Here is a 252,122-nt window from a genome sequence, read left to right on the forward strand (position 1 = left end):
GAGACATGGGTTCAGTCCTTGGTCTGTGAAGATCCCACATGCCATGGAGCAGCTAAGCATGCATGCCTAGAGCCTGTGCTCCGTAACAAGAGAGGCCACTGCAACGAGAAGCCCATACACCACAACTAGAGAAAGCCCAAGTGTGGCAATGAAGACCCAGCACAGCCAAAATAAATAATTTCCTTAATGGCAACCCACTCCAGTATTCTTGCCTGGAAGATCCCATAGACGGGAGCTTAGCGGGCTACAGTCCATAGGCTCGCAAAGAGTCAGACACCCCTGAAGTGACTTAGCATGCAGACACGCACTGGGGTCACAAGGTAAAAATAAATGAGTTTCTTTTTCTACTATTTTTAAATGTATTAAGTTGAAATTAACAAAATTAGTCATTTTAAACTGAACAATGGCATTTAGTGCATTCACAGTGTTGTATGAGCACCACGTCGAGTTTCAAGAAGAAAGGCTATTTCTTAAGCTAGATGAGTGTCTTTTTTCTTTTTTTCTAAACTTCTGATCTCTCTGTAGAGAAGTGTGGGCCCTCGTCTTGCTCATCTTGGGCTGCAAGGCTGCAAGTTCTGCAGCCTACATGGCTTAAACAACAGAAGCGTCTCACACCCGGAGACCGGAGTCCTGGCCGAAGATGCTGGCAGGTGTCCTTCCTCCTGAGGCCTCGCAGCCGCTGAGCTGTGTGCTCACGGGACTGTTCGTGCAAGGAGAGCGGTGATCCTGTCAGATCAGCACCATGCTGATGACCTCGCTTGACGGCCCCACCTCTGAATACCATCACACGGAGGGGTAAACGGGCTACAACACGGGAGTCTGGGGAGACACGCTATAACAGACTTCTCCAGAAGGCTCTGCCTAGTTTTGCTCAGCTACAGGAGTACGCATCTCAGTGTGTTGTTGTTGTTGTTCAGCTGCTAAGTTGTGTCAGATTCTTGGCAACCCCATGGATTGCAGCACCCCAGGCTTCACTGTCCTTTGCCATGTCCCAGAGTTTGTCCATTGAGTCCATTCATGTCCATTGAGTCAGTGATGTCATCCAACATCTCATCCTCTGCCGCCCCCTTCTCCTCTTGCCCTCTATCTTTTCCAGTGAGTCAGCTCTTTGCATATCAGGTGGCAAAAATATTGGAGCTTCAGCTTCAGCTCAGCTTCAGGAGGAAGCACCTCAATGGTGTCATCTCCAAGCTTGTTGGCATTGAAGCCCCCTCCAGCATCGGGATCCATGTGGCAGGACCAGAAAGGAAGAAGCGCTAACCTCAGGGGGAAGGAAAGTGGATCAGGACCTTTTCAAGGCTTCCCCTGTATGTTTGACGCCTTCCTTGACTCCTTCTGCAGATGGAGAAGAGAATACAGTGAGGCGGATCTAGTTTCTCAGGATTGGAGTGGACTCATCAGTGAGCCATGGCCATCCAGGACTCTAGTCTGGGGCGTTTGTACAACGTGCTTCCCACACACAGAAACCTTCAGTGTTAGGCACCCTTGTCAGCGTGATGCCTCAGGAGGGATATTTGACATCTGTCTGAGGGGAGGACCCCAGTGCTGAGAGGGTTTCAGTGCCCATGAGGATTGAGCACCTATATTCTAACAGCAACAAACAACATTCTAATCAGGAAAGACTGACATGTGGAAGAGACTGGATTAACTTAGACCCATGCAGAGAGGTAGAAGGGAGGCTGATTTCATCCTTACAAAAAATTTCCTCACACTTCCCGTTATTTCAAATAAAAGTGGTAGAGATTTCCCCGTCTCTGGAAGCATCCAACAACTTCCTATGGGTATTGTAGAGGAGCACGACACAAGGTCCGCCCCTGGCAGGATGGCATGTAGACTAGGTGTTTTTCAAGGACCTCTGCCCATGGGGTTCCACTTGGGATTTCAGATATTAGCCAGCCCAACCCATAACAACAGCCCTCTATTCTTACAGCCAGTTGACTAAGGGTACATGTTGGAATTAAGGTATTTCTGGTTCCCTAGCACTCTTCATAAATAACAGTAACCTCAGACTTGTCCAGTGCTCTCTGCTTCAGTAAAACTAAAGCAGTTGAGGACACAGGTTTTCATTTTGCAGTTGATAGGTTAGCAGACTGAACCAGTTGCCCTCATGCATGTGCCCTGATAACCCCCTAAGACGATCACCTAGCCCCCAAAGCCTCTAAGACGCTTAGCTGCACATCCCACCCTCCACCCCCTCGAGCTGGCACTGCGTTTGGTGTTGGGAAATGAAACGTGGGGCTTGTAGCTGCTTCTCACTGGATCTGACGCAAGAAACAAGTAATGCATAGCCAGGGAGTGGTTCCTAGACTCAGAATTAATAGACCAGTAAATTTCCAGAAGAACTGTAGCAAGAGTTGGAAAACTTTTCATTTTGGTCAAGTAAGGATTTTTTTCTTTTTTCCTGAACTGCCATCTACGCTCATCTCTATTTTATAAAAGGAAGAACACTTTGTCCCCTATGCTTAGCAGCTGCATTCTGAAATATTTATGGGTAAAGTGTGTGTCTGCAGTTTACTTTCAAATGGTTCAAAAGGAGAAAAGCAAGAGAGAGATGAGCACATGCAGTGAAATGTTGAATCTCCGTGTTGACTATGGGGGTGTTTGTTATTATACTATTTCGGCTTTTCGCTGTTTATTTAAATTCATAATCAGTTCTAGAAAATGCAAAACAAATGACTGGAGGCAAATCAGTGGTCACCTGGGACGAGGAGTTCACTGAAAGGTATGCCAGGGGGACCTTCAGGGGCGACGGAAATGTTGGGTCTTTATCAAACTCTGCACTTAAGATGAGTAGATTTGGTTGCATGTGGAGTATGTATCTGTAAAGATTGGGAGGAAGAAGAAGGACATTTATATTTAAAAATTTAAAACTTCAAATAAGGAAGAAAAAAGAAAAATTTAGAACTTCATAACCTTAGAATAAAGAACCACCCATTATACTGAAAACATTTGGGTCTATGAAAAAACTGACAACAATGTCCTTATTTTCCTCAATTCTTCACCAAGCGGAGAAAAGTACATTACAGACCAGGGGCTGGGAGTGACTACCAGAGACTATGATTTCCAAAAAGAGTGAGGTCTGGCGTGCAGTGCACCCCAGATTCTCCTACCTGTCCCAGTGCTGACAGGTCAGTGACTGAGACCTCCACCTTGGGGACCTGGGGCTAACACAGCTTCAGGAGAATGGTGGTCCCAGGGGCACCCACGCCTCAGGGCAGCCTATCTGATGGAGACACTAGAAGGGCCCAGTCATTTTTCTTCCTCTTTAAAAAAAAAAAAAAATGCACCTCACAGCTTGTGGGATCTTAGTTTCCCAACAGGTATTGATCCCGGGCCCCCGGCAGTGAGAGCTCATTAACTACTGGACCACCAGGAAATTCCCTTCTTTCTTTTTCTTTTTTTCTTTTAAGGGAAAAGAGAAGATTTCTTAACAAAACCTAGCATTCCCTTCACACAGACCACCAATGTCAGCTCCTTGGTTCCTATCCCAAAGACTGTGCATATGATGTGTATGAAAACACATGTGTCCACATATACCCACACATAGACTTGTGCATTTGCAAAATGCGATCATACTGCACACACCATCCTGTGACCTTGTTCAGTCACAGTCTCTACCTTCCTCGTCCAGTAATTTCCATGCTACCTGTCTGAGGTCAAATAACAAATATATTCCAGGGGCTCTTCCCAACTCAGGGATTGAACCCGGGTCTCCTGTATTGTAGACAGATTCTTTACTGTCTGAGCCCCTAGAGAAGCCCCAACAAACATATTACTGACACATAATTAGATTATATTCAGATTTTCCCAGTGGGCCCAAAATGCCTATGCATCCTGTTTATTCAATGGGGACCACACGGTACATCTGGATGTTGAGTCCCTTAACTGTCTTTTAATCCAATGCATCTCTTTTCTGTGACATTTACTTCACTTTCTACATTCATCTGGTAGCTTTCTTGTGGTCTCATCTAGCTATTCTTTGTATGTCCTACAAATGAGAAGTGATGTCTAAAGGCTTGATGGATTCCAGCTGTCTCAAGATGATACATCACAGTGGTTGACACTTTGGAGATGCTAAGATTGACTTCAGACCACGCCTGGTCAGTCCCCCAATTATGTGGTTGCAAAAGGCTTGCACCTTGTGAAGTCTTGATCCATATGGCATCACTTTGGTGTCATAGGAACAGACATTTCCTCTTCAACTCTTCACATAATGGTTTTGACACCAGTAGTAAAAAGTCACCGCAGATGGTGACTGCAGCCATGAAATTAAAAGACGTTTACTCCTTGGAAGGAAAGTTATGACCAACCTAGATAGCATATTAAAAAGCAGAGACATTACTTTGCCAACAAAGGTCCGTCTAGTCAAGGCTATGGTTTTTCCAGTGGTCATGTATGGATGTGAAAGTTGGACTGTGAAGAAAGCTGAGCACTGAAGAATTGTTGGTTTTGAACTGTGGTGTTGGAGAAGACTCTTTAGAGTCCCTTGGACTGCAAGGAGATCCAACCAGTCCATCCTAAAGGAGATCAGTCCTGGCTGTTCTTTGGAACGACTGATGATAAAGCTGAAACTCCAATACTTTGGCCACCTGATGCGAAGAGTTGACTTATTGGAAAAGACCCTGATGCTGGGAGGGATTGTGGGCAGGAGGAAAAGGGGACAACAGAGGATGAGATGGCTGGATGGCATCACCGACTCGATGGACATGAGTTTGGGTGAGCTCCGGGAGTTGGTGATGGACAGGGAGGCCTGGCGTGCTGCGATTCATGGAGTTGCAAAGAGTTGGACACGACTGAGCAACTGAACTGACCGAAAGAATCCTCATCTGAGTCTATAACGTCATCAGTGTTTTACAATGTTAAGCTTTACTGTTATTCAGCTCTGGTGAGATCAATGGCTCAGAAGATATTATCATTAAAAAGATAGTTTATTACTTACAGTTCCCCAAAGTGTGGCAGGCCACCCATGGAAGCACCAGGGGCCAGTCAGGTGGTAGAAGGATCAAGGAGAAAACATGGGCAAGAGGTTTTTTGTGGTTTCCCTGAGAAAGAACTGGCGAGACAAGATAAGCAGACTTACGATGGGCTCTGGGGTGCAGAGGCTGTCTCTAGTCTGACACCTGGCCCCAGGGTGACTGATGGGGGCAAGGCAGTAATGGTTCAGAGTGTGAGACCCCCAGCAAAGCAGGAAAGGAGGCCTTTGGTGTGTTCACATCCTGGGTGGGCTGATACGGATGTGAAAAACAGTCACTAGGAAAAAGCCCTGGGATGGCAGTCTCTCCAGGGTCAGCAAAGCCCCAGGTGTCAAAGCATCAAAATTATAGAAAATAAAAAGGCACAATTAATACAGTCAGAGTTTGTCAAGTGGTGTTTTTCTATCACTCTCTTTACATTTCTTAGCTGACATTCCTCCATTAAAATTTTTAAAAATTGGGACTTCCCTGGTGGTCCAAGGGTTAAGACTCCCTGCTCCCAGGGAATCCTGGTTTGATCCCTGGTTAAGGAACTAGATCTATTTATCTAGATATATTTTTAAATTTTTATTCTCAAAGAATTTACCAATTTCAGCTGTTGCCAGCCAGCATACTGTTGCAATCCAGTGACTCATTGATTTTCTCCAAGCTTATGGAGGCCCCTATTCTAGATACTGGAGATGGGAGAGGAACTAAATAGTCAAGAATCTCTTCAGTCCTGGAACCTACAATCTAACAGTGGTGGGGTGGGGGACAGACAATAAACAAGAAATTAATCAGTTCTCCTCTATGTTAGATGGTGGTAGGTGCTACAGAAGAAGGGAATGCCGAGGAGGAGGACAGAAGTGTTGGATGGGGTGGTACACCAGGATATAGATGGACAGGGTGATAGTGACGTCAAGACTCAAAGGACTCAAAAGACTCAAAGGAATAAAGGGAATGAGCCGAGTGGGGAAAGTGTTCCAGAAGAAGAAACAGTAGGTACGAAGGCCCTGAGGCAGGTTTGAAGAAAAGCCAAGAGGCCCGCTGACAGGAGCAAAGTGAGCAAAGTTATGAAAAGGGGACCCAGATCATGCAGGGTTTAGATGGGAAGCCAGTGGGGTGTTTCAGTAGATACTAACACCCCAAACATCAGAACTGGCTTTCTGCTTAGACTGGCTTCATTTCGAGACACCAGCTCAAGTCCAAAACACACACGTGTTAGTGGCCACACTATCCCCTGCATTCATTCCCTGAATATTCTGTTCCAGGCACTGGAATATAAACAAGGGAAACAAAACAGCATGGGGTCCCTGACCTCATGGAGCCTAGAGTCAAGTATGAGACAAGAGACCATAAAATTATCTTGCAGACAAGCATCAAATGCAGAAGAGCCTCCAACCTAGTCTGGAGGTGGGGGAAGGCTCCCCTGAGGAGGTGACTCTTGAGCCGGAGTCTGAAGGGTGGAAAGAATCAAGGAGTATGGGAGAGGAGGGTGGTTCCAGGCAGAAGCAATGATGGGTGTGCATTGCAGGGAGATGGGGAAGGGCAGGCAGAGGCTGGAGTGTGTGGCTTTAAAGTTCTGTACCTAGGACTCCCGTGGGGGTCCAGTGGCTAAGACTCCACCTCCCAGTGCAGGGAGTCCAGGTTCGATCCCTGGTCAGGGAACTAGATCCCACGTGCTGCAACTAAGGCTGAAGATCTCACAACTAAGACCCAGTGCAGCCAAATAAATAATTTTTTCAAAAATGAAGTTCTGTGCCTGTAGCTGAGAACAAGGTGAGATGCTAAGCGGGAGGGTGGCTACTCAGGGCTTGGAAGGATGTACTTAGACAGCAGGAGACATTATAGTCTGGGAAAGCCGAGGGGCTGGTGTGGACCCTGCGGGGGTGGGAGGACTAGACTGATGCAGAGGACGCCGGGGGCAAAATTGTCAGGACTCATGACCTAATGGATAGGACACAGGGAGGAGGAGAAGGACAGCACCTGTTTGGCTTGCGTAACACCAGGATTCATCTTGAGGTTGACATTTCTCCTTGACCTTTTTGTCTCTATCCCCACCCCCAAGGTTGCATTAGCTGCCTGCTGAGTTTAATCAAGTTGGTTGAGCTCTGGAAAATCCCTTCTCCTGGTGATAGCGGGAGGAAGGGATAATCAGTCTATTTCCAGAACCCAAAGTGGGTTAAGATAGAAAGTAGCTTTAGTCTAGCTGTCATCCCTCCCCCCCATCCCCCACCCTCCCTGCTCAAGCTGTTTGGCTCCTGCGGGCCCATCGTGAGCCCCTCTGGAGGGAGACTGAGAGGCCCTTGCCTAATGCTGAGAACTGCTGAAGCTACCATTCCGTCCGCCTCAGCACTAATCCAGTTACCACTCTGCTCCTTCAATGGGATTTGGCTTCTAGACACTGAGATGTGGGTGCGGGGCACCCTCTCCCAGTTCCCTACAAATCCCCCTGAGCGGTCAGCCAGGGCCCGTGTGGAGTTGTCTGGGTAGACGGAACAGGGGTTGGCTGTCTGCTCACCCTGGAGGGCACACACACTTTCTCCCCACCTCCTGGGCCCTCCCGGCTGGTCGCACAAGGTACGTGACCATCCTCCAGCAAAGCCTTCTCAGAACCTTGGGGCAGGCCAGGAAAGAGCCAGGACCAGGGAGACTGGCATCTTCGTGCAGTCAGTCTGACCCAGTTACTTTCCACGGACATTGCTTGTTAGGGAAACTCTGAAGGCGTTGAATTTCAGACAGCTCGGACAGCCTCTTTGTTGTGGATAGAGCTGGGGATGGTGAGAGAGAAACTTTGCTTAGTGTGAATTGCTGAGCAGAACTTTTAGGGGATTTAACGGATTTTTCAAATGATATTCATGAAGTGGTTAGGTTGTGGTTTGCAGGAACTTTTTCTGCCTTAATTGCCATGATACATCGTCAAGATAGAATTTTAAAATCAATCTGGCTTACTGTGATGATACCAAAGCTTAGTCTCAAAGTAAAACCTTCTCATGGGAATCCATCTGAAGTGAGTTTTACCAAGAAGTGAGGTTTGCTGGTGAGGCTTACTAAGAAGTGTTTGAGGCTTATCAAGAAAAAATAAATACCTTTAAAAAAAAAAAAAAAAGAGCTCACTAGTGAAATACAAACCAGACAAAGGCCTTATTGAGTCAAACGTGGATATCGAGGTAGAAGGGAATGTCTGATGCCTGCACAGTATCTCACAAGTAGGTTTTATTCCGATAATGTTCTAGATGTTATATTTAGGATGGCTCTATCTTTCTGCAGCCCTGTAACACCTGACGTACACCCTAAAGTGGAAGAAACTGCCGGGGACAGTTAACACGGCAGCCAGTATGAAGGCCAATAAGCCCGCACCAAACCACGTTATCTTCAAGAAGATCTCCCGTGATAAATCGGTAAGTGGGGCAGATGTGAGAGGCTTGAGTGATGATTTTTTTTTTTAAGGAGCTTTTTGAATAGATGGGATCAATATCAAAACCCTGTGAGGTCAATGGAAGCGATGTGAGTGTCATCCATCTCTGTCTGCTGGATGATAGATGAGATGTAAAGGGATGACTTGCAGAAATAGTACTTCTCTTCAATCTCAACAAGACTTCAGCCCCAGGACCCTTCATTTTCTCCTGATCTCTCAGTGCCCAATCCCTCTCCTCCAATTTTACTCTTTTTCTAGCCTTGAACCCTTGACTTACATTTCAGACATTGTTTTGGTAATGCCTATAATTTACTTGGGCCTTTTTCTATCGTCTTGCCTACCTGCCTGGGGAGAGCGCTGATGCTGGGTCATGCAATTCTCTACCATCTGGCACCCACCCCAGGCGTCAAGCTCTCAACCCTAATGGGCCTCCAGGACCACTGGATGAGGGCGCGTCTCTCGAGGCTCCACAGTGCTCACTGTGGCTGCACGGCCACCAATACCCTGGCACCCTGCATACCCGGCAGAGGTGATGCCACTGTTGGCTCCATCAGGGGGATGGTAGGTGGTCTAGATGTGCCTGTGAACTTCCTGGCCTGGGAGACCCAATTGAGGGCCCACCCCACAGCCTCTGTGGATGGTGTCTCCTTGCACGGCTCGATGGATTCTCAGGGCTGACAGTCTAGTTCTGTGCCATCCATTGCAAGCTGCACTTGTAATTTTAAATTTTTCTATTAGCCATGTTAAAATGGTAAGAAGAAACAGGGAATTCATTTTAATACTACATTTTATTTAACCCAGTATAACCAAAAGCTATCATCTCAACATGTAAACAGTATAAAAAGTATTGATAACACTTGTTTGTTCAGTCACCAAGTTATGTCTGACTTTGCAGTCCCATGGACTACAACACGCAAGGCTTCCCTGTCCTTCACTATCTCCCGGAGTTTGTTCAATCTCATGTCCATTGAGTCAATAATGCCATCCAGTCATCTCATTCTCTGTCACCCCCTTTTCCTTTTGCCTTCAGTCTTTCCCAGCATCAGGGTCTTTACCAATGAGTCGGCTCTTAGCATCAGGTGGTTGAAGTATTGGAGCTTCAGCTTCAGCATCAGTCCTTCCAATGAAGATTGATGACATATGTTAAATTTATTTTCTAAGTTGTTGAGACCTGGTATGCGTTCTACATTCACAGCACATGGCAATTTGGCATGGCCATATTTCAAGTGTTGATGGCCACCAGCAGATAAATATTGGAGGATGTGGACCTAGGTCATTCTTCTGGTTGACTCCTGAAGCCTACACTGGGCCTGAAAGAAACTCTCGGAAGCTTCTCATGCCTCACGGGCTCTGCACAGACACTCTCCCCTTCCCCTCTCCTCTCCTCCCTGAGGATCTACATCACTTCCATCCAGTCGTCTGATTCTTCAGGGTGACAAGTCAGGTACCCCGCAATCTTTCATCCTCCCAACTCTCTTCCAACTTGTGTCTTTCCAGTGAACTTTATCTTGACTTCCGGCAAAAGAAGAGAGAAATCACTCCTGCTGGGCATTATCACTTTCTGACTTTTTCCTTACTCCCACCTAGCTAGACCTCCATTGACCTAGGAAACTTAGAATTTTTGTATTTAGGAGGAAAAAATGATTCATCCACGACTCTCTCCGTATTAGGATCATTCCCACTGCAAGTCTTTGTCTGGCCTCGGGCGCGGTGTGCCAGGGCCCTGGGTCAGTTTCTCTCCGAATCTCTCCACTCCTCAGTCTTCTACGATCTTCATCCTCTGGCTGGTGGCAAGACGGCTGCCCCAGCTTCAGGGAACTCACCTTCACTTCCTTCCAGAAGGAAAAGGCTGTTGATTCCTGGGGTCTCTTAGGGTGAGGAGGTATTTCTCCAGAAGACTTCTCTTTACCTTGTTGGTCAAAACTGATTACATGCCCACCTTCAGCCCATCCTGAGCCAAAAGAGTGGGAGCAGGCCATTCAAGAATCATCCTTCATGATGGATATTAACTAAATTTATTGTGGCTATTCAGTTCAATTCAGTTCAGTCACTCAGTCGTGTCCGACTCTTTGCAACCCCATGGACTGCACGCAACACACAAGGCTTCCCTGACCATCACCATCTCCCGTAGTTTACTCAAACTCTTGTCCACTGAGTTGGTGATGCCATCCAACCATCTCATCCTCTGTCGTCCCCTTCTCCTCTTGCCTTCAATCTTTCCCAGCATCAGGGTCTTTTCAAAGGAGTCGGCTGTTCGCATCAGGTGGCCAAAGTATTGGAGTTTCAGTTTTAGCTTATAGCTTTGTGGCTATGGCTTTGTGATTTACACATACATCATTATATTGTACACCTTAAACTTAAACAATATGTCAATTATATCTCAGTAAAACTGGGGAGGGGAGGAAGAACGATCCTCTGGGGTGGCCTTCTTAACACAACCGCTTGGGGATGGTGCGCCCTGGATGTGATGATCGGTGACTGTTATCCAGGAAGATGGTGTGCGTGGCTGTCAGATGGGTAAGCAGCAGACTGGCTGGAGCCTCGCCTTGTCCACCCCACTCTCTCCACCTGCTCCTGTCTCTTCTCCTCGTTTGCAGTTGTGGCAGAGGACGTGCTATTGCTTCCACTGAGGTTCATGCTACTTACAGCCTGGGTCGTGGCCCACCACCTCCTCTGGGTCCTATCCCAAAGCCTCCTCCCTCTGGGGCTATCTCTCTTTCTCTACCAGTACCATCCTAAGCATGACAACAAGGACTGACCTCATGCATCTTAAACACAAGAAAAAGAACAGCAAATGCCCCTTGACCCCATCTCCTTTCTAGCTCTCCTTCCTTCACAGCAAAGCTTGAAAAAGAGGAAGACATTCTCTGTCCCCCTACCGTCTCCCTTCCTGTTCATTCCTCAGTTCGCCCTCCTCCCGACCACTTTCAGCTGCCTACCTGGCTTTCCTCTCGCCAACCCCTTCTCCACTTTGCTGCCAATGCAACCAGAGCCTCAGTGTTCTCCTCCATATAACGGGCTTAATCCCTAGCCCATAAAGTAGTTGTGAGGATTAAATGAAATAATGTGCTCCATGTACTTAGCTTGGCGCCTGGTACAGGACAAACACCACGTACCCCTTATTACAGGCCTTTCATCCTGTTTCAAATGCTTCCACATCCTCCTGGAATCTTTAGGGTCTGGTCCTATAAGACCCTTTCTGGCCGTTTGCATCCCCATTTGGTGGCTACGCACCTGCAGGTGAAACTGTAGGCAGTTCCAGAAGCATTTTTTTGGCTCTGGGCTTTTTACATGCTGAGTTTTTTTTTTCACCCAGAAAGCATCCTTTCACTATAACCCACCCCCAGCACCTGGTTATGATCAGGTGCTTCAATATCAATCACACAAATAACCTGGAAGCCACGGAGATACACTCCTGGATGACCGCTACAAGGGAGCAGATATAGGAGATTATTTAATGCCAACAGAAATTATTCTAAGTGTCCACGGAAAGAGACATATGAATTTCAGAGGCTTGGGGAAGAGGGAGCTAGCCAGGATCCATGCATTCACTCACTGATGCACTTAGCAAATGTTGATTAAATTCCTGCCTGTACCAGACACTGCGCTAGACATGGTGATGGCTGAAAGATGCGTGAGAGAATTCTTACCACCACGGTCACAGTGCCATGGCTTAAGGTGGTGGGTGGTGGTGAATCCAACCCACGCTCTCCCACAGATGGGGTTGGTAAAGGGACCTTTGCTGCCAGGGGCGTTGAAACGGACAGGACAAGGGCTGGGAGATGGTTATTCCTCCCCAGCCAGGACGCCTTCCCCGCTTCTTCAGGTGTATCTGTATAGATGCTCACCTGATAGGATTTCAGGGACGCCAGAACATCTGCCTCTTGCTGAGTCCAGAAATTCTTCTAACAGTGAGGAGAAACATTTCAATCACAGTGAGAAATGAAAGGTTCAGTGTGCAAACAGCTGACAGGAGCCTCATGCATATAAGCGTCACTTTCCACTAAAGTATCAGCAACGAATCCACCAAGTTTGCCTGGTTGACAGCAGACCTGGGCTTGGTGGGAAAAGGCGAGGAGAACAGGGTCTTCCCGAAGAGATGGGAAGAATTCCTTGGAGCAGTTTCGGAGGCTGAGAAAAGACCACACCTTGCCTGCAGTCCATCGTCTCTGCCTACAGCCTTGCCTACAGCCAAGCAGGGCGAGAGGAGGACAGGGAGGCCGAGCAGCAGTGCCAGGCGCCTCCCCTTCTCCAAACAAGGGCAAATGTTTCCGTTGTTGCTGTTTTTCCCTCTTCCGTTGTTGCTGATTTTTAACATGAATACCTTTGGGTACTTTGACCACTGAGAACCCATCTCTGTTCTCACAGGTGACCATCTACCTGGGGAAGAGAGATTACATAGACCACGTTGAACGAGTAGAGCCTGTGGGTAAGTCGAGTTTGGGGTGAGATTGTTTTTAATGTATTTATTTATTTTTTGCTTGCTCACAGGCTTTCTCTAGTTGCCGCGAGCAGAACTCCTCTCTAGTTGCTTCTCATCTTGGTCCTTCTCTGGTTGTGGAGCACGGGCTCTAGGCACGTGGGCTTCGGTAGCTGCAGTTTTTGGGCTCAGTAGTTGTGGCACATGGGCTTTAGTTACTCCCCGGCATGTGGGAATCTTCCCAAACCAGGGATAGAATCAGGGTCCCCTGCGTTGGCAGGCAGATTCTTATCCACTGAACCACCAGAGAAGGTCTAGGGTGAGATTTTAATGCTGGTTTTCCTTTAAGTCACCAGACATCTACTAGTTTTGTGTTTGTTTTTTTTTTAAATCTGACTTTGTTAACAATCTAATCAAAGAAATGCAAATTAAAACATCATCCAGGCGCCACCGGCTGATTGGAGACAATTTTACAGAGCATGAGAGAGACAAAGGACTCATCTCTGGAGTATATAAAGAAAGCTCAAAACTCACCAGTTTAAAGAGAAAACAAGATCCAATTAGGAAATAGACAAACAAAATGAAAAGACATTTCATTGAAGAAAATATATGAGTGGCACATGAGCACACAGAAAAATGTTCAACAACAACAAAAGAAGAAACATGTTCAACAGCATTAGTCGTTAGGGAAATGCAAATTAAAACCACAATGAAATATCATTATATGCCCGTCGGAATGACTAAAATCAAAAACAGTGACAATACCAAATGCTGGAGAGAATGTGGAGACACTGGATCACTCAGGCATTGCTGGTGGGAATGTAAAATGGGACAGCCACTCTGGAAATCAGGTTGGCAGTTACTTTAAAAGCTAAACATATGCTTATTATATGACCCAGTTTGCGTTCCTGGACATTTATCACGGAGAAATTAAAGATTACGTTCACACAAAAACTTGTATGTGATTGTTCACAGCAGCTTTATTTGTCACGGCTCCAAACTAGGAAGAGCCAAAATGTCTCTCAAAAGGTGAATGAGGTTAAACACGCTGCGGCACGTCCATGCCTTGGGATGCTACCCGACAGTGGAAAAGAATGAACTACCAGGGACTTCCCTGGTGGTCCAGTGGTTAAAACTCTGGGCTTCCACTGCAGGGAGCATGGTTTCCATCCCTGGTCAAAGAATTAAGATCCCACGTGCCACAATGCACCATCAATTTTTTTTTTTTTGCACCATCAATTTTTAAAAAAAATTTTTAACTTAATTTTAAGTAAAAAAAAAAAAAAAAAGAATGAACTACCAACCCATGCTACAGCTTGTAAGTGTCAGGGCACTGTGATGAGTGGAAAAGGCCAATCTCAAGAGGCCGTATGCTTTACGATTCCATTTTTATAACATCTTAGAGATGACAACATTATAGAAAAGGAAAACTGAATAGTGGTTTCAGGGGGCTAAGGTTGGTGGGGGGAGGTAGCTGGGTGTGATTACAAAGGCTCAGCCCCGGAGGGAGATCGTTACGGTGAGGGGACAGTTCTGTGTCCGGACTGCCGTGGTGCTAACACAAAATCTCCATTTGATAAAACGACTTAGAACTATACACACACTGTACCCATGTCGACTTCCTAGTTTTGAGATTGTATGCAATTATCTAAGATGTAACCATTGGAAGAAACTGGATAAGGGATACATGGGGACCTCTCTGTGCTATCTTTGCAGCTTCCTGTGAATCTATAATTACTTCAACTCAAATTGTTCTTTGTTTTTTTAAAAAAAAGAGTGTAAAAGACTGGCAATTTAGGCAGTATGATGAGCATGTCCTTCAGCAATGTCCTTTCTAGAAGGTCATTTGGCAGTTATACTATCAAAAGCCACATTCAATTCTACCATGGATAGAGATTTATCTTTAAGGATGTTCATTGTGATTTAATTATAATGGGGAAAATCAGAAACATCCTAAATGCCCTAACAAGAGAAGCTTGATTAAATAATTTATAATACATCTGTTCATTGGAGCAAATGTGTGGCCATTTGCTCCAATTTAAATGATTAATACATACTATGTGAGTGTGTGTGTGTGTGTGTGTGAATAGATGTTTGCAATATACAGTTGAGTGAGGAAAGCAGTGAGCTGAACGGTATAATAGGATCTCATTTTTTTTTTTAGTGAAAACTTTTCCATAAATGCATTTAATCTGGATAAATCATTCTGCATGAATATCTCAACAATGGGTGTGTGTCTCTGGGTAGTAGAAATGGGGTGACTTTTTTCCCCTTTGTTTACTTCCGTTTCTAAGGTTCCCGTAACGAACATGGATTCCATGTGATGTTCACACACACACACACACACACACACACTTCAGGAAGTCTCCAGCCTCCTCCACGTCCTCCACGCTCACTGTTCTCTCTCTCTTGGTTTAGATGGTGTCGTGCTGGTGGATCCTGAGCTCGTGAAGGGCAAGAGAGGTGAGGGGTGCTCCTCTACCCTCCAGGGAGTGGGGGTCTGGTCTCGGCTCGCAGCAGGAAGGGGATGTGTGTGTGTGGGTGTGCAAGAAGAGATGGGGAAGCCCTTGCACACCCATTCTCACTGCCAGCGCCTCGGGCCTCTCATCCACACTCCCTCGTAGGATCCTCTGGACATGGGCTCCGTCCTCACCAGAGCCCGCTGTCCACATCTCCCAGAAGGAGGTGGAAACTCAGGGAAGCCGCTTGCTCGAACCGACCAGATAAGGGACGGCAGACGGAGCCCGGAGCCCAGGGCTACCCCTCCGCAGACTGCATGCTCACGCCCTCTCCACCGTGTCCTGTGGTTCCATGTCCAGGCAGACTCACAAGGGCTCCTTTCTGAGTTTACCTGAAAAGCGAGGAATGGAGGCTGCTGGAAGGCAGAGTTTTTTTTATGCTGACTCGGGTGGTTCTTGGCTTCCCAGGTGGCACTTGGGGTGAAGAACCTGCCTGCCAGTGCAGGAGATGTCGGAGACCTGGGTTCCATCCCTGGGTCGGAAAGATCCTCTGGAGGAGTGCATGGCAACCCACTCCAGTACCCTTACCTAGAGAATCCCCGTGGACAGAGGAGTCTGGGGGGCTATAGTCCATGGGGTCGCAAAGAGTTGGACTGAAGTGACTTAGCACACGCTGGTGGTTCTGGACCACAGCAGCACAGCACGCTCGGTGATCTCTGGCTGCTGTGAAGTGTGTGGCAAGGAATTTGATGCTAATAACGGTTGTGTAAATTAAATGAGAGCCCATCTGAGTTATCACTCAGTTCCATTCAAAAAATGTGCCTCTTAGAGTTGTTGCTGTCGGCAACCCATAAGGATTGTTCCTACCCCTAGATGTGCTCTGGAGTATGTCAGTTGTAGGGCCCTCAGCATCCCGGGGACAGGGCAGAAACAGGCTGACAACTGCCCTCCTCTGCTTTCTCCAAAGAGCCCTGCTCCTCTCTTACACCAGGAGGAGCCCAGTTCCAGCCCTGAAAGCCCATGCGCTTGGCCAGGAAAGCATTTCCCGGAGAGGCAGGCATAAATCCAGGTCATCTCTAGGCACCTTGTTCCTACAAATGTCGGCTGAGGGATAAGCAAGTGATCAGTGACTCTTCTGAGCTTAGCGCCGAGGGCACTTATCCTTGAAGCGGACACAGACAAAATCCTCAACCCACGGCTCCCAAGGACGTGGGTGGACGTGCTTTCCGTTCAAGCACAGGGCACCTCGTGCGGTTATTTACCACATTAACGATAGCTGTAAACAGTCCACCCTCAAAACACATGTCGTTCAGTCGCCAAGTCATGTCTGACTCTTTGAGATCCCATGGACTGCAGCATGCCAGGCTTCCTGTCCCTCACTATCTCCTGGGGTTTGCTCAAGTTCATGTTCACTGAATCACTGATGCCATCCAGCCATCTCATCCTCTGTCGCCCTCTTCTCCTCCTACACAAGACATGTAGTCTCATATAATTCCTCTGGTCTGCCGGGGGCACCATTTACATCCGTCTAACCACAGTGAATTTTCACAAGTGCGGCTGATTTAGAGAAATCTCGATGAAGTTTCCGAGCCATGTGAAAAGGCGGATTTCCTCTGGGACTTGGTTTCATCTCTCCACCTGGTCCCTAAGCGCTAGCTCACTCCCCTCGCGGCCATGCCCAGATCAGGCAGTCCTTTCCCTAGCTCTGTTTCCCCTCTGCTTCTCACCTTCGCTCTCAACTCTAGACAGACCTCCCATCCTCAGACCCCGAGTGACCTCACCCTGCTGAAAAGCCTCCTGAGGTCCCTGAGCTGGTGGATCAAGAGGGAAAGTGGGGAGGATGTGGGAAGCAGTGGAGTCAGGAGACAAAACCTGGCCCCTCTGAGGGGCCTCGCCGCCCTCTAAGCCAGCCCTTTGGAGTAATTAACGCAAGCCAGAGGGAGGGAAGGGCCAGCTGGGTGGTGAGGTCCCCAGGTCCCATCCCCTCGGGATGCTGAAGGTCAAATGCCGAGACCCGAAGGCAGGCAGTGTCAGCCCAGGCAGGGGTGCCGGGCCAACCGACCGACTGGCCAAGCGCACCCTTCTTGTCTCTCTCCAGTGTATGTGTCTCTGACGTGTGCCTTCCGCTACGGCCAGGAAGACATCGATGTGATTGGCCTCAGCTTCCGCAGGGACCTCTACTTCTCCCAGGTCCAGGTGTTCCCTCCCGTGGGGGCCTCGGGCGCCACCACGAGGCTGCAGGAGAGCCTCATCAAGAAGCTGGGGGCCAACACCTACCCCTTCCTGCTCACGGTGGGTGACATTGCGCCCCCCCCATCCCCACCGCTGCACTGGTTCCTTCCGCCTCCAGCACGTTGTGATGTGACCGGTGGCCAAGGAACGGGGCCAGAGTAATGGCTTCACATACGCGGGCCTTCAAATTGCACCCTTCTAGAACTGAGGAAATTCTAGATTGCCTGGGCTGTCATTGTCTTTTTTTTTAAGTCCTTGAAAATAGCCTCCTAGCCTTTGAAGGCACCGTTTCAACCTACAGTTTAAATATTTAAACTGCATCCGACCACCTAATTATACGTGCGTGTCACGCCTTCACTCTATAAAAAGAAAGAAGTGCCCCTCGGTTGGCCCTGAGGAGTTTCTAAGCAGGCAAGAGTTCCCCGTGAGCCAGGAGATCTTAGTGAAATGAGATCCTGTCTGTAGCCTTGAGCACAGCCTGGGGGGGTCACGGAAGAGAAATCCCTGGTGGAACCGAGGGACCCTGGGGCCAGAGTGCCCGCCTCTGATGACTCCATCCTGGACTCACTGTGGGGGTAGCTACCCTCTTCACTAGCATGTTTATGGGTCTTAAGATTACATATTCCTCCAAAGTTATACAGTTCAGGCTTAAAACGGCAGGAGATTCTGACACAAGCTACGACAAGAATGAACCTTGAAAATGTGATGCTAGGTGAAAGAAACCAGTCGCCTAAGGACAAATGCTGTGTGATTCCACTTACATGAGGGATCTGGAGGAGTTAAATTCATGGAGACCGAAAGTAGAAGGGTGGTCTCCAGGGCATGGGAGAGGAGGGAATTGGGGAATTGATGTTTAATGGGTACAGAGCTTCTGCTTGGGATGACAGAAAAGTTCTGGAAATCGATGGTGGGGACCATTGCAGGGCAATGTGAATGTCCTTAATGCTGCTGAACTGTATGCTTAAAATAGTAAGGTTTATGTTTTGTGTATATATGTACTATATGTGTATACATTACATATATAATACATACATATATATATGTATTTATGGGCTTCCTTGGTGGCACTAGTGGTAAAGAATCTGCCTGCCAATGCAGGAGACACAGGAGACTCAAGTTCAAGCCCTGGGTCAGGAAGGTCGCCTGGAGGAGGAATGGCAACCCACTCCAGTATTCTTGCCTGGAGAATCCCTTGTTCAGAAGAGCCCGGTGGGCTGCAGTCCATGGGGTCACAAAGAGTCAGACACGACTGAGCGTGCATGCATGGTGGAATACACGTGGAATAACATTCTCTGAAAGAAATGATCTGTTGTTTCTCCCCACAGTTTCCTGACTACTTGCCCTGCTCGGTGATGCTGCAGCCAGCTCCGCAAGATGTGGGCAAGGTTGGTTCCAGAATGAATCCCAGGGATTCATTCATTCCTTCAAAGGACTTTCTAAAATAGCCTCTTTTTTTTTTTTTTTAACAATCTGTTTTATTTATTTATTCTTTAATTTTAAACGTTTTATTTTGTATTGAGGTATAGCCAATTAACAAGCAAGGTTGTAACACTTGAGCCTCTTGTTGTGGAAGAGTTCAGACACACCCCAAAGTAGAGAGAGCGGATAACAAATGAGTCTATCACTCGCCTTGGGCATTTCCTAACCAGGAGCAGCCCTGTGAGTGAAACAGACGGTCTCTCTCCTCCCTGAGAAGGCTTGTGAGCTGGTCTAGGAGCACGCACAGGAGCTGGTCAATATGAATTGAGAGAGAAGTGATAAGCGTTTCACAAGGAAGGAACAGCACGTGCTGCAGGTAGACAGGTGGGAGAGCTCGGCTTGGGCGGGAAGCGGCATGGGGTGGGTGTGGAGCGGCGCAGCGAGAACACAGGGCTAAGAACTCCGAGTGCTGGTGGGTATGGATGCTTATTTATTTTCAAGCTAGGTTTTAGTGTTGTTGAGAGTCCACAGTTTCACAGGACTAGTAGGACTGCGACTGACATGCTAGCTGGTGGAGGGCCCATCCCCACGCTGGTGCCCCCATGCCCACCCCGTCATGTTAACACAAGAGAGAAGGAGGTTAACGCGGGGTGGGGGATCATGCTGGGGCCAGGTGGGGAGCGGGCAGAGGGGCCAGCAGATGCATCTGTTCCACCCATGCAAGATTGTTTAATTTTGTTGATTTAAAATTCAGGAGCTTCTCTCCAAGTTCCATTTCCAGCTTCTCTTCAGAAGTTGGAAGAGCTGCCAGCGCCAGGTCCCCTGGCAGCCTGGCCATGCTTGGCTGCAGCCGCAGAGCAGCTGCCCGCCGGGGTCGGGCGTTGGAGCCCCAGCAGGGGTATCCATGGGCCCCCACGGGCCCTGGGAGCACTGCGCCTGTCCCCCGGCTTCAGGCAGTGGACCGTCAGTAACATACACGCATGGCCACTTCCGAGGGCAGCTGACTGAGGGTGGGCTGGATGCCATGAGAGGCGGAGGGAGGCGAGGACAAGTCAGGATGCCTGACTCACCCTCTGCAGCTGCTGGTGGGGCACGTCCTGCAGGCTGGTGCCCTTTGCTGGGGCCTCAGGGCCCCTGGCACTCTCCTTGCACTAATGCCATTATTTCATCATGAGTACACTTCCAGATCTAGTCTTTATTTTTTTAAGGTTTTTTTTTTTTTTTCAATGTGGACCATTTTTAAACTATTTATTAAATCTGCTACAATAGTTAAAATTTTTTTATTTTATTTTTCGGCTGTACTGGGTCTTCGTTATGGCCTGTGGGCTTAGTTGCCCCGTGGCATGTGGGATCCTAGCTCCCCACTCAGGGATCGAGCCCATACCCCCTGCAATGGAAGGCGAAGTCTTAACCACTGGACCGCCAGGGGTGTCCCCAGATCTAGTCTTACTGGTGCAGCTCTGAAAAGCAGATGGCTGATGTAGAAAAAAAAAAGTGCCACGAAACATCCCCCCGAGTGAGCTGTGACCCCATCCAGCTCTGGAAGGGAGGTGCAGACCGCAGCCCTGTCTCATCTCTTGCCCCCTTGCAGAGCTGTGGGGTCGACTTTGAGATCAAAGCATTCGCCACGCACAGCACAGATGTGGAAGAGGACAAAATTCCCAAGAAGTAAGAGTGTGGCTGTGGGAATAGGTGAGGGGTCTGGGGTTAAGGGGTGGGGGTAAGAAATCGGCCCTCACTTTATGTTTGCGAGACGGACTCTTCCCACTAGGCTGGTGTAGTGGGAACCGGGTGAGGACCATCGGGAGGGACCATCTACACATGGGGTGGGCGTCCATGGCTGACCATCTAGTGGGAAGGCAGCAGAAAATGACAGGAGCGTTCAACCTCATGGGTTCGTGTAAGCTCCTGAAAGCCTCCACAGCCCCTTGAGTTTCCTTCTTCTTTTGCATTTTGTTGTGGTGGTGGTAACATACACATAACACAAAGTTGACCATTTTAACCATTTTCAAGGGTACAGCTCAGTGGCATTAAACATAGTCATTACCTTGTATAACCACTTGTATACTGTCTGCTATCTATATATAGCATTTGGGATATATATGATAATACATATGGGAGATATATATATATATATATGATGATATATCTATCCTGAATGCTATATAAATGATGATAGCATTTGGGAAATATCCCCAAACTATCTGTATCCCAAATGCTATCATCACCCCAAACAGAAACTCTGCCCACTAAGTAGTGACTCCTGTCCTCCCAGGCCCTGGCATTCATTTTCCTTGTTCCTGAATAAGGTTTCCAACTGTGCCCTCAACACTTGCCCCTCATACTCAGCATTCACAGTCAGAGGACGCCTGTACCGAATGGCGATGACAAGGCATCAGATTCGTAGAGAGTTCTGAAACGTAACATAGGCACACATTCCCACCACAGCTTCACCTCAGAGGAGCCCGAGCCGGGGTCCTCACAGAGGTTGAGAGGGGCCCGCAGAGAGCAGATGGGTCCACACCACCCGCCAGGCCCCGGCCCCCAGACCTGACCCGGCTACCAGTCCTTCTGCATCTATCGGGAACATCCCCGAGGGATCCTAGCCTGGGGATGAGGCGGGGGGCGGGGGGCGACCTGGTGGGCCATCCCGAGGAGGCCCAGGTGCTGATCCTGGGACTGTCCGTGACGTCTCATCTGCAGGAGCTCCGTGCGTTTGCTGATCCGGAAGGTACAGCACGCGCCACGCGATATGGGTCCCCAGCCCCGAGCCGAGGCCTCCTGGCAGTTCTTCATGTCGGACAAGCCCCTGCGCCTCGCCGTCTCGCTCAGCAAAGAGGTGACTGTGGAGCCGGCCTGCGGGGAGCCTGCCCGGGCCCTCAGCTGGGGGTGGGCTGCGGGCAGTCTTGGGGGTAGTGGTAAATACCGACCTATGAGGATGACTGAACTTTTTCATAACTTGGAGTCAGTGAAGGTGACCCTTAGACTAGGGCCAAACTGGCTTGCATTCTACTTATCATGGGTCCTGGCAACCTGGGGGAGGTTTGTCCCCCCATCCCCCATCGCTGCTTCAGGGAGCCTCTTAGTGCGGCCTCAATGGGTGTTACAAATTGTTTGCTTCCCTCAAACTGAAGTTGGGCAGTAATGGTAAGGGGATGGCTGTGTCACGTGTGAATGTCATGGCCAAGAAAGGTGAAGAACCACTGGCCAGGGCTGTCTCCGGTCCCTCTGGTCAACAAGAGTCACACACACATTGACAGAAGCCCAGCAGACCGTATGTGTGTGTGTGTGTACATGCGTGTGTGCATGCATGTGTGTCTATGCAAGCATGCATGAGTGTGCATGTGTGGTGTGCTCACATGTGTGTGCATGTATGTCTGCACGTGCATGCGTGCATGTGTGTGCATGCACGTGTGTGTGTGTGTGTGTGTGTGTGTGTCCAAAAACATGCCGTCTGGTATAACGCAGAGTCACCACTGGACCAGCTCCACCTCTGCCCCCTCACCACATTCTCCTCTCTTTTCACTCATTCTGCCCCAAATAACTTCATAATCCCACTCAAGCGCCCTGGGGCCAGCTCTGCGTGACACTCAGGACTCAGGCGTTGTGGCTGGAGCCCATGCCATTGCCTCAGGCTCCCACACACAGTGCAGAGCCTGCTCCAGACACATCCCCACAGGAGCCACGATGCCTTCACCTTGCCTTCCTCAAAAGCGTGGGAATTCAGCCACTTTGCCTCCAGTTGAAGGACTGGGATGAGTTTAGAAAGACATGACCAGGCTCTCTTCCCCTTTTCTGTCCCATCTGCTAACTTCTTCAGATCTATTACCACGGGGAACCCATTCCTGTGACCGTGGCCGTGACCAACAGCACAGAGAAGACAGTGAAGAAGATTAAAGTGCTAGGTAGGACCTTCTGCTCCAGGCTGGATGGCAGAGCCTTCCAAGTCCCCAGTGGCCATGTTTCCTGGGTCTCTCCTCTGGTTCTCTCAGGCCCTCCTGGGTCCTTGGAACCTCCCGTTTGTCTCTGTTGTCAGGGCAGCAGGACCTTAGAGGAGGAGGTCCCTTAAGTGTCCTCTCTGTAGCCTCCTGCCCAGCTTAGAGCCATCTTCCATCCTGGGACAACACCCCCGACAGGACGTCTTCCCGTCCTTCCTTGTCTTGCCTTCCTGGAGGGTCCAGGTCTGAGGGGGGAGGGAGGAGGGGGAGGGTTTCCTTTCTGCACAGAGTAGTGGGAGGGACCTAGCCTGGGAACCCTGGGCTCCCCTGTGGGCTCGTGCTGTGCACATCCTTTCAGAGTCCAGCGGGCAGTCGCAGCAGGGCTTCCTGGTCTACCTTCCCGGGTTTCGTGACCTGTTGATTGAGCGCACTGGACATGCTTTGTAAATGGTCATCCCCACTGTCACTGCTGCTGCTGTGTCACCATGTAATGGCCCGGCCTCCCGTATATTCGGGAGAGGGGCCTCTGACTTACTGGTCCACTGGTCCAGCACACTGCCTCAGGTCCAAGGGCGTCAGAGTGAGGGGGGATGCTCCGTGAACTCGGTCTCATGTGGGCGAAGTAAAAAGACGTGATAGAATGACCTGGAAGGGAGACCTGTCCGTCCACTTCTCCCTCAGGCCCTTGATGACTGAGACAGAGTTAGGGTGACCAACCATCCTGGGTTAACCAGGACCAAGGACCAAGGACTTCCAGTGCTAAAACAGGCCAGTCCCAGGCAGACCAGGACAGCTGGTCACCTAAGTGTCATCCACTACGTTCCTCTCTCCCTCTTGTCCATCGTAGATAAGGCTCAGGAATCGGATGCACTCATACTGAAATATTCTAGATTTTTCTTAATGCTAACATACATGTTTACATTAAGGCTTTGTTTTTATGTGAGTTTAAGTCTTTAAGTCTCTGTAGGACCTGGCGTGATTTATTTAGCATGTTGTATGTAGCATTCCATATGGTATTTCACAAAGCAGCAGGATGGAGAAAGTACCATTTGATAATTATTTTTTAAGTTGTTTCTCAAAATTTTATGAATACTAACACCTGAACCCCTAATGTTTGAAAGAAGCTGTTGAATTTCTGAAGCCAGATATTGAGAACTTTGTATAGGCCAAGCGCTGTGTTGATCAGTTCACACAAATTATTTCTTTTGATTCTCAAATTTGATTTGCATGGAAATTAAAAATCATCTTTCTGAGGACTTCCCTGGTGGTTCAGGAAGCTCCATACTTCCATTGCAGGAGGTGTGGGTTCAATCCCTGGTTGGAGAAATTATTCATGCTACAAGGTGTGGCAAAAAAAAAAAAAAATTAAAAATCACCTTTTTAATCATCATAACAACTATATAAGTTAGATGCAGTTATCACCCCCATTTTGCTAATGGGGAAATTGAGGGTCAGGGAAGTTCAGTAACTACCCCAGCGCTGATGGCTAGGCAGGGATTTGAGCCCAGGTAGTCTGGCCCCAAAGCCCACCTTCCTATCCACCACACCACACTCACAAACAATCGTGTGCTGCATGGTTCACCAGGCAAGAATACTGGAGAGGGTTGCCATGCTCTCCTCCAGGGGATCTTCCCGACCCAGGGATGGAACCTGCCTCTCTTAGGTCTCCTGCATTGGCAGGCGGGGTCTTTACCACTAGCGTTGCCTGGGAAGCCTGGCCTGAGGCCAGAACAGGAATCTCAGCCTTAAAGCTGAGCCTGAGAGGTGCACTCAGATGGCCATTAGAGAGGGAAGGCCAACCAGGTCCCCGGAAGGCAGCATGCAGGACCCCACACCGAGCCTCCCTACGCTGTCCTCCCTTTGCAGTGGAGCAAGTGGCCAACGTGGTTCTCTACTCGAGTGATTATTACATCAAGCCGGTGGCTGCAGAGGAAACACAGTGAGTAGCGGGTTGGGTTTCTATTTCCTGGGCGGTTCCGGCTTCTTTGTCAAGTTCCCCTTTTTGGTCATTGCTGAAGAAGGAAGTAGAGCGGTCAGCCAGCTCCCCAGCTTGCCACGTCCTTCCCCTTTTCTCACTTCAAGGGCTGCAAAGTCACAAGAGTTCTGAGAGCTGGGTCGAACTAGGAAATGATGGGGAGCAGAAAAAGGAAGCCTGAATCGTCACAGCGGGAAGGGCTAGAGCTTTCTATTGATCCTTAAATAAGTGGGTAGGGATCGGATACTATTTCTGACCCCCAGAAGAGGTCATCAGATAACCTGTCAGCCCACATGAGGGTTCTCTATCTTTTGATCTCCACAATTTGAAAATCTGGTACCCATGACGAGGAGATTAGAATGCCATCTCAGTACTCCACCACTTGTCATGAGTGACTTTTCTCCCTCCATTAGAATAAAAATCAAATGGAAAACAAACAAACAGTAAAACCCAAATGAGAATCCTGCGATGGCTTCTTCATGGTGCAGCAAGAGACCTGACCGGTTTTGCTTTGTGCTAGGCACTCAGGTTCACAGCTTTCGGGGGTTACCAACCCCCCCCACCCTGGAAGGATCATTTGGGAAGGTGTTTTCCTGTTTTCCAAGCCCCATTGTAGGACAAAAATACTCTCATCATTGGAGGAAGGCAGTGGAGTGAGGAAAGACAGCAGATTCAGCAAGAAAACATTACATAATATTTAAAAGGCCACTTCGGGATAAACTGTTACTTAAAGCAGAACCTGGCCTGAGTTTACATCTCAGGGGAGAGAGGCAGGAAATGAACCACTGACTGCCTCCGCCAGGCCAGGCCCGGGCTCAGTTCTACTTTCAGACGTCATCCTTGCCCATATCGGTGCCTGGAAGTCTTTCTGGCTCACCTGTTGGCATGTGCCCATAGGAGGAAATGGTCCCCAGCGGAGGTTTCCCTAATATACCACATTATCCGGTCCTCTTTTCAGCTCATTTTGCATCAAAGAGTCCCAGAAAACTGGACACCATCCTCAGTACCCTCAAAAATGTGGGAGTGAAAGTGAGGCTCTGGGGGCTCTGGTGGGCAGGCCACCTGGGAACCAGGTCAGCCCTGATGCCCCAGCTGTTACCCACCATCCAGTCCCAGATCCCAAAGGTGCTGGGAAGTGGCCAGGTGGGGCTTTGGTCCAGGGTCTTGGCAGAGGCCGTCGGCCAGGGTGCAGCAGGACAGACCATGGTCCAAGCCCAGCCCAGGGGCCTCTTTCTACTGTAGTTATCTTGACAAGGTAATTTCTGCTTCTGTCACTCTGCTGCCCAAACCAAGCTTATTAAGAGAAGATTCCCCCCGGTCCCAAATGCAAAGATGTGGGCCACCTTGTCTCAAGCAGGATTCTGTAAAGGGTGTGCCCAGGAGCCTCTTGTGTGCACTTGGAGGCTAGAGAAGCTACAGCCGCCTTCAACTCCCCAGGGAGATTGAGGAGGCTGGCAGTGGGGCTGCCCGTCTGTCTGGGGGCAGGCTGAGGAAAGGGCCCGAGGCTGGCTCCTGGGCAGGGCTTCTAGGGCCCTGTCTTCTCCTGGCCAGGCACAAGGACGAAGGTTATGCCAGGAACATGGCTAGAGCCCGCCTGGGCTCTGCGATCAGAGAGCCCGTGAGGCTGCGCGGTGGCTGTTGGCATAGGCCTGGGGGCAGCTCGCGGGCGAGCGGCAGAGCCAACTCTCCAGCCTCCGACGCTGCTCTGTGAGCCGGGGACGCTGCCTGACCTGGGGAAACCACACTGAGGTGCCCTCCACTACACCCAGGCCCACGGTCTGGCAGGGCGTCCCTGTGTCTATCAGATGCTGGGGAACGCCCTGCCCGGCTGGTGATGGAGGCAATCTGGGGGAGAAAGAGCCTGTGCTACTATGAACCCCAAACCTCCCAGTCTGTCCAGCTCACGTGGGAGACTCCCAGGGCACACATTGGTCCTCCTGACCGGGACGACGCCCAGCCCGCGCTCTCTGCTGGCACTGACCAGTCGCCCTGCAGCCCATCATGTGCTTCACGGAGTCTTGGGAGGAAACTGGGTGTGGTCCCTGATCCTTGGGCCAGTCGGTCTCACTTCACCCCACAGAACATTCCAGAAATTCAGCCATGGGAGCAGGCTGAGAAATGCTCCAACGTTGCTGCCAGCCTGTTGTGAGACGTCACTCATGTTCTCCCCCTTCTCATAAGACATGCACAGCCCCTCTGGGCTGCCTTTCCCACGAGTCGCGGGGAACGTGGGTTCTGGGAACTGCGTGAGCGTACACAAGGCCTCTTGGGGGCCCCGGTGGCCTTAAGCCTGTAAGAGCAACTGGCTAAATCGGCCGTGTTTCTTCCTGCAGGGAAAAAGTGCCGCCAAACAGCTCGCTGACCAAGACGCTGACGCTGGTGCCCTTGCTGGCCAACAACCGTGAGAGAAGGGGCATCGCCCTGGACGGGAAGATCAAGCACGAGGACACGAACCTGGCCTCCAGCACCATGTGAGCCCCCGAGACTCGGTGCTGGGGGAGGTGGGGGGAAGGGGTCTGCACTCCTTCTCGTCCTAGTCCTGGGCTCACGGCTGGCACGTGGTGTGGTGGCCGGCGGTGCAAAGCCAGCACTCAGTGGCCCAAGCGGGGATCCCTCGCCCACGCCTGCTATGATGTAGTGACTGCAGCTCTGGGCTCTGGAGACAGCCTTGTGCCGAAGCCCCGCTCCCTTGCTGACCGTCTGGGCCACCCCATCAGCTGTCTGAGCAAGGACCTCAGTTTCCCCATCCGTAGGGTATGAGAGCTGACATGGATTACGGGAGACAGGCCACATCAAATGTGGGGCCCAGCACACAGCGAGTGCTCCAGAAAAGTCAGCTAGTACCTCTGAGAAGTAGCATCAGCTAGCATTGAACTGAGTGCCTCATGAAGGATGGAAACATCATTTATTCATTTCCATCTGGAAAGGTAAGGAACAGGGGATCCTGAGGGCTACGGACGTCAGCTCAATTTAAATGAAGCTAAGCACTGATCTGCTGACCCGGCTCAGAATGTTGGGCTGAATTGAGCCAGCGGATCCAGGAAAAACTAGATCGAAGCTTCTAAGTCAAATACCCCTGCCAGTCCTCACCGCCCTCCGGGGCTTCTGTTCCTGGCAGCGTGTGTGGGATGAGCCCTGAGGGTTGGGGTAGGAGCTGTGACCTGGCTGGGGGCTCACTGCCAGCCCCCATACCACCCCCACCCCCATCCTGTGTGACCCACGGCCCCAGTGATCGCCTCCAGGTGATGCTATCTGGAAAAGCTCTGAGACGAGCAGCTGGGGCAGTGAACATCAGGCAGAAAGCAGGATCATGGGAGTCAAAGGGTTTCTGAGGACGATTTTCCAGCTGGCGTGTTAGATTCTAAGCATGTCTGTGAGCTCTGGGAGATGGGCAAACAGGAAGACAACACCCTAGATCCAGGAACTCAAGGGTGAAGGAATCACAAAGTTCAAAATGGCATGTGCGTTTGTAAAGACCTTCTGTGATTCGTGGAGTAGTATATAAACAGCCAGTCTCTCCATGCTTTCTTTGGTAAGAAAGGTGAATTTCTACTCATTTCATGGATGAGGAAATTGAGGTTTCACCAGATGAGAAGCTCAGCCAAGGACACTGGGTCAGTCAGTGGTAGAGCAAAGCCCATCCCTAGTCCCCAGCCTTGAGTTGATGCTTTCAAATTGTGGTGCTGTGGAGAAGATTCTTGAGAGTCCCTTGGACAGCAAGGAGATCCAACCAGTCCATCCTGAAGCAAATCAGTCCTGAATATTCATTGGAAGGTTTGATACTGAAGCTCCAATACTTTGGCCACCTGATAAGAAGAGCTGACTGATTGGAAAAGATTCTGATGCTGGGAGAGCCTGAGGGCAGGAGGGGAAGGGGGCGACAGATGATGAAATGGTTGGATGGTGTCACCGACTCAACTGACATGAATGTGAAAGTCGCTCAGGCGTGTCTGACTCTTTGTGACCCCATGGACTATACAGTCCATGGAATTCTCCAGGCCAGAATACTGGAGTGGGTAGCCTTTCCCTTCTCCAGGGGAACTTTCCAACCCAGGGATCAAACCCAGGTCTCCTGCATTGCAGGTGGATGCATTCTTTACCAGCTGAGCCACCAAGGGATCCCAAGAATACTGGACTGGGTAGCCTATCCATTCTTCAGCAGATCTTCTCGACCTGGGAATCGAAGAGGGTCTCCTGCATTGCAGGCAGATTCTTTACCAACTGAGCTACCTGGGAAGCCCATGAGTTTGAGCAAACTCCAGGAGATAGCGAAGGACAGGGAAGCCTAGCATGTGACAGTCCATGGGGTTGCAAAGAGTTGGATACAACTTAGTGACTGAATGATGACAAATCCAGAGCCCCTGATTCACCCAGTGTCAGGGCTGCCTTCCAGCTCCCCAGTGAGGACACAGCAGAACATGAATGATCTGGTTTCTTGGAGAGGGTGGTCCCCTACCTGGGGATCCTAGGGAGAAGGGTTGATCCATCGGGTCTCTGCTTCCTACTGCTCCTCTGCATTCTTCCATTTTTCTTTTCTGTTTGAACAGCATAAAGGAGGGAATAGACAAGACCGTCATGGGGATCCTGGTGTCTTACCAGATCAAGGTGAAGCTCACGGTGTCAGGGTGAGTGTCCACGCCCCAACATGCCACCTGCTCTGTCTGGCCGTCAGCCATCTGAATGGTTTTGTTCCCCAGCGATTGGGAGACAGAAAGCAAGAAAGGTCCACAAATTCTGCCAATTACATGGTAGGGTTTGAGAAAGACTCTGTTTGTCTAGTTTCACAATTCTGCCTGATGTAACATTACAGAGAAAAAGATAGAAAAGCAGACTGCAAAACACATAAACTACAGGTACCTCCTTGCAGTCCAAGGGACTCTCAAGAGTCTTCTCCAACACCACAGTTCAAAAGCATCAATTCTCCGGCGCTCAGCCTTCTTTATAGTCCAACTCTCACATCCATACATGACCACTGGAAAAACCATAGCCTTGACTAGATGGAGCTTTGTTTGCAAAGTAATATCTCTGCTTTTTAATATGCTGTCTAGGTTGGTCATAGCTTTTCTTCCAAGGAATGTCTTGTAATTTCATGGCTGCAGTCACCATTTGCAGTGATTTTGGAGCCCAAGAAAATAAAGTCTGTCACTGTTTCCATTGTTTCCCCTTCTATTTGCCGTGGAGTGATGGAATCAGATGCCATGATCTTAGTTTCTTGAATGTTGAGTGTTAAGCCAGCTTTTTCACTCTCCTCTTTCACTTTCATCCAGAGGCTCTTTATTTCTTCTTTGCTTTCTGCCATAAGGGTGGTGTCATCTGCATATCTGAGGTTATTGATATTTCTCCCAGCAATCTTGATTACAGCTTGTGCTTCATCCAGCCCAGCATTTTGCATGATGTTCTCTGCATATAAGTTAAATAAGCAGGGTGATAGTATACAACCGTGACATACTCCTTTCCCAATTTGGAACCAGTATTTTGTTCCATGTCCGGTTCTAAATGTTGCTTCTTGACCGGCATACAGATTTCTCAGGAGTCAGGTAAGATGGTCTGGTATTCTCAACTCTTGAAGAATTTTCCACAGTTTGTTGTCATCTCCCCAGTCAAAGGGTTTGACGTTATCAATAAAACAGAAGTAGATGTTTTTCTGGAACTCTTGCTTTATCTATGATCCAATGGATGTTGGCAATTTGCTCTCTGGTTCCTCTGCCTTTTCTGAATCCAGCTTGAACATCTGGAAGTTCATGGTTCACGTACTGTTAATGCCTGGCTTGGAGAATTTTGAGCATTACTTTGCTAGCGTGTGAGATGAGGGCAATTGTGTGGTAGTTTGAGCATTCTTTGGCATTGCCCTTCTTTGGGATTGGGATGAAAAATGACCTTTTCCAGTCTTGTGGCCACTGCTGAGTTTTCCAGATTTGCTGGCATATTGACTTCAGCACTTTCACAGCATTATCTTTTAGGATTTAAAATAGCTCAACTGGAGTTCCATCACCTCCACTAGCTTTGTTCGTAGTGATGCTTCCTGAGGCCCACTTGACTTTGCATTTCAGGATGTCTGGCTCTAGGTGAGTGATCACACCATCATGGTTATCTGGGTCATGAAGATCTTTTTTGTACAGTTCTTCTGTGTATTCTTGCCATCTCTTCTTAATATCTTCTGCTTCTGTTGGGTCCCTGCCATTTCTGTCCTTTATTGAGCCCATCTTTGCATGAAATGTTCCCTTGGCATCTCTAATTTCCTTGAAGAGCTCTCTAGTTCTCTTCAGAAAAGCATGGCTGCTGGGAAATGAGGTCACAGTGCGTCTCAGCAGGCTCCATCCATGATGGGGGGCCTTCTCGCCCCCCAAAATCATTACAGGACTGGTAGTCTCCTTTTCACACTAGAGCACAGATATCTCATAGTTCTGAGGAAATGGTTTTCCATCTTTTTTTGAATTTCTTTCAATTTAAAAATCTCATCAAGGGACTTCCCTGGTGGTCCTGTGATTAAAATTGTGTGCTTCCAACTCAGTGGGTGTGGTTCAATTCCTAGTTGGGGAACTAAAATACCACATGCCACATGGCGTGGTCCAAAAAAAAAACAAGAAAGAAATCTCATCAAAAGGGAAAAACTCAACTTATCATTTTCCTTTTCAAATTCCATTGCCAAAGGCTCTGGCCTTTTACCTTAATGAGTCCTGGGTAGTTCAGCTATCAAGGCAAATCTATGTGTCTATTCCATAAGTCTCAGTGGACGAAGAGTTCCCCCAAATTTTGGTTGGGACCACAAAGTAGAACATGGGTTGGTTTTGCAGATTTTGTTAACACAGCATTGTAGTTGTCCTGTTTTACAAAGCGTATAGTGTTGAGACTTCCCTGGCAGTCCAGTCGTTAAGACTCTGTGTTTCCAACGCCAGGGACGCAGGTTCGATTCCTGGCTATGGAATTAAGATCCAAAATGCCCTGCAGCAAGGACAAGATATATATGAGATATATATATGATATAATATCTATATCTATAAAGTGTATAGTGCTTTCTTTCACTTTCTCTGAGAGGCTCTAAAACAGAGTCGAATGTAGCAGTCAAGGTAAGCGTTTAGCAGGTATTTCATGGTGACCTTTGTGGCCATGAGAGAAATTCTGGACTGGGGTTTATTTTTGAACTTTAGGGCTTTAACTAATCCACTTGAGAAAGACATGGAGTTACAAGCAGAGAGGAATAGTGGAGTGCACCATGAGGAGCACAAAGATCTTGAAACTTGTGGGTGATGAAGGGCCCGAGGGGGGGCGTATGCACTTCTGAATAATGGCAAGGAGGGTCGTGTTACCACCATGGACAGTCCCCACAGCCCTGTTTGTGTTTTTGTTTCCTAGCCTTCTGGGAGAGCTCACCTCCAGGTAAGCCTCATTACCGTCCTTCTCTGCCTGATTCCAGGGTCTGAAGGGGACAAACCTGGGGTTTAAAACAGGACTGTGAAGTCCGGTTTCCCAGTGTCGTGCTCAGCGACATGGGGAACCTTGCCCGCTCACACTGTGCGAACCTTGGCTGACAGGTGTGAGGCTGGGATGTTTCATGGAGACTAGCTCGGTCTGCCCCTGGATGGAGACACACACATAGAGACACCCTCAGAAAACAGGCACATTCCACGCAGTTGCCCCTGTGTGTACGCACATGTGTTCAGGGGTGAAATATACATAAAGTGAAGTCTACCATTTTAACCATTTAAACCTGTGCAGTTCAGGAACTTCCCTGGTGGTCCACCGGTTAAGACTTTGTGCTTCCAACGCAGGGGGCACAGGTTCAATCCCTGGTCGGGAAACTGAGACTCACATGCCGCTCGGTGCAACCAAAACAGAAAAAAACACCACACGATAGAGTTCAGTGGCGTCAAGGACACTCACAGAATTGCGTGACTGTCACCATTCTCTGGTCCTTGTACCTGTGCCCGTCCCAGAAGGAAGCCCCGTGCCTGTGGAGCCATCTCTCCCACTCTCCCCACTACTTGGCAACTGCTAACCTACCTTCGCTCTGCAGATGTGCCTCATTTGGACACTGTGGATGAACGGGATCAGGCAGTTTGTCCCTCGTGACCAGCTCCCACTGGGCACGTTTGCAGTGTCCCTGTTGTCAGTGCTTCTGTCCTGTTTGTGGCTGAGATTCAGCCCATGCTGTGAGTGGACCACATTGTGTTCGTCCATTCATGGCGGGTGGACACTTGGGTTGTCTCCACCTTCGGGCCTTTGTGAATACCGATGGCAGGCTTTGAAATCAGGCACACAGAGGCAGCAGGCAAGAAGCGTCTGAGGCAGGCGCTGGCCTTACATACGCCGTCACTGACTCCTGTCGCCCCTGCTCCTGTGGAACCAGGGCAACCTCTCTCCTAGGCCCTGGCCACAGGGGGACCCACCAGGGCGCCTTATCAACAGATGAGATTTGACCAAAGCGGTGACCCAGGGTGGGAAGCAGTGGGTCCTGGGTGAAACAGGGAGTAACCCTTGTCCCCCGCCGACCCCCCAACCCCTTTCCATTCTTCCTGTGTCCAGATTTTCCTTCTGTCCCTTCCTGACTCCCTGCCCTCCTTTTTCTGTATAAATTCCAAGCCACCTAAAAGTCCTGGAATTGGCTGGACTCTGTTCATCACAAGGGACTGCTCTCCACAAGACCCAGGTCTCCAGCATTGAGGCCGATTCTTGACCTCCCCTGAGCCACCAGGGGAGCCCAGGTGGCACTAGTGGTAAAGAAATTGTCTGCCAATGCAAGAGACGTATGTTCAGTCCCCGAGTTGGGAAGATGCCCTGGAGAAGGGCATGGCAACCCACTCCAGTATTATTGCCTGGAGAATCCCATGGACAGAGGAGCCTGGAGAAGCTACAGTCCACAGGGTCTCAAAGAGTCAGACATAACTGAATTGACTTAGCATACACTATGTCCCTGGACGTCCCACTACTTAGCATGTCCCTGAAACTAATAACCAGGAGGAAGGGGGACCCCAAAATCCTGGCCGCCTCAGCCTCGTGCAAGTGGAGTTTCCGGACCACATTCCAGGGAATACATTTAAAAATTCCTTCCTGACCACTTCCTGATTTCTGGTTTGTTTTGTTTTGGACCTCGCTGAGTTGTCCTTCAGCTGAGGCCTGGGGATCTTTCTCGAAGCTCTGCACCCACAGCTCTCGGCTGTGCATTTACAACCATGTGCATTCTGACCGCTCTGCCTCCTTTGTTTCTAGTGAAGTGGCCACTGAGGTGCCGTTCCGCCTCATGCATCCTCAGCCAGAGGACCCAGGTCAGTCACGCATCGTCTTGGCTTTCTCTAGGCCTGCGCCACCCGCGGATTTCTTACTTAGCCACTGCTAGTTCTTCCTTGACCACATCTCTGGGCACAGACGGGGCCAGGCATCCGAGGTTGCTGGCCACATTCAAGTGCCCTGGGCCCTCCCAGAAACCAGGGCTCAGGGACTATGTCAGGGTGCTCGTCCAGTGGTCCAGGCGGTTTGTCCGGCTCCAGTGAGTGCCCAGAGGATGTAGCATCCTTGCTTGGATGTGGGCTATCTCGTTAGGTTTTGTTAGGAATGATTTAAAAGCAGACACTTTGCTGTAAATAGGCTTGGGTTGAGATTTAAAGAAAATTCGGGAAAAAGATAAATTTGACAGCCTGAGGCTTTCGTGTTTCATTTGAGAGCATTAATAAGAATTTAGAAAGTGAGTGTTTCTGAGAGTGGCAGTTACGATGAGAAACAGAAGTCACTACAAATGAGGGTCAGGCTGGGATCCTAATGCCTGGGCTCCTTTGAATTGTCAATCCATTGGCTCTTGTATGGATGTTAAAACCAAATGAAGCCGTGGTTGTGCAGCTCTGTGAGCAAGCTAAAAACCAGAGGGCTTTAGCTTGTAAAGCTGCGCATGTAAATAGGTGAATTGTATGACACGTGAATTGGACTTCTCCGGTGGCTCAGACAGTAAAGAATCTGCCTGCAATGCAGGAGACCCAAGCTTGATACTTGGGTCGGGAAGGTCCCTTGGAGAAGGAAATGGCAACCCACTCCAGTATTCTTGCCTGGAGAATTCCATGGACAGTGGAGCCTGGTGGGCTGTAGTCCATGGGGTCACAAAGAGTCAGACACGACTGAGCAACTAAGCACAGCACAGCTGTTTTGAAAGAGATAAATGAACCAGCAAAATTAATATGGATGCAATCTCAGAAATTCTGAGGAAGAATTCTCCACTGTGTGTTAAGGTGGCTTAGTTGGCAGGAAAGAAAAATGGACCTGTCTGGATGAGAACCCTCCAAAGTTATAGTAATTAAGAACATTTTAAGTAAAAGTGGTGTAAACAAGTGGGGTTTATTTTTCTTATATTTTATAAAAAGCCTTTCTACACTGATAATGAGACGGCATTTAAACATCAGAATGAGCCCCCATATTCATTTTGGCTTTGTCTCAAAACTATTTTGTCTCAAAGTATGTCTTCCAAATATTTTGGATTCAAATATTCAGTGTGCTTTGCCAAAAGCTTCCCTTGGGGGAAAAACACACAGCCTAACCATATTTTTTTTTTTTTTTATTATTCATTTATGCTTGTGTCATTAAAGCACTATTTTAAACTCTGTGAGGCTGAGATGCATTCTGGTCCCTTTCAAGGCCATTTTAAAACTATGACGGGAGTAGATGTCATCGCTGGTGTCACATCCTTTTCTGGCCCTGTGGACAGACTTTAGGACTTCTCTTGGGGGAAGTGGGGTTATTCCTTTCCTGGGTATGACGTCTTCATGTTCCAGTCATTATGGCCCTTATACTGAACATATTACAACATCAAGGCTAAGACAATGATCTTTCATACTGCCAGATTTCAGGGAGAAAGAACAAATTACCCCACGGACTAGGAGTTCTGATTCCCAGAGGTTTATGCGTCCCAAGTTTCATTTGCAGATGCACGCTCGTATCTTTCTCACTAGCCTGGTCCTCGACTCCCTGAGTCTAGACGAGGAGATGCTAAACAGTGGAAGCATAAACTAGAGTTAAGAAGGCCTGCCAGGGATAGAGGCCAAGTGATCTGTATGCAGTAAGTGCTAGAGAAATGCTACTGAGTTTTTACTGTCCTCTGTCTAGAGCATTCTTAGAGAATTCAGGTGTTGACTCTCTTCAAGGCTGTTGGTTGCACTTAGTGTAATTTTATGCTCAGCACCGAAGCGGGGTGTCCAGGATGGTTCTTGCCCAGTGTTGATTTTGATGCATCAGCCTCTTGGTAGGTCTCCTCACCCCTCAACAGCCGCTGGGGTGCAGGTTCAGTGTCAAGTCCCAGGACTCACCCCTAGAGAGCAGGACTTGGAAGGTGGACCTGGTGTACTTCCACCACATGGGGTGGGCCGTTAATAGCTCCCGGGGACTCTAATCTGGACAAGGTCCAAAGGGCATGTCATAGGGAGAAAGGCTTTGAAAAGAGAAGCCCAGCCTCAGAGGGGGTGAGGTTAAGCAGGGAGAGGGTCTAGAGGTGAGGTTGTGGCTGTTCCGTCTGGGGAGGTGCAGGTTGTGGAGGCAACTTTTGGAGGAAGCGATGGTTAAAAATGCAGGGAGAGGGACGTCCCTGGTGGTCCAGGGGCTAAGACTCTGTGCTCCCAATGCAGGGGGCCTGGGTTTGATCCCTGGTCAGGGAGCCAGATCCCATGTGCCGCAACTAAGACTCTGAGCAGCCAAATCAATAAATGACTATTTTAACAAAAACAACGAAAATGCAGGGAGAAAGGCCCTCCGAGGGGGACCTAGCCAAGAAGCAGGAATGACATGCAATTTTCATGAAATGCGTGTTTCCGGGCCTTTTATTGCTCCCCCTGTAAAGTGACGTAATGAAGGAAGAAGAGTTCTGCTAGCCAGGACGGATGCTAACAGATGTCTCTCCTCTCTTCCACGCTCACAGATACCGCCAAGGAAAGGTGAGCACTGCCCGGCACCATCCCCGTTCCGTGACCTCCTCCTCCGCAACCCTAGAGCGAGCCTTCACACTTGTGTGTGTTTTGTTTTTTCTTCTTCTTTTTTTTGAAATGCAAGTGCCTGACTTAGGCTTTGATTGCCGAGGCATCCACTTCAAAGAGGCATCCGCTCCAGTGATGGCTATCTTGAATAAACACATTGCCAGCCACAGGACTGGGCCGGCTCTCCCCACTGAGGCGCCTCTGTTTTAGAGATTTCGGTTGATTTCAGTAGCAGATCCTTCGAGCCACTTGTTCTTTTGTCTTGGTACGCTTTAAATTCCCCTCTCTTTGTTTTAAAACTCACCAATAAAGACTGAGCCCTCGAAATTCTAGACCCTTCCCCCCCGGCCTCGACCCCAATAAAGGCAGAGTGCCCCAGGCCCGTGCCCCTGAGCTCTCTTTATCCACGACTTTGCTGTGTGGTCCCAGGTGTGCTGTGTACCTTCCAGGTCCTGTAAGTAATAAACCTTTATTTTCTCAAAGTTTCCGGATGGTTATTGCTGAAGGGTGTCTTGCAATCCTAACAGGAACCACGAGGGCCAGGCCAGCCACAGCAGTGGCTATTGATAGGCTAAGACCTGCACAAAACAAGCACTCACCCTCTTGGGGGGGGTTCTTTCTGTAGACGCCCCACGCTCTCAACACTGGCACATGCCCTGGCTTTCCTTTTGCTCCCTACTATTAGGGCATGCACACATGTGGACACACGCACGCATGTGCACGCACGCACGCACACAGTTATCCCAAGCATGTATGTGTGCTGTGTGGGTTCCTTCATTGTTTCATATTTTTGTTTGCTAAAGCGATTTTACACGGAAAGCTAGGAGGAGGACGGCCTTGTCCCCCGTTGCATCAGTGGGAGAATCTTGACGGGTTCCTCTTGCAAAAGGAAGATCAAGGACCTTGTTTTTCCACCAGATTTCATCGCAAGCGCCAAAGAACATGCCTTGATCAAAATGTTCTTTGTTTTTATTTTAGTTTTCAGGATGAAAATTTTGTTTTTGAGGAGTTTGCTCGCCAAAATCTGAAAGATGCAGGAGAATATAAGGAAGAGAAGACAGACCAGGAGGCGGCTATGGATGAGTGAAGAGGCGGCTCAGGACATGGGATGGCGGGGTCGCTAGCCGCATGGTAGCAGGGCTCCAGTTAGCCCTTTAGTGACACTGAATTCCAAAGTGTGGGTCTTCTTCACAGAAATAAAGCTTGTTCTGCCCTGGCTGTGAGTCAAGCTGACTTGTTGGGGAGGCTGAGTGAGTTAGTAACACCCAAGGGGCAGCCTGGGGTCTGGGGGTGCGGGGGCATGGGAGAGTGGGTTGGGGGCAGAAGAACCCATCAAGGTTAGAAGGCACCCTAAAACCATGTGCTCGCCCAACGGGTGGCTGGTGTGTCCTGGGCTTTCTCCAGGGCCTCTGGGGTGGGCTGTTTCGCTGGAAACTTGGGGAAGGGGGCGGCGTGGGGCAGTGTGTCTACTGACCTGAACTATCCTAGCTCCAGGGCACCCACAGGGCCTCCCTAGAGAAACAGGGCAGTGGACAAATGTGGGCAAAACCACTCTTCATCTCTGATTCAACTTTGGTGAAGAATCCTTCTGCAATGCGGGAGACCTGGGTTCGATCCCTGGGTTGGGAAGATCCCCTGGAGAAGGGAAAGGCTACCCATTCCGGTATTCTGGCCTGGAGAATTCCATGGACTATACAGTCTATGGGGTCGCAAAGAGTCGGACACGACTGGGCACCTTTTTCACTTTCACTTTCACTTCACTTTGGATCCAAGTCCTGCTTGAGCTCTGGATTGTTGGGCTGTTTCTATTGAACGCAAGCAGTGACATTCGAGTTGTCTGGTATAACGGGGGAGGGGGGGGGGCGGAAAGGAATGCATTGGAAGGACTCAGAGTGGCTCAGAGAACTGACTTAAAGGAAGAATCTGAGCTGCCACACCTGGGGTGGGTGGAAATCAGAGAAGCCCCATGGATCATGGCCCAGGAGCTCCGGGTCCTGCCCTCTGGGTTGGCCATTCACCCCTGGTGGCCTAGCACCAAATGCTCCTAGTCTCTGGTTCCGGTGTGCTATTCCTGGCAAGAAGACTCTGGCCCGATTTCAGCGAGGGGATCAATGCCTCGGGGCCAGCGATGGCAGAGCCTACCCCTGGGAATGGGTTGTCCTAGAAGAGGGGGTTCTCCGTGAGCCCCATGGGTTTCTTGGTTAGACTGCCTTCACTGGGTTTGGGCATTGAAGGGGTCAGGGAGAGGAAAGCTCGTGTCCAGGAGGAAAGTGAAGCTGAAGAAGGAGAAGATGTAACAGAGGTGATGCCAGGGCCCTGTCTTTCCAGAGTCCTCTTCTTGGCCCATGGTACCCCAGCCTTGGGGTCTGCTGCTGATGGCAGAGAGACTGAATGGCTCTCTTGGTGCCCACGGAGGGCCTGGGGGATGTGTTGACCTCCCGGTCCATGCCTCAAGGGGATAGGATGAAAGGGGATTGGAGCGTTCTACACAGTTTAACCCACTCACAGGAAGTGTGAGGGTGGACACTCAGGGTCAGGTCTCCAGGACCAAGAGCAGTGGCAGAGGACCAGAGCAGGAAGGCCCCACACCTGGGTTTGTTCGGAACGATTCCAGGCTGTCTGTGTCGTGGGGACTGGGATTTAGATCGGAGGCTCTCGGGAACCTAGGATGGGATCCCATACTCACAAATCAAAGTCTGAACTTGCGTGTTGGATAGGAGACCTTCCGATATTGACAGCAATGAGGAGTCATTTCTGGAGAAGAGCTAATTATAATACAGGCAGAAAACTGGGCCTTTGGCCTGTGGGTGAGCAGGGTTGAACACAACCTCCCTGTCATTTTTTTCTGCCTTGCTAAGGGAACAGCAAGCAAGCTTCCATTCCAGCCATGCCCCTGTCTCAGGACACTCAGGGTTGGAGGCACGCTCCTCAGGATCGGAGCCCTTCCGCTGCCTGCCCACCGCCGAAGCCCACAGGTCGGCTGTGGTTGGCTCCCGCCAGAGATCCTGGGCAAGACGGGGACCTGGGACTGTGCCCGGCCGGTCTGGTGAGAGGATCAGTCACTCGGTTCCTGCATTGCTCGACCCCAGGATATCCTAAGTCAGGGTGGACAGTAATAGGCCGGACCTTTGAAAGCGTGTGGGTGTGAGAGCCAGAGAGGAAGGCCAATCCCCGGAGAACAAAGGTCAGAACAGCCCTGGCCCTTCAGGTTATTTTGGTAACAAAACGCCTGACTTTCGCGTGCTGGCTAGTTTACCATCTGCGGCTGGCCACCCCCGTGAGAATTCTGGGGTGGGAGCAGGAAGTGAGCCACTGCTGCCTGACCAGGATAAGGAATCTCGCCTGGCCGAGCCTGTGCGCCAGGGATGTGTCTGCTTGGTGTGCAGACCCCTGGCATAGAGAGGCAGGATGTCCGTGTGCAGGTTGGATGGGCGGCCCAGGGCTTTCTAGGTACGTGCGGTGGGAGACACGTACCAAGTGTGTGCCAAGGAGCTGAGGGTGTTGCAGGGAGAAAGTGGTGTCTATGAACTTGGGGCAAAGTTTGCAACCTTCAACTTTGCTGGAGAAGAAGGGATCGCTGCTGTTTTTTTGGGTATCTGTACCATGCTTGGGAAGCACCAACCATGCCTCCCATTCATTAGATGAGAAAACTGCAGTTCAGAGAGGTTATGTCCCTTACCCAAGGTCACACAGCTAGTGAGAGTTGGAGTCAAGACTTAAACTCTGCGTTCCTGGAGTCGATAAGAATCAGAACTCTCCTCACAACATTTTTTTTTGTTTTGGCTGCACCACACGGCATATGAGACTTTCGCTCCCTGACCAGGGACCCAACTTGTGCCCCTGCAGTGGGAGTTTAGAGTCCCAACCACTGGACCGCCAGGCAATTCCCTTCACTCATCTTTGGATGCTGAATCTGTATATGAGAGTTTGAGGGGGAGGAAGGGGAAGATTGGCATTTATGATTCAACAAATGGCTGCCCTTAAGTTTTTTTAAGCTGAAAATATTAATATTATTGAGGTAGTTATAGATTCACAGGCAGTAGTAGGAAGCAATACAGAGGGATTCCCCGAAGGTAACATCTTGCAAAACTATAGCCGATACCATGATCAGGAAATTGACACTCACACAGTTCGTCCGTCTTTTTCATATTTCCCCCATTTTAGTTTTTACTTGCATTCATGTGTGTGTCTGTGTGTCTTTTATCGTGTGTAGATAACTTCTTTTTAGAGTGTCTGTTTTCCTATTCCTCTAAGATTTTTCACTGCTTGCCTCCCAGTCTAACCTCACGGCCCTAAGGGTCTAGTTTACTGATCCTCGGCAGGTGGGCAGGGAGGGGGCATTTGGAAAGGTGGAGGGGGCATTTGGAAAGGTACAGGGGGCAGCATTTGGTGACAGGGATCCCCCGGGGCCAGGGAAACTTTACGTCACACACAGCAAAGAAACGTCCTGCTCCAGATGTCAGTCATCACTCTAGTTCAGGGTAAAATAATTCCCATGATTTCCAGTGCACCGTTTTATCCATTCTAACGTGGAGCGGTTCTTTCTGACAGAAGGTGCACTTCTGCGCTGACAGGTCGAGAAAAGAAAGATTAGGTTGGATGTGAAGTGTGTTATTACTGCCACCTCGAACATGCCCTTAAGGTGGGGTAGACTCGGGGAGCAGCGTATTGTTAGCGGTGATTCACAGCGTGACTCACTCCATCAGGAGGCGCCCAGTGACTGCGCGCTTACAGGCACCACCTCGGGGGAGGTCTCCAAGGGAACAGCTCGGCAGCCACCCGGGAACACAAAGCCTTCTTCAATCATCAGAGAAAATATGCCAGTTATGTGCCTCTGATTGCAGAACATAACACAGTTCTTACTAAGCCTAATACTCTTTTTTAAAATATACTTTATTTTCAAATAGTTTTAGATGTGCAGAAAAGTGGTAAAGTACAGTAAGTCCCTCCACATGCTGCGTCTCCTAAATTATTAACGTCTTACACTAGGACAGTACATTGGCCACACTGAATGCATTGTGTGTGTGTGTGTGTGTGTGTGTGTGTGTTAGTTGCTCAGTCTGCCCAATTCTTTGTGAAACCATGGACTGTAGCCCACCAGGGTCCTCTGTCCATGGAATTCTCCAGGCAAGAATACTGGAGCAGGTAGCCATTCCCTGTTCTAGGGATCTTCCCCACCCAGGGATCGAAGCCAGGTCTCCTGCATTGCAAGCATATTCTTTACCATCTGAGTCACCAAGGAAGCCCTAGAATGCATCAATATTGACACATTATTATTAAGCGCAAAGTACATTCTTTATTCAGATTCCCTTAGTTTTTAACCTACTGTCCTTTTTCTGTTCCAAGATCCCACATGGCATTTGGTGGTCATGTTTCCTAAGGCTCTGAGGCTGTAACAATTTCTAGGACTTTTTCATTATTGCAAATTGACTCCTCTCCAGCCAGATTCCATCTCCCAACTCTCTCTTGAGTTCACATCTACGCCCTTGGCTTTTCACCTCTGAAATGATGGATTCTGGATCCCAGGTACCCCATGAGCATCCAAAAGGTATAGGCAACAGCACTGTCTCTTCCCCCAACACCCCTAGGTTTTTGCACTTATGTGTCCCAGTATACGGTTATTGTCTTCCCAAGTAGTGCTAGTGGTAAAAATTAACCCACCTTCCAATGCAGGAGACTTAAGAGATACGGGTTTGATCCCTGGGTCAGAGAGATCCCCTGGAGAAGGAAACAGCAACCCACTGCACAATTCTTGCCTAGAGATTCCCAAGGACAGAGGAGCCTGGGGGGCTACAATTTATGGGGTCGCAAAGGGTTGGACATGACTGAAGCGTCTTAGCATGGCCATGTTGCAATTAATTGATATAAAATCACTAGTCTCTGTGGAGGGGAGAAGGCAATGGCAACCCACTCCAGTACTCTTGCCTGGGAAATCCCATGGATGGAGGAGCCTGGTAGGCTGCAGTCCATGGGGTCGCGGAGAGTCGGACTTGACTGAGCGACTTCACTTTCACTTTTCACTTTAATACACTGGAGAAGAAAATGGCAACCCACTCTAGTATTGTTGCCTGGAGAATCCCAGGGATGGGAGCCTGGTGGGCTGCCGTCTATGGGGTCGCACAGAGTCGGACACGACTGATGTGACTTAGTTGCAGCAGTCTCTGTGGAGAGGCAGGACAGCTTCCCCTTTGTGCCCTTATCAGTCAGCTCCTTGCTGTCATAACAAGGTACTGCAGACCTGGGAGCCTAAGCAACAGGATTTATTTTCTCAGGATTTTGGAGGCCAGAAGCCTGAGGTCAAGGTGTGGTCAGATTCTTCTGAGGCCTTTCTCCTTGCTTTGCAGATGACTTCTCTGTGTGTCTTCACGCGGTCTTCCCTCGGGCCCTGCCTGCCTCCACATTTCTTCTTACAAGGACACCAGCTGTACTGGGTTGGGGTCATCCCAATGGCCTAATTTTAACTTAACTACTTCCTTAAAAGACCCTGTCTGCACACACAGGTCCTAGGGGATTAGGGCTTCAATGTATGGCTGTTGGGGGACACAAGTCAGCCCCTAACAAGACCCTTCTCTTCTCCTTCTTTGAGCTTCAGCTTCCTAGGAGGCCTAGCCCTAGAGGGTCAAGGACTTGGAATCACATGGTCCAAGTGAAGTTCTGCCTCTCTTGCCTTCCTTAGGAGAGGCGTCTGAACCTCAGGTCTTCATTTCTAGAACAAGACCATCAAGCTTGCTCTGGGGGACTCGTGTGCAGATTACAATTGCTGGTCAAGTGTTTGGCATGTGCCTGGTGGCTCGTCGATGGGACTCGTGCACTCCTGCATTGGCAAACTTTCTGGCACCAAGGAAATGTTCTATCTTGTGCGGCCCTGGGTGGTAGCAGCTAAACTGCATTTACCTACTGAGCAGTTGAAATGTGGCCACTGTGGCTGAGAAACTGAAGATTAATTTTAATTAACTGAAATAGAATTGGAAGTAGCCCCGTGTGGGTAGTGGGTACAGCAGTAGGCAGTGTAACCGTGGGCCAGGGGCCCCCAGCCTGTCCCCAGAGAGTTCCTGCATCAGGCCGTGCCAGGCCCTGTCCTGGCTGTGAATCCATTCCCCTGGCCATGTCCCCCTACCAGATGTATTTTGTGGCCCCCAAGCGTGGTGGGTCTCCTGTATTTTGCCTCTGGAAAGCAACACCTCGTGCAGTGGGGGCCAGAGCATGCTGACCAGCAGGAAGGACAGGAGCCACTGTGTCCCTAGTAGCAGCCCTTTGAAAGGGCAAGGGGACAATTGTGTAGCTCCACAGTACCGCAAGGACACGACTCAGCAGCTGAACGACAACAGTACCTCAGAATGTACTGCATTTGGAGGTAGGGTCTTTAAAGGGGATTTGTCCCTCTGTTCAGTTCAGTTGCTCAGTCATGTCTGACTCTTTTCCACTCCATGGACTGCAGCACGCCAGGCTTCCCTGTCCATCACCAACTCCCGGAGCCTACTCAAACTCATGTCCATTGCTTCAGTGATGCCATCCAACCATCTCATCCTCTGTCGTTCCCTTCTCCTCCCGCCCTCAATCTTTCCCAGCATCAGCTTGTCTCTTTGAGGTGGCACCAAATCCTTCTCCACCTGGATGTGCCAAAGGGTGGCAAGACCTCAGCTGATGTCACCTCCTCCAGCTTCACTCCCACCCACCCACCATCAGCAGTCTTAGCTGGGAAGGAGGTGGCGGTGGTGATGGTGGTGCTGAGTCATGTCAGACTCTTTGCGACCCCTGCAGCCCACCAGGCTCCTCCGTCCATGGGGTTTCCCAGGCAAGAATCCGGGAGTGGATTGCCATTTCCTCCTCCAGGGGATCTTCCCCACCCAGGGATGGAACTCTTGTCTCCTGCATTGGCAGGGAGATTCTTTACCACTCTGCCACTTGGGAAGCCCTGCTGGGAAGGAGGGGCTTATCCTAAATTGCCTCTGCATCCCTCCTAGCAATCACTCTGCGCCGAGTCCATTTCTCTCTCTCCACAGCGTCTCTCAAAAATCCGGGGCAGCCATCTGATCTATTACTTCAAAGCCTGGATCATAGACCCTCAGCTTTGTGACCTAGTCCCTGCCCAGGGTTCAGATGGCTCAAGGGCTTCCAGTTTCCCTCAGTTCAGTTCACTCGCTCAGTCGTGTCCAACTCTTTAAGACCCCATGGACTGCAGCACACCAGGCTTCCCTGTCCATCACCAACTCCCGTAGTTTACCCAAACTCATGTCCATCGAGTCCGTGATGCCATCCAACCATCTCATCCTCTGTGGTCCCCTTCTCCTCCCACCCTCAATCCCTCCCAGAATCAGGGTCTTTTCAGGTCTCAACTTAAAAAGCCCAAGGCCCTTATCAGGTGAACAAAGCCGGGTCTGACCTGTAGGCCCCCAGGCTCATCTCTTCGTGTTTTCTTTCCTTTAGGCTACAGTGTCCCTTTTCCCTAGAATGTGTTCTTTCTTGCCCACAGGCCATTGCATCATCTCATCTCTTGGCCCCCTCCCCCACCCCACCCGACCCGAACAGGGTTGTCCAGTCAGGGATAACCCCTGCTCATATTTTCCGTCTCACGTTAAACATTTCTGCAGGAAGCCTTCTCAGATGGAACCGTGTATCTGTGTTCCGGTATCCCAGAGGCCCGTGCTAGTATTTTCTTCCTGGCATTCGTGTATACATACACGCATTCACTCGCGGTGCAACTAAGTGCCGGGCGCAGCTTTAGATGCTGGCGATACAAGGCATGACAAGAAACGGTCCTGGGCCGCCTGCAGGTCACTTCCATTCTTGAAGGGGAAGATTAAAGCTTTAAAAAAGACGAAACAAACGAACAAAACACACAATTTGTGTCCCAGGAAGAACAAGCAGACGCTAAATTCTGGGCATCCGACACTACAGGTGGGGACGAAGGGGCTCAGGAGCCGTGCGCGAATCTTCTCTGCGCGCGCGCGCGCGCCCGGCAGGGGGCGCGGAGGGGGCGGAGCTGGAGACCGCGCGGCCCGGCCCGGCCCCGCCCCGCCCCTAGCCCCGCCCCCGAGACCCCGCCCCCGGCCCGGCCCGGCCCCCGGCCCCGGCCCCGCCCCCGCCCGCTGTGCGCGCGCTGGCCGGGCAGCATGGCGGCGGCGGCGGGCGCCCCTCCGCCGGGTCCGCCGCAGCCGCCTCCGCCGCCGCCGCCCGAGGAGTCGTCGGACAGTGAGCCCGAGGCGGAGCCCGGCTCCCCGCAGAAGCTCATCCGCAAGGTGTCCACGTCGGGCCAGATCCGCCAGAAGGTGAGCCGGCGGCGGCGGCGGCCCGGGCGCGCGCCCCTCAACGCCGCGGCAGCCCCGTGAGGCCCGCAGCCCGGCCGGAGCGGCTGCCCAGGCCCAGCCCGGCCCCGGCCTAGGGTCCCGCCGGGCGCTGCTGCCCACACGGGGCGCGCTCCGTCGGGTAACGGGGCTGGGCGCCCGGGCTGAGCGCGTTCACCCCCACCCCGGGCGGGGCGGCGGCGGCGGGGACCCCGGGGCCGGGGGGCGCAGGTGGGCGCCGCGCGGGCGGGGCGCTCGGCGGGGTGGGCCGCGAGCACCCGGAGGGCAGGCCTTACAGGCTGAGGGGGCGAGCGCACCAGAAACGGGGGCTCCATGCTGCGCCCCGCCGGGGAGCGCAGCCCGACCCCGGCTTCTGCACGGAATTTCTGAGCACCGAGGGGGCTGGTTCCCGCTGGGAGCTCTGCGCTCACCTGTGTGATTCCCTCCCCTCCCCTCCCCCCCACCGCGAGAAACGCGGTAGGAACCGGGAGTGGGGGCTCTTCCCTCCCCTCCCCTCGCGCGGTTTTTGTACGGGAAAGGGCCAGGGATGCACGTCCTCTGACCGTCTCCCTCTCCCTCCCCTGGCGAGCTGGGGACCAGGGGCTTGTCCCTGGCTGCGCACCCCCTTGGCACCTCGCTCTGCACGGAGAAGTCTGGGCTCGGAGTGTTAGCTGCAGAAAGACGCATTTCCTTTCCGCAGGAGTAAAGTTGCACCCTTTGTTTTCCCCTCGCGGTTTCCGTTGCCCACTGCTTGGTGGGGGTGGGGGGGTTTGCTACAACAGGTGAGCCCTGTTGTGTTAGCGCACGGCTTCCTCGGGCAGGTGGTTGGACAGGTGGCTGAGGGCAGGCGGGGTCCGTGGGCAGCCCCGGCAGACTTGCTCATCCCGCTGCGGTGCGCTTTTCCTCCGCCGCCAGCGAGTTCAGCTGGTACTTTTACCGTGGGAGCCATTTCTGGCTTAATCATCTTTTCTCGGCCTCTGATACCTGTGTGTGTGTGTTATTGTGAAGTGCTCCAGTTATTCAGCACGTAGGTACTGAACACCTTCTTTGTTCTAGGTGTTAACAGTCGAAGTAATAATTATAGTGGTAGTCATTCCCCAGTGCTTACTGCGTGCCAGGCAACTTTTCTTGGGTTAACTTGACAGCACTTGACATGGGTTAACTCATTTAGCACCCATTGTGTTGGGTGTTATCTGTCATCCCCTTCTCTCTCTCTTTTTTTTTTTTTAATTTTAAACTTTTTATTTTGTATTGGGGTATAGCCGATTAACAATGTCATGATAGTTTCAGGGGAACAAGGAAGGGACTCAGCCATACATAGACATGTATCCATTCTTCCTCAAATTCCCCTTGCATCCAGGCTGCCCTGTAACGGGGAACAGAGTTCCCTGTGCTGTACAGTAGGTCCTTGTTGGTTATCCATTTTAAATAGAGCAGTGTGTGCAAGTCCATCCCAAACGCCTTGAACTGCCCCCCCCCCCCCCCCCCCCCCCCGCCAACCACAAGTTGGTTATCTAAGTGTCATGTCCTTCTTATACAATTGGAGGTGGAGAGGGTAAGTGACTTTCCCAGGGTGTCACTGATAGGAACTGTGGGTCTGGATCTGAATTATGGTCAGGAACCCAAGATGGAAGGCAGTTTCTTCATTTGGGGGTTCCCAGGCTGTAGGAGATGGACACGTGTCCACACGACAGGATGATGTAGTAATGCTGTGGGAACTCTGAGGACAGAGAATCCAACTACCCCAGGAGGCAGGATCTCGAGGGAAAGAGTTTGTCAGGAATTAAGGAAAAGGACTTTCCACGTAGTTGAATGGCTCCAGGTGGCTCAGTAATGAAGAATCCACCTGCCAGTGCAGGAGACACAGGTTCATTCCCTGGGTCGGGAAGATCCCCTGGAGAAGGAAATGGCAACCCACTCCAGTATTATTCTTGCCTGGGAAATCCCATGGACGGAGGAGCCTGGCGGGCTACAGTCCATGGGGTAACAAAGGTTCAGACATGACTTGAGTGACTGAATAACAACATCTACAGGTTTAGGGACACCTGGGAATGGTCAAAGGTGAGTGCGTCAGATTGAGAGGAATGAAGAAGAGGCTGGAAAAGCAGAGCAGGCTGGATTTTGAAAGGATAGCCCTGGAGCTGGGTTTTTGGCCTTAGGCAAGAGGGAGCCACTGAGGGTCATTCAGAGCGTGAGAGGGATGGGTCACGTCTGCTTCTGGAAAGATCTCCCAAGTAGGGCCCTCAGTGGTACTGATGGGAGTGGTTCCCTCCTGGTGCTTGGTCCTTGGGCGTGGCATGTGCCCAGTATGGAGTGGATCATTTATGGCTTAGATTTATAGCTATAGATTTATATCTATAACCTATAGATTTATAGCTTAGTAAGATTTGAGCTTCCAGAGATGCCACTGTTTGTCCAGCATTCTGTGCTTCAGGAGGCTCCCCGCCCCCCGCCCACCCCCTTAAAACAATAGCTGTTATACCAGCTGTTCTGGTTGAGGAGGAGTGATGGGTAGAGTGTTAAAAATACACCCCGAGGACTTGGGTTTCTGAATGCAGCCACATCTGCTATACAAACAGCTTAAGGCTGAGTTTTCTTTTGTGTTGTTAGAGATTGATGGAATGTGAGGTTTGCTGTGCGTGGGGTGGCTCCCAACCTCCAGATCAGCCATTCAGAAAATTCCTCTGCTATACGTAGTGCACAGAGGAAATATCCAGAATGGTATGGGGTGTCATTCTAAATTCAGAAAAGGATCTACCCACTTTAAGGATGTGAAGCAGAGAGAGTTCATTCAGTGTAGGGGAGTGGTCGTATAGGTGGTGAACAATTGAGAACGCAAACAGTGGGCAGTGAGACAACCCTGCCATGAGGCAGCAAACGGGAAACCACTGCCACCCTGGAGCCGGAGGACCTGGGGAGGAGGCCGCGTTTCAGACCCGAGAAGCACCTACCCCTCGCCAGGGGGCTGGGACCACTGTGGGCCATCTGGTGGTGGCTGGAGATTCACCCCCGGTCCTGCACGGGAACCTAGCCCGCGGGGATTCAGCCCCTTTGCAGTTTAGAATAGAACAGAAGAGTGAGGAATGGAACCGAGGACAAGCTGGCCCAGGACCAGAGCTGTATGTGTGTCGTTTTTGCACTGAAATATTAGTCCCGTTGTCAGCTAGAGCTGTCTTAATGCAAAAAGAAAAGGCAGTATGTTACAACAGTTCCTCTCACATTTTCATGTGTAGATCGGTTCCCTGGGAGTCTTGATAAAATGCAGTAGGTCTGGCAGTGGGGGTTGAGATTCTGCATTTATCACCTCTCAGGTGATGCTGCTGCTGGTTCATGGACCAGACTTTGAGAAATAAGACCTTAATGACGTATGTGTGAAGTGTTAGTTGCTCAGTTGTGTTCGATTCTTTGCGACCCCAAGGACAGTAGCCCTCTGTCTATGGAATTCTCCGGGCAAGAATACTGGAGTGGATTGCTATTTGCTTCTCCAGGGTACATTCCTGACCCAGGGATTGAACCCTGGTCTCCTGCATTGCAGGGGGATTCTTTACTGTTTGAGCTACAGGGAAGTCCCTTTACCGTTTGAAAAGTGAAGTGAAGTGAAGTTGCTCAGTTGTGTCTGACTCTTTGCGACCCCTGTGGACTGTAGCCTACCAGGCTCCTCCGTCCATGGGCTTCTCCAGTCAAGAGTACTGGAGTGGGTTGCCATTTCCTTCTCCAGGGGAGCTTCTGACCCAGGGATCAAACCTGGGTCTCCTGTATTGCAGGCAGATGCTTTACCCTCTGAGCCAGCAGGGAGCTACCATTTGAGCTACAGTAAGTTGAGATTTGGGATGGTCATTTATTCGTTTACCGTTTCATGAATGTCTCACATCTTCACGTGTCCTAACTGCCCCCAGCAAACACAGAGCTTCTTCTCATTTCCTACCGTGGTACACAGTGTTTTCTAGGATCACATAGCTAGTGTGAGAAATAGAAAATGGAGCTCATACTCTGGTAAATTAATTTACTAACACATTGTCAGGTGTTCTGAAATTTGAGTAGGTAACTGTGATTCTATGAAGCCTTAACAGTTCAGATAGGGCTTAATTTAAAAGTTTTTTTTTAAAGTTAACATATTTGGCTTTGTGCATTAAATATTCCTGATTCCAAATCGAAAAACAGAGTATTTCTTCCATTGTGAAATAAAGACTAGTAGAGATTAAGTAAAACATTCAAGTTGTAAAACACTTACAACAGCTTCACTAAGATAAGATTCACATACCACATAGCTCACTCATTTGAAGTGTACAGTTCAGTGGTTTTTAGTATATTCACGGTTGTGTAATCATCACCACAGTTAATTTTAGAACATTTTCATTACCCCCAAAAGAAACCCATAACCATTAGCATTCACTCCCCATTTCCTCCCAACTTTCTCAACCTTAGGCGACTGCTAGTCTGCTTTCTATTTTGTAGATTTGCTGAATCTGGACATTTTGTATAAATGTAGTATGTGGTATGTACACTCTGTGTCTGGCTTCTTTCACTTAGTATAATGTGTTCAAAATTTATCCACGTTGTAGGCCGTGCCAGTACTTTTTCTTTTATTGCTGAATAATATATCATTGTATGGATATGCTACATTTTCTTTACATTGATCAGTTGATGGACATTAGGGTTATTTCTACTTTTTTTGCTATTCTGGTTGCTGCTGCTGTGAACATTCATGGACATATTTCTGTGTGGACATATGTTTCTTTCTGGATTTATAGACCTAAGAGTTGATTTCCTGGGTCACATGGTAATTCTGTGCTTCGTCTTTGAGAAACTGCCAGACTGTTTCCCAAGGTGGCTGCACCATTTTCCATTTTCACCAGCAAGGTATGAGGGTTCCAGTTTCTCCACGTCCTCGATTGTTTTATCTTTTTGATTATAGCTGTCCTAGTGGGTGTGACAGAGAAGGCGATGGCACCCCACTCCAGTACTCTCGCCTGGAAAATCCCAGGGACGGGGGAGCCTGGTGGGCTGCCGTCTATGGGGTCGCACAGAGTCGGAGACGACTGAAGCGACTTAGCAGCAGCAGTGGGTGTGGAGTGGAGTGGAAGGGTTTTTAAAGCTAGTGTGTAGCAGTATTTGAGTTTAAACTGGGGCGTCAAATGGAGTTGATTCACATCCTGCTTGCCTCCGTATGAGTCACGTGATCACAATCAAGTCTCTAAACCTCTTAAGACCTGGCTTCTTCATCTGTGAATGGGGAAATACTAGTTCTCGGGTCACAGTGGTGACAGTCAACCTCATGTGTGTGTTCCTGAGCCTCAATTTCCATATCTGCAATGTAGCAATGATGATAATAGTTCTCAGGTCTGTGAAATAGAAATGATAACTCATAGAATCAAATGGAATAGTCTTTGTGCAATACTGATCTAGTATTGTGCCTGCATATTATGAGCATTCAGTAAATGGTTGCTATTATGATTATTTCTGTCTTTCTGATTGTCCACTTTTTATATCTTGATTAGTAGCTATTTCCCGGAATCCCTCCTCTGCCAGCTCAGGCTGACCTGGGTGCGTCTTCATCTCTCGCACCCAGAATAGCAAATAAAAATGAATCTGGTGGACAATTAACTGAATATATTTTTTAAAAATTGTTAACTTACTGAATCCTAGTGGGCATACCACGGGCTAGGTGTTGTTTTCCTTATTTCACAGATGCGGTTTAGCTCAGCCAGTAGCGGACACTTTAACTTTGTTCAGTGTGCTAGGCACTTGGGGTACCTTCCTGAACGGCAAAAAACACTCCTAGAGCTAATAGCCTGAAGACAGACGTTAGTAGGATAACCGCACAGTGACTGTAGGGCTCTTTAGGTGACGAGTGGACTCTAAATCAAATGTCTGCTCATTCTGTAAAAGAAAGAGGAGGAAGATTTGGACCCACAGGCGCGTACAGGGAAATGGCCATGTGAAAACAGCTCACGATTTTGAGCTGTGCTCGCACAAATTAGGGACCAGGTGGGGTCATTAGAAGAGGTGGTGTTAATAGATGCAATCCCTCCTGGATCCTGGGAGGGAGTGTGGCCCTGCTGATACCTTGCCTCCGGACATCCAGCCTCCTGCCCTGGGTTTAAGCCTCCCAGTCTGGGGCCTTGGTTATGGGGCAGCCCCAGGAGACTGACAGAGGGCATATACTGACTCTGAAGGGCACGCCGGGGGGCAGAGCTCTGGGAGGCAGTCAGACATGTCTCGGGTGCTGAGGAATTAGGCTCTATCAGGAGGCGGCAGTGGCAGGTGAACTCTCTTCACTTGGTCTGGAATCGCGAAAAGCCGCTTCCCAGGAGCGAGGAGGGTTAGAATTAGGACTTGCAGGGGCTGCAGCCCTGGTGCACATCATGTCGGGTCAGAGCGCTGCTGTCTTCAGCAGAAGAAGCTGCAGTCCTCAGGGCGGCAACGCCCAGGCCTCCAGTTATTTTCACAAGCCGTCTGTAAATTCACTGCTCCGTGTTCAGTGAAGAACAGACACACGGGGGGTAAGGCCACATGAATTAAAACCCACAGAAACAGCAGGCTATAGAGACAGATGAACAGGGACTCTAGACATCACAGATTTAAAAATAACTGTGCTTACTATGTTTAAGGAGATAAAGGCCAGATTGAGAATTTTGGCAGAGAACTGGAAACTAAGAAGGAACCAAATGAAAATTCTAAAACTGGAAAATGTAACAATCGGAGTTAAATTCTCAAAGGACGGGTGGAATAGACATGGCTGAAGGAGGAATTTAAAGGCCCAGAAGACAGCTCAAAAGAAAATACCCTCTAGAAATCCTGGAGACATTAAAAAAAAAAAAGGAGAAATTAGTAGATAGGGCAGGAGTCAGAGATAACAGTGAAAAGGTCTTTTATGAGAAAATTGGGGAGAAACAACAGTTGTAAAGATAATGCCTGAGAACTTCCTGAAACTATTAAAAGACACCACCCACAGATTCACTAGCCCTGTGAACACAAAGAAAACCACACCTATCACTTCATAATAAAACTGCTGAAAACCACTGATGAAGAGGAGACTTGAAAGCAACTAGAGACAGATCATCCTCAGAAGAGCAGCAGTTAGGCTGACAGCTGTGTTCTTAACAGAACCATGGAAGCAGGAGAAATTTAAGTGCTGAAAGAAACTTACTGCTAACCTGAATTCTTACTCAGTCAAAAGATCCTTCAGAAAAGAAAGCCGAAGTGAAGACATCTTCAAATAAACAGAGTCAGGTTTTTTGTGCGCAGACCGATAATGAAAGAAATGTCAAGTGGGGTTTTTGTTTGTGTCTGGCCAAAGGAAGATGGTCCTTGGTGAAAGGTTAGTGTTTCAGCAAGGAATGAAGAGCTACAAAAAGGGCCCTGTGTGGGAAACACTGAATGATCACCTGTTAAAATTAATAACATCTTTAGGTTTAAAATATATGTAGAATTAAAATACATAGCAGTGGCATGCAAGTCAGAAAGAAGGTACATGGGATAAAACTGTTTAAAGTTTTCCTTGAATTTTCAGGAAAAAGAAAAAAGAGCCAATTAATATTAGACAAGTCAGGAATACATATTGTAATCTGTGCTGCAGTCACTAAACTGTGAAGGGTGATGTGCTATTTAAGCAGAAAGGCAAGAAAAATTGAATAAAAGAAATTCCAAATCTGAAAGAAGGCAGAAAAGGAGACAAAAGGGAAAGGGAAGGATAGGGAATCTAGAGTTTGCAGGTGCAACGTACTGGGAATAAACAGCAAGGTCCTGTTGTATAGCACAGGGATATGCCATGGTAAACCATAATGAAAGAGAATATTTATAACAGTCACTTTGCTGTATAGCAGAGTAACACAACACTATAAATAACTATAATTCAATAATAATTTTTTTTTTTTTAGAGGGGGAGAAAAGGGAACGTTGAATGAGTGGAACAGGGAGAAAGCAGACAGTGACTGGGTAGGCTTAAATCCCGGTGTATCAGTGATCGTGTGATGTAAGTGAGCTTGATTGTTTCAGTTGAAAGTCAAGATTGTCGCAGGTAAGAAAGCAAAAGCAGACCAGGTTATTTAGAAGAAACATATTTAACAAAAGGATATAAAAAGATTGAGAGTCAAAGGATGGGACAAAAATACCGTGCACACACCAACCAAAAGAAAGTTGCCACAGTGTTTTAATGTCAGACAAAATAGTCTTTGAAGGAAGAATTTATTATTAGAGATAAAGATGTAATACTGATAAAAGATGAAAGATTTATTTCAGATATAATTTAAAATCTGGATATATCTATAGTGTAATTTAAAATTTTTTAGAAGAAAAATTAATACTGGGTTATGGAAATAAAACAAATCTATGATCCTAGTGGGTTTTTTTTTTTTTTTTAATTCAGCTGTGTCACATCTTGGCTGTGGCATGTGGGATCTTCCGTTGCGGCCCATGGACTCTCTGGTTGTGGCGCACGGGCTTAGCTGCTCTGCGGCACGTGGGAGCTTAGTTCCCTGGCCGGGGATCAAACCTGAGTCCCCTGTACTGCAAGGCAGACTCTTAACCACTGGGCCACCAGGGAAGTCCCCATAGTGGAATATTTTAAACAGACCTGTTTCAGATGGTTATGGTAAGCAGACAAAAATTTGTAAAAATACAGAAAAATTGGGCAACCAATTACTAAACTTGACTTACTGGATGTATAGAGAACACTACCGAACAGTTAATTGCAGAATCGAAATTCTTTTAAAAACCCAAGACGTTTTGGTCAGAGTCTACTATGTTCTAGCCACAGGCAGTTCTCAACAACTTTAAAAAGGACTGAAATTATACAGACTGTGGTATTCTCTAACAATAGTGGAATTAAGCTAGAAATCAAGAAAACCCCCGTGTATCTGGAAATTTAGAAATTTGTTTCTAAATAACATTATGAGTCAAAGCTAGAAAATATTTTTAGTTGAAAGGTAGCAAAAATATATCAATGTAACTAATGGTATACAGCTGAAGTCATGTTTAGAGCAAGGTTTATAGCTTTAAATGTACTTGTTACCAGAGGAAGATTGCTGAAAATCCAGGAGCCAGGCTGTGTATCAGGTGGTTAGAAGAGAAGTAGCAACATGTTAGACTCAAAAGGAAGGCAGTAATGAAGCAGAATCCAAGGAAATGAAAAGCATTCACTAGAAAGGATCAACAAAGGCAAAAGTTGATTCTTTGGTAGGAAAAAAAAAATGTGATGAAATTGATGAACCCCAGCAGGCTTAATCAAGGAAAAATACAGAAGGCAAATAAGCAATGTTAGGAATGAAAAGGGACATCACCAAAAATCTTTGAGATATTAAAAAGAGTAGGCAGGTATTATAAACAACTTTATACAAGTAAATTTGAAAATTTACTTGTATGGCTTCCCGCCATCTTTGGCCTGGCTTGTTCTAACCAGTCCTGGTGGGCTCTTGTTTTTTTCCCTTCTGGTGGTTTCCTGTAAGTCAGGGATAACACTTCTCAGCTATGTTCCCTCAAGGGAAGGGGAGGATTACAGCCTGAGGCTAATACCTGTGGTAGCAAATGCAGGAAAAACTCTTGATAAAAAATCAACATTCATTCCTACTCAAATTGGAAAGGGGAGAGAGAGATGTCAGCAAGCTTTCCCTAAAGGGCCACATAGAAAGTATTTAAGGCTTTGTGGCCATATACCCTTTCTGTGGCAGATACTCAGCTCTGCATTGTAGAGTAAAAGCAGCTAGAGGTGACATGGGCATGGCTGTGTTCTTTACAAAAATAGGTGCTGGGCTGGATTTGCTCGTGGGCAACCTTGGAACCCCTGGGTCGGGAAAGATCCTGAATTTATTTGTTTACACCTGAATTTATGCTGATAGGAGATTCCCTGGTGGCTCAGATGGTAAAGCGTCTGCCTGCAATATGGGAGACCCGGGTTCAATCCCTGGATCAGGAAGATCCCCTGGGAGAAGGAAATGGCAGCCCACTCCAGTACTCATGCCTTGAAAATTCCATGGATGGAGAAGCCTGGTGGGCTACAGTCCACGGGGTCTCAGAGTTGGACACAACTTTACTTTCACTTTATGCTGATAAAGACCAGATAAGTTAGACCTAAGACCTTTCAGTCTTACTGTCCAACTTCCCAGGACCAAGTGGGACTGGAGATTTTGAGTTATAAAAACTCTTTTTAACAAGGAGATTTGGGGAGATTCTGGGTTGGCAAATGCATTAATATGCTGGGAGGGTGGTACACCCAGAGAAGGCATGGATGTGCCCCCTTCCCACCCCTAATACCTTGCCCTGTATATATATCTTCCATATGGTGTCTCTTCCAGGTGTTAGGAAGGATCTTGGGAAGGGAATGCTCATGTACTGTTGGTGGGAATATTAAGTTGGTAGCACTACTTTAGAAGATAGTTTAGCAGTAACTTTTACAGTTGACTTTAAAAGTTGGGCTTCCCTCATAGTTCAGTTGGTAAAGAATGCGCCTGCAATGCAGGAGACCCAGGTTCCATCCCTGGGTCAGGAAGATGCCCTGGAGAAGGGAATGGCAGCCCACTCCAGCATTCCTGCCTGGGGAATCCCATGGTCAGAGGAGCCTGGCGGCGTGTAGTCCATGGGGTCGCAAAGAGTCAGACACAACTGAAGTGACTTAGCACACAGCACTTATGCACATTATTTGTGCCAGCTCAAATGTGGAAGCCACCCAAGTGGCTGTCAGCGGTAGAACTGGTGAATGACAGTGTGTTCTTCCCAGACAGCGCTGTCCATCAGTGAAAGTGTACTGCTGCTACCTGCTGATTTAAGGATTAATCACAGCATTAATACTGTCTGGCCAAAAAAGCCAGACATCAAGTAGTGCATTCTGTATGATTCCATTTACATCTGATTCAGAACAGATAGGATAGAAGGTGTTTAGGCTGCCCATTTAGCTGCTTCCCAGAGAAGTCTGGGCAGGGGTGGGGCGGGAAGAGGTGGGTGGTGACTGCGTGGTCCTTGAGAGAAGGGGGCGTCCCCGGGGCCGATAGTGCTGTTTCTTGACTTAGGTGGTGGTTAGTTGGGTTCTCAGTTTGTGATAATTTATATATTTTTGGATTTTATTTTTGCTATTTTTAATGAAAAATATTTTTAATAATTTTTTTTTTTTTTTTTTTGCGGTGCCACATGTGGAATCTTAGTTCCCTGACCAGGGATTGAACTCTTGCTCCCTGCATTGGAAGTGCAGAGTCTTAACCACTGGACCCCCAGGGAAGTCCCCAAATTATTTTTGAAGTATAGTTGATCTACAGTATTGTATTAGTTTCTGGTGTATGACATGGTGATTCAATGTTTTTATAGATTATACTCCATTAAACAGTTTCCCTGATGGCTCAGTTGGTAAAGAATCCACCTGCAATGCAGGAGACCCTGGTTCGATTCCTGGGTCGGGAAGATCCCCTGGAGAAGGGATAGGCTACCCATTCCAGTATTCTTGGGCTTCCCTGGTGGCTCAGCTAGTAAAGAATCCGGCTGCAATGCGGGAGACCTGAGTTCGATCCCTGGGTTGGGAAGATCCCCTGGAGAAGGGAAAGGCTATCCACTCCAGTATTCTGGCCTGGAGAATTCCACGGACTGTGTATATACGTATAGTCCATGGGGTCGCAAAGAGTCAGACACTACTGAGTGACTTTCACATACTCCATTTAAAGTTATTATGGAATATTGACTGTATTCTGTGCTGTACTGAAAAATATTTAAAAAAAAAAAAAAAAAGATAAAGAATGAGGAGGAGGTAGTTGGCCAGAGAGATATGCAGAGGCCCTGTAGCCAGCAGGAGCGTGGGGAAGTCAAGAGGCTGATAGAAAGCTGGTGTGGGTCACGGAGCCCTGATTGTGTTGTGGGGTTGGGAGCTGGGTAGGAGGCCACGCGGGGAGCTCTGGGATACTGGGACGCTGTTGCTGTGAGATCTTGGGAAGGGGTGAGGCGTCTGACCCTGTGACTCAGGCTGTGTTGCACCCGACTCCGTGGCCTGGCCCCTGTGGTGCGAGATGATGGTTGCCTGGGCCGGGGATGGGATAGTGGTGATGAGAGAACTGGCTGGCTGTGACAGGGATGCCTCGGTGATGGCTCGGTGGTCTCTGGGGAGGAGGAGGCTTGTGGTGCATGTGCCTGACGAGGAGCTGTGAGTGAGGACCAGCTCTGGGGAGGGTGAGGACCAGCTCTGGGGACTCGGCCCCACTGAGCCCTGCCGCGGTGGCGTCCAGGACCCCGCTGTTCTCCTCTGTGCCAGTTTCGCAGACGTGGGACACAGAGCAGCTCGGCAGTGTGCCTTGAAACTGCCTGGGTCCCCTTGCTTCCGGATCGCGCCTCTTCTGCCGAGCTCCCTCTAGCCCTCCAGCAGCCATGCGGAAGGGAGGCCTGAGCGGAGGCCTGAGCGGAGGCCTGAGCGGGAGAACGAGGGTAGTGGAGGGGGCCCGGCGGATCTGGGGGTGAGTGGAGGAGGAGGGCCTGGCGTGGGAGAACTGGGGGCGAGCCGGGCGAGGGGCAAGGAGGAAAGTCAGTCGGTGCTTTCAGCACCTGCAGGGCCACCAGCACCAGCTTTATGGTCACTTTGGTAATTTCCTTCTGAACTCTTTGTCTGGATACGTTTAATTTACTTGAAACTATATGTAAATATTCACTTAATGTTATGAGCATTTACCCATGCTATTAAAATCTCTTTTCTCTTATCCTGTGTAATGGTTGTACCCTATATTCTGTGAAGAATACCTTTCTTTGTAAAGAAAGCTCTTCAATTTTTTGATTGGGAAAAATTAAAAAGAATAGCAATACAGCATATACTTAATATACTTAGTATCAAGATTCAGTAATTGGTAACACTGCCAAATATGCTTTTATCTGTATGTATTAAATATAAATAAATGACTTACTAAACCATTTGTAGGCATCCTGGCAGTGTATCCCTAAATAGCTCAGTGTGTATCTTCTAAAAATGACATTTCATTTCCTATGTGGTCCATTATTACACCTCAGTTCAGTTCAGTCAGTTCAGTTGCTCAGTCGTGTCCGACTCTTTGCGACCCCATGGACTGCAGCATGTGAGGCCTCCCTGTCCATCACCATCTCCCGGAGTTTACTCAAACACATGTCCATTGAGTCAGTGACGCCATCCAACCATCTCATCCTCTGTCGTCCCCTTCTTCTCCCCCCCTTCCATCTTTCCCAGCATCAGGGTCTCTTCAGATGAGTCAGCTCTTCACATCAGGTGGCCAAAGTATTGGAGTTTCAGCTTCAGCATCAGTCCTTCCAATGAATATTCAGGACTGATCTCTTTTAGGATGGACTGGTTGGATCTCCTTATAGTCTGAGGGACTCTTCAAGAGTCTTCTCCAACACCACAGTTCAAAAGCATCAATTCTTCGGTCCTCAGCTTTCTTCACAGTCCAACTCTCACATCCATACCTGACTACTGGAAAAACCATAGCTTTGACTAGACAGGCGTTTGTTGGCAAAGTAATGTCTCTGCTTTTTAATATGCTGTCTAGATTGGTCACCAGAGAGGCAATGGCAACCCACTCCAGTACTCTTGCCTGGAAAATCCCATGGACGGAGGAGCCTGGTAGGCTGCAGTCTATGGGGTCGCTAGGAGTCGGGCACGACTGAGCGGCTTCACTTTCACTTTTCACTTTCATGCATTGGAGAAGGAAATGGCAGCCCACTCCAGTGTTCTTGCCTGGAGGATCCCAGGGACAGAGGAGCCTGGTGGGCTGTGGCCTGTGGGATCGCACAGAGTCGGACATGACTGAAGTGACTTAGCAGCTAGATTGGTCATAAGTTTTCTTCCAAGGAGCAAGCATCTTTTAATTTTATGGCTACAGTCACCATCTGCAGTGATTTTGGAGCCCCCAAAAATAAAGTCTGTCATTGATTATTACACCTAATCTCCTACTAATAAGGACTCCTAAAAATAAGGACATTTTCCTATATACCATTATTTCACCTAAGACTTTAATTGTAATCTTCTAATATCTATATCTTTTTTAGATTTCCCCAGTTGAACCAAAAATGTCTTTTATAGCCTCGCTTTTGGGAACCAGGTGCCAATCAAAATTCATGCATTGCATTTGGTAGCTGTATCTCTTTATTCTCTTAATCTAGAACAGCTGCCTTCGGCAACCCCTCCCCGCCCCTCCCCTCCACAACACTGACTTTTGGAAGAGACAAGGGCAGTTGTCTTGTAAAGTCTGTTTCTGGATTTATATGATTGTTTCCTCATGGGTTTTTTTTGCGTCGTTCTTTTATGCTCTGTATTTGCTGTAAGACTCAGTTTGAAGACTCAGTCCTATTCGGGTTGGCATTTTGGACAGATAACCTAGGTGTGGGATGCTCCGCGTCCTGGCCGGCGGGTGGTCTCTGCTGTGTCTCTGGTTTCTGTGGAGATGCTGGATGTGTCTACTGGAAATGCGAATTTCCTTCTTTGTGGTTAGGAGGTATCTGTGAGGTGATTCCTGGACACTGTAAATAATCCTTTTATCCAAAACCTTTTTGCCAAATGATTTTCAGCATTTATGCATAATAACTTGCCTGGATCAATTTTATTAAGAGAGTTTGAAAAATGGACCTGCCACCATCCTTCAGCTTTCTGTGGTCTCTTCCACAGTTATCTGTTGGTTATTCTGTAAATTCTTCCCGCTTCGGCTGGGGGGGAACTGCAGTTCTGCCTGCCAAAGCAGGGTAATTGCTGGATTCTCTCTGTTTAGTGACTAATTTTCAAAGTAAGGATTTGGTAGAATAGTCATCCCTAGTGGAGGCAAATGAGTTTTTTCCCCTTTCTCTCCCTCTCTGCTGGGAGAGGGGGAGATGCCACTGTGGATTCATGACTTTTTATTTATTATCAGTTGTATAAGTCCCCATTTCCCCAGGAGAGCTCCTTCCAGCTGGCCCTTTGGTGTCTCTGAGTGCTGGCTTGCTGTGTCAGGACCTGTCTTTGGATCATCAGGCTGGAGCCCAGAGGTGGGGTTGCAGGCAGAGGGGCCGGCCCGTGTGATGCTGTGCTTCCGCCTGTGTCTGGGACAGGCATTCCCCGGTGACTTCAGCGTGTCAGTCTGGCAGCTCTTTGCTTTCTGTTTTGGGGCAGTATTAATAAATGAGAGGGGAAGCTTTGTCTTCTCTACCCCGATGATTGCATCTCCATTTACTTGGTGTTCCTCTGGGTGTTCTTACTCTCTGTAGCTTAGAGAATCTGTCCCTTCACCACTCTGCCCATGAGGATTTCTCCTCTCCACTGCGCCCACAGCCTTCTGTGGGCGTCTCAGTCTCAGTTCTGCCCTGTGCCCCCTCAGGACACAGGGTGCTTTCTGCAGCATGCATTTCCCCTGTAGCCCCTTCCGTGTGAATTTTAATTCCGCTATGGTGTGATTGTGTTTGCTCCCTGTCCTGGTCATGGCCTGTATCTTAGCTGGTTATCTTTTAATTTCATCCTGTTCTTCTTGGTGCTCCCTGTTCTTTAAAATTTTTCTAAAAATTTTCAGTAGAGGCCTTGTCTTCCTGTAATCTTTTCACAGGAAGCATGTATTTTCTAAAATGGTCCTCTGTTTTCTGTAATAATTAATTTCAGATTTATGTATGTGCTGTATGGTATATCTTCAAACTCCCACCTCCATTTTTTTGGTTTTGGTTTCTGTTTTGGTTTTGACGTAATGATCTTGACTGTTGTTTGCCGGTCTTCAGGTTGGAACTGCTGTTAGCCGAGTGCTTGGCCCTGGGAGAAACGTGAGTCCCATTGAGACTGGCCCCGGGTCCGTGACATCCCCCCGCCCCCTCGGTCTGAGCGGGGACGTTTTGGCTCGCCTGCCGTCACCCTCATCAGGCTGGCTCTGCTCTTCCGTGTCTGAAGGTGAAGGGCCCTTGCGCTGTGGCGGTTTTCCTGAGCCTGGCTCCCTGGCTCCACCATGGCGAGGTGCACCTCAGCCTCCAGGATAAACAGTGCTTTTGTTTGTCCTGGGGGCAAGATGGGAAAGGGTCCCTCTCCTTCTCTTTCCTTCTTTTTAAAAAAATTTATTGTTTGAAATGTATAATTCATTGGCGTTAAGTTCAGTTCTAGGACTTTCTTATCCCCCACTTTGAAACCCTGTCCCCATTAAGAAGTCACTCCCCTTCCTCCTCAGCCTCTGGCACCCGACAACCAGCTCCCCATCTCTGTAGGTGTGCTTGTTCTGGATGTCTCTTATAAAAGAATCATAGCATATGTGTGCGGTCTTTTGTGTCTGGCACCTTTCCCTCAGCATGTTTCAAGGCTCCCCCATGTTTTAGCTCATGTGAGTACTTCATTCCTCTTTATGTCCGAGTAATATTCGTTGTTATGAAACGATATCCCATTTGTTTTATCTGTTTGTCTATTGATGTCTGTCTGAGTTGTTGGCTATTGCGAGGAGAGCTGCTCTGAATGATTCTGTTTGAATGTCTGCAGTTCTTTCGGGTGTAGATCTAGGGAGTGGAATTGCTGGTTAGTTCTGTGTTTATCTCACTTAGGAACCTCCAAACTTTTTCACCATGGCTGCAGCATTTTACATTTCTAACAGCAGTGTTTGAGAGTTCCAGTTTCTCCATGTTTGTCTATACTTGTTCTTTTCTGCCCTTCCTTCCTCTCTCTTTCTTAAAAAACTTGTTTTTGATATGGCCATCCTAAAGGGTGTGGAGTGGTGTCTCTCGGTTTTGACTTGCATTTCCTTAGTTATTGATGATGCTGAGCAGCTTTTTATGTGCTTGTTTGCTGTTTGCATATCTTATTTGGAGAAATGTCTATTCCAGTCCTTTGCCCATTTAAAAATTGGGTTGTCTTTTTGTTGTTGAGTTGTAAGAATTCTTTATATATTTTGGATAATAGATTCTTATCAGTTACATGATTTGCAAATATTTTCTCCCTTGCTGTGGATTGTCTTTTCACTCTCTTTATTTTTTAAATTTTTGTTGAAGTCACACAGAGTCAGACACGACTGAAGCAACTTAGGAGCAGCAGCATAGTTGATTTATAATGTGGTGTTAGTTTCTGGTATACAGCAGTCATTCATACATATGTATATGTGTGTGTGTGTTGTATATTTATGCTGTGCTTAGCTGCTTAGTCATGTCCAACTCTTTGCGACCCCGTAGACTGTAGCCCATTAGGCTCCTCTGTCCATGGGCATTCTCCAGGCAAGAATATTGGATGGGTTGCCATGCCCTCCTCCAGGGATCTTCCCACCCAGGGATCGAACCCAACTCTCCCACATTGCAGACGGATTCTTTACTGTCTGAGCCACCAGGGAAACCCAAGAGTACTGGAGTTACATATATGTGTATACACACACACACTTTTTCAGATTCTTTTCCATTATAGGTTATTATAAGCTATTAAATATAGTTCCTTGTGCTGTGCAGTAGGTCCTTGTTTATTTTATATATAGTAGTGTGTATCTGTTAATCCCAAGATCCAAATTTACCCCTCTCCTCTTCCCCTTTGGTGACCATAAGTCTGTTTTCTGTGTCTGAGAGTCTGTTTCTGTCTTGTAAATAAGTTCATTTGTATCATTTTTTTAGATTTCACATACAAGTGATATTGTGTGATATTGATCTTTCTTTCTGATTTACTTCAGTTAGTATGATAGTCTCTAGATCCACCCCTGTTGCTGCAAATGATGTTGTTTCATTCCTTTTTATGGCTGAGTAACACTCCATTGTGTGTGTGTCTGTGTCTGTGTCCATTCCTCTGTTGATGGACACTTGGCTGCTTCCCTGTCCTGGCTGTTGTAAACATGCTGCTGTGAGCACTGGGCGCACACACCTTTCTGAACTGTTGTTTCCTCTGGTTACGTGCAGGAGTGGGATTGCTGGATCACAGGGTAACTCTGTTTTCAATCTTTTCCCTAAAAGAAAAGAGGAGCACTGTGGAAGGAGCATTTCCATACTGTGCTCCACAGTGGCTGTACCAATTTCCATTCCCACCAACAGTGTAGGAGGATTCCCTTTTCTTCACACCCTCTCCAGCATTATTGACTTTTTGATGATGGCCATTCTGATTGGGATGAGATGGTACTTCATTTTAGCTCTGTTTGCGTTTCTTTAATATAACAATGTTTTATTTTTTTCCTTGACCACACTACATCACTTGTGGGATCTTAGTCCCTGACCAGAGATTGAACCTGGGCTCTTGGCAGTGAAAACGTGGAGTCCTTTCTGATATTTCATTGTTCGTGTAAAGAAATGCAACAGATTTCTGTGTATTAATCATGTATCCTGCTGCCTGGCTAAATTCATTTATCAGTTCTAATAGGCTTTGTGTGAACTCTTTTGGATTTTCTATATGTATTATCATGTCATCTGTGAGTGCGACAGTTTCACCTCTTCCCCTCCAGTGTAGACACTTTTTATTTTTTTCTTCTCTGACTGCTGTGGTTAGGACTCCCACAGCTGTGTTCAGTGTAAGTGGTAAGAGTGCACATCCTTGTCTTATTCCAGATTTTAGTGCGAAGATGTCAAGTTTTTCACCATTGAGTATTATGTTGGCAGTGGGTTTACTGTAAATGGCTTTTTTTTTTTTTTAATTTTTTTAAAATTTTATTTTATTTTTAAACTTTACATAATTGTATTAGTTTTGCCAAATATCAAAATGAATCTGCCACAGGTATACATGTGTTCCCCATCCTGAACCCTCCTGCCTCCTCCCTCCCCATACCATCCCTCTGGGTCGTCCCAGTGAACCAGCCCCAAGCATCCAGTATCGTGCATCGAACCTGGACTGGCAACTCGTTTCATACATGATATTTTACATGTTTCAATGCCATTCTCCCAAATCTTCCCACCCTCTGCCTCTCCCACAGAGTCCATAAGACTGTTCTATACATCAGTGTCTCTTTTGCTGTCTCGTACACAGGGTTATTGTTACCATCTTTCTAAATTCCATATATATGCGTTAGTATACTGTATTGGTGTTTTTCTTTCTGGCTTACTTCACTCTGTATAATAGGCTCCAGTTTCATCCACCTCATTAGAACTGATTCAGATGTATTCTTTTTAATGGCTGAGTAATACTCCATTGTGTATATGTACCATAGCTTTATTATCCATTCATCTGCTGATGGACATCTAGGTTGCTTCCATGTCCTGGCTATTATAAACAGTGCTGCGATGAACATTGGGGTACACGTGTCTCTTTCCCTTCTGGTTTCCTCAGTGTGTATGCCCAGCAGTGGGATTGCTGGATCATAAGGCAGTTCTATTTCCAGTTTTTTAAGGAATCTCCACACTGTTCTCCATAGTGGCTGTACTAGTTTGCATTCCCACCAACAGTGTAAGAGGGTTCCCTTTTCTCCACACCCTCTCCAGCATTTATTGCTTGTAGACTTTTGGATCGCAGCCATTCTGACTGGTGTGAAATGGTACCTCATAGTGGTTTTGATTTGCATTTCTCTGATAATGAGTGATGTTGAGCATCTTTTCATGTGTTTGTTAGCCATCTGGATGTCTTCTTTGGAGAAATGTCTATTTAGTTCTTTGGCCCATTTTTTGATTGGGTCATTTATTTTTCTGGAGTTGAGCTGTAGGAGTTGCTTGTATATTCTCGAGATTAGTTGTTTGTCAGTTGCTTCATTTGCTATTATCTTCTCCCATTCTGAAGGCTGTCTTTTCACCTTGCTAATAGTTTCCTTTGATGTGCAGAAGCTTTTAAGGTTAATTAGGTCCCATTTGTTTATTTTTGCTTTTATTTCCAATATTCTGGGAGGTGGGTCATAGAGGATCCTGCTGTGATGTATGTCAGAGAGTGTTTTGCCTATGTTCTCCTCTAGGAGTTTTATAGTTTCTGGTCTTACGTTTAGATCTTTAATCCATTTTGAGTTTATTTTTGTGTATGGTGTTAGAAAGTGTTCTGGTTTCATTCTTTTACAAGTGGTTGACCAGATTTCCCAGCACCACTTGTTAAAGAGATTGTCTTTAATCCATTGTATATTCTTGCCTCCTTTGTCAAAGATAAGGTGTCCATATGTGTGTGGATTTATCTCTGGGCTTAAAAAATATGGAACGCTTCATGAATTTGCGTGTCATCCTTGCGCAGGGGCCATGCTAATCTTCTCTGTATCGTTCCAATTTTAGTATATGTGCTGCCGAAGCGAGCACTAAATGGCTTTTTTAATGTTGAGTTATATTCCCTCTGTATCTATTTTGGTGAGAGATTTTTTTTAAACATGTTGGGTGTTGAAATTTATCAAGTGCTTTTCTGCCTGTTGAGACAGTCGCGTGGTGGTTGTCTTCCCTTGGTTGGTGTTGGTACAGTCACATTGACTGACGTGTGTATTGAACCATCCTTGTGAACCTTGATGATGAATAATGAACCTTGGAGATGAATCCAACTTGATCATGACGTAGGATCCTTTTTATGTGTTGTTGGATTCAGTTGCTACTATTTTATTTAGAATTTTGTCTTTTCATTCTTGATGGTGTCCTTTTATGCATAAAAGTTTAATTTTGATGAAGTCTGGTTTATTTTTTCTTATTTTACTGGTGCTTCTGGTATCATATTTAAGAAACCATTGCCAAATCCAAGGTCAAGAAGATTTATGTTCAAGTTTTCTTCTGTAAGTTTTCTAGTTTTAGCTCTTACGTTTAGTCTTTGATCCATTTTGAGTTAATTTTTGCATGAGGTGTGAGGTAGGGTCCACCTTCATTCTTTTGCCTGTGAGTATCCAATTGTCTTAGCACCACTGGTTGAAGAGGGCTTCTTTTTTTTCACCTGGATTTTGCTTCTCAAGCTCTATACCTTGTAATACTTAAAACCAGCTAGTGCACTTTTGCAGATGGGTTGGTTATCTTGGCCATTTTGGACTGGTCTCAGTAGTAATTGTTTTCTAAGAAATTTTAAATTTATCTTTAATTTTCAAAATTTTGGCTGCGCTTCGTCTTTGTTGCAGCACATGGGCTTTTCCTGTTGCAGAACATGGGCTCTAGAATGCATGGGCTCAATAGTTAACTGTGTGGGCTCAGTGGTTACCTAGTGCCTGGGCTCAGTGGTTACCTAGTGTGTGGGCTCCCCTGCATTGGAAGGCGGATTCTTAACCACTGGACCACCAGGGAAGTCCCAAAGTGATTCTTAATAGAATTATTGTTACGGATGATTATAATACATTTACAAGGGAAGTATCTGCCTCTCAGAATTTTCTGCCATGAAACTCTTCTGCATTTCACAGTTGAAAGTGAATTCAGTTCCTTCTATGGTTTGGAAAACTGAAATAAATGCCTAATTAAATCCAGTCCTGTTTGATAGTTTCTGTGTTTGAAGCTGAGTGAGAAGGAAGTCTGGGAAGTAGCTCTTTATCTCGCTTCTCTCTCTGGTGGCTCAGAGTTTTCATGTACTGTATGAAGTCCGACGTTTGTCAAGACTGAGGTGTGAGTCTATAAATATAATTGCCTGAGTGTTTTTTTTTTTAACAGTCTGCTAGTCATATGTTCTGTGTCTTTTTGTATTTAACCAGTATTGTGTATGAGCCGGGATCTTGCCGTTTATAGAAACCCGTAGCTGCTTTGCCCTCTGGCAGCACATGTGGGTAGAAGCGATTCGGTGACATGTGTGAGAAACCCCAAGGAACTGCATACTCTTGCCCTGGTAATTCCCCTGGTGGGACCCTGCCTCGGGGAACTAATCTTAAACGTGAAAAAAAGCTTCATGGGCAACACATTTATCGCACCATTAAATACAAAACGTTGCAGGCCCGGAAACATTTTCGGTTTAACTCAGGGAGTTAATGACATTGGCTGACACCTGTTTGGCGCTGGTCCTCCCTGCCCGGTGCCCAGGTGGTTTCACCTCGCCTTCACGACTGCAGAGGGGTTGCCACTACGGGGCTGGGGCGCCCAGCAGCACTGGGAGGTGGGAGAGCGAGGACCCCCTTTTGGCCTCCTCACCCACTTGGGAGCTGGCGGAGAGTGGTCCTTTGGATGGTACTTGGTGATGCTGGGAGAGCAGAGAGCCTATATGTATAGACATTCAGCTGCGTGCAAAGTTGAGAGCTTCCAAACCCACGTCAGGGGTCACGCTGGCTGGTGCAGTCTGGATTATTTTTATTTCTTTCCTGCGTTTTCTCGAGTGATCATTATTATTTTGTGCTAAAGAAAACAGAAAAGCATAGCACTCTCCCCTTCGGTCGAAGGTTCCTTCCGCTGAGAGTGTCCATCTCGCCGTGGTGGCTGCTGTGTGCTGGGAGCGGGAGGTGGAGACGAGTCTGCCCTCAGTTGCTTCTCTGGCCTGTCCTGAGACACAGCTCGAAATGTTGGGCTAAAACAGATTAAATGTAAGGAGCCAGATATGCAAAAGGGCATGATTTTTGAAACACAGGATTTAAGTTTCACAGAATCCCAGTGTGTATGTTATATGGAACATTTTAGTTATGTTCGATTTAAACTTTTAACTCCTCTGTTGAAAATAAAAAGCTTAACGTAAGCAGAGAGCTCAAGGTCTCGGGATAAATAAGGTACAGTTTAGCTTGACGTTGAGATGATGTATGAAACGCTGTCAGTTTCTTAGATATGTTCACAATCATGTCAGCGTCCTTAAGCATCTGAGTAAATGAAGTTGAAGTAGGTTGTAGAGAAACAAAATGGAAAATAACAGCAGATCAGGTCACAATGTATTTTTGGAAAAGCAGATTATTAGTAAATAATTTGTATAGCATATAACCCCACTTTTCTGTTTTATTTATACACTGAAGGCTCGCTGGAAGGATATGTCTCAGGATGTTACTGGCAGGTGTTAGCAGTGGTTGGACTCCGAGTGCCCTCAAATAAAGTAAAAGGAACTTTCAGTCGGCCCGTCAGCCTCGCGCTGGACTGTTTAATGCTGGACTTTATTTCCACCTGAGGTCTGAAAACGGGCCAGGGGGCAGTGGGTTGAGCACGTGCCCAGGAACGAGGAAGCTGAGTAATGATGGTTAGGGTGCTGTCCTGACGTCTGTGTATCCCTTGGCAGTGTCTGAGCTGTTTGCTCAGACGTCTTCTGCTCTGAGCAGCACCTTCTCGTCGGGGATCCGGCCCATCAGGAGACTGGGACGAGGGCCGTGGCTGCTTCTGACCCAGGCGGTAGCGGCCTTGGGCCTTGCGCTCCAGCCTTCCGTTGTGCTTCCTTCACATCTGAGCTTCCAGAGCACCCTGTCTATACCCCCATAATGGAAATTTCCAAACATACACAAGAGTAGGGAGAAGAGTTTAAGTCATCACCAGTCCAAACATTTGTCAGTGTTGTCTTTCTTGTGTCATCTAGTCCCACCCCCGAGCCCTTCTTTTTTCCTATTTAACACAATTTCTTAGGGTATCTTTTACTTTGTAGGAGTATCTCTCTACCAGCATGCCGCTTGCTTAAAGATCAAGGGTCCTGTCTTTTTCATCATCGTATTCCTAGCAGTGCTTTCACTAAGTGTTCAATAAATATCTGTTGGAAGGAGAAGTGCGTTTCATTGCACAGGCCCCTGGGGCGCGGGAGTCTCCTGTCTCAGCTCCCAGAGGCGGGCTGAGTCCTCGGTGCCATCGCTGAGCCCCCGCGTGTGTTCGGAGGCCAACCTTGTGGGTCGTGGGGGAGGTTGTGCCTTGAGCTGTGCGTGTCTGCCCATGTGTCCACCCTGGAAGGGTGGGTTCTTTTCACCTGAAATCAGGCGGACCTGGGTTTGAACTCTGCCTTTGTCCCTCCTGTATGGATATAGGCCCTCTCGGGGCCTCAGTTTCTTCCTCAGTGAAAGGGGGTAGTGGCCCTTCACAGGGTGGTGAAGATTGAGGGAGATGGTGACGAGGACTTGGGTCCTGGGGCGAGTGGGCAACGGCACGGATGCCGGAGCTGTCCCTCCTTCTTGCCCATTTCTGCGGAGCAGGGACGTCCGCATGGCCTCCCTTAGGAGGTAGCCGTGCAGATGGAGTGGGACTGTCAGGGAGGCCGCGGACGTGGGCTCCCCAAGGAGCTGCTGCCCCGCAGACGCTGCCCTTCTGGGCGAGTCCTTTTAGATGGCGTGCCTTCCGGGAGGCCTGGCTTCCTCCCCAGTCTGGTCTACCCTGTCCTCTTCGCCCTTATGTAGCCATTTTTATTATTTTATGATTTTGGTTTATTCTTCCATTGTTCCCGGTTGGAAATTTAAAAATAATATGTGCACATGTTTGCTTTTCAGTTTAATTTCTGTTTGCACGCGCGCGCACACACATCCTTTGACACATAGGCAGCATACTCCATGCTTGTCCTGAGCCTTCCCCCACTGACTGTAGGCTGGAGGTCATTCCACAGTTGTTGAAGGACCACCTCATCCCTCTTCCAGTGGGGCAGTTCTCTGTTTCCTGAATGTGTCCGAGTTTATTCCACCACTTGGATTATGTTCGGTCTTTTGCTGTGCTAGTTCGCAGCACATATCCTTGTCCAGACCTCATGCTGTGGTTTTGCCGGAGTGTCTGTGAGGGTGGGTTCCTTGGAGTGGGCTTGCTGGACCGAGGGCAGGTGCATGGCTGATCTGCGGGGTTGTGCCGGCTTCCCCTCCTCAGGGCTCACCTCATCCTGGAGTTGAACCAGCCTGTTTCCTTCACAGTCTCACCCATAGGGTGTGCTGCCTTTTTTCAGTTTTCTTTGTCAGTCTGATGGTGAGAATAGTATTTTAGTTGTATTTTGTTTTTCTCTTGTTATGAGCTAGGGTGAACATCTTTTCTTGTGTCTGAGGGTTATTCAATTTATTTTTATTTTTTTGTGAAGTGTCTGTTCATATTTTTTTGCCTATTTTCCAATCAGGTTGTTAGTTTTTTCTCAGTTTTAAAAGCCTTTTTATAGATTAGGAATATTAGCCCTTTATGATATGTTGCAGAAAGTTTCCTCAGGATTCTCAGTGCTGGGCACTGGGTGACTAAGGTGAATAAGAGCAGTAAGGCAGCCATAGCCTTGGGACTGTCTTGATCTGGTGTGGGAGACAGCCTTGTGATGGAGGGTCATAGACTTGCCAACAGATGTTTTTGGCCAGGCTGCCTAGGCTCTGGGTTTGAATTTCAGGTCTTCTGTTTACCGGCCATGTGGCCTTGAGTGAGTTGCTTAATTTTGTGGCCTTGAGTGAGTTGCTTAATTTCTCTGACCCTCGGTTTCGTAGTCTATAAAATATATGGGAATATTACTACATGCTTCCAAAGTTGGTGTGAGGATTAAAAGGTAAAAATGGCTTGTGTTATATGTATGTAGTCGATTCGGTGGGCACTCACTCAGTAAGCATTTAAAATAACCTGTTGTTTTAAAGGTTATTGGATATGTTTGGATGTGTTGTTCATGCCTGTGCTTTGTGAACAGATTATTTTCTGATTGTTTCCTGTTTATTATGGAACTGAACTGAACTGAAACCCTGGAAGAAGGTTTGAGATTAGAGTGAGGAGGCCTGACATTTCTTTTGTGGCCTGTCGTTGGCTGTTGAACCTTGGACAGATTACTCGGTCCCTTAGTGACCTGGAGTCTTATTTGTCACTCAGAATATTAGTGTCTGTCTCATAGACCTTAAGTGTTTGTTCTATTAAGAAGGCAAATAGATATAAAGATGCTCATGAAAATTTCAAGTGATGTGCAAATTTAAAGTAACACATTTTACTAGCTTCTTCATGGAAACATTTTATTTTTATGTATGTTTTTGGCCGGACCGCATGGCTTGTGAAATCTCAGTTGCCCCGGCAGTGAGAACGCACACAGAGTCCTGACCGCTGGACCGACAGGGAAGTCCCAAAAACTTTTTTTTTTTTTAAGGAAGCCACTTATTTATTTATTTATTTTAAAAATATTTATTTTACTGCAGTAGGTCTTAGTTGCAGTGTGTGGTATCTAATTCCCTGACCAGGGATTGAACCAGGGCCCCCTGCATTAGGGACTCAGAGTCCTTAGCCCCTGGACCACCAAGGAAGTCCTAAGGAAGCCATTTAAAATTTAAAAAAACTTTTTTGGCTGCGCTGGGTCTTTGCTGCTGCGCACGGGCTTTCTCTAGTTGCGGTGAGGAGGGCTCCTCGTCCTTGCAGCAGCTTCTCTTGTCGTGGAGCACAGACGCTAGGCTTGTGGGCGTCAGTGGCTGCGGCGCGCAGGCTCGGGAGTTGTGGCTTCATCGCTCTGCGGCTCGTGGAGTCTTCCCGACCAGAGGTCGAACCCGTGTCTCCTGCACTGGCAGAAGTATTCCTGTCCACTGCGCCACCAGAGAAGTCCCCAGAAACATTGTAATAGTTCTTCTGCATATTAACTTTTTATGCTAGTATCCCCACTGTTTTTTTTTTTTTTGGACTTTGAATTTTGGATGGTGTTGCCTAACATAGGTTTGTGTAATTATTTTTTTTGGAAGGATGAAGAAGGTTGAAGGACAGATAGAGGCTGAAGTGAACATGTGGCTAGTGTTTCAGCCCTTTCTTCTTTTATTTCATCCTCTTCACTCTTTGTTTGCTTGCCTGCTTGCAGCCCTCTGCCTCAGGCAGGGTGGTCAGGAAACTGCGAACGCACTGAAAACACATTGACAGCATCAGCAGAGCTCTGCTCGCAGTCCCACTTCCATCCTTTCATTAGCCTGGTCTGTCCCTTTCTCTTTGCACACCACATAAATGTAGGCGTGATGGAAGTGGTGACACGTGTGCGTGACCCCGCCCCCACAGTAGGGCGCTCAGGTGCCCCCTCCCGGGGTCTCTTCTCTCCAGCCTCCTGCGGTTCAGCATCTTATTTAGTCATCATTCAACTTACCATCACCACGGTTCACGCTTTCTGCTGCTTTTCCGTTTAGTAGCCTCTCTTTGCTGTCCTTTTGCAGGGCTGCTTAGAATATTCTGGACGTCCTCTCTGGCTGTGTACTTCATGTATCTTCTCCCCGATGTGGTTTCTCTCTTCCATTTCTTTGTAAGGTGTATGATGACCAAGAAGTTCTCGGTAGGAATGAAGTTGGTTTTAGAGACCTTATGGTTTATGTTTAGTATTTAAAATCCTATTTGAGAAATTTTTTTCCAGTCCTAAAGTCCTAGAGAAATGGTCCTGTGTTGTCTACTGAAGCTTTTCAAGTTCCGCCTTCTGCACCGACTCTGTGCTGACTTCCGTGTGGTGTGTGAGGTGCGGGCACATGGCACCCTTCCCCTTGGATGATGGCCTGTGCCGGCCCACTAACTAGTGTCCTCCCACCCCCCGCCACCTGTGGTCACCTGTCATGCCTTCAACCCTGTGAGCATCTGAGCTTTGGCCCCCAAGTTCTCTTTCTGGTTCTTGGTTCTAAGGAGTAGCTCAGGACATGTGCAGATACTCCAGTTGCAGCAGAAGTCTTTGAAGCCTTGTTGTCAGTGCTGAGCAGGAAGCGTTCTAAACGTTCGAGCCGTGGGAGTGTGTTGAATGATTTACGCTCATCACTACTGTGAAAAACTCTGTAGCAGACAGAGATGCATTTACTAATATGGAAGGCTGTTGATAACACATGATGACAGAAAGAATAGGAAGCTCAAGCACGGTATGTACAGTATGATTCCATGCTCATAAAAAGTTAAGAAATATGGAAATTAAAAAACAAAAAACCAGCCTGCCATCTTTGCTTCCTCCCGTCCAGTGGCCTTCACTGTGCTTTGGCCTGGCGTCCCCCCAGTCGGGTCCCGCGCCTGCCCCGGTGGGTCCTCGGTGACTCCCGGTGGCCACCGCCTCGGGCCCCTCCCGGCCCCTGCACCCCCCTCAGCCTGCATCCCCGAGGCTCCCTGGGTGCCTTCTTTCCTCTGCTCCTCGGCTTCATGCCACTTCCTCTTTGTCCTCCTTTTTGGACCCCCAGCTCCTCCCTGCGCCCGACGTCGGTGTCCCGGGCCTCTCAGTGCCCTGGGCCTTTTCTCTTTCCTCTCCGTTCCCGAAAGGGACGCTGTAGAGGCGTCTCCGCCCTCTGCGCGGCTCCCCAGGCCTCCCCGGGCATCAGAGTCGCGGTGTCCACGGTCCGCGGCCAGCCCTCTGCGCGGCTCCCCCGGCCTCCCCGGGCCTCAGAGTCGCTGTGTCCAAGACGAGTCACGTCCTCCTCCAGGAGACCCCTGGGGTCGTCCCCATCATCCCATCTGTGGTGCGTCCTCTGAACACTCTCATGCCTGTGACCGTGACTCCTTCCTCCCAGATGCACCTCACTTACAGGCTGCCATCCTGTAAGAGTGTCTGGAGGATCCTGCTTGCCTCCTGGTTTCACTCTCACCTCCTGCCCTCCACATGGTGGCCAAGACCGTCCGTCTAAACTCTGCAGCCTGAGAAACCATGCCCCTGATCCGGGGCCCCTGTAACCGACAGGTGTGCCCTCAGGGAGATGGTGGGGCTCCGGTCAGCTACCAGCCCTCGCGGGCTCTGTCTGCAGCCCTCTGCGGGCTGTGGACCCCTCTGCCCCGCCTGCTCAGACTGGCTCTGGGCCGCCCTCCCTGGCGGCAAGTGTTCCCTCCCTGGCGCCCTCTGTGCTCTGTCCTTCCTGGGTCTGAGCTGTCTCTGGAGCCTGCGGAGTGGTGGCCACTGCTTGTCTGGGGAGTGTGTAGGGGAGGCGAGGGAAGGCGTTCCACTGCCTTTGCAGAGGGGTCAACTCCCTGGGACTGTGGACACCAAGTCCCGTAGGTAGGCCTGTCCTTGCCGTCTCCGCCTGCCGGTTGGTGCATTTGGAGGGCATTTCCAGAACTGCCTTATCCGCTCCTGGCTCCTGAGCAGGATGACTGCAGACTGCAGCCTTCACTGTGGCAGGTGCCTGGGCTGTCTTCGCCTGTGGGTTGTGCACCTCTCTAGGGGTCAGCAGGTGGCTGTGGCACCCAGGGCCACGCTTTGGCACAGGCTGAATACCCTGCCGGGTTCTCCACCCCCCCACCCCCACCCCCAGAGCCTAGCCAGGACTGGCGTCCTCCCTTTGGAGCCGGGCCCAGTGCTCCCTTTCTGCTGGCTGCTCAGATCCTCAGCGCCCGTGTGTTCTGCAGCTCAGTCTTTCCTTTCCCTGAGGGTGAGGGAGATGCCCTGGACAGTTTGAAGGACAGAACTGGCCCCGTCGCCTGTGCAGAGAACTTGACAAAGTGATGCTTAGAGCCTGGCCTCTCGGGTCTGGGTTTGGACTCCTGGTCCTCTGCTCTAGTGGGCGTGCGGAGCCGTGCGAGCTGAGCCGTTTCCTGTGGGTGCCACTTACCGGCTGCCAAATGCAAAGCACAGCTGATTAGTCAGGGGTGTGCTTTTCTTGACCGCTTTTATTTAGTTCATTGCTTTTGACTGAGTGTTAAAAATATTCTGCAGCATATCTATAGTCCTCACGAGCACCAAATGTGAGAAGAAATGCAGTTTCTGAGAAAGCTTCAAAGAAGTACTGGTCTTTATCTTTTCCCCAGCCCTTCCGCTGAAACCCACCAGAGTCTTTTTCTGAGCACTCTTGTTCTATAAATAGAACGACAGCTCTCCTTGGGTAGCCCAAGATCGCAGCTCTCATCCGCTCTCTGAAAGATGTGTGTGTGTGTGTGTGTGTGTGTGTGTGTGTGTGTTGGAGTGTATTTGTTTTAATTTTGCTTTTCTTTTATGTGTGGCATGTGTAGCGGGAGATGCAAGAAGAATACCCTGGCATTATTCCTTTAAAAAGAACTTCTTTTAACTTTTCTGGGTCTCAGCCTGTGATTTTGTTGTCTTTTAGAATTTTTTTCCTTTTTCTTTTTGCTTTTGGGAAAGCGATGGAGGCGACTGCTTCCCCTGCAGAGGTAAGGAAGATGGATGTTTGGGGGCAAGGGGAGGTGCCTGGAGAGGTGCCTGGGTTCGTGAGCAGGATCTGTGGGGTCCCGAGCAGAGGCTCGCCTGGTGGGGCAGGTGGTGCAGGCATCGTGGGTCTGCACTGCCGGGCATGGAAGCAGTGGCCTGTCTTTGAAGAGCATATTGAAATAGCATCCACGCGTGCACTTGGGTCTGAAAAGACTCCTCGGACGCAACCTGGCAGTCCTCCCGTAGCGCGGGCCGGTTTCTACCCGAAGCTCCTCAGTCAGGAGGCTTTCTCTCCGCCATGGGCCAGCACGTGTCTCTCCCGCATTGTCGGGTCATGCTGTGTTTGTCTCTCCTCCTCAGTGACCTGGAAGAGCGGTGGGTGACCTCCTCAGAGGTAACAGTGAGGGCTCCCGCCCCAGGATAAGTGCAGCGGTTCCTCACTAGCTTTCCCCCAGAGTTGATCCTCTGGGGCGTTGGAGAGGTTGCTGTTTGGACTGCTGGGCCAGCCCTGAGGGACCCGGCATGGGGTCACGAGCCAGCCGTGTAGCCCCCCTGCCCCGGGACTCCGAGAGGACGTCCTGCAGTGGGAATCGGGAGGAGCAGCTGGACACGGGAGCGCGGGGCGCTCGGGTGGACCTGTGCATGGCCAGGCGCTGGTGGGGTGAGGGTGTGTGTGTGTGGGTGCGCGTGCCCGGGGTGGGGGTGCTGTCTCCAGCATTCGCCTGTGGGGAGCAGCAGTGCCTCCCGGGTTCCATTGCCTCCCCCGTTAGGAGCTGGCTGACGGAGGGACAGACAGACAGACAGCAGTGACCAGGTCTCGCCTCTGACGTGTTTGGGTGACGTAGGGTTTCTGTGTCTTGTTTCACCTTACATCATCTTCAGCGGCCACAGGAGCCCAGATGCTTCATACAGCCACTTAAAAGTGACCTAAAGCGCAGAGCTGCATGGGGTTAGGTGATGCGACGAGAAGCTTCTCTGGACCGGTGTCCTTGTCCTTGTGCAGCGTTTCTGCGCGTTCTGCCTCCGTTGCACAGGGAGATGCTGGGCAGAGCACTCGTTGGGAGCCTGGCTTCGGTGTCAGGGTGCCTTGCTGCTTAGTTTTGACTTTTGGCAGCTCCGAGTGGTCCAGCACGTCTGGTGACCAGGCAGGACCCTGAGCACTTGGCTTGTAAGTGGTGCGGCTCCGGGCTCAGCGTCCAGGACGCAGCTCCGGGGAGGCCCTGCCCCATTCTGGGTGTGTGCGCCGAGCCGAGCAGACTGCCCTTCACCCCATGCTTCTCTCTGCACTCCTGCTTTGGTGGCAGGCTGGTCAGATTTAGGGGTGGAGGAGTCTCAGTGATATTGCTGGTGGCACCTCTCTGTATTGCAGCGTGGGTAAACACACACGCCTGGCCCATGATCAGGGCTGAGGGCCGAGGAGGGGCAGGCCTGGGCTGCGCCGAACCCCGTAGCAACCTACGTCGACAGTTTTGGCAGCCGGATCCTGAGAAATGGCAGGAGGCCAGAGAGCACAGAGGCTGGGCCAAGAACAGCCGAGAACTACCCAGTGCTGAGGCTGGAGAACAGGGGCCTGGCCCCTGACGGTCGTCCTGCGTGCCCTCGCCCCCTTCCGCTGACCCCCACCCGGGGCACGCGCTGGGCACACCTGGGCCTCTGGCCCCGCCTCCCCGCCGCTCAGGCAGGCCATCGCCCCTTGGAGGATCGGGTCATCCTGCCCCCACTGCCCACTCAGCCTGTCCATAGGTCAGGGTTTGCGCAGAGGATGAGAAATAGTTCTTCTGTTAGGCCGTCGGCCCATTAGAGACACACACAGATGCTCTGGGCTGTCAGTGGATAAGTGTGTGGCGCCGTGAAAATACACACTCATGAATCCCTTTCTGTGCTTCCAGACCGTAATCAAAGAGGGGATGCTGACCAAACAGAACAATTCATTCCAACGATCAAAACGAAGATACTTCAAGCTTCGAGGGCGGACGCTGTACTATGCAAAGACTGCTAAGGTGAGACTCAGTGGAGGACACTGGCAAGAGGAGACCTCCCGAGAGGCTGCAGGGAGAGCTGGGCTCTGGGTCCTCCCTGGGGAAAGACCTTTGATTCTAGATCTGATATTCTGAGCGCGTTTTGTAAGCCTCTGGGGTGCTGGGTCTTATGTCTTGTGAACATTGATTTTTCTAATTCATTTTCTTTTTCTTTAATGTCATATGTCACCAGTGGGGAGAGATGGGGAGGGAAAGGTCACAGAAGCAACCATGTTACAAGTAGCCATCATTCTTTTGGAAAGATTGAGGATCACTGGCTTAAAAACCCTCTTATTTTGGCCTAAATATCTACTTTTTTTCCTCTAAGTTTTCTATATTTTTTATCATTAAAAAAATTGATTTTTATTATTTTTTGTATTTGGCCGCACTGGGTCTTTGTTGCTTTGCAGGACCTTTTCCTGATGGCAGTGAGTGGGGGCTTCTCTTCATTGCGCTTCTTCGGCTTCTCGTTGCGGGGCTCCTCTCGTTGTAGAGCACAGGCTCTAGGCCCTCGGCTTCATTAGTCGCGGCATATGGGTTTGGTATTTGTGGTTCATGGGCTTAGTCGCCCCGTGGCATGTGGAATCTTCCCAGACCAGGGATGGAACCCATGTCCCCCATATTGGCAGGTAACTTCTTATCCACTGTACCACCAGGGAAGACCTTTTTTTCTCTTTTTTCAAAACACTTTTATAAACACTGTATAGAAACTTAATGTGTGCAACTTGATGACTTTGGAGACAAGTATATATACTTGTGAAGCTAACTAAAAATATGCTTAAAGTGTGTTGGGCTTTTTGGTGTGTGAACAGAAGCTGTCTCGGCTTTCTAGCCATGGTCCTTCCTCCCATGTGTCATCTTTGTAAGATTTATAGCTGGAATCACCAGGCGGACTCCAGCGACAGAAGAAGAGCTGTTGAGAGCCCTGAATCACTGCTGAGTTAGGCGACGGTGGTGTGGCACACTTCAGACACTAGTGTGTCTACAAACCTAGCTTTTGGTGTTCTGAACACCAGTCTTTGTGTTCAGATGCTAATATTTTAGTATTATTAATAAAAAAACTGGAATCTGAGTAATTAGTATTTTGAGATGTATCCCTAGTGAGTTAGTACATTAAAATTTGAAACTGTACCGAGTAACTTGTTTAGAAAGGATTCTGACCACATCCTTCATTAAAAAAAAAAGACTCGTATAGTTATTTTAGTTTAAGGGGCGGGAGGGAGTTACTTAAAAGGCTGAGTCTTTTCTGAGTTGCTAGTGTTTCCTCCAGAGGGGACAGTAAGGTTAACGGGAGCTGGGGGGCTGTGACAGGGGAACTTGGCGGGGAGAGGAGAGTGGGGAGGGGGTGTCCCAGGCCTGCTTCTAGACCCTTCTTTCTCTCCGGGACCAGATTGTCTCTGCCGTGCGCCTTTGTTTTCTTTCATGCCTGGGTCCCTTCTGTTTTGGTCAGTCTGTCCTCCCCTAGAATCGTTCATTTTAGCCAATAGCTTTCTCCCCAAGCGCCAAGGTGGAGAAAGTAAAGCCGAAGGGACAGAGGACCTCTACTCTGGACCCTGCTCTCGGGTGGACTCGTGGGAGGACGTGTTTCTGACTTCACTGGCGCAGGTCACTAGGGAGCTCCCTGGACTTAGAAAAGGTCTTGAGCTTCCCCGTGAGCCCTGCACGCTGTCAGCAGTGGGTCGGGTGAGGTCACTCGGGGTCCATGTAGTTCTCACACGCTTGGCTGGGGTCGAGGGAGAGCAGTGGGCAGTCCGGGGCCGGGCATGCTTTCGCCCCCTCTGACTGTGGCCCCTGTGTTTTTCCAGTCGATCATATTTGATGAGGTGGACCTGACCGACGCCAGCGTGGCTGAATCCAGCACCAAGAACGTCAACAACAGCTTTACGGTGAGTCTGGACCCACACCTCTCTCGATTCCTCTGCCACCTGTGGTTTTCCTGTTTAATTTGAACGGGTGTGTGTGAGCAGTTCAGACTTTTCATCCTTTGCCCTCTGCTTGGAGCAGTTCCTGATAAATTTTGAGTTCAAGGTTCGAAATTGTACAGAGGCTGGAGAAAAACCGAGAATTTGGCACATGTAAGCACAAAAGAGTGAGAGGGTCCAAAGGAATTGTTTAAACACATTGTAGTTTGTATTTCTGTAACTGTTTTACACAGAGATTCATTTTTCAGGATTGCTGTAGAAAATTTGGGAACACAGGAAAGAATGTGGAAGCAGTTAGAAAATAACCGTAATTTAGCCACCTCAAAATAGAATGTTGATATTTCTTTAACAGTTGTACACAGAGAACTGTTTTTCATGATCGTTGTAGAAAATTTGGAAATACAGAAAAGAATGTGGAAGCAATTAGAAAATAACTGTAATTTAGCCACCTCAAAATAGAATGTTAATATTTTAGTATACCTGTTTTCTTTTTAAAACTTAACCCTACCACCCCCATGTATAGAAATTATGTTGTACTTTGTGCAAAAGTTCTAAATGCATAAAATCATGTGACCTCAGAGCCCGGGGGTACCCAGCTGCTCACGTTAGAGTGATTATCTTTACGTCTAAATGTCTGTCTCTTGAGCAGCATATAGCATGAGATGACAGTGATCCTTTTGATGAAACAGCTGTTTGATTTTTTTTTTTCTCTTGACAATTTATGGTGATCACTTCCCATGTTGATTGCTCTAAATGTTCATCATATTTTTTAATGTCTATACAGCATTTCTTGTATGACTTTACAATTTTGGCTTCAGGGGATGACTTTAGAACCTACTGTGTAAGGTATGATTCTAATATTAATAACAGGAATAGAGTATTTTACAATATTTTTCTTCATGTTATTAAGTAATTTTATCTAGAAATACAGTATGCTTCCCAATTTTTTAAAATTCTTTTGTAACTCAGTCAAGGTGGATAATTTTCTTCGTGTTTAGGATCCAACATTTTGAGTTAATGTTAGTTTCAGCTACTTTCAGGTTTTATTTTATTTATTTGTTTATGGATTGATTAAGTTGTTGCTCCAAATGGGATATTCCTTCCTCCATTTAAACTTCTTTTATTTTGGTGTAATTAACTGCTCTTGGTTTTCCTTTGTGGCTTATTGAACTAGTCAGACTTGCCTGATGGCCTCTTTTATTTTAGTCCTTATTTTATTTGGTCTGTTGTTTACTTACTGGCTGGGGAGAGATGTTTTAAACTATGTAAATGAATTAGTCTTTGATTTGTGGCTTTTAGAGTGTTTAATAGGAATAGGTGTTGAATTTCACTGGAGTGTTTTGAACAGTAATTTATTATAGATGATCAGTTTGGGTTTGAGTATTTGTACACTTCTTTGAGGTTTTTCTTTTTTTTTTTTTAGTTGTGCTGGGTCTTAGCTGTGGCATGTGGGATCTAATTCCCCGACCAAGGATTGAACCCGGGCCCCCTGCATTGGGAGCACCAGGGAAGCCGCTTTGTACAGTTCTTAATAGTAAATTGTTCCTGATAATGTTGAATAGTACAACCTAATTTTGGATTTAGAATTTTATGAAAGCATGTGACTGCTTAATTCTTTGGGTAGGAGGTATCCTTTGTTGTGTTTTGATTTCAGAGTGCAAGTAATTCCTTTAGTAACTTTCCATGATTTTTTGTGCTCTGGAACATTTTTATAGTTTTAGAATTTCTTGAAAATTTGAGAGAACTTAGTTTTCAGGGAGATAATAAGACTCTGAGTAAACCTAAAAGGTTTATTTTTGATCTTAGGAACTTTTTAACTTCTTTGTCCATTTTTGGTATTTACTTTCCCACTTACTCCACACCTTTTAATTTAGTAATATGTATTTGCACTTTAAACATAAATGTCTCTGGTTGAATCCCCTTCACATTTCTTTTTTTTTTTCAATTTATTTTTATTTGAAGGATAATTGCTTTACAACAGTATGTTGGTTCCCTTTCGCACTTTTAATTTTACTTGCTTAGCTTTTGTTTTTTTGTCATTATTCACTTTGAAAAGAATTGTATTCGAGTAAAGTTGATTTATAATATTGCATTAATTTTTTCTGTACAGCAGAGTGATTCAGTTATACATATATATATATGTTTTTCATATTCTTTTACATTATGGTTTATTACAGAATATTGAATATAGTTTCCTGTGCTATATAATAGGACCTTGCTGTTTATTCATTTTATATATAATAGTTTGCATCTGCTAATCCCAACTCCTAATCCATCCCTCTTCCACCATTCCCGCCCCTTGGCAACCACAAGTCTGGTCTCGATGTATGTGAGTCTGTTTCTGTTTAGTAGATATGTTCATTTAAGTCACATTTTAGATTCTACATATAAGCAATATCACACTATATTTGTTTTTCTCTTTCTGAATTACTTCACTTATATGATAATCTCTAGGTCCATCCACGTTGCTGCAAATGGCATTATTTCAATTTTTTTGGCTAAGTAATATTCCATTGTTATGGAATGGAACACCTCAACTCCTTTATCCATTCATCTGTTGGACATTTAGTTTACTTCTTTGTCTTGGCTATTGTAAATAGTGCTGCTTCGAACATTGGGGTGCATGTTTCTTTCAAATTACAGTTTTTTAGTCTTTGCCAGATTGATACCCAGTAGTGGGATTGCCGGATCGTATGGAAACTACTTTCAGTTTTTAAGGAACCTTCATAGTGTTCGCCATAGTGGCCGCGTCAGTTTACATCGCTGCCAGCAGCCCTCTTTTCTCCGCAGCCTCCAGCATTTGTCATTTGTAGACCTGGGCATTCTGACCGGTGTGAGGTAGTACCTTATTGTAGTTTTGATGTGCATTTCTCTAGTAATTAGTGATTTTGAGCATCTTTTCGTGTCCCTGTTGACCATCTGTATGTCTTCTGGGAGAAATGTTAATTTAGGTCTTCTAACCATTTTTCAGTTGGGTTGCTTGTTTTTTGTCACTGAGTTGTATGAGCTGTTTGTATATTTTGGAGATTAAGCCCCTGTCAGTTGTATCATTTGCAGATATTTTCTTCTAGTCTGTAGGTTGTCTTTTCATTTTGTTTATGATTTTCTTTGCTGTGAAAAAACTTGTAGGTTTAGGTTTGATTGGGTCCCATTTTTTCTTTTTGCTTTGAAGAGAACTGGTTCTTAAAAAGAGAGAACTGGTTCTTAGGTTATTCAACAATTCCATTTTTTATTACCTAATTCAGTTTCTGTGTTTATATTTATTGTCTTTTCTGCTTTTCACTTTTAAAAATAACTTACTAATTGACTCTTCTTACTTTCATATATATAAATAATCAAAAAACATTAGGGACTCTGCATTTAACTCTGAGTGTATTTCTGTCCACATTCCAATATTCTAAAAGTTGTTTTTTCTTCCAGTAGAAAAATGTTATTAAAGATTAATTGCTTTTTTGGTCAAGTTATTGAAGAAAATTTTTAAGTGTATAAATAACATAGGAAGTTTAAACCATCTATATTCCTATTACCCAAAGATACCTAATAATATATATTAATTGGTGTCATTCCTACCAACTGGGTTTTAGTTTTTAACCTACTTTGTTCACTTAATAATGAGCTTTTCTTATGATATCCTTCAAAGTCTTGCTTATTAATGTTGCATAGTATTCCATCTTATTTAAATGTATAAGTTTAACCAGTCCCTATATTGTATTTTTTTCCTATTAAATAGCACTGTAATGTACACTTATACATAGATCCTTTTGTATATTTCGGGTTATTTCCATAGCTTAAGTTCTTAGAAGTATAATCCTGTTTGAGGTAAAAAGTGTGAACTTTTAAAAGGCTTTTGAAAAGTAAATGAGGTACTGATATATGTTACAGCTTGGATGGGCCTTGAAAATATGCTGAATAAAAGCCAGACAGAAAAGACCACATATTTTATGATCCGATATATATGAAATGCACAGTAGTCAAATCTGTAGAGACAGTAGATTAGTGGTGGCCAGGGGCTGTTGGACAGAGGAGTGCTAATGGGTACCGGATTTTAGTTGGGGGTGTGTGTCAGAATGTTCTAAAATTAGATAGTGGTGATGGTTGCACAACTTTATGAATATGCTGAAAACCACTGAGCTGTATACTGTAAAAGGCTGAGTTGTACAGGAATTATGTCTCCATAAAAATAATATGGCACTGTGCTCTGGTACGATGTGAATTCCTATGGAACTTTGTCAGCCTGGTTGGAGAATGGACCCTGGTTTATACCCTGTTTCTATGGGAACACGTGTTCAGGGTGCTGAATAGTTGACTTCCAGATGTCGAGCTCATTCTGTGGGGGCAGTTGTGGATGATTCCCAGCCCTCGGGGCAGAGGCACTGTTTCTTTCACATTTACTTTAGATTTTTGTTAGTGCTGTAAAAACTAGCTTTTCATCTGAGCATGTGCTGAAAGGACATTAAAGCTTAATAGTGAGGCTCCCCAGAAATACTCCAAGATAAGGAGACCCCCCCCTACCCCGTCCCGCCCTTAGTAACCCGTGAGGGCATCTGGAATTTGGGGATACATGGTGGAGTGTTTGGAGCCACTTGACTGGTGCCCAGTTCCCCAAGGCATGCTTCCATAGAGAGCTGGTAGGTTCTGGGCGCTCCCCCACTTCTGACTTCTGCAGCGTTTCCTGCCTGAACTCTGAACCTGTCCCTTCCCGTACAGCACCCTGTAGGAATCTGCGTGCAGGGCCTAGAAGGCAGGGCCTGGCCTCGGACTTTGCCAGTGCCTGGTGCCATGTGCTTGCGGAAGTGAGTGCAGAATGAATGAATGTATTTGCCCAGAAGCTACTTCAGTTCCTGGAATATCTCATTTGGTTTTCCAGCTATTCCAGTAGTAATTTCCGAATTCCACAACTTCAACTAAAATTGCGTGCCTGATACCAACAACTCGGCAGTGAAAGTCACTGTTATCACGAATCAGCCAACAGATGGGAACCTTTTGTATCTGGCAAAGAATGAGTAAATTTTGCTCCACATTAACAAAGACTCCATTTTAATTTTCCCCTAAAATGGCCGAAGAATTGTCTCATAAAGACATAAGGACCTGAGGGACAAGAGTCTTACAGGGGAGATGGAAGGAAATATTTGGGGGAGAGTAGAGAGTTTTCTTTCCTGGTGGTTCAGTGGTAAAGAACCTACCTGCCAATGCAGGAGACAGGGCCGGGGGTGGTGTCGATCTCTGGGTGGGGAAGATCCCCTGGGGAAGGAAATGGCAAACCCCTCCAGTACTCTTGCCTGGGAAATGCTACGGACTGAGGAGCCTGGTGGGCTGCAGTCTAAGGGGTCACACGGAGTGGGACATGACTCAGCAATTAAACAACAACAGAGATTTTTATACAGGTTTGGTGGAAGAAATGGGAGCAAGGAGACTTTTGCAGCTGGAAAGGGGTCTGCTTGCCTTCTTTTTAAGAACAAGTGAAGTTGGGATGCAGCTAGAGACACAGATGTGCCTTTAGGTTCTTGATAAAGTGGAGCTGTGGCCACGGGAAATCTCAGAAGATGGGGAGTAGACGGAGTCCTCTGCGTTCTCACCTTCAAGTGGGATCACCCTTTAGAAGGCCAGAGAGCATAATGGCAGCATGAAGAAAGGGGATTTGCTAGCTTCATGCCCCAGCCTCTGCAGTAGCATGAAATGTTTTTGATAATTAAACATGCTAATGCTAATCTGTGAAAACTAAAAGGCTTCCGGTATATTATTGCCAAAAGGCCTTTAGAATTTGTATGAGTTGAACTTCATGAAGTGGTTTCTATCCTTTCACAAATGCCATTTGTTAAAATTTTATAACATCTATGCCACTTTGATAAAAATGGGAATTTGTTTTATTTCTTTGATTATCAAAGTGAGGTCGAGCGTCTCTCACAGCCTTTGGCCATGTGTGTGAGCTTCCTTATGAGCTGATTCTGTGTGTGCTTCTGGATAGTCAGCTCTGTATTTGGGGGGTTCAACGTTACCCCTGTCTCTTTCTCTAAGTGTGCCCTCATTGGCTATGCTTGGTTTAGCTTCCCTCCTCCCCTCCTCCCCCTTTTTAAAACTAGGTTTCATACACTAGTAATAGGCAGAAGTTGGCAGGGAAAAATGTTTCTCATTTTCCCCTTATACTTCTTTTCTTTCCATTATCTAACATGAGATAATTTAGAAATTATTTCCAGCCTTATCACAAAATTTACAGATTTGTTTTGAAGGTATATTGAAGGTATATTTTAACTAATTCTTCAAAGGAGTTTGTCAAAGCAGCATTTCTGCTTTACTGAGTTTGTATATTGTAAATAATTTTAAAAATTGAAATATGACTTCCCAGCTGAAAAGCGCACAAGTGAGTGGGCAGAGCTTCATCTGTAGCTACTACCCAGATTCAGTGGTAGAATATGTCTAGGCCCCGGGAAGCTCCCCTAAGTGATCTTGCCCAGCTGTCCCCCCAGCCCCCTTCCAGAGGAACCACCATCCTACATCTGATACGCTAGATTTGTGTCGACTGTTTCAGATGGTTGATGTAAATGAACTCACATTCTTTTGTGTCTGCTGCTGACCTGTGTTTCCTCAAATGTTGCATGTGCATTTGAACAGAATTTACACTCAGTAGTTCTTGTACGTTGATTAGGACAAAAATTTAATCATTTTCCTCAAATCTTTTATAACCTTCTGACTTGCTTTTCTGCTAGTCCTTGAGTTATTGAGTGAGATTTATTAAAATCTTCCTCTGTGGTTTTGGACTTACCTGGTTTTTGCTTTCATCCTGTTAATTTTTGCTTTATATATTTGCAGGCTTGTTATTAAATGCATACAAATTTAAGATTATTTTATATTCTTACTAGATTGACCCCTTTATGTTTTTTGCCTCAAAGTTTACTTTGATGTTGCTTTAGCTGCAATACCTTTATTTCAGTTACTAGTTGTATTCTAAGTAATGGTATAGAATTTTCCATCTTTTCAGTTTAAACCTTCTTTTGTTTATATTTAAGGTTGTAAGCAGCATACAGTTGTGTGGGTTTTTAAATTCCCTGTTGGATTATTTAATTGGGTGATGTCTTCCATTGGTTTATGTTTAATCTATACTTAGTTTTAGATACTCTTGTATTGGGGTACAAATCCCATGTATTATTACTTGTTTTCTCTTTGTCTCACATTTTATATTTTTTGTATCTTTCTTTCTAAAATGGATGAATTATTTCATTTTCTCCCCTCTCTTATTTCATATACATATTTTAGTGATATTATTTTGCAGATTGTAAAATATGTCCTTGACTTATTAACTTCCCATCCAGATTAGTGCTTCCCAGACAATGCAGGGATCTTAGATTCTTTGAACTCTATACTCTTCATTAAGGGAAGCCAGTGGCTCAGAGGTAAAGAATCTGCCTGCAGTGCAGGAGATGCAAGAGATGCCGGTTCAATCCCTGGGTCTGGACGATCCCCTGGAGAAGAAAATGGCAACCCACTCCAGTATTCTTGCCTGGAGAATCCCATAGAAATAGGATCCTGGCGGGCCACAGTCCATAAAGTCGCAAAGTGTTAGACATGACTGAGCAACTAAACACGCACACTCTTCTTTGCTCTTGAAATTTAATTTCTGGTACTTGAAAAGGAAGCTTCTCTGTAGTTGCCTCTCACCTCTCTGCGGTTTGTCATATATCTTAATTTTACATATATTTGAAATTTCACAGGACACTATTGTACAGTCAGCAGTCGCTTAGGTTTGCAGTGAACATTGCCTTTTCTGTTGCCATTCATTTCTTTCTGTATTTCTGTGATCCGTATGGGATAATAGTCCTTCTGTGAAAAATTCTCTTTAATATTCCTTTAGTCTTGGTTTCTATTTTTGTTTTGTTTATTTCATCTTTCTGAAGGATGTTTTTGCTTGTTATACAGTTCTAGCATGGCAGTCATTTTCTTTCAGGAGTCTAAAAATGTCATTCCGTTGTACTGTAGCTTCTATTATTTTTAGTAAAAGTAATAACTTGTCCTGTTGTTTTCCCTTGCATGATAATGTATCTCCTCCCCTCCCCCCTCCAACTATTTTTAAGATTTTTCTTTTCCTTTGGCACTGTGCTGTTTTACTATGATTTTTCCAGGCATGGTTCTCTGTATTTATCTTGCTTAGTGTTCCTGGCAGTTCTAAAATCTGTAGCTGTGTTCCCCTTCTCTTGTCAGTTTTGGGGAAGTCTTGGTTATTAGCTCTTCAAGTGTTGCCTCCTACCCATTATTTTTTCCTTTTATTTCTGGGACTTTTTTGTTACATCTTTCCCCTGACTTCTATGTTTCTTGTACTCTTTAAAAAATATTTTCTGTTTTCCTCATTCTAGATGTTTTATTATCTTTCTTCTGTGTTCTTAGGTGTTTCTTGTCTGTTGTTGAATCTGTCTGTTGAGTTTTTAATTCCACTTATTTTCTTTCAGCTCTAGAATTTTCAGTTGATTTTTTAAAAAAGGGCTCAAGTTACATGCCAAAACCCTCTCCTTGATCTTGTCCTTAATTTCATTGAAAATATTAAGCATATTTCAAAGTCCATGCCTGAAAACTCAAAACGTCTGGTTCCACTCTGGGTCTTTTTTTTTCATTGCCTGGCTTTTTTCTTGCTTTTGTTCCTTTAGTGCTTCCTCCTGGAATACCTGTCAATCTTGGTTGACAGACATTGTCTGAAAAGTGAAGACAGGTTTAGGCTCAGGATGATGGTCTCTTCCCAAAGAGAGGATTTATTAATCCTCTGCTTCTGGCTGGTGGGCACAGGAGCAGCAGGTCATCTTAAATCCAGTTTGTGGTTGATCGGATTTGAAGGTGGGCTTCACTTTTTCTGACTGACCGATCAGTCTTCACTTGCTCTGCTTCTGTGGGTTGGTCCCTAGGAGTCTCGGCATTTATTCGTTCTCCGTTGGTCTCTGAATTCCATCGTCTCCGCCAGCCCTGTGGCGTTGTTCAAAAGCTCTGCTCAGCTTCTCAGCCTCTTTGGCTTCCGCTTGTGAACCGGCACTTGTCACTAGTTTGTTTTTTTCTGTATCTTGGCACGGCATGATATTTATAAGTGTCTGACATTAGGATCACTCACTGTATACAAACAACACAAAGTGTGTAGCCGATATTTTATAATAACTATAAATGGAATATAACCTTTAAAAGTTGTGAATCACTGTGTTGTACACCTGAAACTTATGTAATATTGTACATCAGCTGTACCTCAATTAAAAAAGGAAAGATCACTCATTATGAAATGTGAGAAATGTTAGATCCCATTTACTTGAAGGATAATGTATTTAGTATAGGGACTAAAATTTGGTCTTTATTGCAACTTAGGAAATTTGTTGCTCAGTCTTCTTAGGACCTTTTATCACTTGATCTCCCACAGACTGATAATGAGGAGCTCATCTCTTTCAGGACAGTTACATTCATCCTTTTGTTCTCATATTTCTAACAGTTCTCACCTGCTCTATTTTTGAAGTTCTTTTAAGCACGTAAGTAAATGTTAATATCCTCATTACTGAGTAGTCATCTATTAATAAAGTCATATCTTTTTTTTATAGTGATTAATCTTTGCCATGACCTGTTCTCTGATATTGATACTGCCATACTTTCTTTCCTTTGTTCACAGCTTAATTGACATACTTGCTTCCCTCTTCCCTCTTCTTGTTACCTTTATATTTCCTGGTTATTTTAGATTTAATCTTTGTAGACAGTAGATTGTTGGAATTTGTTTTAGTTCAGTATGGAACAGTCTGCTAGCAGTGGTGAGCATGAGGCGTTTTCTGGTTGTCAGGGTTTTTGCACGTCTGACTGCTGTGTTTTCGTGCCTGACTGTGTTGTGAGTTAATGCTTTCTTGGTACCTCTCTTCTGTTTTGCATTTTTGTGAGTGGTATGTGCACCATTTACCTTTGTTTTTGGTAATGATTTGTGCTGAAGTTTTCCTTTTTATTTTTTACACATTCGCAGCACACAGATTTCCTCATGATGTCTCTGGTTATAGCCAGCCCACAATGGTGACATCATTTTTTGGTCAAGCTTTGTATCAGACAGTGCTTAGCCACATAGCGCATGCTACTCAGTGCTTTGTTTCCCCAGCTACTCAGTTGTTCCTTTCAAACTAAGAAATTGAGAAAGGACTGAAGAACAAGGAAGTAAAATAATGGAAAGTGCTCTGCTTTCCACCAAGGAGCCAGAACACAGTATTTCTCATCGGATGCCTCCCAACAGCACACTGTTCTCTCTGTTGCTGGTGTTGCAGGGGAGGCATCGGAAACTAGCCTTCATGTTGTTTCCATCTTTGAAGATATCTGTACCTTTCTGTTTGAAATCTTGTAGGATTCTCTCTTTGTCTTGAGCACTATTGTTTTTTGCTCACAAATTTGTCTTGATATGTAGAACCTGCTGGTTTCCAGGCTCTGTTTTTGGTTTTCCAACTTTGAAAAATGATCTTTTCTCTGTACTTCTGGTTCATGTGCTTTGTCTTGTTCTTTGGGAGTTCTGCACGTTCATTCATTCACTGTTTGAACGTCGTTCTGTGCAGGGTCCCTGGGACCACGTACGGTGCTCAGTGGCAGATTTCAGTGGTGAGCAGAAACGGAGAAGGGCTGTTTGTCACCAAGCTTGTGTTCAAGGGGCTCAGTGGCTCACAGGGAGGTCTAATTACAGGCCGAGACTGGCAACACGTATGGAAGTAAGGCTGCGTGGGAAGTATGATAAGCCGGGTCCCCGCTGGTCTGGCAGAACGGTGGGGAAGACTGCCCCTGAGGAGGTGATGTTTTAACTGAGACTTGAAGAGTGATTAGTGGAAAGTCAACTGAACTGAACTGAGTGTGTGAGTTTGTGCTCGTGTGTCAGACTTGTGCCTGTAGGCACTTTGGAATGGATTAGGTCCAGGGCCTAGCATGTGCGAAGGTCGTGCAGTGGGGGCTGCAGTTCAGACTGTACGGAGAGGTGAAGGAAGAGCCGTGTGGCCTGCTGAGGCCTGAGGGAGAGAGACCACAGGTGCGGAATGGGTTTGGGACATAGTCCTTCAGCCTGTCCATTGTATAGTTCCTCTTGGCAAGAGTCCCAGATTTGCAGTATTGGAATGATTTGCTCTGGCTGCCAGGTGGAAGAGGAAGAGGAAGGACAGGCCTCTGGTTCAGAGGATAGAGGGTGGAGAGTGGGCAGTGACATGGGTGCCCTCAGCTTGGCCCAGGGCGAGATGGCTGAGGTGTCAAGCGCTCCACCTCCGAGCAGCAGGCTGGGTAAATGAGTTGCAGGGTCCAGCAGGGACCAGGGGCCTCGGGGTTGTGCAGGGGTGCGTGCATACGCGCTTTATCTTCCATGTCTGTCATGCTTTTCTGCATTGGTTTAATTTGTTTTCTCTAATTCTGCTTATCAAATTGTATAATTTGATACAAATTTAATTGCATTTCTTAGTGCTTCTACATGTGATTTTCACCCCTGTTCCAGCATAGCTTTTCTGTTCTTTTTACCTCGTTTTTATCTTGACTTATTCTTGTTTGATAGAGAAAGTATTTTAAAGCGCTTTCTGTCTAACCTCGTCTTTGTCGTGCCGTGGGGGGAGAGTGCCCTTTGAGCACCTGCATCTGCTTTTGGATATCCAGATGTTTTCATTGACTTCAAATATCCCCCCTCTCCGATCTAGCCATCTCTGATCTCTCTCAAGTGATTTTAGTTGTCTTCAAGTCCTGGATGGCTTCTTTTATAATCTTCCCGCAGTAGCCTGGAGCTGTGGAGCGTTCCAGGAGTTGTGGGGCAGTTAGAGTTTAGTGCTTTTGTTTCCTTTTTTCTTCAAGTCAGTGTTCCACCATTGGGTTCTACCTGGGTTTTGTTTTAATAAACATTTGATGGAATGTCACCACCTCCTTTGAAGTCATTTGAAGTTTGGAAAGCAACAGAAACAAAGCAGAGGGGCACCGGGAGTCGCTGGCCTCACCCCGCCCCGCCCCCACCGTCCCTCCCCGGAGTCGCTGCTCTGAGTCCACGTGCTTTTGTTTCTTTTGTTAAAAGCTGTAACATAACGCCATATGTGAGCAAGGGATTTTTGTCTGGTTTGTCCACTGCTGACACACAGTAGGTGCCCACAGTTATATGTCAGAGTGACTCGCTCCAGGGTGGTCGGCCTGTTCACTCACTGACACACAGTAGGTATCCGTGTCAGAGTGACTCGCTCCAGGGTGCTTGGCCCTGTTTGCTTACCGACACACAGTAGGCGTTTGTAGTCATATATCAGAGTGACTCGCTCCAGGGTGGTTGGCCCTGTTCCCTCACTGACACACAGTAGGTGCTCACAGTTACATGTCAGAGCGAGTCGCTCCAGGGTGGTCAGCTCTGTTTGCCCTCTGATTTCACCTGAGAGCCCTGTGTGGACAGGCGCTGGTGTCAGTGAGAGCTTCCTTCACGCTCCGAACAGTCCCGGATGAGCGGCAGGTGCTGGGCAGTCAGGACCAGAGGCCAAGGAGTAGACAGCTTGGGCTGCAGCTGGTGTCAGGAGGCCTTCCTGTGGGGGACCGTGGCTGGGGGGACGTGCGGAGACCCGAGGCTGAGGGGGCCTTGGGCAGCAGCATCAGGGGTCTGGGGTCAGAGCGGTTCCTGCCAGAGGAAGCCGAGCCTGGGAGGGTGGCAAGGCGGCAAGGGCAGAGGCGAAGCGTGTTCCAGGCCGTGGTGGACCCTTTGCCATGTGTATTGCGAGCCAGTAAGATCTGTAAAACTAGTGGGTTTTGTCATGGCTGCTGCAGCCATGCTGAAGGGGGGGGGACAGGGTGGGCGTGAGGAGGTCAGACAGGCGGTCTCTTCTGTGGCTGGTGAGGGAGGTGGATGTGGACCCGGGCCTGTCAGGCAGAGGAATTCGACCCTGGTCTCCTTGTTGCCGGCATCGCTCTTGGTCCTGCATGGTTTAGGAACAGTATGGAAGGAGATGGGCCCTGAGCCATCAGTGATGGATGCTTGGTGGCGAGTGCCCTGCCCGGCCTGACGGCCACGTGACGTATGCCTGCCTGCAGCCGCTCCACGCGCTCGCCCCTCACCAGGGCCGTGTGGCAGCTTCCATCCTTGGAATCGTCACCTCAGACACCGACTTCATTGTGCCTGCTGTCAGAGGCCCTGGCCCTCTGAGGGAGGCAGAGTCAGAGCCGAATTCAGTTTAGTGACGATTTTCTCAGGGCAGTAGGACAGAGGGCTGTCGTCTGAAGTGGACACAGGAGCTGCTGGTGGACGTGGGGGCAGGCGGACGGCCGACTGCAGGCGGGGGCATGCAGGCATCACGGGCTCCCCGCCTGGCGTCCCCCTCAGAGAGGGCGGCGTCTCCCCATGCCCACACCTCCGTCCGGGGCTGGCCGCCTACCTGCCGTGACCCCAGCACCGCCCACGGCTCTCTGGTGTGGCCGAGCGGTACCCCGAGTCCCAGGACTGGTGGGTGGGTGCTCTGGGTCCCTGCACGGTCTGGACTGGGCAGGTGTGGAGGCTGCTCACAGGGGAGAGCCAGGGCCCGCGCTGCAGGGAAGGCACCCGGGGCATCTGCCTGCGTGTGTGCTATAACATGGGCAGTTACGGTTTGCTTCATTTACTGGGGAGATTGAGTGCCATGTGGGATTTCCCGACTCCGGGGTCCTGGAGGAGGTGGGGACTCTGAATGTTGGGGGTCTGTGTTTCTGTCCCAGGTGTGAGACCCTAGATGGCAGGGCTGCGTTCAGTCCTTCCCTTATCTCCGAGAGCGCCCGCAGCGGGCCTGGCATGGGAGCCGGGCTCCCAGGGAGGCCCGGGGAGCAGGGCACGGGTGCCCGCTCAGCCTCGCACCTGTTGGCTGACCTTGGGCAGATCACACTCGGCTCCGCGCCTGGGGGTCCTCATCTGGGGAGTAGGGGTGATAGCAGAACCTGCTTGGGGGTGTCGTCAGGGTCAGATGAGTTAGCACAACATGATGAAAGTGGTTGTTGCTATCGACGATACGGCTGTAGAGCGTTTTCTTGGGTTTGGTGTCCTTGTGTTTCTCAAATGGAGCGTCTCTGAGCTGACTCCACATCTCGCTGGCCAGGACATGGGACAGTCTGTTCATTCCCACCAGGGTCACAGCAGTGGCCACAGCGGAGGTGGACCTTGAAGAGGAAAGACGAGTTTTACTGGAATATATGTGAATATAGCACCATTAAAAAGAGGCATTTCCTGCCTGTTTCTGACAGCACTGTGAGTCCTCTGGTGCTGCCTTGTTTCTTATCTGCCGTGTCCAGGGGGCCTGGTGCTCTGGTCCCTCCCAGCCTCGCCCCAGCACGGACATGCCTCTGGTGGGCAGGGAACACCCTGTGCATGGCCGCCTGCCTGCCCTAGTGTCTCTGGGGCCCCTCTGCCTGCGGCCCTCTCCCTGAACTCCCCTGGCAGACCCACTGCACCCCTCAGAAGTAGGGCGCAGGCACCCTCTTCCACGAGACCTTCTTGTTCACATTGTGGGCAGAGGGAGCACGTAGCCGCCTCCACTCCCTCGGGGCGGGCATGCTCGAGCACCCTTTAGAGCTTCAGAAAAGATCTGGGCATCTTCCCCGGAGAGTCTGCTGCTGACTTACAAGTGGGTGATTTTTCCAAACTTTGCCCAACTTTATGGGGCAGCTGGACTGAGGACTCGCAGTCCTGTGACGGTGAGTGGAGCACTGCTCACCGGCGGTCACGGCCTCTGCGTCTAGACCTGAGGCCGGGGCTGCCTTTCACAGCTTGCTGTCCCCGAGCAAGGCTCACGCCTGCTGTGTGCTCGGGAATGTGGTTCTCTTGGTCCTTTCTGTTAGCGAGGATGTTGAATTGTTTCTTCTTTGCAACCCCCCCACCCCCACCCCACCGCCCCGGAACAAATGTCCATTATTGCAGATGGCCCCGTGGGCCAGCCCCGCTTGGTTCCCGTTACCCACTTACAGGGAGGTGGGAGCGACGGGACCTCGGGGCTCCCGAGCTGGGGCTTTTGGACTCTGGTTGGTGAGCAGCTTTGTGAGTGGGCGGCTTCCTTTGCCGTGTGGGCATTTCCAGGTTTGACAGCTTGAAAACTTTTTATTTACCCTTGCAGAATATAGATATATAATTGGACAAGTCAGGCTTTACCCTGGCAACCTGATTTCTGAAATCAAATAAAAATCAATTGGAAAAGGCGCATGTTTTCACAAAGACTTGTCTTCCCTCATTCAGCGGTCCTTGTGGCAAACTCTCCTGGGTGTCTGAGGGTGGACGGAGGTGGAAACATGCTTTCTCTGTGCTTAGAGCCAGCTTCCAGGCTGTTGGATGTGAACAGACTCGTGACTGTGCCCTGTGACAGGTGTCACACAGAGCAGGGTCCCCAGGGCAGTGCGAGAGGAGAAGAAACAGCTCAGGCACCTGCCTGGGGAGTGGAAGCTTCTACTGCGGAGGGGCTGTGTGAGCGGGCCTAGGGGCGGGGCCACTTAAAGTGTTGATTACTTTTTTAAAATATTCTTTTAATTTTTCCACCTATGCTGGCCTTAGTTGCAGCCTGTGGGATCTCGTTCTCTGACCAGGGATCGAGCCCAGGTCCCCTGCACTGGGGGCGCAGAGTCTTAGCCACTACCAGGGAAGTCCGTCTTAAAAGTGTTTAAGTCGTAATGATGATTTTAAAGGAAATTTAAAGTGGAGAAAAAAAAGATCCTGCAGTAGCTCAGCAGCGGCTTTCTTCTTTCACGTCTCCTTCAGACTTCTTCACAGGTAGACGTTTCATCTTGCATATGTTATACACACGTCAGCGTATGTGTAATTTTATATTTTGGCTTCAGTTATTATTTCATCACATAAACGCTTCCACGTGATGAGCATCTCCGATGACCACCCCCTAGTTGTGGGTGTTTCATCGTGTAGACGAGTCATGGTTGATCAGTGTTATTCACTCCTGCAGTTTAGGGACGTAGAGCGGTTTCGGTTTCTCCTGGTACGGGTAATCTTAGTGCAGGCGTCTTCGGTCACAGGAGGGACCTTTGGAAAACGAGCATGGTCTCCCCTGTGGAGCAGCTCCGTGTGGAGTCCCTGTGCCCGAGAGGGGGCAGGTGTTCCTGAAGGTGGCCTCCGCTCCTCTGTGGGGCCTTTCTCACCTCTGTTGCCTGACCTGAGGCTGAGAAGATAAAACTTCCTCTGCTCTGTGTGATTCTGGTGTGGTCCGGGTTTACAGGTTCATTTTTGAGCAAGAGGACTTCTGTATTTCAGCTTCTGCTTAGCTGACCTTATTTTAGATGGCTCATCACTGAAACTTTCCTGTATCCCGAACCCGCAGAGTCTCCGGTGAGTGTGCCGTGTGCCTGTAGTGAAGGATGGGAGGAGACTGGGCTGGGTTTGATGACAACAGATTGGGGGAACCCAGACAGACTGGGGGAACCCTGGTGTCAGAGACCGGGCTGGCAGAGGAGGATACACGAGCAGAAAGTTGGGACCATGAGCTCTGCAGGCGGCACAGCCTGGAGAAGGGCAGTGGAGAAGTCGAGAACACACTGGTGTGACGGGTGAGGGATGGTTGGAGGAAGCAGATGGAGCTTGGGCAGAGGACAGGAAGAAAGAAGGGAATGCTTGTTGGCATGATGTAGGAACAGAGTGAAGGGAAGGACACACTCAATTTATTCTTAAATTTCAGGAAGATGGATTGGCCCAATAATGGTGATGGAAAATAAAGAGAGTTTTTGGTATAAGTTGAATGAGAATTAAATTTAGGATACACGTGTTTAGAGGGCTGTTTCTGCTTAACGCCATATACAGCACTGCATATGTGAAAGGGAGTATATGTTTAATTCTTAGTAGTTAATGTTTAGAAAATCATAAAGGTACATTTTAGAAGTAGGTTTGGCTGCTCTGTTAGTTTCCCGGAGCTGCTATGACAAATTGCCACACGGCTTAGAACAACAGAAATTGACGCTCCCGTATTTCTGGAGGCCAGAAGTCTGAGATCAAGGCGTTGGCGGGGCCGTGGTCTTGGGGAGACTCTGTTCCCTGCCTTGTCTGGCTTCCAGCGGCTCCGGGTGTCCCTTGGCTAGTGAGGCATCACCCCCGTCTCTCCCTCCATCTTCGCAGGACTCTCTCTGCCTTCCACTGTGTCCTCCCTTCTGTCTCTTGGGAGGACAGTTGTGACTGGAGTTAGGACCACCCAGATAACTCAGGGTGATTCCACCCTAAGAATCCTGATTATGTTTACAAAGACTCTTTTTTCCAAGTTAGCTCACAGTCACAGGTTCTGGGGATTAGAACATGGACATATTCTTTTGGAGGCCACTTTTCAACAAAGGTCTGTCTAGTCAAGGCTATGGTTTTTCCAGTGGTCATGTATGGATGCGAGAGTTGGACTGTGAAGAAAGCTGAGTGCCGAAGAATTGATGCTTTTGAACTGTGGTTTTGGAGAAGACTCTTGAGAGTCCTTTGGACTGCAAGGAGATCCAACCAGTCCATCCTAAAGGAGATCAGTCCTGGATGTTCATTGGAAGGAATGATGCTAAAGCTGAAACTCCAATATTTTGGCCACCTCATGCGAAGAATTGACTCATTGGAAAAGACTCTGATGCTGGGAGGGATGGGGGGCAGGAGGAGAAGGGGACGACAGAGGATGAGATGGCTGGATGGCATCACTGACTCGATGCACATGAATTTGAGTGAACTCCTGGAGTTGGTGATGAACAGGGAGGCCTAGAGTGCTGCGATTCATGGGGGCGCAAAGAGTTGGACACGACTGAACAATTGAACTGAACTGATTCAACTCAGTCCATCCACTTGTTAAAAGACAAGTTGTCAAAGTAAGAATGGTGTGAGCGTGTGAAGTTTTATTCTCCTGCACAAGAGGAGGCAGGCCTTGATCAGCATGTGGTTGCACAGTGTCATCTGGGTCCCTCCAGAAATCGATGCTCCTGGTCCAAGATGACTGCTGGAGAACCAGTCACCCCCGTAACTCCTTTTGGGTGATGGGGGAGAGAAGACAGCATGCTGCTGGCAGAGGTTTTTTTGCCGTGGTTCATGGACCTTGCTCCCCACAGGGGTCTGTGGATTTGACTGTTTGATTAAAGTTGATTTTCATTGCAATGGTATTTCATTTTCTACATCCAGAGACATTCTGAGAAGTCTCCATAGGCTTTTCCAGACTGCCAGAAGAGTCCATGGGACAAAAAAGACATTCCAGGTTTCAGTATAATTTCAGGAGAAATTGAATGAGAATTGCATTTAGTATATACATGTTTAAGAGGGCTGCTGCTCTGCAAAATACCATGTTGAGATTTCATGTGATTTCTGAAAAGCATGACCTGGACCTTCTGTTTAGTCATATGGCTACAGCATATGGCCATTGGCACAGGGATCCAGTGGGCTTCACTCACAGTGTCATCCTGCCTGAAATGACCGTGCCAGAGTTACCACATCAAACATAGAGAGGGGTGATTTTACATGTCTGTATTTATAGCTTCCTTCCCCCACAGTACTCTTGGTGAAATGTTTTATGGTATTTTGTGTGGTGTATTATGAAGGTGTTCTCCTTTTTTAGCTCTATGACATAAGGCAAGATACTGCTGAGACTCAGTTTTCTCATCTATGAAATGGGGGTAATGCTATAATAGAATCCATGTCATTGGGATGGCAAAAAAGTGTTCTCTAAGTGTTCCTAGTTTTTATCTCCACCACCATTCATCACTACTAGTAGGAAAGTAATAGGGTTCAACTTGCCAACACTTAGCAGCTATTTTGATTTATTCAAATCCCAAAGAATTTCAGATGAGGTTAATTTTATAGGCAGTGTTAAAAATAGCATCTGCAACTGAAGAGTAGGTATCAGGAAAGAATTATCCTTAAGATTAGCAGGCAAATAACTAATAAAAACAGGAAAAATAGAATGTAAAGAGAAAACAAATGTAATTAAAGCTATAAGATTTATGTTGTTGTTGTTGAGTCATCTAGTCGTGTCTGACGCTTTGCAGCCCCATGGACTGCGGCATGCCAGGCCTCCCTGTCCCTCACCATCTCCTGGAGTTTGGCCAAGTTCTTGTCCATTGCATCGGTGATGCCGTCCAGCCATACCTTTATTTAATTATCTTATTTTACATTAACATTTGGTTTTCCTTTATATTTTACTTTTCATTTTTTAATTAGTTATAACCTGGTAACCCTATAACCAGCTGCTGCTGGTGGTAAAGAACCCGCCTACCAATGCAGGAGATGTAAGAGACGGTTTCGGTCCCTAGGTCGGGAAGATCCCCTGAAGGAGGGCACGGCAACCGACTCCAGTATTCTTGCCTGGAGAATCCCATGGACAGACGAGCCTGCTGGGCTACTGTCTGTAGGGTCACACAGGGTCAGATATGACTGAAGCAACCTAGCACGCACACACGGTAACCCTAAATAAAAAAGAAGCTATATAATGGATTTATCTAGTCTTTTTAGTTATTTTATATCTCGTCTATTCGGCATTCGAGTCTGTTGAATGAATGGGAGTCCCTTTGTAGGCCTGTGTGGGGCCTATAAACCCCAGACCCGAGTCTCTCAGCTGTCCCCAGCAGATGTCAGCCTGTGGGGTGGTCAGGCGCTGCTCCTTTGGTGAGCAACCGTGACCTTTATCCGGATTTCAACATCAGTTTTCCTTTCCAGCTTGTTTGGAGCTCAGATATTTCCTGGGCAAAACCCCTACACCAGTCAGTTTGGCTCAGAGAGAGGAAAAGCTATATATATAATTGGCAGATTTCCTTGCATGGAAAAGCTCTTCCCAATTTCTGTGACTGCTGGCCTGGATCTGGGGTGGGAAGGTTGTGCTTGTGGGCCGGGGCTGTCCCATAAGTCCTGCAGAAGCCCTGCCAGACGGGAAGACCCGTGTGGGGACAGCGGCTCCTGCCGTCTTAGTGCACTGCCCTGCTCCCCGCCCGAACATGGAGCTCGGGAGACCCAGTCCTCCCGCCCTGGCTGTGTCGGCCATCAGCTGTGCGATCCCAGCTTCTCACACCTGTAGCCTCACTCTCCTGTTGGAAAAGCAGGGGCAGCTCAGTCTCACACCTCGGGGCGGTGGGTGGCAGCACCTGGCACGTAGTAGGTGCTTAGTGAATAAAGTGCCTCTGATTGTTAGAACATGCTTTGGACGGTGGAGCAGGGCTAGGAGAACAGCTGCAGGCGGAAGCTACTCTAGTGAGCCCCGTGCTTTATAATCCACTCTGTGTTCTCAGTTTCAAGAAGCAGGAAGAAGCGGCTTTGAGCCAAATTGGTGGCTGTGTGTTTGCTAAGTGTGGGGTTTTGCTGAAGGCAGCACCTGCTCTGTGACACCGATGGTCCAGGGAGCTGGGTGCTGCACGTGGGGCTCAGCGCTTAGTTCTTACAGCGACACCGATGGTCCAGGGAGCTGGGCGCCCCACGTGGGGCTCAGCGCTTAGTTCTTACAGCGACACCGATGGTCCAGGGAGCTGGGCGCCCCACGTGGGGCTCAGCGCTTAGTTCTTACAGCGACACCGATGGTCCAGGGAGCTGGGCGCCCCACGTGGGGCTCAGCGCTTAGTTCTTACAGCGACACCGATGGTCCAGGGAGCTGGGCGCCCCACGTGGGGCTCAGCGCTTAGTTCTTACAGCTGCTCCAAGCGGGCACCAAGAAAGAACACTGTCTTCTGGAAGCCTGGCTGGTGAGTGCTGGAACTAATTGTGGTGTCTGTCAAGTATATTTAGAATTGAGGGTGGGAGCGGACGCTGTTACTTGCCTGGGCTGTGTGTTATTATTGAGTAGGAGTTGCATTTATGAAATTTAAGCTGTTTTCACAATACTGTTGGGGTGTGTGTGGTGCATGTGTGGTATGTGTGTGTGTATGCTTGTGTATATAGGTGTGTGTTCATTGTTAACACTTCTGATTGTCTTTATTTACAAGTGACAGATGAAACAAAGAACAGTTGAGAGACTGTAGTTTGACTCTAGGTCTTTTGCAGAGAGTTCTTTGAGAAAAGAAATAGTGGAGAGGGTAACATAGATTGATTGGATTTTTCTTAGGTTATCCAAGAAATTAATAATTTTAGTCTTTCTTTACCTGATATTCTTTAGTAAATGTTCAGGTAAATGTCTAGGTTTTGTAAATATTTGGTAAATGTCCAAGGATATGATCAAGCCGAGTCCTGTATGTCTGTTTTTTTTTTTCTCGAAAGTTAGGAAAATGGTACATTCTGTAGGGTATAATTTTTTTTTTTTTAATCCTTCTTTTCTGTTCCAGAATAATCTGTTGTTTCAGAGCACATAGAGTAGTGGGATCTTTTTATTGTCTTGAAACAACTTTTTATCAAATTAAGAGAATTCCCTGCTTGGTGGTGGGGAGGCGGTGCTGGTTTTTGACTGAGTAACCCCTCCTCTTTCACAGACGAAGCACCTGGTTTGAAATGTAAACTCAAAAAGAAACACGTGATCCTGAACTGCTGTCCTAGTTCTTACAGGACGTTTAGCTAAACCTCAAGAGGCAGCCAGGAGCAGAGGGACTAGGGCAAGGCGGGGAACCGCCTTCGCTGAACCGCTTCAGGGCACACGGGCTCACCTCCACCCAGGCTGCAGTTGCGTTAGAAAAGCGGCAGGTGTCTGGGCACTGTCTGCTCTGCTTCTGAATTGTCCTCTGTCTGCAAAGGCCTAATCACGGCGACTCAGAGTGATTGGACATTTGGAAAATGGAAGTGGAGGCGGCTCCCTCCTCACCTTTGGAGGGGCTGAAGGGACACGGACCGTGAGGCAGGAACCTTGACATTGGTGCGGTCCCTGACACTGACTGGAAAAGAAGGGTCCGGGAGAGCTGACCCTTGAGGCTGTCGCCAGCTTGGCGCTCTGTCCTCTGAGGAGTGAGCTTTACAGATTACTATATGCACGAGGTTATCTAATCACACCAAGGAGTAGATTGGGTATTTGTTGTTCCCAAAGCTGTAAGTGCTGGCTTCCCTGTCACTGCCAGTTGACACACCCGGTTGTAGATGATTTAACAGCCGTTAATTATTTTTAGCACCCACTTTGATTTGCAGAAAATTTCCTGGCTTGGATGATGAACTCTGTGGTCATCTAGTCATTCAGAGAAAGGTTCACCCTGTCAAGTGCCCTGAGATATATCAACAATAAAACTTTTAATAGCTTAGTTGAGTCTTAATTGCTGTTCAATGAACTGCACTGTTTAAAGGGTACAGCTTGATGAGTTTGTTACGCACACACACACACACACACACACACACCCCTGTTGAAAGTGGCAGCACAGGATAACAAACGTTTCCATCCCCCTGAAAGTTTCCTTAATTGAATAATGACATTTTATGTGTGTATATATATATATATATATTCCCCCCCCCCCCCCCCCCCTTACTGTCTGGCTTCTTTGGCTTGGTTAACATAACAATTTTGAGGTTTTCCATGTTGGGTGTATCATAATTTGTACCCCCGATTTGTTGATCTGTTTACCTGTGGTGGCCGTTCGAGCACATTCCAGCTTGGAGGTATTGCGATCAAAGCTGCTGCGGGCATTAATATACAAGTCTTTGTGTGGACTTGTATTTTCATTTTCCTTGGGTAAATGCCTAAGTATCAAAATTGCTGGGTCGTATAGTAGGTGTTACGTTTCCTGAGTGCTTGGAATGTCACATTCTCGCCAGCAGTGCCTGAGGGTTGCAGTTGCCCCACGCCTCTCTAGCTCTTGGTGTGCTCGTGTTTTTGTTTTACATGTGCTAATAGATGCATAGTAGTATCTCACTGTGGTTTTAGTTTGTCTTCCCCTGATGACAGATGATGTCGGCATGTGTTTATAGACTATTTGTATGTCTTTTTGTGAAATGTGTGGTAGAATCATCTGTCCATTTTTGCATTGACCTGTCTCATTATTGAGTTGTAAGAGCTCTTTATATATTCCAGATATTAGTTTGTGAGATATGTGTTGTGAATGCTTTTCCTGGTCATACTGCCTTTTTCTTAATAGCATCTTTAGAAGAGTGGAGTCTTTTTGGTGAAATTGAGTTGATCAGTTTTTTTCTTTATGGTTCATTCTTGTGTCCTATCCAAGAAACCATTTTTTACCACGGCATTGCAAAGATTTTCTTCTGAAAGTTTTGCAGTTTTAGGTTTTACAGTTACGATTTATGGTTAAATTTTAATGTATAATGTGAGGTAAAGAGTTGATGTTCATTTTTCGCCCATATGGATGTTCAGTTGTTCCAACTGCATTTGTTAAAGGGACTTTCCTTTCCACACTGAATTACCTTCACACCTTTGTCAAGTCAGTTGACTATATATTTGTAAATTTATCTCCAGATTTTCTATTCTGTTCCATTGATCTCTGTCTGCCCCATCCTAATTCTATACTTTATTTTATTACTATTACTTTACAGTAAGTGTTGAAATCAGGGCAAGCCCTCTTAACTCTTTTTCTTTCTTAAAATTGCTTTGGTTATTATAAAACCTTTGCATTTTTAATGTAAGTAAAAATTAACTGCTCAGTTTCTATTTTAAAAGGGCCTGCTGGAATCTTGACTGAGATTGCATTGAATCTGTAAGTTCATTTTGGAGAGAGTTCATGTCTTAATAACATTGAGTTTACCGATGAATGTCGTATGTCTTGGTATTTATTTAGATCATTGATTTCTCCCAGCAAAATTTTATAGTTTTCATTGTGGATACCTTTAATATCTTTTCTTAGATTAATTTCTATATAGTCTGTTTTTTGTGCCTATTAAATGAAATAGAAATAGTTTCCAGTTGTTTGCTGTAAACAATGGGTCTCGTGATCTTGGAAAATAACTTAATAGTTCTAGTAGTTACAAGGAGATCCAACCAGTCCATCCTAAAGGAGATCAGTCCTGGGTGTTCATTGGAAGGACTGATGCTGAAGCTGAAACTCCAATACTTTGGCCACCTCATGCGAAGAGTTGACTCATTGGAAAAGACTCTGATGCTGGGAGGGATTGGGGGCAAGAGGAGAAGGGGCCGACAGAGGATGAGATGGCTGGATGGCATCACCGACTCGATGGACATGAGTTTGCATGAACTCCAGGAGTTGGTGATGGACAGGGAGGCCTGGTGTGCTGTGATTCATGCGGTCGCAAAGAGTCAGACACGACTGAGCGACTGAACTGAACTGAGTTGTTTTGTAGATTCCCCAGAAGTCTCTGTATAAATAGTCATATCATCTACAGAGTGGGACAGCTTAACTTCTTTCTGTTCCAGGTGTCTTATATTTCTTCTTCTTGTCTCATTGCAGAAGTGTAGACTGCAAGTATAATGTTGAATAAAAGTAGTGAAAGTAGAAATCCTTTCCTTTCTTCCAGTATTAACAGCAGCTTAGCACTTCACCATTGAGTATCTTAGCTGTAGACTTTTTGTGGGTAGCCTTCATCAGCGTGAGGATTTTCTTGTTTGTTGAGGATTTTTATTATGAATGGGTGCTGAATTTTGTCAAATGCTTTTTTGGTATCTGTTGAAGTGATCATATGAATTTTCTTCTTCATTTTGTTAAAAAGACAAATGAAATTGATTTTCGAATGTTAAACCAACCTTGTATTCCTGACATAAACCCTATTTCCTCATGATATGTTGTCCTTTTACTTAACGATTAGATTCAGTTTGCTTTTATATTGTTAGGGACTTTTGGATCTAAGATATCCATGAGAGATCCTGATCTCTAATTTTTTTTTTTTGGTCAAGTTTCGGCACTTAGAGTAAGCTGGTTTTATAAAACATTTTAGCTCGCATTATCAAACAGTGGGGATATTTGTTCCTGCCTCTTTTTCTGATCCAGTTTGGTGTTAGTGAAGTCACTCACTCGCGTCTGACTCTTTGCAAACCCCATGGACTGTAGCCTACCAGGTTCCTTCATGCATGGAATTTTCCAGGCAAGAGTACTGGAGTGGGTTGCTATTTCCTCCTTTAGGGGATCTTCCGGACCCAGGGATCGAATCCAGTTCTCCCGCATTGCAGGCAGACGCTTTACCATCTGAGCCACCAGGGAAGCCCACTTCTTTCTTAATTTTTTGCTGGAATTCACCAGTGAAACTCAGTATGGATTTTTCTATTTGGGAAGGTTTTTGATTAATAACTTGAAAAATTTGATAATAAATTGTTAAATGGACACAGGCCCTTCAGACTTTTGTGTTTCTTGTCTCCATCGACAGCGTCCTCACTCCTTCCTCCCAGGGTTTTCTCTGTATTGGAGGGAGGGGTGTGAACTCCTTGAGATGGGGGGTGTCCTGGGCTTGCTGACTGTCTCCATTCCAGCCCCCTGAGTCATGCTGACACCAAGTAGGTGTTCCGGAAGTATCTGTTGGGTTGATCAGTTTGTTGTTGGCCCTGTCTCCATCCCTCGACATCTCTGGGAATCTCCTCCTCCATCCGCGTGGGACTGTGTCACAGCTGTGTCATGACAGAGGGAGGTGGCTCCCGAGTCAGGCCAGCTGGCTTCGGCCGACCCTCATGCCTTGCCCTCCCGCGACGGCTGTCCACTGCCCTGGTAGGCAGACCCTCTGAGTCAGGTCTTGCAGAGGGAAGAACTATCTTCAGCCTTTTTCTTTTTTTTTAAATGTTAAATCCCGTGGTTGGGATTATGTCTTTTCATTTTTTTTTATATACTTGAAATACCAGAGGAATACAGAAAACTTGGTCAGAGGACAGGGGTGAACTGTTAAAGCTAGGAGGGGTGTGGTTATTGGTGAGGGGCGTTATCCCGAAAGCCACCTTGTCTGTGGGTTACCTGCCTGGCTGGGATGCGCCCGAGATGCCCTTCCGTGGACTGCCTCCCAGCGAGAGCTGTGCACCCCAGTGCAGGCCGTCAGGCAGGGCGTGCGAGGAGGCAGGAGATTGGCCTGGGCCTCTCTGAGGGGGCGTGTGTCCTCCATTCAGGTCCCTGGCATCCGGGAGGGGGCTGGTGCCCACTCCCTGCCTGTGTGCACCTGCAGTGCAGCTGCAGGTGTGGGTGTGGGAGCCAGGGCTCCCCCAGCGCCGGGAGCTGAGAACAGCCGCTGTGCTTCTCAGGGGCCTGTCTCCTTCCTGGCGCAAGCCGGACGGAAGCAGCCTCCCGTGGTAATTAAAGCGCCGGGTCCATGTGCCAGCACACAGATCCCCCAGACCCTGAGGTCGGGCAGGCACTCCTTCCCTCCCTCCAGGAGGGTGCTCCATGGGCCACAGTTGCCCTGGACACAGTGTGTGGCCATCTGTCTTATGGGTATGTCTCAACTGGCCCTGGCTCTGCCTCCTACTAGCTGTGTGGCCCTGGGGAGCCACCCGCCCCCTCTGGGCAGCCATCCCCCACGTGAGACATGGAGTTAGAACTGATGGCTATCCAGTCATGCGCACCCCACCTTCCGGCCAAACCCAAGCAGGACCACGTGACGACTGAGCTGCGGACACAGCAGCTCAGATCCAGCCATCCCCATCTCATCTCCTCCTCCAGCCTGCTTCACACCTTCAGACCTGAAACCTTCACATGGTGGTGGTCGCTTCTTTAACGCAGTGTTAGCATGTCTGAAGATGTTTTCCTTAGACTCAGTTTTGGGGGGAGGAGTTACCACCCCTTTCGTTGCCTGGTGGGTAGTGGTGAGGCCCTCTCCCCAGGGTGGGGGGGGGTGGGGTTGGGGAGGGGCTGGAAGGACTTGTTCCTGCTAGCCTAGTGCTTTGCCAGGAGCAAGACCGAAGAGCAGTCAGCGTGAGGTGTCATCTTTTCCCCAGGCTCTTTAGCCCCCAGACTGAGTCTCGGCGAGGTTGGAGAGCCTGGGGGACCTCAGGCCACAGTGGGGACTGCATTGAGAGAGTCCACGTGTGGCAGGGGAGGATGCGTTGGAGGAGTCATGTGGACATATGTATTGTTTTTTTTATTTGTTTCTTTTTTAAAGATTTATTTATTTATATTTATCTGTTTTCGGCTGTGCTGGGTCCTTCTTGCTCCACGCGGCCTTCCCCACTTGGGGCGCACAGGGCTGCCCTGGAGTTGCGGTGCGCAGGCTTCTCCTTGCAGAGCAGCTGGACAGCCATCTGTTCCAGCCCCTGTCACATGTGGGGGACGGCTGCCCAGGGCCACACAGCCTGCAGGCGCAGAGCCGGGCTCGAGGGCTCCAGTCGGTGTGGCGCATGGGCTCCGTGGTTGTGGCCCACCAGCTTAGTTGCTTCGCGGCAGGTGGGTCTTCCTGGACCAGGGGTCAAACCCGTGTCCCCTGCCCTGGCAGGCAGGTTCGGCGCCACCAGGGGAGCCCCGCACAAATGTGTAGTGTTGTGGTGGTTTTCGCTTTGTAAGTTTTTCATCCTAAATTGCTTGTTAAGTTTGGGGACGCACACACAGTTTTCAGAGGTGGCCTTTCACGTTCGGGGAAGCGTTCCGTTCCGTCATCGTCTGTTGGATGAACACTACCTGCCAGGCTTTCTGGACTCCTCTGGGAACAGAGCCAGGACCCTCCCTGAAGGAACCAGAGTCAGAAAAGGGACAAGGTGAAAATTCCATCTTTTATGCAGCAAATTGCATTTGACACCGCCACACCAAATTCTTTTTTTTTTTTTTAAACCTGAAGTATAGTTGATTTATAACGTTTTGTTAGTTTCAGGTGTACAGCAAAAGTGGTTCGTTTATGCATATATACATATGCGTTCTTTTTCAGATCTTTGATCTCATAGGCTGTTACAGGGTATTCGATACAGTTCCCTGAGCTGTATAGTTTGTCCCTGTTGCTCATCTGTTTATATTTAGTGAGTTCTCTTCATATTCCTCCTGAGCTATATGGAATGACATGTCTGAGTTCAGCAGCAGATTTCTCTGAAGGGCCTAGGACTTTAGGCCTTGCCAGCTGTTGGGTCTCTATGGCTGTCTGCCACAGCCTGAGGCGTAAAGAGCAGGTGTGGCTGTGTTCTAATAAAACTTTATTTGAAGAACAGGAGGCAGGCTGCCCAGCCCCGGCTGATGTCTCATGTTTGGTCCGTGGTGCTGTTATTTCTTCCTTACTGTCCTCTGTTAAATCAGGCCTGCCGGATGCTGCTGCCGATTGAGTGGAGAGTCTTCAGTTCTTAACCAAGTAAAGCAGGTTCTTTACCTGGAGCACAAAGAAGGCTCAGTCGCCGTGCCTGGTTTTCTTCTCTGTGGGATGATGGATATGCCATCTTAATTCAGATCAGGTTTGGTGTGTTTAACTGAAAACCCAGGTGACAGTGGTTTAAATAAGGCAGAAGTTTGTTTTTCTCTTTTTGGAAAGCACAGTCAGATACCTGTGCAGGGGCTGCAGGGAGCAGGCGGGCAGAGGCTGCAGCTGTGTCATCCCCAGGAGCTTTCCCGGATGCTGCCCCAGCACATCAGCTTGTGCCTCTGTTGTGTCCGCAGCTCGGGGGGGGGGGTGTGCTCTGTTAGCCTGGAGCCGCCGGGAGCCGCTCAGTCCACTTGTGAGGGAGAACTGAAAATGCTAGTTGTGTAGGCAGCTAGTGATTTTTGTCCCAGATGTTGATTTTGTAGGAAAAAAAAGAAGCATAGATAATTTACAAAATACCTGTTTACTGTAGACACTTTGGAAAATAACAGAAGGAAAAGGAAAAAAACCTGAAATGTCAACTTCTAATTTTATGGGCTGTGTGTGTGTCCTGCCTTTTAAATATGTATTTTTTTTTTCTTTAACACAGAAGTGCAATACAAATATGCCCTTTTATAAATTTTTTGTAAACCTTGTTTATTTCCTTGGTGTTTTGTTTGTTTTCTGGCTGCATGGCATGCTGCCTGGTAGCTGGTCCGCAGTTTACTTAACGAACAGACAGCCTGAAATCAGCTCATCATCAGTCAAGGTGTGCACAAGACTTTGTCCCAAGGTCAGACCCCTGGTGACTCAGCAGATGAGGTGGTCTGACCTCAGGCCACTTTGCTCTTGGAAGTCTGACAGCCTGACTAGCTTGACCTTCGGTGATGAGGGAAGTGCGTGGCAGGCAGACCTTGGCCCGTAGAGGTTGCATATGAGTCCCCTCCCCTCCCCACCCCTAGCCTCCCCTCCCCTCCGTAGTTGCTAGCTGTAAGCTTACTGTGGATGCACCTGAGTATATGCATATTTATCATCAAATAATCCCAGAGGACGAGATGGTTGGATAGCATCCCTGACGCAGTGGACATGAGTGTGAGCCAATTTCAGAAAATAGCAAAAGACAGGGAAGCCTGGCGTGCTGCAGCGCGTGGGGTTGCAAAGAATCTGACACCACTTAGCTACTGAACAGTGGCAGTCCCAAAGGAAACAGGTAAATTGTGCCAGGTTAGATTGCCCAGGTGTTCCCATTCCGCTCCCTCTATCCGCACAGCCCCTCAGGATCCGTTGCCAGGACCCTTTGCTTAGAGTTCATTATCACTTGGATGATAACAATTCTAGGTGTTTGAACTAATGACTTTTGAACTAACTCTTCCTCCTGTGTGGTGGCCAAGAGGGGGATGCAGTCGCGGTCCTTTCTGCTGTGGGGTGTTTCTCTAACAAACCGAGTACTGACCCCGCAGCAGAAAGCCCAGGCCACCGGCAGCAGGGCTCGGGAAGCTGGGAAGCGCGCGGCCCTGCGTGTGAGGCCTGCAGGTCTCTCTTCGGAGCCTGGCCCCCGTGCATCGTGCCGGCTCCTCTCTGTGTGTTGTGCTGGCTCCTCGACGCAGCGGCAGCAGTTTGCCTGCACAAAGCGCCTTCACTGTTTTGGAAACATTAGGTTCTGCGTTGACTGTTGCAGTTCCTCCTGTGCTTTAAAGTCCGTCAGGAGTGTCTGCTGTGCTCTTAGTGCTCGGCTGCAGCACCGCATAGGTTCTGAGTGGTCCTCCCCAGCTCATCCTTTCCCAGGAGACGTAGTGTTTTTATTATGCACTTTTGCAGAATATGAGAATTTTCTGCAACTCAAATTTTGCATTATAGGAAAAATACCTGCAGTGCTTTACCAGTGCTGCGATCATTCTTTTATTCAGTTTTTTATGCAAATAACCCATTCTTTATAAATAAGCACACATAACCAAAACAAACAAAAAGCACTCAGTAGTCTTACCACTGAGATCATAGATGCAAACACCATTATGGAGACCTGTGGTTCTCAGACACAGGGGGCGCGGGGGGATTCAGGAGTCGGAGGAGAAGTTTGCCCACAGAAGGACATTCGGCAGTTGGAGCCGTTTTGGCTCATGACAGCGAGGAGTGGGGGGTGGTTGTTGAGGGTGTGCCCCTGGCGTGTCCGTGGATGCTCGTCAACACCCTGCAGCTCTGTGGAGTCCGTCCCTGCAACAAAGAAATATCGGGCCCAGGCTGTGCTGAGGTTCAGAGATGCTGATACAGACACAGATTTTAGGCATTTTTCTATGACTATGAGTACGTACACTTTTGGGGCTTCCCTGGTGGCTCAATGGTCAAGAATCCACCTGCCAATGCAGGAGACACGGGTTGGATCCCTGGGTTGGGAAGATTCCCCTGGAGAAGGAGATGACAGCCCACTCCAATATTCTTGCCTGGGAAATCCCATTGACAGAGGAGCCTGGTGGGCTAAAACGTTGGACACAACTTAGTGACTTAACAACAACGACAGTGTATACTGAAAGTGGAATCAGTTATGCCTATTAATTTGTAACCTGCTTTTAACATTTGTTATATTATGAACATATCTGTTCATAACATAATGCATAAATATACCTTCTCACGGCCCCTTTTTGTTTATTTGTCTAGTATTTCATCGTCCTTTTAGAAACTGACTGAGTGGTGTTCCATTGTACGAAGTGTCCTGATTTATGTATTTCACCACTGCCCAGTTTTTGTTCGGAGTTTTCGGCTGTTTCTAATGTTCTTCTGTTGGAACCATGTTAGATCTTGTTGTTCTGTTTTTTGAGTTTTGCCCGCTGGTCTCCCGTTTCCTGCCTCTGGCGCTCTACCCCCACCCCTGGGTGCCCTCTGTGAGTGATGACACCCCTCCACCCGACAGCTCTCTGCCTCTGCCACCCTGCTCAGGGCTGCCACTAATCTCTAAGGTTTTCCTCACTTTGAACACATTCCACAGCCAGTGAGGCACTGCTGAAATACTGAATAGATGAGTAACTTGAAATAGTTTCATCAGATTTCAGTTTTAGGTATAACTTTTACATTTTGCTTCCCTTTACTTTTTGTTTCTTTTGAAAACTCAGCCTTCCGATAGGTGCCCTGTGCCTTGGCTCTGTGGCCCGCTTGGCTTTGCTGCCTGCCTGGGCGTCCCGTGTGGTCCCCTGGCCAGTGTCCTCAGGAGGGCCGGGAGGTGGGCCTGGCAGAAGGTGCTGGCTCTCACTGGATGCCGCGGGCCCCTGGGCAGGTTGAGTGGCAGTGGTGGTGGGGACCCCTCTGTGCCCCCCACGCTGCCCCAAGGCAGCTGCCCTGGCACCCGCAAGGCAAGGTGCCGCTTCGGGGAGGAAGGGGTCCTGTCGGCGTCGGGCCAGTTCCTCTCCGGGGGCAGCGTGGGTGGGGACCTTGGGGGTCTGGGCTGGTGTCCCCACTGCTTTCCCTCAGCGCCCTCCCCACCCCCCCGGAGCTTGTTTGCGCCACGGTGTCTATTTTTGTGTTTCGTACGACACTGTGTGAGGAAGTCCGTTGTCGACGCACATCCCAGCTGTTGTGAATGGCCTGTGTCTCCGGGGGCTTCCAGGTGGGGATGTGTGTGTTGAGCCCAGCATCTCGGATAACATCAGAACAGCAGGACGTGAGTAACAGGAAGTGACAGAGATGACCGAGTGCCCAGATGCTTATTCTCGGCCACCTTTCCCAGCCCTGCGGCCCGGGGAGCTATATTTAGCTGAGTATTTCCAGGTTCCTAATCCCGTGGACACGGCCCCTCTGCTCTTCTTTTGGTTGGTGGCTGAACTGCGTCGTGCTGATGGCTGCTCCCTGTCTCTGGTCTACTGCAATGACCCGCAGGTTCTTGCCCATCGGCTTTAGAACCTGAGTTTTGTTTTTTTGCTGAGCCACTTTGATTCTGACCCACTCTGAGCAGTTGGCAAACGTTCTGAAAGTTGGAAGAGCAGCAGGTGAGAGTTCCAGTAGTGGTGAGTGACAAGGCCGTGGGAAGCTGTGTGGGGAAAAAGTTAACAAGGATTTAAAGTGAAGTGGGATGAGTTGTAGGTTGTTGTCAGTACCTCTAGAGGGCTGGTTTGTGTCTTCTGTTTCTTAGAAGCGGAAGGCTGGGATTTTAAAAGCCCCGGGCTTGATGGTGTGACTTCACCCATGGGCTAGAAGCGCTCTCTGGTCACCCCCTGGCCAGGTTAGAAAGCCCGCAGATCAGATACACGTCTCTCTCGGTGATGAATTTCCATTGTCTGAATTTCCATTGTCGGAGCTTTGTCAGAGGAGAAACTTCATGCAGGTCCCCAAGCACCGAGGAGCCTCAGGCAGTCTGCCCGGGGGTGGGGAGCGGCGCCCAGTCCTCATTCCTAGGACCATAGGTGCGGGGGATTTTTGCCCAGTCATGTCTGATGGTGCTTCAGGCACGTGTTGACCAGGTGCCTACCTGGGCTGCTGGATGTCCCGCCATGTGCCCAGGGGTCTGCCCTGACTGTGCCATCACATGGGGGAGCAGCCGGGAAGCCAGCCCTTGGCGCTCATGGTCCCCTCACCTGCCCTGATCTGTGGCGGCCTTGGGATCAGTCCTTCCTGCTGGAGGACCACAGGAGACAGCTCCGGGCGCTGGCAGCAGTCACCGGGGGTGACCCTGAGGCTGGGAAGTCAAGCCTGTGGGGGACAGTGGCCCTCGGATGTCTCGGTCTGTCGTGACCGCCCTGCCCTGCGGCCCTCCGTCCACACCTCTCGTTCCTCTGTCCTGAGCTGAGGGAGCTGGCTTGTCCTTTGAGCAATAGGACGAGCTCCTCGGTGGCTCTGAGAACGCTCCCAAAGGAAGGTTCTGGGTCTGATGGGAGCTCCCGGTGGTTGGCGCGGGGTGTGCTGGGAGAGAAGTCGCTCTGCTGGGCTCTGAAAGCTTCCTTCTGAGCGGCCCTGCCAGCACCTCCCCCGTTCTCCCTTCATAAAGCGTCAACTTTATTTTCACACACTCAGCCAACTCTTTTAGGACTTGGATATCTACTCTGGGATGAGAGATTTGAGAGGCAAATTAGGAACAGTTGTGTCTGTCGTGAGACTCATGGCAGGCGCAGAGGCGCGGGTGTGTGACTGCCATGCGCGCCAAAGGGGGGCGTTCTGCGCGCCGAGCGAAGGAGTGCACGCCTGCCAAGCTCAGGCTCCCAGTGATGCCCGGGTTTTACCAGCAGAGTCCGTCTGCAGACATGGTTTCAGGCTGACCCATTCCCTTCTGTAAGGCCGAGCTATAACTCACAAGGCAAGCTGTAAATTTCTACTGTAAACTGGAAGGACAGTAAATTGTACACATTGTGTGAGTGTAACTGCTATACAGATACAAAACACAGTGTGCGTCTCTAGTCCTGGCCTGCATAGTTGAGCACACTTTTGTGCTAAGAGATTGAACTTTTTAAAGAATTGTTGAATATTTCAAGCATTCAAAAAGTAACTTGAACAACTCTGTCCACGCCCCAGCCGGAGAAAGAGGCGCTCTGAGTGTCCGTGGAGCCCTCTGTGTGCCCTTGTCGTCCTGTTCCTCCCTCCCTCCTTCCCCTGAGGTCGGGCACCACCCCCGTCATTTGCTTTTGTGTTTTTGATACTTTCTCTACCTTAGTGCTGATATAAACAGTGCACAGTATAGTTTCGCCAGTTTAACATTTTTGATAAATGGTATTGCAGTACACATCTGCAGCTTGCTTTTCCTCACTCAGCATCATGGTTCAGTTTTATCCACGTGGACTCATTCACCTTTAGTTAAGGGGTTCAAGGTTTAAAATGACAGATTCCTGATCTCTAGAATTAAACCAGAATTTCCAGGGGGTGGGATGTGAGCCTCAGAACTTTTCACAAGTACAGTGAGTTGAGGCTCACAGTGCTCTAGGCTTAGTTTTGTGGCTGGCATTGGGTGACGCGTCCCACTGCTGACTTGTTTTCCCAGATCTCAGTGCTACAGGCGGTGCTGCTGGGAGCAGTCTTCTGCTCATCTTGCTGGGCACACAGCACGCATTTCTCTACAGTCTGCTGCTAAGGGCAGAATTGCCAGGTGTGTGTGTCTTTAGCTTGATGAGATACTGTCAAATTGTTCTGCAAAACTTTAATTTTTTTAAGCAACTCACCATTTTTTTTTTTTTTTTTTAATGTAGCTGGGTTGATGGCAAGGTGACAAAACCTCATGGGTGAGATAAAATACCGTGCATGGTCAAGATTTTGATAGATACCCAAACCCCAGCATGTCCAGAATTGAACTTCTGCCCCTCCCCTGCCAGCTGCAGAGCCAGCCTGCAGCCTTCCCCGTCCCGAGATGGCCGCTCATCTCCCCGGCTGCTCCAGGGGTCCCTGCTGGCTCTGTCAGGGCCTACAGGGAGGGTGAGAGTCCGGCCGCTTCCGCCCCTTGATGGGGTTGCAGAGCACCTTCCCTTAGGCTTCCCTGACTCTGCCTTGCCTCCTACGCCCAGTTTTCAGTACAGCAACCAGAATGATGCTTTTCAACCCAAGTCAGGGGTCAGCCTTCTGCTCATAAGCTCTGTGCACCCCCCCCCCCCTTTAACTGGGAGCAAAAGCCAGAACTCTGTAACAGGCGCCCACAGGGTGCTCGGGACCCCGGGGCCTCTCCCCAGCTCACTGGCCCAGCCCCCAGCTGCGCTCCTGCTTCAGGCACCTCTCTCGCACAGCTTCCAGCCTTTTCCAGCGAGGGCCGCCTCAGTGCCCTCCCTGACCTCCTTTTCTGGCTGGTCTCCTCTCCCCATAGATTCACCACCAGTACCACACTTGGCGTTGGGTAATGTACTTCTTTGTCACAGTATTGGTTTCCCGTCTGAATTTGAATGTCAGCTCCAGGGAACAAGCATCTTGTCTGTTTGTTCGCATGGAGGACTGCTTGAATTTATTTCTCAGAGGAAAGGAAGAATTTGGAGCCTGGAGATGAGGGTTGGGTGTGGGAGGGCAGGGGAGGTTGAGGCCTCGGGGGAGAGAAGGAGGGGGAGTGGGGGGCAGTTTGTGAGAGGAGGTGTCTCGGTATGTGCGTGGACCTGTTGGTGGGCACTGGGCCCTGTGAGTCTGGAGCTGGGGGCAGCTTGTCTGGGTGATGTTCCTGGTTGCTCCCAGAGCACACCTGCTGTTGGAGGGGCGCTGGGGCCGGTCCCCCAGGAAGTGCAGCGCCGTTTGTGGGCAGGACCTGAGGTTTGTGGCTGACATAAGATAGGGCTTCACTGAGTTCCCAAGCCATGGTGTGTACAGGAGCGAGTCCTGCCATTTCCGGGGTTCTGGCTCGTGCAGGTGCGACTACCAGGCCACGTGTCGCAACCGGAAAAGGGCACGCCCTGTGACCCTCCTGTCACGTGCGGAGGACCCAATTTGGCGTTCTCAGAGATGGTGTACCCAGGGCGTGTCCACATATTTCCTTGGCAAGTCAGGTTGAATCTCATGAGTCCTACAAATACAGGACTTCAGCAAGATAAGAGTATCCTTTTAATCTGTGCTGAGTCCACTTACACTACTGTTCTTAAGAAACACAGGATTGTTCTGAATGTTTTGACATTTCATTTAAACATGTTAGTTACTAGAAAATGTTGATTGTGGTTACTTATTTTTAATTAAATCTTTGGAGATCTTTGCAGATTCACATGGAAGTGAAATAATGCAGAGATCCTTTGTTTTATCTAGTTCCATTCATTGGTAACATCTTGTAAAACTGTAGCAAAACGTCACAGCCTCCTGGCGATGGTGGGTCAAGAGCCAGGCCTCCGTCTCCACAGGGATCCTTGGTGGTCCCCTACAGCCACACCCACTGCCCGCCTTCACCCCGGGTGACCTCCAGGCTGTTGTTCATGTCTGTGATTTTGTTATCTCGAGTGTTCTGTGAATGGGGTCAGGTAGCACATAACCTCTCAGAGTTGGCTTTTCTCACCCAGCAGAGCTCCTTGGAGATGCCCCCAGGGGGCTGTGTGGTAGTTTCTTTTTGGACTGTCAAGGTGGAGTGGTGTTCCATGGAATGGGCATACCACCGTGGGTTTAATCATTTACCACCCAAGGGCATCTGGCTTCTTTCCAGGTTTGGGTGGTTATGAACAAAGCTGCTGTAAACAGTCATGGACAGGTTTTTGTGTGAACACAGGTCTTCACGTCTTTGGAAAAATGCCCAAGCGTAATCTCTGGGTTGTCTTGTAGCTTCATGTTTGGTTTTTAAAGAAACTGTCAGATTGTTTCCCAGAGTGGTCATGTATCCCCGCCAACAACACGGGTCCGTTTCTCCACATCTCCAGCATTTGGTGTTGTCCCTTTTTAACTTTGTCCATTCTGATAGGTGTATAGTCATGCTGTGGTTTTGATCAGCATTTCTGGAACGGCTGTTGATGTTGGGGCCCTTTTCTGTGCTTATTTGCCTGCTTGGTCTTCTCTGGACAGCACGTGGCAGGTGCTGGAGCCTTAATTAGTGCTGCCTGAGGAGGTGGGTGTGGGTGCCCCAGTTGTTTCCGTTTGGCTGGAGTCCAGCGGTTATTGGCTGCTCCCCTACTGTGGATTCTGCCCGGTTAGTCTCCCCTTCCCTGGGGCCATGGCTGGAGAGGGTGGGCTTCTGGTGAGCTTTAAATTCTTTCTGTCCTCACCGGTATTTCTGGCTGGGCTTCCTCAATGCCCTGTCTAGGATGTCAGGGGCAAACAGAGACCCCAGAGAACTCAGTGCCTTGTCATCCCTCAGGCCCTCTTCTCTCCACCCTTTGCAAAATTTTTTATATCTAAGTTCAGGATTTTAGCTGTACCTAGCCAGAGGAGAAGTGGGCAACAGAGAGTGAGATGGTTGGATGGTATCACGGACTCAATGGACATGAGTTGGAGCAAACTCCAAGAGAGAGTGAAGGACAGGAAAGCCTGGCTTGCTGCAGTCCATGGGGTTGCAAAGAGTTGGTCACGACCTAGCGACTGAACAACAACAAGAAACCAGAGGGAAGAGGAAAAGTAGGTCTAGCCATCTTCCCGGATCAGAGGTCTGCTGGTCACTGTGGTTGTTTTTGGGTCTGTGAGGTCTGACGACCCGGCCTGGTGTCATGGCCTCGGGCCCGTCCCAGGCTCAGGGGCACACGTGGCTTACTGCTGAGCGTGTTTGGTTTGGCCTTAGTTGCAGCATGACGGAGCACGCCCGAGTGCAGTCTTTTTGTCATTTGAGGTCTCACTTACGAATGAGCAGCACATCCAGGCCTGCGGTTGCAAACTGCTGGACAGGCCTTTGCAGGTGAATCATGGGCCGCCCATCATCGTCCCCCAAATCGCATTTCTCTACCCTCTGCTTTGAACCCTTGGGAGACCTGGTGGGAGTGGGAGGGGGCGCGGCCAGGTGACTCAGGGAGATGTCCACATGATCCTTGGGCTGACCCTCCTGGCCGGCGCTCCTGCCGGAAAGGAAGTGCAGTGCGCCAGACGTGGCCTGTTCCCAGTGAGCCGAGCAGAACTTGTGGGGACTGCCAGCTCCTTCCCCACATTCAGCTCCTCCGTTCCTGGCACCGCTCACGGGGCAGTCTTGCCTGGAATCCAAGTGCGGAGTCACTGACCATTGGGGTTGGGAGCCGGCCTGAGCCAGCCTGCCCGGGGACCTGGGGTCCTGACCCCTGCCTTGTTACCTGCGGGACTTGGGGCCGACCTCAGGTTACCCTCCTGGTGCCTACTGCAGCCTGTGGGGGGCACGCTGGAGCAGGCAGACACCTGTCAACACCCGGCAGCTTTGCCAGCACCGCCGAGCGCCTTCCCAGGGGAGTTGCCACTGACATTCTCTTGGTTGCCTCCCTGTCCTGTCTGCTCCTGTGTGTGTAACTCAGGTGTCCACCTTCTCCACCGAGACATCCTGTCTGTGTGTTTCCAGCACGTCTCCTTTTTCTCCATGATTTCTCAGTGGTCGGTCACACGTGGGGTTTAGGAGTCCTCAACTAATTCTCCCCAGGGCATTGGAAGATATTTGCCTGGCTTGGGTGTCTTAGACTCATTTAGAGTATCTAGTATTTTCTCATATTTCCAGGAAGATCATTTGTCTGAAAGGATGGAAACAAAAATTAATAAGGGAAAAAACAAAAAGTAGTTTTTTTTTTGTCTACCGTGTATTATTGTGCTTGGTTGCTCAGTTGCGTCCGACTCTCTGCAGCCCCATGGACTGTAGCCCGCCAAGGTCCTCTGTCCTTGGGATTCTCCAGGCAGGAATACTGGCATGGGTTACCATTTCCTTCTCCAGGGGATCTTCCCAACCCAGCGATTGAACCCACATGTCTTATGTCTCCTTCATTGGCAGGCGGATTCTTTACCACTAGCACCACCTGGGAATCCTACCATATATTATTAATGTAAATGTAAGGCTTTATTTTAAAAATAATTATAATTAGTACACGCACATGGTATAGAGATCAAAATGATGAAAAGGTATAAAGGGAGTTTCTGAGCCCTTCAGAGGCCCCTCCCAGAGGTGACTAGTACTTTCCCCTGCACCCATGTTAGCCTGCAGCTTGCTTGAGCACTTAACAGTGTGTCTTAGAGGCTGTTCCCTGTGAGTGCATGGAGAGTGAGTCGCGTAGGTCTGTTCGGGGTTGTGTGCGCTCCGATTATGAAGGTGCCAGCTGCCTGCCGGTCGTACCTTGATCAGTATCTGAGTTGTTCCTTTTGTCTTTACAGTGAACTTTCATGAATAACTTCGTATGTGTTGTGTGTCAGGCTCATGAAGACCTCTCTGTAGGAGTGCTTTTTCTGTGACAAAGATGTATGTATACTTCAAAGTTTGCTAGATTTCACTCTGTGTTCTCCACGTGTGTGCTCTCCAGTCAGCGTTTTGTGTGCTCAGTTGCTCAATTGTGTCTGAGTCTCTGTGACCCCGTGGACTGTAGCCCGCCAGGCTCTGCTGTCCATGGGATTCTCCAGGCAAGGATACTGGAGTGGGCTGCCATGCCCTCCTCCAGGGGATCTTCCCAACCCAGGGATCGAACCCACGTCTCCCATGTCTCCTGCGCTGGCAGAAGGGTTCTTTACCACTAGTGCCACCTGGGACGCCCCCATAGGAGTTGTTATTTACACCCCAGTGAAGGAGACACATTATCAAACTTGTGATCTCTGTGAATCCTGTAGGTAAAAAAGTATCGTATAATTTTAATTTGCACTTATCTTATGAGTAAGGCTGACCATTTTTTCCTGGTTTAAGGCCCATCCACTGTTGTAATATAGTCCTGCCAGTGTCTCATATTTATTTGCAGCTTCCATCTTCTGCCTCCCTCTTGTACACTTAGTTTTCTAAACACACAGTCCAGGGCTCTGGGTAGCCATGCCATTTTTCTTTTGATTCAGTTATGCAGTTAACTTTATTCCAAGTTTTATACTCTTTTACCAAAACGTACCCTTCATATGGAAAAATGCCCCGATCACAGCATACAGCTTTATCTTCCCTTTTTCCCTTTTGTCCATGCCTCGCAGCGTATGGGGTCCTAGTTCCCCAGCCAGGGATCAGACTTGGGCGCCTGCAGTGTAAGTGTGGCGTTCTAGCCACTGGACCGCCAGGGAGTTCCCACAGTGTAGAGCTTGGTGAATGTTCCAGATCAAGAAACAGAACGTCAGCAGCCCCCAGGGGCTCTCTTTTGTGCCCTTCTCCCCAGGCAGCTAGCTTCTGACCCTTCAGGTTAGTTTTACTTAAAAAAAAAAAAAAAAAAAAAAGCTTTGTATATGCATAATGAAATTATATGAAAGGTATATATGTTTTTGCTGTGTGGCTTCTTTCAGCATCGTAAAGCTGTTATTTTGTGCGGCTACGGGTGAACCGTTCTCCTTGCTCTGTAGTATTCCACTGTACTAATAGACTGCAGTTTATTTATCCACTTTACCCAGGCAGGGAGGGCACTTGGGTTGTGCCCAGGGCAGGCCTGTTATGAGTACAGTGGTGGAGTGTTTATGTATGAGGCCTCCCCCCCACACCCCACAACAGTGCTAGGTCGTGACGGCTCCTTTAATGGCCTCTGTGTTCAGATGAGCACGTGGAGACCCAGGGAGGGCTGGCAGTTGCTCTAAGTCACACATCTCGCAGGGCTTCAGACCAGGGCACGTCCTCAACACCACGGGTCAGGCCCCTTCTGGGTCCTGAGCACGTGTGGCCCCGTTGGCTTCCCCGATAGCTCAGCTGGTGAAGACTCCGCCTGCAGTGCGGGAGAGCCGGTTTGATCCCTGGGTGGGAAGATCCCCTGGAGCAGGGATGGGCTACCCACTCCTGTATTCTTGGGCTTCCCTGGTGATGCAGATGGTAAAGAAGTCACCTGCAGTGCGGGAGACCTGGGTTTGATCCCTGGGTTGGGAAGATCCCCTGAAGGAGGGCACAGCAACCCACTCCAGTATTCTTGCCTGGAGAATCCCCTTGGACAGAGGAGCCTGGCAGGCTACAGTCCATGGGGTCACAAAGAGTCGGACACGACTGAGTGACTGAGCACAGTCCCTTGACAACCACGGCAGGTGGCTTCTGGCATCCCCCTTTTTCCAGAAGAGAAACATTTCCCAAATAGCCAGTGGCCAGGTGAGGTTCTGTCTGAGGCATCTTCAAACATACACAGGAGTTTAAAAAAAAAAAACAAAAAACAACAGGCTGAGAACCAGATGCTTGGACATTGATCTGTTGGTCAAGCCCTAAAATAGAATGGGCATAAAAAAACTCATGTTCTCTTCTGAAAGTTTCATGGTAACTCCTAATATAACCCCTGAGTTATACAAAATAAAGGTATTGTCTTTTTGTAACTGCACTTATTATTCTGCTCATAAAAAGTGCAAGTATGAAAGCTCACGCTGGAGTGAATAATAAGTGTTTGCTGAGGTTTCATAGGCAGATGCTCACTGGTGGAAATTCATTATGCAGTGACCCCAGGCCATCAGCAGTCAGCAGGCTGCTATGACCTTCCCGGACACCCCGTCCAGAACACCCACCAGCCCCCTTGCACCCGATCCACTTCCTCTTTCGTGGCTCTCTCAGCGTCTGACGTTGTTTTCTGGTTTGTCTGTCTCTCCCCCAGTGCAGGTTCGGGCTCGGTAGGCATCTTGCCTGTCCTGGCTTTGGGAGCCCCCCATCTAGAGCAGACACGGTGCTGGCATCTGCTGGGAGGGGCACAGGCCGCCCACTGAGCCTCCAGGAAAGAGAGAGGCTCCCACCACCCAAGGCCAGGAGAGCCTGCTGCTCTGGGCCTCAGCGTCTGTCCTTCTGTCTCCCCTGCCCTCTCCTGGGCTGACTTCTTACACCCGCCTGGTCCCTACGAGGCGTCATCGTGGCTACCCTGGCCGTGAAAGAATGAACAGCACCGTGCATTTGTGACCTGGTTCTAATTACATCCTGCTGTGATTAAGCTGTGTAGGTAGTTTATGGAAATCACCGAGGAGATCATCTATAAAATACTGTTTCTAAATGTTTTGAGCCAGAAACATGATCATCTAATAACTTAAGCTGGGTGTTCCTAAATTGGATCTTTCTAATATAAATTAAAGCTCTAGCATGGGCAGACATCCAGAAGTTAAATAACAGATTTTATTGGTGAATCCACGAGGAAGCAGCCATTTTCCCAGCCCTGCTGGTGGGAAGGCAAAATGGTACAACCCCCACGGAGGGAAATTTGGCGACAGCAGCAAAATTACACATGCATTTATTCTTTGTCAGGGTGGTTATACTTCTTGGAATTTATTCCAAGAATACCCCAGCAAAAATATGAAAAGATCCACATAAAGGGTGTTGGTTGTGGTGCCAATTGAAATAGCAAAGAATTTTGAGTATCAGAGGCTTGCCATAAGTAGGGCTGGTTCAGCAGACTCGAGTATTTCAGTACGGTGGAGCGCCTGCTGTGCAGCTGGGGAGACAGTCAAGAGTCCGGGGCTGGTGCTGAGGAGTGCTGGCCTGGATGCCCGCAGTTGACCTTTGGCAGACAGTGCAAAGGTCAGGGACACTGACCCTCCCTGCAGCTGGAAATCCACGTGTCATTTATAGTCGACCTTCCTTGACCCTGGTTCTACCCTAGCCAAGGTTTACACCTGTGGATTCAGCCAGCCACTGCTCATGGAGTATTTTTGATGTTTGGGGGGAAAAAAAAATCTGCCTATGAGTGGAGATTTGCAGTTCAAACCTGTGCTGTTCGTAGGCCAATTGTGATTAAATTAAAAAGTCAGAGTGTACAAACATGTCTCTGCTATGCTACTGTTATGAAAAGAGAATATTAAATATATACGTGTATTTGAAGGAAATGGGAGGATAAACCATACCTTATTTATTTTTAATGCTGCCTTTGGGGGAGGGAGGGAAGCAGGATGCTGCTGCTGCTGCTAAGTCGCTTCAGTCGTGTCCGACTCTGTGCGACCCCACAGACAGCAGCCCACCAGGCTCCCCCGTCCCTGGGATTCTCCAGGCAAGAACACTGGAGTGGGTTGCCATTTCCTTCTCCAATGCATGAAAGTGAAAAGTGAAAGTGAAGTTGCTCAGTCGTGTCTGACTCTTATCGACCCTATGGACTGCAGCCCACCAGGCTCCTCCGTCCATGGGATTTTCCAGGCAAGAGTACTGAAGTGGGGTGCCATTGCCTTCTCTGAAGCAGGATGAGGGGACACAAAATCTGTGCCTTATTTTGTCAACTCGACTTTAGGACCATGTAGATGTTTTATAGCAATATAAAAAAAGTTAGGTGAAAGGTTTTGATTTTTCAAATTTTGGTAGACATTGTCAACATTCTCTCTAAGAGGTGTGTACTCTGCACTCTTTCCTCTCACACCTTTTCCAACAACTGAATTAGCATCTTTAATAACCGTGCCGATCTGTTAGAAACAGTGTGCTCTTTTCATTTGTGTTCCCCAGTGACGAGAGTGATTAAGCATCTTTTCATCCTTTTATTAGCCATTTTGCATCTCTTCAGTGAAAGGTAAGTTCATAGCTTTTTTTCTGCTTATTTATAAAGCCTCTATATGTTATAGATTTAGTTTTCTTTTGTTGATAGCTATTAGGTTCGTGACCTCATTTCCGTTAAAATTATCAGGCCTGACTGTAGTAGCTGGTGGTGGTTCTGTTGTCACATGTTAAAGGGTTTTTACAGTAACTTTATTTTTGGCTGTTCTGGGTTTTTGTGGCTACACAGGCTTTTCTCTGGTTGTGGCGAGTGGGGGCTCCTCTCTAGTGTGCAGGCTGCTCTTTGCAATGGCTTCTCGTTGCAGAGCGTAGGCTGGAGGGTGCGTGGGCTTCAGGAGTTGTGGCTCCCAGGGTCTAGAGCACAGACTCAATAGTTGTGGCCCACGGCTTAACTGGTTTGCGGCAGCTGGGGTCTTCCCAGATCAGGGATCAAACCCGAGTCTCCTGCATTGACAGGTGGATTCTTTACCATTGGGAAGTCCCAACAGCTTTTTTCAAAAGGATATTTATGTATGATATGTTTGAAATGCACAGGAACTTCCTGCAGTAACTGTGGGTCAGACTTCCCTAAACTGTTCAGGTGCTGGGTGGTCAGCTTCTGAGCTTCTTGGAGCAATGGAAACTTGGTTTTCTTTTCCTTTGAAAAAAAAAGTTGCCTGTGGCTGGTTATCCTCTAAGTAGTAAATAGCTGGTAAATGTTCACTTATGTTGATCTTTGGTGAATATGTATCTAAATTTGATTGTCTTTCTGATTTGAGATTGTTATTGACTTTTAATGACCAAGGATAATCTTTTTATATTCTGGTCCATTGACTACCCAAATGAAACAGTACTTTCTCATGAAAAAAAAGAAAGGATACAGTGAAAGTTTTGAAACTTTTCAGAACATTTTGGAAAGTTTCCACAGCTGCCAGCACCTGCTGTTGGCCTGCGGACACCTTGCATGTTTCCTGTTTCTCTAGGTCATCACTCCATGTAGGAAGCTCATCCTGTGTGCCGATAACAGGAAGGAGATGGAAGACTGGATTGCAGCCCTAAAGACGGTGCAGAGCAGGGAGCACTTTGAGGTGAGAGGAGAGCGCCCCCGGTCACCCTCCGCCCTGTCACCCTTCCCCTGTCACCCCCCCCCCCCCCCCGTTGGCCTACCCCCGTCACCCTCTCCCCCACCCCGTCACCACCCCTGCCTCCCCCCCTCACCTGCCCCCCCATCACCCGCCCCCATCACCCTCCCCCCATCTCCCCCACCCCGTCACCACCCCTGCCTCCCCCCCTCACCTGCCCCCCCATCACCCTCCCCCCATCACCCCCCCGTCACCCTCCCCCGTCACCCCGTCCCCCCCATCACTCTCCCCCGTCACTCTCCCCCCGTCACCCCCCCATCACCCTCGCCCTGTCACCCTCCCCCGTCACCCCCCGTCACCCACCCCATCACCCATCCCGTCACCCCCCCCATCACCCTCCCCCTGTCACCCCCCATTGGCCTCCCCCCCGTCACCCTCTCCCCCCGTCACTCCCGTCACCCTCCCCGTCACCCTCCGCCCATCACCCCCCCATCACCCTACCCCCCGTCAGCCTCCCCCCATCATCCCCCGTCACCCTCCCCCCATCATCCCCTGTCACCCTCCCCTCGTCACCCCCCTGTTGGCCTCCCCCCGTCACCCCCCATCACCCTCCCCCCATCACCCCCCTGTCAGCCTCCCCTCGTCACCCCTCTGTCACCCCCCATCACCCTCCCCCGTCACCGTCCCCCTGTCTCCCCCCGTCACCCTCCGCCCATCACCCCCCGTCACCCTCCCCCTGTCACCCTCTCCCCCGTCACCCCCGTCACCCTCCCTCGTCACCCTCCCCGCCAAGTGCACAGTCCCAGCGTCGCCCACGCGGGCCTGCCTGGTCTGCGGCTCACTCGCTCAGATGCTCCTTGAAGGTTAAGGCTCATGGCTCTACCTGTGGGGTGTCAGGTGGTGACCCCATCTGATTTCTTGCTGAACCTTGTCCAAATTACCACGTTCAGGAAGGTCATGGGGCGCCTCACGTTCGCCATCTTTGTCCCCCATTACTGCAGCCCACCCAGTACAGCATGGACCACTTCTCAGGGACGCACAACTGGTACGCCTGCTCGCATGCAAGGCCCACCTACTGCAACGTGTGCCGCGAGGCCCTGTCTGGGGTCACGTCCCACGGACTGTCCTGTGAAGGTATGGGCGGTGTGTCCGCCGCCGGGAGGGGCGCCCGGGATCTGACGTGAGGCACCCTCGGGGTCCAAGCGTAGTCACTTGCGGTCAGGGCGGCGTCGAGGGACCTGTGTGAGGCCGCCCTTGTCTACTGTGCCCACGCAGGAGTCTGGGTAAAGGACTTTTTGCAGTGACGGAACAAGGTGAAAAGAGGGAATTGGTAGCATCGAGACACCAAGAGGAAGTGTGAAGGACGCAGAGGGAAAAGAGATTTAACCATCTCGCAGCCACACTGTAGCTGCAGCCCTGTCTGGGGCCGTGTCTTCCAGACCAGAGGGCAGGGGCGCAGGGCTCGGGCGGGAGAGGGAGAGGAGAGCCGTGGCCCCAGGCCCAGTGCCCACCTGCTGCCTGATCACAGACAGCTGGTGACCTTAAGAAGGGCTTTCACAACTTTTAAGGTTGAAAAGTACCGAAAGAAGGCAGCTGTGGTGTGACACAGAAGAGTCACGTGACCTTAAGAGTCATCAGTTTCTGTGCATAAAGTGTGGCCACGCAAACCCTCGTGCTGTGGGGGCCACGAAGCCCAAGCTGCTCACTCTCTGGCCCTGCCCAGAGAGCCTGCTGACCCTGGGCAGGCTGGCCACGTGGTCTCCCCGTGAGCGATGTGCACGCAGGCTGGTGGCTGTGCGTAGACGGGAACTGAGCGTCCACGTTACGCCCACCTTGGCCAGGAGAGCAGGGCAGCTCACCCTGGACCGCAGCCTCGGTGCCGGACTGACATGCTCGTTCTCTCCCAGTGTGTAAGTTCAAGGCCCACAAGCGCTGTGCTGTGCGTGCGACCAGTAACTGCAAGTGGACCACGCTGGCCTCCATCGGGAAGGACATCATTGAGGACGAGGATGGGGTACGCCCTGGGGACTCTGTGTGGCCCCTCTCGTGCTGGGCTGAGAGGCCCCCTGGCTCCTGCCTGGGCTCAGTTCTCTTCCTCCAGGGGAAGGGGGGCAGGGTTCCCTCTGCATTGGTCCTCCTGGCATCTGGGCATCCCGAGCCCTGTCTAGTCCCTGGGAGTTGTGGGTGCCCGGCAGGGGGAGCAGAGTGTGGGCAGCCTCTGCAGACTGCACTTCACCTCCTTGTGGGGAAGAATGGCTCGGCCAAGCCCATTTTGGAGCACTGTTGCCGAGGAGGAAGCTTGGCTCGCGTGGAGGTTGCGGGGACACCCTGGCGCCCCCGCCCCAGCGCGTGTCTCTGTGTGGCTCGCAGATTGCCATGCCTCACCAGTGGCTGGAGGGGAACCTGCCCGTGAGTGCCAAGTGCACGGTGTGTGACAAGACCTGCGGCAGCGTGCTGCGCCTTCAGGACTGGCGCTGCCTCTGGTGCAAGGCCATGGTGAGTGCCCGCCGCGGCGGGCCAGGAGGGTCCTGGGGGCGGGAGGGGCTGGCGCCCCCTGTGACGCGCAGGCGCACGTTGCAGGTGCACACGGCGTGTAAAGACTCCCTGGTGACCAAGTGCCCACTGGGCCTGTGCAAAGTGTCGGTCATCCCGCCCACTGCGCTCAACAGCATCGATTCCGATGGTGGGTACCGTGCTCTCCTGTCTCAGCCGTTTCCTCGGATTGCCTTCTCCGGGCCCTCTCCTCCCGGCTCTGGAATTGGTTATGGTGGTGATGTTGAAATGTGGTCGGACAGAGGTCAGACCCAGCCGCTGTGGGGGGACGTGGTGGTGAACAGGGTCCTGATGGCAGGCTGCTGGGCACCTTGGACTCGTGGCCCAGATTCCTTACCCAGACGTGGCAGGTCCATTGGCTACTGAGTAGGCACCGAGCGTGAGGCCCTCCTCCGTCTTGGCGTGGGCCGCCCGTCAGCTGGTCTCCGTCTAGTAGCTGACACCTGTCCCATGCTATGCTCTCCCACCCCCGCACCGGGTGGTCCGTGAGGGTGCGTAGTGACAGGTGCTAGTGGGAGCGGGGCGCCTGTCTCAGGAAGTCGGCCTGCCAGGTTGAGAGCCATGTCTGGCATTTCGAGTCCTGTAGAGGTGAGGCTGGTCCCCTGTACGCAGGAGGATGATGTGGAAACCTGTGGATTAATCTCTTGCTGGTTTCCTGGGCGTGTACGTGCAAGTTCTATGTCCCACGGGGGTGTCTGCTTGGCATGCGATTGAGAGCACCTTGGTGTCTTCTGTGGTCCTCAGATCTGCTTCTGTCCTTTTCCCTCCTCACACCCAGGCTTCTGGAAGGCCACATGTCCTCCGTCCTGCACGAGTCCATTGTTGGTCTTCGTCAATTCAAAGAGTGGGGACAACCAGGGGGTGAAGTTCCTGCGAAGATTCAAGCAGCTGCTGAACCCTGCCCAGGTCTTTGACCTCATGAACGGAGGACCACACCTTGGGTAGGAAGCCTGTAAAATATCTCTTTATTGGAGTTTAAAAACTGTGTGAAGATATAAGGTATGCTTACTTAAAAAGATTCAAAGATACAGGAAATTTTAAATGGGAACTAAAACTTATCCTTCCCAAATCCCACCGGCAGAGGTGCCCACTCTGAATGGTTCACGGTCACGTGTCCTTCCAGCTTTCCAGGCCACGTGTGCACTCCAGGCAGGGGTGGCCTCTGCTGCCTGCCGTCGTGCAGTGTTTTGTACGGTGTCAGCCGGCAGCAGTGTGTACATGTTTTGACGTCAGGCGTTACAGGTTGGCCTCATTCTTTTGAATGACTGCTTAGTATCAAGGGCTTCCCTGCTGGCTCAGATGGTAAAAAATCCACCTGCAATGCAGGAGACCTGGGTTTGATCCCTGGGTTGGGAAGATCCCCTGGAGAAGGACATGGCTACCCACTCCAGTATTCTTGCCTGGGAATCCCATGGACAGAGGAGCCTGGCAGGCTACGGTCCAGGGGGTCTTGTTTTGGGAAGATGGCACCGGCAGCAGGAGCAGAGGCGTCGTGAAGGAGCTCTGAGTCCCCTGGGGCATTCCAGGAGAAGCGCCGATGGCCTGCGCTGCGGAGGGGGTGTTGCATGGCCCGGCCGTGGGCGATGGTGGTGTTGCCTTTCTCTGAGGAAGCAGATGTGGGTTGGGAGGCGCCCACGTGATGCTCAAGTGGTAGTTCTGGTGGACAAGTGTGGTCTTTCAGGAGAGCCGAGGGGTCGGCATTAGGGCCATTTGGGGCCATCAGCATCTGTGTGGTCCCTGAAGCCGAAATGAGGATGAGGCCACCCAGCTAGAGGCTGGGGAGTGAGCACAAGGGCATGGGGTCCTGGGAGGGGTGCTGCCAACGAGGAGCAGGGGGACCCAGAAGGGCACCGGAAGGGGACGGAGCTGGAGTTAGAGGGGCACAGGGTGGGCCAGGGGACGGTCACACACATGTGGGCAGCGTGCTGCAGCCTGGGGCTCCTGAGTGACACGGGGGTGCTGGCTGAGAGGGCGGGGGCGAGGCTGGGAGGCCTTCGCTCTAGGTGCCTGTGGCCCCAGGCGGGTGCAGCGTGAGCGCAGCGGGTTTCTGTTCCCCACAGGCTGTTTCAGGATCGGCCGAGAGGAGCACAGGAGGGCACCCGGCCCAGGACCGACTGGCTGTCGTCTGTCCCTTAGAACGGATCTCACGCCCTTGACATTCTGTTTCCTCGGCAGCTTGCGTTTGTTCCAGAAGTTTGACACGTTCCGGATTCTGGTCTGTGGTGGAGATGGCAGTGTGGGTTGGGTCCTCTCTGAAATCGACAGCCTCAACCTTCACAAACAGGTACTGGGTGTGGAGGGCCCGGGCCAGGGGAGAGCGAAGCCGCGTGACAGAGGCTGGGTCACCTCGGGTGATGCTGCCCGCCCCCTGGGGTGGTCTCGGAGGGAGGGCAGGGAAGCCTGATGGCATTGTGGGGACCCAGGGCCGGACACAAAGAACACTCCGGTGCAGGAGGGTCCCAGGTGCGGGCAGATCCCGGTGTGGCTCCTTATTGGGCAGTGATGGCATCTGCTCGATGCCTCTTGCTGGTGAGCCGGCCGGGGTCAGAAGAATACTTGGACTGCAGGTCAGAGTTAGGGCTGTGTTTTAAGTGTTGATTGATTTTCTATGCTGGCTCCCTCACCCCTCCCCCTCCCAATAATTAACCACTGGTAGCATTTCAGTCGGAGCAGGCAATGGCACCCCACTCCAGTGCTCTTGCCTGGAAAATCCCATGGGTGGAGGGGCCTGGTGGGCTGCAGTCCGTGGGGTCGCTAGGAGTCGGACACGACTGAGCGACTTCACTTTCACTTTTCGCTTTCATGCTTTGGAGGAGGAAATGGCAACCCACTCCAGTGTCCTTGCCTTGGAGAAGCCCAGGGATGGGGGAACCTGGTGGGTTGCCATCTATGGGGTCGCACAGAGTCGGACATGACTAAAGCGACTTAGCAGCAGCAGCATTTCAGTAGAGCTTCTCAGGTGACTCAGGTGGTAAAGAACCCGCCTGCCAATGCAGGAGACATAGGTTCTATCCCTGGGTCAGAAAGATCCCCTGGTGAAAGAAATGGCAGCCCTCTCCAGTATTCTCGCCTGGAGAATCCCATGGACAGAGGAGCCTGGTGGGCTGCAGTCTGTGGGGTCACAGAGGGTCGGACAGGACTGAGCACGCACACACACGCTCACACAGCATCTCGGTCCCTGTCCTTCAGGCCTCTACCAGAATGCACGCAGCACAGCGTGTGATGGACTCTGAATGGATTCACAGCCCACGTGGCGCATCGCGTAGTAACGCGCATTTTAAATCGCCACACTGCGAGCACCTCTGTCCCCAGTAAATGGAGGTCTGTGGTGGTTTTCCGCGGCCAACGGAGGTGGCCGGCTGCACCAGCCCGGGGCTAGTTCATCTCCCCGCGCTTATGGACACTTAGGTTGCTTCGTAAAAACCATGCTGGTAAAAACCACGTGTGCCCTTTCCCAATTATGTTCTTTTTTGAAGAGCCCCCAAATTGAAATTTTGGTGATGCTGCCAGACTGCTGTGTGCATCAGGGCTGTCCCAGTGTAGGTACCTGTCGCTCGCAAAACTTGCCACGTGCTGGCACTGTACATCTTACAGCTCTTGCCCCAACTTAGTAGACTAAAAAAACGGTATGTTTCATTGTTATTTCTTCATACTGGTGAAGGGAAACATATCCTCAATTAATTATGAGTTTTGAAATGAATCACCTCATTTTTTTAACCTACACTAGTTTTCTGTTGGGGTATTTATTTGCCTTTTAAAAAATTGATTTCTGAGGATTATTGTACTGGGGATGTGAACTCCTGGTTGGCTGCGTTTTCCCTCGGTTGTCACTTGTCCTTTGCTGTGTTGGTGGTCTTCGTAAGTGGGCTGGAGCTTTTGCTGCCCGTGTTTAGCTCCCGGAATGGTGTTAGAGAGGGGACGGAGGGCTGGTGTCCGAGTCTGCTCAGCAACAGGGAGGCCCGCTGCTTAGGAGAGCGAGTACTGCCGCCTGCTGGTGACGTCCGAGCAGTACGCTTAGGTCCAATTTTAAGGTTCCTTCCCTTTCAGGATTGTAACTGAGCTTTACTATCCCAAGTCAGGAAGGTAGGTTCTCACGCATTCGGCTGTGTTCAGAGCACGTTCGTCTTCTTTGGCTTCTCTGCGGCCCTTGACCGTCAGGTCACCCCGGACCGCCTCGGTGCTCCTCGCCTTTTGGCCGCCCCTCCCATCCCCGCTCCGAATACCAGGCCCCACCTCGTTCTCCACGTGCTCAGCACCCGCAGAAGCCAGTGACTCTTAGCTGAGCCCCAGGGCCACGTCCCCGGCTGCCCCGGCCCTCCCTGGCTGCCTCTGGTGCCTCAAAGCTGGCATTCCCAGCCCTGCCTGCCCCCTTCCAACCCTTTCCTTGGAGTCTGAACATTCACCTGCCCGCCATCCGAGCCAGAGGTCCGACAGGGGTCTTGAACCCTCCTCGTCGTCTCTGGTTCTCCTGTTGCCCGGAGCGTCCTGCACAGCCGTGTGCGCTGCTGCAGTGTCGTCCTGGCCCTGGCGCCATCTGTCCACTGCTTTTGGGGGCCTTCCCTCAGGCAGCTCTGCTCAGGCCGTACCTGAGCCTCTCAGGTCTGCCCCACTGCCCCCCCCCACAGCCCTGAGACCTTCACTTGGGCCGCTCTGCTCCGGGCTTCGGTTAAGGTCCAGACTCGTCGTGTGGTTCAGCAGCTCCAGCTGGGTGCCTTCTTCCTCCTCTGCATCTCTGACTTCCTCTCTCCTTGCTGCCCCCTCTTTGGAGCTCTGGTTTCACAGGGAGGGGGGTGGTCTCTGCTCCCAGACCCCTGGACCTGGGCTCTGCTGGGCTGTCACTGTGCTGCCTGCCCTTTCCTTTGAGGCTCCCAAAGCCGGCTCTGGCCCTGTCTGCCCAGGGCTGGGCATCCTTGGCCTCACCTGCTCTGGCCAGCGTGCTGTCCCTGGCAGGATGTAGGGCCTCCCTCGTGGCTGGGGCAGGTGACCTCGGGCTGCGTCGCGTGTAGGGAGGACCGGCGCCCCTTCCCACACGCATGTGCTCGGCAGTTGAAGGCTGTGGGGCAGCCTGTGTCTCGGGAGCTTCCTGAGCCCTGAGCTGGTGAGGGGGGTTTGTGCAGGAGGCTCTGGGTGGGAATTCCAGGTGGATGGCAGGGCCTGAGCGGGGCGAGGGGTGGTCCCCGGGGAGTGGCAGGCGAGGGGGTGTGGGCTGAGTGGAGGGGGTGGTGGTTTGAGGGTCACAGTGGACGTCCTGGCGCCTGTCTGGACGGGACTCACAGCTGTGGCAGGTGCTGTCAGGGGCAGAGGTGAGCTTGGCACTGGGGATGTGCTGTCGTGGGTGGGGAGCAGGTGAGGGGTCACAGCCTGATTCATGGGGGCTCAGATATCGCCACTGGGGGCGGGACCGTGGTCATCGCTGTGAAGGTGGGAGGTGACAGAGGGCTGACGGTCAGGTGTGTCGGCAGGTGGGGGGAGGAGTGTCTGTCTGGCTGGGGAGGCCCCTGGCTGCCGCCGTCTGAGCTCAGCCCTCACTCGTTCGCTGGACGCGGCCCGCTGACGCCGCGCCCCCCACCCTGTCTCAGTGCCAGCTCGGGGTGCTGCCGCTTGGCACAGGGAACGACCTGGCTCGCGTGCTGGGCTGGGGCTCGGCCTGCGACGACGACACCCAGCTCCCGCAGATCCTGGAGAAGCTGGAGAGAGCCAGCACCAAGATGCTGGACAGGTGAGTGTGCCGCGTGGCCCCTCGGCCCGCTGTGCTCAGCTGGGGCCCTGGGAAACCACAGGCCTTCTGCAGTTACTTGTTTAAAACAATTCCACCTCTCTGAGCAGGACTTCTTTCTTCCGATGGGTTTTATCTGGTGATCAGACTAGGGAAGCGCTGACGAGCAGAAGGGGTTGGGACTGTGCCCTCGGGTGGCCAGGTCTCACCAGCAAGGCCCGGTCCTCTGCCCCTCAGAGCGGGAGGTGGCCCTGTCCCCTGCAGCCACCGCAGCCTCATCTGTTACCCATTCTCCTGGTCGCAGAGTTGAGCAGTCCTGTGTTCCCAGAAGCATCAGAGTTTGGGGTTACTGCCCTCCATGTGTTTAGAAATACTTGAGCATCCTTCCCGAGCAAGCTGCTCCGAGCTCCTGTGTGAACCCCCAGACCACAGCCCGTGGGACTTGCAGAGACGCCCCGTTTGCTCAGAGGGTCCTGCACTGCCGTGAGCAGGCGTGGTCTTGAACGCGCTTGGCCGCCTCTGCTGTTCCTGCCCCCTCGCCTCCGGAGGGTGAAACGCCCGGAGTGCCAAGCTGGCTGCTGGCCTAGCGGCTCAGCTGTGCAGAGGGGACACCCACCCAGCGGGTTGTGACATTTGTTCTCAGCTAAGCGAGGAGCCGGCTCGGGGCCCCGGGGGGCTCAATACAGGCTGACAGACACAGTTAAAGTTGTCATAGGATCTCATCCCCACTGCCGGCCGTGAGATGGGGAGGTGGGGAGGCCTGGGGCCCGCCTGGGGCCGGAGCCAACCGGCTGAGCCCCTGTGTGTGTGCAGGTGGAGCGTCATGGCCTACGAGACCAAACTGCCCCGGCCCGTCTCCTCCTCCACCGTCACTGAAGACCTGAGCGAGGGCTCCGAGGTATCGCCATGCGCTTGCCCTGGCCCCTCCCTGCTTTGCCTCCCCCGTCCCCCGGCCCCCGCCAGAAATGCTCCACTCCAGGTTAGCCCCTTGCTGGCTCAGGGCCCCCTGAGGTGGGCCCGGGTCCCATGGACGCTGCCCCGTAGGACTCGGAGTCGTCTGGGGCTTTCGGGGTCTTCCCCAGGTTTGGGGTCCTTGGTGACAATGGTGGTCTCCTGGGCTTCCTGCCCTCTCAGTTCAAGGCTGCGCCCTGCCGCCCACACTCTGCCCACCCAGGCTCCCGCTTGGGCCCCTCCTCCGTATCCCACCCTCCCAGTCACTCTGTGCTAGTTCGGTGCTGAGCTCTTCTTTCACTTTGTGGTGGGTTTCGGGAGTTAGAGGTTCCCTCAGGGCCCAGACTCTGCTGAGACTGGGCAGCTCAGGTGCACAGCTGTGCTCAGGCCTCCAGGCGAGCCCCTGGCCAAGCAGGCAGAGGGGCTGTGCCAGGGGCCATCTGCCCACCCTGAGGGTCAGGGGAGGCCAACCCTGGTCTCCCAGCCACACCTGCCTGGGCTGCTGGGACCTGTCCTGCGAGCAGAGAACGTACAGTTAAGAGCAGGCGCGTACGTGGGCAAAGCCTAAAGATTGACCCTCCGGCTGATAGTAAAGGGCTTGACACACAGGGGGAGAGCCCCCACTTCTGCAGGCAGGGGTGGGCGGTGAGGGGGGTGATGGACATTGAGGGATGATGGGCCTGGGCCAGGGTCCCACTCGACAGAAACGTGGTGACCCTTGGCCACAGGCCTGCGCCGCTTGGGAGGAGCCGGGTGCAGGAGGGCAGCCGGAGCAGTCTGTTAGGATCCTTGGTCCACGGCTAGACGCGGCTGTGAGATCTGTCAGCTGTGTGTGAAGGGAGGCAGGCCAGGCCGCGGGCAGGGACAGCGCTCATGGCCTGAGAGTGACGGCTGCCCACCTGCCCCCCCGGGCTGACTGCAGGTGCAGCAGATCCTCTTCTATGAAGACTCGGTCGCAGCCCACCTCTCCAAGATCCTGACCTCTGACCAGCACTCCGTGGTGATCTCGTCGGCCAAGTGAGCGCCTGGGGGCCTGGGGCGCCGGGGGTCCCAGCAGAAAGGACCCTCTGAAGCCTCTGTCTCCTCCCGCAGAGTGCTCTGTGAGACTGTGAAGGACTTCGTGGCACGGGTGGGGAAGGCCTACGAGAAGACCACTGAGAGCTCAGAGGAGTCGGAAGTCATGGCCAAGAAGGTGGGTCCCGGAACCCCGGGGGCAGGGGGGCGTTGGTGTCAGGCATCGGGGCGGCGTGGCACGCCTCCACTCCTGCCTCCGTTCCCCGCCCAGTGCTCTGTCCTCAAGGAGAAGCTGGACTCTCTGCTCAAGACCCTGGACGACGAGTCGCAGGCCTCGTCCTCCCTGCCCACGCCGCCCCCCACCATCGCCGAGGAGGCGGAGGATGGGGACGGGGCGGGCGGCAGCTGCAGCTCCAGCTCCACGGGGGCCCGCGCCGTGGGCTCGGCCTGCTCCGCCCGGCCCCAGGTATTCCGGCCTCGCGAGCAGCTCATGCTGAGGGCCAACAGCCTGAAGAAGGCCATCCGCCAGATCATAGAGCACACGGAGAAAGGTAGCTGGGCGCGGGCCCCGGCCTGGGGGGCGGGGGTGGGCACTCTTGGTGAGAGACGGGGGCCTGCCACGCAGGCCAGAGCCACTCCGGACCGCCTGACGCGGGCCAGCACCCCTTCCTCGGGGCCTGTGCCCGATGGAGAGACCCTGAGTGAGCGCCGGCGCCATGGGGGCACCAGGCTGGTGGAAGGCCCTGCACACTGCCTGCATCGGGGGCCCAGCCCACCCCGTGAGGGCCTCACCTGCCCACTCCCCGTGGGGGCCTCACCTGCCCACTCCCTGTGGGGGCCTCACCTGTCCACTCCCCGTGGGGGCCTCACCTGTCCACTCCCCGTGGGGGCCTAACCTGTCCACTCCCCATGAGGGCCTCACCTGCGGTCACCCTCCAGATCTCGGCCTTGTCCAGTGAGAGGGGCTGCCCCCAGGGCTGGGGGTCTGTGTCCAGGAGGGAAGGGGCCCAGGCCAGAGGATGAGGCCGTAGGATGGAAGGAGAGGCTGGGATGGGGTTGGAGGCCGGGTGAGCTGGGGTGGTGGTCAGAAAGGCAGGGGCGCATGTGTGTCGTGGTTTCTGAGGCAGGCGTGGGCCTCAGGGGTGAGGGGCCCGGGGCCTGGGCAGGTGGTAGGCCCTGGTGTCCAGGCTGCGCTGCTGACTGCCTGCGACCGGCTGGTGTGGGGAGAGACACACCTGCCCAGGATCAGAGGCTCACACGGTGCCTCGCTCCTTTTCTCTGACTGCGTTTGCTAAGCTTCAAAGAGAAGGCTGTAAAACCACCTTGACCTGTAAACCTCACCCCGACCCTGAAGTCTCTCCCAGCGAGTTTTTCACTGTCCTCTGTCTGTCTCTCCTCTCATCACCCTTGGAAGCGCATCTCACACCTTTTTTCGCTCTCGTTAGACTCATCTCACTGAGCAGATCAACCTGCTCCTTGCGGTGAGACTAGTGAGGTCATGACCTCGCTCCCTGCTTCATTGTGGGCATGGCTCCCTCCTCCCAGCCCCTCCAGGCTGTGCAGACCTTCACTTGTCAGTCTCTCCCCCGCTCCCGTCTCTTCCAGCCTTGGCCCGCCTCCCCAGCATGTTGGCACGAGTGCCCGGGTGCCGCCATGTGCCAGGGCCGGGGAGACAGAGGGTGGGGTCGGAGCTTCGGGCCTGAGCCTTCGGCCGAGACGAGGGTGAGGGTGGCGAGGCCGGTCCGTGTGCTGCCTGGCGGCGGTTGCGGGTCAGCCTCCACATGCTCAGCTGCCACCTTGCCTTGCGCAGCTGTGGACGAGCAGAACGCCCAAACCCAGGAGCAGGAGGGCTTCATCCTCAGCCTCTCCGAGTCGGAGAAGAAGGACCTGAAGTCGGACGACAGAGCAGGCCATGGCGACGGCCACAGCGCCTCCAAGGGCCGGAGCCTCCGCAGAGGTACAGGGTCCTCTCATTTTGGGATGCTTGGAAGCGTGAGGGGCTATCTCGTGGTTGCTATGGCCATGTGGATGTGTGAAGAGTCTCGAACTGGCCACCTGTTTGGTGAACCACCTGATATGTGTGGTTTACCTGCTGCAGGCCCAGCAGGACCCTGGGCCGGGAGGGGCCTTGCTGCTGGGGCCCGTGCTTCCCTCCGAACCTCCCTGCACGCCTGGCCAAGCGGGTCCTAACTGAGGGCTTGGGGCCTCTAGGAGGCAGCTGGGCACACAGACTGCCCTCTGGGGACCCTTAGCCGCCGTGGAACAGCCCCGCCTCTGTGGCTCCCCAGTGCACAGCCTTAGGAGCTGCCGGGAGGGCCTGCCCCAGAGTTTCCTCACCGCCATTCCCGTGCGGAACTATCTTCTGCCCGGGCCCAGACCCGGCCTGACCGTGGTTGGGGCCGGCCCCTCTGCCCCGACTGGGGCCCATGTCTGGGAGGCGTCCGAGCCCTGCGGCCTCTCCCCTTGGCTGACCGCCGCGTGTGGCCCCTGCTCACCTGCCTTGGCCTGTCTGCAGGCCCTCTCCCTGACAAAGCCTGCCGGAAGCTCAGCGGCCTGTCTTCTGTCCTGTCTGACAGTGTCCAAGTCCCCCTGCGAGAAGCTGATAAGCAAAGGGAGCTTGTCGCCAGGTGGTTCTGCGTCTCTGCCTCCACAGTCAGGAAGCCGGGATGGCCTGCCAGCGCTGAACACGAAGATCTTGTTCCCGAGTGAGTGTTCCCCCGGGCCGGCCAGGCTCCCCGGCCCCCCACAGAGGCCCGCGTGTCTGGGGGGCGTGGGTGGCGCAGGCTGGGCGCTAGCCTGCCAGCAGCTGTCACTCTGCCTGGCATGGATCTGAGGGCTCAGCGAGACCAGGCCCCTGCACTCCAGCAGCTCACAGGTCTGTGGGCAGGACAGGCGGAGCTCAGGCTTCTGTTGTGGCTCTCTGAACAGTGCCCTGGCGTGTTATACCAGACAGACAGCTCCCAGGTTGCCGCCTGGGGTCCTAGACAGAGGTCGTTGAGGTGATGCCCGAGCTGGGTGCTGAGGGATAAATAGGAGCTGGGCTGAGTGAAAAGGGAGGGCTGGCAGCGGGTGGTGGAGAGCCAGTGGTCGCCCCACTGTTCCAGCTTGACCCACAGCTGGCCACCAGGAGGGTCGGGCCGCCCCTGCCTGCATTGAGCCCAGAATCGCGTCGTCACGTTGGGGCAGCTCCTGCTGCTGCTTCTCGGGGCAGGAGAACAGAGTGTTCTCAGTACGGAGGAGTGATCCGAGGGGTTGAAAGCGTTGAGAGGACTCCTGTAACTCGCTTCCAGTAGCTTTCTGGGCCTCCTGCGCCAGGCTGAGCACACGCTGCTCATGTAAGTGGTTTGGCAGTTTTTAGGTGACTCAGCTGCATAGAAAGAAAATTCTAGAAGTTCTGGGGAGAAGAGGATGAGACAGATTTGGTTGATAAGCAGCAAAGATGTTACTGGACAGCATGGTCCGGCAGAATGTCCAAAAGCAGGGCTCCGTCGAAGCTTTACTGTTCATGACATAAACTTGAGAAGATGGGGCAGGTATCCGAGGGCTCTGGTCACCTGGAGGGCTCTCTGATGTGCAACTTTTCCTCATGGATTTAGCCTTAAAAGTTGAGTGACTGGCCCAACCCTAAGGTTAGTTGTAGCGGAGATCACTGGTGGAGTTGCTGGGCTTTAGTGACAGCTATCTTTATAAACTCTTTTCTCACGGGTCAGAGGTTACCATCCTGTGTTTATTTCTGTTGTGCCAGTGTGGGTTTAGGAGAGTGGTTTTTGACCTGAGACTATTAATTGTCGAAGTTTGGACATCTTTACACGGTGTTTTAGAAGCACCTCATTATGATAATGCTCTCCGAAGAACACGTGATCATCACCCTCTTGAATCCAGGGCCCCCAGCCAGTGCGGTCTGCTCCCGTTCTCTCCCCAGCAGATGTTCGCGCCGGGATGTCTGGTACGTTGCCTGGAGGCTCAGTCATCAGCCGATTACTGATTAACGCCGATCCCTTTAACTCTGAACCAGAAAACCTGTGAGTATGGGGTGAACCAAGCGGGCCTGTTGTTAGCTCAATGCTGGTGCGTAGAAGTCTGACTGGGAAATAACTTGAGAAATTCGTGAGCAGTTGACTGGTTGATCCTTTTCCAGCTGCTGTCGGCCATTAAGGAAAACCCAGAAAGGGTGAGGCGCAGGGCTGAGGGTGGCTGGAACTTCTGGGAGGGGGTGGCCGTGCTCACGCGTCTCTGGCTTCCGAACGTGCTGGCGTGCTGAGGCTTCGGCAGGTTCAGAGACCAAGACGGGCTGTGCCGTGTTCTTGGTCGTCCTCTCTGGGGTCCTGGGCGGCCCCACGTGGGCACCACCTCCTGACCGCATCGCGTTGCCTTCCTTGTGGGTCTGCCGCTCCCCCGTCAGCACAGGTCCCAGGCTGGACGCCCCTCCTCGCTCTCCCCGGGAGATGCTGTCCTGGTTTGGACTCTGCCCGCTGTGTGCCCTGACCTCTGCCCAGCGTCTAAAGGCAGCTCGGGCCTTTGTGCAGCTTGTCCTTGTGTGTGTAGAGGCCGTTGCGGGACCCGTGGCCTTTGGAAGGCCCTAGGTTTCCCTTCAGCCAGCTGATAGCAGGTTCTGGGCAGCCAGGGGCTGGTGGCCGGGGATGGAAAGGTGCCCACACGTGTGTCTGTGCGGCCGCTGTCAGGAGAGGCAGGCGTGGCCTCCAAACCCAGAGTTTCCATGTGGCCCGGCAGGTCCCTTCCTGGGGTGACTCCCAGGAAAAACGAAACAGAAACATGGCCACACCGAAGCGTGGGTACATGTGTTCACAAGTCAGGGCTCAAAAGTGGAATGGCCCAGACGTCTGACAGTGGGGAGCGGATGGACGGATGGAGCATGTCCCGTGGAGCTCACTGTCGGGCTGTCGCCGGCTGAGGCGCTGCACTGGACGAGCCCGGTGCCCGCGGTGTGCTGGCGCGCTCGGTGACGGGGACAGCTGCAAAGGGTTGCGTGTGTCCGTCCGTTCCTGGGAGCCGCCCAGACCTGCAGCACCACAGGGCGGAACGCCGTCAGTGCCTCGGGGGCCCATGGCTCACGGGTGCGGGCTTCGTTTTGGGGGACGAGCTGTTCTGATGTTGGTTGTAGTGACTCTGTGAGTACATGGAAGTCATTTTTGGGTTGGGCCTTTTAAATGGGTAGATTTTACGGTATGTGAATTGCATCTTGGTCACACTGTTTCCTACCTTCCAAAAGCTAAGTTTTGTCCTCAGAGGCTGGTCCGCAGGGCTGTTCTAATCGGCCTGAACCCCCCTTTGCAGAGAGTATTACACGGAGAAGTGTGTCATGAACAATTACTTTGGCATCGGCCTGGACGCGAAGATCTCCCTGGACTTCAACAACAAGCGTGACGAGCACCCGGAGAAGTGCAGGTGGGTACGGCTCCGAGCACGCCTGTCCCGACGCGGGCTCTGGTCCCCCTCTGGCCGTGGGGTTTTTTCTGGAGTGCGGAGCACTTAGGCAGAGCCCAGACCCAGAGCCTGAGTGCCTCGCTGGAAGGTCATCAGTAGATGACCTACTGAGAAGATGCCATTTCTACAAATGTGCGTGTATCGTGGCCACAGCAGCGGGCAGCCGCGGGTCGCCTGCAGGAGGGGTCAGGGCTCGCCCACCTCTCGGGCTCTCGAGCAGGGGCAGCCCTGAGGGGTGCTCAGGCTCTCCCCCTAAATCACCATGTGCTTGCTCCCCCCAACTGAGGGAGGAGGGCGATTGGTGTCTCCTTCCCCATGGTGGCTATCAGCTGGTGGGGGACCATTAGAGGAGCTGGTGTGGAGTTTGGGGGAGAACAGCCATCGATGCAGAGGAAAAACAGAACCAGTCATGAGAACTCGAAACCCTGGGAGCCCTGGGGCTCAAGTGTCGGAAAAAGGCTCAGACGTCCCCGGGGCGCCCACACTACCCAGTGCCTAACGGAGCCCCCATCACGTGAAAAGGCCCTCGTCAGTGCAGACAGCTGGAGAGGCACTATTGGAATGCGTGCCGTCTAGCAGAACAAAGCAGGTGGAGGAGCAAGGCCTCGTGGAGCATGGTTTTTAGAAACTTGGAATCTTGACATAACCTTTCCTGAGTTTGCACCTTTGAGATGACCTACTGAGAAGATGCCATTTCTACAAATCTAGCTTGAAGAAGTACGGGAAGGTTGGCAAAGGGGTGCTTTACCAAGGGCCACAGCCAGGCGCGTTACAGAGCCCGGGAGTGTGGGCAGGAGGTGACCCATCAGAGGCGTTGAGTCAGCGGCCGCTGGTGGGAGGCGCCCCGATGCGGTCATGCGTGCTCAGGACCTGGGGTGGCGCCCTCCACGTGGGGTGCAGTGCAGGTTTCTGCCGTTTCAGCTGTAAGTCAGGTTCCTGGGAAGGACTGAGAAGACCCGCTGGAGCGTTTCTCATCAGCGCTGACACACGGGATTTAAGAGTGCACTTCTGTGCTTTCCTGCACTTCCCAAGTTTGACTCATTGGGAAAGACCCTGCTGCTGGGAAAGACTGAAGGCAGGAGGAGAAAGGGACGACAGAGGATGAGATGGTCTGATGGCATCACCGACTCAATGGACATGAGTTTGTGCAAACTCCAGGAGATGGTGAAGGACAGGGAAGCCTGGCATGCTGCAGTCTGTGGGGTCACAGAGTCAGACATGACTGAGGACTGAACAACAAACAATTTTATAGCTGGAAAAAGTAATTTGCACGTTTTTTGTGAGGTCTGTGATGTCTTACCTTTCAGGATAGGCTTACTTCTTGGGAGCATTAGTTTTGAAAAATAGAATTTCACGTCAGTGGACGTCTCTCTCGCCTGTCTCACACGGGTGTGTCACAGGCGCGTCCCTCCTCGTCTCGCACTGTCGCTGCTGGGCACGTGTGCCTGGTGTGATCGGCTGTGAGGGGTGACTGCCGGCCGACTGTGTGCTCTCCTCCCCAGGAGTCGAACCAAGAACATGATGTGGTACGGAGTCCTGGGCACCAGAGAGCTGCTGCACAGAACCTACAAGAACCTGGAGCAGAAGGTCCTACTGGAGGTGAGCAGGCGGCATCCCCAGCCCTGCTCCTGAGCAGCGGGGCCCCGGGGCCCCGCGGCCCGCGGCGGGTGCCGGGGAGGACGCCCCACCTGACGCCGGCTCTCTCTCTTCTCTCCTCTCCCGTGTCCCCCCCGTGCAGTGCGACGGGCGCCCCATCCCCCTCCCCAGTCTGCAGGGAATCGCAGTCCTGAACATCCCCAGCTACGCTGGAGGGACCAACTTCTGGGGGGGCACCAAGGAGGATGACGTACGTACGGGGGTGCTGGGCGGCACGGGGCTGGGTGGGTGAGGACTGAGTGGCCAGAGAGGTGGCCCCTCCGGGAGCTGAGGTGGAGCCTCCCGCTCTGGGGGCGCTCTGTGGGCTGGCTGGGGGCTGGACGGGGCAGCGCCCTCGTGCTGGCCGCGGGGGTGCAGTGGAGAATGAGACAGCCCCCCTGCCCCCAGTAGGGCAGGTGTGGTCACAGGTGTGACCTGGAGTCTGGGTCAGACCTGCCCTGGGGGTCATCTGGGAAGGTGTCCAGGGGGAGGGGACATCTGCACGGAGGCCTGAGGGTGTCTTGGGGTTGGACAGGTCAGGTCGGTGTCAGGGAGGGGGCATGTTCTCCAATGGCGTGCACCCTGGGCGGAGCGCAGAGAGGTCTGAGGAGCCAGGGAGGAGTTTGGAATTTACTCTGCGGGGGCACGGACGGGTGTTAACCGGGGCCCTCCCTTAGTGCACGGCAGCTGATGGGACAGCTAATGTAGACTGCCCTCGTGGCCTGTGCTGGTCCCGCTTGTCAGCGCGGTGCCCGAGGTCACAGCCCTTGCGAGACCCTGGAGAGACAGACCGGTGTCAGCCCCGGGCGCACACACGTGCCCGAGGAGGCCCCGTGTGTGTGAGGGGCAGGCAGGCCTGCCATGCGATCCAGGCTGCTGCCTTCCGGGTCTGGAGTGGAAGCCCCTCCACAGCGTCCCCCCAGCAGCTCGCTGTTGTGAGCCCCGCTGGCTTTTAGCACTCGATCCGGGCCGCTGCCTTTCCAGGTCTGGAGTGGATACCCTTCCTTAGCGTGCCCCCAGCGGCTCCCTGTCATGGGCCTGTCTGGCTTTTAGTGCAGCAGTCCCCAGAGAGAGGCGGCTGTGTGTGTGTGGGGGATGGGGGTGGTCTTCAGGCCAGGAGCAGAGGTCAGCTCTGACGCCAGCCCTTGCAGACCTTCGCAGCCCCATCGTTTGACGACAAGATCTTGGAGGTGGTCGCAGTGTTTGGTAGCATGCAGATGGCCGTCTCCCGGGTCATAAAGCTGCAGCATCATCGGATCGCCCAGGTACTGGCCGCAGTCCTGGGGGCGGGAGGGGCCTGGGTGCTGGTGGGGAGAGGCAGGCCTGGCCCAGACCCATGCTCCCGAGACAGGTGGGCATCTGGGTGCAGAGCCCCGGACAGTGAGCCACTTGGCCGCCTCCCGGTCCAGAGCCCATTCTTGTCTGCCGTGTTTGACCTCTGAAAAATGTTTTCCAAACCGGGGCTGGCTTGCTCTCCGGAACACCCCCCCTGGCCCTCTGTGGGGGCTCCTCCTGCTGTGGTGGGGTGAGCCGAGGAGGGCCTGGCTGCCTGCGGCCTGGCCCTGTGGCTCTCAGGAACCACAGCTCGAGTCCAGGAGCGAGGCCGAGCGTGTGTCCTCACAGGCTGCTCTGAGGCCCGGCTGGCGGGAGACGGGGCGGGTCCCCCTTGGGAGGTTCTGGTGACGGGCTGTGAAGGGTTTGTCTGTCTGAGCGGTGGGGAGGGCCATGCTCTTACGCACAGAGATGGGTGCTCATGCTGCCCTGAGCCCCAGTCCCTTCTGTCCCCACTGTGGGCTGTGTGGATGTCACGGTTTTAATCTTTCGGCAACACTCTCTGTTGAAAAGAGGAGCCCTTGGTGGGAGTTGGCCCTGTCTCGGGCATGTCCCTGCGTGCCCAGGGACCCAGCAGCTCTCGGTGGTCGCGAGACCCCGCCCGAGGCCCGGTGCTGGCATCTGAGCACCGAGTTCCCCACAGGGCAGCGGTTGGGGATGCGGGGTGCCCCGGGTGTGGGGCGGCTCGGCGGGGTGGGGCTGGGCCTCCAGGAGCTGTGCTCAGGCGGGGATGCCCTGAGCCCGGAAGCCCCAGAGGTCAGCTAGGCGCTCCAGTGGGCGGTGGTGTTCGCAGTGTCGCACGGTGAAGATCTCCATCCTGGGCGACGAGGGCGTGCCCGTGCAGGTGGACGGCGAGGCCTGGGTCCAGCCCCCGGGGTACATCCGCATCGTCCACAAGAACCGCGCGCAGACCCTCACCAGGGACCGGGTAAGACGGCCCCCATCCTGGGGGACCTGGCGCCTGAGCGCTCGGTTCCGGGAATTGACATAGTTCTCCCCCAGATTAAGTGAGCGGGGCTGGGGTTCCTAGGACCGTGCCTTCTCCCCCAGAGTAAACAGGCGTCTGCATCCCCGTCCGGGATTTCCACGAGTGTCCAGCAGCATTGGCTGTTGGACGTGTGCTCGCGGCAGCGTGTGTAACCCTAGTCCTGTGTCCTAGGCCTTCGAGAACACCCTCAAGTCCTGGGAGGACAAGCAGAAGTGCGAGCTGCCCCGGGCCCCGTCTTTCTCCCTGCACCCGGAGATCCTGTCCGAGGAGGAGGCCACCCAGATGGACCAGTTCGGGCAGGCGGCGGGCGCCCTCATCCACAGGTGGGTGCCCCCTCCTTCCGCGGTCAGCTCCCCCAGTGAGGTCCGCGTGGGGCCGCAGGCATCGAGACACTCCTCCCGCATATTCCGTGCCGTCTCCTCCGTCACGGGGCCTGGCCTCCCGCATATTCTGTGCCGCCTCCTCCGTCACGGGGCCTAGCCGGCCAGGCTCTGCTCACCCTGCACTTTGTGGTTGTCACTGATGGTCTTGTGGACGTTACTTGGGGCTTAAGGACATGGAAGCCTCAAACCCACAGGCGTTTTCGGGGCCAGCTACCTGGACTGTAAAGCCGTCCTGGATTCCTAAGAACAGTGCACTTACTGCCTCCTTCACTTCACGCCGAAGAGCAGGTGTGCGGTTAAGAAGCAAACCTTGTAAATATTAAAAAAAAAAAAAAAGCAGCCAAAGGTGCTTCCTCTCCTCTCAGCCCCTAGAGCCACTGTGGACCTTCCTGCATGGCGGTCACTGCTCTGCCCGCTGCCCGGCCCCCGCCGTATCCAGCCCCCGCACCTCGGCACAGTCTCAGTAGCCTGGTGGCCTGTGCTCGCAGCTGCCACATCCCCGGACTCCCCGGCCGCCTCGGCTCTGTCTTGGGACCCTGTTCACCTCCCCGCCCCCTTCCTGAGGCCGCGTGCAGGCCTGGCGCTCCCCACCACGGGCCTCTCTGGTCCCTTCCTGGCTTTCTCCTCTGCTTCCTACTCTGGAGGTTTCACAAGGCCTCCATCCCCTTTTGGGGCACTCACCTCCTTGGGTGAATCTCTGGAAAAGCTCGGAAGTTTGTCGTCAGATCTCCCTGTTAAGGCCTCCCCCGCCGTCGGTCAGGAGGTGACGGGCCTGCCGCTGTGTCTGTCTCTCCAGCATCCGGGAGCTAGCGCAGTCCCACCAGGACGTGGAGCAGGAGCTCGCCCACGCCGTCAACGCCAGCTCCAAGTCCATGGACCAAGTGTACGGCAAGCCCAGAGCGACAGAGGTGCCTGCGCCCTCCCGCCCCCGCCCCTGGCACCCGCCAGCCTTTGGGCCGTCTCCATGGTTCTGTTCTGGTTCCTCCCAGGGGCTGAGCTGCAGCCTCGTCCTGGAGATGGTGAATAACGTCCGAGCCCTGCGCAGCGAGACGGAGCTGCTGCTTGCAGGCAGGCTGGCCCTGGTAAGGTGGGGGCCGACTCGCGGCTCCATGCAGGGCTCCTGACCGTGGGGGTTCCTCAGAGGGCCCTGCCCTGACCCTGCAGTGATGCTCAGACCCTCTGGCCCGTCTCACCACACCCCCTCCAGGGTGTCAGGGCCCTGCTGTGTTGTGCACAGCCCTCTGTCCTCAGGCCCCACGGGTATGCGGCCGCCTCCGGCCTTGTCCCCAGCATGCAGACCTGGCCGCCCCTCCTCACTCAGGCCCGGGGAGGCACCCAGCTGGACTTCTGTCAAATTGCAGAAGCCAGAACAGGGCAGATCTCAGGGTGCCTGGCCAGCCTTCTTGTAAGAAACGAAGGTATGGAAAGTCAGGGAGGTGAAGTCATTGCAGAATCGCCCCAGGAGTCCGGTCCGTACTCTACTCTCATTCCAAGCTTGCACGCTGTCCTGACGTTCCTGTAGCTGCCTCTATGCCCCACACGCTTTCTGTGCTCCGGTGCAGGCGGGCTAGTCCCCCCTTCAGAGAGAGGGTCCCGAGGACACTGAGGCAGGTGACCTGTAAGCCCTGCCGATGTGATTTTCAGGCGAGCTTGGTTTGCCCCATTGCTTATGAGAGGAGAGTTTTAATTCTCTCGCTTGGCGCTACTTCCAAGCGGAGGTTCTGAGTTTGGCCCTTGAGGGGTGCTCTGTGACTCCGTTTCCTGCCAAGCTTTTAGAAGAGCTCTTGCAGAGTGGCCTGGGCCTGGGCCAGGCTCCCTGTCTGTGTGGGCCCTGTGGCCCCGCCCTGCTGGTAACCGCTGTCTCTCCTCCCTCCGTCCCTCGGTCCCTGGAGCAGCAGTTGGATCCCCCTCAGAAGGAGCGGCTCACGGCTGCCCTCACCGAGATGGACCAACAGCTCAGGAAGCTGGCGGACACACCCTGGCTGTGCCAGCCCATGGAGCCTGGTGACGAAGAGGTATGTGGGTCTTGGGCCTCAGCATGGCATCCCTGGACACGGGGCTGTCCCTTCTGTGCCCGAGTCCCTGTGCGGCTTGGGGTGAAGATGGTGTTGGTCCTGCAGCCCCTGATCTGGCCCCTGGTAAACATGCGTCTCTGTTAAAATGCCCACTTTGGCAGGTAGGAAGGAGCTGGGAATTGCTGTCGAGAATGACCCTCGACGACTGGGGCACTGTTGCCCTCGGAAACAGAATTGTGGAACGGCCGGGGGCAGGTAGAGAGAAGGCTGAGCCCGGCCCCACTGTGTGCCCCCAGCGTGGAGGCACGCTGCCAGGCTGACCTGTGGATTGCTGGGCGTCTGTCGGCAGGGTCGGGGCACCGTGTTCCACTCCCGGTCACACTTGTCTGTTATGTGTGTTTAGGGAGCACAGCTTGCACGGGCCTTACAGCTGGGACATCGGGAGCCTGGGTGCGCCCCAGGGCCATGCCTCCTGCAGCAGGCGAGGCGGCCACGGGCCCAGGAGAGGTGCTCGCTGGGCATGGTTTGGGGGCAGCACCTGGACGGAGGCCAACCCGAGAGGCCGTCCTCCCGAGGGTAGAGCAGGGGTGGCGGGAGAAAGTTGACGTGGTGAAGCACTGCTGGGCCCTGAACGCCCGAGCCCTGCTGTCGGCTTCGCTTGTTAGAGCCGTGGGCCAGGGCGCGGGCCAGCAGTGCGGAGCTCCTCACGCACGTGCAGGCGCTCGCTGACAAGGGCCCACCCCGCCTGGAAGACTGCCCGGGGCCTCAGCTGAGAAGCACAGCTCGGCAGGTGAAGGATGAGGACCCTGGTTTAGAGGGCCCAGCCAGCCTCGTCAAAACGTGCTTGATAGTTAGCTATAACTATGATAAAAGTTCCAAAGAAAATTACTGAATAACATATAAGTTGTGAACGAATGCAGCCGCAGCCTAGCCTGTGATGAGTGCAGCGTGAGCCGTGGCTGGGGGAGCAGGGAAGGAGGGCTTGGACAGAGGAGGGGGAGCGCTTTAAATGCCGCCTGTGGTGGAAGGAGGTGAAAGATGCTCTTGACGTTAATAATTAGAGGAAGGTCATCAGTTATGTTCTAAAAACTTAAAAATAGTTTTAAAGGTGTGTGTGTGTATGTTAGTCACTCAGTCGTGTCTGACTCTTTGCGACCCCATGGACTGCAGCCCGCCAGACTCCTCTGTCCATGGGATTCTCCAGGCAAGAACACTGGAGTGAGTAGCCATTCTCTTCTCCAAATTTTAAAGGTAGTTTCTGGTAAAATTGAAAAGGTTTTTATCCTTCTGAATCACTACAAAAGACAAAAAAAAAAATATCTTCCCTATTGTAAAAGAAAATAAAGGAACTAGTAAAGATGGAGCTAACAGCATAAAAATTAGAAAATAATATATCTTCTCCTTTTAAAAGCAAATTATTCTTTAGGTTGTGTTAAAAAAAAAAATCTGACCAAATACCGATCACAGGAGCCCAATTTTCTCTTCTGTACACTGAATGAAAAATTATGACCCAGAAAGAGTAAAAATAAAGCAGTTTCAAGAAAATGATAAAAAATGCAAAGTAACAATATAAAAATAGAATTGCATACCTAAGGCAAAAGTGATTAGAAGATCACTTTATTTTGGTAAAAACTAATAATCATATTGTTATATATCATATGATTCTGAAATAAACTGTGATTAAAGTAATGATAAAATCATATGCTAATATAGCATTTACATGAGTTAAAGTATGTTGTTTATTTGCCAATGGATGAAATTTTTTTCTAATACTTCTTTTTGTTATTCTAACTTAATTTCACTGTTCAAAGGCAGTTGTTTGTATATAACCAGTCCTTTGAAATTTATTGACACTAACTTTATGGCCCAATAGATGGTCAGTTTTTATAAATGTTCCTCGTATGCAGTTATGTGTTTTACATCATTAAGTCCTCACTGAGGTATTTTTGTTTGTTTTTTTTTTTTCTGTCTTGTTTTTGGTTTTGTGTCGTCTTGACCTGTCAGTTACTGTTGAACACTCTGACCATGAATGAGGTGTCTTGTGTTTTGTGTGTGGTTTTGTGTATTTTTGCCTTATGCATTTTGAGGCTATGTTATTGGGTGCATTTAGGGTTTTATCATTATAACGGGACCTTTACTAATTCTTTTTATTTTCAAGCCTACTTGTTTGACATATTCTTTTTCATACTTTACTTTCAAGCTTCATTTGGAGTGTCTTTCTTACGGGCAGCATTGCTAAATTTGGGCTTCTATTCAGCGCTGTACTGTTTGAATATGGGAGCCCGGTCTGTTTACGTTCACTGTGATTACCGTATTTCACTGTGATTACCGTATTTCACTGTGATTACCGTATTTCACTGTGATTACCATATTCAGACGCATTTCCCTTCTTTTGTGCTGTTTGTCTCACTTTTTGTTTCCTTTCTCTGTTTTGATTGATGAGTCTGTCCTTCCCACAGTTCTGTTTATCCCTTCTGCTGGTTTGGGAACATGTGCTCTTCTGCATGTTCTTTTAGGGATTAGCCCCCAAATTTCAGTCTTAATTGATGTACATAAAATGTGTCAAGCTAAAACTTCTTGAAATAATAGGGAATGTCAGAAACACAATTTGGTAGTGTGACTTCTCACTGTCAGTCCATGATTAATCATGGTGAAAGTGACCACATCACAACATCTGAACAAAGGAAGTAGAATACGTGTATGTAGAGTTTATACACAAATGTGCACTGTGCTTCTCTATAGAGGGCGCTTGCTCTCTGTAAAGGGGACTCTGCTTTCTTTCCTGTTGTCCGTAGGACATTTTAAAAATCTGTTGGTATTCCAGACTGGCTCGTCCCAAGGGGCAAAAAGGTGACGTATGAAGGGCAAAGGGAACTGTGAATGGGGAGCTGCCACAGTTTTACTGATAAAGATAGGAAAATCATTTATCTGAGAAGGAAAAACAGTGGTAGATCTTTGAGTTGGTTCTTTGAAACGAAAGCAAAATAAACTACCCTCTGGCAGATGTAATCTGGGGGGAAAGGGAACTAAGTGCAGTGATAAGGGGACCAGAGCAGCTGATGTGTCAGTCAGTCCAGTTCCAGCATCCATGAAGGAATGCCAGTGAGTCTCAGCATCTCAACAAGCCTTTTGATTTTTCAGAAAAAAATTTAAATTACACAAATTTAAATCTCAAGATATTTTAAAAAGAATAGCCACAGAACAACTTGAAAAAGTAAATTTTATTTCCAAAGGAAAAATTTGTCAAGGAATATGTAATTTCCATATATAAGAAAGTGTCAAAGCTAGAAAAAGATGGACATTATCTCAGTTCAGTTCAGTTCAGTCGCAGAGTCGTATCCGACTCTTTGCAACCCCATGAATTGCAGCACGCCAGGCCTCCCTGTCCATCACCAACTCCTGGAGTTCACTCACACTCATGTCCATTGAGTCCCTGATGCCATCCAGCCATCTCATCCTCTGTCGTCCCCTTCTCCTCCTGCCCACAATCCCTCCCAGCATCAGAGTCTTTTCCAATGAGTCATCTCTTCGCATGAGGTGGCCAAAGTACTGTAGTTTCAGCTTCTGCATCATTCCCTCCAAAGAAATCCCAGGGCTGATCTCCTTCAGAATGAACTGGTTGGATCTCCTTGCAGTCCAAGGGACTCTCAAGAGTCTTCTCCAACACCACAGTTCAAAAGCATCAATTCCTCGGTGCTCAGCCTTCTTCACAGTCAAACTCTCACATGCATACATGACCACTGGAAAAACCATAGCCTTGACTAGACAGACCTTTGTTGGCAAAGTAATATCTCTGCTTTTGAGTATGCTATATAGGTTGGTCACTTTCCTTCCAAGGAGTAAGCGTCTTTTAATTTCATGGCTGCAGTCACCATCTGCAGTGATTTTGGAGCCCCAAAAAATAAAGTCTGCCACTGTTTCCACTGTTTCCCCATCTATTTCCCATGAACTGATGGGACCAGGTGCCATGATCTTCGTTTTCTGAATGCTGAGCTTTAAGCCAACTCTTTCACTCTCCACTTTCACTTTCATCAAGAGGCTTTTTAGTTCCTCTTCACTTTCTGCCACAAGGGTGGTGTCATCTGCATATCTGAGGTTATTGATATTTCTCCTGGCAATCTTGATTCCAGCTTGTGCTTCTTCCAGCCCAGCATTTCTCATGATGTACTCTGCACATTATCTCAGTTCATTTTTTTTTTTAAATTGTGGTAAGAAAGATACACATACAACTTACATCATTATCATTTTTAGCGTACAGTTCAAGTAGTGTTGAGTATATTCATGTTAAGAAACAGATCTCGAGAACTTTCAAACATTTTCCTTTTTTAAAAACCAGCACATTGGATTCCAAAATTGAATATTATCAGTAGATTCATAAAAGTTCTTTCTTAAAATTACTGATGAAAGATTTCTCTATAAAAGAATTCTAGCTGGAATGTGTAGGATTAAAGGGCCGTTTTGCATCAGGAGGTGGCCAGGGAGACATCCTGTCCTCTACGCAGACGCCTGGTCTCTGCAGGTGAAGGGACAGGAGACACGGATCCCAGGAGCTGGGTGTCCCCTGTGCACCCTGCTAGCGCCCCAATTCAGACAGACCCACCATGAAGATGCACCTTTGGAACAGTTGGGAAGATGTGATGTAAATGAATTCATTAGAGCTAAGTGAATGGTGTCAGGTGTGATAATGGCGCCATGATTATGTTTTAAAAAGAGTAGCATCGTCTTTTAGAGCTGTGTACTGAAGTATTTCTCCTGGCAATCTTGATTCCAGCTTGTGCTTCTTCCAGCCCAGCGTTTCTCATGATGTCCTCTGCATATACGTTAAATGAGCAAGGTGACAATATACAGCCTTGACGTACTCCTTTTCCTATTTGGAACCAGTCTGTTGTTCCATGTCCAGTTCTAACTGTTGCTTCCTGACCTGATTATAAGTTTCTCAAGAGGCAGGTCAGGTGGTCTGGTATTCCCATCTCTTGAAGAATACTCTTACCAGCCTCCTGAAAAACCCTTCTTGCTGCTGCTGCTGCTAAGTCGCTTCAGTCGTGTCTGACTCTGTGCGACCCCAGAGACGGCAGCTCACCAGGCTCCCCCGTTCCTGGGATTCTCCAGGCAAGAACACTGGAGTGGGTTGCCATTTCCTTCTCCAATGCATGCAAGTGAAAAGTGAAAGTGAAGTTGTTCAGTCGTGTCCGACTCTAGCGACCCCATGAACTGCAGCCTACCAGGCTCCTCCGTCCATGGGATTTTCTAGGCAAAAGTACTGGAGTGGGGTGCCATTGCCTTCTCGGTGGCAGAAAGTGAAGAGGAGCTAAAGAGCCTCTTGATGAAAGTGAAAGAGGAGAGTGAAAAGGTTGGCTTAAAGTTCAACATTCAGAAAACGAAGATCATGGCATCTGGTCCCATCAGTTCATGGGAAATAGATGGGGAAACAATGGAAACAGTGTCAGACTTTATTTTTTGGGGCTCCAAAATCACTGCAGATGGTGACTGCAGCCATGAAATTAAAAGACGCTTACTCCGTGGAAGGAAAGTTATGACCAACCTAGATAGCATATTCAAAAGCAGAGACGTTACTTTGCCAACAAAGGTCCGTCTAGTCAAGGCTATGGTTTTTCCAGTGGTCATGTATGGATGTGAGAGTTGGACTGTGAAGAAAGCTGAGCACGGAAGAATTGATGCTTTTGAACTGTGGTGTTGGAGAAGACTCTTGAGAGTCCCTTGGACTGCAAGGAGATCCAACCAGTCCATTCTAAAGATCAGTCCTGGGTGTTCATTGGAAGGACTGATGCTAAAGCTGAAACTCCAATACTTTGGCCACCTCATGCGAAGAGTTGACTCATTGGAAAAGACTCTGATGCTGGGAGGGATTGTGGGCAGGAGGAGAAGGGGACGACAGAGGATGAGATGGCTGGATGGCATCACTGACTCGATGGATGTGAGTCTGAGTGAACTCCGGGAGTTGGTGATGGACAGGGAGGCCTGGCATGCTGTGATTCATGGGGTCTCAAAGAGTCAGACACAACTGAGCAACTGAACTGACTGACTGACTGAAGTATTTATGAGTGGAATAATTTGATATCTGAAATTTGCTTTTCAAAAGCAAAAAATGGTGGAGATTAAATAACAGGTGGATAATCAGCCTCATTCTACTAGTCTCCTTGTCTTACCAATGGAAGAAAATACTCATATTTTTAAAGGTTGGAAGTAAATTTAATAAAACCCATGTTTGCCTTAAGAACAAGAAATTAACAGAGTCAGGAATAGGATTTTGTTTGGATTGTGGAGAATGGCTGCCTCTCACCTGTCCTGCAGGAAGCCGCTGAGGCGCAAGGGGACGCTTATCTTGGGACAGGAAAGCCCACGGCTGTGGCGGTCCCCCGGGGGCTAGAGGGCTTCCGTGGGGCAGCCGTGTTAGAATGGATGCGTGATCATTTTGCCAAGTGTAAAAATGTGTAGAAATAAGTTTCTTGAATAGCTCACAATCATTGACTAGAAAATGTCATCGTAAGGGTCTCTTTCCTAGTAGAAACCTTATAAAATATAAAGTTTGTGTGAAATAACATGAGACGCCTTTGGCAAGAAGCCCATGAAGATGCGCACGCAGGGGTGTGGCGAAGCTGCAGGGTCGTGGCAGACCGGGTGTGAAGGTGCTTGTGTCCAGCTCTAGCCAGCATGGGTGCGATTCCAGGGAAAAGCCCAGTGGTGATTTTTCAGTGTGACCAAACGTCCCTGTCAGATCTGCAAGTGCGTCCTAGAGTTGTACATTCTGAGCACACCGGGCACTGCGGGGATGTAGGTAAATGCTGTGGGTACTCAGGTAGGCGCTGCGGGGATGCAGGTAGAGACCAGGGAAGCAGGTAGACACCGCGGGGACGCAGGCAGACACCGGGGACGCAGGCAGACACCGCGGGGATGCAGGCGGACACCGCGGGGACGCAGTGGACACCGTGGGGACGCAGGCGGACACCACGGGGACGCAGTGGACACCGTGGGGACGCAGGCAGACACCGCGGGGACGCAGGCAGACACCGTAGGATGCAGGCAGACAGCGTGGGGACACAGGCAGACACCAGGATGCAGTAGACACCGCGGGGATGCAGGCAGACAGGACCCTGAGGCAGAATCCAGGCTAGCAGGGCCAGGGAGAAATTGGCACACCTGAAAAATAAGGAAATTTCTTTTGTGAGTACGTTTATACAAATGACCGACACAGGTACGTGTCTGTGAGTGCACAGGAATTTTTTACTGGCGGAGACCCGGGCTGTAGCTTCTGGGAGAACCAACAGGTGGTCCACAGACCCAGGGGGAAGGGGCTGCGATGGCCCCGCCATGCCCTGGGTCGCGCTACCAAGCCGGCACCCTGTCCCCTGTCCCTCTGACTCCCCTCCCTCCTTGATTCTGCCTTGGGGAACAGGTGGCAAGGAAAGAGTGCAGGAAAAGCTTCGTTTAGGATACTCCTGACCCTGACAGAAGAGCCTGCAGGTGCAGTGCTGGGAGATCGGCCGATAACTTACTAGTCTTGATGTAATAGTCTTGATATTTAAGTGATACATACAAAGCTGTTCAATCACATGATGAATAAATGTTATAAAATGAAAGAAAAAAAAAAAAACCAGAAAATGAAAATGGATGTTTATCTCTGCAAAACCGCTTTTAAAAGGCATTAGAAATGAGTGATCGGTCCAAGACTGAAACTCAAGGAGAAGGACGAGGACAGGCCTTTTTGCGGCCCCGCGCCTGTCTGCGGTGGGGGCGAGGCCTGGGCAAACGGGGGTCTGACTGCCTCCATTTCCCCCCTCCCCCACAGAACGTGATGCTGGATCTTTCCAAGCGCAGCCGCAGCGGTAAATTCCGCCTTGTGACCAAGTTCAAGAAGGAGAAGAACAACAAGAACAGAGCAGCGCGCTGCAGCCTGGGCGCCCCGGGTACCTGCCCCCATCCTTCCCCCAGTCACCCCGGGGCCCCGGCGCACACTGCTGCACCCCGGCTCTCCCGCCGCACGTGGCGGGGTGACCCATGTCACTCCCTGCCCTGACCCTGCTCCTGGTGCGGATTCTGGGGCACAGGCCCCAAGCCGCTTGCCTGTGCTCGATGTGGGTGTGAGGTGGGGAGGAGACAGCAGAGGTGACAAGACAGAGACACGCTGGACCCTGTGCCTGCTTCCTTGAGGGGCTGCCTGGCCCCCGTTAATCAGTCCATTGATCACGGCCCTGCCCCGGGAGCCTGGGCCCTCACTGTCACGGGCTAGGAAATCAACAGAAAATGACCCTAAACGATGTTTCTCTCCTTGGGTCACTGAATCGGGGCTTAGAATCTCCATGTGAAGTGTTGGCCCTGAGCATGGCCGAGGCTCCCAGGTGCTGGGCAGCCCCAAGCCCGGATTCGAGGCCGGGGGCATTTGCTGCCAGTAAGGGTAGCTCCCTTTGATTTTTCTTCACGTGTTGGTCCAGAAATTGGGTTCTTTGAATCATGGTGGCTCTGACTCCATGTAATCTCTGCAAGTCTCCGTTCTTGCTGCAGGCCAGAAGTGCACAGACCCCTCTAGAAGGGCGAGGGGATCTGGCCTCAGCTGCGGGCAGGCCCACCTGTCCCTCCTGGGGCGAGGCTGCCGGCCCCGGCAGGAACAGACACCAGCTGGCCTCGCTCCCGCCCCTCTGAGGGTGGCGGCCCATCTCCTTTCTGCACCGGCCTGGGATGGCGCCTGGGACCGGGTGGTGGGTGCCTGCTGCTGGGGCTACTTGGGTGCTTTTTGCTGGGGAATGTTGGGGTGCCTGCTGCTGGAGGTGCTTGTGGCTGGGGAATGTTGGGGTGCCTGCTGCAGGGGCTGCTTGGGGTGCTTGTGGCCGGGGAATGTTGGGGTGCTGGCCGCTGCCTGCCTGGCGCTGGGCTCTGGGCACTCACTGCGCCCGTGCTTTTCCGTCTCTGACAGTGCACCTCTGGGGCACAGAGGAGGTGGCTGCCTGGTTGGAGCACCTCAGTCTCTGTGAGTATAAGGACATCTTCACGCGGCACGACATCCGGGGCTCCGAGCTCCTGCACCTGGAGCGGAGGGACCTCAAGGTACTTCCACGCGCCTCCTGGGCAGGCGCACCTGTGCTCCCTGCGGCCCTGGGGTCCCCCCATGACCTGGCCGCGCTCCAGCGCCAGCAGTCTCCTCACTGTTCTCAGGCAGCGGGGCAACGACTAGGGGGTGACAGGTGGAGGCCCCTGAGCTGTGGTGTCTCAGCTGCCGCAGCCAGAGCCAGGGCAGACACCGCAGGGAGCCGCGCGCTCAGCCTTGCTGCGCGGTGAACCACGTTAACCCCTTGGGGGGACTGTGAACCCCTTGGGGGTGCAGCCCGCTGCTTGTCCAGCTCGACTTCTGTGATGACAGCCGTCCGGGTGAAGGAGGACCTAGTGTCTGGGATTCCCTCCCCAGCTGCCCGCTGGCCGGCGTGGAGCGCCGGGCTCGTCTTGGGGAGGGCAGCTGCGGGCTCCCAGGATGGCTCGCCTTGCGGGCCCCTCCGGGTGCACCCAAGGAACCAGCCAAGGCACCGAGGGCACCTGGACAGGGCCGCGTGGCTGGCCTGCCTCCAGGCACCACCAGGGTGCCCAGCACTTGCTCCGGGTTCCCTGGACTCAGTTCAGGGAACCAGGCGAGGTGCGTGCCCGCGGGTGGTGATTTGGGGGCACCAGTCATGGCGGCCGCATGCCCTCGCGCCCCCTCCCTTGGGGCTGCGGGGTGCCCGGGCCTGAGCACCGCCCTCTCCCCGCAGGACCTCGGCGTGACCAAGGTGGGCCACATGAAGCGGATTCTGTGCGGCATCAAGGAGCTGAGCCGCGGCGCCGCCGCCGCCGAGGCCTAGCCTCCACCTTCTCGGCCTGCGTCCCCCGCGCCCCCCGTGACTGAGCCGGCTCGGCGGCCCCTCATGGTGCTACTCCCGCCGCTCGGCCCGGCCCGGCCCGGCCCGGCCCGGCGCCCCGGGGCCGGACCCACAACACAGCTACCTGCCGTCCGCCCCTCCCCGCCCGCGCGGATCCCGCCGGGCGCCCCGCGTCTCCGAGCCCCCGGCCTTTCCTGCCCGGGCAGTCACCACCTGGGCTAAGGAGCCCCGGTTCCGGGGCCGCGGGGTCCCCGCCGTCCCCAGGACGCCTGGCCTGTCGTCCCCACGCGCACCGAGGCGGGCCCGTGTTTCTGTGTGGAGGGGGCTTCCTGGGCTTCGAGGGGACATGGGGGGTGTCGGGGGTCTGCCTTGAGTGACCCGGGGTGGCGGGGCTGCCGAGCTGGGAGCGCTTCCCAGGCGGCACCCCGCCCTCACCGCCTTGGCTGCTTTCTCGCATTGCCCGCCCGCGGGGCACCGTCTCCGGACCGGCCCGCCCAGCGCGCGCCCTGCCGGCGGCTCCTCCGCGCGCGGGCTCCCCCTGCCGGCCGACCCCGGGCGCTGAGCTCGGCCTGCGCTCCGGCCCTCGGAGGTGAGCCGAGGCGGCGCTGTCTCCTTCCTGCCCCAGGGGTCCCGCTCCTCGGAACCGCTGTGCTGGGAGCGGGGTGGCGGCGAGAACCCAGGCGCCAGAAGGCACCGGGTTTCCGAGGGGGACCCCGGGGTGGGCGCCTGGGGCGGGGGGGGGGGGGGGTCTGAGGTTCTCAGGACTCAACCGCACGGGCGGGGACCCACCCCAGCTCTCCGCGTCCTCTCATGGGAAAGCCATCAGTTTAGGTGAAGCGTGGTGTTTAATGTCCGTGATTAGAGCAACACTGTTTACTTAAAACCATTTTCTGAGTGTAGTGAGAGTGAGCAGAGTAAACATGAGCGTTGCATGTAGCCTGTCCGCGGGGCAGCGTCCCTGCCGCCGCCGCCTCGTGTGTCTCTTGCTGCACGTGGGGCTGGCTGCCCTTCTGTCCCGTCCCCACCCCTGCTGCGCGGCTGTCCCTGGGCGTCCCTGGGGTCTCCTGGTCCTGTCAGTGTAGAGGGAGGTGAGAAGGATCCCTGGCGACTTGGAGAAAAGGTTTTGTGCCCTCCGGTGGGGCTTCCCCTCGTATTTATGATCCTAATTTATACAGTGCCCACCGTGGAAGCAAATGCCTCCTGTATTGCTATGTACATATCCACATCTGGGGTTGTAAATAGTTGTTCTGCGTATAAATAAAACAAGCCTGTTTTTGATCTTCCATCGTCAGATTTCTTATCATTCTTTCCTGATTTGATGTAAAATATCAGTTGCCAAAAAAATCTTTGCAAACTGGATTCAGAATTGTTTTTCAGCCACTCTAAACATAGGTTGAATTGGTGGTGGCTGAAAAGCAAAGTGGAATGAATACCATTGTATTATTCATGGTGTGGGTTCTAGGATCTGTTGAATTAATTCAGCAAGGTGGCGGCGCTGGGAAGCACCGAGGTTCTCAGGCTTAATCACATGTAGCTTCATCCCAGCCTCCTGAGGTCATCTTAGCTAATGTTCTATCCTTCTAAGTTATATAAAACTGCAAACCGGAGCTCTCCTACTCACCTCTCTCTTTAGTTCTAGTACCTTTATTACAAGGGAGCTGCCTCTTCAAGCTCAAAGTCACTTTGTGACCAGTTTCCTGGGTGAGGGATGGGGGCCGGCATCATGGAGTTGGAAACTGGGCTGGCAGGGTGCCACAGGGCTGTGTGGGGTCTGAATGTGTAGTTGCCACCCCAGAAGCCGCCTTCTCTCTCATTTTATGCTTAGTAGAACTTGTTTTGTCCTGCACGGTCTTCCCACATGGCCAGCGCCGGATCAGGCCTCATGGTTACAAAATAGCTGCCACTATTCCAGGTATCACATCCAAACACGACCATGTCCAGGCTAAAGTGTGGGTGAACAGGTGGGTTGGCTCGCCTCTTTTTAAGGTAAAAGGAAACTTTTTGGAAATTCTGGCACCCACTGACCTCCCCTGAGGTCTCATTGTCTAGAATTGGACCACACACTCATGACTAGAGCAGTGGGGGCAAAAGGAACGGAGCTGTGTCAGTGGTGGCCGATCACGATGCTGCTGGCTGACACATTTGTTACCTTATGCCGGTGCTGGCATACAAGTTATACATATTAACTCACCTATTCCTCTTCTCAGTCCTACGAAGTGGCTATCCACATGTTACAGATTAGGACACAGGATCAGAGAGGTCACAGCTTGTTCCAGCAGCACGTGGCAGGGACAAGAGCACACCTCGAGGGCTGTGCTTGTGTCCCCAGCCTGACCCCAAGCCCAGCCCACACGACAGATGCGGAAACAGGGCCTAAGTCACACGCAGGCATCTGGGCCCAGGAGCCTGTGGTCCTCACACGGATGGCAGGAGCCAAGCCTTTGTGGGGTTTTGGAGGGTTTTTTTGGCCGCGTGGGGTGTAGGATCTTAGTTCCTTGGCCAGGGACTGAACCCATGCAAAGCGGCCCCAGTACCACCACCGTGGGGCCCACTGCTGGGGCTGTTTGGGCCTCCGAGGAGAGCCGCCTGGGGCGGTCGTGGGGGCCCGTCACCGTGGGGGCGTGAGTGCTTAGGGCGGCCTGGTTTTCCGGAAGCGCTGCTGGACTGTGGTGCCCGCCCCCTTGGCACACTTGCTCCGGGCCACGTTATTCGTCACCTGGCCGCTGGCCTCGGAACTGCGAGTCGACCCGTCCACTGGGCCCGCCCCAGCCCGAGGCTGCGGGCAGGAGCCCCCGGGCCTCTGGGTGGAGCGGCTGCTTCTGAGGGTAGGGGTGCCCTCAGAGCCCCCACGCGGGACTAGAGCTGGTGGCAGGGCGGGCGGGTACCTGCTTTGAGACTGGGCATAGGGCCCAGGGCTTTCATGGGCACCTGAAAGGAGGCCTTGGGCCGACGGTGTAACGGCGGCCGCTGGTGGCACCGCATTCCCGGGGGTTCGAGGCGGGCGCCCGGGTCCGCGCAAGGCAGCCTGAGCTGGGCTGGGCGCGTCCCTGGGTGTTGCCGGCACACTCCCCTCCTCTGCAGACAGCACCCCCACGGGGCCCGTGGTGTCTGTTACCGATGGGGCAGGACGGAGAACAGGCGTGGCAGCCACGTCTCCATCCGGCCAGGCTGCAAGGCCCCGTCCGTCTTCCTTCACCGCTAAGTCTGTCCCCGGGGGCGGGGGTTAGCCGACCTCTCTAAGCCGTGATTCCGGATTATTCAGGACTTCTGGTGCCCTGTCCCTCCTGCCAGGAGAGTGACACAGCTGCATAAATATGTTTTCTCTAACACAACCACCGTGGGTAGCTGCATTTCTCTGGAAGGAAAAAGAGAACCAGACCACTTCCGGTTTCTTCAAATATAATTATTCCCATGAGTCTGAGTTTATTTAAAACCAAAACACAGTTCTGTTCTTTTTTTCTGTTATTTCTAAAGCAGTACTGATCTTTTTTAATATAAACCCCAGCGACTTAGCACCTGAAGTTCACTTGGGAAGAAGGCCAGAACATGAAGCAGTCAGCACAGAGGCAGGAGGTTACAAATTCAACAGCTTATCTTTAACAAAATCTTAGCGCTTTCTCCCTGTAGCCCCGCTTCCAATGCGGAAGGAGGGGAGCAGAGACCAGGCACACGCCTGAGGCACCTCGACCTTTTCTTGTGGTGAGTGACCTCCCCTGAGGCCTCTCGCTTCAGGCTGTTACGGCTGTTACCTTACTGTCGGGTTACGGTGGAACGAAGGGGCACAGGGAGCCCTGGACGGGGCATGGGGCCAGCCTCGCACAGTCTGTGGCATCGTCCCCGCCCACCGGGCGCCCTGGAGAGTCGCCTGGGTCTCCTGAGACGGAGTTGGAGCTGAAGAGCCGGAAGCACTCGCCCAAGTCCAACTTCTTAAAACACAGCTGCTTCCACACCCACCAGCACGTGATTCATGACGCACACACAGATGAGAGGAGGGTTTCTAACGGCGGTGCTGACGCCGTCTGGAGGGAGGGCAGAGGAAGGAAAGGCGGCCTTTCACTCCTCTGTCCCGTCAGCGTCTGGAAGAGCAGCTGGGGCGCGGCGACAGCCCCTCAATTCCTCAGGCCGGGGGCGCAGGCAAAGACCCCAGTCCACACGTGTCATTTTCTTCTCGTAACAGTTCAGAGCTATTTTAGTATCAGTGATAAAAGGGCTGATGTGTGTGTGTTAGTCGCTCAGTTGTGTCCGACTCTGCGACCCCATGGGCTGTAGCCCAGCCCGGCTCCTTTGTCCGTGGGATTCTCCAGGCAAGACTACTGGAGTGGGTTGCCATTTCCTTCTCCAAAAAGGCTGATTAAAGTGTGTAAAATCAAGATGATAACTGTACTTAGCACAGTTGCAATAAAGCATCACTGAGATCTGGGGAGGTATTTTCTTCTTAGGAATTCCTGCTTTGGACTGAGTTAGCTTGAGACAGTGAATCACCCCAGTGTCCTAAATCCATCAACACACATGCTCTATTTGTCATAAATATCTATTAAACCTTTTAAACTGACAGCTAAGCCATGCCGAATTAGGAAGAATCTGGGCCCGCATTTTCCTTCTCTCCTGTTTTAATCACGGCTGCTCAGGGCTGGTCCCCAGCCCTCCAGGCCTGTCTGTTGTGACCCCCCCCTCCCGGTCGAGCCCCCGGACGGGGAGACACGCGGCCCTGCAGGCAGCAGGCCTGCAGCCGTGAGGACCCCCGACCTCGGACAGCACAGGTGGGCGGGGCGGCCAGTGCCCCGGCAGCACATACCTGACTCAGAGGGTGTCCCACCGGGGAAGAGAAGGAACACTTTAAAATCACAGACCTAACTCAGCCCCAAGGGGAACGGTGCTGTCTGGGAGCCAGTTTCTGTGACGTGAGCCGTCAAAACCTGGGGGACTGGGTACAGAGCGTCACCTCGACAGCGGGAGGAGGAGAGTGGGGCCAGCGAGCTTGAACGGGCGCTCTGGCGGAGATAAGCAACGTGCCGCCGCATCTTCACCTGCAGTTAGTGCGGAACGAGCCGCCTTTCACGTAAAGAGCCTTTCACGTAAAGACGTGCGGGGCGTCGAGTGCAGGGTGAGGGGGCTGGGCAGTGTGTGCCGGCCCCCGGGGGACGCTCCACAAGGCTGGGAGAAGCGCGGTCAGCTGGCCTGAGATCAAAGCCCCCTCTGCTGGTGACAAAGCAGGGGTCTGGAGTCCGTGTCCGCACAGGACAGAGAGCAGCGGGCCTGCTCCCGGGCACCTGGAGCGGGAGTGCCGAAGTCCCATGCTGTCTGGCCCCACCCGCAGCGCTATCTGAAGCTCCCGACATGGATGGAGAGAGAAGCTTCTGGTCCACGGGCCCGGGCGGGCGTCTCTCCAGTAGAGACGTCGCTGCACTGCACACGGAGGGCCTCCCGGCTGCGGGGAGAGAGAGACGGGCACGGGTTCACATCCCAGACACCGGGGCCCCAGCAGGTCGAGGAGGGGCTCCCCATTTCACTTCCAACGTTGAGGGTCAAGTGAGAACAGGCCACAGATATTCCCACAATGCCCTGCAGACCAGGGCTCCACGCTGCAGTCAGGAGCGTGAGCCCGGAGGTCGCAGCCAGAACCTGTCCATGGCCGAGGACCCCCACTCACCTTTTCCTTTTCCCCAGGGCGAGCTCTTTCTGTTTTTCTCTTCCGATGTCGTCTCGGACGGTACTGAAATCATCATCGTCTTCAACCAGGAAATTCTGCATGTCAAAATAATTACTAAGCAATGTTTTCAGACATCTTTCTAACCTACATATTTAAGAGATGTATGTAAAAAATAACCTACGGGATATCCAAACTGACATAAACTAGATTAGTAACATGAAACAGTCTAGCGCTTGACGAGAACAAACTGAGCTAGGAGCAAGACGAGCTCGAGACGGAGGTTCGGGGGAACTGTCCAAGCACCCCGAGTGAGCGGGCAAGGGGCCCGAGGTGCAGCAGGCCGCCCAGTCAGTGTAGCCCCGCGGCCGCGTCCTGGCACTGGGCTTCCTGGCGTCTCCCTGGAGCCGCCCCGGGGCCCCCTCCACCCTACCGGGACCCGCAGGCGGTCAGAGGCGGGGATTCACCGTCAGGCTTGCCGCTCCCACAGGCCGCTCTCTGTCCGGGTCTACTGATCGCCTGGGCACATGTGAGCAGGAGGAAAGCCTGTGTCACAAGGTGATGCCCAGGCCTCCCAGGTCCCGGGTTAGGGACGCCGGGATTCCCGGCTCCGTGCCCCACGGGGATCTGGGGAGTGAACGCTGCTTGGGGGCAGTGGCCCTTCCATGCCAGCTGAGAGCCTGCAGCGGGGCTGGCTCCCTGCTTCTCTAGCTCAGGTGGGAAAAGCCTCCCCCACGACAGCCAAGTGCTCCGTTAAATTCAGTGCGACTGTTTCCATCTTTGTCTTTACAACACAGGATCGTGGCCCCCAGCAAACCTCGGCGTTCTTACCTGGTTCTCTGTTAGTGACCATCCTGTGACTTCTCCACACTTAACACTTGCATGTGTATTCAGTGACACCTGGGCTCCGCTTTATCTGCTTTAAATGCTGTGTTCTCTACTGCCACATCAATACTCTTTTCCCCCATTTCACATATCCCCTTTCTGAGGGTCATTTAAGTTCTTTCCAGTGTTAGTCTTCAATCCTCATTTCTGTACACCTCCCCCAACACATGGGTGTTTTGGCAACCCACCCCGTATTCTTGCCTGGAAAATGCCATGGACAGAGGAGCCTGGTGGGCTACAGTCCATGGGGTTGCAAGGCACTGGACACGACTGAGCACGCATGGACTCGCTTGTGCACACACGCACGCACGCACGGGTGTTTCCAGGTGTTTGTATCTAGAGTGGAAGCACCTGGTTGCATTGTGTGGGCACCTTTGCTGACTGCTGCCAACTGCTGTTTACTTGGCACTGGTGTTTCCTGGTGCCGCCCAGAGTCCCGAGAGCCTGGCCTGGCAGCTCAGGCTTTACCTCCCAGGTCCCTGGTTACTGGGAAGCTATCTTTTCACCTGCTTTCTGAGAACTGCCAGGCATTACTCACTAGGGGAGAGATGGGCAAACCTTATTTTTTGGTAACTGACTTGCAGAAGTACTTTACATATTTGGGATACACTAGTCCTTATTGCTTGTATCCTGATATATTATCTTTTCCTATTTGCGGCTTGTCTTCTCACTTTGTATTGTTTCCTTTGATGAAAAGAAGCTTTTACTTTAAATGTACAGTTCTCCCTCAGCGTTCACAGTGGACTGGTTTCAGGACATGCCAGACACCAAAATCCTGGGATGCTTGAGACCCACAGCTGGCGCTCTGTATCCACAGTTCCACACCTGTGCATTCAACCAACTGCAGTTTGTAGTACTCTGTGTATTTATTGGGGAAAAAAAATCTGTGTATAAGTGGACCCAGGCAGTTCAAACCCATGCTGTTCAAGGGTCAATGCAGTCAATTTATTGATCCTCTTCTTTATGGATTATGCTTTATATTTCTTACTTTAAGAAATCCTTCTTAACCTAAGTCATAAAAATTTTCTTATCTTCTCAAGGTTGAAATGCTTTTCACATTTAAGTCTTCATGTTGATGGTTGTACAGGTGTGAGCAGAGGTGGACAGAGATTTTATGGGGTCCACAGCTTATACAAATTGATCCTCTTTATGAAAATACAATCAAAATTATGACTATAATTCATGAATAATCCATTTTTAATGCTGCCTCAAATACCTGTCAAGTTTCATTATATGAGTGATTCTGTTTCACTGCTCTATTTCAGTCTTGCCCTGCCCCAAAGCTAGTCACCACAGCTCTGTACTCAGTCTTAATACTGGTATGGCAACACCCTAATCTTGTTCTTTAAAAATATCTTAGCTCTTTCATTTACATGGTTTTTCACTGTGATGATACTGAAATTACAGCTGTGGGACTACTGGTATTTTTACCATTGTGAGGCCTCTGTTCCCAGAACATGGTATGTGATATGATTCTGTATCTAACTGAAGCTTCAATGTCTCTCAGTATTTCTATAATACTCTCCAGAAAGGTCTTATCAATCTTTTTGTTGGATGTATTCCCAGGTACTTTGTAATTTTATGTATGTTGATCTTATAACCTTTTGAACTCTCTTAATAGAGCTAATGGCTTATTTGTATAGTCTTTCAAATGTGGAAAAAGTGTATTTAAGAACAGTGTTATATATATTTTCCTTTGAGAATTCTTTTACCTGTCTTTTCAATTTCTGTTTGTTTGCTTTTCTTTGTTGGGTGGAAGGTCGTATTACACTGGTTACATTTTTTAGTATTGTACAATGAAGAACAGAAGTGGTGATTAAGGGAATACTTATTCCTTAATATAAATTTAAGGGAATACTTATTCCCTAATATAAAAACTTATCTAAGTCAAAAAACAAATTATTAATCAATACTCTAATAAATTATTAATTCTTAAATTAAGGATTTAAATCATTAACCCTTAATACAAAAAATATGACAACAAAGTAGATCTGTCCAAGGAAGGCAAGGAAGGCTCAGTGTTGAGAGTGTGTTTATGTAGTAATACTCCATTACCAGATTAAAGGAGAAAAACCATATGGCTAATCAAACAGATGCAGAGAAAGCAGAGAATAAAATATAATATTAAAAATCCAGTGCTCATTCATTATTTAAAAAAATAAAGAACTTAAGAGTAAACTAGGAATGAAAGAAGTGTCCTAACCTAACGCAGGTCCCTGCGTAAAACCTAGAGCACCACACTCAGTGATAAAACTCCAAAAGCATTTTCATTCAAGTCAGACCCAAATTAAGGTTTTGGTATTGTGGTTCCACTGGCCTCATCAAACGAGTTGTCTCGTTTTCCCCGTTTCCCCCTCACTCCATGAAACAATTTATCTAAAATGGGACTGTCGATGCTTTGAAGACTTGAGTGTGCTTATCTGTGCTCTTCTCCTGCAGAGGTTTCCTTTGCTCTTACAACTACACCACCTTCTCTCTCTTCCCAGCTCCAGGCCCTCAATTTATTCTCCCTGCCTAAGGTCTCTGCCAGCTTCACTGCGGCTTGCTCTGACATCAGCACTTCCTAGGGAGTTTTGCCGTGGCGGGGAGAAGTTAGTAACACTTCTCTATACAATCATTTGATTCTGGTGTTTTCTCAGAGTGGTAAATTTACTGCGAAAAACTTACCTTAACACCAATAGTATCTCCATCTTTCAAGTAATAAGGTGCACCCTGCAAATTATCTTGCTTTTTCTTCTTTTTCCTTTTGGTAGTTTGCTGGTTCTACAGAAAAATTAAACATCTTGAATTAAAACAAAAACTCAATCTCAAATTCTTAGTAAATACCCTATCAGTCTGTGAAAAATGGTAGTTAATCTACTCGTTATGCCAGGAAGGCCCAATTTTCTTGAGAAAGCCCCACAACTTTACCCAACTAGACACTGGAAGCCATGCAAACTTGTCAGGAAAGTATTTGGCAATTTCAATTTTCTCCACGGGAAGTGAGTAGACGTCGGCCACTCGCTGCCTCAGGGAGCTGGCCGTCCAGCCGCGGGCTGTGTCCCACAGCACGTCCACGGGCGGGCCATAGGCTCTCTCGCCAGGAAGGCGCATCTGTGTCCGCAGCAGCACGTCCCAGGGGCTGCGCCAGAAAACAGTCGCATGTCAGATTTACCACCAGAGGAGAGGGGTGCTGTGAAGGGCAAAGCTACTCCTCTGACTCTGTTGCTTTGCCTAAGGGGTTCTCCCTGAACGAACCCTGAATGCTTGTGGGGAACTTTGACTTTGATTTCCTTCACTCCTGAGCCAGAATGGAGCTGAGCGCCCATTCTGAATCCACGGCACAGTTCCGGGGGAGGCAGCAGGTAGAGCTGAAGGTGGAGTTGGGGAAGTTCCTCCAGGGAGCACACAGGAAAGAGGATTGGCGACAATGGAAAGGGCTGGCAGGGTGACACCCAAGTGGTGAGAGGGAAGGGGCTCAACACGACCAGGTTCCCCGCCATGGCGACTCCCTAGGAAGTGCTGATGTCAGAGCAAGCCGTGATGAAGCTGGAGAAGAAATTGAGGACCTGGAGCTGGGAAGAGAGAGGTGGTGGTGTAGTTGTAAGAGCAAAGGAAACCTCCGCAGGAGAAGAGCACAGATAAGAGGTCCTCGGAGAAAGAGAAAGAAAAGAAACAGACAGGTCAGATGGAAATTCAGATGTGTGGAGTGTGTTTAAAAATGTAAAAGAGTAGGACGTAAAATAAAAACTACAGATAAGAACTGGAAGATAGGAGAAATGAAAACTTTAAGGATGGTGAGACAATGAACAGTTTTAATGCTGTATTCTATTATATTGGTGTTTTATTGAAAGAAAGGGAAACGCAGCTGTAGATACGGACAACAGGGAGAGTGAAGGCCTGGTAAAAGGAGACGGGACTGAATGTGGGGGACTGTGGTCAGGAAGGGGTCTGTCAGAGGGAGCAGGTGTTTCGGCATCACGGAGCAGAGCTGAGGTCCCAGAGCTTACAGAGGTTGGTCAGTGCAGACGCAGGAGTTGCCAAGGAGGAGAGAGAGGCTGCTGAGGACCCCAAGGAGACAGGGTCCCCACTGAGGGAGGGCCATAGTGCTCTGGAGGTCGGTCCAGGACAGCAGTGCCAATGGGGAAGGGGGTCTAAGTAAGTACACAACGTGGTCTTCAAAAAAACACTGCTCACAACAAGTAACGACAGAGGGTCAAATTATACAATATTCTGTATTATAGAAAGAGCTCACACAAATTAGACTTTTTACTAAGACATCATTAAAAACAGGCAATATATATGGAACAATTCACATACCCACAAAATATAAATGGCCTACAAACCTTTGAACAAATGCCCCAATCTTACTAGCGATCAAAGCACTGAGGCAAATGAAACAAAATAACCATTTTTCATTTATCAATTTAGCAAACATTTAAATAATGACAGCACTCAATGATGGCTTGACAGTGAGGTGAAGTAAATACTTAGAAACCCTGCTTGTGGGAACATAAATTGATATACCTTAATGATTTATTTTAATGGAAATGAATTTAATGATTTATTTTAAGAGGTTTAAAATGTCCATCCTCTTAAAATAAATCATTAAATTCATGATTTAATATCCACACTATTTGATCCAGAAATTCCCCTCCAGGGAACTACTAGAGTAATAAAATTTGTACTAAGAATGTCTTTTTATAAAACAGTGGGATTAAGTGAAGGTCAGATATGGTTGAAAGAGTAGACTTGTTATATAGGCGGGCAATGAGAATCATCATGTCAGGCAGAACTTAGTATCTGGTGTTACTGACAAAAATGTCTTATACAAGAAAGTCCTATAATGAAGAAAAGAATAGTTGTGTTTGATCACGGACAACTCTGGGTGCTTCTTTATCCAATAAACAAGCTGACTGTGACAAAGGCTCTGTCCTAGGCGCTGGGGACGCAGCCACGACCAGGAAACAGCGCCTGCTCCCCCAAAGCCAACGTTCTAGTAGGAGGGACACATGGCGACGGATAATTCAGCAAGTATGCATCCGCGGGTATCAGGATGAAAAAATCAGCACGAGGAGCAGCATGTCGGGTGCTACTATCAGTCTGACCACAGACTGTCTTCAGGCATTGCTAAGAGCTGGGGGCGAGCATCTTGCTTACATTCAAGGTCATCATGGGTTAGGTATGCACTGGGACTGACTGAGAAATTAATCTGTTTTTATGGAAAAATGAATTCTAAGATCTACATACCAGATATACAAACACATTTCTAGAATATAATCTGTTTTAAGTTGCCAGACTCATTAGAAGCAGTGAAAAAAATGCTTAAAATTTTAACAACTTAATAGTAAAGAAACTATCCACTGGGATCAGTTGTTGTTTAGTTGCTAGGTCACGTCTGACTCTCTTGCGATCCCATGGACTGTAGCCCACCAGGCTCCTGTATCCATGGGATTCTTCAGGCCCGAATACTGGAGTGGGTTGCCATTTCCTTCTCCAGGGGATCTTCCCGATGGAGGGTTCGAACCCATGTCTCCTGCTCTGGCAGGAGGATTCTTTACCACTGAGCCCCCAGAGAAGCCTTGTTGTGATCAGACATGTATGTAATTTTGTATGTGTAGTAGGATGTCTTACCCCAAGTTTTCTTCTTTCTGAAGGGGCTCTAAGCAGATCTCAGTTCTCTTTCCCAATTTATATTCCCTGATAACAAATGAAACAAAACAATACTGATGACATATTAATTTTTTAAACGTTTTTTAAAAAACCAATTTCAAGTATTCTTAAGTGAAATAGTATACCATATAAGAACACTGAAAATTTAAGAGACTACCATGAAAAATTATACACCAACAAATTGTACAACTGAGAAGAAATGGCAAATTCCTAGAAATATACAACCTACCAAGACTGAATCATGAAGAAACAGAAAATCTGAACAGACCAATTATTAGTAAGGAGATTGAATCAGCAATTAAAAACCTCCTAACAAAAAAGAGTTGAGGACCAGATGGTTTTACTGATGATAAAAGATTTAATACCAATCCTTCCCAAACTCTTTCAAAAAAAAAAAAAACAGGAGGGAACACTTCCAATCTCATTCTATGAGGCCAGAATTACCTTGATATCAAAATCAGACAATAACATTACAAGAAAAGAATATTAAAGGCCAATGTCCCTGATGAACATAGCTGCAAAAATTCACAAAGAAATACTAGCAAAACAAATTCAACAATACATTAAAAGGATCATACACTATGATCATGTGGGATTTATGCAAGGGATGCAAAGATGGCTCAACATTTGCAAATCAATTGATGTAATACAACCACATTAACAGAATGAAGGACATGAACATCTCAACAGATGCAGAGAAAGCATTTGACAAAATTCACATTCTTTCACATTAAAAATTCACAACAAACTGGGTATTCAATACCATAAAGGTCTTATTTGACAAGCCCATAGCCAGTATCATCGGAGAAGGCAATGGCACCCCACTCCAGTATTCTTGCCTGGAGAATCCCAGGGACGGGGAGCCTGGTAGGCTGCAGTCCATGGGGTCGCTAGAGTCGGACACGACTGAGCGACTTCACTTTCACTTTTCACTCTCATGCATTGGAGAAGGAAATGGCACCCCACTCCAGTACTCTTGCCTGGAGAATCCCAGGGACGGGGAGCCTGGCGGGCTGCCCTCTATGGGGTCACACAGAGTCGGACACGACTGAGCGACGCAGCAGCAGCTAGTATCACACACTCAATAGTGAAAAGTGAAAGCTTCTCCTCTAAGATCAGGAACAGCACAAGGACGCGCTCACACCGCTCACATCCAACACGGTAGCGGAAGCGCTAGTCAGAGCGATTAGCAAAGAGAGGGATCCAGGTTGGAAAAGAAGAAGTAGAATTGTCTCCGTTTGTGGATGGCATGATGATATTTACAGAAACCTCTAAAGACTCCACCAAAAAAACAAAACTTCTTAAATAAATGGGGACTTCCCTGGTGGCCTAGTGGATAAAAATCTGTCTGCCAATGCAGGGGACACAGGTTTGATCCCTGGTCCGGGAAGACTCTACATACCGTGGAGCAACTAAGCCTGAGGGCCACAACTACTGGGTCCATGCTCTAGAACCTGTAGTCCACAGGAGAAGTGAGCCCACTGAGGAGCCCTTGCGCCACAAGGAGGAGGAGGAGCAGCCACTAGCCACAACTACAGAAAGCCTGCGCAAAAAGCAATGGAGACCCAGCACAGCCAGAAATAAATAAATAACTAAAGAGATTAAAAAAACACTAATAAATGAATTCACTAAGGTTGCCGGACACAAAATCAATATACAAAAATCAGTTGCATTTTATATAATGACAATAAATTATCAGAAAGAGAAATTAAGAAAACAATCCCAACAGCATCAAAAAAAATAAAATACTTAGGAATAAATTTAACCAAGGAGGTGAAAGACCTGTATACTGAAAACTACCAAGACACTGACGAAAGAAATTGAAGACACAAATAAATGGAGTGATTCCATGGTCATGGATTGGCAGAATATTGTTCAAACGTCCACACTACCTGCCACCCCCCCCACCAAATCTGTAAGTTCAATGTAATCCCTGTCAGAATTTCAACAGCATTTTGCAATTAGAAATAGAAACAGTTCTAAAATTTTTATAAACCCACAGAAGACCTCAAATAGCCAAAGCAATCTTTTCCTAAGAAAGAAGAATAAAGCTGAAGGCATCAGGCTCCCTGATTTCAAACTCTACTATAAACCTATAGTTATCACAACAGTGAGGTACTGGCATAAACAACACACACAGATCAGTGGAACACAAGAGAAGAGCCCAGAAATGGACACATGCATTCTGGTCAGTTAGTTTATAACATGGAAGCTAAGAACCCACAATGGGGAAGAGTCTCTTCAATAAATGGTGCTGGGTGGGGCAGGGGGAGGGGCGCAGAACTGGACAGTCTCATGCAAAAGAATGAAACTAGATCCTTATCTTATACCATATGCAAAAATCAACTTAAAATTGATTAAAGATTTGAACATAAGACCTGAAATTTCAAAATTCCCAAAAGAAAACCGTGGGGTAAAGCTCCTTGATATCTGCTTTGGCATGATTTATTTTTGGATTTGACACTAAACGCAAAAATAAACAAGTTGGACTACATCAGACTAAAAAGCTTTTGCATAGCAAAGGAAACCATCAACAAAATTAAAAAGCAATCTACGAAGTAGGAGAAAGTATTTGCAAAGCTGAGGGGTTAGTATTAAAATTATATTGAGAACTCATACAACTCAATAGCAAAAAGCAAACAATCTGACTAAAAAATGGCAGAGGATGTGAACAGAAATTTTTTAAAGAAGACATACTAATAGCCAACAGGTACATAAAAAGGTACTCCACATCACTAATCATCAGTGAAACGCAAACCAAATCCATGACAAGATACCATCTCACGCCTGTCAGAACACTTACCATTGAAAAGACAAGAGAGAACAAGTATCGGTGAGGATGTGGAGGAAAGGGAACCCTTGGTCAAGGCCGGTGGGGATGTAAATTGGTTCAGCCACTATGGAAAAACAGTATGGAGGTGCCTCAAAAAATTAAAAAAAGAACTATCACATGATCCAGCAATCCCACTGCTGGGTACCTCACCAAAGGAAACGAAAACAGGATTTTGAAGAGATTATCTGCACTCCCAGGTTCATTGCAGCATTATGCGCAGTAGGCAAGATATGGAAAAACCTAGTGTCTTTACTCAAAGAATGGATAAAGGTGTGGTTTATGGGTGTGTGCATACATACACATACACACACACACACACACACACACACACACACCCATGAAGGAATATCATGCAGCCCTAAGAAAGGACATTCGGTGGCTTGAGATAACACAGATAGATACTGAGGGCATTATGCTAAGTGAGACAGGGCCACCGCTGTATGACATCACTTACATGTGGACTCTATATGATGTGATGGAGGTGTGAGCTAACACTATGGTGGTAAAATCATTCTGCAATAGATGCCTGTCAAATCAATACACTTATACAGTGTTAGTGAGTTAAAACTGCTCAGTCATGTCCGACTCTTTGCAACTCCACAGACTGTTGCCCGCCAGGTTCCTCTGCCCATGGAATTCCTCAGACAAGAATACTGGAGTGGGTTGCCATTCCCTTCTCCAGGGGATGTTCCTAACCCAGGTCTCCTGCATTGTAGGCAAATTCTTTACCATCTGAGCCACCAGGGAAGCTTTATACAATGTTATATATCAATTATATCTCAATAAAGCTGGGGGAAAAACCACTCAAAATTCTGTTCACAGTCTCTGGAGCAAAGTAAAAACAGGCAAAATTACATTTTTACTTAATATGAAAAACTGAAGTTGTCTCCGAGTCTGTGACAACAAGCGCTGCCCACCTGACAATGTGAACGACCTGGAGTGGGCTGTGAGGGAGCTCACCAAGAAACCTACCTGAGCTGCTGCTGGTGGCCTCGCAAGAGCCGGCCTGGGCGCTTACTTTCCACTGTCCAGGCTCTGAGGAAGGCTGGGGATGGGATGCAAAACTCCAAGGAGGGCAAGGTCATGGCCTAGAAAAGACACAGACAACTGAAAAAGCACTCTTAAAAACAGACTGCTTTAGGGAAAAAATGAAGCGCTACACAATGACATCTGAGGGAGACAGCATCTCAAGTGATGATAATATCTACCAAAACCCACAGGAATCTCTCTTAAATGAAATTAATCCTGAGTCACTTTTGTATTCCTCTATGCTGAAATCACCTTGAGAGCTAAGTGACTTTTCTATTTTCTGAGCCAAAAGCTCCTTCTTAATGATTATGTTTTAGAAAATGAAACTTTAATTTCTATGTGACTATAACTCAAAAGCAGAGGCCACTCTAATAAAAGCAAGGACTTATCTTCAATTTCCATCTGTGCTACTATCATTCAACAGTGTTTGCTCTGCCAAGGAAATGACTTTCTATTCTGAAATACTGCAGAATCTCTGGATCCAACTGCTAGGCCCAAACCACTGTACTAATCCTGTAGGTGGATATCTATTCGTATACTTAGGTTGTATTATATGACGTGGCCAATATTCATCCATTTTTTAATCTAGAAACAGTCATTTTGTATCTTTTAATCCAATATAAGAAAAAAAAAAGTTGCTTCCTTCTTGTTCTTAAGAGAATAAGATCATTCGCTTTTTTTGAGGAAGGTATTTCAGACAGTGAGGATACACAGGAGAAGTCAATGAATGACTGATATTTAACTTACATGCCCCTACACTTTTTCCTTTATGAGGAAGAAGGATGTTCATTTTAGTTCACTGAGAGTTAAGATGCTTCTTAGGCATTTTGAGTTGTATTCAACCGAGCCTTTCCATTTGGACAGAGCACTCTGTCTGTGAATATTAATGTCCAAGCAAACAATACAATATCTAGTTTAACATTCTAACATAAAGCTGAGATTCTGACCTCCTGGGCAACTGACAACACAGCTTTTGCTAACCACATTTAACACATGAATCACAATGGTGCAAAAACAATGTAAATAAAGTGAATGCTTTACAAATGTTCCAACAAATGTTTCCCTAAAAAATCAAAATGAACATAAGCTGCAAGTCACTGAGAAGACAGTCAAATGAAAGCACAGCATGCCTGTCAGAGTGGGAAGAAAGGAAGCCACAGGGTGACGGAGCGAGCCCGGGAGCCCCCTGAGCAGTGTGCGTGTGTGGCCTGCGAGGTACTCACCACTGAGCATGGCATATAACACATGCCATGTCAGAACAGACTGCAATCGAGGGGAAGGAAAGAGAAGAATATATTAATATCTCACTGGAAGCAGCCAGATCACCACTAGGGTTCGCTGTAGGAGGAAGGCTGACCTGAGACTTCAGCTCCCCTAAGGTGGCATCTTCTGAGATTTCAAGGTCTCCCAAGTACCAGAGGGAAACTTCCGCGTGTGCGTCACTGGGAGCACCTGCAAGGACAGAGTGAGACTTCTGACAGGAGCTTTAGATGAACTTAGCTCGTATTTCTGAAGTACAGGCTGTGCTGGGATACTGCACACAGGCTTAGTACAATTCTATCCAAGCAACTCGGAATCTGCAGGCTTCGAGTCAGCCTCTCAGGACTTGATGGGGAGGAAGCGGGGTCTGGCAGCCGGGCCGCCAGGGGGCGCGGTGTGGGCATAAGACCGCACCAGGATGGGTCTGAGCGATTTCATCACACTGTGCTGGCACTGAAAGCAAAGGAGCTTCAATGTCCGGTTCTGTTACAGCGAAGGGGCTGCTATTCCTACTGCTACTGGGAGCTTGAGAGATAATATATAAAAATTCCTTGAAAAAACGGAATACATTGCCATAATAATAAAGATAATAAAAATAACAGATGGCAAATGAAAGGTAAAGCCAAAAAAAACCCCCCAAAATAAAAAAACAAAACAAGATGTATTTTATAGAGGTTACATACAAATCACTGTATAAAAATAGGATGGTATTATTATTATGCTATGAATTACAGAACACATAGATTTTGTTGTAATTTAAGTATATTTTAAAAACACACATTTCTGTTGCCTCTTGGCAGAAGCAGTCATTTTACTTTTCTTTCTGACACACCGGCTGCTGTTATTCTGCTGTGTTCTCACCTGGGGTGGAACTGGCTTTCCAGACGCTGCCTTGAGAAAGGGTACAATTCGTCTGGTCCTGGTGATCCTTCCAGTGAGGCAGCGGCCCCTGAGGCTGGTACCACCAGATGGGCACCGTCAGGAAACCCTGAGGAATGGAGATTTCGAACTGCTGATGCACATAGATTAAGTCAACTTCCACTTCCACAGAGAAACATCTTGGTATAGAAAGTGTTCCTGAATTTAGGATTTTTCCTTAAGATGTATGTATTAACCATCATATATTATCATTTACCACTTTTACATTCAAAAGTTTAAAATCATAAAAATCAGTATGTAGGATGAATGGGACTAATGTTCTATAAATTAGGAACTACGGTAAGTGAAAAGTATAAACAAACTAACAAAACATTTGACAGAACAAACTATAAAAATACTTTCAGGCATTGGAAGAGCACTGTAGCATAATATACCAGTTACATGCAGTTTTTAATTTATAAAATTTTCTAAAGGAACTTTCTACAGAGAAGCAACAATCTATTGATCTAAGGTGCATTCTTATATAACATCTACATGAAATAAACCCATCTCCTAAAACACATTCTGTAATTTCAGTTTTACTAACTTAACTGGTTCTTTCCCACCTCTTTTTTGAGTTAGTAAAGAACCTTAGTAGATTAACTATGCTACAGTGGTCAATTTCCAACAACAGAAGATGAGAATGTGGGGAAAAAGACATGTATTTTTAAATACATACTTTTCAAGAAATGCATGCTAAAATTTGAATATTTTTCTGTTTATCAAATTGGTGACAATTAATAAATACTCAACTTCCATGCAATAAATAAATAAATGTAAATAAGAGCAAAAAACTCCATTTTTTCATTCAGTTCAAACCTAAACTCTTGTAAATTGGTGCCAGGAGTATAAACTGCTGCCAAGTTTCTGGAAAGTAATTTGGTGGTGTCAAAATTTAAAATGCCCAAACCCTCTGATCCAGCCATTCTATGGTTGGGATTTTATCTTCTGATATACTAGCCCATGCATACTGAGATATTCACTGCAAATTGTTTATGGCAGCAAAAACCATGAACCAGCCTCAAGGTCCCTTTTTAGAAGACTGGTACATTACGGCAGGCCATAACTTTTGACAAAGAAATTTCAGTTCCAGTTATTTATCCTATGGATACATATGTGCAAAATGGCAAAAAGACAGTATTTTTGGCAGTGTTATTTGCATCAACACAAGACTGGGAACAACCTAACTGTACTGGTTAAATAACTCATGGGAGCCTCCACACACATCAAACAGAATGAGACAATTTTTTGTGTACGGATACAGCATGTATATGGGGATAAACCATTAACGAAGAAAGCTAGGTGCAGAATACAGTGTCAAACTTATAATCTTTGCTGTAAATAGAAATATGTATATACACATGAATGTGCACACGCATGCTCCATATACACACACGTGTGTATCGAAGCATGCGCTTCTCGAAGGATACGGGGGAAGCTGGCTGCCGGTGGAGGGAGGACAGACCCCACGGGGATGGGGCCTCCTCTTCCTGGCCCAGCTTTTTACATCCTTTATATTCAAAAATTAAAGAGCACGGTATAAAATACGACAGAATTCTTTGAAGTCATGAAAAAGAAAAAGGTAGGTCTGTATGTGCTGATGTGAAGAGATCCTCAAGACATACTAAATGAACAAAAACAAAAACCACAAGGAATAAAACAGTGCATAGAGTATGATCCCCTTTATGTAAACTTTGAAAAGGCTATGCACATATTCACACTCAACATACAAACAGGTGCAATTTTTTTCTTGGAAGTACAAGAAAGGAAAAATAATTGGGCTCTTTCTGGAGAGAAAGATATAAGAGAAACTTCTGTTAATCATTCTATAGCCTTCTACATTGTCTGAATTTTCTAATCATAAGCAAATGATTGTCTGAGTGCTAGAATTTGGGGTAATTTTATTTTCCTCTTTATATGTGTCCACATTAATAAAAACAACTACTAAATATTGGCCTTTCTGAGTGGTCATATGCAGGGTCTACGCAGAGGAGTGGTGCGAGCCCCCTCACAGAGCCACACTAGGACTGCAAACTTGGTTCAACTCTTTGGGAAAACGATTTGGCTTCTTAATTCCATCTTTAGAATTGTCTTAAGAAGGATTTATATTTATTACTATTTATAAGAACAAAAAGTTTAAAACAAACTGAACTCCAAACAACAGAGATATAGATGAATTAAATTGTGCTAAGTCATACACTGGATATACTGACTGTTTTTAGATTTTATGGTCCAGTTAAAAAATTAAATATAAAAAATAGGAAATAAAACTGTACATACAGTTGATGGAAGGAAGTATATAAAGATGTAAAGTATGGTAGCTATCTGACTGGTGGGATCTGGGGTGAGTCCTCTACACTCGTTATCATTGTATTTCCCCACTTTCACACGATGACAACACATCATCTTTGCAATCACAACACAGAAACTGCTATTTACAAAATGTCTACTCAGGAGCAAAGTCTTACCAGAGGAGGAAGTTTTCCTTCAGTTAAAAGCAAAGTATCTCCAGAACAGATCATAAGCTCTTTCAGCTTTGCATCCTAGAAACACAGAAAGTGAAAGTCTTTTTTGTCACAACTTCTGGAAGGAATAAAGAGATCATTCAATCTTTAAACAAACAAACAAACACTGATGCCTCTATTATCGTTTCAAGAAATAAGTAGATGAATAATGAAGCAGATATTGAAGAGATGGAAATAAGCTAAGACTATAAAAAAATACATTATGTATTAAAACTGTATAAGTAAGAACTTTAAAAGATTAAAGGAAGGAAGATGGATGAGATAAAAAATGGCAGACTAATTTACAGAAGATAAAATTTTAGTTAAGCTTAAAAGATGAGCTGGATTTGGAAAAGTCAGAGGAAACAAGTTATTTCTCAAGGAAAGAAGAACATGGCAGGACTTCCCTGGTGGTTAAAGTGGTAAAGAATCCACCTGCTAATGCAGGAGACACAGGTTTGATCCCTGATCCAGGAAGATCCCACATGCCACCCGTGAGCCACAGCTACTGAGCCCGTGCTCGGAGCCCAGGGGCCACAACTACTGGTCCATGCACCCTAGCGTCCGTGCTCCAACGAAAGAGGCCACTGCAAAGAGAAGCCAGGCACCAAAACGAAGAACAGCCTCCTCTCGATGCAACAAGCGAAAGGCAAGCCTGCGCGGCAACGAAGACCCGGCACAGCCAGAAAGTAAACAAACAAAATTATCACAAAAAAAGAAGAAGAAGAACAAGGCAAAGTCAACGTTAAGTCAAGGGTCAGTATGATGTGCATATATGATTTACATAAAGGGGAAGAGCTAAGAGACTAGGTTAACTAGAGTGGGAGGTATCCGCTGGTGAGTAACAGGAAAGAAAACTGGGTGGGAAACAGATCACAGGTCAAAGAGGTAAGGAACAAAAAAAAAAAGGAGTTTTCAGTTGCTTTTAAAAAGCCACTCAAGATTTCTGTGAAGAGGATTTTTAAAGATTACCCTAAGTTGTCAGACCTGTGACATATTGATACGAAGTGGGGAATGAATACCTGGGCTTAGGGACGCCAGCTGTAGCAACTCAGGCAAGAGGCAAAAAACACCAAAATGAAACAAAAGACCAAAAATCAGGGTTTGAACTAAGAGGCCAGCAATGGAATTGGCTGAAAAAGAGTGTAAAGACTGACATGTCTCTGAAGGCCAGGAGCAAACATGACCCACGTCAGGTAAGCAGGGTAAGCCACATGTGGGGCTGGAAAAGGTTAGGATGAGAAAGACTGACAGCAACTCTGTGAAGTGGAGCCAGTTCTGAAGGTAATGAGTTTGCTTTTAGAGGAACTGTTTGATACTGGTTTGAGAATTAGTAAGAGAAGAAAATGAGGCAGATATTTGACTAGATAAACTCTTCTGACATCCAAACTTTGCCGCTAAGCTGCTTCAGTCGTGTGCGACTCTGTGCGACCCCAAAGACCGCAGTCCACCAGCAGCCTGGTGGCTCCCCCGTCCCTGGGATTCTCCAGGCAAGAACACTGGAGTGGGTTGCCATTTCCTCCTCCAATGCATGAAAGTGAAAAGTGAAAGTGAAGTCGCTCAGTCGTGTCTGACTCTTCGCGACCCCATGGCTGCAGCCTACCAGGCTCCTCCGTCCATGGGATTTTCCAGGCAAGAGTACTGGAGTGGGTTGCCATTGCCTTCTCCATCCAAACTTTATGTCCTGACAATTCTTTGAGGTCACTTCTTACTCTAGGCTGTCAAATTCCTGGCCAGGACTCATAGGGGCCTCTCTATTGGCTGTTACACAGCAAAGACCTTTCCCTGGAAAGCCCTGCTTTAAATCAGCCTCTGCTGATGTCTTATGCCACACTCTCACTGAACAGAAAGCAGGCACATAAAGCCTGGGGGAAAGGGTTGTACTGAGCACAACCATCTGAGGCCACAGATCTGGACTGTGAGGCCTGATGCTACTTGGAGTGGCAATAAGGAGATTAACCAGCATGAAAAGACACTCAACATCACTGATTACTAGAGAAATGCAAAGCAAAACTACAATGGGGAATCCCCTCACACCAGTCAGAGGGGCCATCAAAAAAGTCTACAAATAATATATGCTAGAGAAGGTGTGGAGAAAAGGGAACCCTCCTAAACTGTTGGGGGGGACTGTAAATTGGTACAGTCACTATGGAGAACAGTAGGGAGGGTCCTTAAAAAACTAAAAATAAGAGTTCAGCTCAGTCGCTCAGTCATGTCCGACTCTTTGTGACCCCATGAATCGCAGCACGCCAGGCCTCCCTGTCCATCACCAACTCCCGGAGTTCACTCAGACTCACGTCCATCGAGTCAGTGATGCCATCCAGCCATCTCATCCTCTGTCGTCCCCTTCTCCTCCTGCCCCCAATCCCTCCCAGCATCAGAGTCTTTTCCAATGAGTCAACTCTTTGCATGAGGTGGCCAAAGTACTGGAGTTACCATATAGTAATTCCACTCCTGGGCATATATCCAGAGAAAACTCTAATCTGCAAAGATCCATGCACCCCAATGTTCACAGTGGCACTATTTACAAAAGCCAAGACATGGAAGCCACCTGAGTGTCCATCGACATATGAACATATAAGGAAGATGTGGCACACACACACACAATGGAATATTACTCAGTCTGAAAAATAAGAATGAAATAATGCTATTTGCAGCAACATGGATGGATTTAAGAGATTATCATACTAAGATAAAAAGACAAATACACATTGCTTACATGAAAAAAAATGGTACAAATGAACTTATTTACAAAACAGAATAGACTCACATACAAAGAAAGCAAATTTATGTTTACCAAAGGGGAAAGTGGAAGAGGGATAAATTAGGATGTTGAGATTAACATATACACATTACTATGTATAAAATATATAACCAACAAGGACCTACTGTATGGCCAAGGGAATTATACTCAATATCTTATAATAATCTGTAACAGCAAAGAGGGCTTCCCAGGTGGTGCTAGTGGTAAAGAACCCGTCTGCCAACGCAGGAGACATAAGAGACAGGGGTTCAATCTCTAGGTCAGGAAGATCTCCTGGAACAGAGAGCATGGCAACCCGCTCCAGCAAATGATAAAGAATCTGAAATAGACTATATATATATATTTTTTTTTTTTTAACTGAATCACTGTGTTGTACACCTAAAACTAATACTCTATATCAACTATACTTCTATAAAAATCTAAAACAAGAGGAAGAAGAGTAACCAGACTCCAACCATCCTATAATAACTTTGCTCCTACGTCTTGTCCTAAGTGTCTGGCGGAATTTAGAGATGCAGCTTGAAGCACAGCCTAAGTGATTGGCTGCTAAGATGAATTCTGCCATCATCAACTTGCAAAGAAACTCTGAGATTAAAACATTCAGGTTTCAAAATTTAGAGCATATCTTCAAATTCTTCACTGGTTTAAATGTCCTTTGTTCTCTGTAGTTCTCTGCCTCTTAATGAAGAACTACCACTAGAGACATATTCTCTCATCAAAAGAGGACTCAATATATATGTTAGGTATGTTCCCACTTAGCTGAAACTTTCCCTCTGACCCTGAAAAAACTACAGTGAGAAGAAATGAAAGTAGATCCACATATGGACTCTTGTATCCTAAAAAAAGTAAGCTTTCTCTAGAATTTATTCACACGAGTAGGGTGATAACCCTAGGAAAACGCAAAACAATCACTTTACAAATGAAATGTATAGAAATAATCTTACTTCTTCACATAAAGGCTCCCCAGCTTCAAAGCACCAATCCATTTTTCGTAAATGCCATGTTTCTCCTAGGAAGGAATCAAAATCAGGATGGGAAAAAAAAGTCAGAATAATATGGTTTATGAGTTTTCCAGGAATGACCCTTCTGGATAAATGAATATCAAATGGGATATAATCTAATAATTGTTGACTAATTTTAAAAGTAAATCATCTCTTCAGAGCATGAAAAAAATTAACTTGCTGCCCCAACTTGGTGAATCTTCTGTCTATTCCACCAAGTACTATATGCCTGCAAATAAAAATACTTGGTACTAGTATGCAGCATGTATTTATACCTTTATTATTTACATGTACATATGCATGTCTACATCACTCGTTAAGTGTAAACAGACATACATACAAGCATAGAATCCCTTCTAAAATCACAAAGTTGTCTTGGACGTAAATACATGCTAACATTACTCAGCAACTGGTAACATGTACAACAAAACTGTTCCTGTCAATCAGCAGTTAACCTAACAAAAAACTGCATTCAGCACAGCAGTTTAATGAATTGGGTATAAAAGAACATTTACGAATGTTAATTAGATTTCAGATTTTCAGCATGTTTATTACACTGACAAAATGGGAAGATAATTTTTTTTTTTGAGGACAGGGAGCTGAGTAAAAGTTGAAAATCTTGGTTACTAAAAAATTAGTGATGTTTTATAACAGTCAACTCCCCCACTCACCAAAAGAAGATCCAGACCAGGAAATAAACACAGATCTCATATTTATCCTGCACAGGCCACAGGTTTTGAATCCCCCTCTTGTGGCTCAGATGGTAAAGAATCTGCCTGCAATGTGGGAGACCTGGGTTCGATCCCTGGGTTGGGAAGGTCACCTGGAGAAGAGGATGGCAACCCACTCCAGTATTCTTGCCTGGAAAATTCCATGAACAGAGGAGCCTGGTGGGTTATAGTCCATGGGGTCACAAAGAGTTGGACACAACTGAGCAACTAACACTTTCGCTGTAGACCCTCTTTTGTCATTATTTCTAGTTTTAAATGCAGCACAGGTGCCACTTCATTGGTGTCTGACTCTGTGCGATCCTATGAACTGCAGCTGGCCAGGCTCCTTTGTCCATGGGGTTTTCCAGGCAAAAATACTGGAGTGGGTTGCCATGCTCTCCTCCAGGGGATTTTCCCAACCCAGGGATTGAACCTGTGTCTTTTGGTCTACCTGCATTAGCAGGCGGATTTTTTACCACTAGCACCAACTGGGAAGTCTCTTTAAATGCAGTAAGTTGTATCGATATTTAACTTAATCTAAGTATGTTTAAAAAAACAATACCAGTAAATTAAGAGTGAACACCATTACGTCACAGCACAGCATGGCAGAAAGGAATCAAAAGTTGTGAAATCAGAGCAACCTAGCCACTTGTGGTATAACTCTGGGTGAGCTGTTTAGCCATTCTCTGCATCTGAGAAATTGGAACAAGTGAGGATCCCTGCTGGGAGGACTAGTGTGGAGATGAAACAAGATACTGCAGTAAGTTCCTAGAAGAGTGCCCTGAGCCTGAACAAGCAAACATCCCTGCCAGGTGATGGAGCCCCAGGCTTCTACTCTGGTGCAGAGAAGGGCAAGCATTCAGTCTACTAAAACCAGCTTGATGCCACCTCAAGCTCGCTCACATGGCTCCACCTGGGTAGCCACTTCAAGATATCCTGGGTTTATTTTTTCATTCATATTTCCTTCTTTACACAGAAATACTGGCATCAAACACAACATACTGAAATGCTGAATTAATGAGGTTAAAAAAAAATCAGTAAAGGATCTAGGAAATTCCAGCGGGTCTAAATCTTAACCTTATCTCTTCTGTATTTCTGCTGGATCCTATCTAGGCTCCTTCCTTAGAAGGAGGCTAACCTACACTTAGTTTTCTTTTAGCCTGCAAAGAAGAATCAGGAGAATTATGTGCATAGCTGAAAACCCTGGAGAAAAACAAGTTTGAAAAGTTTTCATTCATTTACTTATAATATAAAGTATGGGGACAAGCTTATGCATCATCATAGTCTGTAACCCACCTGTGAGGCCACATTTGTCCAGCATTATCTTCAGACACTGTTAAGAAAAAAAATTATGTTCATTTGTAGTTCTGTTTCTGAGTTACAGTATGAGAAACACCTTTCTTTTGACCCTGGGACTGAGTCTGATTATATTTAACAACTCTCAAATAGATAAAGACATACATGGTTAACTGGTTAGGTAAGCACTCCTTAAGGGCTAAAGAGGTGCAAACTCAGCAGGAAAAAAAAAGCTTTCAGTGTTCACATCCAGAACCTATATGTTCATCCACTTCCAGGTCTGCAGTATGATTTTCTTATGAGGACTAACAGTGTATTTCTGACCAGATATGATTAATTAGGTTGCTTTCACCATGACTTCCTGCTGGGGTCCAGCCCCAGCAGGATCCAGGGGTACCCTCAGGATGACGGCGTCGGCAATAAGGAAAGTAAAAGGGGAGAGAAAGAGGCTTGATCTTCCTTGGTTTACATAGAACTTGCTCCATTCATGGAGGCCGCAGGGGCCCTCTTGGTGGGGTGAGGACGCAGGACGCCCTCTCCCTGATGAAGACGCAGGGCGCCTTCCCGATCGGGTCTTAGAAGCCCAGGCAAAAAAGTGAATTCAGAGAGCTCCTGTGCCCCAAGGAGTCATCCTGAAAGGAGGAGAGAGAGAGAAAGAAAGAAAAGGAAAGAGAGAATGACACAGGGAGACCAAGCTTCGGTGAGCAAGGCCCATAACTTTATTTTCAAAAGGAACTTATATACCTTGACTTGTACATAGAGGGAAATGAAAGATGCAAAGTCATGCAGAGTCAGTCCAAACATTACATCTGTTTTGTCTTTATTGAAGCCAGGATTTTTTCTGCATACCTTTCCCATAAACAATGTTGTGTACATTATCTTCTGGCCTTGGAGGCCTGTGGACATTTTATGACCCTTTTTTGATAAAGGCTGCTCAACCAGAAAACTTATTTTCCTTTGAAGTGTTTTTTCTTTGTATTTCTAATCTATGTCAGCCTCAGAAAGTGCTAAACAGAGTTACATTCTCACAGAGCAAAGGTGCAGTGAGTTACAACAAAGAAAGAACCAATTAGCTCAAAGGTCTGATGTGGTTAATTCCAAGGCTACTACTTGTTTTTCTTACATTCCAACTATGTTAACCAATGCACTCCCAGGTGCACAATGGATAAGGGATATGGGCACTTGGCAGCAAGCATTGGCTCAACAATGAAACCCTACACCAGCACTACTCTAATAGTTTTTAACTCTTTGAAAGGCTCTATATTTTGAGAATGTTTTAGGCTTCCCATGTCTCTAATGGTTGGGAGGCTGTGAACAATCACATGCGTAGCTGCAAGAGTCTGGATAAACCTGTCAGGCAAGCTAGAAAGCCATCAGAGGGGTCTGAATTGAAACACTCCTATCATGCCCAAGAGACTTATTAACTAAATCCCTAAGTTGACTTTTTCCAGAGAAAGGTGGTCGGGGATAGCCCCCGTTAATGTCAGAAGAGTTGGTGAAAGGTACAAAATAGTAAGACAGACAGATTCTAGTTTTGGGGTAGATGCTCGAGCAGATCCAGGGGGTCCCTCGAGTCATGATCCGCCTTGCTCATCATGGCTCTTCCACATGACCTTGTCATGGGTGGGATCTCCCATGCTGGCTCCCAGCAACTTCCCAGGTAAAGAACCCGCCTGCCAATGCAGGAGACCTATGAAACATGGGTTCCATCCCTGGGCCAGGAAGATCCCCTCAAGGAGGAAGTGGCAACCCACTCCAGTATTCCTGCCTGGAAAATTCCATGAGCAGAGAAGCCTGGAGTGCTACAGTTCACAGGATTGCAAAGAGGCAGACATGACTGAAGTACTTAGCATGCACAGATAAGTAAACTCTGATTCTCATAAAAGGAGATTAGCTTTTATTTATCCAAGAAGCAACTGATCATATACCAACTCACAAGGGGAAAACTGTGCATGCTATGAGCTCACAGCACAATTCAGTGAACGATACACAATGAACAGACATTAGAGCAAAACAACAACAGTCATTAAAAACTCCCAATTTCTTGAGCTGAAAAATATTCTTAAATAAATTTAGGGCAAAGAGTAAGTAAAATTTGATTTATGCTATAGCCAAGCAGAAGGGAGAGGGCTAGGGATGATGACTGCTGCCCTGCTTGGCTTACAGGAAAATGGCAAACAATCCAGACAGCCCTGGATTGACAGGGGAACGTTTACATAAACTAGAAAAGGTCTTAAAACAAATAAAGGCTAAAAGAGGTTTATATTTACTGGCCTTAAAAGATGTTGAAAATATTTTAAGTGAAATGAAGTTCTAGGATTCCATTTATGATTTTAAAAGAAACCAAGTCAAGCTCTTATTTCTACATGTACATACATACTACACATTGGTACACACACAGCAAAGGTGTGGGAGGATACACTATTGATGTGGATGGGATTACATTATCCAGTGACAAAAGTGACTTCTGAGGAAAGGACAAGAATAGGGTGGTAACTAAGGAGGACTTTTAGTCATCTGTGAAGTTTAAAAAGACTAAATCCACAATTACCTGTATGATTAAAGATAAAAGCAACTATAGAATTAAAGATTGTTTAGAAAATGACGACGGGAACAACATAGAATGGAGCCAAAGAAAACTGGATTCAAAGAAAACCACAGTCTCAAAGGCCTCTATTATTTAATTAAGCATTTAACTGTTTCTGACAGAAGAAACTACCAGTATAAAGGCCTGTCTGAAGAACAGCACAGAAACCAACGTGGCTGCAGTAGAGCAAGTGAGAGTAATAGTTACAAGTTCTGTTTGTTTTTTTTTAAAGATACCAAAGGGCCAGATCACAAGGGCCTTAAGGTCACTCAGGGGCTCCGCTCTCATTCCAAGTGAGATGGGAAAGCAGAGGAGGGTGGTGTGTAGAGGACTGACTGACCTTAACTTTAAAGGATTGCTCTATTTCTTTGTAAGAATGTACCCTAGGAGGTGCCAGGTTAGAAGCAAAGAGGTCAGTTAGGATGCTGCTGGAATAATCCAGATGAGGGGTGAAGGTGGTGAAAGCAGTGAGGGAATGAGATGTGGTCAGATCCCAGATAAATCCTGATGGTAGAACCAAAAGGATTTCTTGAAAAACTGGTAATGAATAAAGAAAGAAAAGAATCAAAGATGATTTCAAAGGTTTTGGCCTAAGCAAGTGGAAAATGGAGCCACCATAACGGAAAAGGAAAATGTGAGTGAAGTGCATTTGAGAGGTCAGGAGCTCCACTGTGGGAGTGCTATCATTTGGAATGACATTCAGACGCCAAGGAGTAGCTGGATATATGAGTAGGCATCTATGAATTGAGCATGAGGTGCTCACAAGGCAGAGAAAAGTAAAACAGACTGAGAAGGGGAGGCCTGAGAAACGGGATGAAAACCTACACAGCTGAGGTCTTCTCTAGGCAAATGACAAATGTCATCAAGTATGTTACCGCTGCTGAAAGAGCAAGTAAGCAGATGACTGGGACCTGCTCACCAGACACAGTAATGTGGCGGCCTCTGACAGCCCTGACACAGCAGTTTCAGCTATGGGGAGGGGAGTGGGTAGGCATGGGGAAGAAGTCTGCCTACAATGGTTTCAGGACAAAAGACAGACATACATGTTCCTCGAAATGAAAAAACACTGAAGTTACCCAAGGTCACACCTCAGGCACAAAGGACTAACCATCTTTTCCTCTGAGAAGCTGCTGCCTTTCCACCAACAATATCTCCAGTCCCCCTTCACACTTCCAACGTATGAACATAAATAAGATACTAAATGGCCCCTAAATCTTGATAGCGTCCAATCCACAGTTAGCCCATATCCCTCCTTACAATCATTTAGCACAAGTCCAAACCCTGTCAGGGGGATCATTCGGATGAGAGGTGAAGGTGGCAGCAGTGGAGGGAGGGTGTCAGGGACACTCTAATTCCTGTGATACGAATCTCATGCTGGCAGTAAGTCAGTAATAAACTTTTTTTAAAGCTAACCACCCCCAACAAAAAACTCATTAAAGTTAACAGGCAAATGAAAAACTGGGAAAATATTTACAGCATGTAGCAAAGGGTAAAAAATATATATTATTAAAAATATATTTAATCACAGAAAATTTCAAACTTATGCAGAGGGTTGTAAAATGAACCCTCAAGTACCCATCTCCAGCCTCAGTTCCTGCTGCGGCCCGTCTTGTTTGTCAGTACCCCCACCCATTTCCCCTGTCTAGCTCCGCAGATTCTTTTTTGAAGCACATGTCAGGTATCACTTCATTTATTGATATTCAGAACTCATATCTAAAAGATGAAGATTCTTTAAAAAACTGTAACTGGTAAATAATGATGATATAGAATTCCTAAATAATGAATATCCTGTCAATGTTCAAATTTCAGTTTCTATGGTTTGAATCAAGGCCCATATGAGTTCTATACATTGTGCCTGCCTGCTATTTCTCCTAAGTCTTCTTTAACCCTGCTATTGATTTCTTGAAGAAGAGTTTTCCACTTGGGCACTGTGCTGACTGCTGGCCTGAGGTGCATTTAACAGGTCCCTCTGTCCCCTGAACTTCTTACAAACTGGTACTCAGACGTTAATTGGACTCAGGTCCAGTTTTGTTTTATGTTTTGGCAAGAAGAGCATGGGTATTGCTTTGAATCTCTAAATGTCTGGGTGTTACTCTTTTGGGGCTGTTAGCAGTTTTTCAGGATCATGGCTTAGATCCATTAATTCATTAGGACTTGAAAAACGGTGATAGTTTAAAATTTCTTCTTCATTTTATTAGCTGGGATATGTCTATTTAAAAAAATCTTCTCATTATCTATTTGGTTATTGTGAGGTAAAGTTTGCAAAAGAAAAACAGGATAATATTTGATTCTTTCCTTTATGGTTCCCTGGCATTCACTAATTAGCAATGAACAGCATATTTTTAAAGATCATTATGAACTCATGGATTTTATGTATGTGTGAATCAGATTTCATTATTATTCCCACTGAGGTTCAAACGCTTATCTTCAGGTTGGCTCCTGACTCTCTTTGCTAATCTCAGAAGTTTCTGCTAGCTTCACTGCTTCTGTTGTGGTAAGAGTTCCAGGTACCTCACACACTTTCCTGACCTAGCGACAGGACAAGCCATTACTCCAAGAAGCCCTAGTCCTTCCTGGAAATGGTATTTAGCAGTCACAGTCTGGGTGCTGGGGGGCCCACTACTACTAGGTTGTTCATTGTTTCTACAAGCTGTTTCAGGAGACAGCGATAGAAAAATAATTTTTTAAAGAAAAAATACATCAGGTTCATTCTGACTCTTCTAATTAAAATTCAGGAGTGCAGGCTTTACTTATAACCACATTGATGTTATCTGTCTGTTCATTTTCCAATACTGAAAGTCCCTGTTCTTAGTGATACCCATGTAACTGTTTGCTTTATCACACACACACACACAAACACACACATTCATACCTGTGTATGTCAGATTATGTGTGTATACATAATGTAAAATCACCAGAAGGAAATATACCAAAATGTGAATATTAATGGGATAAGAGATAATGAGGAGTTATAATTTTTTTCTTTTAATCCATTTTTATACATCCTAAATTTCTACAATAAACATCTATTATCAGTAGTCAGAAAAGAAAAAAAATAATCTTATTTTTAAAACCACGGCTGGCTCACCAACTTTTAAGCCAACCAAAGCACTCCTTTAGTGAGTACACAGAATTCTTTAAAGGGTATTATGTAAACCCTAGCCTTAGAATCGCAAAAGCCTAATACAGGTTACCACTGCTGCCTACCCCAAACACCCAGACCCTGGCTCCCAAAGTAAAATAACTTACATCCCTCACAGATATTGTTTCCTCTACTATGATCTCCATCTCTGTCCCAGGGTGAACATCACTCCCCAAAGCGAAAAACAGGAACAGCTAAGATTGAAACAAAGGTATAAACACAATTTAATTTGAATTTTAAAATTCTATAAATATATAATTTATTTCCAAAAGAGAAAGGCCAATGATCATAAAACATTAATAAAAATCTCAAATTATGTAAAAACAAGTCTTATGTTGAGTAAAGTTACAATTTAAACAATAATCTTGACTGCCTAGAAAAGTAAGATTCTTTATCACCAATGTTTTTACTCCTAATAAACATCTCTCACAGATATTTATTCTACTATGATCTCCATCTCTTTCTCAGTCATTCCTCAAGGAGATTTGCAATTATTGTATGCTGTAAGCATTAACTGTGTTTTTTCTGAGTCCTTCATTTGTGATCTTATTTTCTGTCCAGAGGCCCCATATACTTCAACTCCCAGAAACCCAAAGAAAAAAATGTAAACCTGATCTCTTGTCTGTTCAGTTTCTTACAGCCTTACTTTTCCTTTCTAATGCAATTCACTTGTCATGTTTCTCATTCTCTGAGCTTGTCATGTACTACTATTTGCTAGAGTTTGGGGAAGAACAAATTAAGGGTGCGGGGTGGTTGGGAAACTAATTAAGTGGATTAGTTCCATTACAGGGATCCAGGAGCCAGGGGGATCTTGATATATGAGTTCAGCTTACCCTGATACAGAGTCCTAACAGTAAGGACATCACTATGCCTTCTGGACTGTAATGAAAGTTTATTAAGTAGGCAGGGCTTCTGGCAAAGGTCAGTCTGATAGTATTTTATACATAAAATGAACAATGATAAGAAAAAAGCTGCTGTGAGTCTATTATGGAAGGCAGTAATTAAACTCAAAATCAGTACACTGTGTTTCATTAAATCTAAAATACTGCTGGTTGTTACTTATTATTTGATGTACCACTAAGAAAGCAAGCACAGCACCAGCTAGAGCTGTAGGAAGCCACTGACTGTGAGATGCACTAAATCTCACAGGTATTAAAATGTAGGAGGAAAGGGGTGAATTTTAGAATTTATGAATTATGGTGGTTGAAACTAGAGGCCATTCAACTTTAAAGATCCCCCTTAACCACAAAATTTTCACAGGAAAACAATTTTATGAATATACTTTGATGTAACATTTTTGATTTAAACACAGAGAACTAACTATATGGATATATTCCTATAGATAAAAGGTATAATCTAAGGAAAAGGAAAAATTTTTTAAAAAAACAGTGTTACTACAGTAGTTAAGGAAAGAATTTTGCAATTAAGGGCTTCTGATCATGGGAAGGTGGGTTTTGGTCTGTTGGGTGACCTCCTTTTACCTGAGAGGAAGTTGGTGCTTTTCCAGGACACAGTCCCAGTGAACTCCCCATCTTCAGTCCTGCTTCCTTCAGAGTGCATCTGTCTGGCACTATAAAGAATTTTGATAATGTGGCAAATGTTACTAATTCCTACCTCTTTGGGCAAAAGAATACACTGAGATCATCTTTCTTTGAAAATCAAGAATGTTAAAGAAGAAAACTGAGTTGTCCTCCATGCAAAAGGATTATATATATTCTAGTTGTTTGATTTCAGATTTTCTCACTCTAGAACACATTATTCTTGTTATCTGTACAACAGTGCTAAGAAGAGGCAGCTATGAATGTTCTAGATTCATACTTAATAAAAACCAGAAAGCTGTTGGTTCCAAGGATTATGTAATATTGTGAATTGATTCATGAATGATGGATTAGCTTCTTTCAAGTTTAAAGCTGCTGTGATGACTACCATGAACAGTTTGAGTAAATTAAGTCTAATGACAAGATGTGTTACAGAGGTAAGAATCAAGTCTCTGGTTACAATGATAACTGGTGTCACAATAAAATTAGCAAAACAAAAACTTTGATAATAAACCTGGAAAGATGTAACTAGATCAAAACCATGACTAAAATGAGCATCAGTTAATCAAGAAGAAAGATGTTTTACTTTAGAAAACAGAGGTGACTGAAATTTGAGGTAAGACTTTCTGTAATTCATAAGGAAGACACCTGGATGACAATATGGTTTATAAACCAGTTTATAAAAGGTACCTTCAGAATATTAGGTATTAGAAGTCACTGTTTAAAGTAAACATGTTGACAAAGATAGATGGCATGATTATGTGTCAGCTTTTGAAGGCTAACAAAAAGATTTACCTGGACAAAGCAGTTTCCCATTTCTATCAATAGGCCTCAAACAGCTGTTCTCAGCTATAAATAAAAAGATGCTGGTTAGTGGCAGCAAACAAACAAAAAAATAAAAGATACTCTACTGTGGTAATTAGCAAGAAGTTGAAAAACACAAACAAACAAGAGACAAAAAAAAAAAAACCCAGCAACAAAAAACCACGTACAGGCAATCTTCCCTTTGCGCAGCAGCACAGAACCATAAGGACCCCTGTGCAAGGTGAAACTGTGCAGAGAAATCTTAATTAGAAAAATTACGATCACACTGTGACTTTTAAAAATTTCTGTCAAAACATTAAAACTGTCAGTTATATGTGTACACTGAAATGAAAAAAATAGTAAAACTAACATTTACACTCCAATTTAAAACACTACAGACATGGAGAACTAGAATGTTTCCTTTGCAAAAAACAGATCAAGAATCGCTTAAACAGGGCCTGCTTTCTTCTCGTACAGCTCGCAGGGCAGGGTGAGCATCTTCTTTGCCCTTGAGTGATACTAAGTCTGGATCAGCTTCTAGTATTTTATGCTTAGTAGTTTCAATTTCGTGAAATATCTCCAAGAGCTCCTTTAACATAAAGTTTTGTGCCGGCATCAGTTCCTCTGGGATTATCTTCATAACTTTTCATCATGACCACTTTTCTCACTTCTGTGAGTTCATGCTCACTGGCTCCTCTGGCTGCAGACCTTGAGTCTCTTGAACGACAATAATCGGCTCCATATGTTTCTTGCCTGCACTTTCCCTGTTGTTGGCTAATTATCCTTTTTTTTGTTTGTTTTTTTTTGGGTAAAACATCACCTGGTTTTATCACTGGGAGAAAAGGAGACCATAAACTACACACTTTGCTGTCCATGTGGTGAAATGAACAGCAGCTGTGTACTGCCAGTTACTGACATGCTTTAAAGAGTGGTCACTGATTACAGCTCAGTTCAGTTCATTTCAGTCGCTCAGTTGTGTCCGACTCTTTGTGACCCCATGGACTGCAGCACGCCAGGCCTCCCTGTCCATCACCAACTCCTGGAGTTTACTCAAACTCATGTCCATTGAGTCAGTGATGCCATCCAACCGTCTCATCCTCCGTCGTCCCCTTCTCCTCCTGCCTTCAATCTTTTCCAGCATCAGGGTCTTTTCAGATGAGTCAGCTCTTCGCATCGGGTGGCCAAAGTACTGGAGTTTCAGCTTCAGCATCAGCCCTTCCAATGAATATTCAGGACTGATTTCCTTTAGAATGGACTGGTTGGATCTCCTTGCTGTCCAAGGAACTCTCAAGAGTCTTCTCCAACACCACAGTTCAAAAGCATCAATTCTTCAGTGCTCAGCTTTCTTTATAGTCTAACTCTCAACACTACTGGAAAAAGCACATCTTTGACTAGACAGACCTTTCTTAACTGTGTATATGCTGCTGCTGCTGCTGCTAAGTCGCTTCAGTCGTATCCAACTCTGTGCGACCCCATAGACGGCAGCCCACCAGGCTTACCTTCCCTGGGATTCTCCAGGCAAGAACACTGGAATGGGTTGCCATTTCCTTCTCCAATGCATGAAAGTGAAAAGTGAAAGTGAAGTCGCTCAGTCGTGTCTGACTCCTAGCCACCCCATGGACTGCAGCCTACCAGGCCCCTCCATCCATGGGATTTTCCAGGCAAGAGTACTGGAGTGGGTTGCCATTGCTACTTCACAGTAATCTGCAGACTAAAGACCTTATAGCAAAGTCTGTACTTAATGCGATGACTCAGTATCTGGTGGCAGCTGACATTTGAACCATGCTGCTGGGTAACTGATAAACAATGAAATTCACCCATATCAGAACTGCGCAGAGACTACCTAGATTTAAAAGTTAGGTGATTTTTATGCTTAGTTAGTAAATGGATTAGGGCCAGTGTGCCCTGTTTTTGAGGATGCGAAGATTCCCACTTTGTGGGAAGACACTAGGTTTTAATTCCAAACAGAATTCTTACCAAGTTGGATATGAAGTTGGGGAATTCGAAGGAGTGGAGTGAGCCTTCTAAGAGGGCAGGAATGGCATGGGCCTTGGAAGGTCTAACTGTATCTGAGCAGAGTGGAGTCTCTTTGAGATTCCTGAGTTCTAGCCCTTATACTACAGTGATGTAAAGCTGGCATAGAATTCTAATACAATCTCCTTGATAACTGAAACAGCTCATGTTAAACAGTTCTCCAATTTAAAAAATGCATTTAAAATACTGGTGTTTTTATTTTTTTTTAATTTTCATTTTCTTTTGACAAATGCCATGTGTCTTCTATGTGCCAGGCACTGTCCTAGAAACTGACAATAAGCAAAACAGTCATGGACTCTGCCTGCAAAGAGCCTCATCTAATGGAGGAGATGGGACGTTCATTGCACAAAACACAGGCAGTTATAGAGTAAGTACCACAAAGGAAAGGACGAGGTGTTAGAATGAGACAGACAGACTGAGGCTGTGCAGTCAGGGATGATGTGGAGACCAAAGGAGAGAATAATGAAGAGTACTAAGTAGTACTCTTGAAGTACTCATGAAGAGTAATGAGGACGGAGTTCAAAGAGATTACAGAACTAAGAAGTCACAGGGGTAGAAGAGACCTTGTGCACCAGGAAAACCAGAAAGTAAGCATGGAAGTGTGATGTGAATGACAGATGAGTGGAGGGCGAGGTGAGTTAGGCAGTGGTCAGAAGGAGGAGGCTCCTGTAGGCGAGGAGCCCACAGGCAACACGTTACAAAATACAAAGAGCACAACAAAGGGCTCTGAGCAGAGGTGACATGATCTGACGCACCTATGTTTAAGGAGATCACTTGCTATATAAAGAACAGTTTGGAGGGGAGGAAGAGTGGAAGGGAGTCTGTGACACGGTAAGACAATGAACTATTCGTCTTAAGAAGCCATATATTTTTAATCAACTTTATTGAGATATACTTTACTTACAGTAAAACACATCCAGTTTATGTGGTTTACTCCGTTCCGTAAACCACCAGCAAATCGAGGTAAAATTTGCATCACCCCCAAATGCCCTCATGTTACTCTGTAGCCAACCCCCCCAACCCCTAGTCCTGATCTGACTCTGTAACTCCAGCTTAGGTTTTCTTTTTTGACAATTTCACATTCTAAATGCAATCCTAAGAGTACCACTCTTTCATGCTAGCTTCTCTTGCCTGGCATGATGTCTTTGAGATTCACCCACATTTTGCATGGGGTGGTAGTTCACTTCTTTTATTGATGAATAGTATCCCCTTGTCTGGAATTTGTTCACCTGCTCGTGAACATCTGGATTGTTTCCTGTTTTGGGTTATGAACATTTATGTACAGTATTTGCAAGATTTATATTTCAATTTTTCATGGATGAAAATCCAGAAGAACTGGTAAATGAATGTTTAAATTCACAGGAAATAAGCTGACTCTTTACCAAAGTGACTATCATTTCATGCTCCCACAAGCAATGCAAGGGATTCCAGTTGCTCCACATCTTTGATATCACTTGGTTTTGTCAGCATTTAAAATTTCATCATTCTGCGTGTATAGTGATGTGTCATTATGGTTTCAGTTTGTTGGCTAATGATACTGAGCACCTTTTCCTATGCCTGTTGCGTGCTCACAGGTAGAGTTTCTTTTGTAAAGCAGCTTCCCAATTTGAGCTGTTTGTCTTCTGATTAGGTGATAAGGTGTTTTTTGTTTTTTTTTTTAATGTACACTGGATGCAGGTCTATTGACAAATCCATATTTTATAAATTTTTTCTCCCAGTGTGTGGCTTGCCTTTTCAAATGCCTTTTGAAGAAGTTTTAAATTTTGCAGTAGTCTAATTTGCTTTCTCGTTCCTGATTTGTACTTTCTGAGTCCTATCTTTAAAAAAAAAAAAAATCTCTTCCTTATGGTAAAAGTAACAGATTTTCTATGTTTTCTCCCTGAAATTTTAGTTTTAGGTTTTAAAATTTAAATGATGTGAGTTCATTTTTTACATGATGCAAGGCAAAGCTGGACTCAATGGACATGAATTTGAGTAAGCTCTGGGAGTTGGTGATGGACAGGGAGGCCTGGCATGCTGCAGTAAATGGGGTCACAAAGAGTCAGACACGACTGAGCGACTGAACTGAAGGCAAAGTTGGAGGCTTATTTTTGCATTTATGGCTATCCAACTGGTGCAGCACTGTACGCTGAAATACCCCATGGAAATACCTTGGCCGTTTGTTGAGAGTCAACTAAATGTGTTTGCATCTGTTTCTAGCTATTTCAGTGTAGTTCCATTGAAAACACTTTAGAACATTTCGACATATGATCTCTGTTACATATTCTTAAAAGATCCCGTTAAAAACGTGAAAACTATTCTTAACTCATGGGAATAACAGGTTGCAGGCCATAGCTTGCTGACCTCTGCTCTATGTATCCACTCTCATGATAATACACACTTGTTGATTTCTATAGTTAGGGAGTAAGTCTTGAAATCAAATAGTGTAGCTCGTTCACTTCTCAGGGAATAGGGATTCTGAAAGCCACACAAAGCAGCCAAAAAAAAAAAAAAAAAAAAGGAATTCTAAACACTGGCAAGGATGTGAAGAAGTTGCAACCCTGATACATTGCCAGTGGGTGTGTAAATGACTCAGCCACTCTGGAAAACAGTATGGCAGTTTCTTATAAAGTTAAACACAGTTCTGCCATATGATCCAGAAATTCCAATTCTGTACATCTACCCAGGAGAACAGAAAACGTTTGACTACACAAAGACACAATCTTTACAGCAGAGTTATTCATAAAATCCCTGAAGTGGAAACAATCCAAATATCCAGCTACTAGTAATGAACCAACAAAATGTGATATATCCATACAATGGAATAGTCAGCAAGAAAACGAACAAATTATTGAAACATGCTAAATCATGGATGAATCTCAAAAATAATATAAGTGAAAGAAGCTAGTCACAAAATACTATATATTATATGCTTCCATTTACACGAAATGTCCAGAAAAGCAAGTCTAAGGGACAGTAAGTAGATGAATGGCTGTTAGGGACCTGGAGATGAATGATCTTTTTGGGAGTGATAGAAATGTTCTAAAACTGGATTGCTGTGATGGTTGTATGACTTTATACATTTACTAATAATCACTGAATTACACTTAAAATGGATGTTTTATCATATATAAATTATACCTCAATAAAGTTGTGAAAGAATACCTAACACCAAGTAAACAGTGAATTTGCAGAATGTTACATTCATTATGATAGAATACATATAAATGTAAAAATATAATGTACACATACATATATGTATGGAGTATAATATATATAGTACAATGTGAATTCAGAGACTAGATACACACCCAGATCAGATATACTGATTGCAATTGGGGAGGGAGGGAGGGAGGGAGGGTTAGGGCTGAGGAGAACAACAGGGCTTTATTTGTCATATCTGAAGGAAAAACAAACATGGCAAGATGTTGACGTTTGTCCATTTTGGGTGGTAGATGCATGAGTTTTCCCTAAATCATATTTTTTGTATAAATACTCTCCCATATTTTTTCAATTAAAAATCAAAACAAAACTAAATTAAACCAAAAGCAAACATAAATGATTACCTAGTTCCTTCAATAATTTTAATTCCTTTATGGCTTTAATTCGAATATCAAACACCACCTAAAATAGAGAAATAAACTAATGACTGTGTATAAGTTAAAAACAATGGGAGGAAGGGCAAATGAAGATTATTACTGTGTGCATATGCAGATTATCTGAGTTACTAATTACCTGACATTTGACAATTTTTGCACACTTGAAAAAAAGTTATTCCCTTCCCTGAAATTCTCCCATAAAGTCAAAGGGAAAAACTTAGATATTGGTTAAATTTTTACCAAATTGATAATAACTGGAACAGAAAAAGCCTCCTACAGAAAACTTTAGAAAACTAAAGACATAATAGTAGCGAAAGGCAAAAAAACTGAAAAACAACTCACCTTTCTGATGATAGCAAACAAAAGACACTGTAGACAATCATAATTTTTTATGTCAAGAATGATGAATTCAGGGCCAATAAGCATTAACTATATAAAAATGTACTAATCCAAGAGTACTATTTAAAATTTCTATGTAAATTATCTTATTTTAGACATTTTTTCTTTTTAAAAAAATTTAGGCTAATTGCCTCTAGGGCACAAAATTGTGGAAATATAGGGATAAAGATAATCATAGACTCTACTTTCCCACCAGTGCCCCTCTCCCAGCTTGTCCCACCACCACTTCTGCTGTGCCAAGACGGAGCAGAGCCTGCAGTAACCAAGGACTGCATCAGCCTCCTGCTCAGGGTCAAGGAGGTAGGTCTCTTGAGCTATGCAGTACTGACCTTATATTATCCCTACTACTGTGCAAACAAATATTAATGCACCTTGAGAAACTATAATTTTATATAAAAGAAAACATTCTAAGTTTTCAAAATGAAGTTACAGAAAAAAAATCTTAGAGATTACACAAATGTAAAAAGATGTTTTCTGAAATTCTGTTTAAGGAAACCAGTATAACAGTCTTAAATGGGAAAAAAATGAAGAAAAATCCTTTTTAAGAGCAACTGGCTTTATATAGAGCAGAGTATACTGTAGAGCAATTTTAAGATAAACTTTGTAAAATCCAAACACCAAAGAACACAAAACCAAAACAAATACTTGGCTTAAAAAGTACAGAAAAAACTCTTAAAAATACCATTTCATAGTTATCAAAGTCTGAAGATTCCATGAACTAATTAAAAAGGTAATTCTCACATTCTAATTCTAGGCTTTGGAGGAGAAAAAAGGCACAATTTCTTGACATGTGTCAAAGGCTAACAAAGGTAAATAAGCAATAATCAAATGTTACAAATAAAAAGGTGACTTCTGAAGATTTATAAATTTACAGAGATGTTTGTTCCAAAAGATTAGGGTACTGCTTTTTAAACAAAATTCTATTAACTAAAAAACTGTCAGCCACACTTATAGTCTACTCACTGTGTTAAGAGTTGCTGATATTTTAACTTGCTCCTCTTCAGATTCTAATTGGCTTAAATTTTTAACTTGGAGCCAGTTGATCTCATTCACAGTATCTATCCATTTCCCTTGTTTTGTCAACAAACTGTAGGTAAAAAGACATTTTAAAAATGTGTGTTCACACAGTCCTTTTATGGATCAGAGAGGATTGGAAAATTCATGCTTTTCCTTAGGCACCACTTCCAAAATTTACCACTTAACGTGGCTAATTAAGGTGACTAAGTTCTACTGAGTTGGGCTTTTGAATGTTGACTATCTTTTTAGGGCAGTGTTAGTATTCTACAGAGTCTTTTTTCATGATTCCAAATATTCTTTGCCTTATACAAATAATTTGTTGCCACATTTTTCAAAGAGAAATGTTGTAATTGAACTATCAGTTGTTAACTTCTACCTGCGTACTATAATTACTAGGGGAGCTTGAAAAAGGGATTCCCTGGTGGCTCAGGCAGTAAAGCATCTACCTGCAATATGGGAGACCTGGGTTCGATCTCTGGGTCGGGAAGATTCCCTGGAGAAGGAAATGGCAACCCACTCTAGTACTCTTGCCTAGAAAATTCCATGGATGGAGGAGCCTGGTGGGCTACAGTCCATGGGTGGCAAAGAATTGGATATGACTGAGCGACTTCACTTTCACACCAAAAGCTCACCCACAGAATCCAGAAGCAGCTTACCAGGAGGACAGCATGCACACTGCGCAGACTGACACTGGGTAACACACCGCGTCTAATGGAGACCACGCACACCATACACACCGTGTATTTGTATTTCTATTACAGAGGTTAAAAATCTATTATGACTGCAGACGGCAGTGGAGTGTCTTGTTCTAACAAGATTTTCCTACAGATAATAGTAAAGGTTCCTAAGGAAGGAGTGACTTCTAATTTTCAGAGGCACTGAATGGGCCAGCAGAAGGCCTCTTTGGAAGTATGTAGCAGAGAACTCGGAGAAGGCAATGGCACCCCACTCCAGTACTCTTGCCTGGAAAGTCCCATGGATGGAGGAGCCTGGTAGGCTTCAGTCCATGGGGTCGCTAAGAGTCGGGCACAACTGAGCGACTTCACTTTCACTTTCATGCACTGGAGAAGGAAATGGCACCCACTCCAGAGTTCTTGCCTGGAGAATCCCAGGGACAGAGGAACCTAGTCGGCTGCCATCTATGGGGTCGCACAGAGTCGGACACGACTGAAGCGACTTAGCAGCAGCAGCAGAGACCTAAAACACAATTCTACACTTCATTTCAGTTATTCCACAATGGGACTCCACCTTGAGTCAGCAATCCTAAATGTGGCAAAGCTTAAAGCACAAAGATGCTCCCTGAAGACCACTTTCAAATAATGAAAACTGGGTAATGACAAGGGTGCTCACTAAACTATTTAGGACTCACTATATGCAGACCCGTGTAAGCTCTTACCTCCTTCAGTCCTTACAGGTGTATGAAGCTGGTGCTAATTATTATGCTCATTTTATAGAAGAAGAATCTGAGCAGAAAGAGATGAACTAACTTGCCTATAGTCACATTACTAGTAAGTGATAAAGCAGAAAACAAAGCCAGGCAGCTGGCCCCTGAGGCCTTGTCCCTGCCCACTCCTCACACAGGAGCACAGGCGGGGAAACACAACATAGGTTATTATGCAGCCATGAAATGAGCTGTATGAAGAGACTTCAAACATGAGGGGAAAGCAGGATTTAACTATTTATCTACAAAACTGTCACTATGTTTCTTTTAAACACTAAAAGAAAAAAAACCTTCAAAACAAAATCCCAATTATTTGAGCTCAGAAAGCTGACAGAGATGGTCACTGCACGAGTGGTACAGGGATGCCGTTCTGGGGCTCCTGTTTTCACCCCCTGTATTTCCCAAGTCCTAAAAAACATATATGGCTTTCTAAAAAGAAATATAGAATAGAAGTTTAAATTAAACAAGGTGGGCAAATAAGTGTCTGGAAAACACTTGTTGCAAAGAGAGTGGTAAGTATATACAAAATAAACACAGTTCACAGTGCCCTGCTTCTCTAGGTCACAGCCACTAACACATAATAAGACAGAGCCTGTAATCTAAGTGCATTCACAGCATTGATAAAGCAGGAAACTGATCCACTGGTCATAACCTACAGTCTTCAATGTATGGAAACTGGGGGGCTTACGGTATATGATACAGTGATCATAGAAATGTACTGGCACAGACATGGGTAACAAAAATGAAGAGAGGAAGTGCTTCTAAATTTCAAATGTGACTCACAGGAATTGAGGGTGTAACTCCCCACTTAATTGCCCTACCTGGGCAGCTGGAGGATGGCAAACAGATTCTAACAAAAAACTAAACTGCAGTCTGAGATTCTTGTGACAAGACAGACAAGTCATAATACCCTCCTCATGAAAAATTTTGGGAACTTTCTTTGTGAGAATGTGCCCTCAGTCTTATGATGAGTACTAATTAGAATTATTTGATAGGATTCTGCTTTATTGCCAACTAACCTACACTATATCTAGCCTATACCTATATTATTTAGTTACCACATTTACCAAATTAAAAACAAAAGAAATCACATTATAATATCATTTTTTTCCAGGTTGCCTAACCAAGAACATTCCTATTTATGATTTATAGAACACAATGTCTAGAAATAAAAAGAAACATTTAACTCTTATCATTATTAACATAAAGCTTTAGAGTTCTAAGAGGTAGCACTGTAACTAAAATAACTTTAAGAAGCATTCTCTCTCTTTAGCATGTTACCTGTTACCATCATTAGAGCCCTGGATTAAAACTGAGCTTCCATTTCTGAGGCCTTGCTCTCTGAATGTCTTTTTCAAGTCTTCCTTGGGAATGGTGGTCCAGTTCTCTTCACCTCTAGATTCAGTGTTGTTGATTAAGATGACTCCCTCTGGAATTGCTAGGGCTGTGAATACAGTGCCTATTTCCGCATTAGATGGAAAGACATGTGGAGATTCTATCAACTGCTGGCACTCCTCTCCCTCACTGCTTGTTGCTACATGAAGAACATTTAAAAGCAGAGGTTCACAGTCGCTACCGGTTGGAATCTGGATTCCGCCAACCTACAACAATATCAAGTCAACCGTTAGTACAGTTCATATTGGCCAAAGTTAAATCAACATAGTAATGCAGTAAAAGACATTTCTAGAATAATTCTCATCTTTTTTTTTCAAGTGAAATAAAGTTTTCACAAAATCTCTTTCAAGTATCAGAAGCACAACTTTAGATTTTGAAGCTTTTTCTTAGCCATCGTTTACTTTTTAGGAGACAGATCGCCAGTGGAGACAGACATGTGAGTCCTCAGAGGTGGTAAAGACATGAGAAGGACCAAGGACAGTCCGTGGAGGGGTGAGATGCTCCTCACCCCTTTCTTGACTGTGCTCCCTTAGTCACCTCCACCTCTACTCAGTATAGCGTCCCGCCCTGCTGAGTCCTCATCCCGAGCCTGGACAGACCCTACTGGGCACTGAGCTCAGTGCAGTGACTTACACCTCATGCCTGAAGGACAGAGACGGATTACTCACCTCTGTGTCTAGCTTCTGACACACAGCCTGGCCCCATGGAGATGCTCTACAACTATCCCTCAACATATCACCAGCATGGATTGGACTTAGAATTTATTGGACATTTCAGCAGTTTTCTAATATATGTGCTGTCACATATGCTGAATAAAATTTTATCATAATAACTTAAAACATATCCAAAACTCTCAGGACATTTCTTGAACACTTTTTTACCTCTACCCCATTCCATACAAAAATGTCTTCTCCGTCAGCGATTTCAATTTCACACAGTGCCAGGTCATCTCCTAGGAAGATGAGATTGTCAGTGAAACTGTTCTTATGATCCTCAAAAAGAAAAAAATATTTAAAGACAGAGCTGAGATACAAACATCTGTCTGAAAAAGCATTCTCATTAAGGAAAATTAAGAAAAAGGCATTATGGCTATTATACTGATATTATTTTTATCTTTATTCCTTCCATCAGGCTTTTTACTTTTTCTCATTTTCATTTTATGCAAGCATGTTCCCCAAAATTTTTGTGGGCATGATAGCAGGAAAAAAGAATCAACATAAAAGGTCAGCTGTACTTGAGACTGTGAGCACAGAGAAGACTCACACGTCACATGGTCCTCACCCCACCACTACTTAGCTGCACGTCCTTGTGGACTTCAAGCCTCTATGCTCAGTTTTCTCATTTATGAAATGGGGATAAAAGAATTTTGTGAAATCAAATGAGAATTTATACAAACACTTGTCTTAGTCTTTGGCTCCATAAGTCCAAGATAAATGTTACTGGTGTTACTGCTATTAATGTTTTGTTATTATTTAAAGGAAGTACTTTTAAGCTCTTAAAGTACTTTTGTCTTGTTACCAAATCTGAAGTTGAGAACTGGGTAAAAAAACCAAGCCGTATTAAATATTTAAATAGTTTCAAGCCATTTTGCTCAGAAGTTTGTGGTAATACAAAAAAAATTTCCAAAGCTTTAAAATTTTTGTTTAGGTGCTAAGAAAAGTAATAGGTAGGGGGAAACTGGCCAAGAGTAGAAAATCATATGAGCCCCACAAAAAATGCAAATATATAAAATAAGTTGCTGTGTCTTAATATTTATCTTACCATTAAGTGTGTGGCAAACATGAAGTCCTGCTGGTACAAACTTTGCAACACTAAGAACCATATCTCCTTCCCAAAATTCTAACAGCTGCAGAATATGAATGAAAGAAAAGAAGACAATGAAAAATAACACAGAGATTAGTTTTCCAGATTAAACAAGGAAGAGCACTGTGCCAATTTCTTTATGTAGCTGATACAAACGAATACGACAATGCCCACCCAGCATCAAAAATGGCGGAAGAAGCATTTTTCATCGTCAACTTAGTCAAATCCAGTTAATCTCACATCCATTAATGATTCAAGAACCTTGACATACACAAAGAGCACAGTGACCTTCTCAACAACATCCATTTCTACTTAATTTACTGGAAGACCACTTTTATCAGAAGGCAAAGTGATCTGTGTGCCAGCCCAGGAATCCTGGTCCCAAAGAACAAAAATTAGGTGTTTAATCAGCCCTATTCAGGGAGAAGCAGCACACGTGAATATTCTTGCTTCTTGAAAGGAATGCCTCCCTTTGTAAATTTAAAAAGTGGCAGTCCTACTTTATTCAATAGATTAGCAGGGATTTTTTAAGTTTCTAGCTCTAGGAGTCTAAGGACTGTGGCAACCTCACCAAAGCAACATCACTCATAAAGGTCAGTCCTATTCAGCCTCTCTCCACAGTATTACAAGACAGTTCTCTTAAAAAGAAATTTCAGGGACTTCCCTGGTGGTTCAGTGGCAAAGACTCTGCACTCCCAATGCAGGGGGTCCAGGTTTGATCCCTGATCAGGGAACTAGATTCTACATGCCACAGCTAAGAGGTTGCATGCTGTAACTAAGACCTGGCCCAGACTAATAAACAAATAATAATAATAATAATAATAAAAAGAAACTTCATACTTACACACGATTACTTAACTGTGTCAGTCACACAGACTCCTGCCTGTGGGTTAATTCTAAGATAACAGAGTGTGTGCGGGTGTATAGCACATACTCAGTCACATCTAACTCTTTGCGACCCCAAGGACTGTAGCCTGCCAGGCTCCTCTGTCCATGGGATTTCCCAGGCAAGAATACTGGAGTGGCATTATTAGAGAAATGCAAATCAAAACCACAATGAAGTATCATTTCACATTGGTCAGAATGGCTGCCATCAAAAAGTCTATAAACAATAAATGCTGGACAGGGTGTGGAGAAAAGGGAACCCTCTTACACTGTTGGTGGGAATGCAAACTGGTACAGCCACTATGGAGAACAGTGTGGAGATTCCTTAAAAATCTGGAAATAGAACTGCCATACGACCCAGCAATCCCACTGCTGTGCATACACACTGAGGAAGCCAGAACTGAAAGAGACACGTGTACCCCAGTGTTCACTGCAGCACTGTTTACAAAAGCTAGGACATGGAAGCAACCTAGAAGTCCATCGGCAGACAAATAGATAAGGAAGCTGCGGTCCATATACACAGTGGAATACTACTCAGCTATAAACAAGAACACATTTGAGTCAGTTCTAATGAGGTGGATGAAACTGGAGCCTATTATACAGAGTGAAATAAATCAGAAAGATGGTAATGATGATCCTATATGCAAGGCAGCAAGAGACACAGATGTAAAGAAGTCTTTTGGACTCTGTGGGAGAAGGCGAGGGTGGGATGATTTGAGAGGATAGCATTGAAACATGTATATTACCATATGTAAAACAGATGACTGGTGCAAGTCTGATGCATGAAGCAGGGCACTCAAAGGGACAACCCAGAGGGATGGGATGGGGAGAGAGGTTGGGAGGGGCGCTCAGGATGGTGGGATACATGTGCACCCATGGCTGTTTCATGTCAATGTATGGCAAAAACCACCACAATATTTTAATTATCCTCCAATTAAAATGAGTTAATTAAAAAAAAAAAATACTGGAGGGGGTTGCCCTTTCCTTCTCCAGGGGATCTTCCTGACCTGGGATTGGACTAGTGTCACTTGCATCTCCTGCAATGGCAGGTGGATTCTTGACCACTGCACCACCTGGCAAGCCCTAAGGTAAGAGACGCACACTTTAAAACACCAAAAAGCATGACTGCATGAATCTAAACGTCACGACAGTGACTAAGGCCTTCTCCACTTGAAACGTTACCCTAAGCAGGGTCTACCCCAAGTCCACCTACATCAACACTGTCAGGACTGGCTCAGAAATAAACTTTTAATGGAAAAGTTCAGAAGTATTAGACGATTTTAGAAATCTTGATCCTATATTAAAATATCATTCAAATCAACTAAAGTTAAAGAATAAAATGCCTGCTTTTCTTTGTACAAGGGGAAACTCAAAAGAAAGCTAGTAATTTTGATAAATGATACAGTTTTTCAGAAAATTCATTTATTTCTATGGGGGAGCGCTTCCATTTTCTATTGCTCTTTTCCTTGACAGGATGTAGTGTGGGGTAAAGTAAAATTAAGAAAAAGAAACAGTAGAGAAACCAGGGTTGGAGTCCGAGTTCTACTGCTAACTAATGTCTGACCCTAGGCAAGCCATTACATCTCTTTAAGTCACAATTTCCTCATCTTTAAAATGGGGCTATCTTGTCCTCGTGAAGTTGAAGAATCAAATGATACAATTTATATGAAAGCACTGTAAGCAAAACAAAGAGCACTACTGTTGTTGTCATTAAAATACAACTGGATAAATTATTTGCAGACCATTATTATAACCATGTTTGTTTCAGTAGACATTTTCCTTCCCTTATAAATCTTGTTAATAAATGTTATTCCACAATAAAAGCAAGAAAAGTTAGTTGCTTTTATTTGTTTAGTGGCTCTTGGTTTTAGGCAACATAATTATCTATCTTTTTACTCCTTTTAAAAAGCAATTCTTTCATTTATTTTCCCTGACAGACAACCTTATACTCTTTCTCTCCCCCAAATTAAATACACCAGGCTTGCTTCTTCTCTGAAAACGTTCTGACAGGACCCTTTTGAGTCTCGACTGTGAAGAAGAGCTCTTTAAAAACACGGACAAGTGAGGGGAGACATTTGGGCCATCCCTCCATGGAAGTGGCAGATGTAGGATTTTCCTAAGCTGCTGTTAAAAATAAATAGCTGAATCCTAAACAGAAGTTTAAAAAGGAAAATCCAGCTTGAGATGGACCTTAATGTCTGTTAAGAGGACGTGAGGCTAAATTACCTGAAATATTGATTGTCGAAGATCTCCTAAAGTTTTCCTTTTATCAAAGGTCAAATCCCACATGCTTTCTGTTTGAGATACAACTGGGTGCAGAGCCCCATTGAAGAAATGATAATGGGGGCCGAGGTGGAGATGCAACTCAACAGTATTGTTTGTAGAATCACATTCTGCCCTTTAAAGAGGCATAAGAAACACATAAATGCCATGTTTTTATAAAAGATACTGTTTTATCTCAAACCAAAAATATCTGATTTACAACATAAAGAAGTTCTCCATTTAAGTAATTATAATTAACATTCTTTTCTTCCATGCTCCAAGAGGTCACATTTCAGTTTCTCAATTAATAGCTCTGCCACCGTGAATTCCAAGGAAAATAGTTTTAATGTACGCTGTGCAGTGTTACTCTGAACAAATATTGACACTTAAAATCTTCGAATGCTGAGATTATCTTTACAAGCAAAATGCTGGAAACATGCTCCTAAACCGTGGTAAGTGCTATGGCCTGCCTGCTGCATTCTTTCTGGAATTATTAGCAATCGTCCGCCACTCTTCCCCAGTAGCATGCTGGACACCTGACCTGGGGAGCATGTTCTGCAGTGTCATATCCTTTTGCCTTTTCATGCTGTTCATGGGGTTCCTGTGGCAAGAGTACTGGAGTGGTTTGCCATTTCCTCCTCCAGTGGACCACGTTTCGTCAGAACTCTCCACCATGACCCGTCCGTCTTGGGTGGCCCTGCACGGCATGGCTCATAGTTTCATTGAGTTACGCAAGCCCCTTCGCCACGACAAGGCTGTGATCCATGAAGGGGTTACAACTTCTATTTTCCTCCTTCCTTCCACTAGACCTCACAGACCCTCCCATAAACTATCTGAAGTCAGCCTCACGATCCCTGGAGTCTACTCTCTCCAGGTCATATGTCCTCAGCAGCAGCCTTGTGTCTGCTACACTTCTGAATCCATGGAGCTTCTGTGAGGCACTGCACCAAAAACACTCCAGAGCTCAGCCAATGGAGAGCTAGATGACTCATCTGTTTGTAGCCACCACTCAGGTACCTCAGGCACAGTTCTGTGAATGTGGTCAGACACAATAGCTTTTGATGACCACAGTATAAAGCTTAGTGTTGGCTGACTAAAAACCCCCTGGGTTGTTCCTGTTTTTAGTACTAACTGCTAATCCACACCACCATGGAGGTTGGTTATTTTTCACACTTCAGATATTTGACTCTCATAAATTTTTATATTTTCAGTGCCTTGATTTTTGTTGCAATTTATTTCCTTTGATCTTAATTTGCCGTTCAATTTATTTTTTCTCAGCTTCAAATCAATGATAAAAATGTTGAACACATACCTGCTATGTATGCAGCCCCTTGAGTCTATAAGAAGACTGTAGGAACATCCATTTCCCTAATCCAGTACCCTATGGACCCACCAACCCAGAAAACAAATAAAAAACCAGTTCTTCACAGTCCAAGGTTAGACCTCAAAAGAAAAATGTTGAGATCATCAAGTTCTCATAAATCATCCATTTAATAATCCATTGTAAGTTTTCGCCCAAGACTGACATTAAGCCAACAGTCTGCAGACCCCACATTTCCTCCCTTTTGCCTGTCTCTGGTGTGCCGTTGTTAGGGGAAGCACACTGAGCGAAACCGCCCACCCTGGCCAGGCACCATGGTAACCATTTGCATGAGTTGTTTTATGACAGGAGGTCCTGATAAGGAATACGGAACTAATAAGCCACCACCAACCAGAAGAGTTCGGGAAAGGTGGAAAGGAGACGCCACGTGTCCACCCACTTCCCAGAATCCCTCTCGCCAGCATTCATCTTGGCTGAGCGATGCATGCGCCACCAGGAAAGACCCTGAATTAGAATGATTGGCCAAAGACCACCCGGAAACTAATCCCATCACCATAAAACCCGAGACTGTGAGCTACGCGGCAGAGCAGTTCTCCTGGGTTTCCTTACCCTACTCCTCTCCACCCGGGTGCCCTTTCCCAATAAAATCTCTTGCTTTGTCAGCACATGTGTCTCCTTGGACAATTCATTTCTGAGTGTTAGACAAGAGCCCAGCTTCGGGCCCTGGAAGGGGTCCCCCTTCCTGCAACGCTGTCAACTACAGGCCAGTTCTCCACAACTACTTACACATGAGGGGGAATTTTCATGACAGACTCTGTCTGTGCCAAGGAAATAACTCATTCAGTACAATGGAGTGCTCAGATTTCTCTAGTTTTCTTAGACTTTGATCCCTACTTAACAATGGCCAGTTAAGTGTCATTATTTCATCACCCTCACAGATAAGGGTAATTTCAAAGTAAAAGATACTCTCAGTATTAAAATTCAGCAGCTAATAACATGACATTGGCATTAAATAGCTGACTTTTTTTCTTCTTTTATTTTCATTACTGAATACTTAATTTAAGACCTCAATTAGGTCTTTGCTCCCCAGAAAAACCATTCAAATTCTAAAAGTAACTTAAAGTTACCTTTTTATTTGTAGTTCAATGTTAGCTGCATCCATTTCACTCAGCAAATGATGTGGAACCTTGTATCGTGGGTTAGCTCGAGCTGTGAACAAAACTTTTCATTAACTTGTGCTGACTAAATAAAATCTGGTTGCTGAAAAGGAAGTATGGAAAACTATAAAGGACCGTGCTGGAAGCTAGGAAAGCTTCTACAGTCTGCGTGAATACAAATTTTCTCTAGATCTTAGTTTCCCCATCTGTAAATTGAAAATATTAAAACATAAAAAAGGTAAACAGTTCTTTAAGCCAAGCTAGAGAATTCCATTTCTTCAACTCTTTTTAAATATACCTTTTAAAAAGAACACGTGCTATTTTCTTCCTGATACCAAATGATCATTATAAATAAAAGTTCTAGAAATGATGGTTTCTAATGTAAAAGAAATAAATATTACCTATAATCATACTCCTAGGGAATACTGCTAAAATGTGATCTATATACTTCTTTTTTTTTTTGAGGATTTATATATACTTCTGATGTTTATTCTACACAGTGTGTCTGTATACACACACACACACACACCCCCCACACACCTATTTAAAGCAACTGAGATTATAGTCAACAAACATATAACTTGCTTTTTCATTTAATACACTGCGAATATTTTTCCAAAGCTTTAAATGACTGCATGGTAGCCCATTCTATAAATAGCTTAATTAATCCATTTCTGTTGGACATTCGGGTGATGTCCAGTTAGTCATTACTACAAAGGAACAGGGGTAACGAGTATCTTTGAACTAAAAATTTATACACAGCTCTGATTATTTCAAAACAAATCTGTACAATTATTGGCTTAAGGTTTTTAAATACATACAACCAAACCAGTTGTATTAGTTTATATACCTACCAAATGTAGAGGGAGTGCTAATTGTTGAGAACCAGATTAATAGAAATACTTGATTTGGGAGGAAACAAGTCACTCACTGCTGTTATGATTCATGTTTTTGGTTATGGGCTAGATAGATCTTTTTTGGCAGTTTATCGGTTGTTCTTATTTCTTCTTTTGTACATTATTTATATCCTTTTTCCAATTTACTACTGAGCACAATGGAATAAATGTAAGAGCACTCTACAGACAGGGAAAATAAATTTGTCATATATGTTTCTGTTTTCCATTAGCTTGTCATTTGCCTTTTGGCATTGTGTAATAAGGTTTATGTGGGCTTCCCTGCCAGCTCAGATGGTAAAGAGTTTGCCTGCCATTCGGAAGACCAGGTTCAATCCCTAGGTTGGGAAGATCCCCTGGAGAAGGGAATGGTTACCCACTCCAGTATTCTTGCCTGGACAATCCCATGGCCAGAGGAGCCTGGCGGGCTACAGTCCAAGGATCACGAAGTGCCACAACCGTTAGTGGCTAACACACATACACAGTTAAGGTCTGCATCACTTGTCCTTCATTTTTTTTGTTGCTTTCAAGCTAAGAAAGGTCTTTTCTATCTTAAGATCAGAAAAATATCTACATTTGAAGGCTTCTTTTTTACATAAACATTAAAGGAAGTATAATTTCATGAAAGGGATAAATATAATCATTTGTACTAACTGTTAATTCAAGTGATTAGCAACTAACCAACTTCCCAGTTGTATTTACAGAGTAATTCATTTCCCCCCTATTTATCTGAAAGGCTACCTTTTCATGGATTAAAATCCTAAAAATACTTAGATCAGCTTCTGGGCTTACTGCTCAATGATCTGTCTACCTCTGCATCAGTGCTACATTGTCTTAATTACTACAGCATTATAAATATGTTTACACTGATACAGTAAATTTTCCTTTAGCATTTTCTCTTCAGTTTTCGTTAATTTATCTTTTGAGGTGAACTTTAGAATCATTTTGCCAAGTTCCATCCCTTCAACCCCCTAAAAAACCATCAAGATTTTGGCTGGACCTTTATTTAAGTCCTAAGCTAATTGGAAAATTTGTCACTTAGTACATATTCTAATTATGTACACACTGAAGTTCAATTCAGTGAAAAAAACATGTCATCTGAAAACACTGATATATATTTCTACAATTGTGAATTTAATTTTTCTTCAATATTTTTTATCAGAACGATTACCAGATTTTTTTCCCCTCAGGGAAAAAAAACCTTTCTGGTCAATAGAACCATTACATAATTATTACTGTTTCAGGTCCAGAGAGTTAATTTCCTTTGATTCATTGCAAATCAGTAACTACTTTATTCTTATTCTTTATAAAAATGATCACAGTATCCTCATCTGTAATCATAGATATGTCTCAATCTAAACAGCTTTCCTAGTTAGAATTTTTCACTTTTGCATAAATTCTGGGAAGTGATTAAAAAAAAGTCTTACAGACTAATTAATGTTAGTAGCTTAAGCTCTAAAATTTATCATTGTGGATCTCAGTGTTTAACTTCCACCATGGTATGAGTTCTCTTAGAAGATTCAGCAAAGAGGGCTTCAGAGATACTTCAACTGCTTAAAGACTTATTACCTTGAGGTAAAGGAAAAAAGAAAATAAAAGGGAACACATGAAAATAAGACCAAGGCCACTTGCAACCCAATGACAACACACGCCCGAACTGCAGAGACAAGCCTGAATGGAGAACAATTGTGTCTGCCCTGCTCACACAACAAGAAAACATGATGTGACCCAAGGAAATGCCATTGTGAAAATCTAACTATGGCTTCATATTATTACCTGGTGAAAAAAAACAGAAATATATCATCTTTTAAAAAGAACAAAATGTCGTCTTTCTTGTATAGTTCTAGTTAACTTGAAAATATTTTAAATATTCCAAGAGTAAACCTTCTTCTAAAAGGGCAAAACTTCAAATAGCACTCAATATTTATCTTCTATAGTCATCAACTTAAACAAATAGGGACATTTATCTTGCCATACCTTCAGGGGGTCTCCGTAACTGGGATTTCCGATAAAATAGCATGTAGGCACTTTCTTTTCCTTGAAATTGCTGTTCAATATCCTTTTCCTTGATTGGTTGGACTCTGGAATCATTTATATCAAACCAGTGGGGACAGGAGGGTCTATCATTTAATGTTAAGGATTCTGAAGTAAGTGTCTTGAAAAGCCGTTGATCATTTCTTTGGATATCAGACTCAGCCTGGAGAGAAGAATCCTTCAACAGACGAACTGTACTTTCATCTGAACTGAGCAGAAATATCTGAGAATGAACCTGCAAAAACTGTACAGAAACAAAAAACAAACATTAGGTTAACAAAAAAAATTTTCATTGACATTAAAAAAATTTTCCTTTCTGTGTATGTCAACTTTTTGGCCTGGCCAGTTAAGAGGGAAAAAAATTTCATTTGGGCCATAATAAAACATTTAATAAAAACCAGAGTGCTTTCTGTTGAACAGTCTAATAGCTATATCCAGGGAGAAAGCTGCCATGACACAATCTTTTTTATTGGTTTTTTTTTTGGACATTCCTACCCCTGGGCCCTAGCCTCTCAGCACATGCCCTGTGATGACACAATCTTAAACATGTTTTAATTATATCTCAATAACTGTTTTAATGCTGTTTTAAAAAGTCTTTACTGAAACAGATTACATAGAATAAACACTTTCAAAATGTTTAAAGCAATCCAAACAAAGCACAAAACAAAGGAAATTACACAATGAAGCATCATAGAAGATAATCCTGACAAAACTATGGGATATAGTCATAATTACAGGCTTACATGAACTAAATTAAGTATTGTCTTTCCTGGAAGCTGACAGGCTAGCTCAAGAAATCAAAACATTGAAAGGTTAAGTCATAATCCCAAAGATGCTCAAATTCCTCCAGCTAAAGGATTAGGAAGAAAAAAAATTTTCTTCCCCAGCCTACCCCACCTTTCCACCCCTACTCCACTCTTCTCTCATTCCCTAATTTCTACATGGCCTGTATCTCTTCCTTTTCTCTCAGCACAAACTACTTCACACAGAAAATCACTTGGGGGCATATGGAACATTTTCTTAGCTCATCGAACAACAGAGAAAGGTGATTTTCTCATTTTTCTCTTGGAAAGGAAGAATTTGTAACAATCCATACTCTGATCAAACAGATGACCCAGAGGTAATACTGTTAACACTATATGTAACAGATGGTAATATAGTTTCAGTAATGAATACTTTCCATATAGCAATTTTTTTCTTTGTTCGATAGTTGAAGATTAACTATTTTAAACTTCAAACTTCAGTGTAGTCTGGTCCCAGTAATGGCAGAGAATTTTATTATTAGAGTAACCCCACTGATTAAAAATCATAAACTTTATGCAAAATAAAGAAAACAACTGTTTGAAGAGTAACCAAAAACAGACAAAGTGAGGGTGAAGGGGGCATAACCCTTCAAAAAGGGAAACGAGCTAGGTGAGCTCCGCACTGACCCGCCACTTCCCAGTCTGCTGCACAGAACGATAGAGGAGCGAGTTCAACTGAAGGGCAGGAGTCTTACTGGACTCAGGAGGCAGAATTTGAGAATGCCAGAGAGGCAGGAGAGTGAAAGAGAAAATTCCAGAAGTAACCCTGTATCAAAACCTCCTCCCATCCTTGGCTGACTTTTGAATGGCACATGTACAGTCTGAGACCCAAGGAACCGAGCAGAAAGCAACAGCTGGGAGATCCAAGATATGAGCAGAGATTTTGGCCCCCTGCTGCTGGACAGGAAGAGCATGGAGCTGAAGTCCTGCCAAGTCTGAGGCAAACGACAAACACCTCAGGCTTTCCACTGAGATTCTAGAAGGGTCCCGTCTTAGGTCAGGGATTGATAAACTTTTCTGTAAAGGGCCAGACTAATATTTTAGGCTTTGTCAGCTAAGAGGCAAACCTGAGCATCTTTTTAAATGTAACTGTTTGAAAATATAAAGACAGTTTTTAGGTGGGAGTTGTGCAAAATAGGGCAGCAATCCCTAGTCTGTCCATGCTTGCTAACCTCTGCCTTAAGAGGGAGGACCATGCAGGCCCCAGGACTAACAGCTACTCCCTACAACTGTCAGCTAAACTATAACAGATCCACCCTACCAAAGCCCCAAATGAAGGTTCCACAGGATCAAGGTGATTCCAAGTTACTTAAGGGTCTGTTAGATTATAATGAAAAACTCTTACAATCCACAGCCTCTAAAACACATCTTCCACAATGTCCAACAAGCAATATAAGAGTATATGGCATGCAAAGAAATAGGACAATGTGATTCATAATAAAGAGATAAGATAGTCAATTCACAAGAGACAAAAAAGTGAATATAGACCCAGAAATAATCCCGATGTTATAATAGTAAAGTTATTGAAATACATAAATTTATAGGAAAGGATGTACAGAGTAGGTTCAAATGTGGAATTTCAGCAAAGAAACAGGCATTTTTAAAAGACCTAAGTCAAAAATCTACAGCTGAATAAGACAACTGAAACAAAAAAATTCACTGGCTGGGCTTGATAGAAGACTGGATACAGCAGAAGACAGGTCAATGGAAATTACCCAAATTGGAGCCAAGGGGGAAAAAAAAAAACCCACAAAACCCTACGAGAATATCTACGACCAGTGAGGAAATACTGAATAGCCAATATATATGTAACTGTACGTTTTGAAGGAGAGAGAGATAGTAGAGCAGAAAAATAAATTGAAAATATAATGGCCAAAACTGAAGAAAGAGTTCAAGCCTCAGATATAAAAAAACTTAGGAGATACAAAGCAAATAAACACAAAGAATGCCATACCAAGACACATTATTGTTAAACTGCTAAAGACCAAAGATAAATGATCTTAAAAGTAAACAGAAAAAAAGACATGTTACATTTAAGTGACACTGACTTCTCAGTCAAAATAAAGGAAGCCAGAACATAATAAAATGACATTTTAAAGTGCCAAAAAAACCAATAAAAACTATTAACCTAAAATTCTACATCCAGCAAGAATGCCATTTAAAAAAATGAAAGCAAAATAAAAATATCAGACAAACAAAAACTGAGAATATTTTTGCCTGCAGTTCTAGATGTGTGGAAAAACACTACAGGAAGATCTCTAGGCTGAAGGGAAAGGATATTACATGTAAACTTGGAAATGCAAGAAGGAACAATAAACACCAGAATGGGTAAAATAAAACATGATTTTTTTCATTAATGTCTTTAAAAGTCATTTAAATGTTTAAAGGAAACATACATACAAACACATGGTGTATTTACAAATAACGGTAAGATACAAGACAACAGCAGAAAAGGATGAGTAGGAAAATGGAATTATACTACTATAAGCCTCTTATGTGGTACATGAAGTGTTACACTATTGGTCTGTACATTACAATACTAACTTATGTACAGTACAATACCTACAGTAAAAAATTTAAAGAACCACAGCCAAAAAGTCAACAGAGGAAACAAAAATAAAACATTAAAAATTACTTGATTAATTCAAAAGGCAAGAAAGAAAAAAAAGGAACAAAGAATAAAGGAGGCAAATAAAAATCAAATGGCTAGATGATGAATTCAATTCAACTATACAAATTAATACATTAAAAATAAATGGACTGAACATTCTAATTAAAAGGGAGACTATCAAACTGTATTATTTGATAGAAAACATGAACAAAAGAGAAAAACAAATACAGAGCTGTTTCTTTGAAAAGGTTAATAACCTTGATAAACCCCCAGCAAGCCTGATGAAAAAGAAATCTAAAAAACACAAATTACCAATATCAGAAATGAAATAGGGTCCTATAGGTCCTACAGATATTAAAAGGATAATATGGTAGTATTTCAAACAACTTTATGCTAACAAATTTGACACTTTAAGAGGTTAAATTCCTTAAAAATCACAATTTTCCAAAATCAACAAAAACCAACTTCATACTGTTTACAATAGACACACTTGCATTAGAAAGCTTGGTGCAAAGTAGGTAATAATACCAAACAAAGTAGATTTGAAGGCAAGGACCATGACTCAGATGGTAAAGAATCCACCTGCAATGCAGGAGACCTAGATTCAATCCCTGGGTCAGGAAGATCCTCTGGAGAAGGCAATGGTTACCCACTCCAGTATTCTTGCCCGGAGAATCCCACAGATGGAGGAGCCTGGTGGGTTGGGCTAGTCCATGGGTCACAAAAAGTCGGACACGATTGGGCAATGGAGCACAAATAAGCGCTTAGAAGTAATTTCCTGATTTAAAAGCATGTTTTAAAAAACAACTGAGATACCAACCCAAGAAGCTAGAAAAGGATGATTACATTAAATCCCAGAGGTGAAAGGGAGGAAATAACTAAAAACAGAAATCAATGAAGTTGAAAACAGATGAGGAGAAAATAAAGGTAAAAGTTGTTTTTTGAAAAGCTGTTTTATTAAAATTTGATAAGCCCTAAAGAGACTTATGAAAAAAGTGAGCAAACACAAATATCTAATTTCAGGAATGAACATGAAGAACTTTAGGTCCTACAGATACTAAAAAAGATAATATGAGATATTCTGAACAACTTCATGCCAATAAATTTGACACCATATATAAAAGGATAAATTCTTTTAAAAATATAATTTTCTAAGACAATACAAGAAGTAATAAAAATGTAAGTAACTCTACAAACAAATTAAAACTATAATATAAAAAACTTCCCATAAAAACATTTCAGGTCTAACTAGCTTTATCAAACATTTAAGAAAGAAATGATAATCTACCTCAGAAAAATTCTTTCCAAGAATATAAAAAAGTGAGAATTTCCCAATTTGTTTTGATTCCTCCCTAACTCTGATATGGAGAAGGAAACGGCAACCCACTCCAGTATTCATGCCTAGAAAATCCCATGGACTGAGGAGCCTGGTGGGCTACAACCCATGGGGTCGCAAAGAGTCGGACACAACTGAGCGACTTGTGTGTGTGTGTAACTCTGATAATAAAACCTGATAAAGATACTACAAAAAAGGAAGTTAAAGACTCATGTCTCTCATAAACATAGGCACAAAATCTTAATAAAATATGAGCCAAATATTTGCCATTTCCTTCTCCAGGGGATCTTCCCAACCCAGGAATTGAACCCGGGTCTCCTGCATTGCAGGCAGACTCTTTACTTACTGAGCGGAAAGGGAAGCCCAACATAAACAACAGATACATATAACTATATCATGATCAAATGTGATTTATCCCAGAAATGTGAGATTTGCTTTAACATTGAAAAAAGTCAACAGAATTCACTACATTAATAGAGTAAAAGAAAAGAGCCATGTGGTCACATCAATAAATGTAAACAAACAGCATTTGATAATCTCCAACCTCTATTCAAGATACAACTATCAGCTGCTTGTAACACACCCAAAAGAATCTGGGTTCACTGTGACAAGGGGCATAAAACTTGTGGCCTTCCTATGGCCAAATACTCTCTACATATCCTCTGCACTTCATGTAGCTGTTGGGCAGGACCAGTGGGACAAGGTTCAATATTGGAAGGAAAGCTGCAGTATTTAGTGGGGAAGTTTGCTACTTAGAGTCTGTCCAGCCCATGAATGTGTGGGCCATGAGTAGTTACAGAAATATAAGGGCTTTGAAAGAGAGAGAGACTTCAACTATTTATGCCATTCTGGAAAAGGCAAAACTATGGATACAATAAAAAGATTAGTGGTTGCTAGGAGTCTGGAAGTGAGGGGAGATGAATACACAGAATACAATTTTTTAGTGCAATGGAAATACTTTGTATGACATTTTAACAATGGATATATGTCATTATACATTTTTTTTCCAAACCAACAGAAGGTAGTACTACTTACTTCATTAGAATGAATCCTAAGATGAACTATGGACTTTGGTGATTACAACACATCAATACAGTTCATCCTTGGTTTAGGAAAAACAAGCTAACCAACCAACCACCCTGATGAATGATGTTGATAACACCTATGCATGTTGTGGGGAAGGGGAATATGGGAAATTTCTGTACCTTCTTACCAATTTTGTTGTAAACTGCTCAATAAACTTATTATACAGATAAGTATAGATGTTCTGTATGTATGTGTTTACTGGACTGTGATGTAAAATGTACTTTTTAGGTCAAAAAAGTTTGCAAGCCACTGTAGTTAAGTTATATTGGCAAATAAAAGCACAAATTAGCTTCAAGGAAAAAAAGAGATTAACTACCAGTCAACTATGAGTAAAAGCTAACTTCCTCAAACTTATGAAGAATATTTTTATTTAAAAACAAAACAATAAAGCCCCTGCACAGCTGATAACATACTTAATAGTAAAATACTGAAACACTGATCCAATTGTTTTGATTGAAAACCTAAGACTGTCCATGAACTCAGGGTCAATAACTTCATTTATGAACTGCGGTCTAAAATTAAAAGATAAACTTAAACACGGACAGAAGCACATAAGCACCTTGCTTCTACAAGAAATAGCTCCAAATGTTTACTAAGTGTTTTGTTGCTTTGCTTGTTTTCAGTCAAGTTTTTGTCTCAATTCTGGCATTACCAGCTTTTGCTCATCTTACAGTTGAGGAAACCAGACTGCCAAGTTTAGTAAAATTGTGTGTCAAAGAAAGATCAAGTGAAATGTGGATGAATGCCAGAAGACATTTCTGTAAGTAAGATGATAAGCCTTAGAATATGAACTTTGCATATACACAAGGGAGTATTACTCAGCTATAAAAAGGAATGCATTTGAGTCAGTTCTAATGAGGTGTATGAAACTGGAGCCTATTATACAGAGTGAAGTAAGTCAGAAAGAGAAACACCAATACTGTATATTAATGTATATATATGGAATTTAGACAGACCGTAATGACGATCTATGCAAGGCAGCAAAAGAGACACAAATGTGAAGACCAGACTTTTGGACTCTGTGAGAGAAGGTGAGGGTGGGATGATTTGAGAGAACAGCATTGAAATATGTATATTACCACATGTAAGAGAGATGACCTGTGCAAGTTCAATGCCTGAAGCAGGGCACTCAAAGCTGGTGCTCTGGAACAACCCAGAGGGATAGAATGGGGAGAGACGGGAGGGGGGCTTAGGATAGGGGACACATGTGTACCCATGGCTGATTCATGTTGATGTATGGCAAAAACCACCACAATATTGTAAAGTAATTATCCTCCAATTAAAATTAATTAATTAAAAAAAAAAAGAATATGAACTTGGTGACATTTTTTGCTGTTATGATTAAAAGCCCATTCTCTATTCTTCTCTTTCTTAATTCTTGATTCTATGATAAATTACTAAGTCATTTAACTGAATTTTAACCATTAAGAAAAATATTAATTCTATTTCTACCTAATTTAAATTTCCTTCTGCAAAGAAATTCATGTTGCCAAGATCACAATAAAATTTCTTGGGAATGGAACTTTCTAGAAGGATGTCATGAATACCTTTCGCAGTGGTCCATACTGTTTTCGGTACTTCTTATTCCAAGATATTCCTATCTTCTTCAAGAGTTTCTGGCCCAGCTGATCAACGGGAATTAGATTACTCTCCTCCTTATGAAAGAAAGAAAAGTCATTTAAGAAAATCTGATAAGATTTAAGTGCAATGCACTGAGGAAACCAGAAGGGAAAGAGACACGTGTACCCCAATGTTCATCGCAGCACTGTTTATAATAGCCAGGACATGGAAGCAACCTAGATGTCCATCAGCAGATGAATGGATAATAAAGCTATGGTACATATACACGATGGAGTATTACTCAGCCATTAAAAAGAATACATTTGAATCAGTTCTAATGAGGTGGATGAAACTGGAGCCTATTATACAGAGTGAAGTAAGCCAGAAAGAAAAACACCAATACAGTATACTAACGCATATATATGGAATTTAGAAAGATGGTAACAATAACCCTGTGTATGAGACAGCAAAAGAGACACTGATGTATATAGAACAGTCTTATGGACTCTGTGGGAGAGGGAGAGGGTGGGAAGATTTGGGAGAATGGCATTGAAACATGTAAAATATCATGTGTGAAACGAGTTGCCAGTCCAGGTTCGATGCATGATACTGGATGCTTGGGGCTGGTGCACTGGGACGACCCAGAGGGATGGAATAGGGAGGGAGGAGGGAGGAGGGTTCAGGATGGGGAACACATGTATACCTGTGGCGGATTCATTTTGATATTTGGCAAAACTAATACAATTATGTAAAGTTTAAAAATAAAATAAAATTAAAAAAAAAAAAAAAGATTTAAGTGCAATGCTTATGAGTTCAAGGGACCAACAGGATTAATAACTTGTTTGGCCTGTAACACCAAACAAGTAGGTGGATTAACCAAAATTATTTAAAAATCAAAAGCTTTTTAAAATAGATTAAGCCTAAGTTTAGAAAACTTGAATTTTGCCACTTTCTATGTGGTAACATTTAAACATTTCAAGAGCAATACCCAAAGTGTATTTAGAGATTTGGTAAATTTCTGATATTATGTGGGATTTTTAGAAGAAATACTTTCATGCAAAAAAAACTACTAGTCTCTTCTGAATGTTCTGAATTATAAACAACTTCTAAAAGGGGGTAAGAAGTGACTATTTTGAGCTGAAATCTGTCCCCTTACCACAAAAATTCATATGCTGAATTCCTAACTCTCAAAATTTTAACTGATTATATTTGGATAGGGCAGTTAAAGAAATGACTAAGTTAAAATGAGGCCTTAAGGGTGGGCCCTTATCCAATCAAGCAACCTTATAAGAAAGGAAATTTGGACACACAGAGACACCAGGGATGCGCATGAACTCAGGAAAGGCCATATGAGGACACAGCAAGAGCCGAGCAGAGAAGCCTCAGAAGAAACCAGATCTGCAGACACCTTGATCTGGACTTCCAGCCTGAGAACTACGAGAAAGCAAATTTCTGTTAATTAAGACTCTGGTCTGTGGGATTTTATTATGTCACATTACTTTGCTAACAAAGGTCCGTCTAGTCAAGGCTATGGTTTTTCCAGTGGTCATGTATGGATGTGAGAGTTGGACTGTGAAGAAAGCTGATAGCCCAAGAATTGATGCTTTTGAACTGTGGTGTTGGAGAAGACTCTTTAGAGTCCCTTGGACTGCAAGGAGATCCAACCAGTCCATCCCAAAGGAGATCGGTCCTGGGTGTTCACTGGAAGGACTGATGCTGAGGTTGAAACTCCAATACTTTGGCCACCTCATGGGAAGAGTTGACTCACTGGAAAAGACGCTGATGCTGGGAGGGATTGGGGGCAGGAGGAGAAGGGGACGACAGAGGATGAGATGGCTGGATGGCATCACTGACTCGATGGACATGAGTTTGAGTAAACCCCGGAAGTTGGTGATGGACAGGGAAGCCTGGCGTGCTGCGATTCATGGGGTCGCAAAGAGTTGGACACGACTGAGCGACTGAACTGAACTAGCAGACTAAGACAGTAGCCATAGACCAATATTCAGCCTAGGTCCCTAGAAAGAAACTGAGAAAAAAATGTTCATTAAGAATGAATGAATAAATGAAAAGAGACTACCATCTTTACAACAGGGTACGTGATAAACATTAAAAGTCATACACTTATGATATTATACATGTTGATATATGGCAAAACCAATACAATATTGTAAAGTTAAAAAAAAAAAAGTCATATACTTGAGGTATTTATCAGTACGGAATGAAAAAGGGGACATAACTTCAGGTCCTAAAGACATTAGAAGGATAATATGGGAAAACAGTAAATTCCAAAGAAGTATATATCAGATCAGATCAGTAGCTCAGTCGTGTCTGACTCTTTGCGACCCCATGAATCGCAGCACGCCAGGCCTCCCTGTCCATCACCAACTCCCGGAGTTCACTCAGACTCACGTCCATCGAGTCAGTGATGCCATCCAGCCATCTCATCCTCTGTCGTCCCCTTCTCCTCCTGCCCCCAATCTCTCCCAGCATCAGAGTCTTTTCCAATGAGTCAACTCTTCGCATGAGGTGGCCAAAGTACTGGAGTTTCAGCTTTAGCATCATTCCTTCCAAAGAAATCCCAGGGCTGATCTTCAGAATGAACTGGTTGGATCTCCTTGCAGTCCAAGGGACTCTAAAGAGTTTTCTCCAACACCACAGTTCAAAAGCATCAATTCTTCGGTGCTCAGCCTTCTTCACAGTCCAACTCTCACATCCATACATGACCACAGGAAAAACCATAGCCTTGACTAGACAAATCTTTGTTGGAAAAGTAATGTCTCTGCTTTTGAATATGCTATCTAGGTTGGTCATAACTTTCCTTCCAAGGAGTAAGCGTCTTTTCATTTCATGGCTGCAGTCACCATCTGTAGTGATTTTGGAGCCCAGAAAAATAAAGTCTGACACTGTTTCCACTATTTCCCCATCTATTTCCCATGAAGTGGTGGGACCGGATGCCATGATCTTCGTTTCCTGAATGTTGAGCTTTAAGCCAATTTTTTCACTCTCCACTTTCACTTTCATCAAGAGGCTTTTGAGTTCCTCTTCACTTTTTGCCGTAAGGGTGGTGTCATCTGCATATCTGAGGTTATTGATATTTCTCCCGGCAATCTTGATTCCAACTTGTGTTTCTCCCAGTCCAGCATTTCTCATGATGTACTCTGCATATAAGTTAAATAAACAGGGTGACAATATACAGCCTTGACGAACTCCTTTTCCTATTTGGAACCAGTCTGTTGTTCCATGTCCAGTTCTAACTGTTGCTTCCTGACCTGCATACAAATTTCTCAAGAGGCAGATCAGGTGGTCTGGTATTCCCATCTCTTGAAGAATTTTCCACAGTTTATTGTGATCCACACAGTCAAAGGCTTTGGCATAGTCAATAAAACAGAAGTAGATGTTTTTCTGGAACTCTCTTGCTTTTTCTATGATCCAGCAGATGTTGGCAATTTGATCTCTGGTTCCTCTGCCTTTTCTAAAACCAGCTTGACAATAATAATACCCAAAGAAATCTTGTAACCCAATCCTAACATATCTATACAAACACAAAGGAAATAAAATGCAAAGAATATATATCATAGTGTTAACAGTAACCAAACATTTGGTTTAAACTTATTTTCTTTATATACCTTCAATTTTTTCCCCTCAAAATTTCTACCATTCATAAGTATTTCTTTTATAATCAGAAAGCCTCTAATAAAAATTTTTTTTCAATAGACAGAGAATTTCCCCCAAAGACTACGAATAGTAACAATATCACTTCTACCAACTAAATCATATAGCTGATATATACATAAACACAAACATAAACATATACTCTACCTGTAATAAAATTGCTTTTAGAATCATCAATGGATCATCAATCTCCTCTTTATTCTGAATATCTTCCAAATTCACATCTGGTTTACTTTTGTCCTCCTAAAGAAGGAAAACAATAAAAAAAAGTTTCTATCACTAATCTCTTAGTAATTAGCAAAACAGGAATGTTTGTGCCTTGGAGGTTTCAAGATGAAGAAATGATGATAAAAACATCATACTAACTTGTATGTGCTTTGGAATCAGGAAGTCTGGCTTTGAATTTCAACTGTGGTTGAATAATCCTGGACAAATTACCTAATCTTTCTAGCATTTCTATAAATTGGGATTGTGAGGTAAATAATGCTTCTAGCACAGTGGTCCCCAAACTGGACACTCCCTTAGTCTCTTTCTTTCAGAGTTGTATTTAAGTTTCATTATACAGGCACGACTGACTGAATCAGTGGCCCTTGGTGACCCATCATTGGTCCCCGGTGGCTCAGGGGTAAAAGAATCTGCTTGCAACACAGGAGACATGAGTTCGATCCCTGGGGTCAAGAAGATCTCCTGCAGGAGGGCATGCATCCTGTATTCTTGCCTGGGAAATCCCATGGTCAGAGGAGCCTGTCAGGCTGCCGTACATGGGGTCGCAAAGAGTCAGACATGACTGCAGCAATGAGCACACACCACCAAACTCAATCTCCAGCCCCTGGTCCCTCCCTGGTCAGGGGAAGGGGCTGAAGGTTCTAACCCTCTAACCATGTGATTGGTCCCTCTGGTGACCAGCCCTCACCCTGCAGGTAACTTCATTAGCATAACCTCAGGTATGGTTGAAAGGGGATCTTTATGAACAAGAAAAGACAACCTTATCACTGGGGAAATTTCAAGGAGCTCTAAGCCAGGAATCCAGGACAGAGATCAAATGTATATATTTTTATTATACCACACAAATAGATCCCAGCAAAAAGCTAGAAACCTGAAAGGGCTATGCTCTAAATATAAGCATGATCTACAAACAAACCCCCCTCCTCAACAAAGGACAATGAGAAACTTGTTTGCTTTCACCCTGATACTAGATGGAGGTGGAAATACACTCCCTCTAAAAATCTATAATCACAATCAGGTCCTCATAGGAGTTTGTGGCCCAAATTCGTACTATTTGCATGGCTCTAAAACACAGATCTTATCTTCAAGGTATTAAAGGTTGGAGGTGACCACAGGCATGTGGTAGAGTCAGACACACATCTTTCATGGAGGGTACTTTTAACTCAGGCTTCCAATCACTCCTAAAAGGTATTCTTAAAAAACAAACAGCCAACCAAGTCTACAGCCTAAAATAACAAAATCATGAGGAAATGGAGTCAGCAGATATCCAAAGACCCACGGTCTTCAGATACTGCAATTTTCAGGTAGAGAATAGTAAAATAGTGTGTTTAAGATGTTTAAAGACATTCACGGGTTTCCCAGGTGGCCCTAATGGTAAAGAAACCACCTGCCAATGTAGGAGACATAAGAGACATTGGTTCAATTCCTGGGTTGGGAAGATCCTTTGAAGAAGGAAATGGCAACCCCCTCCATTATTCTTGCCTGGAGAATCCCATGGACAGAGGAGCTTGGCGGGCTACAGTCCATGGGGTTGCACAGAGTTGGACACAACTGAAGTGACTTAGCATGCAAAGACATTTATGGCTAAGAAACAAGAGATTTAAAAATGGCAGGAGGGGAGAGGTAGGCTGGCATCATCCAGGATGTGACACTGGTGCAGGGGGCATGTAGCCTGGGCCGAGTCCTCCTGCACTCTGCCAGTGCCCAACCTTGGTCTTATGAGGACAGGCTGGTCCTACAAGCACCAGTCCCGGGGCTGACTCGTGAGAGTTACTCAAAAGCCTCCTTTGTCCCACATCCTCAAATGTTCAAAGTGGTATCAACCATCAGTGAAACGAAAGCCCCCCACTTTGGAAGGCCTAAGTCAGGCTCCTCTTCACAGCCAGATCTAGGGCCACATTCTGAATAGTTAATGACCTCTATGCAAGAAGGAAGAGCTCATCTTGTAGCTGGGCTGAGAGAACTGAAATGTTGGCTTTCACCCAAGGAACATTATGTGAGACAGGTCATTTAAAGGTGTTCCTTGCAGATGGCACCTAGCAGGGAAACTTGCAAGGGAAGAAGAAATCACCAAAGTGAAAGCAGAAAAAACAACACCTGCCTGTGTTTACAGTATCTGGAGTCCTCTGTCTCTTGGCATAAGAGATCTCTCAGGATAACGGTAGTAAACAGAGAAGCAGTGTCCAGCAGGTATACCTACTGAAGCTGAAACTCTTAAAGCATGCATCATTATTTGAACACCATAAAGCTCTAGATGAAAAGCTAGTGATTCTTAAAGAGTGGAATAATAAAAAAAGATAAATGTGATACTTCACAGAAGCCATGAATAAGGAAATATACAGGCAGAGACAGAAAGCAATCTTCTGATTGTTCTTTAAGTTTCAGGAAGACCCTGCTAAAGTACCAGAGCCTCAGACCAGAGAAGCAGTATAGAGGGCCAAACCAAGTGAAAGCGCGCCTGTCTGCCCCTTTGCGTCGTATAAAGGAACCGAGAGAAGAGCTTGGTGCTGCCATCATTTCCCAAGAAATGAGCATGGAATTGTAGAGATATCCAAGGGAGAACTCAAAAGGAAGATATGGAAGAATCATTCCTTTTGAGCTACCTCACCGCACAGTGTGAAGCTTACCTCTGTGCATGATGTCAATGATAAACTTAAAAAGGAAACTGGAAATAAATACTTTATGCATCAAAAGACTGAGGATAAATCCTGCCCGCTACATAAGTGCCTGAAATCTGACACTGGCTGAGCAAGACTGAGGAGGGCCTGCAGCCAGCATGGAGGACAGCAGAGACACAGCCCCGAGGCAGAAGCAGAACTGCATGGAAGGCAGGAGCACTTTCTATCGGAAACAAAGGCTACCACAGAAGCGTAAGTGGAAGGAGAAAACCAGGAACTACAGTGGACTAGGCAAAGAGAAAAAAAAAATGAACTATATAATAACTATTTATAAGACCTGTTCACAAGCTTCTATAAAGATCTAACAAAAGGTTCAACTTCATCTTTTGGAGAGAATGAAATAAAGTTAATGCAATTGTTTGAAAGTGGGGGGGTGCGGGGAAGAACAGCTGCTTGGAGAGTAAGATTCACTTATCATGGGGCCTGGAAGACAGCAGTGTGAAGGAAGGTAAGAGGTTAAGAATCAGCAGCTAAGGGTGGAACATGAAGGGCAGAACTAGACAGAGGAGGTAAGACGTGCGTCACTCTATCTGACTGAAATGTGCCCAACAAGCTAGTGTCTTGGCAAATAGGCACATGCATTCGAGAGATGCGTGTATGGCTTCCTAGACCCTAAACTGGATAAACCCAGTTCTAGAAATAAAAGAAATGGGAGGTTAAGGATAGGAAAGAGTGAAACAAAACTGTCTTTTTTCCAAAAGCAAGATGGTTGATTATAAAGTCAGTGTACTAACAAGATAACTGTATTTCAATATACCAGCTATGAGCAGTCCAAAAACTACAAAGAATAGACACAGTGCCATAGAACATCTCCCTGGTCAGTATTTTCCCAACAGAACAGTTAGACTTTAAATATCCAAACTTTACAAAGCACAAGTCTCTCTCAGTACATTCTACGTATAACCAACAGAGCATCAGAAACACAGGGAGATGTTCTGAAAAGCAAAGTGAATGTCAACAACGGGAACATGGCATTTTCAATACTGCTGGCACTCAGAGGGCTTCCCAGGCGGCTCAGTGGTAAAGAGTCCACCTGCCAATGCAGGAGATGCAGGAGACCCAGGTTCAATCGCTGGGTCAAGAAGATCCCTTGGAAGAGGAAATCGCAGCCCATTCCAGGATTCTTGCCTGAAAAATTCCGCAGACAGAGGAGCCTGGCTAGTCTATGTGGTTGCAAAGAGTTGGACACGACTAAGCACGCACACATGCATGCACAGCACTCAGAGAAGCTATGTTACCTCGAGTGCAGCAATTATTCATTCATCACAGTATTAATTGTTTGACAATCAGGAAGGTATGTTTGAAGCATGCCACATCCTAACATGATGGGTTAGAACTTACATTATTGGTGTTTTAGTTACATTTTAGGAAACTGGTTGAGAGTTTGGGGCTAGCATGTAATATATTACAATTTTTTCCACTGCAAATAACTGGAACTGGACTCCTGATGAGTGCTTTATTTTCTAGAGAAAATTATATAACTTTTTTTAGACGACACTAAAGAAGTTCTAAAAACCAAAAAGATGTATCTTATTTACACATGTAGATTCAAAACCCTACTACTTTTATGTGTATATATGTGTGAGAATATTGACAAGGTGACTCTAGAAATGTTCAGAAAACCATAAAAACCAAAACACTCCTGAAGAATAACAACACATAGAGAGACTTGCCCTACCAGATAACAAGACTTACTAATACAGCTACGGAAATTAATAGTGTAGCATTTGCCTAGGAATAGGAAAACAAGGAACAACAACAACAAAAACAGAATACAGAGCCCCAAAATGGACTTAAATAAAAATAACAATTAATATAACAGAACTAGCATTGTAGATTTGTGGGGAAAGAATGGAATATTAAATAAATGGTACTGGGAAACTGGGTTCCCAGACAGAATAAACATCATGCCATTCACAGCAAAGCATTTCAGGAAGACTGAAGTCTCCTTTGTGAAACACAAAGACAATATAGAAGGATCATCTTTGTTTGGTGCCATGAAAGACAAAGAAAGCTGAGGAATGGTTATTGATTAAAGGAGACCAAAGGGCTTCCCTGGTGACTCAGATGGTAAAGAACCTGCCCGCTAACGCAGGAGACGCAAGAGACACAGCGTTCGATCCCTGGGTCGGGAAGATCCACTGGAGTAGGAAATGGCAACCCACTCCAGTGTTCTTGCCTGGAAAATCCCATGGACAGAGGAGTCTGGCAGGTTACAGTCCATGGGGTTGCAAAGAGTCGGACATGACTGAGCACCTAACACTTTCACTTTTCAAGATATGTTAATTAAATATAATGCATGTTCCTGGACTTGACACTACAGTGGGAAGAAAATGCTATAATGGATTTGGATGAAACCCGTTAAATCTGATTATAAAATATATATTAGATAATAAATAGTATTGTATCAGTATTAAAGTTCTTGATTTTGATCTATGCTTATGTAAGAGAATGTCCTGGTTCTCTGGAGATAAACATGGAGGAATTTAGGGGTAAAGAGGCCCATGAAACTTCAAGTGGTTCAGCATAATAATGATAATGTTAACTCTGTGTGTGTGTGTGTTTGTATACAGAGGATGGACTTACAGAAATTTGGCAAAATGTTAACAACTGGAGAACCTAGTTGAAGAGCAAATAGGAGGTGTTTAAAAAATGTAAACTTCTATCTATATTAACTTTTAATGCCTTTAAGAATTTTCCACAGAGTGAACATATAAGAAATGACCAAAAAATAGCCTCACCAAAATAATAAGGCTAGAAAACAGTTGCAAAGATACTCTTAAACTAATTTCTATACTTACTTGAAACTGCCAGTTTCCCAAATGATCGACATCTTTAATATACACGTGATAATGTCCTCCATAGCAACCACCTTTGTGTATAATAACTGAGAAGAGGTCATACATATATTCCAAGTCATCTAATTCACTCTACAAGAAAGAACATAAACATTGTTAAAGTTTACATAAGACAAAGATATATATAATGAAAAGGGAAAGAAGAATTTCAACTATTAAAATCAGTAAGAAACATCACTGGTTATTATTATTATTATTGTTTAGGGTAAATTAACATAAATTTGAATAACCAGTTTTAAATTTTGAAATGCGTAATTCTTTGACTGAAAATACCAGTCATTCTACACCAACCAAATTCTGCCTGAGTTAAACATAAAAACATATATTCAATCAAGATGCGATTTTTATGTACTTTGGCTAAAATCATGGAAGTCAACATTATAACACAAGACATATTACCCTATCAGTGAGTGAGAGAGCATTTTAGCAAGAGAAAATCGTCTCATATTAAACCTATTACACTGGTTTATAAAGGAGTTTTTTAGCAGTTGAATATATTTTAACAAGATTATTATGTGCCTCAAAGTCAGAGCTATATCTACTATGCATTACCCCTCCAGACACTTCAGTCCTCTGCATAAAACAGGAATTTAGCAATTATGAATACTAGCTGGTTTTGTGTAGAGGCAGTTTAGTGGAATGAAGAGTTCTTTTTTTCAGTTATCAAATGTGTGATCAATCTCCTCTACAAGCAATGTGTTTTATAACTGTATAATCATGAACACCTATGTACGCATGCTCGGTCATGTCTGACTGTGTGACCCTACTGACTGTAGCCCACCAGGCTTGTCTGTCCATGGAATTTTCCAGGCAAGAATACTGAGGTGGGTTGCCATTTCCTACTTCAGGTATGAACACCTACATGGGCATTAGAAAACAAAACCTACTTTAGGTTAAAAGATACTTGGCATATGTGATGCTACTTGGGAAGTGTCAATTATTTAGGGAACTTATTTTCTTAAATTATACTTTTTAAGTGAGCAGCAGTTTTTAAATGTCATTTTTCAAATGTCTGGTTCAGGCAAAAACCAAGAGAGATGTAAACAAAGATGATAATGATTTTCATTAATACAGAAATCAAAAAGCAAAATTATTGTGAATTTCTTAGATGCTCAATGTCTTGCTTTTTTCAGTTTTGTTATTTCAACATATGTTAAAATCATGTGACAAACTACTTTTTATAAAAGGACAAAAATTTTTCTATATGAGATAATGGAAGTTAACTAAACCTACTGAGGTAATCGTTTGATATTATTTGTAAACCAAGCCATCATTCTGTACACCTTAAACTTATACAAGTGATGTGGGTCAATTATTTCTCAATAAAACTGAGACAGGGAGAAATAACTCAATTATTTAAAAATGAATTTTTTTTTCAGGCAGCAAATAGGAGCAGGGAAAAGTACCCTGGAAAACCTGTTTATTCTGTGTATGCTGGTAATAGGCTCAAAGCCAAGACATTAGAACCTTTCAATGGAAATTAGTATAATTATAAAACCCAAAAGCTCGGTAACTAGGCTGAGGAAGGTCCACCGGGATTTAAAACCATTTAGAAAAAGATTACTTTGATACACAGAAATTCTATAGCTGGCTAATTAATCTTCTGGTCTCAAACATATAAAGAATGGTTTTTAACAAGAAATGCATCAGTCTCATCACTCTGATCTTGGCATGTAAAGCAATGGAACAGAAAACATTTTTAAACAGCTTATAAAGTAGGCTGATTATGTAATTAATTTGTTTTTAAACATTTTTTCCCCATGTCTTAAGGATTACAAATTCCACACTAGTGACATTCCAATTTCTCATTCGCTTTCTAAATGTGTAATTCATTTTTGCATCTAAAGTAAACTAGATCCAAATAGAACATCCTACTGAATGTTAATTTTTCCTATTGCAGGGTCTTTTCTAATTCTATTCTTAAACTTTCATTTCAAAGATTTTTCAAGGAAAAAAAAAAAAACTAGAAATAAATCCATACTTGGAAATTAAAAAGGACTGTAATAAACTAGTGGTTCTCAACCAGGAGCAATTTTACCCACCTTTCCTCTCCTCAGGAGACACAGACATTTGGCAAAGTCTGAAGACATTTTTGTCACTTCTGGGCACAGAAGCGGGAGTTGCCCCTGTCATCTACTAGGCAGAGGCCAGGGATGTTGCTTAACATCCTAAAATACATAGCACATCCCACCACAACAGAGAATTACGCAACTCTAAACATTAACGGGGGCTGCCCAGGTGGTGCGGTGGTAGAGAATCCAGCCGCCAATGCAGGAGACATAAGAGACGCTGGCTGGATTCCTGGATGAGGAGGATCCCCTGGAGGAGGGCATGGCAACCCACTCCAGTGTTCTTGCCTGGCAAACTCCATGGACAGAGGAGCCTGGCAGGCTACAGTCTTTGGAACCACAAAGAGTTGGACACGACTGAGCAACTGAGCACACAAATTTTAACAGTGCCAAGGCTGAGAGACTGCACTAAGCAAACTGCAAATCAGGTAAACAAAACATTCCCCTTAGAGGGGAAAAGAAAGAATTTCAAAACAGAATAGGTCAAACCTGTTCACAAAAAGGCTTGAGATTGATCCGGAGAGGGAATGTATAACAGCTTGTTTCCTTGTATCGTTCACACTTCACAAAATCAAAATTAAATCTTAATAATGAAATTGTAAGAAAGGGAGGCAGCTTACGTAATTTGGCCGACTGTCAAAAGAGAAAAAATGTAAATTTTAAAAGCTGAATTATATAAAAGAATAACACTTCATAAGGTATAAAAAGGCAATCTATGACACAGTTTTAAGAGAAATATGTCCTTAAGTCACATAAACTAATCATTGTGGATTCAATACAGCTCTTGACATAAACTCATCTATTTTAGTGCTAAAAGTTGACATCGCTCACTTATGCTTACACTTAAAAATTTACAGTGCACTTGTATGTTTTAATGTTGCTATCCTAAATAAAATTAAAGCTACCTGATGAAGGTGCTTCCTCCCAAAGAGTGCTTCTTTCCTGCCCGAGCCCTGACCTTTCCACCTTCCCCCTCAGTCACTAACTCGACTTTACACAGCTCTTATTTACTGAAGAGCTGGAGCTCTTTCACCTTCGACCTAGGGACTGTTTCAACAGATCCGAATCCTTTAAATTATATGAAAATATTATGTGTATTTGTGTGTATTTTTCTGGGGAGAAGATCCACAGCTTTCATTAGACTTTCAAAAGGACTCTAACTTCCCAAACACAGATCCATTGACTGGGGTTTTCTAGTTACTGTCCTTAAAGGCAGACAGTAAAATATTTTTTATTTTAATGCCTTGCTTTAAAACAAAACACTATATTGAGCTGCTTTTTATTTTAAAGGCATGAAGTGAAAGTGAAGTTGCTCCGTCGTGTCCGACTCTTTGCGACCTCATGGACTATAGCCTACCAGGCTCCTCCAACCGTGGGATTCTCCAGGCAAGAGTACTGGAGTGGGTTGCCATTTCCTTCTCCAGATCTTCCCAACCCAGGGATCAAACCCGGGTCTCCCACATTGCAGGCAGACGCTTTACCATCTGAGCCACCATGGAAGACTCCTAAATCCCTTATTAATGGCAATGTGAGGGGGCAAAAAAAAATCCTTCCCCATATATAAAATTATCCATAATCATAAATATCTAACATTCCTAAAAATATATAAGACAGCAATTCTACAAATCTAGTGGGTGAAAAAGAAATTAAATGAAAAAGCAGCAATCTAACAACATGGCAGAATTTCACACTAACTCAAAAAAAATGCATCTAAAAAAAGTGAGCAACTCAACTATAATGTGGCGAGAAAAGAAAGAATGCCCAGAACAAGAAAATATACATTAATTTAGGTACCACAACCAAGCCTAACCTTAGAATATAGTAAATCTAATGCAACTAGAAGGCAACTTTAAAAATATCAAGATCAAAAAATTTTCACTGAAAATGAATTAAACCAATGACATAAAAGGTGCATGCAAGAATTATTTTTGTTTGGCAAAAGGTTCTTATTTTACCAATGTGCAAATTAAGTTCAACCAGAACTAAGCATGTATTTGTCTTTCCATGATGCTCCATCCTCTAAATTTTATATTTATTTTATTAAGTTGCAGTTATAATACCAACGAGGAAATACAAAATAAGTAAGCAAAAAATAAGCCTTTCTCTTTGGGTTTATAAAAGGGCAAAGGCTAGATGGAAATAAATATTAAACAATATAAAATTGTTTTCAAATCCTGGTTTCAGATCCCACTGTGAACGCTACAGGCATGGAGTTTATTGTTTTTATCACATTTTCACCTATAATCTCCAAGATCCAAATCAATACCATGTGCTGTCTAAATCAACCCTCATTTTCTTTGTTGGAAAATCCAATATTGTCAGCTCTAGGAATAGTGCTATCACTCTGTCTTAACAGAATAACTGCAAAGATAAATCTTTTGTAGTAGTTCTTTAAGTCAGGGTTCAATAACCACTGGTTCAACTGAGTTCAAGGTTAGCAGGTTAATGAACAGCCTGTCGTATCATCCACAAGCAGTGAAAGAGTTCCTACTACAGATAATAATAGCAGCTGAGTTGATGCCACGTTGCACAATAAATCAGTTGCTTAAATCTTGTTTTCTTTTTCTTCTATATTTTGCTTGTTGTATGAAGAAAAACCCTGATATACTCTGTCAAGTCCTGTCAAGTTAGGTACTTTCAATGGGGGGAGAAGGAAAAGCCATATTAGATTTGTTAGCATCAAGGAAGATACCTATCAACATATATATCAATATTGTACAATAACTGCATATGCAAAAAATAAAGCTCTCTGTTTTCATAGTGGCAGACCAAAAAAACTGAAAGCTCAACAAGCTTCCTAGTTGGCAGATATAAAAATATATTGCCTTCTTCATAATAGTAACTTCCAAAGGAAAAAAAAAAAGGTTTATTTAAGAAACACTGAGCTACAAATAAATTTTTCCCGGGAGAGTAAGAAGTTGAATGAACTGTGAGGTTGAAAGCTTAAAAAATACTGTAAAAAAAATTAAAATACAAATATATACAGTGTAAAGACATGTCTTCTCAATCCTTATTACTGATTAAAAGCTTCATGTACATCTCATACAAGGTGACTTCACTTGACACACGTTCCTGCTCCAAGCACTACCTGCACACCCTCACAAGAGGCAGGGGTCTATCTTTACCTTTGCTGCTTTAACCAGCCTGTCACAGTTTCCACAGTGGTATAAGTTGTCATAGTCAAAAACTTCCTCCTCTACATACATGTTCCAGAGTGCATCTTCCAAACCTGATACATTTTTGACTGCTACTGTTAGATCTAGGAAATCTTCCTGAAATATACATGAACATAACATTGAAAATACAATTCCACAGATGTTCACAAACAGATCACCAACTCAAACATACACTGGGAATAATCACACATACATTCTTTTTTAAAACACATATATCTTTTCTATATATGAAGGCATAGGTCTCCCAACTAGATACGGTAAGATTCATAACAATAAATTATTCTTTCTCAAGCAAATTATAACTCAGCTTAAAATATATCAGGAGCCAATTTACGAGTTCGCTATAGATACAATAAAACCTATTTTTATCAGGAAATAAACCACTGAATGCATGAATTGAGAAGAGTGTATGTGCAGTTCATTAGTACTATGTTAGTCTCCAGGCAGGCACAGCAAGGCCATGGTTGGACTCTATTGTAAACCCTGCTTCCCCCTCTTCTGCTAGGGTTAGTTTAAGAAAAAAAATTATTTTCAGCCAGGACATAAAGGTATTTTCATGGAAATTAAGAGGAGGATATTTTCTAAAATGTGAGTCTACTAATTCTTCTAAAATTACCTTTGAATTACAACATATTTCCAATATTAAACAGACACAATTTGACAAGTTGAAAGCACATTTATAATTTTGCATGTGTGTGTGTGCAACAGCATTACCTTGACGGATTATGGGGATCATAAAATAGCACTAGTTAATTAGCTCATGGTGGAATTCCAAAGCAGTAAGACTAACGTTTATACATGGTTTACAAGATAGATACGTGAAAAGTTAATGCCTAATTTATAATGTGCCTTCACGTACATTATGTTTTAAAATTACTTTGTGAATCATTACATAATAGTGGTCAATCATATAGTAACCCACATACACATAACATCTTAATATTTCCAAACCAGGCTGGCCAAATCTATTATGATACACAATAAGGGCTCAAAAGTCTTTTTTATGCCCAATACTTTCATTTAAATATATAGAAAAAAAAATATATATATATATATACTTCAAAAAGGCAATTAATGCAACACTTAGAAAATGGCATTTAATTTTTTACTTATACAAACATATAAACTTTCTATAAATCTTGCCATAAGAAAGAAGGTTTTTATTAAAGGACAATGGTTCAGTGATGAAATAATTTGTTATATAAGATTTGTAGTGCAAGCAGTGATTATTAAATTTACATAAGCAAATTTCTAACTACATAAAATGGACAATCTGTTCTGACAAATAATTGAAGGTTACACCAGTTTAAACAGGATTATGATAGCTTTATATATATAATATTTAAACATAAGCACACACATATAAACAAGCTTTCTGAGGGACGTCAATAAACTAAATCCAATATTTAATTACAGATTTGTTAAACATTCCTCAGTGTTTTCCGTTTTTATTACCCAAGTGACTTTCTTTACGATATTCCAACCACTGACCCATGACGACATTGGCTTTTCTCATGATGCCACAGGTCCCTACTGTAAATATTCCCCAAATCTACTTTCTAAATATTAGAGCACTAAATAGAAGATTTAAGCTATATCTTTTTTTTTTTTTTAAGCTCTATCTTAAGATATCTACTTCTTTCAGTTTACATGGAGAAATCTGGATTATAAATTTATAATCTGGGAGCATCTAGAGTACAAGGGAAAAAGTGATGGTTATTTATAGTAATAAGCACATTAATCCTCATATGGTACAGATCACAGATTTAATTACATGAATTATAATTTATGATTTAACTTATTACTAAAATACTCTTGCATATTCACCTGCTTTTCACTGACATTCTTACATTCTTTACAAACAATCTGGTTAACAATGGTTCCGTGATATAGACGGTTGATGAGGTCATGGCCGGAGGTTCCAACTAAAGAAGTTTCCAAAGCACTAAAGAGAATTCGATTCAGTTCCTGCACATCATGTTGCCTCATTTCCTATAAAACAGGTAACTTTTAAATGTAATTTTGTGCTTCAGAATTTTAAAAACAGATTTTAAGTGATATTAGTTGAAAAACACAAGACTTATTTAGAAATCCAAAGGCAAGCCTCCATCAAATGTAAGGATGACTAAGCTAAATGAGCTGAGAGCAGGCTAAGAGATCACCACCTAATCTCACTTTTACTACAAAATGAAAAAACAAACAGATGGTGTTCAGTGTGTACATGTAACTCAAGTCACCCGAGAACAGGAAAGTGCATTTGTTTGGCAGGAAACCACATACATGGCTGTGCCAGAGGAGAGGAGAGGAGAGGAGAGGAAGGAACAGAACAGGCAGAGAACAGTCAGGCAGCGTGTGCACAGAGAAATCACAGATCAGAGGGACAGGTAAACACTGAATTATCAGCGTTTGAGAAGAACTAGAGCTTACTGCTTTGACATGTGGACCAACAAAGCAAGACTAACACACTGCCTGGAGAAAAATTCTGATGGAATTTGCCTTAACCTGCAGATTAATTTGAAAGCCACCGAGAAATCATTGTATGAAACTGTGTGTGAAGAGGACGAGAACCATTTATAAATCCAAAGTCAAGGGGCACACCAACATATAGGAGTGGCGAACACAAGAACCAGCACAGGAGCCCAAGGAAGGACCAGGAACATCAGCAAGGGTGGTGAGCACCATTACTGAGGGCTGCAGGGAGTGGAGCAGTGTCTCCTGGACTTGGCACGTGGACGCCGTGAGTGACTGTGACTGGAAGGGTAGAAAGGAGGGAGAGGAGCAAATGGAGGGTGCAGAGGAGTGGGCTGAGAAGATGATTTTGAAGGTACATTTCATGGGAAGAGAAGCTGATAAAGGGATGAAAGCTGGAAAAAGATGTGGGACCTAAGATCTTTTTCTCAGTTTCTGACACACAAGATACTAGGTGATATAAATTTCTCCAATATCACTGGTTCTGATGGGACAGAAAGTTTGCGGAAGTTTCAAGCTCTGTTTCTGAACAATCCTAAGTTTGGCAAAGGTGTCTCCAAGACCTCTCTACCACTGCAGGTCAGTCTGAGAGGGTTTCCTACAAGATTTTATTTAGAAATCAATCAATCAGGTTTTCACATCTTTAAGAAGGATGAAGGCAACAAGAGGAAGCTCTTTATCTAAGCAGAGAGAAATCCATCAACTGATGACTAGGTTAAAAGAAGCCAAAACACAGAGGCATATCCATCCGATAGAATATTATCTGGTAATAAAAAGGAATGAAGTGCTGAAACATACTACAACGTGAATAAATTTTGAAAACTTTACATGAAAGATGTTAGCTACAAAAGTTCACATATTATATGAAACTATTTCTGTGAAGTGTCCAGAAGAGGCAAATCCACAGAGACAGAGGAGAAAAACGGTGGCCAGGGACTCAGGGAAAGGGCACGCAGGGCTGGGGAGGAATTGCTAATGGGTACGTGGTTTATTTTGGTGGTAGTGAAAAAATGTCCTAAAGTTGACTGTAGTGACCATTGTACAACCCTTGTGATGCTTGTACAACTCTGAATATACTAAAAAACCATTGAACTTGTACCCTTTCAAAGAGTGAATCTTAGGGTATGTGAATTATATCTCAATAATTTAAGACAATACCTTTAAAACAAGGAAAGAAAAAGGAATTCACCCTAAGCACCTGCCCTACACCAGAAACGTAACATACACTCTTCAGGGAATATATTATACCCTATTTTACTTCCAAGCCCAAACCTGACTTTTTCAACCTCATAGCATCGTCCAGTTAATTAGTGTTACTGGTTAGAAGACAAGAGTCCACAGTTTATTTCTGAAGGCAACATAACCTTATCCTGATCATTGCCTCTTTAAATTCTGTGGTGGTCTCCCATACCTTCGTCTCTGCAAAAATACATCTATTTCATAAAAAAGTGAAGACCTGATTTTGACTTTGTACAGCTAACAGCTCATCAGTATTGACAGTGTGCATCTTCACGTAGTGCTGCACAGGTTTAGTGTTTGCATATAGTGAAATACGCTTTAGGAGTGCAAGCAAAAAAAAAAACCAGGAGGAAGGCCACACACACAGTAGGATACAGGAAGAAAATGAAGTGAGTCAGGAGAAAGGCAGGACAGCGAAAATTAAAAGACCTGCCAAGAATGATTTCACTGTTTTGCTTGAAGAAAATGTTCAAAATTGGAATATCCAGATTTAAACACATAAAGGCAGATATATTAATTGCCAGTCAGCTTTTTAAGTTGGTAAGTGGTTTTCTATAAAAATGGCAATTTTCCATTAACATAACAGGTATCACATCTCAACTACACTGTACAAAGGGTAGAAATGATAAAAACCAGCTCTTATAAACATTTTCCCCTGTATCCACAACCCCTTTCCCCAATCCCAAATGACATCCATTCATAAAATCCTGAGTAACAGCAAATGTCTAAAATGTATTTCTGGCTTGTAATTGTGTAGTATTAGAAGTAAATATTTAAACAATATCCTGAGACCATAAGATAAAATTAAAGGAAGCTAGATAACATGAAGCCAGTGTTCACTCTTTATTGCTGGTAATATTTCCCTGGAAAGCTGACCTTCGTACCTCATCACTGGTCCACCCAAAGCTGTCAGTGAGGTCGGCTGTGGATGCAGCTTCCTGGTCTAAGAGGAGAAGCTGTGCAAACAACCGCTGTAACTGCAAAGGTATGATTCGGACCTGAATGAGAAACAAACGCGCTCCTGGATGAAATCTTTTAACTGTTGGCTGGGCATTTTTAAAAGAACTGTGTACTAGTGTTCCCCTATCTCCTAGTCGATTTAGTTCACTCAGGAGAAAATTTACGAATACTGTGAATGATGAACACATTTATTTTTCTTTGAAAATTCTAATTCAATACAATTCTTAGCTACCTGGAGCTCTCTACCTTGGCATAGTACAGATTAATATTAAAACCCAAACCGGCCCTAATAAACCACCCAATTAATCAGACTGACAGGAACTTAAGTCTCCAACAATTTCATCCTTTTTCCAAAACTGCTCAGATACAGACATACTCCCTATGGAAAACTTCCCAGCCGCAAAAATCTCACAGGGCCGGCTACACCCTGCCTTTGCTTTCTTCCTGCCGGCACCACACCTGTTCTGCTCCTGTGGTGTGGGCTGGGTCACTGAGAATGCTGCTCAGAGCCTGCTCTGAAGACTGGACTTAAATATCTAAAGTGAGAATATGCCAGACACTTTATGGCAATTTTGCATTGTCATAACATTTCTTTATAACAAAAGTCTGATCTGCAACAGATTGAGAAAAAAACAAAACAAAACAAAAAACCAGGCTCTTTGCCATACATGGAGTTTGAGAGACACTGGGCTGATCATGAAACTCTTACTAAGATAAGTACAGAGTGTAGTCTGGGGGTGATAAATTTCTGAATGATATTTAAGCAAGGGAGGAACATGATTAGATATGCACTTATAGTAAGCCAATTCCTCAGTTTATCTCCAGAATACCAGACTGAGAGAATAATGGTCTCTATTTTTGTTCTTGCTACATGTAAGTGCATTAAGTGGGTTTTTTGGTAGTGGTTTTTGGTTTTTGGTGTGGATGATTTGCAAATATCTCCTCAGGGGAGAGTGAGGCTGTCTATAAAACAGTAGCAGCATTACAATTGGAAAGCAATTCTCTAGAAGGGAAATTCCCTTACCAGTAAGGTAGAGGGCAAAGTGCTTTCTAAAATAAAGAGTATAATTTGGTAATTAATAAAATTACTTATTTCTATGAATAAGGAACTTAATTCTTTCCTTAAACCATCTCCTTAATATTTCAAAAATCCCCTGTAAATCATGGATTTAATACCTTTGCATCAGGTTTATCCTTGTCCTCTAACGAACCAAGCTCTTCCGGGCCAAGAGAGAATAAAGCTTCTAAACAAAAAAGTAGAATCAAGAGATGTAAATGACATTATTTCATTTTTTGAAAACTGCTTTTGAAAGCCAAGGCAACCAGTTAAGTAAAAATCAGCTAAAGATTCAGAAATACGATTATGACAATATTTATATTCCTACACCACACATTTTGCTTTCTGGTAGCTTTATTTTGAGGCTTCCCTGGTGGCTCAGTGGTAAAGAATCTGCCTGCCAATGCAGGTTTGATCCCTGGGTCAGGAAGATTCCCTGGAGAAGGAAACGGCAACCCACTACAGTATTCTTGCCTGGGAAATCCCATGGACAGAGAAGCCTGTGGGCTACAGTCCATGGGGCTGTGAAGGAGTCGGACAGGACTTAGTGACTAAACAACAGCAACAACATTACTTTTAACCACAGACTATAAAGTGGAAGCTAAGGTTTCAATATGAGAGAGCTGTAAAGGGAAAATCATACAATTAAAAACCCTGCAACACCATAAATCTTTGGTGGCTTCCGACTGCCTATGGCAATGGGTTCCAAAGGCCACATGAGTAGAATTAGGAAATATTTAATAGGATTACAACACTTACAAGCCACAGGTGAGACTGCCAACCACTCCTTCATAAGAAGGAGCACCTTTAACTCTGAGATTATGCCTTTCTCTTTTTTGGTAAGAAAATATCTTTTCTGCATCAGGGGTAATAGCAGATGGCAGTGAGCTTACCTGGAAAAGAAAAGTTGGTAACCCACTGCTGGTCTCCAGCATTTTCTTTTAATTCAGTGTCTAGGAATGCCATCCAATGGGGCACATTTGAATCGTTGGGAAGTCTGTATTCAGACAGGAACTCCTACTGGGAGACTCTGATATACTTGAGGGAGAAGGGATGGAACAGATATTGTCTTGCACTGAAAACCACTACTGCCTTAGTGATTACTGTTACATTCTTCCTGAGTTCCCAGCAGGAATTGGAAAAAAAAAAACATGAAGGTTGTATATACAAAGGTTAAATCATAAAAACCATAGAGACTTTTACAATCATCTCCTACTATTCCCAGCTACACTGACCTGGGAGTACAGGGGAACCAAAGCTAGTTCTGCTTCTTTAAAAAGGATTCCAAAGTTTCCCTTCATTCTGTCAGTCCTTACCCTTTTCCAAATTACACTTCCCCATCAATGAGCATCAGGATTCATGCTAAGCCTTACAAGTGCACAAGTCACACTAACGTGTCAACCCATGGGCTTGGCCAACCACCTGCTTTGCTAGAGGAGGGCCTGGGGTTTTCAGTCCTATCCTTGCTTAGCGGTACTCTCAGCGACCAGCCTGCCTTCCAAAACAACCACCTTTCTCAGGCTTTTTGGATTATTTATAAAAATATTTTTTATTTTTATATTTTTTATTGAGTATAGTTGATTTATATACAACTATATAACAATGTTGTGTTAGTTTCTGCAGTACAGCAAAGTTACTCAATTACATAGTCTCCTTTAAAGGCTAATTTTCTACTTCAAGTTGCTTTTAATTTCAATTATACTAAAACTTAGGAAAGATTTAACCTCCTTAAGAATCTGCTTATTCATCTTGCAAACTTTTAATGGTGGAATTACTGAATGCATTGGGGTGGGGGGGAGGATATTCTGATGGAGTGGATGGAGTCCAAGATGAGATGCAACACTCTTAAATCCCAAATTCAATTCAAACCATTAGAAGGGCCTAGGAAGGGGTTGATGATAATTTCACACCAAATCTCTGAAGGCAGGAAGTCTTTGTAAGCTTAGAAACAACAAAAAACATCACAAAACTTTGCTACATTTGGTAGTGGTAGGAAGGGGGTGAGACAGTGAATAAAAGCCAAGATGTCTATCCTCAGAATAGGGAGACATGTGAGGAGCTGAGCTACAGGAGCTTTGTAGTTGGAGACCCTCCAAGGCAATGTGAAGGTAGAAGAACGTTAAGACTGACATTGCTGCAGAGGAAGCTAGTTGGCAAAGGGATCTGGGGACAAACGTGGAGAAAACCAGGGGCAAGGAATCAAGGGTCCAAGGAGGTAAGGTAGCTTCCTGTAGGTGGTTTCTAGGAGATTCCCCCTAGATTCTTAAAGCAAATCTGTTAATTGAACTATTTTGACTGGGTTTCTATTCCTTGCACATAGTCTGTTATCTAACACCCTGTATCTCTGGAATTCATAATTTCCAGATTTTAGAAAGTTACTATGAAAAAAGGGTTATATATGTTAACATTACATCCCCAGGAGGGTGTGGGACTAATAGTATCTATTAACCAATATTAACCTTAATATTCCTGTAAAAAATGTATGACCCACGTGAGATAATTAAGACTAGAAACAGTTTCACATCAGGTCAAAGTCTGAGGCCAAACAGGTTCATATTATTAGATCACGTTGTTAGAATTTTCTGGATTTCAGAATTGCAGATAAATGACTGTAGTTTGTATGAATTAATATGACAACACCTCCCCACTCCAAAGAGAAGCATATAAGTGCATTGAGTAACTCTGGTTTAAGTGTTTATTACTTTGAGAAGATAAAAAAATACAAATACTGAAACAATAATGAAGATTGGCCCTCATGACAAAATTGTCTTTACGTTGTATTTTAAATTATGCTATTTAGTCTCTAAGTCGGGTCCAACCCTCTTGCCACCCCATGGGCTGTAGCCCTTCAGGCTCCTCTGTCCATGGGACTTCTGAGCAAAAGTCTGGAATGAGTTGCCACTTCCTTCTCTAGGGGATCTTCCCCAGCTAGGGATCAAACCTGCATCTCGTGCACTGGGAGGCAGATTCTCTACGACTGAGCCACCAGGGAAGCCCCATATTCTAAATTACAGGAAGGAGTTACAGAAGAAATACATTGCTTTTTAGTTTGTTACTGAACATTACTGTGATCATACAGAAAATATTCATAATCTAAGCTTCACATTTCTCTGCAGAGAATTACCAATTTATGTCCCTCATAGGAACAATGAACACATACTGTGGAATACACATTTAAAATAATTCATCTACTTGTGATTCTGCATGATTAATTACATATAGAGATGAGGGTACATATTACTAGCCAAATGCATGTAACATATCATACCTCTGAATTCAGGTGTGAAATGAAGAGTCTGAAGAAGGGAATTGAGGTAACAGGTTCCACCCTGATTTCTGATTCCACTTAAATTGGTGAATTCTCTAGGAGCAGGTGGCTCCAAAGCATTGGTCTTTAATCTCTTCCCTTTTCCATTATTATTTGACACACTGGAATAATCTTCTTCAAATAGGTCCCCAAACATTGTGAAACTAAATACTACCCTTAAAAAAATATGACGTTATATAAATGTCTTTATTTTTAAAACAGAATTTCCCCATATCTACCCCTTGGGAGATTTTAAGTTGCTCCTTAAGAAGTCTGGGCTTTGGAGGCAGCAAGACCTGAATTTTTTTCATCCCAGTTCCACACTACCTGTGTGACCTTGGGCGAGTTCCTTAACCTGCGTTCCATGTAAAAATGGGATAACAACTGTCATGCAGGGGCATTAAAAAAAAATCAAATAATGAAAGAAAGGCATTTAGTCTATAGGGTTTAGCCAACAATAAATGACGGCTTTTTTTTTTTTTTTTTAAGGCATACTGATATCACTAGTGAAAAAACAAACAAACAAACAAAAAACCCATCAATACACCTAATCCGCTGAGGTGGCAAAGTCAATCCTAGATTTTGAGCGTTGACAAGAGCCTGGGGACCGTGAATCACTTCCCCAAATCTCTGCTTCTCACACTCCTTGTACCAGATTGGGACAGCTAAAAAAGTTAAAACAGAACAAATTAATCCCTACAGGAATTTAATACCGGCCCCAAAGCTGGACAGCCCGGAGTTTCACTGGAGGGGGGGAAAAGTGCCATTTAAGTCGTCGGGCCTCAAAGGCTCACAATATTTATCCAGTGATCTCGATATTAGCTCCTGGGGCGTCAAGCATCCGCTCAAGGTCTCACTCACATCGAGTGTGGAAAAGGGTTCCTTGGAAGATGAGAAACGCAAAGGGCCTAGCCCAAAGTGACAGGAAACGCTGAAGTAAAATTATTTTTCTTGTCAATCCGTTCCTCAGAAAAAAAGCACAAAAATAATGGAACGTGAAAGTGTGGCCTCGAGCGCGTGGCCTGGATTCCGGTCTCCCCCACGCCAAGGCCGAGGCCAGGCCCTCAAGTCCTTCCAAGCAACCGCGGAGCCTACGGGCGCGAGACGGAAGAGGTGCCCGCGGCGCGGAACCGCAGCTCCCCACGCCAGGAGGACACCGCATCTCGGGGCCGGCCCGAGCACCCTCTCGCCTCGCCCTCCTCAGGCCGTGCCGCCCACACAGTCCCTACGCCCGCCTCGTCCCTCCCGAGACCCCCGGCCGCCGACCCCACTTACAGCCTAAAGCCCAGACCCCCGCCCCGGACAAAACTCGAAGCGAAACAACGCGCGGCAACGGGGCACCACCATGATGGCGTATGCAGTTCTCCCGCCGCCCCGTGCGTGAGCAATTTATGGAACGCGGGGACTACTTCTCCCAGGATGCCCTGCAGGACCTCTGGCCCGCCGCGCAGGATCTCGTGGGTAATGTAGTCCTTTTGCTCCGAGATTTAGGCCTTCTGGTACGATGGACGGTGTTCGCTTTTAGTCTACTGGCGGTTTCGCGGGTTCGCTAGATCAGGCGGCCACTCATTCATTCGCTTTTTAAAAGTTTTATATTTATTGCTGTTCGTAACTCATATTGGAGAAGGCAATGGCACCCCACTCCAGTACTCTTGCCTGGAAAATCCCATGGACAGAGGAGCCTGGTAGGCTGCAGACCATGGGGTCGCTTCACTTTCACTTTTCCCTTTCACGCATTGGAGAAGGAAATGGCAACCCACTCCAGTGTTCTTGCCTGGAGAATCCCAGGGACGGGAAGCCTGGTGGGCTGCCGTCTATGGGGTCGCACAGAGTCGGACACGACTGAAGCGACTTAGCAGCAGCAGCAGCAGCAAGTCATATTAGTTAGAGAATACAAAGATCGCTTGTCTTTTGGCTTGGCTAATGCTAGGTTACTTCAACCTTGGAAATATTTGTGTAGAGCTTCAAGGGTGCAGTGTACTTTCAAAGACATTTTACAAGTGTATCTCCAGTGAAAAGTGTTCCACATAACTTTGATCCTTTATAACGTCCTCAGTATTTGTTTTGTCTGCACCAACTCTCATATCCAAGAAAGGAAAGAGGAAAGTGTTAGTCGCTTCGTCGTGTCCAACTTTTGTGTCGGACCCTATTTGCGTATTGACTGCAGCTCTCTAGGCTCCTCTGTCCATAGGATTCTCCAGGCAAGAATACTGGACTGGGTTGCCATTCCCCTCTCCAGAGGATCTTCCCAACCCAGGGATGGAACCCGGGTCTCCAGCACTGTGGGCAGATTCTTTACTGTCTGAGCCACCAGGGAAGACCCTCATACCCAAAGGTACACTAAAAATACCTCAAAATCATGCTCTTTTGCCCGCTTGAGCATGTATGGTGGGCTATTTTCATAGTTTTGTGGGGGTTTTTTTGGCTCTTTTGGCATCTCCTGTCCGATCCAGCTTCCATCCAAGAACAAATGAGGCAGACGGGGAGAAAATCATTTTGACTTAAGCTAAAGGTTTCGGAGATTGAGAACAGCAATAGTGATAGACAAAGTCACAAGGCAGGAGTTGAAGTGAATGCCAGCCTGAGGGATTTGTGTTTGGAACACAGGAGGGACATTTCCGTGGTTGCCATGTTCAGGATTGTCAAGAGGGAAAGCACTGGAGGCAGAGAACCAGCTAGCAGGCTGAAGGTCTAGCCCAGGAAACCACAGTGGGAATTGCTGGTTCTCAAGTCTCATTTCTCTTGGCAGCCTCCTCTTCGTGACTCTCCTCCCTGGCTCTGAGGCACTCTATTCTGCCATTTCCCTTACTGCCTTTTGATCGTTTCTTCTTTGCCTTCTGTACTTCATTTCCCTCTTCCTCAAATTTGAGTAAATATTCCTCAAATTTCCATTCTCAGGTCAAGAATGAGCCCTGGAAGATTAGCTCCTGAGGATACAAGCTCACCCTTGTGCCCAGCTCTATCCCTGCCATCTCAACAGTGACTGGCTCAGTATATGATCTTAATAGATATGTGTTAAATGAATGAATGGTTTATTAACACCACTGTCATTTCCAGGTCTTGGAGCTGTATTTGAAATTTCATCTTTTCCGCACGAAGCAAATCATTTGTGACTCAGAGTATTGCCTGGGCAATGCTTGTTCCATGGTTCCCTCTCTTCCTGTCAGATCCTTTCTCATTAAGTCTCATCCACTTGAGGATGACAGCCTTTTAGGGTGGACTGCTGCTTTATCCAGCCCATCCTGCGTGTCACTATGAGATCGTCAGAAGCTCACCCCAAGCTTATGTTTCTTTACCAAAGAGGCTTTGGTGATTCCTTGGTATCTACTGCAGAAACTCCTCCATGGTCCAAACACTCTTCATACTGTATTTCTTATGACTCAACTATTCTCCAGTTAAAGTGCTCCCAAATATGCCATATGCCTTTCTGCTCCTGTGACCTGAATTGTGTCCTCACTGAAAGGGACATCCACCCTCCCAGATCCTTGTCACTCCATTCATTATAAAGTGAAAGTGAAAGTCACTCAGTTGTGTCTGACTTGTTGCGACCCCAGGGACTATACAGTCTGTGGAATTCTCCAGGCCAGAATACTGGAGTGGGTAGCCTTTCTCTTCTCCAGGGGATCTTCCCAACCAAGAGATCGAAACCAGATCTTCCTCATTGCAGGCGGATTCTTTATCAGCTGAGCTACTGGGAAATCCCTCCTTCATTATAAGTCCATCTCAAACTCTAAATCATCCATCTGAAATTTCCATCTTAAAATTTTCAGAGCTCTCTAAACAAGGTATGACCTTCCCTTTCATTCAGGCTTTAGGATGATATGCTCCTCTCTTGTAACCCATGTCTCTGACAAAGTCAGATACGCTCTTTTTGTCAGTATCTCCAAGACAGAGATTGAACCCTGTCTGCCCTGTAGCCCCTGCAGCAGTCCACACTAAAAATATTAGTTGCATTTTCATTAATAACACTAACATATGGAGATCAAACCACTCAATCCTAAAGGAAATCAACCCTGAATATTCATTGGAAGGACTGATGCTGAAGCTGAAGCTCCAATACTTTGGCCACCTGATGCGAAGAGGCAATTCATTGAAAAAGACCCTGATGCTGGGAAAGATTGAAGGCAGGAGGAGAATGGGACAACAGAGGATGAGATGGTTGGATACCATCACCGATTCAATGGACATGAGTTTGAGCAAGCTCTGGGAGATAGTGAAGGACATGGAAGCCTGGCATGCTGCAGTCCATAGGGTCACAAAGAGTCAGACATGACTTAGCGACTGAACAACAATGTGGCTTTTTAGTTTATGGTGAAAATTTAAATCTTTTATTTGCTCAACAGAGAATTGAAGTTGGATTTTTAAAGCCGTTGACTAGACTCTGGGCCATAAAAGTTTCACCCAAGTGTTTTTAGCAGGTAAAGTGCTGCTCAAGGAAGATTAATGATGCTTTTTAAAAGTGAGAGCATTTATTCTGTTCCAGGCAGGTGCAGAGGGTTTCCAAACACTATCTCATTTAATTCTCATAACTCTCCCATGAGATGGGTAGTGATGTCATTCCCATTTTATGGATAAGGAAACTGAGGTACTGAGAGGTAAATAGTTTCTGCAAAGTGACACAGCAAGTAAGTCTCAAACCAAGACTTGAACCCTGTTGATCTGGCTCTAGGAGCTGTGCTCTTAACCACTGATCCTATAGCAGTGAAAAGGAAAAAAAGAGTAATGAATTTTTCTTTTTTTCTTTCCCTTTCTTGAGAACAAAGAAGACTAAAAGAACCTTGAGCAGACCTGATTATTCCTAGTTTTTACTTTGTGTTCCTAATTTATAATCGGTAACTAATTTGCTTTCCTCAAAACTACATCCTGCACTTACTACCCTCTTACTCCATGCTAAATACATCTTGTCCTTCACTATGCTCTCTTCAGACCACCATTGGTAGCTTTTTGCATTTCAGAAAGGAGGTCGCAGTGCAATAAACCAGAAACAAACAGACCCAATTACCAGGCTACCTGACAGTAGTTATGACTGTTTTTGAGACAATGCAAGAGGAAGAAGAATGCAACATTCTATTAATATATGATCCCTCAGATTGCTCATGGCAGGGCACAGTTCCTGAGGCGCTAAACCACTGTGTTTCCCCCTCAGTCAGTTGAGGGAGGGACCCGGGTGAGAGAAGGTGAGGAGTTTTTAGTCCATGGATTGGGGCCCACCAGGTTGTGTTGTGTGTGTTCAGTTGCGAAGTCGTGTCTGACTCTGTGTGACTCCCTGGACTGCAGCACACCAGGCTTCCTTCTCCTTCACTATCTCCTGGAGTTTGCTCAAACTCCTGTCCATTGAGTCGGTGATGCCATCTCATTCTCTGTCACCCCCTTCTCCTTTTGCCTTCAATCTTTCCCAGCATCAGGGTCTTTTCCAATGAGTTGGCTTTTCCCATCGTGTAGCCTCAGTATAGGAGCTTCCAATGAGTATTCAGGGTTGATTTCCTTTATTTAGGATTGACTGGTTTGATCTCCTGGCAGTCCAAGGGACTCTCAAGAGTTTTCTCCAGCACCACAATTTGAAAGGTTAGCTGACCTCAAAACTCTAGCTCTAAGGTTCCTGATTCTGGGCCTGGTGGAAGTTTCTCTTCTGCTATCCACTTTCCCCTTGGTGCTGCCCATGGGCATCGTGAGCAGGGCCTGCTGATGCAGACATCACACCCCGAGGCCCACCCCAGCCAGAAGTCCTCCAGAGATCCCACAGATGTCTGGGGACTCACTTATGAAAGCGTTCATTTTTGGGGGCCAACTATTCTGAGGCTCATGGTTACTTTTGCACATTCTTTGGGATTTTTGCCACAAATGGTTGAAGGGAGGGAAAAAACCAGGACCCTGGCCTGAAAAACTTGCAGTTTTATTTATCAGTATTCTTTGTTTCCCTGTATATGTTGTGCTACTTAATATATTTACTATATTGATCTATATCCAATACTATAAGCCAGAATCTTTCATACTGAAGCTTATGTCTTATTAGTGAGTTATAAAATCTATTCAGAGGGGGTTGTGATCAGCATTTAAAGAGAGAGAAAGGACTCCCCTGGTGATCCAGTGGTCAAGAATCTGAATGCCAGTGCAGACAACGTGGGTTTGATCCCTGGTCCAGAAAGATTCCACATGCCCCGGAGCAGCTGGAGCAGTTAATCCTGGGAGCCACAGCTACAGAACCTGCCTGCAAGCCACGTCTAGTGCGGTCTGTGCACCTGGAGCCTGTTCTCCGCAACAAGAGAAGCCACCTCAGTGAGAAGCCCACGCATGGCAATGAAGAGTAACCCCCACCTGCCGCAACCAGAGAAAGTCCACTTGCAGCCATATATTAATGAATGTTTAAAAAGAGAAATGTAGAAGAGATAGGATTGGATTGAATAAAAAAAATCAGAGTAGTAAGAGTAAAGGTTGTTATGTTGAACTTTTGTTTCTGAAACATAGATGCACCATTGTGTAGTCAGTTTGGTTCAGTCACTCAGTAGTGTCCGACTCTTTGTGACCCCATGAACTGCAGCGTGCCAGGCCTCCCTGTCCATTACCATCTCCCGGAGTCCCCCAAACCCATGTCCATTGAGTCGGTGATGCCATCCAACCATCTCATCCTCCGTTGTCCCCTTCTCCTCCCACCTGCAATCTTTCCCAGCATCAGGGGCTTTTCAAATGAGTCAGCTCTTCACATCAGGTGGCCAAAATATTGGAATTTCAGTTTCAACATCAGTCCTACCAATGAACACCCAGGACTGATTTCCTTTAGGATGGATTAGTTGGATCTCCTTGCAGTCCAAGGGACTCTCAAGAGTCTTCTCCAACACCACAGTTCAAAAGCATCAATGCTTTGGTGCTCATCTTTCTTTATAGTTCAACTCTCACATCCATACATGACCACTGGAAAAACCATAGCCTCAACTAGAAGGACCTTTGTGGACAAAGTAATGTGTCTGCTTTTGAATATGCTGTCTAGGTTGGTCATAACTTTCCTTCCAAGGAGTAAGCGTCTTTTAATTTCATGGCTGCAGTCACCATCTGCAGTGATTTGGGAGCCACCAAAAATAAAGTCAGCCACTGTTTCCACTGTTTCCCCATCTATTTGCCATGAAGTGATGGGACCAGATGCTATGATCTTAGTTTTCTGAATGTTGGGCTTTAAGCCAACTTTTTCACTCTCCTCTTTCACTTTCATCAAGAGGCTCTTTAGTTCTTTGCTTTCTGCCATAAGGGTGGTATTATCTGCATATCTGAGGTTATTGATATTTCTCCCAGCAATCTTGATTCCAGCTTGTGCTTCCTCCAGCCCAGCGTTTCTTATGATGAACTCTGCATATAAGTTAAATAAGCAGGTTCTCCCTTATCTGGGGAGTATACGTTCCAAGATCCCCAGTGGATTCCTAACGCTGTGGATAGCACGGAACCCTGAACGATGTTCTCTCCTCTGTGTATGTATCTATGTATCTATGATAAAGTTTATTTATAAATGAGGCACAGTTAGAGAATATCCAAATGGTCAGCATCACTATTCTTGCACTTTGGAGCCATTATTACATAAGGGTTATTTGAAAATAAACACTGCAGAACAACAATGGTGTATCTGATAACCCAAACTGGCTGCTAGGTGACTGATAGGCAGGTAGTGTATACACGTGTGTACAGCATGGATTCTCTGACCAGATGATTTACCCCCCGGCAGAACAGAGTGGGATGGTACAAGATTTCATCACACTGCTCAGATTGGTGCACAATTGAAAACTTAGAAATTGTTTATTTCGGGAATTTCCCGTGTAGTATTTTCAGCAAACCCACAAGTAACTGGGGACTTCTGTTCTGAGTTGCAGTGTTTATGTAAAATATCGATGGGGGTCCTGACCCAAGTTGTTTAAGAGTCACTGTCTTCAACCATCTATAGACCATGCAGCAGACTCTGCAACACAGTCAAACTTTGCCCACGGTGGGCTCCAAGTAGGGAGGACAAGACTATTTTGGAATACTAGAATAGGAGCGTAGAGCTTCTATTCATGTTAATTTCTTAATGCCTAACAGCCTTATTGAGGTAAATTAGCCCATGATAAAGTGCACAAACGTGGCACTCAGAATTTGAGGAATCTAGGGCTACAGTCTGTGGGGTTGCAAAAGAGTCAGATGTGACTTAGGGACTAAACCCACCACCGCCACCAGTAGCAGGCATACAGGAGAGGCTCAGGCAAACAAAGTTTATTACACTTAGGTCCTAGAGACAAGGCCATGGCACCCCATGCAGGGCCATATGGAGAAGCACCAGGTTTGGTCAGGAGGCCATGGCCATTACTGGAGTTTTTGTGGAAAGACAAGACAGGGAAGGGCAAACAGATTAGGACTGGCAAATCTGAATGATTTTTATAGGCTCTATGTTATAAGGGTGGTCTCTGGTTGCCTGGTCCCTGTTTCTAGAATGGTGAAGGCAGGGGAATGTTGCCACTTATGGCTCTGGATTGGTTTGTTTCTGCATATCAAAGGCATGCTCCCAGCTGGGCCTTATGCTGTCTGAGAATTGACCAGCCCATGGGGGGGTGGGTAGTTTCTCCTCAGCCAGAAGGGTTTTCAAGATGCCCAAATGCCGGGGTCCAGCCCCAGCTGATCCAGGGTATTCGAAGGAGAGACGGCGTAGGCGAGGGTCAGGAAACAACTGCTTAATTAAACGTTAATTAAGGATATAAAGAGTAATAGAATAAGGATAGCTCAGTAGGAAAATTCAGTGGAGAAAAGAGGCTGAGTAGCTTGGTTTACGCGGGAGACCAATAAAACTTCAAGACAAGAAGTTTGCACCACTTACGTAGGCCGCAGGCGTCCTTCCGTTCTCCCGAAGGAGAGGAGACACTGAGGCCTCCCCGGTCGGATCTTAGAAGCCCAGGCATAATTAGTAAGCATGGTAGGTTCCACACTCCAGATGGAGACTCAGCCAGAGTGAGAGAGAGATATGGGGAGACCAGTCTTTTGAGGAACTGATCCCAATTCTTTATTTTCCATGGTCTACTTTTATACACTGAGATGTTATGCAAAAGTCACGCGGGGTCAGCAGTCCTGACTTTTATCAAAGTCAGGTGCTTCATACAAATGTATACAGAGGTCTTAGGGGTGTTACATCATCTTCTGGCCAGGGGGCCTGCTGACAATTTATGACCCTCTCCTTGTGACAGCGGTCAGTCAACCAGGACACTTATTTCTCCAGGGGTGATTATTCTTAAAACAGATGCCACCCAAATAAAGTTACATTCCTATAAGGTGAGGGTGTAGTGGGTTTTAGTTAAGGAAAGAATTTACTTAGCCTAAGGTCTAACGTGATTTATATCAAAGGTTAATACTTATTTCTTCTATATATTCATCAATGTGTGTAAGGGCAGGGGATATGGAGACTTAGCAACAAACATTGGCTCAACAAATGAAAAAACCCTTCACCAATACAATTTCTAATCAGCCCATTATACTTACACTAATAGCTTTCTAACTTTTCTAAGGAACCTGTTTTTAGAAGGTTTAAAGCATCTCGTGCCTCTCACAGTTGGGAGGCTGTGAGCAATCACATGTGGCCGGACAAGCCTGTCAGGCAGGCTAGAGAACCTTGAGAGGAGTTTGCAGGCTAAAACACTCTTGTCACGCCCAGGAGTTTTTATTAACTGGAGCTCTAGGTTAACGCCTTCTCCGAAAGAGGTGATGGGGGACAGCCCCCGTAAAGTCAGAGGTGTAGGTGAGAGCACAAAGTAGTAAAGTAGGCAGGCTCTGGTTACGGGGGTAGATGCTCGAGGATTTCCAGGGGGACTCCTGAGGCTCGATCCCGCCTTTGCGTATGTCGAGCCTCCTTCCTCATGACCTTTGCCATGGGCGGAGTGCCTCATGCCGGCCCCCAACACCCAAACATCATAATATACAGAAAATTAAAAATACAGGAAGCATTGTATGTAGATAGGGTAGGGCGTCCCCAGAAAGAGGGAACAAGGCATGGCTTTCTTGACGTAAGAAGAGCCATTTTTGGCCTTAAACCTGGCTACAATGTTTGTCTCACTTGAACAGGTCTCAGTAATGTGTGTGTTAGTTGCTCAGTCGTGTCTGACTCTTTGCAACCCCATGGGCTGTAGCCCACCAGGTTCTTCTGTCCATGGGATTCTCCAGGCAAGAATAGGGAGTGGGTTGCTGAAGGAAAGCTACACGGCTCAAAATAGCCTAGAGTAAAAACTCCCCTCCAGGTCCTCCCCACCATTCTATACAGAATAAAGAACTTTCTCCCCCAAAGAAAGGAATGGATATTAAGATTGATTACGTTCAGCTCCCAGACGATCTCAGTTTCTGACCGGTCTCAGGAATTCCTTGCCCCAGTTGTTGAAAGCTAACTAATCAAAAATAATCATGAGGAAAAATAGACCCCTTCAAAACGATGTATCTCTGCATATACCTGTTTTCTATATATACCTACTCTCTTGACTTAGCACAGTAGCTCACTAATCTGACTGCTGCCCCTTCTTGGCTCATTAAAGATGATGTGTTCCTGTAAAGTGCTGGTCTCGTTCTTTTCCCAAACCTCGCCTTCTCTAGTTCCCTTACCTTACATTTTTGGTGCTGAAACCTGGGAGCTTGAGGTTCCTTCTCATTCTCATTCTCCATGGCCAGCTCTTCTGATTGTGGAAACCTGCTGAGCTCACTTTCCCACGGGGCTTTCAAGACCTCCTCGAGAGGACGCCCTGCGCCCTCGTGAGCGGTACAAGCTCTGTGTAAGAACTTTATTAGTTTTCCATGTACCCCGAGGAATATTGG

The 252,122-nt window shown here is 46.8% G+C and overlaps 3 protein-coding genes, 1 long non-coding RNA gene, 1 other non-coding gene and 1 pseudogene across 21 annotated transcripts; 3 read left to right on the forward strand and 3 right to left on the reverse strand.

Annotated features, from left to right (window-relative positions):
- Positions 1-8,228: 8,228 nt before the first annotated feature.
- On the forward strand, positions 8,229-37,962 carry SAG (S-antigen visual arrestin). Its single transcript, XM_055587029.1, has 15 exons — positions 8,229-8,353; positions 12,739-12,799; positions 15,209-15,253; positions 17,348-17,541; positions 18,807-18,866; positions 20,492-20,568; positions 21,604-21,739; positions 22,721-22,805; positions 24,705-24,777; positions 27,147-27,284; positions 29,361-29,438; positions 32,167-32,190; positions 34,021-34,076; positions 36,704-36,719; positions 37,737-37,962. The coding sequence occupies exons 1-15, from the start codon at positions 8,291-8,293 to the stop codon at positions 37,843-37,845; spliced, it is 1,215 nt and encodes a 404-aa protein (XP_055443004.1). The 5' UTR covers positions 8,229-8,290; the 3' UTR covers positions 37,846-37,962.
- Positions 37,963-41,607: 3,645 nt separating this feature from the next.
- On the reverse strand, positions 41,608-46,793 carry LOC129655737 (uncharacterized). The gene is made up of 3 exons (XR_008716104.1): positions 46,676-46,793; positions 45,440-45,564; positions 41,608-42,004 (listed from the first exon to the last, which is right to left on the reverse strand). It is a non-coding gene; the product is annotated as an uncharacterized LOC129655737 (long non-coding RNA).
- On the forward strand, positions 45,853-156,706 carry DGKD (diacylglycerol kinase delta). Of its 3 annotated transcripts, none has more exons than XM_055586510.1 (30): positions 45,853-46,027; positions 77,576-77,686; positions 79,510-79,590; positions 123,434-123,538; positions 124,534-124,666; positions 125,440-125,546; positions 125,903-126,028; positions 126,113-126,215; positions 126,864-127,026; positions 128,261-128,369; positions 131,665-131,804; positions 132,615-132,699; positions 133,675-133,769; positions 133,845-133,944; positions 134,038-134,317; positions 135,577-135,723; positions 136,343-136,471; positions 137,689-137,788; positions 139,062-139,172; positions 140,714-140,810; positions 140,950-141,057; positions 141,998-142,111; positions 142,972-143,106; positions 143,338-143,489; positions 144,346-144,457; positions 144,539-144,631; positions 145,445-145,564; positions 153,372-153,489; positions 154,494-154,624; positions 155,320-156,706. In XM_055586510.1, the coding sequence occupies exons 1-30, from the start codon at positions 45,872-45,874 to the stop codon at positions 155,407-155,409; spliced, it is 3,651 nt and encodes a 1,216-aa protein (XP_055442485.1). In that variant the 5' UTR covers positions 45,853-45,871; the 3' UTR covers positions 155,410-156,706. The 3 variants fall into 3 exon arrangements, with proteins under 3 accessions (XP_055442485.1, XP_055442486.1, XP_055442487.1); XM_055586511.1 differs by having other exon boundaries at positions 137,692-137,788; XM_055586512.1 differs by lacking the exons at positions 45,853-46,027; positions 77,576-77,686; positions 79,510-79,590 and adding an exon at positions 110,307-111,555.
- On the reverse strand, positions 66,024-66,130 carry LOC129656750 (U6 spliceosomal RNA). Its single transcript, XR_008716529.1, has one exon. It is a non-coding gene; the product is annotated as a U6 spliceosomal RNA (small nuclear RNA).
- Positions 156,707-158,813: 2,107 nt separating the features above from the next.
- Positions 158,814-242,749, reverse strand: USP40 (ubiquitin specific peptidase 40). Of its 15 annotated transcripts, XR_008716102.1 has the most exons (33): positions 242,598-242,698; positions 241,284-241,493; positions 238,135-238,202; positions 236,883-236,996; positions 234,118-234,282; positions 232,240-232,386; positions 229,604-229,747; positions 226,989-227,117; positions 221,432-221,527; positions 217,600-217,707; positions 210,160-210,460; positions 207,260-207,341; positions 204,776-204,947; positions 201,623-201,707; positions 200,743-200,813; positions 199,748-200,067; positions 196,972-197,095; positions 195,577-195,634; positions 189,989-190,042; positions 189,137-189,225; positions 187,763-187,849; positions 181,927-181,963; positions 179,864-179,928; positions 176,120-176,194; positions 173,595-173,721; positions 172,831-172,925; positions 171,417-171,532; positions 167,573-167,638; positions 164,870-165,080; positions 164,627-164,722; positions 161,542-161,593; positions 161,078-161,172; positions 158,814-160,855 (listed from the first exon to the last, which is right to left on the reverse strand). XR_008716102.1 is itself a non-coding variant. In XM_055586503.1 (32 exons), the coding sequence occupies exons 2-32, from the start codon at positions 241,477-241,479 to the stop codon at positions 160,747-160,749; spliced, it is 3,702 nt and encodes a 1,233-aa protein (XP_055442478.1). In that variant the 5' UTR covers positions 241,480-241,498; positions 242,598-242,749; the 3' UTR covers positions 158,814-160,746. The 15 variants fall into 15 exon arrangements, 13 of the variants coding, with proteins under 13 accessions (XP_055442478.1, XP_055442471.1, XP_055442474.1 ...); XM_055586503.1 differs by lacking the exon at positions 161,542-161,593 and having other exon boundaries at positions 241,284-241,498; positions 242,598-242,749; XM_055586496.1 differs by lacking the exon at positions 161,542-161,593.
- LOC129656710 (uncharacterized) lies at positions 215,536-215,623 on the forward strand (annotated as a pseudogene).
- Positions 242,750-252,122: the final 9,373 nt, after the last annotated feature.

Source organism: Bubalus kerabau, chromosome 6 (genome assembly GCF_029407905.1).
Source record: "Bubalus kerabau isolate K-KA32 ecotype Philippines breed swamp buffalo chromosome 6, PCC_UOA_SB_1v2, whole genome shotgun sequence".
NCBI classification, from domain to species: Eukaryota; Metazoa; Chordata; class Mammalia; order Artiodactyla; family Bovidae; genus Bubalus; species Bubalus kerabau.

Excerpts from the sequence above, each read along its gene's own strand:
- DGKD (XM_055586510.1), top strand. The coding sequence starts at position 45,872 with ATGGCGGCGGCGGCGGGCGCCCCTCCGCCGGGTCCGCCGCAGCCGCCT. Across the intron at positions 123,539-124,533 it reads AGAGCAGGGAGCACTTTGAG|CCCACCCAGTACAGCATGGA; the intron begins GTGAGAGGAGAG and ends CCATTACTGCAG. Across the intron at positions 141,058-141,997 it reads GGGGCACCAAGGAGGATGAC|ACCTTCGCAGCCCCATCGTT; the intron begins GTACGTACGGGG and ends CAGCCCTTGCAG.
- USP40 (XM_055586503.1), bottom strand. The coding sequence starts at position 241,479 with ATGTTTGGGGACCTATTTGAAGAAGATTATTCCAGTGTGTCAAATAAT. Across the intron at positions 234,283-236,882 it reads TTGGGTGGACCAGTGATGAG|GAAATGAGGCAACATGATGT; the intron begins GTACGAAGGTCA and ends CCTGTTTTATAG. Across the intron at positions 179,929-181,926 it reads GGACAAATGTGGCCTCACAG|GAGAAACATGGCATTTACGA; the intron begins GTGGGTTACAGA and ends ATTCCTTCCTAG.
- SAG (XM_055587029.1), top strand. The coding sequence starts at position 8,291 with ATGAAGGCCAATAAGCCCGCACCAAACCACGTTATCTTCAAGAAGATC. Across the intron at positions 8,354-12,738 it reads AGATCTCCCGTGATAAATCG|GTGACCATCTACCTGGGGAA; the intron begins GTAAGTGGGGCA and ends CTGTTCTCACAG. Across the intron at positions 17,542-18,806 it reads CCTACCCCTTCCTGCTCACG|TTTCCTGACTACTTGCCCTG; the intron begins GTGGGTGACATT and ends TTCTCCCCACAG.